At 56.1% G+C, this 278,970-nt stretch overlaps 1 protein-coding gene across 1 annotated transcript; it reads left to right on the top strand.

The window, feature by feature from the left end:
- Positions 1–90,970: 90,970 nt before the first annotated feature.
- LOC143159100 (trypsin I-P1-like) lies at positions 90,971–92,503 on the top strand. The gene is made up of 3 exons (XM_076335606.1): positions 90,971–90,980; positions 91,353–91,489; positions 92,273–92,503. The coding sequence occupies exons 1-3, from the start codon at positions 90,971–90,973 to the stop codon at positions 92,420–92,422; spliced, it is 297 nt and encodes a 98-aa protein (XP_076191721.1). The 3' UTR covers positions 92,423–92,503.
- Positions 92,504–278,970: the final 186,467 nt, after the last annotated feature.

Genomic DNA, 278,970 nt, shown 5'->3' with positions numbered 1-278,970 from the left:
GAGTCGGCGCTGGAAGGCGGCAAAGGCGAGAATATGGCGGCACGTACCTGAAAGGAGAGGAAGAGTCGGCGCTGGAAGGCGGCAAATGCGAGAATATAGCAGCCCGTGCGTGAAAGGAGAGGAAGACTCGGCGGTGGAAGGCGGCAAAGGCGAGAATATGGCGGCAGGTGCGTGAAAGGAGAGGAAGAGTCGGCGCTGGAAGGCGGCAAAGCCGAGAATATTGCGGCCCGTACCTGAAAGGAGAGGAAGAGTCGGCGCGGGAAGGCGGCAAAGGCGAGAATATGGCAGCCCGTGCGTGAAAGGAGAGGAAGACTCGGCGGTGGAAGGCGGCAAAGGCGAGAATATGGCGGCAGCTGCGTGAAAGGAGAGGAAGAGTCGGCGCTGGAAGGCGGCAAATGCAAGAATATGGTGGCAGCTGCTTGAAAGGAGAGGAACAGTCGGCGGTGGAAGGCGGCAAAGGCGAGAATATGGCGGCAGGTGCGTGAAAGGAGAGGAAGAGTCGGCGCTGGAAGGCGGCAAAGCCGAGAATATTGCGGCCCGTACCTGAAAGGAGAGGAAGAGCCGGCGGTGGAAGGCGGCAAAGGCGAGAATATGGCAGCCCGTGCGTGAAAGGAGAGGAAGACTCGGCGGTGGAAGGCGGCAAAGGCGAGAATATGGCAGCATTTGCGTGACAGGAGAGGAAGAGTCGGCGCTGTTAGGCGGCAAAGGCGAGAATATGGCGGCACGTACCTGAAAGGAGAGGAAGAGTCGGCGCTGGAAGGCGGCAAAGGCGAGAATATGTCGGCAGGTGCGTGAAATGACCGGAAGTGTCGGCGGTAGAAGGCGGCAAAGGCGAGAATATGGCGGCAGCTGCGTGAAAGGAGAGGAAAAGTCGGCGCTGAAAGGCAGCAAAGGCGAGAATATGGCGGCACGTACCTGAAAGGAGAGGAAGAGTCGACACTGCAAGGCAGCAAAGGCGAGAATATCGCGTCAAGTACCTGAAAGGAGAGGAAGAGCCGGCGCTGGAAGGCGGCAAAGGCGAGAATATGGCATCAGGTGCGTGAAAGGAGAGGAAGAGCCAGCGGTGGAAGGCGGCAAAGGCGAGAATATGGCGGCAGGTGCGTGAAAGGAGAGGAAGAGCCAGCGGTGGAAGGCGGCAAAGGCGAGAATATGGCGGCACGTACCTGAAAGGAGAGGAAGATTTGGCGCTGGAAGGCGGCAAAGGCGAGAATATGGTGGCAACTGCGTGAAAGGAGAGGAAGATTTGGCGCTGGAAGGCGGCAAAGGCGAGAATATGGCGGCACGTACCTGAAAGGGGAGGAAGAGTCGGCGCGGGAAGGCGGCAAAGGCGAGAATATGGCGGCACGTACCTGAAAGAACAGGAAGAGTCGGCGCTGGAAGGCGGCAAAGGCGAGAATATGGCGGCACGTACCTGAAAGGAGAGGAAGAGTCGGCGCTGGAAGGCGGCAAAGGCGAGAATATTGCGGCACGTACCTGAAAGGAGAGGAAGAGTCGGCGGTGGAAGGCGGCAAAGGCGAGAATATGGCGGCAGGTGCGGGAAAGGAGAGGAAGAGTCGGCGCTGGAAGGCGGCAAAGGCGAGAATATGGCGGCAACTGCGTGAAAGGAGAGGAAGAGTCGGCGGTGGAAGGCGGCAAAGGCGAGAATATGGCGGCAACTGCGTGAAAGGAGAGGAAGAGTCGGCGCTGGAAGGCGGCAAAGGCGAGAATATGGCGGCAGGTGCGTGAAAGGAGAGGAAGAGTCGGCGCTGGAAGGCGGCAAAGGCGAGAATATGGCGGCAGGTGCGTGAAAGGAGAGGAAGAGTCGGCAGTGGAAGGCGGCAAAGGTGAGAATATGGCGGCACGTACCTGAAAGGAGAGGAAGAGTCGGCGCTGGAAGGCAGCAAAGGCGAGAATATGGCAGCCCGTGCATGAAAGGAGAGGAAGAGTCGGCGCTGGAAGGCGGCAAAGGCGAGAATATGGCGGCACGTACCTGAAAGGAGAGGAAGAGTCGGCGGTGGAAGGCGGCAAAGGCGAGAATATGGCGGCAACTGCGTGAAAGGAGAGGAAGAGTCGGTGGTGGAAGGCGGCAAAGGCGAGAATATGGCGGCAGGTGCGTGAAAGGAGAGGAAGAGTCGGCGCTGGAAGGCGGCAAAGGCGAGAATATGGCGGCAGGTGCGTGAAAGGAGAGGAAGAGTCGGCGGTGGAAGGCGGCAAAGGCGAGAATATGGCGGCAGGTGCGTGAAAGGAGAGGAAGAGTCGGCGCTGGAAGGCGGCAAAGGCGAGAATATGGCGGCACGTACCTGAAAGGAGAGGAAGAGTCGGCGCTGGAAGGCGGCAAATGCGAGAATATAGCAGCCCGTGCGTGAAAGGAGAGGAAGACTCGGCGGTGGAAGGCGGCAAAGGCGAGAATATGGCGGCAGGTGCGTGAAAGGAGAGGAAGAGTCGGCGCTGGAAGGCGGCAAAGGCGAGAATATTGCGGCCCGTACCTGAAAGGAGAGGAAGAGTCGGCGCGGGAAGGCGGCAAAGGCGAGAATATGGCAGCCCGTGCGTGAAAGTAGAGGAAGACTCGGCGGTGGAAGGCGGCAAAGGCGAGAATATGGCGGCAGCTGCGTGAAAGGAGAGGAAGAGTCGGCGCTGGAAGGCGGCAAATGCAAGAATATGGTGGCAGCTGCGTGAAAGGAGAGGAAGAGTCGGCGGTGGAAGGCGGCAAAGGCGAGAATATGGCAGCATTTGCGTGACAGGAGAGGAAGAGTCGGCGCTGTTAGGCGGCAAAGGCGAGAATATGGCGGCACGTACCTGAAAGGAGAGGAAGAGTCGGCGCTGGAAGGCGGCAAAGGCGAGAATATGTCGGCAGGTGCGTGAAATGACCGGAAGAGTCGGCGGTAGAAGGCGGCAAAGGCGAGAATATGGCGGCAGCTGCGTGAAAGGAGAGGAAGAGTCGGCGCTGAAAGGCAGCAAAGGCGAGAATATGGCGGCACGTACCTGAAAGGAGAGGAAGAGTCGACACTGGAAGGCAGCAAAGGCGAGAATATCGCGTCAAGTACCTGAAAGGAGAGGAAGAGTCGGCGCTGGAAGGCGGCAAAGGCGAGAATATGGCATCAGGTGCGTGAAAGGAGAGGAAGAGCCAGCGGTGGAAGGCGGCAAAGGCGAGAATATGGCGGCAGGTGCGTGAAAGCAGAGGAAGAGCCAGCGGTGGAAGGCGGCAAAGGCGAGAATATGGTGGCACGTACCTGAAAGGAGAGGAAGAGTCGGCGCTGGAAGGCGGCAAAGGCGAGAATATGGCGGCAACTGCGTGAAAGGAGAGGAAGATTTGGCGCTGGAAGGCGGCAAAGGCGAGAATATGGCGGCACGTACCTGAAAGGAGAGGAAGACTCGGCGGTGGAAGGCGGCAAAGGCGAGAATATGGCGGCACGTACCTGAAAGAACAGGAAGAGTCGGCGCTGGAAGGCGGCAAAGGCGAGAATATGGCGGCACGTACCTGAAAGGAGAAGAAGAGTCGGCGCTGGAAGGCGGCAAAGGCGAGAATATGGCGGCAGGTGCGGGAAAGGAGAGGAAGAGTCGGCGCTGGAAGGCGGCAAAGGCGAGAATATGGCGGCAGCTGCGGGAAAGGAGAGGAAGGGCCGGCGGTGGAAGGCGGCAAAGGCGAGAATATGGCGGCAACTGCGGGAAAGGAGAGGAAGAGTCGGCGCTGGAAGGCGGCAAAGGCGAGAATATGGCGGCAACTGCATGAAAGGAGAGGAAGAGTCGGCACTGCAAGGCGGCAAAGGCGAGAATATGGCGGCAGGTGCGTGAAAGGAGAGGAAGAGTCGGCGCTGGAAGGCGGCAAAGGCGAGAATATGTCGGCAGGTGCGTGAAAGGAGAGGAAGAGTCGGCGGTGGAAGGCGGCAAAGGCGAGAATATGGCGGCAACTGCGTGAAAGGAGAGGAAGAGTCGGCGCTGGAAGGCGGCAAAGGCGAGAATATGGCGGCACGTACCTGAAAGGAGAGGAAGAGTCGACACTGGAAGGCAGCAAAGGCGAGAATATCGCGTCAAGTTCCTGAAAGGAGAGGAAGAGTCGGCGGTGGAAGGCGGCAAAGGCGAGAATATGGCGGCAGGTGCGTGAAAGGAGAGGAAGAGCCAGCGGTGGAAGGCGGCAAAGGCGAGAATATGGCGGCAACTGCGTGAAAGGAGAGGAAGAGTCGGCGCTGGAAGGCGGCAAAGGCGAGAATATGGTGGCACGTACCTGAAAGGAGAGGAAGAGTCGGCGCTGGAAGGCGGCAAAGGCGAGAATATGGCAGCCCGTGCATGAAAGGAGAGGAAGAATCGGCGCTGCAAGGCGGCAAAGGCGAGAATATGGCGACACGTACGTCAAAGGAGAGGAAGAGTCGGCGCTGGAAGGCGGCAAAGGCGAGAATATGGCGGCACGTACCTGAAAGGACAGGAAGAGTCAGCGCTGGAAGGCGGCAAACGCGAGAATATGGCGGCAGGTGCGTGAAAGGAGAGGAAGAGCCGGCGCTGGAAGGCGGCAAAGGCGAGAATATGGCGGCACGTACCTGAAAGGAGAGGAAGAGTCGGCGCTGGAAGGCAGCAAAGGCGAGAATATGGCGGCAGGTGCGTGAAAGTAGAGGAAGAGTCGGCGCTGGAAGACGGCAAAGGCGAGAATATGGCGGCAGCTGCGTGAAAGGAGAGGAAGAGTCGGCGCTGGAAGGCGGCAAAGGCGAGAATATGGCGGCAACTGCGTGAAAGGAGAGGAAGAGTCGGCGCTGGAAGGCGGCAAAGGCGAGAATATCGCGGCAAGTACGTGAAAGTAGAAGAAGATTTGGCGCTGGAAGACGACAAAGGCGAGAATATGGCGGCAGCTGCGTGAAAGGAGAGGAAGAGTCGGCGCTGAAAGGCAGCAAAGGCGAGAATATGGCGGCACGTACCTGAAAGGAGAGGAAGAGTCGGCGCTGGAAGGCGGCAAAGGCGAGAATATCGCGTCAAGTACCTGAAAGGAGAGGAAGAGTCGGCGCTGGAAGGCGGCAAAGGCGAGAATATGGCATCAGGTGCGTGAAAGGAGAGGAAGAGCCAGCGGTGGAAGGCAGCAAAGGCGAGAATATGGCGGCAGGTGCGTGAAAGGAGAGGAAGAGCCAGCGGTGGAAGGCGGCAAAGGCGAGAATATGGTGGCACGTACCTGAAAGGAGAGGAAGAGTCGGCGCTGGAAGGCGGCAAAGGCGAGAATATGGCGGCAACTGCGTGAAAGGAGAGGAAGATTTGGCGCTGGAAGGCGGCAAAGGCGAGAATATGGCGGCAACTGCGTGAAAGGAGAGGAAGAGTCGGCAGTGGAAGGCGGCAAAGGCGAGAATATGGCGGCACGTACCTGAAAGAACAGGAAGAGTCGGCGCTGGAAGGCGGCAAAGGCGAGAATATGGCGGCACGTACCTGAAAGGAGAAGAAGAGTCGGCGCTGGAAGGCGGCAAAGGCGAGAATATTGCGGCACGTACCTGAAAGGAGAGGAAGAGTCGGCGGTGGAAGGCGGCAAAGGCGAGAATATGGCGGCAGGTGCGGGAAAGGAGAGGAAGAGTCGGCGCTGGAAGGCGGCAAAGGCGAGAATATGGCGGCAGCTGCGGGAAAGGAGAGGAAGGGCCGGCGGTGGAAGGCGGCAAAGGCGAGAATATGGCGGCAACTGCGGGAAAGGAGAGGAAGAGTCGGCGCTGGAAGGCGGCAAAGGCGAGAATATGGCGGCAACTGCGTGAAAGGAGAGGAAGAGTCGGCGGTGGAAGGCGGCAAAGGCGAGAATATGGCGGCAGCTGCGTGAAAGGAGAGGAAGAGTCGGCGGTGGAAGGCGGCAAAGGCGAGAATATGGCGGCAACTGCGGGAAAGGAGAGGAAGAGTCGGCGCTGGAAGGCGGCAAAGGCGAGAATATGGCGGCACCTGCGTGAAAGGAGAGGAAGAGTCGGCGCTGGAAGGCGGCAAAGGCGAGAATATGGCGGCACGTACCTGAAAGGAGAGGAAGAGTCGACACTGGAAGGCAGCAAAGGCGAGAATATCGCGTAAAGTACCTGAAAGGAGAGGAAGAGTCGGCGCTGGAAGGCGGCAAAGGCGAGAATATGGTGGCACGTACCTGAAAGGAGAGGAAGAGTCGGCGCTGGAAGGCGGCAAAGCCGAGAATATGGCGGCACGTACCCGAAAGGAGAGGAAGAGTCGGCGCTGGAAGGCGGCAAAGGCGAGAATATGGCGGCAACTGCGTGAAAGGAGAGGAAGAGTCGGCGCTGGAAGGCGGCAAAGGCGAGAATATGGCGGCAACTGCGTGAAAGGAGAGGAAGAGTCGGCGCTGGAAGGCGGCAAAGGCGAGAATATGGCGGCAGGTGCGTGAAAGGAGAGGAAGAGTCGGCGCTGGAAGGCGGCAAAGGCGAGAATATGGCGGCAGGTGCGTGAAAGGAGAGGAAGAGTCGGCAGTGGAAGGCGGCAAAGGTGAGAATATGGCGGCACGTACCTGAAAGGAGAGGAAGAGTCGGCGCTGGAAGGCAGCAAAGGCGAGAATATGGCAGCCCGTGCATGAAAGGAGAGGAAGAGTCGGCGCTGGAAGGCGGCAAAGGCGAGAATATGGCGGCACGTACCTGAAAGGACAGGAAGAGTCGGCGCTGGAAGGCGGCAAAGGCGAGAATATGGCGGCAACTGCGTGAAAGGAGAGGAAGAGTCGGTGGTGGAAGGCGGCAAAGGCGAGAATATGGCGGCAGCTCCGTGAAAGGAGAGGAAGAGTCGGCGCTGGAAGGCGGCAAATGCGAGAATATAGCAGCCCGTGCGTGAAAGGAGAGGAAGACTCGGCGGTGGAAGGCGGCAAAGGCGAGAATATGGCGGCAGGTGCGTGAAAGGAGAGGAAGAGTCGGCGCTGGAAGGCGGCAAAGGCGAGAATATTGCGGCCCGTACCTGAAAGGAGAGGAAGAGTCGGCGCGGGAAGGCGGCAAAGGCGAGAATATGGCAGCCCGTGCGTGAAAGGAGAGGAAGACTCGGCGGTGGAAGGCGGCAAAGGCGAGAATATGGCGGCAGCTGCGTGAAAGGAGAGGAAGAGTCGGCGCTGGAAGGCGGCAAATGCAAGAATATGGTGGCAGCTGCGTGAAAGGAGAGGAAGAGTCGGCGGTGGAAGGCGGCAAAGGCGAGAATATGGCAGCATTTGCGTGACAGGAGAGGAAGAGTCGGCGCTGTTAGGCGGCAAAGGCGAGAATATGGCGGCACGTACCTGAAAGGAGAGGAAGAGTCGGCGCTGGAAGGCGGCAAAGGCGAGAATATGTCGGCAGGTGCGTGAAATGACCGGAAGAGTCGGCGGTAGAAGGCGGCAAAGGCGAGAACATGGCGGCAGCTGCGTGAAAGGAGAGGAAGAGTCGGCGCTGAAAGGCAGCAAAGGCGAGAATATGGCGGCACGTACCTGAAAGGAGAGGAAGAGTCGACACTGGAAGGCAGCAAAGGCGAGAATATCGCGTCAAGTACCTGAAAGGAGAGGAAGAGTCGGCGCTGGAAGGCGGCAAAGGCGAGAATATGGCATCAGGTGCGTGAAAGGAGAGGAAGAGCCAGCGGTGGAAGGCGGCAAAGGCGAGAATATGGCGGCAGGTGCGTGAAAGGAGAGGAAGAGCCAGCGCTGGAAGACGACAAAGGCGAGAATATGGTGGCTCGTACCTGAAAGGAGAGGAAGATTTGGCGCTGGAAGGCGGCAAAGGCGAGAATATGGTGGCAACTGCGTGAAAGGAGAGGAAGATTTGGCGCTGGAAGGCGGCAAAGGCGAGAATATGGCGGCACGTACCTGAAAGGGGAGGAAGAGTCGGCGCTGGAAGGCGGCAAAGGCGAGAATATGGCGGCACGTACCTGAAAGGAGAGGAAGAGTCGGCGCTGGAAGGCGGCAAAGCCGAGAATATGGCGGCACGTACCTGAAAGAACAGGAAGAGTCTTCGCTGGAAGGCGGCAAAGGCGAGAATATTGCGGCACGTACCTGAAAGGAGAGGAAGAGTCGGCGGTGGAAGGCGGCAAAGGCGAGAATATGGCGGCAGGTGCGGGAAAGGAGAGGAAGAGTCGGCGCTGGAAGGCGGCAAATGCGAGAATATGGTGGCAGGTGCGTGAAAGGAGAGGAAGAATCGGCAGTGGAAGGCGGCAAAGGCGAGAATATGGCGGCAGCTGCGGGAAAGGAGAGGAAGAGCCGGCGGTGGAAGGCGGCAAAGGCGAGAATATGGCGGCAACTGCGTGAAAGGAGAGGAAGAGTCGGCGCTGGAAGGCGGCAAATGCGAGAATAGGGCGGCAACTGCGTGAAAGGAGAGGAAGAGTCGGCGCTGGAAGGCGGCAAAGGCGAGAATATGGCGGCAACTGCGTGAAAGGAGAGGAAGAGTCGGCGCTGGAAGGCGGCAAAGGCGAGAATATGGCGGCAGGTGCGTGAAAGGAGAGGAAGAGTCGGCGGTGGAAGGCGGCAAAGGCGAGAATATGGCGGCAGCTGCGGGAAAGGAGAGGAAGAGCCGGCGGTGGAAGGCGGCAAAGGCGAGAATATGGCAGCCCGTGCATGAAAGGAGAGGAAGAGTCGGCGCTGGAAGGCGGCAAAGGCGAGAATATGGCGGCACGTACCTGAAAGGACAGGAAGAGTCGGCGCTGGAAGGCGGCAAAGGCGAGAATATGGCGGCAACTGCGTGAAAGGAGAGGAAGAGTCGGTGGTGGAAGGCGGCAAAGGCGAGAATATGGCGGCAGGTGCGTGAAAGGAGAGGAAGAGTCGGCGCTGGAAGGCAGCAAAGGCGAGAATATGGCAGCCCGTGCATGAAAGGAGAGGAAGAGTCGGCGCTGGAAGGCGGCAAAGGCGAGAATATGGCGGCACGTACCTGAAAGGACAGGAAGAGTCGGCGCTGTTAGGCGGCAAAGGCGAGAATATGGCGGCAACTGCGTGAAAGGAGAGGAAGAGTCGGTGGTGGAAGGCGGCAAAGACGAGAATATGGCGGCAGGTGCGTGAAAGGAGAGGAAGAGTCGGCGCTGGAAGGCGGCAAAGGCGAGAATATGGCGGCAGGTGCGTGAAAGGAGAGGAAGAGTCGGCGGTGGAAGGCGGCAAAGGCGAGAATATGGCGGCAGCTGCGGGAAAGGAGAGGAAGAGCCGGCGGTGGAAGGCGGCAAAGGCGAGAATATGGCGGCAACTGCGTGAAAGGAGAGGAAGAGTCGGCGCTGGAAGGCGGCAAATGCGAGAATAGGGCGGCAACTGCGTGAAAGGAGAGGAAGAGTCGGCGCTGGAAGGCGGCAAAGGCGAGAATATGGCGGCAACTGCGTGAAAGGAGAGGAAGAGTCGGCGCTGGAAGGCGGCAAAGGCGAGAATATGGCGGCAGGTGCGTGAAAGGAGAGGAAGAGTCGGCGGTGGAAGGCGGCAAAGGCGAGAATATGGCGGCAGGTGCGGGAAAGGAGAGGAAGAGTCGGCGCTGGAAGGCGGCAAAGGCGAGAATATGGCAGCCCGTGCATGAAAGGAGAGGAAGAGTCGGCGCTGGAAGGCGGCAAAGGCGAGAATATGGCGGCACGTACCTGAAAGGACAGGAAGAGTCGGCGCTGGAAGGCGGCAAAGGCGAGAATATGGCGGCAACTGCGTGAAAGGAGAGGAAGAGTCGGTGGTGGAAGGCGGCAAAGGCGAGAATATGGCGGCAGGTGCGTGAAAGGAGAGGAAGAGTCGGCGCTGGAAGGCAGCAAAGGCGAGAATATGGCAGCCCGTGCATGAAAGGAGAGGAAGAGTCGGCGCTGGAAGGCGGCAAAGGCGAGAATATGGCGGCACGTACCTGAAAGGACAGGAAGAGTCGGCGCTGGAAGGCGGCAAAGGCGAGAATATGGCGGCAACTGCGTGAAAGGAGAGGAAGAGTCGGTGGTGGAAGGCGGCAAAGGCGAGAATATGGCGGCAGGTGCGTGAAAGGAGAGGAAGAGTCGGCGCTGGAAGGCGGCAAAGGCGAGAATATGGCGGCAGGTGCGTGAAAGGAGAGGAAGAGTCGGCGGTGGAAGGCGGCAAAGGCGAGAATATGGCGGCAGGTGCGTGAAAGGAGAGGAAGAGTCGGCGCTGGAAGGCGGCAAAGGCGAGAATATGGCGGCACGTACCTGAAAGGAGAGGAAGAGTCGGCGCTGGAAGGCGGCAAATGCGAGAATATAGCAGCCCGTGCGTGAAAGGAGAGGAAGACTCGGCGGTGGAAGGCGGCAAAGGCGAGAATATGGCGGCAGGTGCGTGAAAGGAGAGGAAGAGTCGGCGCTGGAAGGCAGCAAAGGCGAGAATATTGCGGCCCGTACCTGAAAGGAGAGGAAGAGTCGGCGCGGGAAGGCGGCAAAGGCGAGAATATGGCAGCCCGTGCGTGAAAGGAGAGGAAGACTCGGCGGTGGAAGGCGGCAAAGGCGAGAATATGGCGGCAGCTGCGTGAAAGGAGAGGAAGAGTCGGCGCTGGAAGGCGGCAAATGCAAGAATATGGTGGCAGCTGCGTGAAAGGAGAGGAAGAGTCGGCGGTGGAAGGCGGCAAAGGCGAGAATATGGCGACACAACCTCTAAGGAGAGGAAGAGTCGGCGCTGTTAGGCGGCAAAGGCGAGAATATGGCGGCACGTACCTGAAAGGAGAGGAAGAGTCGGCGCTGGAAGGCGGCAAAGGCGAGAATATGTCGGCAGGTGCGTGAAATGACCGGAAGAGTCGGCGGTAGAAGGCGGCAAAGGCGAGAATATGGCGGCAGCTGCGTGAAAGGAGAGGAAGAGTCGGCGCTGAAAGGCAGCAAAGGCGAGAATATGGCGGCACGTACCTGAAAGGAGAGGAAGAGTCGACACTGGAAGGCAGCAAAGGCGAGAATATGGCATCAGGTGCGTGAAAGGAGAGGAAGAGCCAGCGGTGGAAGGCGGCAAAGGCGAGAATATGGCGGCAGGTGCGTGAAAGGAGAGGAAGAGCCAGCGGTGGAAGGCGGCAAAGGCGAGAATATGGTGGCACGTACCTGAAAGGAGAGGAAGAATCGGCGCTGGAAGGCGGCAAAGGCGAGAATATGGCGGCACGTACCTGAAAGGAGAGGAAGAGTCGGCAGTGGAAGGCGGCAAAGGCGAGAATATGGCGGCACGTACCTGAAAGAACAGGAAGAGTCGGCGCTGGAAGGCGGCAAAGGCGAGAATATGGCGGCAACTGCGGGAAAGGAGAGGAAGAGTCGGCGCTGGAAGGCGGCAAAGGCGAGAATATGGCGGCAGCTGCGGGAAAGGAGAGGAAGGGCCGGCGGTGGAAGGCGGCAAAGGCGAGAATATGGCGGCAACTGCGGGAAAGGAGAGGAAGAGTCGGCGCTGGAAGGCGGCAAAGGCGAGAATATGGCGGCAACTGCGTGAAAGGAGAGGAAGAGTCGGCGCTGGAAGGCGGCAAAGGCGAGAATATGGCGGCAGGTGCGTGAAAGTAGAGGAAGAGTCGGCGCTGGAAGGCGGCAAAGGCGAGAATATGGCGGCACGTACCTGAAAGGAGAGGAAGAGTCGGCGGTGGAAGGCGGCAAAGGCGAGAATATGGCGGCAGGTGCGTGAAAGGAGAGGAAGAGTCGGCGCTGGAAGGCGGCAAAGGCGAGAATATGGCGGCACGTACCTGAAAGGAGAGGAAGAGTCGACACTGGAAGGCAGCAAAGGCGAGAATATCGCGTCAAGTACCTGAAAGGAGAGGAAGAGTCGGCGCTGGAAGGCGGCAAAGGCGAGAATATGGCAGCAGGTGCGTGAAAGGAGAGGAAGAGCCAGCGGTGGAAGGCGGCAAAGGCGAGAATATGGCGGCAGGTGCGTGAAAGGAGAGGAAGAGCCAGCGGTGGAAGGCGGCAAAGGCGAGAATATGGTGGCACGTACCTGAAAGGAGAGGAAGAGTCGGCGCTGGAAGGCGGCAAAGGCGAGAATATGGTGGCAACTGCGTGAAAGGAGAGGAAGATTTGGCGCTGGAAGGCGGCAAAGGCGAGAATATGGCGGCAGGTGCGGGAAAGGAGAGGAAGAGTCGGCGCTGGAAGACGGCAAATGCGAGAATATGGCGGCAGGTGCGTGAAAGGAGAGGAAGAATCGGCAGTGGAAGGCGGCAAAGGCGAGAATATGGCGGCAGCTGCGGGAAAGGAGAGGAAGAGCCGGCGGTGGAAGGCGGCAAAGGCGAGAATATGGCGGCAACTGCGTGAAAGGAGAGGAAGAGTCGGCGCTGGAAGGCGGCAAAGGCGAGAATATGGCGGCAACTGCGTGAAAGGAGAGGAAGAGTCGGCGCTGGAAGGCGGCAAAGGCGAGAATATGGCGGCAACTGCGTGAAAGGAGAGGAAGAGTCGGCGCTGGAAGGCGGCAAAGGCGAGAATATGGCGGCAGGTGCGTGAAAGGAGAGGAAGAGTCGGCGGTGGAAGGCGGCAAAGGCGAGAATATGGCGGCAGGTGCGTGAAAGGAGAGGAAGAGTCGGCAGTGGAAGGCGGCAAAGGTGAGAATATGGCGGCAATTACCTGAAAGGAGAGGAAGAGTCAGCGCTGGAAGGCAGCAAAGGCGAGAATATGGCAGCCCGTGCATGAAAGGAGAGGAAGAGTCGGCGCTGGAAGGCGGCAAAGGCGAGAATATGGCGGCACGTACCTGAAAGGACAGGAAGAGTCGGCGCTGGAAGGCGGCAAAGGCGAGAATATGGCGGCAACTGCGTGAAAGGAGAGGAAGACTCGGTGGTGGAAGGCGGCAAAGGCGAGAATATGGCGGCAGGTGCGTGAAAGGAGAGGAAGAGTCGGCGCTGGAAGGCGGCAAAGGCGAGAATATGGCGGCACCTGCGTGAAAGGAGAGGAAGAGTCGGCGGTGGAAGGCGGCAAAGGCGAGAATATGGCGGCAGGTGCGTGAAAGGAGAGGAAGAGTCGGCGCTGGAAGGCGGCAAAGGCGAGAATATGGCGGCACGTACCTGAAAGGAGAGGAAGAGTCGGCGGTGGAAGGCGGCAAAGGCGAGAATATGGCAGCATTTGCGTGACAGGAGAGGAAGAGTCGGCGCTGTTAGGCGGCAAAGGCGAGAATATGGCGGCACGTACCTGAAAGGAGAGGAAGAGTCGGCGCTGGAAGGCGGCAAAGGCGAGAATATGTCGGCAGGTGCGTGAAATGACCGGAAGAGTCGGCGGTAGAAGGCGGCAAAGGCGAGAACATGGCGGCAGGTGCGTGAAAGGAGAGGAAGAGTCGGCGCTGAAAGGCAGCAAAGGCGAGAATATGGCGGCACGTACCTGAAAGGAGAGGAAGAGTCGACACTGGAAGGCAGCAAAGGCGAGAATATCGCGTCAAGTACCTGAAAGGAGAGGAAGAGTCGGCGCTGGAAGGCGGCAAAGGCGAGAATATGGCATCAGGTGCGTGAAAGGAGAGGAAGAGCCAGCGGTGGAAGGCGGCAAAGGCGAGAATATGGCGGCAGGTGCGTGAAAGGAGAGGAAGAGCCAGCGCTGGAAGACGACAAAGGCGAGAATATGGTGGCACGTACCTGAAAGGAGAGGAAGATTTGGCGCTGGAAGGCGGCAAAGGCGAGAATATGGTGGCAACTGCGTGAAAGGAGAGGAAGATTTGGCGCTGGAAGGCGGCAAAGGCGAGAATATGGCGGCACGTACCTGAAAGGGGAGGAAGAGTCGGCGCGGGAAGGCGGCAAAGGCGAGAATATGGCGGCACGTACCTGAAAGAACAGGAAGAGTCGGCGCTGGAAGGCGGCAAATGCGAGAATATGGCGGCACGTACCTGAAAGGAGAGGAAGAGTCGGCGCTGGAAGGCGGCAAAGGCGAGAATATTGCGGCACGTACCTGAAAGGAGAGGAAGAGTCGGCGGTGGAAGGCGGCAAAGGCGAGAATATGGCGGCAGCTGCGGGAAAGGAGAGGAAGAGCCGGCGGTGGAAGGCGGCAAAGGCGAGAATATGGCGGCAACTGCGTGAAAGGAGAGGAAGAGTCGGCGCTGGAAGGCGGCAAAGGCGAGAATATGGCGGCAGGTGCGTGAAAGGAGAGGAAGAGTCGGCGGTGGAAGGCGGCAAAGGCGAGAATATGGCGGCAGGTGCGTGAAAGGAGAGGAAGAGTCGGCGCTGGAAGGCGGCAAATGCGAGAATATGGCGGCACGTACCTGAAAGGAGAGGAAGAGTCGGCGCTGGAAGGCAGCAAAGGCGAGAATATGGCAGCCCGTGCATGAAAGGAGAGGAAGAGTCGGCGCTGGAAGGCGGCAAAGGCGAGAATATGGCGGCACGTACCTGAAAGGACAGGAAGAGTCGGCGCTGGAAGGCGGCAAAGGCGAGAATATGGCGGCAACTGCGTGAAAGGAGAGGAAGAGTCGGTGGTGGAAGGCGGCAAAGGCGAGAATATGGCGGCAGGTGCGTGAAAGGAGAGGAAGAGTCGGCGCTGGAAGGCGGCAAAGGCGAGAATATGGCGGCAGGTGCGTGAAAGGAGAGGAAGAGTCGGCGGTGGAAGGCGGCAAAGGCGAGAATATGGCGGCAGGTGCGTGAAAGGAGAGGAAGAGTCGGCGCTGGAAGGCGGCAAAGGCGAGAATATGGCGGCACGTACCTGAAAGGAGAGGAAGAGTCGGCGCTGGAAGGCGGCAAATGCGAGAATATAGCAGCCCGTGCGTGAAAGGAGAGGAAGACTCGGCGGTGGAAGGCGGCAAAGGCGAGAATATGGCGGCAGGTGCGTGAAAGGAGAGGAAGAGTCGGCGCTGGAAGGCAGCAAAGGCGAGAATATTGCGGCCCGTACCTGAAAGGAGAGGAAGAGTCGGCGCGGGAAGGCGGCAAAGGCGAGAATATGGCAGCCCGTGCGTGAAAGGAGAGGAAGAGTCGGCGCTGGAAGGCGGCAAAGGCGAGAATATGGCGGCAGCTGCGTGAAAGGAGAGGAAGAGTCGGCGCTGGAAGGCGGCAAATGCAAGAATATGGTGGCAGCTGCGTGAAAGGAGAGGAAGAGTCGGCGGTGGAAGGCGGCAAAGGCGAGAATATGGCGACACAACCTCTAAGGAGAGGAAGACTCGGCGCTGTTAGGCGGCAAAGGCGAGAATATGGCGGCACGTACCTGAAAGGACAGGAAGAGTCGGCGCTGGAAGGCGGCAAAGGCGAGAATATGTCGGCAGGTGCGTGAAATGACCGGAAGAGTCGGCGGTAGAAGGCGGCAAAGGCGAGAATATGGCGGCAGCTGCGTGAAAGGAGAGGAAGAGTCGGCGCTGAAAGGCAGCAAAGGCGAGAATATGGCGGCACGTACCTGAAAGGAGAGGAAGAGTCGACACTGGAAGGCAGCAAAGGCGAGAATATGGCATCAGGTGCGTGAAAGGAGAGGAAGAGCCAGCGGTGGAAGGCGGCAAAGGCGAGAATATGGCGGCAGGTGCGGGAAAGGAGAGGAAGAGCCAGCGGTGGAAGGCGGCAAAGGCGAGAATATGGTGGCACGTACCTGAAAGGAGAGGAAGAGTCGGCGCTGGAAGGCGGCAAAGGCGAGAATATGGCGGCACGTACCTGAAAGGAGAGGAAGAGTCGACAGTGGAAGGCGGCAAAGGCGAGAATATGGCGGCACGTACCTGAAAGAACAGGAAGAGTCGGCGCTGGAAGGCGGCAAAGGCGAGAATATGGCGGCAACTGCGGGAAAGGAGAGGAAGAATCGGCAGTGGAAGGCGGCAAAGGCGAGAATATGGCGGCAGGTGCGGGAAAGGAGAGGAAGAGTCGGCGCTGGAAGGCGGCAAAGGCGAGAATATGGCGGCAGCTGCGTGAAAGGAGAGGAAGAGTCGGCGGTGGAAGGCGGCAAAGGCGAGAATATGGCGGCAACTGCGTGAAAGGAGAGGAAGATTTGGCGCTGGAAGGCGGCAAAGGCGAGAATATGGCGGCAACTGCGTGAAAGGAGAGGAAGAGTCGGCGCTGGAAGGCGGCAAAGGCGAGAATATGGCGGCAGGTGCGTGAAAGGAGAGGAAGAGTCGGCGCTGGAAGGCGGCAAAGGCGAGAATATGGCGGCAGGTGCGTGAAAGGAGAGGAAGAGTCGGCGGTGCAAGGCGGCAAAGGCGAGAATATGGCGGCAGGTGCATGAAAGGAGAGGAAGAGTCGGCGCTGGAAGGCGGCAAAGGCGAGAATATCGCGTCAAGTACCTGAAAGGAGAGGAAGAGTCGGCGCTGGAAGGCGGCAAAGGCGAGAATATGGCAGCAGGTGCGTGAAAGGAGAGGAAGAGCCAGCGGTGGAAGGCGGCAAAGGCGAGAATATGGCGGCAGGTGCGTGAAAGGAGAGGAAGAGCCAGAGGTGGAAGGCGGCAAAGGCGAGAATATGGTGGCACGTACCTGAAAGGAGAGGAAGAGTCGGCGCTGGAAGGCGGCAAAGGCGAGAATATGGTGGCAACTGCGTGAAAGGAGAGGAAGATTTGGCGCTGGAAGGCGGCAAAGGCGAGAATATGGCGGCAGGTGCGGGAAAGGAGAGGAAGAGTCGGCGCTGGAAGACGGCAAATGCGAGAATATGGCGGCAGGTGCGTGAAAGGAGAGGAAGAATCGGCAGTGGAAGGCGGCAAAGGCGAGAATATGGCGGCAGCTGCGGGAAAGGAGAGGAAGAATCGGCGGTGGAAGGCGGCAAAGGCGAGAATATGGCGGCAACTGCGTGAAAGGAGAGGAAGAGTCGGCGCTGGAAGGCGGCAAAGGCGAGAATATGGCGGCAACTGCGTGAAAGGAGAGGAAGAGTCGGCGCTGGAAGGCGGCAAAGGCGAGAATATGGCGGCAACTGCGTGAAAGGAGAGGAAGAGTCGGCGCTGGAAGGCGGCAAAGGCGAGAATATGGCGGCAGGTGCGTGAAAGGAGAGGAAGAGTCGGCGGTGGAAGGCGGCAAAGGCGAGAATATGGCGGCACGTACCTGAAAGGAGAGGAAGAGTCGGCGGTGGAAGGCGGCAAAGGCGAGAATATGGCAGCATTTGCGTGACAGGAGAGGAAGAGTCGGCGCTGTTAGGCGGCAAAGGCGAGAATATGGCGGCACGTACCTGAAAGGAGAGGAAGAGTCGGCGCTGGAAGGCGGCAAAGGCGAGAATATGTCGGCAGGTGCGTGAAATGACCGGAAGAGTCGGCGGTAGAAGGCGGCAAAGGCGAGAACATGGCGGCAGGTGCGTGAAAGGAGAGGAAGAGTCGGCGCTGAAAGGCAGCAAAGGCGAGAATATGGCGGCACGTACCTGAAAGGAGAGGAAGAGTCGACACTGGAAGGCAGCAAAGGCGAGAATATCGCGTCAAGTACCTGAAAGGAGAGGAAGAGTCGGCGCTGGAAGGCGGCAAAGGCGAGAATATGGCATCAGGTGCGTGAAAGGAGAGGAAGAGCCAGCGGTGGAAGGCGGCAAAGGCGAGAATATGGCGGCAGGTGCGTGAAAGGAGAGGAAGAGCCAGCGCTGGAAGACGACAAAGGCGAGAATATGGTGGCACGTACCTGAAAGGAGAGGAAGATTTGGCGCTGGAAGGCGGCAAAGGCGAGAATATGGTGGCAACTGCGTGAAAGGAGAGGAAGATTTGGCGCTGGAAGGCGGCAAAGGCGAGAATATGGCGGCACGTACCTGAAAGGGGAGGAAGAGTCGGCGCGGGAAGGCGGCAAAGGCGAGAATATGGCGGCACGTACCTGAAAGAACAGGAAGAGTCGGCGCTGGAAGGCGGCAAATGCGAGAATATGGCGGCACGTACCTGAAAGGAGAGGAAGAGTCGGCGCTGGAAGGCGGCAAAGGCGAGAATATTGCGGCACGTACCTGAAAGGAGAGGAAGAGTCGGCGGTGGAAGGCGGCAAAGGCGAGAATATGGCGGCAGGTGCGGGAAAGGAGAGGAAGAGTCGGCGCTGGAAGACGGCAAATGCGAGAATATGGTGGCAGGTGCGTGAAAGGAGAGGAAGAATCGGCAGTGGAAGGCGGCAAAGGCGAGAATATGGCGGCAGCTGCGGGAAAGGAGAGGAAGAGCCGGCGGTGGAAGGCGGCAAAGGCGAGAATATGGCGGCAACTGCGTGAAAGGAGAGGAAGAGTCGGCGCTGGAAGGCGGCAAAGGCGAGAATATGGCGGCAGGTGCGTGAAAGGAGAGGAAGAGTCGGCGGTGGAAGGCGGCAAAGGCGAGAATATGGCGGCAGGTGCGTGAAAGGAGAGGAAGAGTCGGCGCTGGAAGGCGGCAAATGCGAGAATATGGCGGCACGTACCTGAAAGGAGAGGAAGAGTCGGCGCTGGAAGGCAGCAAAGGCGAGAATATGGCAGCCCGTGCATGAAAGGAGAGGAAGAGTCGGCGCTGGAAGGCGGCAAAGGCGAGAATATGGCGGCACGTACCTGAAAGGACAGGAAGAGTCGGCGCTGGAAGGCGGCAAAGGCGAGAATATGGCGGCAACTGCGTGAAAGGAGAGGAAGAGTCGGTGGTGGAAGGCGGCAAAGGCGAGAATATGGCGGCAGGTGCGTGAAAGGAGAGGAAGAGTCGGCGCTGGAAGGCGGCAAAGGCGAGAATATGGCGGCAGGTGCGTGAAAGGAGAGGAAGAGTCGGCGGTGGAAGGCGGCAAAGGCGAGAATATGGCGGCAGGTGCGTGAAAGGAGAGGAAGAGTCGGCGCTGGAAGGCGGCAAAGGCGAGAATATGGCGGCACGTACCTGAAAGGAGAGGAAGAGTCGGCGCTGGAAGGCGGCAAATGCGAGAATATAGCAGCCCGTGCGTGAAAGGAGAGGAAGACTCGGCGGTGGAAGGCGGCAAAGGCGAGAATATGGCGGCAGGTGCGTGAAAGGAGAGGAAGAGTCGGCGCTGGAAGGCAGCAAAGGCGAGAATATTGCGGCCCGTACCTGAAAGGAGAGGAAGAGTCGGCGCGGGAAGGCGGCAAAGGCGAGAATATGGCAGCCCGTGCGTGAAAGGAGAGGAAGAGTCGGCGCTGGAAGGCGGCAAAGGCGAGAATATGGCGGCAGCTGCGTGAAAGGAGAGGAAGAGTCGGCGGTGGAAGGCGGCAAAGGCGAGAATATGGCGGCAACTGCGGGAAAGGAGAGGAAGAGTCGGCGCTGGAAGGCGGCAAAGGCGAGAATATGGCGGCAACTGCGTGAAAGGAGAGGAAGAGTCGGCGCTGGAAGGCGGCAAAGGCGAGAATATGGCGGCAGGTGCGTGAAAGGAGAGGAAGAGTCGGCGCTGGAAGGCGGCAAAGGCGAGAATATGGCGGCAGGTGCGTGAAAGGAGAGGAAGAGTCGGCGGTGCAAGGCGGCAAAGGCGAGAATATGGCGGCAGGTGCATGAAAGGAGAGGAAGAGTCGGCGCTGGAAGGCGGCAAAGGCGAGAATATCGCGTCAAGTACCTGAAAGGAGAGGAAGAGTCGGCGCTGGAAGGCGGCAAAGGCGAGAATATGGCAGCAGGTGCGTGAAAGGAGAGGAAGAGCCAGCGGTGGAAGGCGGCAAAGGCGAGAATATGGCGGCAGGTGCGTGAAAGGAGAGGAAGAGCCAGAGGTGGAAGGCGGCAAAGGCGAGAATATGGTGGCACGTACCTGAAAGGAGAGGAAGAGTCGGCGCTGGAAGGCGGCAAAGGCGAGAATATGGTGGCAACTGCGTGAAAGGAGAGGAAGATTTGGCGCTGGAAGGCGGCAAAGGCGAGAATATGGCGGCAGGTGCGGGAAAGGAGAGGAAGAGTCGGCGCTGGAAGACGGCAAATGCGAGAATATGGCGGCAGGTGCGTGAAAGGAGAGGAAGAATCGGCAGTGGAAGGCGGCAAAGGCGAGAATATGGCGGCAGCTGCGGGAAAGGAGAGGAAGAATCGGCGGTGGAAGGCGGCAAAGGCGAGAATATGGCGGCAACTGCGTGAAAGGAGAGGAAGAGTCGGCGCTGGAAGGCGGCAAAGGCGAGAATATGGCGGCAACTGCGTGAAAGGAGAGGAAGAGTCGGCGCTGGAAGGCGGCAAAGGCGAGAATATGGCGGCAACTGCGTGAAAGGAGAGGAAGAGTCGGCGCTGGAAGGCGGCAAAGGCGAGAATATGGCGGCAGGTGCGTGAAAGGAGAGGAAGAGTCGGCGGTGGAAGGCGGCAAAGGCGAGAATATGGCGGCAGGTGCGTGAAAGGAGAGGAAGAGTCGGCAGTGGAAGGCGGCAAAGGTGAGAATATGGCGGCACGTACCTGAAAGGAGAGGAAGAGTCGGCGCTGGAAGGCAGCAAAGGCGAGAATATGGCGGCACGTACCTGAAAGGAGAGGAAGAGTCGACACTGGAAGGCAGCAAAGGCGAGAATATGGCGGCACGTACCTGAAAGGACAGGAAGAGTCGGCGCTGGAAGGCGGCAAAGGCGAGAATATGGCGGCAACTGCGTGAAAGGAGAGGAAGAGTCGGTGGTGGAAGGCGGCAAAGGCGAGAATATGGCGGCAGGTGCGTGAAAGGAGAGGAAGAGTCGGCGCTGGAAGGCGGCAAAGGCGAGAATATGGCGGCAGGTGCGGGAAAGGAGAGGAAGAGTCGGCGGTGGAAGGCGGCAAAGGCGAGAATATGGCGGCAGGTGCGGGAAAGGAGAGGAAGAGTCGGCGGTGGAAGGCGGCAAAGGCGAGAATATGGCGGCAGGTGCGTGAAAGGAGAGGAAGAGTCGGCGCTGGAAGGCGGCAAAGGCGAGAATATGGCGGCACGTACCTGAAAGGAGAGGAAGAGTCGGCGCTGGAAGGCGGCAAATGCGAGAATATAGCAGCCCGTGCGTGAAAGGAGAGGAAGAGTCGGCGCTGGAAGGCGGCAAAGGCGAGAATATGGCGGCAGGTGCTTGAAAGGAGAGGAAGAGTCGGCGCTGGAAGGCAGCAAAGGCGAGAATATTGCGGCCCGTACCTGAAAGGAGAGGAAGAGTCGGCGCGGGAAGGCGGCAAAGGCGAGAATATGGCAGCCCGTGCGTGAAAGGAGAGGAAGACTCGGCGGTGGAAGGCGGCAAAGGCGAGAATATGGCGGCAGCTGCGTGAAAGGAGAGGAAGAGTCGGCGCTGGAAGGCGGCAAATGCAAGAATATGGTGGCAGCTGCGTGAAAGGAGAGGAAGAGTCGGCGGTGGAAGGCGGCAAAGGCGAGAATATGGCGACACAACCTCTAAGGAGAGGAAGAGTCGGCGCTGTTAGGCGGCAAAGGCGAGAATATGGCGGCACGTACCTGAAAGGAGAGGAAGAGTCGGCGCTGGAAGGCGGCAAAGGCGAGAATATGTCGGCAGGTGCGTGAAATGACCGGAAGAGTCGGCGGTAGAAGGCGGCAAAGGCGAGAATATGGCGGCAGCTGCGTGAAAGGAGAGGAAGAGTCGGCGCTGAAAGGCAGCAAAGGCGAGAATATGGCGGCACGTACCTGAAAGGAGAGGAAGACTCGGCGGTGGAAGGCGGCAAAGCCGAGAATATGGCATCAGGTGCGTGAAAGGAGAGGAAGAGCCAGCGGTGGAAGGCGGCAAAGGCGAGAATATGGCGGCAGGTGCGTGAAAGGAGAGGAAGAGCCAGCGGTGGAAGGCGGCAAAGGCGAGAATATGGTGGCACGTACCTGAAAGGAGAGGAAGAGTCGGCGCTGGAAGGCGGCAAAGGCGAGAATATGGCGGCACGTACCTGAAAGGAGAGGAAGAGTCGGCAGTGGAAGGCGGCAAAGGCGAGAATATGGCGGCACGTACCTGAAAGAACAGGAAGAGTCGGCGCTGGAAGGCGGCAAAGGCGAGAATATGGCGGCAACTGCGGGAAAGGAGAGGAAGAGTCGGCGCTGGAAGGCGGCAAAGGCGAGAATATGGCGGCAACTGCGTGAAAGGAGAGGAAGAGTCGGCGCTGGAAGGCGGCAAAGGCGAGAATATGGCGGCAGGTGCGTGAAAGGAGAGGAAGAGTCGGCGCTGGAAGACGGCAAAGGCGAGAATATGGCGGCACGTACCTGAAAGGAGAGGAAGAGTCGGCACTGGAAGGCAGCAAAGGCGAGAATATGGCAGCCCGTGCATGAAAGGAGAGGAAGAATCGGCGCTGCAAGGCGGCAAAGGCGAGAATATGGCGGCACGTACCTGAAAGAACAGGAAGAGTCGGCGCTGGAAGGCGGCAAAGGCGAGAATATGGCGGCAACTGCGTGAAAGGAGAGGAAGAGTCGGCGCTGGAAGGCAGCAAAGGCGAGAATATGGCGACACGTACGTCAAAGGAGAGGAAGAGTCGGCGCTGGAAGGCGGCAAAGGCGAGAATATGGCGGCACGTACCTGAAAGGACAGGAAGAGTCGGCGCTGGAAGGCGGCAAAGGCGAGAATATGGCGGCAACTGCGTGAAAGGAGAGGAAGAGTCGGCGCTGGAAGGCAGCAAAGGCGAGAATATGGCGGCAACTGCGTGAAAGGAGAGGAAGAGTCGGCGGTGGAAGGCGGCAAAGGCGAGAATATGGCGGCACGTACCTGAAAGGAGAGGAAGAGTCGTCGCTGGAAGGCGGCAAAGGCGAGAATATGGCAGCCCGTGCGTGAAAGGAGAGGAAGAGTCGGCGCTGGAAGGCGGCAAAGGCGAGAATATGGCGGCAGCTGCGTGAAAGGAGAGGAAGAGTCGTCGCGGGAAGGCGGCAAAGGCGAGAATATGGTAGCCCGTGCGTGAAAGGAGAGGAAGAGTCGGCGCTGGAAGGCGGCAAAGGTGAGAATATGGCGGCACGTACCTCAAAGGAGAGGAAGAGTCGGCGCTTGAAGGCGGCAAAGGCGAAAATATGGCGGCAGGTGTGTGAAAGGAGGGGAAGAGTCGGCAGTGGAAGGTGGCAAAGGCGAGAATATGGCGGCAACTGCGTGAAAGGAGAGGAAGAGTCGGCGGTGGAAGGCGGCAAATGCGAGAATATGGCGGCACGTACCTGAAAGGAGAGGAAGAGTCGGAGGTGGAAGGCGGCAAAGGCGAGAATATGGCGGCACGTACCTGAAAGGAGAGGAAGAGTCGGCGGTGGAAGGCGGCAAAGGCGAGAATATGGCAGCATTTGCGTGACAGGAGAGGAAGAGTCGGCGCTGTTAGGCGGCAAAGGCGAGAATATGGCGGCACGTACCTGAAAGGAGAGGAAGAGTCGGCGCTGGAAGGCGGCAAAGGCGAGAATATGTCGGCAGGTGCGTGAAATGACCGGAAGAGTCGGCGGTAGAAGGCGGCAAAGGCGAGAACATGGCGGCAGCTGCGTGAAAGGAGAGGAAGAGTCGGCGCTGAAAGGCAGCAAAGGCGAGAATATGGCGGCACGTACCTGAAAGGAGAGGAAGAGTCGACACTGGAAGGCAGCAAAGGCGAGAATATCGCGTCAAGTACCTGAAAGGAGAGGAAGAGTCGGCGCTGGAAGGCGGCAAAGGCGAGAATATGGCATCAGGTGCGTGAAAGGAGAGGAAGAGCCAGCGGTGGAAGGCGGCAAAGGCGAGAATATGGCGGCAGGTGCGTGAAAGGAGAGGAAGAGCCAGCGCTGGAAGACGACAAAGGCGAGAATATGGTGGCACGTACCTGAAAGGAGAGGAAGATTTGGCGCTGGAAGGCGGCAAAGGCGAGAATATGGTGGCAACTGCGTGAAAGGAGAGGAAGATTTGGCGCTGGAAGGCGGCAAAGGCGAGAATATGGCGGCACGTACCTGAAAGGGGAGGAAGAGTCGGCGCGGGAAGTCGGCAAAGGCGAGAATATGGCGGCACGTACCTGAAAGAACAGGAAGAGTCGGCGCTGGAAGGCGGCAAAGGCGAGAATATGGCGGCACGTACCTGAAAGGAGAGGAAGAGTCGGCGCTGGAAGGCGGCAAAGGCGAGAATATTGCGGCACGTACCTGAAAGGAGAGGAAGAGTCGGCGGTGGAAGGCGGCAAAGGCGAGAATATGGCGGCAGGTGCGGGAAAGGAGAGGAAGAGTCGGCGCTGGAAGACGGCAAATGCGAGAATATGGTGGCAGGTGCGTGAAAGGAGAGGAAGAATCGGCAGTGGAAGGCGGCAAAGGCGAGAATATGGCGGCAGCTGCGGGAAAGGAGAGGAAGAGCCGGCGGTGGAAGGCGGCAAAGGCGAGAATATGGCGGCAACTGCGTGAAAGGAGAGGAAGAGTGGGCGCTGGAAGGCGGCAAAGGCGAGAATATGGCGGCAGGTGCGTGAAAGGAGAGGAAGAGTCGGCGGTGGAAGGCGGCAAAGGCGAGAATATGGCGGCAGGTGCGGGAAAGGAGAGGAAGAGTCGGCGCTGGAAGGCGGCAAATGCGAGAATATGGCGGCACGTACCTGAAAGGAGAGGAAGAGTCGGCGCTGGAAGGCAGCAAAGGCGAGAATATGGCAGCCCGTGCATGAAAGGAGAGGAAGAGTCGGCGCTGGAAGGCGGCAAAGGCGAGAATATGGCGGCACGTACCTGAAAGGACAGGAAGAGTCGGCGCTGGAAGGCGGCAAAGGCGAGAATATGGCGGCAACTGCGTGAAAGGAGAGGAAGAGTCGGTGGTGGAAGGCGGCAAAGGCGAGAATATGGCGGCAGGTGCGTGAAAGGAGAGGAAGAGTCGGCGCTGGAAGGCGGCAAAGCCGAGAATATGGCGGCAGGTGCGTGAAAGGAGAGGAAGAGTCGGCGGTGGAAGGCGGCAAAGGCGAGAATATGGCGGCAGGTGCGTGAAAGGAGAGGAAGAGTCGGCGCTGGAAGGCGGCAAATGCGAGAATATAGCAGCCCGTGCGTGAAAGGAGAGGAAGACTCGGCGGTGGAAGGCGGCAAAGGCGAGAATATGGCGGCAGGTGCGTGAAAGGAGAGGAAGAGTCGGCGCTGGAAGGCAGCAAAGGCGAGAATATTGCGGCCCGTACCTGAAAGGAGAGGAAGAGTCGGCGCGGGAAGGCGGCAAAGGCGAGAATATGGCAGCCCGTGCGTGAAAGGAGAGGAAGACTCGGCGGTGGAAGGCGGCAAAGGCGAGAATATGGCGGCAGCTGCGTGAAAGGAGAGGAAGAGTCGGCGCTGGAAGGCGGCAAATGCAAGAATATGGTGGCAGCTGCGTGAAAGGAGAGGAAGAGTCGGCGGTGGAAGGCGGCAAAGGCGAGAATATGGCGACACAACCTCTAAGGAGAGGAAGACTCGGCGCTGTTAGGCGGCAAAGGCGAGAATATGGCGGCACGTACCTGAAAGGAGAGGAAGAGTCGGCGCTGGAAGGCGGCAAAGGCGAGAATATGTCGGCAGGTGCGTGAAATGACCGGAAGAGTCGGCGGTAGAAGGCGGCAAAGGCGAGAATATGGCGGCAGGTGCGTGAAATGACCGGAAGAGTCAGCGCTGGAAGGCGGCAAAGGCGAGAATATGGCGGCAGGTGCGTGAAAGGAGAGGAAGAGTCGGCGCTGAAAGGCAGCAAAGGCGAGAATATGGCGGCACGTACCTGAAAGGAGAGGAAGAGTCGACACTGGAAGGCAGCAAAGGCGAGAATATGGCATCAGGTGCGTGAAAGGAGAGGAAGAGCCAGCGGTGGAAGGCGGCAAAGGCGAGAATATGGTGGCAACTGCGTGAAAGGAGAGGAAGATTTGGCGCTGGAAGGCGGCAAAGGCGAGAATATGGCGGCACGTACCTGAAAGGGGAGGAAGAGTCGGCGCGGGAAGTCGGCAAAGGCGAGAATATGGCGGCACGTACCTGAAAGAACAGGAAGAGTCGGCGCTGGAAGGCGGCAAAGGCGAGAATATGGCGGCACGTACCTGAAAGGAGAGGAAGAGTCGGCGCTGGAAGGCGGCAAAGGCGAGAATATTGCGGCACGTACCTGAAAGGAGAGGAAGAGTCGGCGGTGGAAGGCGGCAAAGGCGAGAATATGGCGGCAGGTGCGGGAAAGGAGAGGAAGAGTCGGCGCTGGAAGACGGCAAATGCGAGAATATGGTGGCAGGTGCGTGAAAGGAGAGGAAGAATCGGCAGTGGAAGGCGGCAAAGGCGAGAATATGGCGGCAGCTGCGGGAAAGGAGAGGAAGAGCCGGCGGTGGAAGGCGGCAAAGGCGAGAATATGGCGGCAACTGCGTGAAAGGAGAGGAAGAGTGGGCGCTGGAAGGCGGCAAAGGCGAGAATATGGCGGCAGGTGCGTGAAAGGAGAGGAAGAGTCGGCGGTGGAAGGCGGCAAAGGCGAGAATATGGCGGCAGGTGCGGGAAAGGAGAGGAAGAGTCGGCGCTGGAAGGCGGCAAAGGCGAGAATATGGCGGCACGTACCTGAAAGGAGAGGAAGAGTCGGCGCTGGAAGGCAGCAAAGGCGAGAATATGGCAGCCCGTGCATGAAAGGAGAGGAAGAGTCGGCGCTGGAAGGCGGCAAAGGCGAGAATATGGCGGCACGTACCTGAAAGGACAGGAAGAGTCGGCGCTGGAAGGCGGCAAAGGCGAGAATATGGCGGCAACTGCGTGAAAGGAGAGGAAGAGTCGGTGGTGGAAGGCGGCAAAGGCGAGAATATGGCGGCAGGTGCGTGAAAGGAGAGGAAGAGTCGGCGCTGGAAGGCGGCAAAGCCGAGAATATGGCGGCAGGTGCGTGAAAGGAGAGGAAGAGTCGGCGGTGGAAGGCGGCAAAGGCGAGAATATGGCGGCAGGTGCGTGAAAGGAGAGGAAGAGTCGGCGCTGGAAGGCGGCAAATGCGAGAATATAGCAGCCCGTGCGTGAAAGGAGAGGAAGACTCGGCGGTGGAAGGCGGCAAAGGCGAGAATATGGCGGCAGGTGCGTGAAAGGAGAGGAAGAGTCGGCGCTGGAAGGCAGCAAAGGCGAGAATATTGCGGCCCGTACCTGAAAGGAGAGGAAGAGTCGGCGCGGGAAGGCGGCAAAGGCGAGAATATGGCAGCCCGTGCGTGAAAGGAGAGGAAGACTCGGCGGTGGAAGGCGGCAAAGGCGAGAATATGGCGGCAGCTGCGTGAAAGGAGAGGAAGAGTCGGCGCTGGAAGGCGGCAAATGCAAGAATATGGTGGCAGCTGCGTGAAAGGAGAGGAAGAGTCGGCGGTGGAAGGCGGCAAAGGCGAGAATATGGCGACACAACCTCTAAGGAGAGGAAGACTCGGCGCTGTTAGGCGGCAAAGGCGAGAATATGGCGGCACGTACCTGAAAGGAGAGGAAGAGTCGGCGCTGGAAGGCGGCAAAGGCGAGAATATGTCGGCAGGTGCGTGAAATGACCGGAAGAGTCGGCGGTAGAAGGCGGCAAAGGCGAGAATATGGCGGCAGGTGCGTGAAATGACCGGAAGAGTCAGCGCTGGAAGGCGGCAAAGGCGAGAATATGGCGGCAGGTGCGTGAAAGGAGAGGAAGAGTCGGCGCTGAAAGGCAGCAAAGGCGAGAATATGGCGGCACGTACCTGAAAGGAGAGGAAGAGTCGACACTGGAAGGCAGCAAAGGCGAGAATATGGCATCAGGTGCGTGAAAGGAGAGGAAGAGCCAGCGGTGGAAGGCGGCAAAGGCGAGAATATGGCGGCAGGTGCGTGAAAGGAGAGGAAGAGCCAGCGGTGGAAGGCGGCAAAGGCGAGAATATGGTGGCACGTACCTGAAAGGAGAGGAAGAGTCGGCGGTGGAAGGCGGCAAAGGCGAGAATATGGCGGCAGGTGCGGGAAAGGAGAGGAAGAGTCGACAGTGGAAGGCGGCAAAGGCGAGAATATGGCGGCACGTACCTGAAAGAACAGGAAGAGTCGGCGCTGGAAGGCGGCAAAGGCGAGAATATGGCGGCAACTGCGGGAAAGGAGAGGAAGAATCGGCAGTGGAAGGCGGCAAAGGCGAGAATATGGCGGCAGGTGCGGGAAAGGAGAGGAAGAGTCGGCGCTGGAAGGCGGCAAAGGCGAGAATATGGCGGCAGCTGCGTGAAAGGAGAGGAAGAGTCGGCGGTGGAAGGCGGCAAAGGCGAGAATATGGCGGCAACTGCGGGAAAGGAGAGGAAGAGTCGGCGCTGGAAGGCGGCAAAGGCGAGAATATGGCGGCAACTGCGTGAAAGGAGAGGAAGAGTCGGCGCTGGAAGGCGGCAAAGGCGAGAATATGGCGGCAACTGCGTGAAAGGAGAGGAAGAGTCGGCGCTGGAAGGCGGCAAAGGCGAGAATATGGCGGCAGGTGCGTGAAAGGAGAGGAAGAGTCGGCGGTGGAAGGCGGCAAAGGCGAGAATATGGCGGCAGGTGCATGAAAGGAGAGGAAGAGTCGGCGCTGGAAGGCGGCAAAGGCGAGAATATGGCGGCACGTACCTGAAAGGAGAGGAAGAGTCGACACTGGAAGGCAGCAAAGGCGAGAATATCGCGTCAAGTACCTGAAAGGAGAGGAAGAGTCGGCGCTGGAAGGCGGCAAAGGCGAGAATATGGCAGCAGGTGCGTGAAAGGAGAGGAAGAGCCAGCGGTGGAAGGCGGCAAAGGCGAGAATATGGCGGCAGGTGCGTGAAAGGAGAGGAAGAGCCAGCGGTGGAAGGCGGCAAACGCGAGAATATGGTGGCACGTACCTGAAAGGAGAGGAAGAGTCGGCGCTGGAAGGCGGCAAAGGCGAGAATATGGTGGCAACTGCGTGAAAGGAGAGGAAGATTTGGCGCTGGAAGGCGGCAAAGGCGAGAATATGGCGGCAGGTGCGGGAAAGGAGAGGAAGAGTCGGCGCTGGAAGACGGCAAATGCGAGAATATGGCGGCAGGTGCGTGAAAGGAGAGGAAGAATCGGCAGTGGAAGGCGGCAAAGGCGAGAATATGGCGGCAGCTGCGGGAAAGGAGAGGAAGAATCGGCGGTGGAAGGCGGCAAAGGCGAGAATATGGCGGCAACTGCGTGAAAGGAGAGGAAGAGTCGGCGCTGGAAGGCGGCAAAGGCGAGAATATGGCGGCAACTGCGTGAAAGGAGAGGAAGAGTCGGCGCTGGAAGGCGGCAAAGGCGAGAATATGGCGGCAACTGCGTGAAAGGAGAGGAAGAGTCGGCGCTGGAAGGCGGCAAAGGCGAGAATATGGCGGCAGGTGCGTGAAAGGAGAGGAAGAGTCGGCGGTGGAAGGCGGCAAAGGCGAGAATATGGCGGCAGGTGCGTGAAAGGAGAGGAAGAGTCGGCAGTGGAAGGCGGCAAAGGTGAGAATATGGCGGCAGGTGCGTGAAAGGAGAGGAAGAGTCGGCGCTGGAAGGCGGCAAAGGCGAGAATATGGCGGCACGTACCTGAAAGGAGAGGAAGAGTCGGCGCTGGAAGGCGGCAAATGCGAGAATATAGCAGCCCGTGCGTGAAAGGAGAGGAAGACTCGGCGGTGGAAGGCGGCAAAGGCGAGAATATGGCGGCAGGTGCGTGAAAGGAGAGGAAGAGTCGGCGCTGGAAGGCAGCAAAGGCGAGAATATTGCGGCCCGTACCTGAAAGGAGAGGAAGATTCGGCGCGGGAAGGCGGCAAAGGCGAGAATATGGCAGCCCGTGCGTGAAAGGAGAGGAAGACTCGGCGGTGGAAGGCGGCAAAGGCGAGAATATGGCGGCAGCTGCGTGAAAGGAGAGGAAGAGTCGGCGCTGGAAGGCGGCAAATGCAAGAATATGGTGGCAGCTGCGTGAAAGGAGAGGAAGAGTCGGCGGTGGAAGGCGGCAAAGGCGAGAATATGGCGACACAACCTCTAAGGAGAGGAAGAGTCGGCGCTGTTAGGCGGCAAAGGCGAGAATATGGCGGCACGTACCTGAAAGGAGAGGAAGAGTCGGCGCTGGAAGGCGGCAAAGGCGAGAATATGTCGGCAGGTGCGTGAAATGACCGGAAGAGTCGGCGGTAGAAGGCGGCAAAGGCGAGAATATGGCGGCAGCTGCGTGAAAGGAGAGGAAGAGTCGGCGCTGAAAGGCAGCAAAGGCGAGAATATGGCGGCACGTACCTGAAAGGAGAGGAAGACTCGGCGGTGGAAGGCGGCAAAGCCGAGAATATGGCATCAGGTGCGTGAAAGGAGAGGAAGAGCCAGCGGTGGAAGGCGGCAAAGGCGAGAATATGGCGGCAGGTGCGTGAAAGGAGAGGAAGAGCCAGCGGTGGAAGGCGGCAAAGGCGAGAATATGGTGGCACGTACCTGAAAGGAGAGGAAGAGTCGGCGCTGGAAGGCGGCAAAGGCGAGAATATGGCGGCACGTACCTGAAAGGAGAGGAAGAGTCGGCAGTGGAAGGCGGCAAAGGCGAGAATATGGCGGCACGTACCTGAAAGAACAGGAAGAGTCGGCGCTGGAAGGCGGCAAAGGCGAGAATATGGCGGCAACTGCGGGAAAGGAGAGGAAGAGTCGGCGCTGGAAGGCGGCAAAGGCGAGAATATGGCGGCAACTGCGTGAAAGGAGAGGAAGAGTCGGCGCTGGAAGGCGGCAAAGGCGAGAATATGGCGGCAGGTGCGTGAAAGGAGAGGAAGAGTCGGCGCTGGAAGACGGCAAAGGCGAGAATATGGCGGCACGTACCTGAAAGGAGAGGAAGAGTCGGCACTGGAAGGCAGCAAAGGCGAGAATATGGCAGCCCGTGCATGAAAGGAGAGGAAGAATCGGCGCTGCAAGGCGGCAAAGGCGAGAATATGGCGGCACGTACCTGAAAGAACAGGAAGAGTCGGCGCTGGAAGGCGGCAAAGGCGAGAATATGGCGGCAACTGCGTGAAAGGAGAGGAAGAGTCGGCGCTGGAAGGCAGCAAAGGCGAGAATATGGCGACACGTACGTCAAAGGAGAGGAAGAGTCGGCGCTGGAAGGCGGCAAAGGCGAGAATATGGCGGCACGTACCTGAAAGGACAGGAAGAGTCGGCGCTGGAAGGCGGCAAAGGCGAGAATATGGCGGCAACTGCGTGAAAGGAGAGGAAGAGTCGGCGCTGGAAGGCGGCAAAGGCGAGAATATGGCGGCAACTGCGTGAAAGGAGAGGAAGAGTCGGCGGTGGAAGGCGGCAAAGGCGAGAATATGGCGGCACGTACCTGAAAGGAGAGGAAGAGTCGTCGCTGGAAGGCGGCAAAGGCGAGAATATGGCAGCCCGTGCGTGAAAGGAGAGGAAGAGTCGGCGCTGGAAGGCGGCAAAGGCGAGAATATGGCGGCAGCTGCGTGAAAGGAGAGGAAGAGTCGTCGCGGGAAGGCGGCAAAGGCGAGAATATGGCAGCCCGTGCGTGAAAGGAGAGGAAGAGTCGGCGCTGGAAGGCGGCAAAGGTGAGAATATGGCGGCACGTACCTCAAAGGAGAGGAAGAGTCGGCGCTTGAAGGCGGCAAAGGCGAAAATATGGCGGCAGGTGTGTGAAAGGAGGGGAAGAGTCGGCAGTGGAAGGTGGCAAAGGCGAGAATATGGCGGCAGGTGCGTGAAAGGAGAGGAAGAGTCGGCGGTGGAAGGCGGCAAATGCGAGAATATGGCGGCACGTACCTGAAAGGAGAGGAAGAGTCGGAGGTGGAAGGCGGCAAAGGCGAGAATATTGCGGCACGTACCTGAAAGGAGAGGAAGAGTCGGCAGTGGAAGGCGGCAAAGGCGAGAATATGGCGGCAACTGCGTGAAAGGAGAGGAAGAGTCGGCGCGGGAAGGCGGCAAAGGCGAGAATATGGCGGCAGCTCCGTGAAAGGAGAGGAAGAGTCGGCGGTGGAAGGCGGCAAAGGCGAGAATATGGCGGCAGGTGCGTGAAAGGAGAGGAAGAGTCGGCGGTAGAAGGCGGCAAAGGCGAGAATATGGCGGCAACTGCGTGAAAGGACAGGAAGAATCGGCGCTGGAAGGCGGCAAAGGCAAGAATATGGCGGCAACTGCGTGAAAGGAGAGGAAGAGTCGGCGCTGGAAGGCGGCAAAGGCGAGAATATGGCAGCACGTACCTGAAAGGAGAGGAAGAGTCGGCGCTGGAAGGCGGCAAAGGCGAGAATATGGCAGCAGGTTCGTGAAAGGACAGGAAGAATCGGCGCTGGAAGGCGGCAAAGCCGACAGTATGGCGGCAACTGCGTGAAAGGAGAGGAAGATTTGGCGCTGGAAGGCGGCAAAGGCGAGAATATGGCGGCACGTACCTGAAAGGAGAGGAAGAGTCAGCGCTGGAAGGCGGCAAAGGCGAGAATATGGCGGCAGGTGCGTGAAAGGAGAGGAAGAGTCGGCGCTGGAAGACGGCAAAGGCGAGAATATGGCGGCACGTACCTGAAAGGAGAGGAAGAGTCGGCACTGGAAGGCAGCAAAGGCGAGAATATGGCAGCCCGTGCATGAAAGGAGAGGAAGAATCGGCGCTGCAAGGCGGCAAAGGCGAGAATATGGCGGCACGTACCTGAAAGGACAGGAAGAGTCGGCGCTGGAAGGCGGCAAAGGCGAGAATATGGCGGCAACTGCGTGAAAGGAGAGGAAGAGTCGGCGCTGGAAGGCAGCAAAGGCGAGAATATGGCAACACGTACGTCAAAGGAGAGGAAGAGTCGGCGCTGGAAGGCGGCAAAGGCGAGAATATGGCGGCACGTACCTGAAAGGACAGGAAGAGTCGGCGCTGGAAGGCGGCAAAGGCGAGAATATGGCGGCAACTGCGTGAAAGGAGAGGAAGAGTCGGCGCTGGAAGACGGCAAAGGCGAGAATATGGCGGCACGTACCTGAAAGGAGAGGAAGAGTCGGCGCTGGAAGGCGGCAAAGGCGAGAATATGGCGGCAGGTGCGTGAAAGTAGAGGAAGAGTCGGCGCTGGAAGACGGCAAAGGCGAGAATATGGCGGCAGCTGCGTGAAAGGAGAGGAAGAGCCGGCGCTGGAAGGCGGCAAAGGCGAGAATATGGCGGCAACTGCGTGAAAGGAGAGGAAGAGTCGGCGCTGGAACGCGGCAAAGGCGAGAATATCGCGGCAAGTACCTGAAACTAGAAGAAGATTTGGCGCTGGAAGACGACAAAGGCGAGAATATGGCGGCAGCTGCGTGAAAGGAGAGGAAGATTTGGCGCTGGAAGGCGGCAAACGCGAGAATATGGCGGCAACTGCGGGAAAGGAGAGGAAGATTTGGCGCTGGAAGGCGGCAAAGGCGAGAATATGGCGGCACGTACCTGAAAGGAGAGGAAGAGTCGACACTGGAAGGCAGCAAAGGCGAGAATATCGCGTCAAGTACCTGAAAGGAGAGGAAGAGTCGGCGCTGGAAGGCGGCAAAGGCGAGAATATGGCATCAGGTGCGTGAAAGGAGAGGAAGAGCCAGCGGTGGAAGGCGGCAAAGGCGAGAATATGGCGGCAGGTGCGTGAAAGGAGAGGAAGAGTCGGCGCTGGAAGGCGGCAAAGGCGAGAATATGTCGGCAGGTGCGTGAAATGACCGGAAGAGTCGGCGGTAGAAGGCGGCAAAGGCGAGAATATGGCGGCAGCTGCGTGAAAGGAGAGGAAGAGTCGGCGCTGAAAGGCAGCAAAGGCGAGAATATGGCGGCACGTACCTGAAAGGAGAGGAAGACTCGGCGGTGGAAGGCGGCAAAGCCGAGAATATGGCATCAGGTGCGTGAAAGGAGAGGAAGAGCCAGCGGTGGAAGGCGGCAAAGGCGAGAATATGGCGGCAGGTGCGTGAAAGGAGAGGAAGAGCCAGCGGTGGAAGGCGGCAAAGGCGAGAATATGGTGGCACGTACCTGAAAGGAGAGGAAGAGTCGGCGCTGGAAGGCGGCAAAGGCGAGAATATGGCGGCACGTACCTGAAAGGAGAGGAAGAGTCGGCAGTGGAAGGCGGCAAAGGCGAGAATATGGCGGCACGTACCTGAAAGAACAGGAAGAGTCGGCGCTGGAAGGCGGCAAAGGCGAGAATATGGCGGCAACTGCGGGAAAGGAGAGGAAGAATCGGCAGTGGAAGGCGGCAAAGGCGAGAATATGGCGGCAGGTGCGGGAAAGGAGAGGAAGAGTCGGCGCTGGAAGGCGGCAAAGGCGAGAATATGGCGGCAGCTGCGGGAAAGGAGAGGAAGGGCCGGCGGTGGAAGGCGGCAAAGGCGAGAATATGGCGGCAGGTGCGTGAAAGGAGAGGAAGAGTCGGCGGTGGAAGGCGGCAAAGGCGAGAATATGGCGGCAACTGCGTGAAAGGAGAGGAAGAGTCGGCGCTGGAAGGCGGCAAAGGCGAGAATATGGCGGCAGGTGCGGGAAAGGAGAGGAAGAGTCGGCGGTGGAAGGCGGCAAAGGCGAGAATATGGCGGCACGTACCTGAAAGGAGAGGAAGAGTCGTCGCTGGAAGGCGGCAAAGGCGAGAATATGGCAGCCCGTGCGTGAAAGGAGAGGAAGAGTCGGCGCTGGAAGGCGGCAAAGGCGAGAATATGGCGGCAGCTGCGTGAAAGGAGAGGAAGAGTCGTCGCGGGAAGGCGGCAAAGGCGAGAATATGGCGGCAACTGCATGAAAGGAGAGGAAGAGTCGGCGCTGGAAGGCAGCAAAGGCGAGAATATGGCGACACGTACGTCAAAGGAGAGGAAGAGTCGGCAGTGGAAGGCGGCAAAGGCGAGAATATGGCGGCACGTACCTGAAAGGAGAGGAAGAGTCGGCGGTGGAAGGCGGCAAAGGCGAGAATATAGCGGCAGGTGCGTGAAAGGAGAGGAAGAGTCGGCGGTGGAAGGCGGCAAAGGCGAGAATATGGCGGCAGGTGCGTGAAAGGAGAGGAAGAGTCGGCGCTGGAAGGCAGCAAAGGCGAGAATATGGCGACACGTACGTCAAAGGAGAGGAAGAGTCGGCGCTGGAAGGCGGCAAAGGCGAGAATATGGCGGCACGTACCTGAAAGGAGAGGAAGAGTCGGCGCTGGAAGGCGGCAAAGGCGAGAATATGGCGGCAGCTGCGGGAAAGGAGAGGAAGAGTCGGCGCTGGAAGGCGGCAAAGGCGAGAATATGGCGGCAACTGCGTGAAAGGAGAGGAAGAGTCGGCGCTGGAAGGCGGCAAAGGCGAGAATATGGCGGCACGTACCTGAAAGGAGAGGAAGACTCGGCGGTGGAAGGCGGCAAAGGCAAGAATATGGTGGCAGCTCCGTGCATGAAAGGAGAGGAAGAGTCGGCGCTGGAAGGCGGCAAAGGCGAGAATATTGCGGCCCGTACCTGAAAGGAGAGGAAGAGTCGGCGCGGGAAGGCGGCAAAGGCGAGAATATGGCAGCCCGTGCGTGAAAGGAGAGGAAGACTCGGCGGTGGAAGGCGGCAAAGGCGAGAATATGGCGGCAGCTGCGTGAAAGGAGAGGAAGAGTCGGCGCTGGAAGGCGGCAAATGCAAGAATATGGTGGCAGCTGCGTGAAAGGAGAGGAAGAGTCGGCGCTGGAAGGCGGCAAAGGCGAGAATATGGCAGCATTTGCGTGACAGGAGAGGAAGAGTCGGCGCTGTTAGGCGGCAAAGGCGAGAATATGGCGGCACGTACCTGAAAGGAGAGGAAGAGTCGGCGCTGGAAGGCGGCAAAGGCGAGAATATGTCGGCAGGTGCGTGAAATGACCGGAAGAGTCGGCGGTAGAAGGCGGCAAAGGCGAGAACATGGCGGCAGCTGCGTGAAAGGAGAGGAAGAGTCGGCGCTGAAAGGCAGCAAAGGCGAGAATATGGCGGCACGTACCTGAAAGGAGAGGAAGAGTCGACACTGGAAGGCAGCAAAGGCGAGAATATCGCGTCAAGTACCTGAAAGGAGAGGAAGAGTCGGCGCTGGAAGGCGGCAAAGGCGAGAATATGGCATCAGGTGCGTGAAAGGAGAGGAAGAGCCAGCGGTGGAAGGCGGCAAAGGCGAGAATATGGCGGCAGGTGCGTGAAAGGAGAGGAAGAGCCAGCGCTGGAAGACGACAAAGGCGAGAATATGGTGGCACGTACCTGAAAGGAGAGGAAGATTTGGCGCTGGAAGGCGGCAAAGGCGAGAATATGGTGGCAACTGCGTGAAAGGAGAGGAAGATTTGGCGCTGGAAGGCGGCAAAGGCGAGAATATGGTGGCACGTACCTGAAAGGGGAGGAAGAGTCGGCGCGGGAAGGCGGCAAAGGCGAGAATATGGCGGCACGTACCTGAAAGAACAGGAAGAGTCGGCGCTGGAAGGCGGCAAATGCGAGAATATGGCGGCACGTACCTGAAAGGAGAGGAAGAGTCGGCGCTGGAAGGCGGCAAAGGCGAGAATATTGCGGCACGTACCTGAAAGGAGAGGAAGAGTCGGCGGTGGAAGGCGGCAAAGGCGAGAATATGGCGGCAGGTGCGGGAAAGGAGAGGAAGAGTCGGCGCTGGAAGACGGCAAATGCGAGAATATGGTGGCAGGTGCGTGAAAGGAGAGGAAGAATCGGCAGTGGAAGGCGGCAAAGGCGAGAATATGGCGGCAGCTGCGGGAAAGGAGAGGAAGAGCCGGCGGTGGAAGGCGGCAAAGGCGAGAATATGGTGGCAACTGCGTGAAAGGAGAGGAAGAGTCGGCGCTGGAAGGCGGCAAAGGCGAGAATATGGCGGCAACTGCGTGAAAGGAGAGGAAGAGTCGGCGCTGGAAGGCGGCAAAGGCGAGAATATGGCGGCAACTGCGTGAAAGGAGAGGAAGAGTCGGCGCTGGAAGGCGGCAAAGGCGAGAATATGGCGGCAGGTGCGTGAAAGGAGAGGAAGAGTCGGCGGTGGAAGGCGGCAAAGGCGAGAATATGGCGGCAGGTGCGGGAAAGGAGAGGAAGAGTCGGCGCTGGAAGGCGGCAAATGCGAGAATATGGCGGCACGTACCTGAAAGGAGAGGAAGAGTCGGCGCTGGAAGGCAGCAAAGGCGAGAATATGGCAGCCCGTGCATGAAAGGAGAGGAAGAGTCGGCGCTGGAAGGCGGCAAAGGCGAGAATATGGCGGCACGTACCTGAAAGGACAGGAAGAGTCGGCGCTGGAAGGCGGCAAAGGCGAGAATATGGCGGCAACTGCGTGAAAGGAGAGGAAGAGTCGGTGGTGGAAGGCGGCAAAGGCGAGAATATGGCGGCAGGTGCGTGAAAGGAGAGGAAGAGTCGGCGCTGGAAGGCGGCAAAGGCGAGAATATGGCGGCAGGTGCGTGAAAGGAGAGGAAGAGTCGGCGGTGGAAGGCGGCAAAGGCGAGAATATGGCGGCAGGTGCGTGAAAGGAGAGGAAGAGTCGGCGCTGGAAGGCGGCAAAGGCGAGAATATGGCGGCACGTACCTGAAAGGACAGGAAGAGTCGGCGCTGGAAGGCGGCAAAGGCGAGAATATAGCAGCCCGTGCGTGAAAGGAGAGGAAGACTCGGCGGTGGAAGGCGGCAAAGGCGAGAATATGGCGGCAGGTGCGTGAAAGGAGAGGAAGAGTCGGCGCTGGAAGGCAGCAAAGGCGAGAATATTGCGGCCCGTACCTGAAAGGAGAGGAAGAGTCGGCGCGGGAAGGCGGCAAAGGCGAGAATATGGCAGCCCGTGCGTGAAAGGAGAGGAAGACTCGGCGCTGGAAGGCGGCAAAGCCGACAGTATGGCGGCAGCTGCGTGAAAGGAGAGGAAGAGTCGGCGCTGGAAGGCGGCAAATGCAAGAATATGGTGGCAGCTGCGTGAAAGGAGAGGAAGAGTCGGCGGTGGAAGGCGGCAAAGGCGAGAATATGGCGACACAACCTCTAAGGAGAGGAAGACTCGGCGCTGTTAGGCGGCAAAGGCGAGAATATGGCGGCACGTACCTGAAAGGAGAGGAAGAGTCGGCGCTGGAAGGCGGCAAAGGCGAGAATATGTCGGCAGGTGCGTGAAATGACCGGAAGAGTCGGCGGTAGAAGGCGGCAAAGGCGAGAATATGGCGGCAGCTGCGTGAAAGGAGAGGAAGAGTCGGCGCTGAAAGGCAGCAAAGGCGAGAATATGGCGGCACGTACCTGAAAGGAGAGGAAGAGTCGACACTGGAAGGCAGCAAAGGCGAGAATATGGCATCAGGTGCGTGAAAGGAGAGGAAGAGCCAGCGGTGGAAGGCGGCAAAGGCGAGAATATGGCGGCAGGTGCGTGAAAGGAGAGGAAGAGCCAGCGGTGGAAGGCGGCAAAGGCGAGAATATGGTGGCACGTACCTGAAAGGAGAGGAAGAGTCGGCGCTGGAAGGCGGCAAAGGCGAGAATATGGCGGCACGTACCTGAAAGGAGAGGAAGAGTCGGCAGTGGAAGGCGGCAAAGGCGAGAATATGGCGGCACGTACCTGAAAGAACAGGAAGAGTCGGCGCTGGAAGGCGGCAAAGGCGAGAATATGGCGGCAACTGCGTGAAAGGAGAGGAAGAATCAGCAGTGGAAGGCGGCAAAGGCGAGAATATGGCGGCAGGTGCGGGAAAGGAGAGGAAGAGTCGGCGCTGGAAGGCGGCAAAGGCGAGAATATGGCGGCAGCTGCGTGAAAGGAGAGGAAGAGTCGGCGGTGGAAGGCGGCAAAGGCGAGAATATGGCGGCAACTGCGGGAAAGGAGAGGAAGAGTCGGCGCTGGAAGGCGGCAAAGGCGAGAATATGGCGGCAACTGCGTGAAAGGAGAGGAAGAGTCGGCGCTGGAAGGCGGCAAAGGCGAGAATATGGCGGCAGGTGCGTGAAAGGAGAGGAAGAGTCGGCGCTGGAAGGCGGCAAAGGCGAGAATATGGCGGCAGGTGCGTGAAAGGAGAGGAAGAGTCGGCGGTGGAAGGCGGCAAAGGCGAGAATATGGCGGCAGGTGCATGAAAGGAGAGGAAGAGTCGGCGCTGGAAGGCGGCAAAGGCGAGAATATGGCGGCACGTACCTGAAAGGAGAGGAAGAGTCGACACTGGAAGGCAGCAAAGGCGAGAATATCGCGTCAAGTACCTGAAAGGAGAGGAAGAGTCGGCGCTGGAAGGCGGCAAAGGCGAGAATATGGCAGCAGGTGCGGGAAAGGAGAGGAAGAGCCAGCGGTGGAAGGCGGCAAAGGCGAGAATATGGCGGCAGGTGCGTGAAAGGAGAGGAAGAGCCAGCGGTGGAAGGCGGCAAAGGCGAGAATATGGTGGCACGTACCTGAAAGGAGAGGAAGAGTCGGCGCTGGAAGGCGGCAAAGGCGAGAATATGGTGGCAACTGCGTGAAAGGAGAGGAAGATTTGGCGCTGGAAGGCGGCAAAGGCGAGAATATGGCGGCAGGTGCGGGAAAGGAGAGGAAGAGTCGGCGCTGGAAGACGGCAAATGCGAGAATATGGCGGCAGGTGCGTGAAAGGAGAGGAAGAATCGGCAGTGGAAGGCGGCAAAGGCGAGAATATGGCGGCAGCTGCGGGAAAGGAGAGGAAGAGCCGGCGGTGGAAGGCGGCAAAGGCGAGAATATGGCGGCAACTGCGTGAAAGGAGAGGAAGAGTCGGCGCTGGAAGGCGGCAAAGGCGAGAATATGGCGGCAACTGCGTGAAAGGAGAGGAAGAGTCGGCGCTGGAAGGCGGCAAAGGCGAGAATATGGCGGCAACTGCGTGAAAGGAGAGGAAGAGTCGGCGCTGGAAGGCGGCAAAGGCGAGAATATGGCGGCAGGTGCGTGAAAGGAGAGGAAGAGTCGGCGGTGGAAGGCGGCAAAGGCGAGAATATGGCGGCAGGTGCGTGAAAGGAGAGGAAGAGTCGGCAGTGGAAGGCGGCAAAGGTGAGAATATGGCGGGACGTACCTGAAAGGAGAGGAAGAGTCGGCGCTGGAAGGCAGCAAAGGCGAGAATATGGCAGCCCGTGCATGAAAGGAGAGGAAGAGTCGGCGCTGGAAGGCGGCAAAGGCGAGAATATGGCGGCACGTACCTGAAAGGACAGGAAGAGTCGGCGCTGGAAGGCGGCAAAGGCGAGAATATGGCGGCAACTGCGTGAAAGGAGAGGAAGAGTCGGTGGTGGAAGGCGGCAAAGGCGAGAATATGGCGGCAGGTGCGTGAAAGGAGAGGAAGAGTCGGCGCTGGAAGGCGGCAAAGGCGAGAATATGGCGGCAGGTGCGTGAAAGGAGAGGAAGAGTCGGCGGTGGAAGGCGGCAAAGGCGAGAATATGGCGGCAGGTGCGTGAAAGGAGAGGAAGAGTCGGCGCTGGAAGGCGGCAAAGGCGAGAATATGGCGGCACGTACCTGAAAGGAGAGGAAGAGTCGGCGCTGGAAGGCGTCAAATGCGAGAATATAGCAGCCCGTGCGTGAAAGGAGAGGAAGAGTCGGCGCGGGAAGGCGGCAAAGGCGAGAATATGGCAGCCCGTGCGTGAAAGGAGAGGAAGACTCGGCGGTGGAAGGCGGCAAAGGCGAGAATATGGCGGCAGCTGCGTGAAAGGAGAGGAAGAGTCGGCGCTGGAAGGCGGCAAATGCAAGAATATGGTGGCAGCTGCGTGAAAGGAGAGGAAGAGTCGGCGGTGGAAGGCGGCAAAGGCGAGAATATGGCAACACAACCTCTAAGGAGAGGAAGAGTCGGCGCTGTTAGGCGGCAAAGGCGAGAATATGGCGGCACGTACCTGAAAGGAGAGGAAGAGTCGGCGCTGGAAGGCGGCAAAGGCGAGAATATGTCGGCAGGTGCGTGAAATGACCGGAAGAGTCGGCGGTAGAAGGCGGCAAAGGCGAGAATATGGCGGCAGCTGCGTGAAAGGAGAGGAAGAGTCGGCGCTGAAAGGCAGCAAAGGCGAGAATATGGCGGCACGTACCTGAAAGGAGAGGAAGAGTCGACACTGGAAGGCAGCAAAGGCGAGAATATGGCATCAGGTGCGTGAAAGGAGAGGAAGAGCCAGCGGTGGAAGGCGGCAAAGGCGAGAATATGGCGGCAGGTGCGTGAAAGGAGAGGAAGAGCCAGCGGTGGAAGGCGGCAAAGGCGAGAATATGGTGGCACGTACCTGAAAGGAGAGGAAGAGTCGGCGCTGGAAGGCGGCAAAGGCGAGAATATGGCGGCACGTACCTGAAAGGAGAGGAAGAGTCGGCAGTGGAAGGCGGCAAAGGCGAGAATATGGCGGCACGTACCTGAAAGAACAGGAAGAGTCGGCGCTGGAAGGCGGCAAAGGCGAGAATATGGCGGCAACTGCGTGAAAGGAGAGGAAGAATCAGCAGTGGAAGGCGGCAAAGGCGAGAATATGGCGGCAGGTGCGGGAAAGGAGAGGAAGAGTCGGCGCTGGAAGGCGGCAAAGGCGAGAATATGGCGGCAGCTGCGTGAAAGGAGAGGAAGAGTCGGCGGTGGAAGGCGGCAAAGGCGAGAATATGGCGGCAACTGCGGGAAAGGAGAGGAAGAGTCGGCGCTGGAAGGCGGCAAAGGCGAGAATATGGCGGCAACTGCGTGAAAGGAGAGGAAGAGTCGGCGCTGGAAGGCGGCAAAGGCGAGAATATGGCGGCAGGTGCGTGAAAGGAGAGGAAGAGTCGGCGCTGGAAGGCGGCAAAGGCGAGAATATGGCGGCAGGTGCGTGAAAGGAGAGGAAGAGTCGGCGGTGGAAGGCGGCAAAGGCGAGAATATGGCGGCAGGTGCATGAAAGGAGAGGAAGAGTCGGCGCTGGAAGGCGGCAAAGGCGAGAATATGGCGGCACGTACCTGAAAGGAGAGGAAGAGTCGACACTGGAAGGCAGCAAAGGCGAGAATATCGCGTCAAGTACCTGAAAGGAGAGGAAGAGTCGGCGCTGGAAGGCGGCAAAGGCGAGAATATGGCAGCAGGTGCGGGAAAGGAGAGGAAGAGCCAGCGGTGGAAGGCGGCAAAGGCGAGAATATGGCGGCAGGTGCGTGAAAGGAGAGGAAGAGCCAGCGGTGGAAGGCGGCAAAGGCGAGAATATGGTGGCACGTACCTGAAAGGAGAGGAAGAGTCGGCGCTGGAAGGCGGCAAAGGCGAGAATATGGTGGCAACTGCGTGAAAGGAGAGGAAGATTTGGCGCTGGAAGGCGGCAAAGGCGAGAATATGGCGGCAGGTGCGGGAAAGGAGAGGAAGAGTCGGCGCTGGAAGACGGCAAATGCGAGAATATGGCGGCAGGTGCGTGAAAGGAGAGGAAGAATCGGCAGTGGAAGGCGGCAAAGGCGAGAATATGGCGGCAGCTGCGGGAAAGGAGAGGAAGAGCCGGCGGTGGAAGGCGGCAAAGGCGAGAATATGGCGGCAACTGCGTGAAAGGAGAGGAAGAGTCGGCGCTGGAAGGCGGCAAAGGCGAGAATATGGCGGCAACTGCGTGAAAGGAGAGGAAGAGTCGGCGCTGGAAGGCGGCAAAGGCGAGAATATGGCGGCAACTGCGTGAAAGGAGAGGAAGAGTCGGCGCTGGAAGGCGGCAAAGGCGAGAATATGGCGGCAGGTGCGTGAAAGGAGAGGAAGAGTCGGCGGTGGAAGGCGGCAAAGGCGAGAATATGGCGGCAGGTGCGTGAAAGGAGAGGAAGAGTCGGCAGTGGAAGGCGGCAAAGGTGAGAATATGGCGGGACGTACCTGAAAGGAGAGGAAGAGTCGGCGCTGGAAGGCAGCAAAGGCGAGAATATGGCAGCCCGTGCATGAAAGGAGAGGAAGAGTCGGCGCTGGAAGGCGGCAAAGGCGAGAATATGGCGGCACGTACCTGAAAGGACAGGAAGAGTCGGCGCTGGAAGGCGGCAAAGGCGAGAATATGGCGGCAACTGCGTGAAAGGAGAGGAAGAGTCGGTGGTGGAAGGCGGCAAAGGCGAGAATATGGCGGCAGGTGCGTGAAAGGAGAGGAAGAGTCGGCGCTGGAAGGCGGCAAAGGCGAGAATATGGCGGCAGGTGCGTGAAAGGAGAGGAAGAGTCGGCGGTGGAAGGCGGCAAAGGCGAGAATATGGCGGCAGGTGCGTGAAAGGAGAGGAAGAGTCGGCGCTGGAAGGCGGCAAAGGCGAGAATATGGCGGCACGTACCTGAAAGGAGAGGAAGAGTCGGCGCTGGAAGGCGTCAAATGCGAGAATATAGCAGCCCGTGCGTGAAAGGAGAGGAAGAGTCGGCGCGGGAAGGCGGCAAAGGCGAGAATATGGCAGCCCGTGCGTGAAAGGAGAGGAAGACTCGGCGGTGGAAGGCGGCAAAGGCGAGAATATGGCGGCAGCTGCGTGAAAGGAGAGGAAGAGTCGGCGCTGGAAGGCGGCAAATGCAAGAATATGGTGGCAGCTGCGTGAAAGGAGAGGAAGAGTCGGCGGTGGAAGGCGGCAAAGGCGAGAATATGGCAACACAACCTCTAAGGAGAGGAAGAGTCGGCGCTGTTAGGCGGCAAAGGCGAGAATATGGCGGCACGTACCTGAAAGGAGAGGAAGAGTCGGCGCTGGAAGGCGGCAAAGGCGAGAATATGTCGGCAGGTGCGTGAAATGACCGGAAGAGTCGGCGGTAGAAGGAGGCAAAGGCGAGAATATGGCGGCAGCTGCGTGAAAGGAGAGGAAGAGTCGGCGCTGAAAGGCAGCAAAGGCGAGAATATGGCGGCACGTACCTGAAAGGAGAGGAAGACTCGGCGGTGGAAGGTGGCAAAGGCGAGAATATGGCGGCAGCTGCGTGAAAGGAGAGGAAGAGCCAGCGGTGGAAGGCGGCAAAGGCGAGAATATGGCGGCAGGTGCGTGAAAGGAGAGGAAGAGCCAGCGGTGGAAGGCGGCAAAGGCGAGAATATGGCGGCACGTACCTGAAAGGAGAGGAAGAGTCGGCGCTGGAAGGCGGCAAAGGCGAGAATATGGCGGCACGTACCTGAAAGGAGAGGAAGAGTCGGCAGTGGAAGGCGGCAAAGGCGAGAATATGGCGGCACGTACCTGAAAGAACAGGAAGAGTCGGCGCTGGAAGGCGGCAAAGGCGAGAATATGGCGGCAACTGCGGGAAAGGAGAGGAAGAATCGGCAGTGGAAGGCGGCAAAGGCGAGAATATGGCGGCAGGTGCGGGAAAGGAGAGGAAGAGTCGGCGCTGGAAGGCGGCAAAGGCGAGAATATGGCGGCAGCTGCGGGAAAGGAGAGGAAGGGCCGGCGGTGGAAGGCGGCAAAGGCGAGAATATGGCGGCAACTGCGGGAAAGGAGAGGAAGAGTCGGCGCTGGAAGGCGGCAAAGGCGAGAATATGGCGGCAACTGCGTGAAAGGAGAGGAAGAGTCGGCGCTGGAAGGCGGCAAAGGCGAGAATATGGCGGCAGGTGCGTGAAAGGAGAGGAAGAGTCGGCGCTGGAAGACGGCAAAGGCGAGAATATGGCGGCACGTACCTGAAAGGAGAGGAAGAGTCGGCACTGGAAGGCAGCAAAGGCGAGAATATGGCAGCCCGTGCATGAAAGGAGAGGAAGAATCGGCGCTGCAAGGCGGCAAAGGCGAGAATATGGCGGCACGTACCTGAAAGGACAGGAAGAGTCGGCGCTGGAAGGCGGCAAAGGCGAGAATATGGCGGCAACTGCGGGAAAGGAGAGGAAGAATCGGCAGTGGAAGGCGGCAAATGCGAGAATATGGCGGCAGGTGCGGGAAAGGAGAGGAAGAGTCGGCGCTGGAAGGCGGCAAAGGCGAGAATATGGCGGCACGTACCTGAAAGGACAGGAAGAGTCGGCGCTGGAAGGCGGCAAAGGCGAGAATATGGCGGCAGGTGCGTGAAAGGAGAGGAAGAGTCGGCGCTGGAAGGCGGCAAAGGCGAGAATATGGCGGCAACTGCGTGAAAGGAGAGGAAGAGTCGGCGGTGGAAGGCGGCAAAGGCGAGAATATGGCGGCACGTACCTGAAAGGAGAGGAAGAGTCGGCGCTGGAAGGCGGCAAAGGCGAGAATATTGCGGCACGTACCTGAAAGGAGAGGAAGACTCGGCGGTGGAAGGTGGCAAAGCCGAGAATATGGCATCAGGTGCGTGAAAGGAGAGGAAGAGCCAGCGGTGGAAGGCGGCAAAGGCGAGAATATGGCGGCAGGTGCGTGAAAGGAGAGGAAGAGCCAGCGGTGGAAGGCGGCAAAGGCGAGAATATGGTGGCACGTACCTGAAAGGAGAGGAAGAGTCGGCGCTGGAAGGCGGCAAAGGCGAGAATATGGCGGCACGTACCTGAAAGGAGAGGAAGAGTCGGCAGTGGAAGGCGGCAAAGGCGAGAATATGGCGGCACGTACCTGAAAGAACAGGAAGAGTCGGCGCTGGAAGGCGGCAAAGGCGAGAATATGGCGGCAACTGCGGGAAAGGAGAGGAAGAATCGGCAGTGGAAGGCGGCAAAGGCGAGAATATGGCGGCAGGTGCGGGAAAGGAGAGGAAGAGTCGGCGCTGGAAGGCGGCAAAGGCGAGAATATGGCGGCAGCTGCGGGAAAGGAGAGGAAGGGCCGGCGGTGGAAGGCGGCAAAGGCGAGAATATGGCGGCAACTGCGGGAAAGGAGAGGAAGAGTCGGCGCTGGAAGGCGGCAAAGGCGAGAATATGGCGGCAACTGCGTGAAAGGAGAGGAAGAGTCGGCGCTGGAAGGCGGCAAAGGCGAGAATATGGCGGCAGGTGCGTGAAAGGAGAGGAAGAGTCGGCGCTGGAAGACGGCAAAGGCGAGAATATGGCGGCACGTACCTGAAAGGAGAGGAAGAGTCGGCACTGGAAGGCAGCAAAGGCGAGAATATGGCAGCCCGTGCATGAAAGGAGAGGAAGAATCGGCGCTGCAAGGCGGCAAAGGCGAGAATATGGCGGCACGTACCTGAAAGGACAGGAAGAGTCGGCGCTGGAAGGCGGCAAAGGCGAGAATATGGCGGCAACTGCGTGAAAGGAGAGGAAGAGTCGGCGCTGGAAGGCAGCAAAGGCGAGAATATGGCGACACGTACGTCAAAGGAGAGGAAGAGTCGGCGCTGGAAGGCGGCAAAGGCGAGAATATGGCGGCACGTACCTGAAAAGACAGGAAGAGTCGGCGCTGGAAGGCGGCAAAGGCGAGAATATGGCGGCAACTGCGTGAAAGGAGAGGAAGAGTCGGCGCTGGAACGCGGCAAAGGCGAGAATATGGCGGCAACTGCGTGAAAGGAGAGGAAGAGTCGGCGGTGGAAGGCGGCAAAGGCGAGAATATGACGGCAGGTGCGTGAAAGGAGAGGAAGAGTCGGCGCTGGAAGGCGGCAAAGGCGAGAATATTGCGGCACGTACCTGAAAGGAGAGGAAGAGTCGGCGGTGGAAGGCGGCAAAGGCGAGAATATGGCGGCAGGTGCGGGAAGGGAGAGGAAGAGTCGGCGCTGGAAGACGGCAAATGCGAGAATATGGCGGCACTTACCTGAAAGGAGAGGAAGAGTCGGCAGTGGAAGGCGGCAAAGGCGAGAATATGGCGGCAGCTGCGGGAAAGGAGTGGAAGAGCCGGCGGTGGAAGGCGGCAAAGGCGAGAATATGGTGGCAGGTGCGTGAAAGGAGAGGAAGAGTCGGCGCTGGAAGGCGGCAAAGGCGAGAATATGGCGGCAGGTGCGTGAAAGGAGAGGAAGAGTCGGCGCTGGAAGGCGGCAAAGGCGAGAATATGGCGGCAACTGCGTGAAAGGAGAGGAAGAGTCGGCAGTGGAAGGCGGCAAAGGCGAGAATATGGCGGCAACTGCGTGAAAGGAGAGGAAGAGTCGGCGCGGGAAGGCGGCAAAGGCGAGAATATGGCGGCAGCTCCGTGAAAGGAGAGGAAGAGTCGGCGGTGGAAGGCGGCAAAGGCGAGAATATGGCGGCAGGTGCGTGAAAGGAGAGGAAGAGTCGGCGGTAGAAGGCGGCAAAGGCGAGAATATGGCGGCAACTGCGTGAAAGGACAGGAAGAATCGGCGCTGGAAGGCGGCAAAGGCAAGAATATGGCGGCAACTGCGTGAAAGGAGAGGAAGAGTCGGCGCTGGAAGGCGGCAAAGGCGAGAATATGGCAGCACGTACCTGAAAGGAGAGGAAGAGTCGGCGCGGGAAGGCGGCAAAGGCGAGAATATGGCAGCAGGTTCGTGAAAGGACAGGAAGAATCGGCGCTGGAAGGCGGCAAAGCCGACAGTATGGCGGCAACTGCGTGAAAGGAGAGGAAGATTTGGCGCTGGAAGGCGGCAAAGGCGAGAATATGGCGGCACGTACCTGAAAGGAGAGGAAGAGTCAGCGCTGGAAGGCGGCAAAGGCGAGAATATGGCGGCAGGTGCGTGAAAGGAGAGGAAGAGTCGGCGCTGGAAGACGGCAAAGGCGAGAATATGGCGGCACGTACCTGAAAGGAGAGGAAGAGTCGGCACTGGAAGGCAGCAAAGGCGAGAATATGGCAGCCCGTGCATGAAAGGAGAGGAAGAATCGGCGCTGCAAGGCGGCAAAGGCGAGAATATGGCGGCACGTACCTGAAAGGACAGGAAGAGTCGGCGCTGGAAGGCGGCAAAGGCGAGAATATGGCGGCAACTGCGTGAAAGGAGAGGAAGAGTCGGCGCTGGAAGGCAGCAAAGGCGAGAATATGGCAACACGTACGTCAAAGGAGAGGAAGAGTCGGCGCTGGAAGGCGGCAAAGGCGAGAATATGGCGGCACGTACCTGAAAGGACAGGAAGAGTCGGCGCTGGAAGGCGGCAAAGGCGAGAATATGGCGGCAACTGCGTGAAAGGAGAGGAAGAGTCGGCGCTGGAAGACGGCAAAGGCGAGAATATGGCGGCACGTACCTGAAAGGAGAGGAAGAGTCGGCGCTGGAAGGCGGCAAAGGCGAGAATATGGCGGCAGGTGCGTGAAAGTAGAGGAAGAGTCGGCGCTGGAAGACGGCAAAGGCGAGAATATGGCGGCAGCTGCGTGAAAGGAGAGGAAGAGCCGGCGCTGGAAGGCGGCAAAGGCGAGAATATGGCGGCAACTGCGTGAAAGGAGAGGAAGAGTCGGCGCTGGAACGCGGCAAAGGCGAGAATATCGCGGCAAGTACCTGAAACTAGAAGAAGATTTGGCGCTGGAAGACGACAAAGGCGAGAATATGGCGGCAGCTGCGTGAAAGGAGAGGAATATTTGGCGCTGGAAGGCGGCAAACGCGAGAATATGGCGGCAACTGCGGGAAAGGAGAGGAAGAGTCGGCGCTGGAAGGCGGCAAAGGCGAGAATATGGCGGCACGTACCTGAAAGGAGAGGAAGAGTCGACACTGGAAGGCAGCAAAGGCGAGAATATCGCGTCAAGTACCTGAAAGGAGAGGAAGAGTCGGCGCTGGAAGGCGGCAAAGGCGAGAATATGGCATCAGGTGCGTGAAAGGAGAGGAAGAGCCAGCGGTGGAAGGCGGCAAAGGCGAGAATATGGCGGCAGGTGCGTGAAAGGAGAGGAAGAGTCGGCGCTGGAAGGCGGCAAAGGCGAGAATATGTCGGCAGGTGCGTGAAATGACCGGAAGAGTCGGCGGTAGAAGGCGGCAAAGGCGAGAATATGGCGGCAGCTGCGTGAAAGGAGAGGAAGAGTCGGCGCTGAAAGGCAGCAAAGGCGAGAATATGGCGGCACGTACCTGAAAGGAGAGGAAGACTCGGCGGTGGAAGGCGGCAAAGCCGAGAATATGGCATCAGGTGCGTGAAAGGAGAGGAAGAGCCAGCGGTGGAAGGCGGCAAAGGCGAGAATATGGCGGCAGGTGCGTGAAAGGAGAGGAAGAGCCAGCGGTGGAAGGCGGCAAAGGCGAGAATATGGTGGCACGTACCTGAAAGGAGAGGAAGAGTCGGCGCTGGAAGGCGGCAAAGGCGAGAATATGGCGGCACGTACCTGAAAGGAGAGGAAGAGTCGGCAGTGGAAGGCGGCAAAGGCGAGAATATGGCGGCACGTACCTGAAAGAACAGGAAGAGTCGGCGCTGGAAGGCGGCAAAGGCGAGAATATGGCGGCAACTGCGGGAAAGGAGAGGAAGAATCGGCAGTGGAAGGCGGCAAAGGCGAGAATATGGCGGCAGGTGCGGGAAAGGAGAGGAAGAGTCGGCGCTGGAAGGCGGCAAAGGCGAGAATATGGCGGCAGCTGCGGGAAAGGAGAGGAAGGGCCGGCGGTGGAAGGCGGCAAAGGCGAGAATATGGCGGCAGGTGCGTGAAAGGAGAGGAAGAGTCGGCGGTGGAAGGCGGCAAAGGCGAGAATATGGCGGCAACTGCGTGAAAGGAGAGGAAGAGTCGGCGCTGGAAGGCGGCAAAGGCGAGAATATGGCGGCAGGTGCGGGAAAGGAGAGGAAGAGTCGGCGGTGGAAGGCGGCAAAGGCGAGAATATGGCGGCACGTACCTGAAAGGAGAGGAAGAGTCGTCGCTGGAAGGCGGCAAAGGCGAGAATATGGCAGCCCGTGCGTGAAAGGAGAGGAAGAGTCGGCGCTGGAAGGCGGCAAAGGCGAGAATATGGCGGCAGCTGCGTGAAAGGAGAGGAAGAGTCGTCGCGGGAAGGCGGCAAAGGCGAGAATATGGCGGCAACTGCATGAAAGGAGAGGAAGAGTCGGCGCTGGAAGGCAGCAAAGGCGAGAATATGGCGACACGTACGTCAAAGGAGAGGAAGAGTCGGCAGTGGAAGGCGGCAAAGGCGAGAATATGGCGGCACGTACCTGAAAGGAGAGGAAGAGTCGGCGGTGGAAGGCGGCAAAGGCGAGAATATGGCGGCAGGTGCGTGAAAGGAGAGGAAGAGTCGGCGCTGGAAGGCGGCAAAGGCGAGAATATGGCGGCAGGTGCGTGAAAGGAGAGGAAGAGTCGGCGCTGGAAGGCAGCAAAGGCGAGAATATGGCGACACGTACGTCAAAGGAGAGGAAGAGTCGGCGCTGGAAGGCGGCAAAGGCGAGAATATGGCGGCACGTACCTGAAAGGAGAGGAAGAGTCGGCGCTGGAAGGCGGCAAAGGCGAGAATATGGCGGCACGTACCTGAAAGGACAGGAAGAGTCGGCGCTGGAAGGCGGCAAAGGCGAGAATATGGCGGCAACTGCGTGAAAGGAGAGGAAGAGTCGGCGCTGGAAGGCGGCAAAGGCGAGAATATGGCGGCACGTACCTGAAAGGAGAGGAAGACTCGGCGGTGGAAGGCGGCAAAGGCAAGAATATGGTGGCAGCTCCGTGCATGAAAGGAGAGGAAGAGTCGGCGCTGGAAGGCGGCAAAGGCGAGAATATTGCGGCCCGTACCTGAAAGGAGAGGAAGAGTCGGCGCGGGAAGGCGGCAAAGGCGAGAATATGGCAGCCCGTGCGTGAAAGGAGAGGAAGACTCGGCGGTGGAAGGCGGCAAAGGCGAGAATATGGCGGCAGCTGCGTGAAAGGAGAGGAAGAGTCGGCGCTGGAAGGCGGCAAATGCAAGAATATGGTGGCAGCTGCGTGAAAGGAGAGGAAGAGTCGGCGGTGGAAGGCGGCAAAGGCGAGAATATGGCAGCATTTGCGTGACAGGAGAGGAAGAGTCGGCGCTGTTAGGCGGCAAAGGCGAGAATATGGCGGCACGTACCTGAAAGGAGAGGAAGAGTCGGCGCTGGAAGGCGGCAAAGGCGAGAATATGTCGGCAGGTGCGTGAAATGACCGGAAGAGTCGGCGGTAGAAGGCGGCAAAGGCGAGAACATGGCGGCAGCTGCGTGAAAGGAGAGGAAGAGTCGGCGCTGAAAGGCAGCAAAGGCGAGAATATGGCGGCACGTACCTGAAAGGAGAGGAAGAGTCGACACTGGAAGGCAGCAAAGGCGAGAATATCGCGTCAAGTACCTGAAAGGAGAGGAAGAGTCGGCGCTGGAAGGCGGCAAAGGCGAGAATATGGCATCAGGTGCGTGAAAGGAGAGGAAGAGCCAGCGGTGGAAGGCGGCAAAGGCGAGAATATGGCGGCAGGTGCGTGAAAGGAGAGGAAGAGCCAGCGCTGGAAGACGACAAAGGCGAGAATATGGTGGCACGTACCTGAAAGGAGAGGAAGATTTGGCGCTGGAAGGCGGCAAAGGCGAGAATATGGTGGCAACTGCGTGAAAGGAGAGGAAGATTTGGCGCTGGAAGGCGGCAAAGGCGAGAATATGGTGGCACGTACCTGAAAGGGGAGGAAGAGTCGGCGCGGGAAGGCGGCAAAGGCGAGAATATGGCGGCACGTACCTGAAAGAACAGGAAGAGTCGGCGCTGGAAGGCGGCAAATGCGAGAATATGGCGGCACGTACCTGAAAGGAGAGGAAGAGTCGGCGCTGGAAGGCGGCAAAGGCGAGAATATTGCGGCACGTACCTGAAAGGAGAGGAAGAGTCGGCGGTGGAAGGCGGCAAAGGCGAGAATATGGCGGCAGGTGCGGGAAAGGAGAGGAAGAGTCGGCGCTGGAAGACGGCAAATGCGAGAATATGGTGGCAGGTGCGTGAAAGGAGAGGAAGAATCGGCAGTGGAAGGCGGCAAAGGCGAGAATATGGCGGCAGCTGCGGGAAAGGAGAGGAAGAGCCGGCGGTGGAAGGCGGCAAAGGCGAGAATATGGTGGCAACTGCGTGAAAGGAGAGGAAGAGTCGGCGCTGGAAGGCGGCAAAGGCGAGAATATGGCGGCAACTGCGTGAAAGGAGAGGAAGAGTCGGCGCTGGAAGGCGGCAAAGGCGAGAATATGGCGGCAACTGCGTGAAAGGAGAGGAAGAGTCGGCGCTGGAAGGCGGCAAAGGCGAGAATATGGCGGCAGGTGCGTGAAAGGAGAGGAAGAGTCGGCGGTGGAAGGCGGCAAAGGCGAGAATATGGCGGCAGGTGCGGGAAAGGAGAGGAAGAGTCGGCGCTGGAAGGCGGCAAATGCGAGAATATGGCGGCACGTACCTGAAAGGAGAGGAAGAGTCGGCGCTGGAAGGCAGCAAAGGCGAGAATATGGCAGCCCGTGCATGAAAGGAGAGGAAGAGTCGGCGCTGGAAGGCGGCAAAGGCGAGAATATGGCGGCACGTACCTGAAAGGACAGGAAGAGTCGGCGCTGGAAGGCGGCAAAGGCGAGAATATGGCGGCAACTGCGTGAAAGGAGAGGAAGAGTCGGTGGTGGAAGGCGGCAAAGGCGAGAATATGGCGGCAGGTGCGTGAAAGGAGAGGAAGAGTCGGCGCTGGAAGGCGGCAAAGGCGAGAATATGGCGGCAGGTGCGTGAAAGGAGAGGAAGAGTCGGCGGTGGAAGGCGGCAAAGGCGAGAATATGGCGGCAGGTGCGTGAAAGGAGAGGAAGAGTCGGCGCTGGAAGGCGGCAAAGGCGAGAATATGGCGGCACGTACCTGAAAGGACAGGAAGAGTCGGCGCTGGAAGGCGGCAAAGGCGAGAATATAGCAGCCCGTGCGTGAAAGGAGAGGAAGACTCGGCGGTGGAAGGCGGCAAAGGCGAGAATATGGCGGCAGGTGCGTGAAAGGAGAGGAAGAGTCGGCGCTGGAAGGCAGCAAAGGCGAGAATATTGCGGCCCGTACCTGAAAGGAGAGGAAGAGTCGGCGCGGGAAGGCGGCAAAGGCGAGAATATGGCAGCCCGTGCGTGAAAGGAGAGGAAGACTCGGCGCTGGAAGGCGGCAAAGCCGACAGTATGGCGGCAGCTGCGTGAAAGGAGAGGAAGAGTCGGCGCTGGAAGGCGGCAAATGCAAGAATATGGTGGCAGCTGCGTGAAAGGAGAGGAAGAGTCGGCGGTGGAAGGCGGCAAAGGCGAGAATATGGCGACACAACCTCTAAGGAGAGGAAGACTCGGCGCTGTTAGGCGGCAAAGGCGAGAATATGGCGGCACGTACCTGAAAGGAGAGGAAGAGTCGGCGCTGGAAGGCGGCAAAGGCGAGAATATGTCGGCAGGTGCGTGAAATGACCGGAAGAGTCGGCGGTAGAAGGCGGCAAAGGCGAGAATATGGCGGCAGCTGTGTGAAAGGAGAGGAAGAGTCGGCGCTGAAAGGCAGCAAAGGCGAGAATATGGCGGCACGTACCTGAAAGGAGAGGAAGAGTCGACACTGGAAGGCAGCAAAGGCGAGAATATGGCATCAGGTGCGTGAAAGGAGAGGAAGAGCCAGCGGTGGAAGGCGGCAAAGGCGAGAATATGGCGGCAGGTGCGTGAAAGGAGAGGAAGAGCCAGCGGTGGAAGGCGGCAAAGGCGAGAATATGGTGGCACGTACCTGAAAGGAGAGGAAGAGTCGGCGCTGGAAGGCGGCAAAGGCGAGAATATGGCGGCACGTACCTGAAAGGAGAGGAAGAGTCGGCAGTGGAAGGCGGCAAAGGCGAGAATATGGCGGCACGTACCTGAAAGAACAGGAAGAGTCGGCGCTGGAAGGCGGCAAAGGCGAGAATATGGCGGCAACTGCGTGAAAGGAGAGGAAGAATCAGCAGTGGAAGGCGGCAAAGGCGAGAATATGGCGGCAGGTGCGGGAAAGGAGAGGAAGAGTCGGCGCTGGAAGGCGGCAAAGGCGAGAATATGGCGGCAGCTGCGTGAAAGGAGAGGAAGAGTCGGCGGTGGAAGGCGGCAAAGGCGAGAATATGGCGGCAACTGCGGGAAAGGAGAGGAAGAGTCGGCGCTGGAAGGCGGCAAAGGCGAGAATATGGCGGCAACTGCGTGAAAGGAGAGGAAGAGTCGGCGCTGGAAGGCGGCAAAGGCGAGAATATGGCGGCAGGTGCGTGAAAGGAGAGGAAGAGTCGGCGCTGGAAGGCGGCAAAGGCGAGAATATGGCGGCAGGTGCGTGAAAGGAGAGGAAGAGTCGGCGGTGGAAGGCGGCAAAGGCGAGAATATGGCGGCAGGTGCATGAAAGGAGAGGAAGAGTCGGCGCTGGAAGGCGGCAAAGGCGAGAATATGGCGGCACGTACCTGAAAGGAGAGGAAGAGTCGACACTGGAAGGCAGCAAAGGCGAGAATATCGCGTCAAGTACCTGAAAGGAGAGGAAGAGTCGGCGCTGGAAGGCGGCAAAGGCGAGAATATGGCAGCAGGTGCGGGAAAGGAGAGGAAGAGCCAGCGGTGGAAGGCGGCAAAGGCGAGAATATGGCGGCAGGTGCGTGAAAGGAGAGGAAGAGCCAGCGGTGGAAGGCGGCAAAGGCGAGAATATGGTGGCACGTACCTGAAAGGAGAGGAAGAGTCGGCGCTGGAAGGCGGCAAAGGCGAGAATATGGTGGCAACTGCGTGAAAGGAGAGGAAGATTTGGCGCTGGAAGGCGGCAAAGGCGAGAATATGGCGGCAGGTGCGTAAAAGTAGAGGAAGAGTCGGCGCTGGAAGACGGCAAAGGCGAGAATATGGCGGCAGGTGCGTGAAAGGAGAGGAAGAATCGGCAGTGGAAGGCGGCAAAGGCGAGAATATGGCGGCAGCTGCGGGAAAGGAGAGGAAGAGCCGGCGGTGGAAGGTGGCAAAGGCGAGAATATGGCGGCAACTGCGTGAAAGGAGAGGAAGAGTCGGCGCTGGAAGGCGGCAAAGGCGAGAATATGGCGGCAACTGCGTGAAAGGAGAGGAAGAGTCGGCGCTGGAAGGCGGCAAAGGCGAGAATATGGCGGCAACTGCGTGAAAGGAGAGGAAGAGTCGGCGCTGGAAGGCGGCAAAGGCGAGAATATGGCGGCAGGTGCGTGAAAGGAGAGGAAGAGTCGGCGGTGGAAGGCGGCAAAGGCGAGAATATGGCGGCAGGTGCGTGAAAGGAGAGGAAGAGTCGGCAGTGGAAGGCGGCAAAGGTGAGAATATGGCGGCACGTACCTGAAAGGAGAGGAAGAGTCGGCGCTGGAAGGCAGCAAAGGCGAGAATATGGCAGCCCGTGCATGAAAGGAGAGGAAGAGTCGGCGCTGGAAGGCGGCAAAGGCGAGAATATGGCGGCACGTACCTGAAAGGACAGGAAGAGTCGGCGCTGGAAGGCGGCAAAGGCGAGAATATGGCGGCAACTGCGTGAAAGGAGAGGAAGAGTCGGTGGTGGAAGGCGGCAAAGGCGAGAATATGGCGGCAGGTGCGTGAAAGGAGAGGAAGAGTCGGCGCTGGAAGGCGGCAAAGGCGAGAATATGGCGGCAGGTGCGTGAAAGGAGAGGAAGAGTCGGCGGTGGAAGGCGGCAAAGGCGAGAATATGGCGGCAGGTGCGTGAAAGGAGAGGAAGAGTCGGCGCTGGAAGGCGGCAAAGGCGAGAATATGGCGGCACGTACCTGAAAGGAGAGGAAGAGTCGGCGCTGGAAGGCGTCAAATGCGAGAATATAGCAGCCCGTGCGTGAAAGGAGAGGAAGAGTCGGCGCGGGAAGGCGGCAAAGGCGAGAATATGGCAGCCCGTGCGTGAAAGGAGAGGAAGACTCGGCGGTGGAAGGCGGCAAAGGCGAGAATATGGCGGCAGCTGCGTGAAAGGAGAGGAAGAGTCGGCGCTGGAAGGCGGCAAATGCAAGAATATGGTGGCAGCTGCGTGAAAGGAGAGGAAGAGTCGGCGGTGGAAGGCGGCAAAGGCGAGAATATGGCAACACAACCTCTAAGGAGAGGAAGAGTCGGCGCTGTTAGGCGGCAAAGGCGAGAATATGGCGGCACGTACCTGAAAGGAGAGGAAGAGTCGGCGCTGGAAGGCGGCAAAGGCGAGAATATGTCGGCAGGTGCGTGAAATGACCGGAAGAGTCGGCGGTAGAAGGAGGCAAAGGCGAGAATATGGCGGCAGCTGCGTGAAAGGAGAGGAAGAGTCGGCGCTGAAAGGCAGCAAAGGCGAGAATATGGCGGCACGTACCTGAAAGGAGAGGAAGACTCGGCGGTGGAAGGTGGCAAAGGCGAGAATATGGCGGCAGCTGCGTGAAAGGAGAGGAAGAGCCAGCGGTGGAAGGCGGCAAAGGCGAGAATATGGCGGCAGGTGCGTGAAAGGAGAGGAAGAGCCAGCGGTGGAAGGCGGCAAAGGCGAGAATATGGCGGCACGTACCTGAAAGGAGAGGAAGAGTCGGCGCTGGAAGGCGGCAAAGGCGAGAATATGGCGGCACGTACCTGAAAGGAGAGGAAGAGTCGGCAGTGGAAGGCGGCAAAGGCGAGAATATGGCGGCACGTACCTGAAAGAACAGGAAGAGTCGGCGCTGGAAGGCGGCAAAGGCGAGAATATGGCGGCAACTGCGGGAAAGGAGAGGAAGAATCGGCAGTGGAAGGCGGCAAAGGCGAGAATATGGCGGCAGGTGCGGGAAAGGAGAGGAAGAGTCGGCGCTGGAAGGCGGCAAAGGCGAGAATATGGCGGCAGCTGCGGGAAAGGAGAGGAAGGGCCGGCGGTGGAAGGCGGCAAAGGCGAGAATATGGCGGCAACTGCGGGAAAGGAGAGGAAGAGTCGGCGCTGGAAGGCGGCAAAGGCGAGAATATGGCGGCAACTGCGTGAAAGGAGAGGAAGAGTCGGCGCTGGAAGGCGGCAAAGGCGAGAATATGGCGGCAGGTGCGTGAAAGGAGAGGAAGAGTCGGCGCTGGAAGACGGCAAAGGCGAGAATATGGCGGCACGTACCTGAAAGGAGAGGAAGAGTCGGCACTGGAAGGCAGCAAAGGCGAGAATATGGCAGCCCGTGCATGAAAGGAGAGGAAGAATCGGCGCTGCAAGGCGGCAAAGGCGAGAATATGGCGGCACGTACCTGAAAGGACAGGAAGAGTCGGCGCTGGAAGGCGGCAAAGGCGAGAATATGGCGGCAACTGCGGGAAAGGAGAGGAAGAATCGGCAGTGGAAGGCGGCAAATGCGAGAATATGGCGGCAGGTGCGGGAAAGGAGAGGAAGAGTCGGCGCTGGAAGGCGGCAAAGGCGAGAATATGGCGGCACGTACCTGAAAGGACAGGAAGAGTCGGCGCTGGAAGGCGGCAAAGGCGAGAATATGGCGGCAGGTGCGTGAAAGGAGAGGAAGAGTCGGCGCTGGAAGGCGGCAAAGGCGAGAATATGGCGGCAACTGCGTGAAAGGAGAGGAAGAGTCGGCGGTGGAAGGCGGCAAAGGCGAGAATATGGCGGCACGTACCTGAAAGGAGAGGAAGAGTCGGCGCTGGAAGGCGGCAAAGGCGAGAATATTGCGGCACGTACCTGAAAGGAGAGGAAGACTCGGCGGTGGAAGGTGGCAAAGCCGAGAATATGGCATCAGGTGCGTGAAAGGAGAGGAAGAGCCAGCGGTGGAAGGCGGCAAAGGCGAGAATATGGCGGCAGGTGCGTGAAAGGAGAGGAAGAGCCAGCGGTGGAAGGCGGCAAAGGCGAGAATATGGTGGCACGTACCTGAAAGGAGAGGAAGAGTCGGCGCTGGAAGGCGGCAAAGGCGAGAATATGGCGGCACGTACCTGAAAGGAGAGGAAGAGTCGGCAGTGGAAGGCGGCAAAGGCGAGAATATGGCGGCACGTACCTGAAAGAACAGGAAGAGTCGGCGCTGGAAGGCGGCAAAGGCGAGAATATGGCGGCAACTGCGGGAAAGGAGAGGAAGAATCGGCAGTGGAAGGCGGCAAAGGCGAGAATATGGCGGCAGGTGCGGGAAAGGAGAGGAAGAGTCGGCGCTGGAAGGCGGCAAAGGCGAGAATATGGCGGCAGCTGCGGGAAAGGAGAGGAAGGGCCGGCGGTGGAAGGCGGCAAAGGCGAGAATATGGCTGCAACTGCTGGAAAGGAGAGGAAGAGTCGGCGCTGGAAGGCGGCAAAGGCGAGAATATGGCGGCAACTGCGTGAAAGGAGAGGAAGAGTCGGCGCTGGAAGGCGGCAAAGGCGAGAATATGGCGGCAGGTGCGTGAAAGGAGAGGAAGAGTCGGCGCTGGAAGACGGCAAAGGCGAGAATATGGCGGCACGTACCTGAAAGGAGAGGAAGAGTCGGCACTGGAAGGCAGCAAAGGCGAGAATATGGCAGCCCGTGCATGAAAGGAGAGGAAGAATCGGCGCTGCAAGGCGGCAAAGGCGAGAATATGGCGGCACGTACCTGAAAGGACAGGAAGAGTCGGCGCTGGAAGGCGGCAAAGGCGAGAATATGGCGGCAACTGCGTGAAAGGAGAGGAAGAGTCGGCGCTGGAAGGCAGCAAAGGCGAGAATATGGCGACACGTACGTCAAAGGAGAGGAAGAGTCGGCGCTGGAAGGCGGCAAAGGCGAGAATATGGCGGCACGTACCTGAAAAGACAGGAAGAGTCGGCGCTGGAAGGCGGCAAAGGCGAGAATATGGCGGCAACTGCGTGAAAGGAGAGGAAGAGTCGGCGCTGGAACGCGGCAAAGGCGAGAATATGGCGGCAACTGCGTGAAAGGAGAGGAAGAGTCGGCGGTGGAAGGCGGCAAAGGCGAGAATATGACGGCAGGTGCGTGAAAGGAGAGGAAGAGTCGGCGCTGGAAGGCGGCAAAGGCGAGAATATTGCGGCACGTACCTGAAAGGAGAGGAAGAGTCGGCGGTGGAAGGCGGCAAAGGCGAGAATATGGCGGCAGGTGCGGGAAGGGAGAGGAAGAGTCGGCGCTGGAAGACGGCAAATGCGAGAATATGGCGGCACTTACCTGAAAGGAGAGGAAGAGTCGGCAGTGGAAGGCGGCAAAGGCGAGAATATGGCGGCAGCTGCGGGAAAGGAGTGGAAGAGCCGGCGGTGGAAGGCGGCAAAGGCGAGAATATGGTGGCAACTGCGTGAAAGGAGAGGAAGAGTCGGCGCTGGAAGGCGGCAAAGGCGAGAATATGGTGGCAACTCCGTGAAAGGAGAGGAAGAGTCGGCGCTGGAAGGCGGCAAAGGCGAGAATATGGCGGCAACTGCGTGAAAGGAGAGGAAGAGTCGGCGCTGGAAGGCGGCAAAGGCGAGAATATGGCGGCAACTGCGTGAAAGGAGAGGAAGAGTCGGTGGTGGAAGGCGGCAAAGGCGAGAATATGGCATCAGGTGCGTGAAAGGAGAGGAAGAGTCGGCGCTGGAAGGCGGCAAAGGCGAGAATATGGCGGCACGTACCTGAAAGGAGAGGAAGAGTCGGCGCTGGAAGGCAGCAAAGGCGAGAATATGGCAGCCCGTGCATGAAAGGAGAGGAAGAGTCGGCGCTGGAAGGCGGCAAAGGCGAGAATATGGCGGCACGTACCTGAAAGGACAGGAAGAGTCGGCGCTGGAAGGCGGCAAAGGCGAGAATATGGCGGCAACTGCGTGAAAGGAGAGGAAGAGTCGGTGGTGGAAGGCGGCAAAGGCGAGAATATGGCGGCAGGTGCGTGAAAGGAGAGGAAGAGTCGGCGCTGGAAGGCGGCAAAGGCGAGAATATGGCGGCAGGTGCGTGAAAGGAGAGGAAGAGTCGGCGGTGGAAGGCGGCAAAGGCGAGAATATGGCGGCAGGTGCGTGAAAGGAGAGGAAGAGTCGGCGCTGGAAGGCGGCAAAGGCGAGAATATGGCGGCACGTACCTGAAAGGAGAGGAAGAGTCGGCGCTGGAAGGCGGCAAATGCGAGAATATAGCAGCCCGTGCGTGAAAGGAGAGGAAGACTCGGCGGTGGAAGGCGGCAAAGGCGAGAATATGGCGGCAGGTGCGTGAAAGGAGAGGAAGAGTCGGCGCTGGAAGGCAGCAAAGGCGAGAATATTGCGGCCCGTACCTGAAAGGAGAGGAAGAGTCGGCGCGGGAAGGCGGCAAAGGCGAGAATATGGCAGCCCGTGCGTGAAAGGAGAGGAAGACTCGGCGCTGGAAGGCGGCAAAGCCGACAGTATGGCGGCAGCTGCGTGAAAGGAGAGGAAGAGTCAGCGCTGGAAGGCGGCAAATGCAAGAATATGGTGGCAGCTGCGTGAAAGGAGAGGAAGAGTCGGCGGTGGAAGGCGGCAAAGGCGAGAATATGGCGACACAACCTCTAAGGAGAGGAAGACTCGGCGCTGTTAGGCGGCAAAGGCGAGAATATGGCGGCAACTGCGTGAAAGGAGAGGAAGAGTCGGCGCTGGAAGGCGGCAAAGGCGAGAATATGTCGGCAGGTGCGTGAAATGACCGGAAGAGTCGGCGGTAGAAGGCGGCAAAGGCGAGAATATGGCGGCAGCTGCGTGAAAGGAGAGGAAGAGTCGGCGCTGAAAGGCAGCAAAGGCGAGAATATGGCGGCACGTACCTGAAAGGAGAGGAAGACTCGGCGGTGGAAGGTGGCAAAGCCGAGAATATGGCAGCAGGTGCGTGAAAGGAGAGGAAGAGCCAGCGTTGGAAGGCGGCAAAGGCGAGAATATGGCGGCAGGTGCGTGAAAGGAGAGGAAGAGCCAGCGGTGGAAGGCGGCAAAGGCGAGAATATGGTGGCACGTACCTGAAAGGAGAGGAAGAGTCGGCGCTGGAAGGCGGCAAAGGCGAGAATATGGCGGCACGTACCTGAAAGGAGAGGAAGAGTCGGCAGTGGAAGGCGGCAAAGGCGAGAATATGGCGGCACGTACCTGAAAGAACAGGAAGAGTCGGCGCTGGAAGGCGGCAAAGGCGAGAATATGGCGGCAACTGCGGGAAAGGAGAGGAAGAATCGGCAGTGGAAGGCGGCAAAGGCGAGAATATGGCGGCAGGTGCGGGAAAGGAGAGGAAGAGTCGGCGCTGGAAGGCGGCAAAGGCGAGAATATGGCGGCAGCTGCGGGAAAGGAGAGGAAGGGCCGGCGGTGGAAGGCGGCAAAGGCGAGAATATGGCGGCAACTGCGGGAAAGGAGAGGAAGAGTCGGCGCTGGAAGGCGGCAAAGGCGAGAATATGGCGGCAACTGCGTGAAAGGAGAGGAAGAGTCGGCGCTGGAAGGCGGCAAAGGCGAGAATATGGCGGCAGGTGCGTGAAAGGAGAGGAAGAGTCGGCGCTGGAAGACGGCAAAGGCGAGAATATGGCGGCACGTACCTGAAAGGAGAGGAAGAGTCGGCACTGGAAGGCAGCAAAGGCGAGAATATGGCAGCCCGTGCATGAAAGGAGAGGAAGAATCGGCGCTGCAAGGCGGCAAAGGCGAGAATATGGCGGCACGTACCTGAAAGGACAGGAAGAGTCGGCGCTGGAAGGCGGCAAAGGCGAGAATATGGCGGCAACTGCGTGAAAGGAGAGGAAGAGTCGGCGCTGGAAGGCAGCAAAGGCGAGAATATGGCGACACGTACGTCAAAGGAGAGGAAGAGTCGGCGCTGGAAGGCGGCAAAGGCGAGAATATGGCGGCACGTACCTGAAAGGACAGGAAGAGTCGGCGCTGGAAGGCGGCAAAGGCGAGAATATGGCGGCAACTGCGTGAAAGGAGAGGAAGAGTCGGCGCTGGAAGGCGGCAAAGGCGAGAATATGGCGGCAACTGCGTGAAAGGAGAGGAAGAGTCGGCGGTGGAAGGCGGCAAAGGCGAGAATATGGCGGCACGTACCTGAAAGGAGAGGAAGAGTCGTCGCTGGAAGGCGGCAAAGGCGAGAATATGGCAGCCCGTGCGTGAAAGGAGAGGAAGAGTCGGCGCTGGAAGGCGGCAAAGGCGAGAATATGGCGGCAGCTGCGTGAAAGGAGAGGAAGAGTCGTCGCGGGAAGGCGGCAAAGGCGAGAATATGGCAGCCCGTGCGTGAAAGGAGAGGAAGAGTCGGCGCTGGAAGGCGGCAAAGGTGAGAATATGGCGGCACGTACCTCAAAGGAGAGGAAGAGTCGGCGCTGGAAGGCGGCAAAGGCGAAAATATGGCGGCAGGTGTGTGAAAGGAGGGGAAGAGTCGGCAGTGGAAGGTGGCAAAGGCGAGAATATGGCGGCAACTGCGTGAAAGGAGAGGAAGAGTCGGCGGTGGAAGGCGGCAAATGCGAGAATATGGCGGCACGTACCTGAAAGGAGAGGAAGAGTCGGCAGTGGAAGGCGGCAAAGGCGAGAATATGGCGGCAGGTGCGTGAAAGGAGAGGAAGAGTCGGCGCGGGAAGGCGGCAAAGGCGAGAATATGGTGGCAGCTCCGTGAAAGGAGAGGAAGAGTCGGCGCTGGAAGGCGGCAAAGGCGAGAATATGGCGGCAGGTGCGTGAAAGGAGAGGAAGAGTCGGCGGTAGAAGGCGGCAAAGGCGAGAATATGGCGGCAACTGCGTGAAAGGACAGGAAGAATCGGCGCTGGAAGGCGGCAAAGGCAAGAATATGGCGGCAACTGCGTGAAAGGAGAGGAAGAGTCGGCGCTGGAAGGCGGCAAAGGCGAGAATATGGCAGCACGTACCTGAAAGGAGAGGAAGAGTCGGCGCGGGAAGGCGGCAAAGGCGAGAATATGGCAGCAGGTTCGTGAAAGGACAGGAAGAATCGGCGCTGGAAGGCGGCAAAGCCGACAGTATGGCGGCAACTGCGTGAAAGGAGAGGAAGATTTGGCGCTGGAAGGCGGCAAAGGCGAGAATATGGCGGCACGTACCTGAAAGGAGAGGAAGAGTCAGCGCTGGAAGGCGGCAAAGGCGAGAATATGGCGGCAGCTGCGTGAAAGGAGAGGAAGAGTCGGCGCTGGAAGACGGCAAAGGCGAGAATATGGCGGCACGTACCTGAAAGGAGAGGAAGAGTCGGCACTGGAACGCAGCAAAGGCGAGAATATGGCAGCCCGTGCATGAAAGGAGAGGAAGAATCGGCGCTGCAAGGCGGCAAAGGCGAGAATATGGCGGCACGTACCTGAAAGGACAGGAAGAGTCGGCGCTGGAAGGCGGCAAAGGCGAGAATATGGCGGCAACTGCGTGAAAGGAGAGGAAGAGTCGGCGCTGGAAGGCAGCAAAGGCGAGAATATGGCGACACGTACGTCAAAGGAGAGGAAGAGTCGGCGCTGGAAGGCGGCAAAGGCGAGAATATGGCGGCACGTACCTGAAAGGACAGGAAGAGTCGGCGCTGGAAGGCGGCAAAGGCGAGAATATGGCGGCAACTGCGTGAAAGGAGAGGAAGAGTCGGCGCTGGAAGGCGGCAAAGGCGAGAATATGGCGGCACGTACCTGAAAGGAGAGGAAGAGTCGGCGCTGGAAGGCGGCAAAGGCGAGAATATGGCGGCAGGTGCGTGAAAGTAGAGGAAGAGTCGGCGCTGGAAGACGGCAAAGGCGAGAATATGGCGGCAGCTGCGTGAAAGGAGAGGAAGAGCCGGCGCTGGAAGGCGGCAAAGACGAGAATATGGCGGCAACTGCGTGAAAGGAGAGGAAGAGTCGGCGCTGGAACGCGGCAAAGGCGAGAATATCGCGGCAAGTACCTGAAACTAGAAGAAGATTTGGCGCTGGAAGACGACAAAGGCGAGAATATGGCGGCAGCTGCGTGAAAGGAGAGGAAGATTTGGCGCTGGAAGGCGGCAAACGCGAGAATATGGCGGCAACTGCGTGAAAGGAGAGGAAGAGTCGGCGCTGGAAGGCGGCAAAGGCGAGAATATGGCGGCACGTACCTGAAAGGAGAGGAAGAGTCGACACTGGAAGGCAGCAAAGGCGAGAATATCGCGTCAAGTACCTGAAAGGAGAGGAAGAGTCGGCGCTGGAAGGCGGCAAAGGCGAGAATATGGCATCAGGTGCGTGAAAGGAGAGGAAGAGCCAGCGGTGGAAGGCGGCAAAGGCGAGAATATGGCGGCAGGTGCGTGAAAGGAGAGGAAGAGTCGGCGCTGGAAGGCGGCAAAGGCGAGAATATGTCGGCAGGTGCGTGAAATGACCGGAAGAGTCGGCGGTAGAAGGCGGCAAAGGCGAGAATATGGCGGCAGCTGCGTGAAAGGAGAGGAAGAGTCGGCGCTGAAAGGCAGCAAAGGCGAGAATATGGCGGCACGTACCTGAAAGGAGAGGAAGACTCGGCGGTGGAAGGCGGCAAAGCCGAGAATATGGCATCAGGTGCGTGAAAGGAGAGGAAGAGCCAGCGGTGGAAGGCGGCAAAGGCGAGAATATGGCGGCAGGTGCGTGAAAGGAGAGGAAGAGCCAGCGGTGGAAGGCGGCAAAGGCGAGAATATGGTGGCACGTACCTGAAAGGAGAGGAAGAGTCGGCGCTGGAAGTCGGCAAAGGCGAGAATATGGCGGCACGTACCTGAAAGGAGAGGAAGAGTCGGCAGTGGAAGGCGGCAAAGGCGAGAATATGGCGGCACGTACCTGAAAGAACAGGAAGAGTCGGCGCTGGAAGGCGGCAAAGGCGAGAATATGGCGGCAACTGCGGGAAAGGAGAGGAAGAGTCGGCGCTGGAAGGCGGCAAAGGCGAGAATATGGCGGCAGCTGCGGGAAAGGAGAGGAAGGGCCGGCGGTGGAAGGCGGCAAAGGCGAGAATATGGCGGCAACTGCGGGAAAGGAGAGGAAGAGTCGGCGCTGGAAGGCGGCAAAGGCGAGAATATGGCGGCAACTGCGTGAAAGGAGAGGAAGAGTCGGCGCTGGAAGGCGGCAAAGGCGAGAATATGGCGGCAGGTGCGTGAAAGGAGAGGAAGAGTCGGCGCTGGAAGACGGCAAAGGCGAGAATATGGCGGCACGTACCTGAAAGGAGAGGAAGAGTCGGCACTGGAAGGCAGCAAAGGCGAGAATATGGCAGCCCGTGCATGAAAGGAGAGGAAGAATCGGCGCTGCAAGGCGGCAAAGGCGAGAATATGGCGGCACGTACCTGAAAGGACAGGAAGAGTCGGCGCTGGAAGGCGGCAAAGGCGAGAATATGGCGGCAACTGCGTGAAAGGAGAGGAAGAGTCGGCGCTGGAAGGCAGCAAAGGCGAGAATATGGCGACACGTACGTCAAAGGAGAGGAAGAGTCGGCGCTGGAAGGCGGCAAAGGCGAGAATATGGCGGCACGTACCTGAAAGGACAGGAAGAGTCGGCGCTGGAAGGCGGCAAAGGCGAGAATATGGCGGCAACTGCGTGAAAGGAGAGGAAGAGTCGGCGCTGGAAGGCGGCAAAGGCGAGAATATGGCGGCAACTGCGTGAAAGGAGAGGAAGATTTGGCGGTGGAAGGCGGCAAAGGCGAGAATATGGCGGCACGTACCTGAAAGGAGAGGAAGAGTCAGCGCTGGAAGGCGGCAAAGGCGAGAATATGGCGGCAGGTGCGTGAAAGGAGAGGAAGAGTCGGCGCTGGAAGACGGCAAAGGCGAGAATATGGCGGCACGTACCTGAAAGGAGAGGAAGAGTCGGCACTGGAAGGCAGCAAAGGCGAGAATATGGCAGCCCGTGCATGAAAGGAGAGGAAGAATCGGCGCTGCAAGGCGGCAAAGGCGAGAATATGGCGGCACGTACCTGAAAGGACAGGAAGAGTCGGCGCTGGAAGGCGGCAAAGGCGAGAATATGGCGGCAACTGCGTGAAAGGAGAGGAAGAGTCGGCGCTGGAAGGCGGCAAAGGTGAGAATATGGCGACACGTACGTCAAAGGAGAGGAAGAGTCGGCGCTGGAAGGCGGGAAATGCGAGAATATGGCGGCAACTGCGTGAAAGGAGAGGAAGAGTCGGCGCTGGAAGGCAGCAAAGGCGAGAATATGGCGACACGTATGTCAAAGGAGAGGAAGAGTCGGCGCTGGAAGGCGGCAAAGGCGAGAATATGGCGGCACGTACCTGAAAGGACAGGAAGAGTCGGCGCTGGAAGGCGGCAAAGGCGAGAATATGGCGGCAACTGCGTGAAAGGAGAGGAAGAGTCGGCGCTGGAAGGCGGCAAAGGCGAGAATATGGCGGCACGTACCTGAAAGGAGAGGAAGAGTCGACACTGGAAGGCAGCAAAGGCGAGAATATCGCGTCAAGTACCTGAAAGGAGAGGAAGAGTCGGCGCTGGAAGGCGGCAAAGGCGAGAATATGGCGGCAACTGCGTGAAAGGAGAGGAAGAGTCGGCGCTGGAAGGCGGCAAAGGCGAGAATATGGCGGCAGGTGCGTGAAAGGAGAGGAAGAGCCAGCGGTGGAAGGCGGCAAAGGCGAGAATATGGTGGCACGTACCTGAAAGGAGAGGAAGAGTCGGCGCTGGAAGGCGGCAAAGGCGAGAATATGGCGGCAACTGCGTGAAAGGAGAGGAAGATTTGGCGCTGGAAGGCGGCAAAGGCGAGAATATGGTGGCACGTACCTGAAAGAACAGGAAGAGTCGGCGCTGGAAGGCGGCAAAGGCGAGAATATGGCGGCACGTACCTGAAAGGAGAGGAAGAGTCGGCGGTGGAAGGCGGCAAAGGCGAGAATATGGCGGCAGGTGCGGGAAAGGAGAGGAAGAGTCGGCGCTGGAAGGCGGCAAAGGCGAGAATATGGCGGCAGCTGCGTGAAAGGAGAGGAAGGGCCGGCGGTGGAAGGCGGCAAAGGCGAGAATATGGCGGCAACTGCGGGAAAGGAGAGGAAGAGTCGGCGCTGGAAGGCGGCAAAGGCGAGAATATGGCGGCAACTGCGTGAAAGGAGAGGAAGAGTCGGCGCGGGAAGGCGGCAAAGGCGAGAATATGGCGGCAACTGCGGGAAAGTAGAGGAAGAGTCGGCGCTGGAAGGCGGCAAAGGCGAGAATATGGCGGCAACTGCGTGAAAGGAGAGGAAGAGTCGGCGGTGGAAGGCGGCAAAGGCGAGAATATGGCGGCAGGTGCGTGAAAGGAGAGGAAGAGTCGGCGGTGGAAGGCGGCAAAGGCGAGAATATGGCGGCACGTACCTGAAAGGAGAGGAAGACTCGACACTGGAAGGCAGCAAAGGCGAGAATATCGCGTCAAGTACCTGAAAGGAGAGGAAGAGTCGGCGCTGGAAGGCGGCAAAGGCGAGAATATGGCAGCAGGTGCGTGAAAGGAGAGGAAGAGCCAGCGGTGGAAGGCGGCAAAGGCGAGAATATGGCGTCAGGTGCGTGAAAGGAGAGGAAGAGTCGGCACTGGAAGGCGGCAAAGGCGAGAATATGGTGGCACGTACCTGAAAGGAGAGGAAGATTTGGCGCTGGAAGGCGGCAAAGGCGAGAATATGGCGGCAGCTGCGTGAAAGGAGAGGAAGATTTGGCGCTGGAAGGCGGCAAAGGCGAGAATATGGCGGCAGCTGCGGGAAAGGAGAGGAAGAGCCGGCGGTGGAAGGCGGCAAAGGCGAGAATATGGCGGCAACTGCGTGAAAGGAGAGGAAGAGTCGGCGCTGGAAGGCGGCAAAGGCGAGAATATGGCGGCAACTGCGTGAAAGGAGAGGAAGAGTCGGCGCTGGAAGGCGGCAAAGGCGAGAATATGGCGGCAACTGCGTGAAAGGAGAGGAAGAGTCGGCGCTGGAAGGCGGCAAAGGCGAGAATATGGCGGCAGGTGCGTGAAAGGAGAGGAAGAGTCGGCGGTGGAAGGCGGCAAAGGCGAGAATATGGCGGCAGGTGCGTGAAAGGAGAGGAAGAGTCGGCAGTGGAAGGCGGCAAAGGTGAGAATATGGCGGCACGTACCTGAAAGGAGAGGAAGAGTCGGCGCTGGAAGGCAGCAAAGGCGAGAATATGGCAGCCCGTGCATGAAAGGAGAGGAAGAGTCGGCGCTGGAAGGCGGCAAAGGCGAGAATATGGCGGCACGTACCTGAAAGGACAGGAAGAGTCGGCGCTGGAAGGCGGCAAAGGCGAGAATATGGCGGCAACTGCGTGAAAGGAGAGGAAGAGTCGGTGGTGGAAGGCGGCAAATGCGAGAATATGGCGGCAGCTCCGTGAAAGGAGAGGAAGAGTCGGCGCTGGAAGGCGGCAAAGGCGAGAATATGGCGGCAGGTGCGTGAAAGGAGAGGAAGAGTCGGCGGTGGAAGGCGGCAAAGGCGAGAATATGGCGGCAGGTGCGTGAAAGGAGAGGAAGAGTCGGCGCTGTAAGGCGGGAAAGGCGAGAATATGGCGGCACGTACCTGAAAGGAGAGGAAGAGTCGGCGCTGGAAGGCGGCAAATGCGAGAATATAGCAGCCCGTGCGTGAAAGGAGAGGAAGACTCGGCGGTGGAAGGCGGCAAAGGCGAGAATATGGCGGCAGGTGCGTGAAAGGAGAGGAAGAGTCGGCGCTGGAAGGCGGCAAAGGCGAGAATATTGCGGCCCGTACCTGAAAGGAGAGGAAGAGTCGGCGCGGGAAGGCGGCAAAGGCGAGAATATGGCAGCCCGTGCGTGAAAGGAGAGGAAGAGTCGGCGGTGGAAGGTGGCAAAGGCGAGAATATGGCGGCAGCTGCGTGAAAGGAGAGGAAGAGTCGGCGCTGGAAGGCGGCAAATGCAAGAATATGGTGGCAGCTGCGTGAAAGGAGAGGAAGAGTCGGCGGTGGAAGGCGGCAAAGGCGAGAATATGGCAGCATTTGCGTGACAGGAGAGGAAGAGTCGGCGCTGTTAGGCGGCAAAGGCGAGAATATGGCGGCACGTACCTGAAAGGAGAGGAAGAGTCGGCGCTGGAAGGCGGCAAAGGCGAGAATATGTCGGCAGGTGCGTGAAATGACCGGAAGAGTCGGCGGTAGAAGGCGGCAAAGGCGAGAATATTGCGGCAGCTGCGTGAAAGGAGAGGAAGAGTCGGCGCTGAAAGGCAGCAAAGGCGAGAATATGGCGGCACGTACCTGAAAGGAGAGGAAGAGTCGACACTGGAAGGCAGCAAAGGCGAGAATATCGCGTCAAGTACCTGAAAGGAGAGGAAGAGTCGGCGCTGGAAGGCGGCAAAGGCGAGAATATGGCATCAGGTGCGTGAAAGTAGAGGAAGAGCCAGCGGTGGAAGGCAGCAAAGGCGAGAATATGGCGGCAGGTGCGTGAAAGGAGAGGAAGAGCCAGCGGTGGAAGGCGGCAAAGGCGAGAATATGGTGGCACGTACCTGAAAGGAGAGGAAGAGTCGGCGCTGGAAGGCGGCAAAGGCGAGAATATGGCGGCAACTGCGTGAAAGGAGAGGAAGATTTGGCGCTGGAAGACGGTAAAGGCGAGAATATGGCGGCAACTGCGTGAAAGGAGAGGAAGAGTCGGCGCTGGAAGGCAGCAAAGGTGAGAATATGGCGGCACGTACCTCAAAGGAGAGGAAGAGTCGGCGCTGGAAGGCGGCAAAGGCGAGAATATGGCGGCAGGTGCGTGAAAGGAGAGGAAGAGTCGGCGGTGGAAGGCGGCAAAGGCGAGAATATGGCGGCAGGTGCGTGAAAGGAGAGGAAGAGTCGGCAGTGGAAGGCGGCAAAGCTGAGAATATGGCGGCACGTACCTGAAAGGAGAGGAAGAGTCGGCGCTGGAAGGCAGCAAAGGCGAGAATATGGCGGCAGGTGCGTGAAAGGAGAGGAAGAGCCAGCGGTGGAAGGCAGCAAAGGCGAGAATATGGCGGCAGGTGCGTGAAAGGAGAGGAAGAGTCGGCAGTGGAAGGCGGCAAAGGTGAGAATATGGCGGTACGTACCTGAAAGGGGAGGAAGAGTCGGCGCGGGAAGGCGGCAAAGGCCAGAATATGGCGGCACGTACCTGAAAGAACAGGAAGAGTCGGCGCTGGAAGGCGGCAAATGCGAGAATATGGCGGCACGTACCTGAAAGGAGAGGAAGAGTCGGCGCTGGAAGACGGCAAATGCGAGAATATGGCGGCAGGTGCGTGAAAGGAGAGGAAGAATCGGCAGTGGAAGGCGTCAAAGGCGAGAATATGGCGGCAGCTGCGGGAAAGGAGAGGAAGAGCCGGCGGTGGAAGGCGGCAAAGGCGAGAATATGGCGGCAACTGCGTGAAATGAGAGGAAGAGTCGGCGCTGGAAGGCGGCAAAGGCGAGAATATGGCGGCAACTGCGTGAAAGGAGAGGAAGAGTCGGCGCTGGAAGGCGGCAAAGGTGAGAATATGGCGGCACGTACCTGAAAGGAGAGGAAGAGTCGGCGCTGGAAGGCGGCAAAGGCGAGAATATGGCGGCAGGTGCGTGAAAGGAGAGGAAGAGTCGGCGGTGGAAGGCGGCAAAGGCGAGAATATGGCGGCAGGTGCGTGAAAGGAGAGGAAGAGTCGGCAGTGGAAGGCGGCAAAGGTGAGAATATGGCGGCACGTACCTGAAAGGAGAGGAAGAGTCGGCGCTGGAAGGCAGCAAAGGCGAGAATATGGCAGCCCGTGCATGAAAGGAGAGGAAGAGTCGGCGCTGGAAGGCGGCAAAGGCGAGAATATGGCGGCACGTACCTGAAAGGAGAGGAAGAGTCGTCGCTGGAAGGCGGCAAAGGCGAGAATATGGCGGCAACTGCGTGAAAGGAGAGGAAGAGTCGACGCTGGAAGGCGGCAAAGGCGAGAATATGGCGGCACGTACCTGAAAGGAGAGGAAGAGTCGGCGGTGGAAGGCGGCAAAGGCGAGAATATGGCGGCAGGTGCGTGAAAGGAGAGGAAGAGTCGGCGGTGGAAGGCGGCAAAGGCGAGAATATGGCGGCAACTGCGTGAAAGGAGAGGAAGAGTCGGCGCTGGAAGGCGGCAAAGGCAAGAATATGGCGGCACGTACCTGAAAGGAGAGGAAGAGTCGGCGCTGGAAGGCGGCAAATGCGAGAATATAGCAGCCCGTGCGTGAAAGGAGAGGAAGACTCGGCGGTGGAAGGCGGCAAAGGCGAGAATATGGCGGCAGCTGCGTGAAAGGAGAGGAAGAGTCGGCGCTGGAAGGCGGCAAATGCAAGAATATGGTGGCAGCTGCGTGAAAGGAGAGGAAGAGTCGGCGGTGGAAGGCGGCAAAGGCGAGAATATGGCAGCATTTGCGTGACAGGAGAGGAAGAGTCGGCGCTGTTAGGCGGCAAAGGCGAGAATATGGCGGCACGTACCTGAAAGGAGAGGAAGAGTCGGCGCTGGAAGGCGGCAAAGGCGAGAATATGGCGGCAGGTGCGTGAAATGACCGGAAGAGTCGGCGGTAGAAGGCGGCAAAGGCGAGAATATGGCGGCACGTACCTGAAAGGAGAGGAAGAGTCGACACTGGAAGGCAGCAAAGGCGAGAATATCGCGTCAAGTACCTGAAAGGAGAGGAAGAGTCGGCGCTGGAAGGCGGCAAAGGCGAGAATATGGCATCAGGTGCGTGAAAGGAGAGGAAGAGCCAGCGGTGGAAGGCGGCAAAGGCGAGAATATGGCGGCAGGTGCGTGAAAGGAGAGGAAGAGCCAGCGGTGGAAGGCGGCAAAGGCGAGAATATGGTGGCACGTACCTGAAAGGAGAGGAAGAGTCGGCGCTGGAAGGCGGCAAAGGCGAGAATATGGCGGCACGTACCTGAAAGGAGAGGAAGAGTCGGCAGTGGAAGGCGGCAAAGGCGAGAATATGGTGGCACGTACCTGAAAGAACAGGAAGAGTCGGCGCTGGAAGGCGGCAAAGGCGAGAATATGGCGGCAACTGCGTGAAAGGAGAGGAAGAGTCGGCGCTGGAAGGCGGCAAAGGCGAGAATATGGCGGCAGGTGCGGGAAAGGAGAGGAAGAGTCGGCGCTGGAAGGCGGCAAAGGCGAGAATATGGCGGCAGCTGCGGGAAAGGAGAGGAAGGGCCGGCGGTGGAAGGCGGCAAAGGCGAGAATATGGCGGCAACTGCGGGAAAGGAGAGGAAGAGTCGGCGCTGGAAGGCGGCAAAGGCGAGAATATGGCGGCAACTGCGTGAAAGGAGAGGAAGAGTCGGCGCTGGAAGGCGGCAAAGGCGAGAATATGGCGGCAGGTGCGTGAAAGGAGAGGAAGAGTCGGCGCTGGAAGGCGGCAAAGGCGAGAATATGGCGGCAGGTGCGTGAAAGGAGAGGAAGAGTCGGCGGTGGAAGGCGGCAAAGGCGAGAATATGGTGGCAGGTGCGTGAAAGGAGAGGAAGAGTCGGCGCTGGAAGGCGGCAAAGGCGAGAATATGGCGGCACGTACCTGAAAGGAGAGGAAGAGTCGACACTGGAAGGAGCAAAGGCGAGAATATCGCGTCAAGTACCTGAAAGGAGAGGAAGAGTCGGCGCTGGAAGGCGGCAAAGGCGAGAATATGGCATCAGGTGCGTGAAAGGAGAGGAAGAGCCAGCGGTGGAAGGCGGCAAAGGCGAGAATATGGCGGCAGGTGCGTGAAAGGAGAGGAAGAGCCAGCGGTGGAAGGCGGCAAAGGCGAGAATATGGTGGCACGTACCTGAAAGGAGAGGAAGAGTCGGCGCTGGAAGGCGGCAAAGGCGAGAATATGGTGGCAACTGCGTGAAAGGAGAGGAAGATTTGGCGCTGGAAGGCGGCAAAGGCGAGAATATGGCGGCACGTACCTGAAAGGAGAGGAAGAGTCGGCGCGGGAAGGCGGCAAAGGCGAGAATATGGCGGCACGTACCTGAAAGAACAGGAAGAGTCGGCGGTGGAAGGCGGCAAATGCGAGAATATGGCGGCACGTACCTGAAAGGAGAGGAAGAGTCGGCGCTGGAAGGCGGCAAAGGCGAGAATATTGCGGCACGTACCTGAAAGGAGAGGAAGAGTCGGCGCTGGAAGGCGCAAAGGCGAGAATATGGCGGCAGGTGCGGGAAAGGAGAGGAAGAGTCGGCGCTGGAAGGCGGCAAACGCGAGAATATTGCGGCACGTACCTGAAAGGAGAGGAAGAGTCGGCGGTGGAAGGCGGCAAAGGCGAGAATATGGCGGCAGGTGCGTGAAAGGAGAGGAAGAGTCGGCGGTGGAAGGCGGCAAAGGCGAGAATATGGCGGCAACTGCGTGAAAGGAGAGGAAGAGTCGGCGCTGGAAGGCGGCAAAGGCGAGAATATGGCGGCAACTGCGTGAAAGGAGAGGAAGAGTCGGCGCTGGAAGGCGGCAAAGGCGAGAATATGGCGGCAACTGCGGGAAAGGAGAGGAAGAGTCGGCGCTGGAAGGCGGCAAAGGCGAGAATATGGCGGCAGGTGCGTGAAAGGAGAGGAAGACTCGGCGGTGGAAGGCGGCAAAGGCGGGAGTATGGCGGCAGGTGCGTGAAATGAGAGGAAGAGTCGGCAGTGGAAGGCGGCAAAGGTGAGAATATGGCGGCACGTACCTGAAAGGAGAGGAAGAGTCGGCAGTGGAAGGCGGCAAATGCGAGAATATAGCAGCCCGTGCGTGAAAGGAGAGGAAGACTCGGCGGTGGAAGGCGGCAAAGGCGAGAATATGGCGGCAGGTGCGTGAAAGGAGAGGAAGACTCGGCGGTGGAAGGCGGCAAAGGCGAGAATATTGCGGCCCGTACCTGAAAGGAGAGGAAGAGTCGGCGCGGGAAGGCGGCAAAGGCGAGAATATGGCAGCCCGTGCGTGAAAGGAGAGGAAGACTCGGCGGTGGAAGGCGGCAAAGGCGAGAATATGGCGGCAGGTGCGTGAAAGGAGAGGAAGAGTCGGCGCTGGAAGGCGGCAAAGGCGAGAATATGGTGGCAGCTGCGTGAAAGGAGAGGAAGAGTCGGCGGTGGAAGGCGGCAAAGGCGAGAATATGGCAGCATTTGCGTCACAGGAGAGGAAGAGTCGGCGCTGTTAGGCGGCAAAGGCGAGAATATGGCGGCACGTACATGAAACGAGAGGAAGAGTCGGCGCTGGAAGGCGGCAAAGGCGAGAATATGTCGGCAGGTGCGTGAAATGACCGGAAGAGTCGGCGGTAGAAGGCGGCAAAGGCGAGAATATGGCGGCAGCTGCGTGAAAGGAGAGGAAGAGTCGGCGCTGGAAGGCGGCAAAGGCGAGAATATGGCGTCAAGTACCTGAAAGGAGAGGAAGATTTTGTGCTGGAAGGCGGCAAAGGCGAGAATATGGCGGCAACTGCGTGAAAGGAGAGGAAGAGTCGGCGCTGGAAGGCAGCAAACGCGAGAATATGGCAGCACGTACCTGAAAGGAGAGGAAGAGTCGGCGCTGAAAGGCAGCAAAGGCGAGAATATGGCGACACGTACCTCAAAAGAGAGGAAGAGTCGGCGCGGGAAGGCGGCAAAGGCGAGAATATGGCGGCACGTACCTGAAAGGAGAGGAAGAGTCGGCACTGGAAGGCGGCAAAGGCGAGAATATGGCCGCAACTGCGTGAAAGAAGAGGAAGAGTCAGCGCTGGAAGGCGGCAAAGGCGAGAATATGGCGGCATGTACCTGAAAGGAGAGGAAGAGTCGGCGGTGGAAGGCGGCAAAGGCGAGATTATGGCGGCAACTGTGTGAAAGGAGAGGAAGAGTCGGCGCTGGAAGACGGCAAAGGCGAGAATATGGCGGCAGGTGCGTGAAGGGACAGGAAGAATCGGCGCTGGAAGGCGGCAAAGCCGACAGTATGGCGGCAACTGCGTGAAAGGAGAGGAAGAGTCGGCGCTGGAAGGCGGCAAAGGCGAGAATATGGCGGCACGTACCTGAAAGGAGAGGAAGACTCGGCGGTGGAAGGCGGCAAAGGCGAGAATATGGCGGCAGGTGCGTTAAAGGAGAGGAAGAGTCGGCGCTGGAAGGCGGCAAAGGCGAGAATATGGCGGCAGCTGCGTGAAAGGAGAGGAAAAGTCGGCGCTGGAAGGCGGCAAAGGCAAGAATATGGCGGCAGCTCCGTGAAAGGAGAGGAAAAGTCGGCGCTGGAAGGCAGCAAAGGCGCGAATATGGAGGCAGGTGCGTGAAAGCAGAGGAAGACTCGGCGCTGGAAGGCGGCAAAGGCGAGAATATGGCGGCAGGTGCGTGAAAGGAGAGGAAGAGTCGGCGCTGGAAGGCGGCAAAGGCGAGAATATGGCGGCAACTGCGTGAAAGGAGAGGAAGAGTCGGCGCTGGAAGGCAGCAAAGGCGAGAATATGGCGGCAGGTGTGTGAAAGGAGGGGAAGAGTCGGCAGTGGAAGGCGGCAAAGGCGAGAATATGGCGGCACGTACCTGAAAGAAGAGGAAGAGTCGGCGGTGGAAGGCGGCAAAGGCGAGAATATGGCGGCACGCACCTGAAAGGAGAGGAAGAGTCGGCGCTGGAAGGCGGCAAAGGCGAGAATATGGCGGCACGTGCGTGAAAGGAGAGGAAGAGTCGGCGCTGGAAGGCGGCAAAGGCGAGAATATGGCGGCACGTGCGTGAAAGGAGAGGAAGAGTCGGTGGTGGAAGGCAGCAAAGGCGAGAATATGGCGGCAGGTGCGTGAAAGGAGAGGAAGAGTCGGCGGTAGAAGGCGGCAAAGGCGAGAATATGGCGGCAACTGCGTGAAAGGAGAGGAAGAGTCGTCGCTGGAAGGCGGCAAAGGCGAGAATATGGCGGCAACTGCGTGAAAGGAGAGCAAGAGTCGGCGGTGGAAGGCGGCAAAGGCGAGAATATGGCGGCACGTACCTGAAAGGAGAGGAAGAGTCGTCGCTGGAAGGCGGCAAAGGCGAGAATATGGCAGCCCGTGCGTGAAAGGAGAGGAAGAGTCGGCGCTGGAAGGCGGCAAAGGCGAGAATATGGCGGCAGCTGCGTGAAAGGAGAGGAAGAGTCGTCGCGGGAAGGCGGCAAAGGCGAGAATATGGCAGCCCGTGCGTGAAAGGAGAGGAAGAGTCGGCGCTGGAAGGCGGCAAAGGTGAGAATATGGCGGCACGTACCTCAAAGGAGAGGAAGAGTCGGCGCTTGAAGGCAGCAAAGGCGAAAATATGGCGGCAGGTGTGTGAAAGGAGCGGAAGAGTCGGCAGTGGAAGGTGGCAAAGGCGAGAATATGGCGGCACGTACCTGAAAGGAGAGGAAGAGTCGGCGGTGGAAGGCGGCAAAGGCGAGAATATGGCGGCACGTACCTGAAAGGAGAGGAAGAGTCGGAGGTGGAAGGCGGCAAAGGCGAGAATATTGCGGCACGTACCTGAAAGGAGAGGAAGAGTCGGCGCTGGAAGGCGGCAAAGGCGAGAATATGGCGGCAACTGCGTGAAAGGAGAGGAAGAGTCGGCGCGGGAAGGCGGCAAAGGCGAGAATATGGCGGCAGCTCCGTGAAAGGAGAGGAAGAGTCGGCGGTGGAAGGCGGCAAAGGCGAGAATATGGCGGCAGGTGCGTGAAAGGAGAGGAAGAGTCGGCGGTAGAAGGCGGCAAAGGCGAGAATATGGCGGCAACTGCGTGAAAGGACAGGAAGAATCGGCGCTGGAAGGCGGCAAAGGCAAGAATATGGCGGCAACTGCGTGAAAGGAGAGGAAGAGTCGGCGCTGGAAGGCGGCAAAGGCGAGAATATGGCAGCACGTACCTGAAAGGAGAGGAAGAGTCGGCGCTGGAAGGCGGCAAAGGCGAGAATATGGCAGCAGGTTCTTGAAAGGACAGGAAGAATCGGCGCTGGAAGGCGGCAAAGCCGACAGTATGGCGGCAACTGCGTGAAAGGAGAGGAAGAGTCGGCGCTGGAAGACGGCAAAGGCGAGAATATGGCGGCACGTACCTGAAAGGAGAGGAAGAGTCAGCGCTGGAAGGCGGCAAAGGCGAGAATATGGCGGCAGCTGCGTGAAAGGAGAGGAAGAGTCGGCGCTGGAAGGCGGCAAAGGCGAGAATATGGCGGCAACTGTGTGAAAGGAGAGGAAGACTCGGCGGTGGAAGGCGGCAAAGGCGAGAATATGGCGGCAGCTGCGGGAAAGGAGAGGAAGAGTCGGCGCTGGAAGGCGGCAAAGGCGAGAATATGGCGGCAACTGCGTGAAAGGAGAGGAAGAATCGGCGCTGGAAGGCGGCAAAGGCAAGAATATGGCGACAACTGCGTGAAAAGAGAGGAAGAGTCGGCGCTGGAAGGCGGCAAAGGCGAGAATATGGCGGCACGTACCTGAAAGGAGAGGAAGAGTCGGCGCGGGAAGGCGGCAAAGGCGAGAATATGGCATCAGGTGCGTGAAAGGACAGGAAGAATCGGCGCTGGAAGGCGGCAAAGCCGACAGTATGGCGGCAACTGCGTGAAAGGAGAGGAAGAGTCGGCGCTGGAAGGCGGCAAAGGCGAGAATATGGCAGCACGTACCTGAAAGGAGAGGAAGAGTCGGCGCTGGAAGGCGGCAAAGGCAAGAATATTGCGGCACGTACGTGAAAGGAGAGGAAGAGTCGGCGCTGGAAGGCGGCAAAGGCGAGAATATGGCGGCAACTGCGTGAAAGGAGAGATAGAGTCGGTGGTGGAAGGCAGCAAAGGCGAGAATATGGCAGCAGGTGCGTTAAAGGAGAGGAAGAGTCGGCGCTGGAAGGCGGCAAAGGCGAGAATATGGCGGCAGGTGCGTGAAAGGAGAGGAAGATTTGGCGCTGGAAGGCGGCAAAGCCGAAAATATGGCGGCAACTGCGTGAAAGGAGAGGAAGAGTCGGCGCTGGAAGGCGGCAAAGGCGAGAATATGGCGGCACGTACCTGAAAGGAGAGGAAGAGTCGGCGCTGGAAGGCGGCAAATGCGAGAATATAGCAGCCCGTGCGTGAAAGGAGAGGAAGACTCGGCGGTGGAAGGCGGCAAAGGCGAGAATATGGCGGCAGGTGCGTGAAAGGAGAGGAAGAGTCGGCGCTGGAAGGCGGCAAAGGCGAGAATATTGCAGCCCGTACCTGAAAGGAGAGGAAGAGTCGGCGCTGGAAGGCGGCAAAGGCGAGAATATGGCAGCCCGTGCGTGAAAGGAGAGGAAGACTCGGCGGTGGAAGGCGGCAAAGGCGAGAATATGGCGGCAGGTGCGTGAAAGGAGAGGAAGAGTCGGCGCTGGAAGGCGGCAAATGCAAGAATATGGCGGCAGCTGCGTGAAAGGAGAGGAAGAGTCGGCGGTGGAAGGCGGCAAAGGCGAGAATATGGCAGCATTTGCGTGACAGGAGAGAAAGAGTCGGCGCTGTTAGGCGGCAAAGGCGAGAATATGGCGGCACGTACCTGAAAGGAGAGGAAGAGTCGGCGCTGGAAGGCGGCAAAGGCGAGAATATGTCGGCAGGTGCGTGAAATGACCGGAAGAGTCGGCGGTAGAAGGCGGCAAAGGCGAGAATATGGCGGCAGCTGCGGGAAAGGAGAGGAAGAGTCGGCGCTGGAAGGCGGCAAAGGCGAGAATATGGCGGCAACTGTGGAAAAGGAGAGGAAGAGTCGGCGGTGGAAGGCGGCAAAGGTGAGAATATGGCGGCAACTGCGTGAAAGGAGAGGAAGAGTCGGCGCTGGAAGGCGGCAAAGGCGAGAATATGTCGGCAGGTGCGTGAAATGACCGGAAGTGTCGGCGGTAGAAGGCGGCAAAGGCGAGAATATGGCGGCAGCTGCGTGAAAGGAGAGGAAGAGTCGGTGCTGGAAGGCGGCAAAGGCGAGAATATGGCGGCAACTGTGGGAAAGGAGAGGAAGAGCCGGCGGTGGAAGGCGGCAAAGGCGAGAATATGGCGGCAACTGCGTGAAAGGAGAGGAAGAGTCGGCGCTGGAAGGCGGCAAAGGCGAGAATATGGCGGCAACTGCGTGAAAGGAGAGGAAGAGTCGGCGCTGGAAGGCGGCAAAGGCGAGAATATGGCGGCAACTGCGTGAAAGGAGAGGAAGAGTCGGCGCTGGAAGGCGGCAAAGGCGAGAATATGGCGGCAGGTGCGTGAAAGGAGAGGAAGAGTCGGCGGTGGAAGGCGGCAAAGGCGAGAGTATGGCGGCAGGTGCGTGAAAGGAGAGGAAGAGTCGGCAGTGGAAGGCGGCAAAGGTGAGAATATGGCGGCACGTACCTGAAAGGAGAGGAAGAGTCGGCGCTGGAAGGCGGCAAAGGCGAGAATATAGCAACCCGTGCGTGAAAGGAGAGGAAGACTCGGCGGTGGAAGGCGGCAAAGGCGAGAATATGGCAGCATTTGCGTGACAGGAGAGGAAGAGTCGGCGCTGGAAGGCGGCAAAGGCGAGAATATTTCGGCAGGTGCGTGAAATGACCGGAAGAGTCGGCGGTAGAAGGCGGCAAAGGCGAGAATATGGCGGCAGCTGCGTGAAAGGAGAGGAAGAGTCGGCGCTGGAAGGCGGCAAAGGCGAGAATATGGCGTCAAGTACCTGAAAGGAGAGGAAGACTTTGTGCTGGAAGGCAGCAAAGGCGAGAATATGGCGGCAACTGCGTGAAAGGAGAGGAAGAGTCGGCGCTGGAAGGCAGCAAACGCGAGAATATGGCAGCACGTACCTGAAAGGAGAGGAAGAGTCGGCGCTGAAAGGCAGCAAAGGCGAGAATATGGCGACACGTACCTCAAAAGAGAGGAAGACTCGGCGGTGGAAGGCGGCAAAGGCGAGAATATGGCGGCAGGTGCGGGAAAGGAGAGGAAGAGTCGGCGCTGGAAGGCGGCAAAGGCGAGAATATGGCGGCAACTGTGTGAAAGGAGAGGAAGAATCGGCAGTGGAAGGCGGCAAAGGCAAGAATATGGCGACAACTGCGTGAAAAGAGAGGAAGAGTCGGCGCTGGAAGGCGGCAAAGGCGAGAATATGGCGGCACGTACCTGAAAGGAGAGGAAGAGTCGGCGCGGGAAGGCGGCAAAGGCGAGAATATGGCAGCAGGTTCGTGAAAGGAGAGGAAGAATCGGCGCTGGAAGGCAGCAAAGCCGACAGTATGGCGGCAACTGCGTGAAAGGAGAGGAAGAGTCGGCGCTGGAAGGCGGCAAAGGGGAGAATATGGCGGCACTTACCTGAAAGGAGAGGAAGAGTCGGCGCGGGAAGGCGGCAAAGGCGAGAATATGGCGGCAGCTGCGGGAAAGGAGAGGAAGAGTCGGCGCTGGAAGGCGGCAAAGGCGAGAATATGGCGGCACGTACCTGAAAGGAGAGGAAGAATCGGCAGTGGAAGGCGGCAAATGCGAGAATATGGCGGCAGGTGCGGGAAAGGAGAGGAAGAGTCGGCGCTGGAAGGCGGCAAAGGCGAGAATATGGCGGCAACTGTGTGAAAGGAGAGGAAGAATCGGCAGTGGAAGGCGGCAAAGGCAAGAATATGGCGACAACTGCGTGAAAAGAGAGGAAGAGTCGGCGCTGGAAGGCGGCAAAGGCGAGAATATGGCGGCACGTACCTGAAAGGAGAGGAAGAGTCGGCGCGGGAAGGCGGCAAAGGCGAGAATATGGCAGCAGGTTCGTGAAAGGAGAGGAAGAATCGGCGCTGGAAGGCAGCAAAGCCGACAGTATGGCGGCAACTGCGTGAAAGGAGAGGAAGAGTCGGCGCTGGAAGGCGGCAAAGGGGAGAATATGGCGGCACTTACCTGAAAGGAGAGGAAGAGTCGGCGCTGGAAGGCGGCAAAGGCGAGAATATGGCGGCAACTGCGGGAAAGGAGAGGAAGAGTCGGCGCTGGAAGGCGGCAAATGCAAGAATATGGCGGCAGCTGCGTGAAAGGAGAGGAAGAGTCGGCGGTGGAAGGCGGCAAAGGCGAGAATATGGCAGCATTTGCGTGACAGGAGAGGAAGAGTCGGCGCTGGAAGGCGGCAAAGGCGAGAATATGGCGGCACGTACCTGAAAGGAGAGGAAGAGTCGGCGCTGGAAGGCGGCAAAGGCGAGAATATGTCGGCAGGTGCTTGAAATGACCGGAAGAGTCGGCGGTAGAAGGCGGCAAAGGCGAGAATATGGCGGCAGGTGCGGGAAAGGAGAGGAAGAGTCGGCGCTGGAAGGCGGCAAAGGCGAGAATACGGCGGCAACTGTGGGAAAGGAGAGGAAGAGTCGGCGGTGGAAGGCGGCAAAGGTGAGAATATGGCGGCAACTGCGTGAAAGGAGAGGAAGAGTCGGCGCTGGAAGGCGGCAAAGGCGAGAATATGGCGGCAGGTGCGTGAAAGTAGAGGAAGAGTCGGCGCTGGAAGACGGCAAAGGCGAGAATATGGCGGCAGCTGCGTGAAAGCAGAGGAAGAGTCGGCGGTGGAAGGCGGCAAAGGCGAGAATATGGCGGCAACTGCGTGAAAGGAGAGGAAGATTTGGCGCTGGAAGGCGGCAAAGGCGAGAATATGGCGGCAACTGCGGGAAAGGAGAGGAAGATTTGGCGCTCGAAGGCGGCAAAGGCGAGAATATGGCGGCAGCTGCGTGAAAGGAGAGGAAGAGTCGGCAGTGGAAGGCGGCAAAGGCGAGAATATGGCAGCATTTGCGTGACAGGAGAGGAAGAGCCGGCGCTGGAAGGCGGCAAAGGCGAGAATATGGCGGCAGCTGCGTGAAAGGAGAGGAAGAGTCGGCGGTGGAAGGCGGCAAAGGCGAGAACATGGCGGCAACTCCGTGAAAGGAGAGGAAGAGTCGGCGCTGGAAGACGGCAAAGGCGAGAATATGGCGGCACGTACCTGAAAGGAGGGGAAGAGTCGGCGGTGGAAGGCGGGAAATGCGAGAATATGGCGGCACGTGCGTGAAAGGAGAGGAGGAGTCGGCGCTGGAAGGCGGCAAAGGCGAGAATATGGCAGCACGTGCGTGAAAGGAGAGGAAGAGTCGGCGCTGGAAGGCGACAAAGGCGAGAATATGGCGGTAGGTGCGTGACAAGAGAGGAAGAGTCGGCGGTGGAAGGCGGGAAATGCGAGAACATGGCGGCAACTCCGTGAAAGGAGACGAAGAGTCGGCGCTGGAAGACGGCAAAGGCGAGAATATGGCGGCACGTACCTGAAAGGAGGGGAAGATTTGGCGCTGGAAGGCGGCAAAGGCGAGAATATGGCGGCAGGTGCGTGAAAGGAGAGGAAGAGTCGGCGGTGGAAGGCGGCAAAGGCGATAATATGGCAGCATTTGCGTGACAGGAGAGGAAGAGTCGGCGCTGGAAGGCGGCAAAGGCGAGAATATGGCGGCACCTGCGTGAAAGGAGAGGAAGAGTCGGCGCTGGAAGGCGGCAAAGGCGAGAATATGGCGGCAGGTGCGTGAAAGGAGAGGAAGAGTCGGCACTGGAAGGCGGCAAAGGCGAGAATATCGCGGCAAGTACCTCAAAGTAGAGGAAGAGTCGGCGCTGGAAGGCGGCAATGGCGAGAATATGGCAGCACGTACCTGAAAGGAGAGGAAGAGTCGGCGCTGGAAGGCGGCAAAGGCGAGAATATGGCGGCAACTGCGTGAAAGGAGAGGAAGAGTCGGCGCTGGAAGGCGGCAAAGGCGAGAATATGGCGGCAACTGCGTGAAAGGAGAGGAAGAGTCGGCGCGGGAAGGCGGCAAAGGCGAGAATATGGCAGCAGCTGCGTGAAAGGAGAGGAAGAGTCGGCGGTGGAAGGCGGCAAAGGCGAGAATATGGCGGCAACTGCGGGAAAGGAGAGGAAGATTTGGCGCTGGAAGGCGGCAAAGGCGAGAATATGGCGGCAGGTGCGTGAAAGGAGAGGAAGAGTCGGCGCTGGAAGGCGACAAAGGCGAGAATATGGCGGTAGGTGCGTGACAAGAGAGGAAGAGTCGGCGGTGGAAGGCGGGAAATGCGAGAACATGGCGGCAACTCCGTGAAAGGAGAGGAAGAGTCGGCGCTGGAAGACGGCAAAGGCGAGAATATGGCGGCAGGTGCGTGAAAGGAGAGGAAGAGTCGGCGCTGGAAGGCGGCAAAGGCGAGAATATGGCGGCAGGTGCGTGAAAGGAGAGGAAGAGTCGGCGCTGGAAGGCGGCAAAGGCGAGAACATGACGGCAGGTGCGTGAAAGTAGAGGCGGAGTCGGGCGTGGCAAGTGGCAAAGGCGAGTATATGAGGGCAGGTGCGTCAAAGGAGAGGAGGAATCGGGGGGTGGAAGGCAGCAAACGAGAGAACGTGGCAGGGGCATCCTGCAGCACGAAAGAAGAGGATGTGTGGTCGGTGGAAGGTTACGGCAGGCAAGAAGTTGGGGGCGCCGGATGATGGAGGCGGAATAAAACGGCAGCAGAGAGCAGAAGGAGTCGGAGACAGCGTCAGAGGAGAGAATATGGCGGCAGGTGTGTGATAGGAGAGGAGGAGTCGGGGGTGGAAGGCGGCAAAAGAGAAAATTTGGCTGCAGGTGCGTGAAAGGAGAGGAAGAGTCGGCGGTGGAAGGCGGCAAAGGCAAGAATATGGCGGCAGGTGCGTGAAAGGAGAGGAACAGTCTGCATTTGAAGGCGGCAATGGCGAGAATTTGACGACAGGTGCGTGGAAGGGGAGGAAGAGTCGGTGGTGGAGGCGGTAAAATAGCGATTATGGCGGTAGCTGCGTGAAAGGTGAGGCGGAGTCGGGGGTCGAAATCGGCAAAGGCGAGAATATTGCGGCAGGTGCATATAAGGAGAGGAGGAGTCGGGGGGGGCGGAAGGCGGCAAACGCGAGAAGGTGGTGGCGGCAGTAGGCAGCGCGAAAGAAGAGGAGGAGGTGTGTCCTGGTTTCGGCAGGGATAGAGTTAATTTATTTTTGTAGTTGTTATAGTTTTTTGGATTTAATATGAGAACAAAGTTGATAACCGCTGATGTTTTAGTTGTTGCTAGGTAATGTTTACACTAGCCAAGGACTTTTCAGCTTCCCATGCTCTGCTGACTGGGAAGGCTGGAGATGCACAAGAAGCTGGGAGGGGGCACAGCCAAGCTGGCAAAAGGGAGATGCCATACCATGTGACGTCATGCTCATAGATAGACTGGGGAATGCTGGCCGGGGGGGCCGCTGCTCCGGGAGTGTCTGGGCATCGATCGTTTGGCGGGTGGTGAGCAATTCTACTATGCGTCACTTGTTTTGTGTATTATTATCATATTATTATCATCATTTTATTTCAATTATTAAACTGTTTTTATCTCAACCCACGAGCTTTTCTGACTTCTACTCTTCCAATGCTCCCCATCCCACCGGGGGGGCGAGCGGCTGTTTGGTGCTTAGTTGCCAACTGGGGTTAAACACGACAGTGTGCGAGAGTGCAGGAAAGGATAGAAGGCAATATGGCAGTGTGCTGGAAGGGGTGTTCGCTAGCTCCTTCTTGACATGTCATCACCAAACTGCTCCGGAGACTGAGCACATTGTTCTTCCCACATATTCATCCCACCACTGCTTAACACTGAAAAATTCATCCAAGGGAATACGTGGCACTCAGAATAAATAATCTACACAGCAACATCTTTGGGAACTAAACTGAAATTCAAAAAGAGTTGACATGCCACTAAAAAAGCAAATTTTTCCTCATTTTTTATCTAGAGTGTTTTAAGTCCCATCGAATGTAACAGAAAAGGCAAATGGGCTGTATCACAGAATAGAAACATTGTTTTCAATTGACCTGTGTAGGTTTGTAGAGTCTATACGTGTCAAACTCCAAAGGAGTTTTCTAAGTGGGAATAAAGCAGAAAACCAATACCACAGCGCTTAGCAGGAAATGTCAGAACTGTGCACGCACAGGTCTTCGTGTCTGTGTGTTCTGAAATGTGTTTTTAGGTTTTAGAAGGGCTTTAAGTTTCAATTCAAAGCTGTGGGGCTTTTGGATTTTTGGTTTGTTTGTGGTTTTTTTTTCCTTCCCAAAACAGAAGGCAAAACCACTGTCGTCAAAATATCCTGCCGCAAACACATGGGCCATGAAAAAAGGAGTTAAAGGCAACTCAGGCTTTCTGCCTGTGGAGTTGCTGGGTCAAGCAGGGGATAGCTCAAGCAATTTAGGAACGGCAGCTCTGGTCCTCGTAACTGCTGTTAGAGTAAAGTATTGAAACTTTCTTTTAAAAGGCATTGATCATATTACTTTTAATTTAATTTTGAGTTAAATTTAATGCATTATTAATATAAATTCAGTTGTTAAACCTTTATAGTACTTGGTGGGTGAAGCAGGTTAGAATTTGAGTCACATTTTTATAGCTCTGACTGTGGTTGCAGTTACATTAGCCCCAAAACATCTTACACAGATACATATCTTGTTTATCTTCGTTTTAGGTGAATAGGCTATGTAAGATCATGCACACGAGCATAATACATCCACAACACAGATTGTACTGCTTTAGCTATTCTCGTGAGAACCGGCAAAGCTTTTGTGCCTGTGTAAGTCTATTTTTGGGTGTTCCTTAGAAAGTTTGCTCTGCTTTGACCAAAAATAATTTTTTTTAATACATTCTAATAAAAATAATGGTTTTTAATCTTCATTTTCTCCTGTATTCTGAAGGGCAAGAGATCACACAAGAAGAGACAGAATGGTGGCTGAAAATAGGCTTTGAAGCTGTATTGAAAGAAGTAACTTCCTTTTAGCTGTTTCTCAGCCTTCCTCAGAGCCATAGCATGGCGTATGTATACTTCTGGAGGCAGGCAAAACTAATACAGGATGCAACCCACTGTATGAAACCACCTCTTTCCATAACTCAGAGGGACTTGCTCATCAATGTCGGATGATATCACCTGTGCGGATGTGGCACTGCTACCCAGGGAAAGACCACCCGTTCCTTCTCGGACATCAGTTCCAGGTAAAACAGCTAGTCAGCTCTTGGATGTACACTGTTTTCTCTCGTGTGCGCGCTCTTTCTCTCTCTTTCATTTTGAAAATTGTCACTGCATAATACTAGAAGAATGCTATAAAATGCTGCATGCAGAAGTCACAGAAAGGGTGAAAAGTTGCAAATGGTGGAAGAGATCCTCATGAGGTACAAATCAGGAAAGCTACTCTTAAGTCAGTATTGCTATGGAGTAGTGCCTCAGTTCTGGCCCCTTTGTTACCTTGTTTTAGATAACAATGAGAAACAAAAATTGGTCTTTTTTTTTTAATAATGAGCATAATCTCTTTTTTAAAATATATGAACAATACAATGAAAAACCTGTTAGAATATGCTCCATCAGATTACTACCTTGTCCAAAAATCAGATCAATACATTTTTATGATGTCGTCATGGAAAAGGAGTAGTAAATTAACTAGTAAATCAGAAAACTAGCGGCAGTCGAAAGTGCAGTCACTATCACTCGAGGAAGACCTGAATGACTCCTAAAACCCTCCTGTTCTTCCTCTTCCGTTATCCAGTAGTGATTTTCCCAGAACCACATTATCAATCTGGGATCACTTCACATGTTTGTAACAAAAGAGAAAGGTTTAAGTCAATATTCATGGTAAGGAGATTATTTAAACCATATTTTCTTAAGAAATAAAATTTCCGGTACTTGGAAAAAGTGTAACTCATTCATGAAAATGTTTTGTCAAAATTCTGGATCACAGCTAATATGAATGAGCAAATAGGAAATGCTTGTGGTCAGAGTAAGATGATATTTTCATGCTTTCAAGGTTCATTAGTAAATAATGTGTTTAATTACTTAAGGAAACTACCTTGTGTAATGAGCATTTTTAGAAGAGGTTATTCTACTTACAATGTAGATTAATAGTGATGATGGTGCTCTGAATGCATGTACTTAAATGACAGAAAAAAAACTATTTTTAGAAAATATTTTTACAAAGCCTTTATCTATAAAGTAAAAATGAGTTCCCTTTATTATATATCTAACAGAAAATACTACCTTACACTATATGGTCATGCATCCATGGATGTTGTTTGTACTACTGCAACCTGTACAACACAAAACAGAGGGTTCGCCTAGAATTTTACCCCGTTTCTAAGGTGATATAATTTATTTGCAAAGAGAGACAGGCATCAAATCTCGATTTGAAGACATCCAAAAATGTCCCTTGATCACGCTAGCTAAAGGAAAAGTTTGAATTTGAATAGGCCAGGCTTTAATTTCCAATGAAAGTTCTCATAAACATCTAGACGGGTCTTGTTAAACCTTTGTCGAATAAATTTTAGGACTCAATATTTTCTCACATGAAGTTACTGGCCACAGTAATCAAGTAGTTTCTCAGCGTATTTTTGCCTTTAAATCTTTCACTCTAACTTTCTGAAGAACTCTAATTACTTTCGTGGATGTTTTTCTGTTCATTCTCCAGTGTTTCCGTCTCCTTTAAAAAATATGGGCACCAGAGATGCACCCAGTATTACTACAAGTCACAGTTATACAAAGACAAAAATCTCTTAAATAATCTTTCCTTTGCTGTTTGTAACTCCCAGTATCACCTTCCCCCACCCTTTTATCTGGTTATACTCAAACACATTTCATTTGACTGGGCTTGAACTTACAGGGCTGTCATTATGGCTGTCTTTATTTATTTTTATTAACCTTTCTATTATTTTCAGATTTTATTAGCAATTATTTTTCTACTTACTTTGACACAAACAGAAAAAGCACCAAACAGTATTAAGCAATATTGGACCTCATATCAGTTGATGTCATCTCCCTGACGACAATTATTTCTCTGCCTTCATCATTAACATATACTAACAGAGGTTTTATTGCTACTAAAATAGACAAGAACTTGAGCCATGTTATCATGCTTTAAAAATTCAAATGAACAATTTCAGTTGCTTGTTCCTTCCTTGAAGTTTTAACGCTTTGACTGAAATTCACACATACTCATGGCTGGTGTAATGTTCTTTTACTCCAAGAGGTTCTTCAAAAAAAACAAAAGACTCACTTTTACCATAGGAAGAATGGGAGAAAACACATTTTTTTTCTACAGAATTATTTCTGTAATTTTTAAAAACTCCGTAGGAAATTTGGGAATAATCCTGACAGGTGACAGGCACGTTGAGCAATTGTCACAAAACAGACTTAAGTTCAGTGTAAGTATAGCTATGATTAGTGTTAAGGTTTCCCCACTCTAGAGTGGAGCCTCGCTGAGGTGCCCTGCATGTCTTTACAGCTAATGGAGGAGAGTCTGGGATCCTAGCATGGTGAGCTAGGAACTGCCAAAAGTAGCTAACAGGATAGAGCAACGATGCAAGGTGCTGCTCAGTCATCCGTTTCTGGGAGTTAGAGCCTTCCCTGCAAGCTAGAAGGAGCTGTCTCCTACACGGGCTGGGATCAAGGCTGCTTCGGACAGGACAGCTTCCGCATAACAAACATGCTTACAGCATGTCCCGCTCGTTATCACACTCTGCATGAAGAGGTTTCAATGCTTCCTCCAATTTGGAGCAGGAATTCGAAGCTGACTCTCAAAGTGAGGGTCTCGGCTCCAAGGTGATGGGACTCTGTGGCAAGCGTCACAAGCTCTCCCTTTGGCACTATCCCGACTCTGTGACACATTGAAATGTCCACTGGAGGATGGCTGGTACCCACATCCCTCCCTTTGCCAGATTTCTTGCCGATCTTGGTCTTGGCCAGGGATGTCTGACTGTCTTGCAGAAAAAGAAGCAGCTTTGAGATGGGCATAAGGGAAAGCACTGCATGGTTAAAACTCTCACCGTGGAGGAGGGAGAGCTGGGTTTAATCACCACTGCAAACTCGGCAGATGAATGCACCGAGTGGCAGATTCCCAGACTTTAGGCAAGACTTCAAATCACTGGGCTATGGGAAAGTGGAACATGCTTACCTCCTCCTGGCTGCATTTAGTGCAAGTTTCAGACCATTAGATGCAATTTACTGGAGTAGATACTAAAAAACGCATGGGTGGGGAGCCCTGCTAAAGTATAGCTGCTGGCAAGATTTGGCGTACTTGAAACGTAAACATGCGCGGAGCTGAACTCCTGCCAAGGTTCTGTAGTAGTTGAGTAGGTGTTTTAGACATGTAAAATTTGGATTTGAGAGTGAAAGTCCCTTTACAGATCCAGTGCCCACCTCTTTTTTTTTAGCTTTTCTTTATGCGCGAGAACGGGATTTGGTTTCGTCAAATGATGCAGAGTTTCTTGGTGTTCTCCCAAATACTGTTCTTATCTCAAAGTCTATTCAATGTATTTTATGAGGATACGCAAAAAGGTATAAAAATCACTGGTGGCACAGTTGGAATGAATGTAAAAGTTTGCAGCCTAATGATAAGGAAATCTCAGTCATTGAAAACTACTGGGATAAACTTGATAGACTGGACAAACCGTATTAAATAATGTTTAACACAATGTAGCAATAAAAAAATGTCTGCAGCTGTAAGTTTGGGAGGCTGCACCCAGAAAAGTGATTGAAAGGGATTTGTTGTTGTGATCCTGTTCCAATGGGAAAGTCGACGCCAGGTTACACAACCAGTTGGACTTCAGCTGTCAGTGAGGTGCTCTGAATTACAAGGATGAGGTGATTCTTGGATGCTCTAGCAGGGCGTGTTGAGGAGGGGTTAGTAGGTGGTACTGTCTGTGCACGTGCTTTGGTGGACTAGCAGGTGCTATTGCAGTGCATGTGCTTCAAAACAGATGTTCAAAAGTGGAAAAGTGTTCCAAAAATACAAGCAAGGATAAATACAGCCTGGAAATCCATTTTCTAATGAAAGACTGAGATGGTTTTCGCTTCCTAGTTTACACAAGAATCACCTGATTATGGCTCATAAATGATTACATACAAGACCTTTCCTCCACCAGAAAAAAAAAACCCAAGAGCTCAACGCCATCATCAAACTAGCCTACAAGTAGTTGTAGGCTGCTACTAGTTCGCCCCTTAGCTTCTTGTTCCCCTCCTTAGCCTCCTCGGCCCCTCCAGGTCCTGACCATCTTTTTTATCCACCCTCTGCTGGACCCTCCCCAGCTTCCCCCAATCCCCCCCCCCCCGAACGGGGTGGCCCAAATCTGGACGCAGCGTTCCAGGTGTGGCCGCAGCAGCAAGTGGAGCAGCACAGAAACTTCCCCTGCTCTGCAGGTCAGGGGTCTCCTAACGCAGCCCCGCTGGCGAGTTGTACGAGCTGCGATGTGAGGGTGCACCGTGGCCTCACATTCAGCACGGTGTCCAGCTGATCGCAAGAGCCCGATGGCTGTAAAGCCTGACTCTTTGGAGTGAATGACCTACCAGAAGCACTCCCTATCCGCACATTCAGAAAGTAGAAGCTTCCAGTAAAGAGAGATGTCTTTCTGCACTTGACAATTTGCATACAGAAATGAAGTGAAATTTCAGTTTTAGTAAGTGACAGAGATCTCCACCTAGTACTAAGGCTCCTTGTTGCTAAACTAGGTAAGGGTGTGTAAGCATCCTGCAAAATTAAGTTTACATGGTATTTTAAAACCACTTGCTGACTTCTGAGGACTTCGCATTCAAATGATCATGTGCCAACACACGCTGTAATAGAAGCAATCCTTTTTTTTTTTAAATAATTCAGTTTGTGTGGGTAATAATTCTTTCATACAGTGTGAGAGATATTCTTTAAAGGAATGGATCTTTATTTGAGAGCGAAAATATTTAGTAACAGTAGCAGATTTTTCTAAGGTATGTGTCTTAGAAGAAGTGTCTCCATTTATAAGGCCAGTGCATTTAAAAGTTTGAAAGTCCTGACTCTTCTTCTTTGAAAAATATTTACGTTCTAAGAAGAAAAACTTTTATAAGCATTTCTTTTTGAGAACAGTTACTTATCTATACAGTTAAATATAATTTACAAATTTTCTGTAGTTCATTGAACTAATAAATTGTAATAAATCAAACAGCAAAGTGTATTAGGTCGGATTCTTTAAAGCATAGAACATCTTACCTGTATGAATAAACCTTATTTGCCAGTCCGGTCCTCAGTAGTTTTCTTACTGTAAAACCTCTCCACACTTCAAGCAATTCTCATACCAAATTCTACCTGATTTTTAGCCTAATAAGACTCTCTTCTTCTGCCAAGTTTTTCCCTGATCAGTGAGATTTTATACAACACAAATGGCTTACTTCTTTTTAAAAGCCCCAGTGATCACAAACTAAGGCTGTAGCACAGAAGCTTATTCTTGATTCAGATTGATAAAATCTCACCATTTGTGGAAAGAAGATCAGTCTATCAAAGGTCCAAATATTTTCCCTAAAACTAGCCAGTAGCTCTACAAGATACCCAGCTCAAACAAAACTGAAAAATGCGTTCAGAAAGAATCCATGTGCATCTAACTCACACCATGCTATTTTAATGGGTTTTTGTTTTGTTCTGGCAACGTGCATCTGGAAAGAGATGTCTTCAACCATCAGGTCCATTCCTCTGCTCTTACAGGCATCACGTGATATCCTGGCATAAACACGCACAAGTCAGGAATGTCCCCAAGAATCACTTTGCTGCAGAAGCATTTCTCTGAGTGGCAGTTTTCCCTTTGGGGGGGGGGGTCTCCCTGCTCCACGAAGCTGTCATGGCTCTGATGCCCCTTAAGCCCCTATGATATCTCCCGAGATGGCTTAGCAACAAATGGGACGTCTGCTATGGATAGTACCCACGTCTTACCCATCCTTCAGTCTCTCTGCCTCCTGGTCCAGCCACACAGGACCCAAGTAGTTCAAGCAAAGGTTATGGAGGAGGCTTTTAGTTACTTCCTGACAGCAGCAGGAAATGATAAGTCATCATCCTGCCTGTTGTTTCTTAAAAAAAAAAAAGCTGAACTAGCAGCTGTGGAAACACATGCCCCTTTTTATACAGACTCAGTCTTCTATGTAATTCTTTATTGTTTCTCCACTTAATGGCTTACACAACCACAAATGTCAGCATTTCCCTACTCCTTACAGGAAACACGATCACATACGCTGAGCTGCGCGTGAATCCGAAAGTCAAAGGGAGCAGGAGATCAGAGACTTCCGCTTCTGGTAGTGTGCTATTTTGTTTGGTTGTTGGTTACTAATTATAGATTTAGTCTTTCCTATTACCCAACAGTAAAACCTGTTGTCAAGACTCTTTACGTACACTGTCTCAATAAAGAACTGATTTATCATTTCGCATGTTTTTTTCACTGGGTTCTCAGATTACACACGTTCCTTGTAAAAATAATATTGAAAGACATTTTTAAAATAGTTTTTAAAAATGCCTTTGTGCGCCACATCGAAAATTTAGCAAAGGAAAGTAAAATTCCACACTTTTTTTTTTTTTTTTTTTAGGAACCCTCCTGTAAGTGCCTCTGCAGGAACAGTCACAGGGACACATTTGGCTTTGGAAGTAGCGTTAATACCCAGCTCTCCATGTGCAGCTAGTGCGTGGATGATCGCCACCCTCTCTGTACTGAAGGACATGTGCCAGACAAGGTCAGGCCCACAGAACTCTGTGAGCTGAAAGGGAACGTTACAAAATACATCTCAGGCAGCCGGAGAATGGGACGGTTGCTCATCTCACGCAGGCAAGGTCAGGAAAGCAGCAGTTACGAAAGCGCAACTGTGTGACTTGTGGAAATGGCACCTTGACCCCAAATTTCCTCGGGTCCTGCCTCTTCCTGAGTGTTTCACTCTCATGAGCTGATGAATGCCAAACAGCTGGAGAGATGCTTGGACAGATATATGTCACTGTGCTGTGGTGTCGGTATGTGGGGGTTTTGTTTTTTTTTCCTATGCATTCAGGTAAGTTAGCTTTCAGCCATGACAGGCTCGTTAACATAGGAGAGTGTGACCAGAGAGGCGGAACATACCACAGACCATCTCTTGATACTTTCCCTGAATTGCTCTGCAGGGTCTTGCAGGATGTGGGTGGGTAGCTGGGAGGAGGCAATGCTTGAAAAAATTAACTCAAAGGAGAAAGAGAGTTCTTAAAGGAATGATCGACTGAAAATGACTTGCTCTATGTGACCAAATGATCTTTCGATTTCACTTTCATGTATCGCGCATAACCTTGTAGTATGGTAACTTTGATTTGTGCCTTCGTAGTTTTGAATCATTGGTCAAATGATTGTGCCATACCGTAGTAGAGTGAACCTTACCATTGAACTTTGTTAAGTAGCAATTTTATACCGTCATATTAAAACCACTTTTGCTAACAGACATCTCTGAGATGATGATCTCTCTCTCTCTCTGTGAGAGAGCGCCATTCTCTTACAGCAATGGTGAGAGGTGCGGATGGTGATGGGTGTCTAATCCACCGACGACAACTAAACCTGCACCAGAGGAGAGGATGGTTTCCTGAGGCCCAGGTTTCCTCCAGCATGTGTGCTACAGGAGTAGCTCTTAGCTCCACACTTGCCAATTGGTGATTTTCTAGGTATCAGAACAATTAACGTGGCTACAGTGTAGAACGGTGGACCCATGGGTAGAATCTGTTCCATCTGAACAAAAGGAATCCATGCTGCGATTACTGTTCAGAGGAAAAATGACGACTGCTAAACCAGGATGTTCAGTGATTACTTTTCTGCTAAGAAAGATCTTCTCAGGGCTCTGAAATGAACTCAGAGGTGTCGTCAACCACCTCTCCCTATTTTCTTGTAGATTCATATCCAGATACTTTGCAGTGCCTGAAGGCTCCTGTGCTCTCCTCAAGAAAATGCACCGAAGCCTACCCTGGGAAAATTACCAAGAACATGATATGTGTAGGATTCATGGAGGGAGGGAAAGATTCCTGCCAGGTAAAACATCTGCCTCTCCTTTCCCATATGTTTCTCTCCTGCCTTTCGCCAGTAGAAGAGGCCGTCATATTAGAGAATCTGCTATACTCACTGCGCTGGCACGTCTGAATGTTGTTCTTTTGAACGACAGCGGAGGCTTAGGGTGAAAGTTGCTTATTGAGCGAGGCTGGGTTTTTTCCCACTCAGTTAGTCATTGTCCCTTTTTTGAGACAGCGAATACCTCTGCCCTAATTCTCCACAAGCAGACTACGCCACCCTCTGCACCTTAGGCTATTGAAAATGGAGGAGTGCTGCACCAGAGAGTCAACAGTAATCACGGTGACTTTAGAGCTTAGGACACAAATGTTGGTTTTGGAGTCACCGAAAATGAAATAGCCAGTATACCAAGAACCAGGCAGTCTGGAAAATGAACACACCTGACAATTGCTCTGCATTTTACATGTGCCTAGCTCCACCTGACAATTGCTCTGCATTGTACGTGTGCCTAGCTCCATGGAAATATTTGGCGGAATAATGTTTAAGACACACATATCCTAAGCGTCTGCCAAGGACCGCATCTGTCAAAAATAGGTGGCTTACTCATCCTTAGCTGTGGTGCCCTTGGAGCTAAAGTAAGGCACAGTAGCATCAGGTGTAGAGTGGTAATCAGAAATTACCTCTGTAGAACTTCTGCGTAGAACAAGCCCAATGGAGCTCCCTCGAATGTCAATGATTTCTGGGATCTCTGGCTCATCGCTTACGCTGGTACCATTTGCTGACTATCCGTATCCTTTACGTGCACAGGGGGATTCCGGCGGTCCAGTAGTCTGCAACGGGCAGCTCCAGGGCATTGTTTCCTGGGGTACTGGATGCGCGCAGAAAGGCTACCCCGGAGTTTACACCAAGGTTTGCAATTATGTCTCCTGGATCAAAGCCACTATGTCTGCCAACTGAGACACTCTCATTCTATGTCACCTGCTTTTTCTCCTCGTCATTTTCTTCTGTTTTGGGACCGGACATACAAAAATTATCAAAAAATAAAGACTTTCAGGCACCCCTTCTTTGCGCAATGTTTCTCTGGGTACTTCCATAGGCTATGATATGGGGGACAGAGGCAGGGAATGTCACTCTGGGGAAAATACTTAATATTTGTAGTGCTTCTCAACTAGCAGGATCTTGGAACATTTTGCAGACTCACCTTCGGGAGTCTTTCAGTCAGTTACAGGCAGCCGTTTCTGGAGCAGAACATCTTTTCTGTTTATCGGCATGTACTCAGGTGCTACAAAACTGCCCAAAACAGCTGAGAGAGTGCGCTGAATCACACAGGCGGCATACTCCTACTGTAGAAAACAGCAGGCAGCAACACAAACGCTCCCCATCGCCCCCGCTCCCACCCCCCACAATATGACTGAACATTGCCCTCCCTGAAAGCTCTACTTGGGGAACGGAACAACCTCTTGCTAGGGCTCGTTCTCTTCATGTACCAGTGCCACTGGGGCTGCTGCCTATACCTTTTTGCTCAGTTAACTGGTCGTGCTGGGCTTGCTTCGTTTTCCTGGAAGAGTCAAAAGGACAGAGATGCTCCTCCTAACCCCAACTGGCACTGGAATTGAAAGTCCATGAAAAAGCTGCCAAAGTTGCCAACGGGCTGTGTAGCTGTCGCCTAAAAAAGAAAAGGGAAATAGAGAGTTTGAGTAAAATAAAAGGATAGAAAAAACAGAGAATAGGTGAAATGGGGAGAACTGCAAAAGAAATCCGACACGGGAGGAAAGGGAGGGAGAGCAGAAGAGCAGGGCATGAAGGAACAAGTGCTGTTTGCCTACAGAGAGGTTTGTGCCCAGCTCTCTCAGATGCTTTGTCACTGAGCTATTTCTTAGGAGAGTAAAAGGTGCCTGAGTCATTGAGATAGGCACAATATACGAACAAGATCAGACCGTAGCTTTGTGTCCCATTGCTCTGGACGCACTTGCTGAATTCCTTCTCAGCATCTGCCCTTTTCCAGAAAAAAAAAAAAAATCCCTGGGCTGTAGCCTGGCATCCTTCCCTTCAGCCTGTTTTCACCAGGAGACAGAGTTCTTATCTGGGAGCAGTTGAAAGCCACGGGTCCCTGACCTGTGACTCCCCAACCCTGTCTCCCTCCCTGACCACCGTGAGTGGAGGGTGGTTGATATCTTTGCCTGGTATGTTAGGGGAAAGGAGAAAAAAAAGTTGGAGGACAGAGGAGAGGATGTCATGAAAAGATGACGAGATGAAAATGGGGGGGAAAGAAATACTTATATATCATCAGGCAGAGTGCATTCTCAAACATGACAGACAGGGATGTTGAGAAGAGTAGTCTGGCAACAGTCCCAGTCCTCCGTCACCGTCCCCCCGATGTGTCAAGGTCTCCAGTGGGTAAAGAAGAAATTCCCCTTTCCAGATTATAGGCCATACTTGATTTTCAAACTGTTGGAATATCCTCACAGGATCTCCCCTCTTACATGGCTGGAACATCGCTAATGCTTGCGGTGGACAGTGCCACGAAGAGGTCGCTGACAAAGTAGTTCCCTCCTTTGTGCTGTCTAATAAGAAAAACAGACATCTGCAGAGCACTGAGATGCGAGGACACTATTTTTCTTTCTCTCGCTCTCTGCTGACATTTCCACATACTGCTTTTATCACACAGCTCTGCACGAGAGGAGTGAGAGGATTACAGAGCTGTGAGCCCTGATCGGAGCCTGAGGGTCAACAGGGCAAAGTGCCCTGTGCTTTCTCTATTTTTCTCAGGAAAAAGTCCGGTGGGATCAAATGCAATGTATTTGAGTGCACATATGAAGGCATGCAAACCTTGCACAAACCTGGCACGGCAGGAAGGGAAGTAACCAAGTGGCAGCAGCACTTAACTAGAAGGCTCTAAAGGCGAGACAGAGCTAAAACTCTCAGTCAGTCCAGCTTCTCCAAAGAGGCACAACACTTGGAAGAAGCATTAAGAGTAGAACTGGGCAACAGATTATGCTAGTTTGTGTAAAAGTCAACGTGTCTCTTGGGGAAAGGTGGAGGGGAGGATCTGTGACTCAGAAATGACACTGTTCTAGAATGAGGAGGAATAGCCTCTGACAAAACAACAAGGGGGAGAGGAAGAAAGTGAGAAAAATTGACAGTTTTCAAGAAGCAGGGGCTGCAACACCTTTGTTAGCCTGTGGGTCACAGCTGAGATGTCTGCTGTTTGATGTATTTGGAAAAGGAGGTAACAAGATTTCCGAGGAGATCTCAAATTATCCTAGATAAATCTAAATACCACAGCAAAAAAGGGGGAGAATTCCTGAGAGAAAATAAATAGCAGAAGAAGGGAGCAAAACACCTTAAGATCAAAAAAAAAAAAAAGGAAAAAGAAACCAGAGAAGGAAAAAAAAAGTGATACCGAGAGAAAGATAAAATCTGCTAAAGGAGCAGTAAGGTCATTAGTGAGCAAGCCTGTCCCCAGACACCTGGTGTGAACTGATCAGTGGAGCCTGAGAGCACATGTGGATCTATTTATTCTGTGGGCACGTGTCTGTAACTGGGAGACTTTACTCTGATAAAATAGCTTTGAAATAATAGACTCCTGATACACCTCATTCTTGAGGCCACCTGGGTTTGTGCTTGGATGACTGCAGTCTGTGTCACTGGGAAGGGCTTCACGCGCAGGTTATTAGCTGCATGCTACAGCTATGCAGGTATTGCATTGCTGCACGATATGGAGAAAGACATCCCTAGCTGAATAAAATGTTCTGGTCTCTCTTGAGTCTCTTATATGCTTAATGTTGAAGTTTTCCTCCTCTCTGTCTCCAGAAAAGTGGGAATAGTTATCTTCCTCTCAAAGATTGCTAACAGTTTCCTCAATCGTGTGGTGCTTAACAAAAAAGGGAAATATGGAAAGCATTATGAAGTACGCGTGATGTACTGGCAATATCAGCACAAACATAGGCAGCACAGGAATTCTGTGTGTCTCTGCTGAGATACAAAGAGACACAAACTGTGTGAACCTGGTTACTTTCCTCCAGTGAGGAGGTGAGGTGCTGGAAGAAGCTGGTTTCCTTCACCCTCACACAATTAACAGGCATGGGTCTCTTTCTGCACCCTTCCCTCCCTTGCGCTGAGGGAAGGACCTGATCCCCTGCAGCCTGCAAGGTGTCAGTGCTGCCAATGAACTGAGGTTTGCGACATGGTCAGCACGCTGAACTCTGTCACGCCCTTTGTGCCAAGTACGAGGGGTGGTTTGGGCCTGCATGACCATCTTTCCCTCCAGCATCAGCTCTCCAGCAGTTTCTCCGCCTCACGCACATCTGTAGGTTCTTTCCCTCCACAAAATGTTTTCCAATGGTTCCAGTAAGTGCAGCTGGCCTTGGGCACTCTGCAGGACCTAGCTTCTTGTCGCGATTAGGATTCTGTCAACTGTGCCAATTCATCGCGAATGGGTGATTTAGAGCGCTTAAAGAATCACCATCGAAGGTGTTAGCAAAAGTGGTTTTAATATGATGGTATAAAATTGCTACTTAACAAAGTTCGATGGTAAGGTTCACTCTACTACTGTATGGCACAATCATTTGAACAATGATTCAAAACTACCAAGGCACAAATCAAAGTTACCAAGGCAAAATCAAAGTTACCATACTACAAGGTTATGTGCGATATCAGTCACTTACCAAAGATCTGCCATTGGTAAAAAGTCTCTCTCTGCCTCGAGGAGCAACCTTGAGATGTGCCCCATCTCAAGGGGAGATCACCGCCATGCAGCCAACTGCTTCGCACGGAGAGCTCAGAGAAGGCTTACTTAGGCTGTCATGTTTATGGAATAAAGTGGTTGGCTCGTAGTCAAATTCCATGCGATGGAAAACGTATGCACGAGACTCCTTGTACCCACAACTTTGTTCCTTTGTTCCTTTGTTCCTTTGTTCCAATGAGTCTTGGAAAAGCCACCCGCTATTCATGTGTTAATCGCATGATCGGTGTTCCAAGCTCATATGCATCGATGCTCACTGTGTCGCTCTGCTCCTTTGTGGGTTTTCAGAGAACGGATTGGAACCAGAGGAGCTCTTGGCCCAGTCACGGCTTAGGCATTTAGCGCTTTTGGAGCCTGTACCAAACTACCACTAGTTTGGTTAAGGGTTCGAGTGCATCCGTCACACTTCTTCACAGAGACAATACCTGGTGCAGATCCCTGACAATCAGGCTCTCATTCGCCTTTGGAAATAACCCTGTCTCATCACTCCCCACTGTGCTCTCAACAGAAAAAGAGAGAAGACTGCATCTTGTGATGGTGTGAGGAAAATTACAGTCGAACCCATACTCTTCCAAAGTGATTCTCCAGGGACCCCTGGCCTCAACTCTGTGGGCAAAGGCCAGCTGACCACACCAAGAGAGAGCAGAGGCAGAATCTCCCCAGCCATCAGATCACTTTCTGTACAGAGAGGTTTGCGCTCAGCTTCCTCAGCACCTCAATCAACGTGTATCTTAGCACAGTAATACATGCCAGTCATTCACTGAGGCAAAATCTATTGAAAAGGACAAGCGATAGCCCATGCTCCCGCAGCCCTTGGAGCGATTCTGAAATTCGTCCGCAAACTCTGCCTTTTCCCATTCCACTGAAAACACTACCAGCTGCAGCATGGTATCCTTTCTTTGAGCCTGCTTATACCGCGGCATGTAGGGGCATGTGGTTCCCACCTGGAAACAGCTGAGAGTCAGAGCTCCTCCCTCGCTGACGACTGCATCTGGAGACTGTTGAAGGGCCTACCCTGTCAGGAGGAGAAAAAAAAAAAGAAGCAGGAGGCCAGGCAGACGGCGAAATGATTTGAGGAGGAAAGGGATGAAAAAACCCCACAAAATCTAGAAGGGATAAGGAATAAGATGGGATGGGTTTAAAAGCTATGGGCAAGTTTCTCATCTGTCTATGAATGACCAGTACAAATAGCTGACAGAAAATGTGAATGTATTAGAAATGTTTCAGATGGGGAGGAAATCAGAAAGAAATATGAGTCAGCGATGGAAATGTGCCCGTGGTGGCAGCACAGGCACAGAGACGTGTGAGGAGGAAACGCTGAGGAAGGAAGAGATGCATGACATTGGGGGTGGGCATGGCAGTGTGAGAGCGCCTGAAATGTGAGAAAGTAGTTGGATGGCTGGGATCAGTGGGAAATAACACTCACACACAGCAGTGGGTGGGATGAACCCTGCACAGCTGTCTTTATATGTTCGTATGCGTGTGCGTGCAATCACAGGAACATGATGGGGTTGGATGGGAGCCTGAGACTGAGGCAGGGCAGGGGGGGATGCTGTGGGATTTTTCTTTCTTCCTTCCACATCAGCTGAGATCTCCAGAAAAGAGGTATTATGCAGAGGAGACAGGAGATACGGGGCATGGTTTTTGCTTCTCTTTCCCATATTTGACTCTGCATTCCAGACTCCCTGAAACTTCACAGGCCCTGACCCCCACAAGCTGCAGTGTGGGATCATTTCTGCTCAGCCCAATGCTGTTCATGCCATTGCCCCAGGCACAGAGCAGGCTGCTGACATAATAAACCTGGAGTGCGTTGTAGCATGACAGAGAAGAGTTGCACAAATGCGCCTTTCTCCTCCAAAGACAGATCTGAAGGGAGAAAAAAAACTGCCCTTGGCCTTAGACTGGGAGTGGAGATCCCGTGACCGTGCCAAGAGAAATTCCCTGTGAGAACGATTATTTGGGGGTGAGGGTAGTGGGAAGAAGCTGGGCGGGAATTCCCCCTCAAGGACACAGAACAAGATTACATCTAATGCCTGCCTCCTTGTGGGTTATTTGTGGTAGAACAGGAGACTTTCTTTCCCTCACATGGATCACATCCACGTCAAAACGTCCATTGCTCTTGATGGTGCGTAACGTTAAAAGCAGGGTGCTCTTGGAAAGACCTGCATAGCTTGACATGGTCAACGTGTCCATGAAGCCTTGTTTCATCGAGACACAGCTACATCCGTGCACCTGCATCCTTCCCAGACGAGTCTGTCCTTGGGCTGATGTTTCCCTTCTCCCTAGAAGCTTTCTCATTCTTCGTCAGACTCACATTTAACAGTCTGGCTCAGGGCTCTGGACGCACTGTGGTATGCAGCTTTACGAGCATAGTGCTCCATCCGTTCGTGGGTGAAAGGATGAGGAGGAACTTGAAAGCAGCTGTTCAAAGGCTCTGTCGCTTCTGAGTTCTCATAGGTGAAAGATATGCCGGAGAGAGATATGTGCGCTGCCAGACTTCCCAGCTTGCACGGAAATGTCTCCTGCGTGCAAAGCGCCATCTGGGCCAGTGCATAGGATCTGTTACTGTGGGTTTTGATGCTCATACTTGCCTGTAACGCCCTGGATGGCTGAAAGCAAATATGTGAGCTGGAGGAAAGAACTTGTGTCACTGCTCACCATTTTGTCACTGCTGGGAGGACAGACGATCCATGGCATTGTACAAATGAGGGAAGGGGGGAGCAGGGAGGAATGGAAGAGGGGAGAGGGTAGTGTTTTGCGAGGAGGTCAGAAGGAGGCAGGGCGTTGAAGCAGAGACTTGGGATCTGCCACGTGGAAGAGTCGGTCCTTGCCTGGAGACTAAGTGGGATGTCCTGTGCTGTGCTTGCAGAACCGCGGAAGGAGGCCTCGCCGTCCCAAAGCCCACTTCCCTGGGCGTGGAGAACCTGCCTGGTCTGTTTCTTTTGCTGATGCGCCTATTCTTGGTCACAGGGAGAGCTGGCAGCCCCTGCACTCCTCTTCAGGGTATGTCACTGAGCCCAAAGTGATTTAGGAGCCTCCTCAGTGGCTTAGGAGCCTAAGGCTCAAGTCAAACATCTTGTGCTCCCAGGAAGTCACTTGGCAGAGCAAAGCCAACGGCCTCCCCCGTAACAGGAGCTTCTGTGCTAGCCAGGGGTTTACCCACTGAGTGTCTGAGAATTGCACCACAGAGGGTGTCTGGCATTACTGCTTACCCCTGGAGTCCCTGAAGAGGGGATCCAAGGAGCCATCACGCTCAATACAGGGACACCAAGTCCTAGGGACAGTTAAGGCCTAGCTCCATGTATCCCTGGGGACTGGCTCTGTGTAATCTGGTTCATATCATTCAGAGGGTGGGTCTGGGGAAAGGGCAAGGTCCTCCATACCCTGGGGTAGCATGGAGCAAACCCCCCCCCCCCATACCCCTCCACCCCCCCATCAATCATCCTTTCTGTTGCATGGCAAGACCTTCCATGGGGGGGGAGTCCAAAAGCTTTCGGAACAATGGCAGAACCAGAAAGGTGACCGTGGGCAGCCAGCTTGCAGCTGTGGAGCCTCTCCTCTCCTTGGGTTTTGGGTGGGAGGTGGTGGTGGGAGACCTGCTTTGTTCCCTTCGCTCCTCTTCAGCGGTTTTGTGCGCTGTGAACCCAGATTTCACATTCTCTTTGTGCTGAGGAGCAAACAAACTTGCCCCTTCCTCCCACCAGGCTGAGAGCTCGGGATAGGGTCATGAAGTGGGGCTAGGGCCTCTCCACCAAGCCCAGGTGAAAACACACACAGCCCAGGGCAGTGGTGGAGTGGGCTGGGGTGAGTGTCTGTCTCGGGGGAATGTGCAAAGAATAATGAACCTGTGGGGGGGGGGGGGGGGGTACAGACCATACACATAGAAGGACACATGTGCTCCCACACCTAACTGGTGTATCCAGACTCCAGAAAGCCCACACGTTCTCCCACACAAAAAGGGCCAGGACTGAAAGCTGTTGCTGGCCCTCACCTGCCCTTGGAAGCCCTTTCTCAGCACAACAAACTGTGGGCCTAGCCAAATGTCGAGTTTGCCTAGCCAAAACTCTTGCCGACGTTCTCTCTCTCGCTCAACGTCGCCAGAGCCCAGAGGCCAAAAAGAAAAAGGCCCAGCAATGTTTCCCACATGAAAGTGTCCAGGACTGAACAGTGTTCCTTGTACTATGCTGCCCCGAGCAGGCCTTCCGCAGCCCAAAAACACTGGCGCGATGAGCTTTCCTAGCGCACACCTTCTGACTTTCCCTCTTAGCATTAAAAGAAACAAAGCTCTGAAATTGGAACTGTCCAGCGTTATGTCTGACACGGAAGGGGCCAGGATGGAGAGCTGCTCCTGGTCCTATACTGCCTTTGGCACTTCTTTCACTCACAAAAAGAACCAGGCCGCTGTTAATTACTATGTCTCAAGCATAAAGAATTTGAGAGTGTAAACTGCGGTTACACAAAATTGACAAATGTCTTCTGCCCAAGGACAGGGCTTTGAGGAAAGACTAGGAAAAAATCTTCCAGACAAGGAAAGCTAATTTCATTGCAATTACTATTGAAGACAGCTCTTTAGACTACAGTCCAAGACTCCCCAGACTCTCTTCTGTGAGCATATAATCTTGTCTAAACGCTGATATAAATGGACACAAAACAGTTTTTCATCCATCAGGAAACTAGCTATGATTTTTCAACAGGAGTCAAAAAACCGTCAGTTTAGCAGTCCTACAGGTGAATTTCATGCTCTATTAGTTTTGTAAGAAAGACAAAGACACATGCAAGAAATGGCATGAGCCAAACCAAGAGCTCCCCACCACCAAGAGGGAGTTGTAGGAAGACCATACAGCTCACTAGCTCAGCAGAAAATCAACCTAAGAAAACAATGCATCATTTCTTTCTAGGCTAACAGAGTAAATCCCATCTCAGAGGGATCCAAAGAGCAAGAAAGCTGGTGTGCATAGGGGAGGGCAAGCCATCTCATCACTTCAGCTGTTTATGACACCAAGATATAAAAGGATTTAAAAACCCTTCTATTTTTCCACCCAGGAAGAACCTTTTGTGATCTAGTACCTCTTGAAAGTCACATTAGCACTCCCTTACGGCTTCCACTGAAGTTCACGCAATACCTTACATTCATCGGTTTTGCAGATTACTTGAAGTCACTTCCATGGTGTTTCTCATGTGTTTTCTTCATTTGTCCACCAAAGAAAATTGCATTAGTAAGAAGATGTAGGAAGTCGCGAAACCCTGTTCTTACAAGCTCCTACCTGGTAAATCTTGTCTCTATAGAAGATCACACTGCTGCTGTCTACCCCAGTGAAGAATCTGTGACATCTGTAATTCTCCAAAGTTTGAAGAATTACCTTTCTTCTGCAGTGCATGATCAGAGCTGTTTAACACAAGAAACATGTTTAACATGAAGAAACAACAGGGTTCAGTCGAAGATCCCAAAGGAGAGGAAAACAGGTGATGATTTGTGGGGGGAGGGGGTCTTCGGCAAAAGCTAAGGTGTGGTACTGTGCGTGTAAATACAACTCTAAATCCAAGCTAATTTCCCAAAGCACAGATCTAGTCCTACAGCTCAGGGGTCTATTCAGGGTCTATTTCATGGCCAATTCCAGGTTAACTGGTTCCTGCTGGACACCTTTGGAAACATTTGTTTTCTGCTTTCAAGACCAACCATAGTCACAGTCCATGTATGTATTAATGCAGAAGGACATTAAAACACACTTGTCCCACTGAAATCACTGTCAACAAACTGTGTGCGTACAGACCATCTCCGTTGAATGTGACGCCTGTCACATAGCGTGGGTGCTGGGATCCGTGCAGCTGAGGGGTTCTTCCCCTCCCTTTCACCATTACAGTTCAGCATCGTGGCTGCACGTGCAGGTTTTCTCATGCTTCTTACACTGACGTTCATGAGCATCAATCCTTCAGCAGCCAGCAGTCTCTGCTGTGGGTGCCCATCCTACCTATGCGTAGCAGCTGAGAAGCTGTGCTTCAGTTGGTTACCAAATAGGCATCACCCAAACCCCTCACTCAAGATATTATCAATATTTTTATCCGGTACTGAATTTAAAGCTGAAAACTCATTGCATTCCTTTTTTCTCTCACCAGGATAGCTATAAATAGGATAGGTACTGGCAAGAACTGTGCTGTTTACAGAAGAAAAAAACATGATCCAAGCAGATAACAGCCTGTATTCGTCTCACTCCCATTCTAGCCACCCGCATGTAGTTCTCTCTCCGCATTGCTCCTTCTCTGTCACTCATCTGATTGCACTATAAACTCATGCTGTTTGCTAACACAGGAAAAGAAACACCTGGCTTTTTTTCTGAGTAAATTTCCGGTGTGGTCAGCTGAATTGACTCCGCATGTAGTCACATAGGGACAAGAACTGTCTTGAGGTAACTGGCAAGAAGATGGGAGGACATAGGATGAGTGCATAAGATCTCCTCTTCTTGGCAGCAGTGACCTGTTAAATTATTATATGTCCTACTGTGAAACGTTATTCTAAGCCACTTCGTGCAGTTTCATGCTTTAACCTCTGTTTAAGTAAGGAAATTGGGAAGTGAAAAAAGCCTGTGTTAAAGCATCAGTAGAATCCTCCTGCCCATTCGTTAAATGTAGTCTGGGAGTTGCTTCTTACAGCTCCTTTTATACTGGTTATTCCAAAGGCGGGTGTTGCTCTGAGTTTTGATGTGTAAAAGAGGTAAATAAACATGATGCTGATGTGTCATTGCCTGGCATCGAGCTATAGCTTGAGCTATATCTTAAAAGGTTGTGTCTAGATCACCAGGGGACATCCAGGTCCAAGGGAGGAGTTGTCTGGGTCCAGGTGTCACAAAGCTAAGGTGAATCTTTTCATACTGTTCAGTATTTGAGGGACGGAGGGAGTATGTGTCCAAAGTGTGATTCACTTTTCATGGAGGCTTTCATGAAAGACACGGTCTTCCCTGTTCAGTGCAATTCCACAGCATTTTTAGTTTCCATACTCCTCCATGTCTTGCCTGGCTTTTTTTCAGTCTGCCTTTTTCTTAACCTAGATGTGCTCATAGTTTATGTGCACATATTTATGTGCCTGTCCCACTTCCTTCCAGTAGCTGACCGTGGAGTTCAGTATTACCGACTCCTGTACCTGAAAGGTCCAGGATGTGTGTGAAGTGCAGGCAGAAGGTCACCTCTAGGAACATTGCACTGAAGAAGAAAGTGATAGTTCCACCTGCTTCACCCCCTTCCTTAGATGTGGGAGTACCATCAGGTGAGATTAGCAGAGAAGTGGTATTTATTAGCTGTCATTGCTATGGATGGAAATTGCAGTACTACATTTGGCAGAACATTTAAATATTTAAGCCTCTTGCAGCCTTGGTATGTATTCTCTGTTTGTAGGTGAGACATATGTGCAAAACTCCGTACAGAAAAACATAGGTGAAAGATACAGCTATAGTGGTCAGCGCCTCATCCCTCCTTTGCAGTGCTGGTGTGGAGAACGGCAAGTCTGGGATCAGGCGATGACTGTTAGAGTGGAAGACGGTGGAACAAACTACTTAGGTGAAACAGCGGTAAGACTTGTTTTCATGCAGTTAGTGAACTCGGTTCACCTTTTTCCTAATAGGTGGTATGTCTTGATACAATATGTATTTAGCTGAGGAACAGTTTTAAACATAGGAGAGCCAACTCTTTCAGCCCATACTTATATCCTAGCCATACGAACTTGCAGATTTACAAACATCTGATTTAGCTGAAATCCTGGGGGAGGCTGAAGTGAAGAAACTGGTTTCAGTAGGTTTACTGTAGAGCTGATGGAGAGGAGGAAAGGACAGCAAACAACTGGAATTAGGTACCCAAGTTTGCTGTCTAAACCTGGGCAATATGAATATCACCCACCATGTCACTATTTTTCTGTGAACTAGTGCACGTGCAGCACTGAAGCGCTTCTGTGCTGTTACCCAGCAAAAGGTTTTGCTCCTTAACGTGGCAGACACCGGATGGTTTTTGTTGCGCTTTCTATTTGAGTTGCAGGTATCTGAAAGCAAGAACACTAGCTCAGAAAACGGTTATCACACTTGGTAAAATGGGAAAAAAACAACAGAAGCAAAAGAATAAACTAAGTGCAACGATCTAGGTAAAGAGATTATGATTAACTGATTATCTGTGCTTCTTTTACTTGAGTAACAAATCTGGATCACTTTTACAGATCTTCAGGGTGAGGCTTTGCACCCTTACACCTTCATACAGAGTAGCTCTGTAACTGATCCATAGGCTTGGAATCTGTATCATCATACTCTGTTCCTGTCTGCATTGCTTGTTCTGTGAGCTTGGGTAAAAAAGATTTAGACTTGCTTTGTACTTCCGATCCACTCCTGTGCTTGCTCCGAGTGCCATAGAGGGGCGATGCTAAGGACTGGTGTGTTTGCGTGTGTGCATTGTATATCTGAAATGACTCCTGACTTGTGCATACACAGGTCCACAAGCATTAAGACAGATGTTGGTGATATCAGAAGAAGAAATAGGGCCACCATTCTTAAATTAAAACTCAGATGTTGTATTAACCCCCCCTTGTCTAAGATACTACAGAAATCCTAAAGTTTGTCCTTCAAGTAACGCAGAAGAAAATGGGAAGAAGTAGGTGGTGTATCATAAGCCTGTTCCCATCTTGCTTTGCTCTCCAGAAATGTTTTGTGTTGCTGTATGAAAACGTTGGGAAGGCAGGCTTTCCTATCCAAGCCTGACAAATGTTCAAAAGTGTCTCCTTCCCTGGGACAAGAGGAAGTATTTTGAAACAGAAGGACAAAGCAAGCAGTGGATGAATGAGGATTAAGGAAGGATCCCATTTGATAGACAAAAAAAATAAAATTCTCTCTGAGAAGGAGGCAGAGTAGTGAGGGCAGAAATACATAGACACTGCAAGTGGAAGAGAGAGAGAACTGCATATAACCAAAAAAAACCCAAACACCTAGACCAAGGCTCTTCTCTTAGAAGCTCTCAGAGAAGCCACAGGAAGTGGAGCACTAAGTGTGACCATTGAGAAAGGCAGGTACCATGGTGTCTAAAGGTCAGCCAAGAATTTGACTTCACATTGGAGAAATGACAGCAAAACCTGGTCTTGTGGTTACAGTCTAAGCAGATCAAATAGGTGGGTGCAAGCAAAATTAACAGTCGCTCGGTGGCAACTTTGGCGGAACTTTGCAATTTTGGGGAAGGGTGAACTAAGTGTAGTAAAAGTGCAGAAGGCTCTGAGTTGCTGCGAGTCCTTTCCTTGGCTTGTTGAATAGCTGTTTGCAGAGCCTGCAGACTGCCCGGCTGCTCTCTGCAGTTCTTCCTCTGAGCAAAAGAGGGAAGAAGAAAATATCCTGTTGCCTCAAATTGGAGCAATTTCTTCTGTGCAGCACAGGATCTCAAGGAACTGAAGGGTGAAATAGGAGGGGAACCCCTCTGTCCTCCACTTTTTTATCTCTTACTTGCCGAAGTGATAATTGTGTTTATTCCAGCCTGTTGGGGTTCTACATCCTGTCACAACTCAAACTCTCTTTGTCTTTTTTTTTTCTTTCTCCAGTTCCAGGTTCACCAGAAGTAGATGGTGAATCCCTCAAATTTCATTCCTTTGCATAGTACTGAGGATAGTTCCTCATTATCCACTTGCCTCCCTAGAAAAGAGAATGTCCCACAGGAGAGTCGAAATAAAAAGTCACACAAAGTAGTAGTTTTTGGTAATACCACATGTAAAGAAGGTCTTTGACTCATCCACTAGCTCCCAAGAGCCTTTACACTCAGTAAAAATCAACAGAAGAGATTATTCACCTGCAGACAAGAAGTCATTGTCTTCTGGTAATCAGGGTCTGTCAGAACTACAGGGTGGAGAAAGCGCAAAGAAAAAGCAGCAAGAAGGAAACAGCCAGATGAAGAAGGTCTTGGAAAAATTGGGCAGTGTAGTGGAGCAGCAAAGAGAAATGCAGGAGAGCCTGACTAAGATTTACGGCTGTTCAGAGGAGAATAAGGTAGCAAAATCCCTCCTCGGTCTGCCAAGGAGGGGGTCTTCATGTCCATTGGGACATGAACCAAGTCCTGTCACGACATGATTCTATACCTAGCACAAAAGATATACCTAGCGTTTGCGCCTGTGTCACCAAAACGTTAATCTGAAGTGAGGCAGAAGAGCAAGTACCTGGAGAAGAGAGAGGCCATCCACTGTTTTCATTTTGTCTGGTTGTAGCAAAAGATTTGTGCCAGGTTCTGAAATCCTTTTTCTTAACTGCCCATCAAAGGACAGACCACTGTTTGTTAGAGTGTTTTAAAACTAGGACTAGTTGCGTGTTTTCTTGAATTATGAAAAAAATATATGGAGAGCTTCTTTGGTGTTCTTATTTTTTTGCCTAGGTTTTTATTTTGATTGGAGAAACTAAAACAAAAAGCCTCTGCATGTAGTAGGCTTATATTTTGATGTGGCCACACCAAGAAAATGCAGACTAAATGAAAGTTTTGGACATGCTGAACTAATTATTCTTTCTTAAAGTATGTCTCAGCTGCAGTGGTTTAAGATGGCTTAGAAATGGGTAGTGATTTGGGGCAATGTGGAGCCATCTCCACAGCTCCTGCCCATCAGCGAGAGCCGTGCACCCGTAAGTAGTTTAGTACAGTCCCAGTGGCTTGTCACTACTGGGTGTCTGCTCTTGGAGAAGTGTCTGTCTTAGCTTCAGAGTGGCTGTAACATGTACTGCTCTGTTTCTTCAGCATAAAAGGACTCAACCTTGTAGGCTTTCAGGGTTCTCCATAGTCAGCTCACTGCCAGGGCTGGCGGGTGCAGCGTGCATTGCCCTAGAGAGCCAGCTCTATGGGTGCAGTACAGATTTCCTGAGCGCAAGGGGATACCACTCGTAAAACATGCTGACCAGTGTATAGGAGCATGTTGACTCCAGAATGTTAACAGCTGTCAGCATAGCCTGCCGCAGTTACCGACCAATTTAGTTTTTCTCTTGCAGCTCCAGACAAGCCTCCCACCTTTTTTTTTTCTTTTTTTCCCCAGTGAACCCTTTCAAGGCAGTGGCACATAGCCATACACTCATCATTGCTGTTCTGGTGTGACTTTCGTATGTCGCTTCAGCTGTAGCTTTGCAAAACATGGCATCAGCAAGTGCGTTACTACTGTTTTGAACGGCCTGAGTGCTAGTTTGCTGGCTGGGTGGTTTCAGCGGGGCTGGTCCAGCGAGCAAGATGCTTGAGAGTTCATGGTTTGGAGGAACTTGGAACGCTTTTATCCTTGTAATTTTTTTCAGTACTAGCAAATCAGTGTCAGATTTAGGCAAGAGGACTGCTTCGTCGTTTGATGGCATCTTTTATTAAAGGGGTAGTTATGCCTTTATTCAGTTTTCATTCCTCTAGGATTGGGAAACACTCTGGTCCTTTTTGCATTGGCAATATTTTGTTTCTTTCAAACATTTAAAAATGTGTTTCGTGACTTACAGGTTGTTGCCATAGATCACTTATGCACTGTGTAATAAACCAGTTGTTCAAAACACGATTGAGTTTCTTTCTCAAGAAAGCTCAATTCTCAATTCTGCCAGGGAATGAGTGAGGCTGTGTGTTATTTCAGGTCCCTGCACTGGGAGCTTTAGGGAAAGGTAGAGGATGTGGTGTGTCCTTCTGTCTTTTGTGATATAACTTAGAAAAATACAGAGGCTGTATCATCGTGTGTGAGAATGTGGAACTGTGCTCTCTGCATGGAATAATCTATTTAATAAAGCGTACCGTAATTGTGCTAGGCAATGAATAGAGCTCTTAATGGTGAAGAATTAATTTGTGTGTGACGGTGTGTTTGTGTGCATCTGTTTTGCTCAAGATGTAGCCTACTATGTTCTGGGAAAAAAATAGAAGCATGCATAACCTCAAAATGCATTAATATAAAGCCAGGAAATGCTAACAATTTCTGAAATGCTTCTGAAAGTTTTGATCCATTTACTGCACATCGAAGACTCAGCGGTCTTGTCACTGAAAACTTTTTAACAAGATCTTGCCTCTTTTGTGTGCAGAAATTGTTAAGTTCTTGTTATTTTACAAGGGCCCTATCTCGTCTAGATTTTAGCATTCTGCCTATGTAATCTACTTCCACATCAGTATGAACTCAGACTAATTTCTTGACTAGACAGTTTCTTCACTCATTGTGGTCATTGCAAATAAGACCTGGCTGAAACCAAAGCACAGAGCCATATGATTTTTACTCTATTTGCTGTAAATTCTTTCCTGAAATTCAGTGGCAATAGTAGGGCACAGGTCTAGACAGGGACATGTATGGTATTTGCCAAACCTCAGATTGGTCTGCAGGCACTGAATTGGTCAAAATACAAAAAAACCTTCTCTCTTTATTGTAAAGTACTGATATGTTCGGTTGTACAAAAAGTCATCTTTTTATATCTCTGACCCACCATGGTTGGGAGGGACAGGGAAGTCCAGCTGAGGAGCTGTAACTCAGCACGAGCAGCTTCTGTTAAACAGCTCTGATCATGCACTGCAGAAGAAAGGTAATTCTTCAAACTTTGGAGAATTACAGATTCTTTACTGGGGTAGACAGCAGCAGTGTGATCTTCTATAGAGACAAGATTTACCAGGTAGGAGCTTGTAAGAACAGGGTTTCGCGACTTCCTACATCTTCTTACTAATGCAATTTTCTTTGGTGGACAAATGAAGAAAACACATGAGAAACACCATGGAAGTGACTTCAAGTAATCTGCAAAACCGATGAATGTAAGGTATTGCGTGAACTTCAGTGGAAGCCGTAAGGGAGTGCTAATGTGACTTTCAAGAGGTACTAGATCACAAAAGGTTCTTCCTGGGTGGAAAAATAGAAGGGTTTTTAAATCCTTTTATATCTTGGTGTCATAAACAGCTGAAGTGATGAGATGGCTTGCCCTCCCCTATGCACACCAGCTTTCTTGCTCTTTGGATCCCTCTGAGATGGGATTTACTCTGTTAGCCTAGAAAGAAATGATGCATTGTTTTCTTAGGTTGATTTTCTGCTGAGCTAGTGAGCTGTATGGTCTTCCTACAACTCCCTCTTGGTGGTGGGGAGCTCTTGGTTTGGCTCATGCCATTTCTTGCATGTGTCTTTGTCTTTCTTACAAAACTAATAGAGCATGAAATTCACCTGTAGGAGTGCTAAACTGACGGTTTTTTGACTCCTGTTGAAAAATCATAGCTAGTTTCCTGATGGATGAAAAACTGTTTTGTGTCCATTTATATCAGCGTTTAGACAAGATTATATGCTCACAGAAGAGAGTCTGGGGAGTCTTGGACTGTAGTCTAAAGAGCTGTCTTCAATAGTAATTGCAATGAAATTAGCTTTCCTTGTCTGGAAGATTTTTTCCTAGTCTTTCCTCAAAGCCCTGTCCTTGGGCAGAAGACATTTGTCAATTTTGTGTAACCGCAGTTTACACTCTCAAATTCTTTAATGCTTGAGACATAGTAATTAACAGCGGCCTGGTTCTTTTTGTGAGTGAAAGAAGTGCCAAAGGCAGTATAGGACCAGGAGCAGCTCTCCATCCTGGCCCCTTCCGTGTCAGACATAACGCTGGACAGTTCCAATTTCAGAGCTTTGTTTCTTTTAATGCTAAGAGGGAAAGTCAGAAGGTGTGCGCTAGGAAAGCTCATCGCGCCAGTGTTTTTGGGCTGCGGAAGGCCTGCTCGGGGCAGCATAGTACAAGGAACACTGTTCAGTCCTGGACACTTTCATGTGGGAAACATTGCTGGGCCTTTTTCTTTTTGGCCTCTGGGCTCTGGCGACGTTGAGCGAGAGAGAGAGAACGTCGGCAAGAGTTTTGGCTAGGCAAACTCGACATTTGGCTAGGCCCACAGTTTGTTGTGCTGAGAAAGGGCTTCCAAGGGCAGGTGAGGGCCAGCAACAGTTTTCAGTCCTGGCCCTTTTTGTGTGGGAGAACGTGTGGGCTTTCTGGAGTCTGGATACACCAGTTAGGTGTGGGAGCACATGTGTCCTTCTATGTGTATGGTCTGTACCCCCCCCCCCCCCCACAGGTTCATTACTCTTTGCACATTCCCCCGAGACAGACACTCACCCCAGCCCACTCCACCACTGCCCTGGGCTGTGTGTGTTTTCACCTGGGCTTGGTGGAGAGGCCCTAGCCCCACTTCATGACCCTATCCCGAGCTCTCAGCCTGGTGGGAGGAAGGGGCAAGTTTGTTTGCTCCTCAGCACAAAGAGAATGTGAAATCTGGGTTCACAGCGCACAAAAACGCTGAAGAGGAGCGAAGGGAACAAAGCAGGTCTCCCACCACCACCTCCCACCCAAAACCCAAGGAGAGGAGAGGCTCCACAGCTGCAAGCTGGCTGCCCACGGTCACCTTTCTGGTTCTGCCATTGTTCCGAAAGCTTTTGGACTCCCCCCCCCATGGAAGGTCTTGCCATGCAACAGAAAGGATGATTGATGGGGGGTGGAGGGGTATGGGGGGGGGGGGGGGGGGGGGGTTTGCTCCATGCTACCCCAGGGTATGGAGGACCTTGCCCTTTCCCCAGACCCACCCTCTGAATGATATGAACCAGATTACACAGAGCCAGTCCCCAGGGATACATGGAGCTAGGCCTTAACTGTCCCTAGGACTTGGTGTCCCTGTATTGAGCGTGATGGCTCCTTGGATCCCCTCTTCAGGGACTCCAGGGGTAAGCAGTAATGCCAGACACCCTCTGTGGTGCAATTCTCAGACACTCAGTGGGTAAACCCCTGGCTAGCACAGAAGCTCCTGTTACGGGGGAGGCCGTTGGCTTTGCTCTGCCAAGTGACTTCCTGGGAGCACAAGATGTTTGACTTGAGCCTTAGGCTCCTAAGCCACTGAGGAGGCTCCTAAATCACTTTGGGCTCAGTGACATACCCTGAAGAGGAGTGCAGGGGCTGCCAGCTCTCCCTGTGACCAAGAATAGGCGCATCAGCAAAAGAAACAGACCAGGCAGGTTCTCCACGCCCAGGGAAGTGGGCTTTGGGACGGCGAGGCCTCCTTCCGCGGTTCTGCAAGCACAGCACAGGACATCCCACTTAGTCTCCAGGCAAGGACCGACTCTTCCACGTGGCAGATCCCAAGTCTCTGCTTCAACGCCCTGCCTCCTTCTGACCTCCTCGCAAAACACTACCCTCTCCCCTCTTCCATTCCTCCCTGCTCCCCCCTTCCCTCATTTGTACAATGCCATGGATCGTCTGTCCTCCCAGCAGTGACAAAATGGTGAGCAGTGACACAAGTTCTTTCCTCCAGCTCACATATTTGCTTTCAGCCATCCAGGGCGTTACAGGCAAGTATGAGCATCAAAACCCACAGTAACAGATCCTATGCACTGGCCCAGATGGCGCTTTGCACGCAGGAGACATTTCCGTGCAAGCTGGGAAGTCTGGCAGCGCACATATCTCTCTCCGGCATATCTTTCACCTATGAGAACTCAGAAGCGACAGAGCCTTTGAACAGCTGCTTTCAAGTTCCTCCTCATCCTTTCACCCACGAACGGATGGAGCACTATGCTCGTAAAGCTGCATACCACAGTGCGTCCAGAGCCCTGAGCCAGACTGTTAAATGTGAGTCTGACGAAGAATGAGAAAGCTTCTAGGGAGAAGGGAAACATCAGCCCAAGGACAGACTCGTCTGGGAAGGATGCAGGTGCACGGATGTAGCTGTGTCTCGATGAAACAAGGCTTCATGGACACGTTGACCATGTCAAGCTATGCAGGTCTTTCCAAGAGCACCCTGCTTTTAACGTTACGCACCATCAAGAGCAATGGACGTTTTGACGTGGATGTGATCCATGTGAGGGAAAGAAAGTCTCCTGTTCTACCACAAATAACCCACAAGGAGGAGGCAGGCATTAGATGTAATCTTGTTCTGTGTCCTTGAGGGGGAATTCCCGCCCAGCTTCTTCCCACTACCCTCACCCCCAAATAATCGTTCTCACAGGGAATTTCTCTTGGCACGGTCACGGGATCTCCACTCCCAGTCTAAGGCCAAGGGCAGTTTTTTTTCTCCCTTCAGATCTGTCTTTGGAGGAGAAAGGCGCATTTGTGCAACTCTTCTCTGTCATGCTACAACGCACTCCAGGTTTATTATGTCAGCAGCCTGCTCTGTGCCTGGGGCAATGGCATGAACAGCATTGGGCTGAGCAGAAATGATCCCACACTGCAGCTTGTGGGGGTCAGGGCCTGTGAAGTTTCAGGGAGTCTGGAATGCAGAGTCAAATATGGGAAAGAGAAGCAAAAACCATGCCCCGTATCTCCTGTCTCCTCTGCATAATACCTCTTTTCTGGAGATCTCAGCTCATGTGGAAGGAAGAAAGAAAAATCCCACAGCATCCCCCCCTGCCCTGCCTCAGTCTCAGGCTCCCATCCAACCCCATCATGTTCCTGTGATTGCACGCACACGCATACGAACATATAAAGACAGCTGTGCAGGGTTCATCCCACCCACTGCTGTGTGTGAGTGTTATTTCCCACTGATCCCAGCCATCCAACTACTTTCTCACATTTCAGGCGCTCTCACACTGCCATGCCCACCCCCAATGTCATGCATCTCTTCCTTCCTCAGCGTTTCCTCCTCACACGTCTCTGTGCCTGTGCTGCCACCACGGGCACATTTCCATCGCTGACTCATATTTCTTTCTGATTTCCTCCCCATCTGAAACATTTCTAATACATTCACATTTTCTGTCAGCTATTTGTACTGGTCATTCATAGACAGATGAGAAACTTGCCCATAGCTTTTAAACCCATCCCATCTTATTCCTTATCCCTTCTAGATTTTGTGGGGTTTTTTCATCCCTTTCCTCCTCAAATCATTTCGCCGTCTGCCTGGCCTCCTGCTTCTTTTTTTTTTTCTTTTTTTTTTTTCCTCCTGACAGGGTAGGCCCTTCAACAGTCTCCAGATGCAGTCGTCAGCGAGGGAGGAGCTCTGACTCTCAGCTGTTTCCAGGTGGGAACCACATGCCCCTACATGCCGCGGTATAAGCAGGCTCAAAGAAAGGATACCATGCTGCAGCTGGTAGTGTTTTCAGTGGAATGGGAAAAGGCAGAGTTTGCGGACGAATTTCAGAATCGCTCCAAGGGCTGCGGGAGCATGGGCTATCGCTTGTCCTTTTCAATAGATTTTGCCTCAGTGAATGACTGGCATGTATTACTGTGCTAAGATACACGTTGATTGAGGTGCTGAGGAAGCTGAGCGCAAACCTCTCTGTACAGAAAGTGATCTGATGGCTGGGGAGATTCTGCCTCTGCTCTCTCTTGGTGTGGTCAGCTGGCCTTTGCCCACAGAGTTGAGGCCAGGGGTCCCTGGAGAATCACTTTGGAAGAGTATGGGTTCGACTGTAATTTTCCTCACACCATCACAAGATGCAGTCTTCTCTCTTTTTCTGTTGAGAGCACAGTGGGGAGTGATGAGACAGGGTTATTTCCAAAGGCGAATGAGAGCCTGATTGTCAGGGATCTGCACCAGGTATTGTCTCTGTGAAGAAGTGTGACGGATGCACTCGAACCCTTAACCAAACTAGTGGTAGTTTGGTACAGGCTCCAAAAGCGCTAAATGCCTAAGCCGTGACTGGGCCAAGAGCTCCTCTGGTTCCAATCCGTTCTCTGAAAACCCACAAAGGAGCAGAGCGACACAGTGAGCATCGATGCATATGAGCTTGGAACACCGATCATGCGATTAACACATGAATAGCGGGTGGCTTTTCCAAGACTCATTGGAACAAAGGAACAAAGGAACAAAGGAACAAAGTTGTGGGTACAAGGAGTCTCGTGCATACGTTTTCCATCGCATGGAATTTGACTACGAGCCAACCACTTTATTCCATAAACATGACAGCCTAAGTAAGCCTTCTCTGAGCTCTCCGTGCGAAGCAGTTGGCTGCATGGCGGTGATCTCCCCTTGAGATGGGGCACATCTCAAGGTTGCTCCTCGAGGCAGAGAGAGACTTTTTACCAATGGCAGATCTTTGGTAAGTGACTGATATCGCACATAACCTTGTAGTATGGTAACTTTGATTTTGCCTTGGTAACTTTGATTTGTGCCTTGGTAGTTTTGAATCATTGTTCAAATGATTGTGCCATACAGTAGTAGAGTGAACCTTACCATCGAACTTTGTTAAGTAGCAATTTTATACCATCATATTAAAACCACTTTTGCTAACACCTTCGATGGTGATTCTTTAAGCGCTCTAAATCACCCATTCGCGATGAATTGGCACAGTTGACAGAATCCTAATCGCGACAAGAAGCTAGGTCCTGCAGAGTGCCCAAGGCCAGCTGCACTTACTGGAACCATTGGAAAACATTTTGTGGAGGGAAAGAACCTACAGATGTGCGTGAGGCGGAGAAACTGCTGGAGAGCTGATGCTGGAGGGAAAGATGGTCATGCAGGCCCAAACCACCCCTCGTACTTGGCACAAAGGGCGTGACAGAGTTCAGCGTGCTGACCATGTCGCAAACCTCAGTTCATTGGCAGCACTGACACCTTGCAGGCTGCAGGGGATCAGGTCCTTCCCTCAGCGCAAGGGAGGGAAGGGTGCAGAAAGAGACCCATGCCTGTTAATTGTGTGAGGGTGAAGGAAACCAGCTTCTTCCAGCACCTCACCTCCTCACTGGAGGAAAGTAACCAGGTTCACACAGTTTGTGTCTCTTTGTATCTCAGCAGAGACACACAGAATTCCTGTGCTGCCTATGTTTGTGCTGATATTGCCAGTACATCACGCGTACTTCATAATGCTTTCCATATTTCCCTTTTTTGTTAAGCACCACACGATTGAGGAAACTGTTAGCAATCTTTGAGAGGAAGATAACTATTCCCACTTTTCTGGAGACAGAGAGGAGGAAAACTTCAACATTAAGCATATAAGAGACTCAAGAGAGACCAGAACATTTTATTCAGCTAGGGATGTCTTTCTCCATATCGTGCAGCAATGCAATACCTGCATAGCTGTAGCATGCAGCTAATAACCTGCGCGTGAAGCCCTTCCCAGTGACACAGACTGCAGTCATCCAAGCACAAACCCAGGTGGCCTCAAGAATGAGGTGTATCAGGAGTCTATTATTTCAAAGCTATTTTATCAGAGTAAAGTCTCCCAGTTACAGACACGTGCCCACAGAATAAATAGATCCACATGTGCTCTCAGGCTCCACTGATCAGTTCACACCAGGTGTCTGGGGACAGGCTTGCTCACTAATGACCTTACTGCTCCTTTAGCAGATTTTATCTTTCTCTCGGTATTACTTTTTTTTTCCTTCTCTGGTTTCTTTTTCCTTTTTTTTTTTTTTGATCTTAAGGTGTTTTGCTCCCTTCTTCTGCTATTTATTTTCTCTCAGGAATTCTCCCCCTTTTTTGCTGTGGTATTTAGATTTATCTAGGATAATTTGAGATCTCCTCGGAAATCTTGTTACCTCCTTTTCCAAATACATCAAACAGCAGACATCTCAGCTGTGACCCACAGGCTAACAAAGGTGTTGCAGCCCCTGCTTCTTGAAAACTGTCAATTTTTCTCACTTTCTTCCTCTCCCCCTTGTTGTTTTGTCAGAGGCTATTCCTCCTCATTCTAGAACAGTGTCATTTCTGAGTCACAGATCCTCCCCTCCACCTTTCCCCAAGAGACACGTTGACTTTTACACAAACTAGCATAATCTGTTGCCCAGTTCTACTCTTAATGCTTCTTCCAAGTGTTGTGCCTCTTTGGAGAAGCTGGACTGACTGAGAGTTTTAGCTCTGTCTCGCCTTTAGAGCCTTCTAGTTAAGTGCTGCTGCCACTTGGTTACTTCCCTTCCTGCCGTGCCAGGTTTGTGCAAGGTTTGCATGCCTTCATATGTGCACTCAAATACATTGCATTTGATCCCACCGGACTTTTTCCTGAGAAAAATAGAGAAAGCACAGGGCACTTTGCCCTGTTGACCCTCAGGCTCCGATCAGGGCTCACAGCTCTGTAATCCTCTCACTCCTCTCGTGCAGAGCTGTGTGATAAAAGCAGTATGTGGAAATGTCAGCAGAGAGCGAGAGAAAGAAAAATAGTGTCCTCGCATCTCAGTGCTCTGCAGATGTCTGTTTTTCTTATTAGACAGCACAAAGGAGGGAACTACTTTGTCAGCGACCTCTTCGTGGCACTGTCCACCGCAAGCATTAGCGATGTTCCAGCCATGTAAGAGGGGAGATCCTGTGAGGATATTCCAACAGTTTGAAAATCAAGTATGGCCTATAATCTGGAAAGGGGAATTTCTTCTTTACCCACTGGAGACCTTGACACATCGGGGGGACGGTGACGGAGGACTGGGACTGTTGCCAGACTACTCTTCTCAACATCCCTGTCTGTCATGTTTGAGAATGCACTCTGCCTGATGATATATAAGTATTTCTTTCCCCCCCATTTTCATCTCGTCATCTTTTCATGACATCCTCTCCTCTGTCCTCCAACTTTTTTTTCTCCTTTCCCCTAACATACCAGGCAAAGATATCAACCACCCTCCACTCACGGTGGTCAGGGAGGGAGACAGGGTTGGGGAGTCACAGGTCAGGGACCCGTGGCTTTCAACTGCTCCCAGATAAGAACTCTGTCTCCTGGTGAAAACAGGCTGAAGGGAAGGATGCCAGGCTACAGCCCAGGGATTTTTTTTTTTTTTCTGGAAAAGGGCAGATGCTGAGAAGGAATTCAGCAAGTGCGTCCAGAGCAATGGGACACAAAGCTACGGTCTGATCTTGTTCGTATATTGTGCCTATCTCAATGACTCAGGCACCTTTTACTCTCCTAAGAAATAGCTCAGTGACAAAGCATCTGAGAGAGCTGGGCACAAACCTCTCTGTAGGCAAACAGCACTTGTTCCTTCATGCCCTGCTCTTCTGCTCTCCCTCCCTTTCCTCCCGTGTCGGATTTCTTTTGCAGTTCTCCCCATTTCACCTATTCTCTGTTTTTTCTATCCTTTTATTTTACTCAAACTCTCTATTTCCCTTTTCTTTTTTAGGCGACAGCTACACAGCCCGTTGGCAACTTTGGCAGCTTTTTCATGGACTTTCAATTCCAGTGCCAGTTGGGGTTAGGAGGAGCATCTCTGTCCTTTTGACTCTTCCAGGAAAACGAAGCAAGCCCAGCACGACCAGTTAACTGAGCAAAAAGGTATAGGCAGCAGCCCCAGTGGCACTGGTACATGAAGAGAACGAGCCCTAGCAAGAGGTTGTTCCGTTCCCCAAGTAGAGCTTTCAGGGAGGGCAATGTTCAGTCATATTGTGGGGGGTGGGAGCGGGGGCGATGGGGAGCGTTTGTGTTGCTGCCTGCTGTTTTCTACAGTAGGAGTATGCCGCCTGTGTGATTCAGCGCACTCTCTCAGCTGTTTTGGGCAGTTTTGTAGCACCTGAGTACATGCCGATAAACAGAAAAGATGTTCTGCTCCAGAAACGGCTGCCTGTAACTGACTGAAAGACTCCCGAAGGTGAGTCTGCAAAATGTTCCAAGATCCTGCTAGTTGAGAAGCACTACAAATATTAAGTATTTTCCCCAGAGTGACATTCCCTGCCTCTGTCCCCCATATCATAGCCTATGGAAGTACCCAGAGAAACATTGCGCAAAGAAGGGGTGCCTGAAAGTCTTTATTTTTTGATAATTTTTGTATGTCCGGTCCCAAAACAGAAGAAAATGACGAGGAGAAAAAGCAGGTGACATAGAATGAGAGTGTCTCAGTTGGCAGACATAGTGGCTTTGAGCCAGGAGACATAATTGCAAACCTTGGTGTAAACTCCGGGGTAGCCTTTCTGCGCGCATCCAGTACCCCAGGAAACAATGCCCTGGAGCTGCCCGTTGCAGACTACTGGACCGCCGGAATCCCCCTGTGCACGTAAAGGATACGGATAGTCAGCAAATGGTACCAGCGTAAGCGATGAGCCAGAGATCCCAGAAATCATTGACATTCGAGGGAGCTCCATTGGGCTTGTTCTACGCAGAAGTTCTACAGAGGTAATTTCTGATTACCACTCTACACCTGATGCTACTGTGCCTTACTTTAGCTCCAAGGGCACCACAGCTAAGGATGAGTAAGCCACCTATTTTTGACAGATGCGGTCCTTGGCAGACGCTTAGGATATGTGTGTCTTAAACATTATTCCGCCAAATATTTCCATGGAGCTAGGCACACGTACAATGCAGAGCAATTGTCAGGTGGAGCTAGGCACATGTAAAATGCAGAGCAATTGTCAGGTGTGTTCATTTTCCAGACTGCCTGGTTCTTGGTATACTGGCTATTTCATTTTCGGTGACTCCAAAACCAACATTTGTGTCCTAAGCTCTAAAGTCACCGTGATTACTGTTGACTCTCTGGTGCAGCACTCCTCCATTTTCAATAGCCTAAGGTGCAGAGGGTGGCGTAGTCTGCTTGTGGAGAATTAGGGCAGAGGTATTCGCTGTCTCAAAAAAGGGACAATGACTAACTGAGTGGGAAAAAACCCAGCCTCGCTCAATAAGCAACTTTCACCCTAAGCCTCCGCTGTCGTTCAAAAGAACAACATTCAGACGTGCCAGCGCAGTGAGTATAGCAGATTCTCTAATATGACGGCCTCTTCTACTGGCGAAAGGCAGGAGAGAAACATATGGGAAAGGAGAGGCAGATGTTTTACCTGGCAGGAATCTTTCCCTCCCTCCATGAATCCTACACATATCATGTTCTTGGTAATTTTCCCAGGGTAGGCTTCGGTGCATTTTCTTGAGGAGAGCACAGGAGCCTTCAGGCACTGCAAAGTATCTGGATATGAATCTACAAGAAAATAGGGAGAGGTGGTTGACGACACCTCTGAGTTCATTTCAGAGCCCTGAGAAGATCTTTCTTAGCAGAAAAGTAATCACTGAACATCCTGGTTTAGCAGTCGTCATTTTTCCTCTGAACAGTAATCGCAGCATGGATTCCTTTTGTTCAGATGGAACAGATTCTACCCATGGGTCCACCGTTCTACACTGTAGCCACGTTAATTGTTCTGATACCTAGAAAATCACCAATTGGCAAGTGTGGAGCTAAGAGCTACTCCTGTAGCACACATGCTGGAGGAAACCTGGGCCTCAGGAAACCATCCTCTCCTCTGGTGCAGGTTTAGTTGTCGTCGGTGGATTAGACACCCATCACCATCCGCACCTCTCACCATTGCTGTAAGAGAATGGCGCTCTCTCACAGAGAGAGAGAGAGATCATCATCTCAGAGATGTCTGTTAGCAAAAGTGGTTTTAATATGACGGTATAAAATTGCTACTTAACAAAGTTCAATGGTAAGGTTCACTCTACTACGGTATGGCACAATCATTTGACCAATGATTCAAAACTACGAAGGCACAAATCAAAGTTACCATACTACAAGGTTATGCGCGATACATGAAAGTGAAATCGAAAGATCATTTGGTCACATAGAGCAAGTCATTTTCAGTCGATCATTCCTTTAAGAACTCTCTTTCTCCTTTGAGTTAATTTTTTCAAGCATTGCCTCCTCCCAGCTACCCACCCACATCCTGCAAGACCCTGCAGAGCAATTCAGGGAAAGTATCAAGAGATGGTCTGTGGTATGTTCCGCCTCTCTGGTCACACTCTCCTATGTTAACGAGCCTGTCATGGCTGAAAGCTAACTTACCTGAATGCATAGGAAAAAAAAACAAAACCCCCACATACCGACACCACAGCACAGTGACATATATCTGTCCAAGCATCTCTCCAGCTGTTTGGCATTCATCAGCTCATGAGAGTGAAACACTCAGGAAGAGGCAGGACCCGAGGAAATTTGGGGTCAAGGTGCCATTTCCACAAGTCACACAGTTGCGCTTTCGTAACTGCTGCTTTCCTGACCTTGCCTGCGTGAGATGAGCAACCGTCCCATTCTCCGGCTGCCTGAGATGTATTTTGTAACGTTCCCTTTCAGCTCACAGAGTTCTGTGGGCCTGACCTTGTCTGGCACATGTCCTTCAGTACAGAGAGGGTGGCGATCATCCACGCACTAGCTGCACATGGAGAGCTGGGTATTAACGCTACTTCCAAAGCCAAAAGTGTCCCTGTGACTGTTCCTGCAGAGGCACTTACAGGAGGGTTCCTAAAAAAAAAAAAAAAAAAAGTGTGGAATTTTACTTTCCTTTGCTAAATTTTCGATGTGGCGCACAAAGGCATTTTTAAAAACTATTTTAAAAATGTCTTTCAATATTATTTTTACAAGGAACGTGTGTAATCTGAGAACCCAGTGAAAAAAACATGCGAAATGATAAATCAGTTCTTTATTGAGACAGTGTACGTAAAGAGTCTTGACAACAGGTTTTACTGTTGGGTAATAGGAAAGACTAAATCTATAATTAGTAACCAACAACCAAACAAAATAGCACACTACCAGAAGCGGAAGTCTCTGATCTCCTGCTCCCTTTGACTTTCGGATTCACGCGCAGCTCAGCGTATGTGATCGTGTTTCCTGTAAGGAGTAGGGAAATGCTGACATTTGTGGTTGTGTAAGCCATTAAGTGGAGAAACAATAAAGAATTACATAGAAGACTGAGTCTGTATAAAAAGGGGCATGTGTTTCCACAGCTGCTAGTTCAGCTTTTTTTTTTTTAAGAAACAACAGGCAGGATGATGACTTATCATTTCCTGCTGCTGTCAGGAAGTAACTAAAAGCCTCCTCCATAACCTTTGCTTGAACTACTTGGGTCCTGTGTGGCTGGACCAGGAGGCAGAGAGACTGAAGGATGGGTAAGACGTGGGTACTATCCATAGCAGACGTCCCATTTGTTGCTAAGCCATCTCGGGAGATATCATAGGGGCTTAAGGGGCATCAGAGCCATGACAGCTTCGTGGAGCAGGGAGACCCCCCCCAAAGGGAAAACTGCCACTCAGAGAAATGCTTCTGCAGCAAAGTGATTCTTGGGGACATTCCTGACTTGTGCGTGTTTATGCCAGGATATCACGTGATGCCTGTAAGAGCAGAGGAATGGACCTGATGGTTGAAGACATCTCTTTCCAGATGCACGTTGCCAGAACAAAACAAAAACCCATTAAAATAGCATGGTGTGAGTTAGATGCACATGGATTCTTTCTGAACGCATTTTTCAGTTTTGTTTGAGCTGGGTATCTTGTAGAGCTACTGGCTAGTTTTAGGGAAAATATTTGGACCTTTGATAGACTGATCTTCTTTCCACAAATGGTGAGATTTTATCAATCTGAATCAAGAATAAGCTTCTGTGCTACAGCCTTAGTTTGTGATCACTGGGGCTTTTAAAAAGAAGTAAGCCATTTGTGTTGTATAAAATCTCACTGATCAGGGAAAAACTTGGCAGAAGAAGAGAGTCTTATTAGGCTAAAAATCAGGTAGAATTTGGTATGAGAATTGCTTGAAGTGTGGAGAGGTTTTACAGTAAGAAAACTACTGAGGACCGGACTGGCAAATAAGGTTTATTCATACAGGTAAGATGTTCTATGCTTTAAAGAATCCGACCTAATACACTTTGCTGTTTGATTTATTACAATTTATTAGTTCAATGAACTACAGAAAATTTGTAAATTATATTTAACTGTATAGATAAGTAACTGTTCTCAAAAAGAAATGCTTATAAAAGTTTTTCTTCTTAGAACGTAAATATTTTTCAAAGAAGAAGAGTCAGGACTTTCAAACTTTTAAATGCACTGGCCTTATAAATGGAGACACTTCTTCTAAGACACATACCTTAGAAAAATCTGCTACTGTTACTAAATATTTTCGCTCTCAAATAAAGATCCATTCCTTTAAAGAATATCTCTCACACTGTATGAAAGAATTATTACCCACACAAACTGAATTATTTAAAAAAAAAAAGGATTGCTTCTATTACAGCGTGTGTTGGCACATGATCATTTGAATGCGAAGTCCTCAGAAGTCAGCAAGTGGTTTTAAAATACCATGTAAACTTAATTTTGCAGGATGCTTACACACCCTTACCTAGTTTAGCAACAAGGAGCCTTAGTACTAGGTGGAGATCTCTGTCACTTACTAAAACTGAAATTTCACTTCATTTCTGTATGCAAATTGTCAAGTGCAGAAAGACATCTCTCTTTACTGGAAGCTTCTACTTTCTGAATGTGCGGATAGGGAGTGCTTCTGGTAGGTCATTCACTCCAAAGAGTCAGGCTTTACAGCCATCGGGCTCTTGCGATCAGCTGGACACCGTGCTGAATGTGAGGCCACGGTGCACCCTCACATCGCAGCTCGTACAACTCGCCAGCGGGGCTGCGTTAGGAGACCCCTGACCTGCAGAGCAGGGGAAGTTTCTGTGCTGCTCCACTTGCTGCTGCGGCCACACCTGGAACGCTGCGTCCGGATTTGGGCCACCCCGTTCGGGGGGGGGGGATTGGGGGAAGCTGGGGAGGGTCCAGCAGAGGGTGGATAAAAAAGATGGTCAGGACCTGGAGGGGCCGAGGAGGCTAAGGAGGGGAACAAGAAGCTAAGGGGCGAACTAGTAGCAGCCTACAACTACTTGTAGGCTAGTTTGATGATGGCGTTGAGCTCTTGGGTTTTTTTTTTCTGGTGGAGGAAAGGTCTTGTATGTAATCATTTATGAGCCATAATCAGGTGATTCTTGTGTAAACTAGGAAGCGAAAACCATCTCAGTCTTTCATTAGAAAATGGATTTCCAGGCTGTATTTATCCTTGCTTGTATTTTTGGAACACTTTTCCACTTTTGAACATCTGTTTTGAAGCACATGCACTGCAATAGCACCTGCTAGTCCACCAAAGCACGTGCACAGACAGTACCACCTACTAACCCCTCCTCAACACGCCCTGCTAGAGCATCCAAGAATCACCTCATCCTTGTAATTCAGAGCACCTCACTGACAGCTGAAGTCCAACTGGTTGTGTAACCTGGCGTCGACTTTCCCATTGGAACAGGATCACAACAACAAATCCCTTTCAATCACTTTTCTGGGTGCAGCCTCCCAAACTTACAGCTGCAGACATTTTTTTATTGCTACATTGTGTTAAACATTATTTAATACGGTTTGTCCAGTCTATCAAGTTTATCCCAGTAGTTTTCAATGACTGAGATTTCCTTATCATTAGGCTGCAAACTTTTACATTCATTCCAACTGTGCCACCAGTGATTTTTATATCTTTTTGCGTATCCTCATAAAATACATTGAATAGACTTTGAGATAAGAACAGTATTTGGGAGAACACCAAGAAACTCTGCATCATTTGACGAAACCAAATCCCGTTCTCGCGCATAAAGAAAAGCTAAAAAAAAAGAGGTGGGCACTGGATCTGTAAAAGGACTTTCACTCTCAAATCCAAATTTTACATGTCTAAAACACCTACTCAACTACTACAGAACCTTGGCAGGAGTTCAGCTCCGCGCATGTTTACGTTTCAAGTACGCCAAATCTTGCCAGCAGCTATACTTTAGCAGGGCTCCCCACCCATGCGTTTTTTAGTATCTACTCCAGTAAATTGCATCTAATGGTCTGAAACTTGCACTAAATGCAGCCAGGAGGAGGTAAGCATGTTCCACTTTCCCATAGCCCAGTGATTTGAAGTCTTGCCTAAAGTCTGGGAATCTGCCACTCGGTGCATTCATCTGCCGAGTTTGCAGTGGTGATTAAACCCAGCTCTCCCTCCTCCACGGTGAGAGTTTTAACCATGCAGTGCTTTCCCTTATGCCCATCTCAAAGCTGCTTCTTTTTCTGCAAGACAGTCAGACATCCCTGGCCAAGACCAAGATCGGCAAGAAATCTGGCAAAGGGAGGGATGTGGGTACCAGCCATCCTCCAGTGGACATTTCAATGTGTCACAGAGTCGGGATAGTGCCAAAGGGAGAGCTTGTGACGCTTGCCACAGAGTCCCATCACCTTGGAGCCGAGACCCTCACTTTGAGAGTCAGCTTCGAATTCCTGCTCCAAATTGGAGGAAGCATTGAAACCTCTTCATGCAGAGTGTGATAACGAGCGGGACATGCTGTAAGCATGTTTGTTATGCGGAAGCTGTCCTGTCCGAAGCAGCCTTGATCCCAGCCCGTGTAGGAGACAGCTCCTTCTAGCTTGCAGGGAAGGCTCTAACTCCCAGAAACGGATGACTGAGCAGCACCTTGCATCGTTGCTCTATCCTGTTAGCTACTTTTGGCAGTTCCTAGCTCACCATGCTAGGATCCCAGACTCTCCTCCATTAGCTGTAAAGACATGCAGGGCACCTCAGCGAGGCTCCACTCTAGAGTGGGGAAACCTTAACACTAATCATAGCTATACTTACACTGAACTTAAGTCTGTTTTGTGACAATTGCTCAACGTGCCTGTCACCTGTCAGGATTATTCCCAAATTTCCTACGGAGTTTTTAAAAATTACAGAAATAATTCTGTAGAAAAAAAATGTGTTTTCTCCCATTCTTCCTATGGTAAAAGTGAGTCTTTTGTTTTTTTTGAAGAGCCTCTTGGAGTAAAAGAACATTACACCAGCCATGAGTATGTGTGAATTTCAGTCAAAGCGTTAAAACTTCAAGGAAGGAACAAGCAACTGAAATTGTTCATTTGAATTTTTAAAGCATGATAACATGGCTCAAGTTCTTGTCTATTTTAGTAGCAATAAAACCTCTGTTAGTATATGTTAATGATGAAGGCAGAGAAATAATTGTCGTCAGGGAGATGACATCAACTGATATGAGGTCCAATATTGCTTAATACTGTTTGGTGCTTTTTCTGTTTGTGTCAAAGTAAGTAGAAAAATAATTGCTAATAAAATCTGAAAATAATAGAAAGGTTAATAAAAATAAATAAAGACAGCCATAATGACAGCCCTGTAAGTTCAAGCCCAGTCAAATGAAATGTGTTTGAGTATAACCAGATAAAAGGGTGGGGGAAGGTGATACTGGGAGTTACAAACAGCAAAGGAAAGATTATTTAAGAGATTTTTGTCTTTGTATAACTGTGACTTGTAGTAATACTGGGTGCATCTCTGGTGCCCATATTTTTTAAAGGAGACGGAAACACTGGAGAATGAACAGAAAAACATCCACGAAAGTAATTAGAGTTCTTCAGAAAGTTAGAGTGAAAGATTTAAAGGCAAAAATACGCTGAGAAACTACTTGATTACTGTGGCCAGTAACTTCATGTGAGAAAATATTGAGTCCTAAAATTTATTCGACAAAGGTTTAACAAGACCCGTCTAGATGTTTATGAGAACTTTCATTGGAAATTAAAGCCTGGCCTATTCAAATTCAAACTTTTCCTTTAGCTAGCGTGATCAAGGGACATTTTTGGATGTCTTCAAATCGAGATTTGATGCCTGTCTCTCTTTGCAAATAAATTATATCACCTTAGAAACGGGGTAAAATTCTAGGCGAACCCTCTGTTTTGTGTTGTACAGGTTGCAGTAGTACAAACAACATCCATGGATGCATGACCATACAGTGTAAGGTAGTATTTTCTGTTAGATATATATAAAGGGAACTCATTTTTACTTTATAGATAAAGGCTTTGTAAAAATATTTTCTAAAAATAGTTTTTTTTCTGTCATTTAAGTACATGCATTCAGAGCACCATCATCACTATTAATCTACATTGTAAGTAGAATAACCTCTTCTAAAAATGCTCATTACACAAGGTAGTTTCCTTAAGTAATTAAACACATTATTTACTAATGAACCTTGAAAGCATGAAAATATCATCTTACTCTGACCACAAGCATTTCCTATTTGCTCATTCATATTAGCTGTGATCCAGAATTTTGACAAAACATTTTCATGAATGAGTTACACTTTTTCCAAGTACCGGAAATTTTATTTCTTAAGAAAATATGGTTTAAATAATCTCCTTACCATGAATATTGACTTAAACCTTTGTCTTTTGTTACAAACATGTGAAGTGATCCCAGATTGATAATGTGGTTCTGGGAAAATCACTACTGGATAACGGAAGAGGAAGAACAGGAGGGTTTTAGGAGTCATTCAGGTCTTCCTCGAGTGATAGTGACTGCACTTTCGACTGCCGCTAGTTTTCTGATTTACTAGTTAATTTACTACTCCTTTTCCATGACGACATCATAAAAATGTATTGATCTGATTTTTGGACAAGGTAGTAATCTGATGGAGCATATTCTAACAGGTTTTTCATTGTATTGTTCATATATTTTAAAAAAGAGATTATGCTCATTATTAAAAAAAAAAAGACCAATTTTTGTTTCTCATTGTTATCTAAAACAAGGTAACAAAGGGGCCAGAACTGAGGCACTACTCCATAGCAATACTGACTTAAGAGTAGCTTTCCTGATTTGTACCTCATGAGGATCTCTTCCACCATTTGCAACTTTTCACCCTTTCTGTGACTTCTGCATGCAGCATTTTATAGCATTCTTCTAGTATTATGCAGTGACAATTTTCAAAATGAAAGAGAGAGAAAGAGCGCGCACACGAGAGAAAACAGTGTACATCCAAGAGCTGACTAGCTGTTTTACCTGGAACTGATGTCCGAGAAGGAACGGGTGGTCTTTCCCTGGGTAGCAGTGCCACATCCGCACAGGTGATATCATCCGCCATTGATGAGCAAGTCCCTCTGAGTTATGGAAAGAGGTGGTTTCATACAGTGGGTTGCATTCTGTATTAGTTTTGCCTGCCTCCAGAAGTATACATACGCCATGCTATGGCTCTGAGGAAGGCTGAGAAACAGCTAAAAGGAAGTTACTTCTTTCAATACAGCTTCAAAGCCTATTTTCAGCCACCATTCTGTCTCTTCTTGTGTGATCTCTTGCCCTTCAGAATACAGGAGAAAATGAAGATTAAAAACCATTATTTTTATTAGAATGTATTAAAAAAAATTATTTTTGGTCAAAGCAGAGCAAACTTTCTAAGGAACACCCAAAAATAGACTTACACAGGCACAAAAGCTTTGCCGGTTCTCACGAGAATAGCTAAAGCAGTACAATCTGTGTTGTGGATGTATTATGCTCGTGTGCATGATCTTACATAGCCTATTCACCTAAAACGAAGATAAACAAGATATGTATCTGTGTAAGATGTTTTGGGGCTAATGTAACTGCAACCACAGTCAGAGCTATAAAAATGTGACTCAAATTCTAACCTGCTTCACCCACCAAGTACTATAAAGGTTTAACAACTGAATTTATATTAATAATGCATTAAATTTAACTCAAAATTAAATTAAAAGTAATATGATCAATGCCTTTTAAAAGAAAGTTTCAATACTTTACTCTAACAGCAGTTACGAGGACCAGAGCTGCCGTTCCTAAATTGCTTGAGCTATCCCCTGCTTGACCCAGCAACTCCACAGGCAGAAAGCCTGAGTTGCCTTTAACTCCTTTTTTCATGGCCCATGTGTTTGCGGCAGGATATTTTGACGACAGTGGTTTTGCCTTCTGTTTTGGGAAGGAAAAAAAAAACCACAAACAAACCAAAAATCCAAAAGCCCCACAGCTTTGAATTGAAACTTAAAGCCCTTCTAAAACCTAAAAACACATTTCAGAACACACAGACACGAAGACCTGTGCGTGCACAGTTCTGACATTTCCTGCTAAGCGCTGTGGTATTGGTTTTCTGCTTTATTCCCACTTAGAAAACTCCTTTGGAGTTTGACACGTATAGACTCTACAAACCTACACAGGTCAATTGAAAACAATGTTTCTATTCTGTGATACAGCCCATTTGCCTTTTCTGTTACATTCGATGGGACTTAAAACACTCTAGATAAAAAATGAGGAAAAATTTGCTTTTTTAGTGGCATGTCAACTCTTTTTGAATTTCAGTTTAGTTCCCAAAGATGTTGCTGTGTAGATTATTTATTCTGAGTGCCACGTATTCCCTTGGATGAATTTTTCAGTGTTAAGCAGTGGTGGGATGAATATGTGGGAAGAACAATGTGCTCAGTCTCCGGAGCAGTTTGGTGATGACATGTCAAGAAGGAGCTAGCGAACACCCCTTCCAGCACACTGCCATATTGCCTTCTATCCTTTCCTGCACTCTCGCACACTGTCGTGTTTAACCCCAGTTGGCAACTAAGCACCAAACAGCCGCTCGCCCCCCCGGTGGGATGGGGAGCATTGGAAGAGTAGAAGTCAGAAAAGCTCGTGGGTTGAGATAAAAACAGTTTAATAATTGAAATAAAATGATGATAATAATATGATAATAATACACAAAACAAGTGACGCATAGTAGAATTGCTCACCACCCGCCAAACGATCGATGCCCAGACACTCCCGGAGCAGCGGCCCCCCCGGCCAGCATTCCCCAGTCTATCTATGAGCATGACGTCACATGGTATGGCATCTCCCTTTTGCCAGCTTGGCTGTGCCCCCTCCCAGCTTCTTGTGCATCTCCAGCCTTCCCAGTCAGCAGAGCATGGGAAGCTGAAAAGTCCTTGGCTAGTGTAAACATTACCTAGCAACAACTAAAACATCAGCGGTTATCAACTTTGTTCTCATATTAAATCCAAAAAACTATAACAACTACAAAAATAAATTAACTCTATCCCTGCCGAAACCAGGACACACCTCCTCCTCTTCTTTCGCGCTGCCTACTGCCGCCACCACCTTCTCGCGTTTGCCGCCTTCCGCCCCCCCCGACTCCTCCTCTCCTTATATGCACCTGCCGCAATATTCTCGCCTTTGCCGATTTCGACCCCCGACTCCGCCTCACCTTTCACGCAGCTACCGCCATAATCGCTATTTTACCGCCTCCACCACCGACTCTTCCTCCCCTTCCACGCACCTGTCGTCAAATTCTCGCCATTGCCGCCTTCAAATGCAGACTGTTCCTCTCCTTTCACGCACCTGCCGCCATATTCTTGCCTTTGCCGCCTTCCACCGCCGACTCTTCCTCTCCTTTCACGCACCTGCAGCCAAATTTTCTCTTTTGCCGCCTTCCACCCCCGACTCCTCCTCTCCTATCACACACCTGCCGCCATATTCTCTCCTCTGACGCTGTCTCCGACTCCTTCTGCTCTCTGCTGCCGTTTTATTCCGCCTCCATCATCCGGCGCCCCCAACTTCTTGCCTGCCGTAACCTTCCACCGACCACACATCCTCTTCTTTCGTGCTGCAGGATGCCCCTGCCACGTTCTCTCGTTTGCTGCCTTCCACCCCCCGATTCCTCCTCTCCTTTCACGCACCTGCCCTCATATACTCGCCTTTGCCACTTGCCACGCCCGACTCCGCCTCTACTTTCACGCACCTGCCGTCATGTTCTCGCCTTTGCCGCCTTCCAGCGCCGACTCTTCCTCTCCTTTCACGCACCTGCCGCCATATTCTCGCCTTTGCCGCCTTCCAGCGCCGACTCTTCCTCTCCTTTCACGCACCTGCCGCCATATTCTCGCCTTTGCCGTCTTCCAGCGCCGACTCTTCCTCTCCTTTCACGGAGTTGCCGCCATGTTCTCGCATTTCCCGCCTTCCACCGCCGACTCTTCCTCTCTTGTCACGCACCTACCGCCATATTCTCGCCTTTGTCGCCTTCCAGCGCCGACTCTTCCTCTCCTTTCACGCACCTGCCGCCATATTCTCGCCTTTGCCGCCTTCCAGCGCCAAATCTTCCTCTCCTTTCCCGCAGTTGCCGCCATATTCTCGCCTTTGCCGCCTTCCACCGCCGACTCTTCCTCTCCTTTCACGCAGCTGCCGCCATATTCTCGCCTTTGCCGCCTTCCAGCGCCGACTCTTCCTCTCCTTTCACGCAGTTGCCGCCATATTCTCGCCTTTGCCGCCTTCCAGCGCCGACTCTTCCTCTCCTTTCACGCAGTTGCCGCCATATTCTCGCCTTTGCCGCCTTCCAGCGCCGACTCTTCCTCTCCTTTCAGGTACGTGCGGCCATATTCTCGCCATTGCCGCCTTCCAGCGCCGACTCTTCCTCTACTTTGAGGTACTTGCCGCGATATTCTCGCCTTTGCCGCCTTCCAGCGCCGACTCTTCCTCTCCTTTCACGCACGTGCTGCCATATTCTCGCCTTTGCCGCCTTCCAGCGCCGACTCTTCCTCTCCTTTCACGCAGTTGCCGCCATATTATCGCCTTTGCCGCCTTCCAGCGCCGACTCTTCCTCTCCTTTCACGCAGGTGCCGCCATATTCTCGCCTTTGCCGCCTTCCAGCGCCGACTCTTCCTCTCCTTTCAAGCACCTGCCGCCATATTCTCGCCTTTGCCGCCTTCCACCGCCGACTCTTCCTCTACTTTCACGCAGCTGCCGCCATATTCTCGCCTTTGCCGCCTTCCAGCGCCAAATCTTCATCTCCTTTCCCGCAGTTGCCGCCATATTCTCGCCTTTGCCGCCTTCCAGCGCCAAATCTTCCTCTCCTTTCACGCAGTTGCCGCCATATTCTCGCCTTTGCCGCCTTCCACCGCCGACTCTTCCTCTCCTTTCACGCAGCTGCCGCCATATTCTCGCCTTTGCCGTCTTCCAGCGCCGACTCTTCCTCTACTTTCACGCACCTGCCGCCATATTCTCGCCTTTGCCGCCTTCCAGCGCCGACTCTTCCTCTCCTTTCAGGTACGTGCCGCCATATTCTCGCCTTTGCCGCCTTCCAGCGCCGGCTCTTCCTCTCCTTTCACGCACCTGCCGCCATATTCTCGCCTTTGCCGCCTTCCAGCGCCGACTCTTCCTCTCCTTTCAGGTACGTGCCGCCATATTCTCGCCTTTGCCGCCTTCCAGCGCCAAATCTTCCCCTCCTTTCAGGTACGTGCCGCCATATTCTCGCATTTCCCGCCTTCCACCGCCGACTCTTCCTCTCTTGTCACGCACCTACCGCCATATTCTCGCCTTTGTCGCCTTCCAGCGCCGACTCTTCCTCTCCTTTCACGCACGTGCTGCCATATTCTCGCCTTTGCCGCCTTCCAGCGCCGACTCCTCCTCTCCTTTCACGCACGTGCCGCCATATTCTCGCCTTTGCCGCCTTCCAGTGCCGACTCTTCCTATCCTTTCACGCAGCTGCCGCCATATTCTCGCCTTTGCCGCCTTCCAGCGCCGACTCTTCCTCTCCTTTCACGCAGGTGCCGCCATATTCTCGCCTTTGCCGCCTTCCAGCGCCGACTCTTCCTCTCCTGTCACGCAAATGCTGCCATATTATCGCCTTTGCCGCCTTCCACCGCCGACTCTTCCTCTCCTTTCACGCACCTGCCGCCATATTCTCGCCTTTGCCGCCTTCCAGCGCCAAATCTTCCCCTCCTTTCAGGTACGTGCCGCCATATTCTCGCCTTTGCCGTCTTCCAGCGCCGACTCTTCGTCTCCTTTCACGGAGTTGCCGCCATGTTCTCGCATTTCCCGCCTTCCACCGCCGACTCTTCCTCTCTTGTCACGCACCTACCGCCATATTCTCGCCTTTGTCGCCTTCCAGCGCCGACTCTTCCTCTCCTTGCTCGCACGTGCTGCCATATCCTCGCCTTTGCCGCCTTCCAGCGCCGACTCCTCCTCTCCTTTCACGCACGTGCCGCCATATTCTCGCATTTCCCGCCTTCCACCGCCGACTCTTCCCCTCCTTTCAGGTACGTGCCGCCATATTCTCGCCTTTGCCGTCTTCCAGCGCCGACTCTTCCTCTCCTTTCACGGAGTTGCCGCCATGTTCTCGCCTTTGCCGCCTTCCACCGCCGACTCTTCCTCTCCTTTCACGCAGCTGCCGCCATATTCTCGCCTTTGCCGCCTTCCAGCGCCGACTCTTCCTGGTCTTTCAGGTGCGTGCTGCCATATTCTCGCCTTTGCCGCCTTCCACTGCCGATTCTTCCTCTCCTTTCACGCACCTGCCGCCATACTCTCTCGTTTGCCGCCTTCCAGCGCCAAATCTTCCTCTCCTTTCAGGTACGTGCCGCCATATTCTCGCCTTTGCCGCCTTCCAGCGCCGATTCTTCCTCTCCTTTCACGCACCTACCGCCATATTCTCGCCTTTGCCACCTTCCCGCGCCAAATCTTCCTCTACTTTCAGGTACGTGCCGCCATATTCTCGCCTTTGCCGCCTTCCAGTGCCGACTCTTCCTCTCCTTTCACGGAGTTGCCGCCATGCTCTCGCCTTTGCCGCCTTCCAGCGCCGACTCTTCCTCTCCTTTCACGCACCTGCCGCCGTATTCTCACCTTTGCCGCCTTCCAGCGCCGACTCTTCCTCTCCTTTCAGGTACGTGCCGCCATATTCTCGCCTTTGCCGCCTTCCAGCGCCGACTCTTCCTGGTCTTTCAGGTGCGTGCTGCCATATTCTCGCCTTTGCCGCCTTCCACTGCCGATTCTTCCTCTCCTTTCACGCACCTGCCGCCATATTCTCTCGTTTGCCGCCTTCCAGCGCCAAATCTTCCTCTCCTTTCAGGTACGTGCTGTCATATTCTCGCCTTTGCCGCCTTCCAGCGCCGACTCTTCCTCTCCTGTCACGCACCTACCGCCATATTCTCGCCTTTGCCACCTTCCCGCGCCAAATCTTCCTCTACTTTCAGGTACGTGCCGCCATATTCTCGCCTTTGCCGCCTTCCAGTGCCGACTCTTCCTATCCTTTCACGCAGCTGCCGCCATATTCTCGCCTTTGCCGCCTTCCAGCGCCGACTCTTCCTCTCCTTTCACGCAGGTGCCGCCATATTCTCGCCTTTGCCGCCTTCCAGCGCCGACTCTTCCTCTCCTGTCACGCAAATGCTGCCATATTATCGCCTTTGCCGCCTTCCACCGCCGACTCTTCCTCTCCTTTCACGCACCTGCCGCCATATTCTCGCCTTTGCCGCCTTCCAGCGCCGACTCTTCCTCTCCTTTCAGGTACGTGCCGCCATATTCTCGCCTTTGCCGCCTTCCAGCGCCAAATCTTCCCCTCCTTTCAGGTACGTGCCGCCATATTCTCGCATTTCCCGCCTTCCACCGCCGACTCTTCCTCTCTTGTCACGCACCTACCGCCATATTCTCGCCTTTGTCGCCTTCCAGCGCCGACTCTTCCTCTCCTTTCACGCACCTGCCGCCATATTCTCGCCTTTGCCGCCTTCCTGCGCCGACTCTTCCTCTCCTTTCAGGTACGTGCTGCCATATTCTCGCCATTGCCGCCTTCCAGCGCCGACTCTTCCTCTACTTTGAGGTACTTGCCGCGATATTCTCGCCTTTGCCGCCTTCCAGCGCCGACTCTTCCTCTCCTTTCACGCACGTGCTGCCATATTCTCGCCTTTGCCGCCTTCCAGCGCCGACTCTTCCTCTCCTTTCACGCAGCTGCCGCCATATTCTCGCCTTTGCCGCCTTCCAGCGCCGACTCTTCCTCTCCTTTCAGGTACGTGCCGCCATATTCTCGCCTTTGCCGCCTTCCAGCGCCAAATCTTCCCCTCCTTTCAGGTACGTGCCGCCATATTCTCGCCTTTGCCGTCTTCCAGCGCCGACTCTTCGTCTCCTTTCACGGAGTTGCCGCCATGTTCTCGCATTTCCCGCCTTCCACCGCCGACTCTTCCTCTCTTCTCACGCACCTACCGCCATATTCTCGCCTTTGTCGCCTTCCAGCGCCGACTCTTCCTCTCCTTTCACGCACGTGCTGCCATATTCTCTCGTTTGCCGCCTTCCAGCGCCAAATCTTCCTCTCCTTTCAGGTACGTGCTGTCATATTCTCGCCTTTGCCGCCTTCCAGCGCCGACTCTTCCTCTCCTGTCACGCACCTACCGCCATATTCTCGCCTTTGCCACCTTCCCGCGCCAAATCTTCCTCTACTTTCAGGTACGTGCCGCCATATTCTCGCCTTTGCCGCCTTCCAGTGCCGACTCTTCCTATCCTTTCACGCAGCTGCCGCCATATTCTCGCCTTTGCCGCCTTCCAGCGCCGACTCTTCCTCTCCTTTCACGCAGGTGCCGCCATATTCTCGCCTTTGCCGCCTTCCAGCGCCGACTCTTCCTCTCCTGTCACGCAAATGCTGCCATATTATCGCCTTTGCCGCCTTCCACCGCCGACTCTTCCTCTCCTTTCACGCACCTGCCGCCATATTCTCGCCTTTGCCGCCTTCCAGCGCCAAATCTTCCTCTCCTTTCCCGCAGTTGCCGCCATATTCTCGCCTTTGCCGCCTTCCAGCGCCGACTCTTCCTCTCCTTTCAGGTACGTGCCGCCATATTCTCGCCTTTGCCGCCTTCCAGCGCCGACTCTTCCTCTCCTTTCACGCAGTTGCCGCCATATTCTCGCCTTTGCCGCCTTCCAGCGCCGACTCTTCCTCTCCTTTCACGCAGTTGCCGCCATATTCTCGCCTTTGCCGCCTTCCAGCGCCGACTCTTCCTCTCCTTTCAGGTACGTGCTGCCATATTCTCGCCATTGCCGCCTTCCAGCGCCGACTCTTCCTCTACTTTGAGGTACTTGCCGCGATATTCTCGCCTTTGCCGCCTTCCAGCGCCGACTCTTCCTCTCCTTTCACGCACGTGCTGCCATATTCTCGCCTTTGCCGCCTTCCAGCGCCGACTCTTCCTCTCCTTTCACGCAGCTGCCGCCATATTCTCGCCTTTGCCGCCTTCCAGCGCCGACTCTTCCTCTCCTTTCACGCAGGTGCCGCCATATTCTCTCGTTTGCCGCCTTCCAGCGCCGACTCTTCCTCTCCTGTCACGCAAATGCTGCCATATTATCGCCTTTGCCGCCTTCCAGCGCCAAATCTTCCTCTCCTTTCACGCAGTTGCCGCCATATTCTCGCCTTTGCCGCCTTCCACCGCCGACTCTTCCTCTCCTTTCACGCAGCTGCCGCCATATTCTCGCCTTTGCCGCCTTCCAGCGCCGACTCTTCCTCTCCTTTCAGGTACGTGCCGCCATATTCTCGCCTTTGCCGCCTTCCACCGCCGACTCTTCCTCTCCTTTCACGCAGCTGCCGCCATATTCTCGCCTTTGCCGCCTTCCAGCGCCGACTCTTCCTCTCCTTTCAGGTACGTGCCGCCATATTCTCGCCTTTACCGCCTTCCACTGCCGACTCTTCCTCTCCTTTCAGGTACGTGCCGCCATATTCTCGCCTTTGCCACCTTCTAGCGCCAAATCTTCCTCTCCTTTCACGCAGCTGCCGCCATATTCTCGCCTTTGCCGCCTTCCAGCGCCGACTCTTCTTCTCCTTTCACGCACCTGCCGCCATATTCTCGCCTTTGCCGCCTTCAACCGCCGACTCTTCCTCTCCTTTCACGCACGTGCCGCCATATTCTTGCCTTTGCCGCCTTCCACCGCCGACTCTTCCTCTCCTTTCACGCACCTGCCGCCATATTCTCGCCTTTGCCGCCTTCCAGCGCCGACTCTTCCTCTCCTTTCAGGTACGTGCCGCCATATTCTCGCCTTTGCCGCCTTCCAGCGCCAAATCTTCCCCTCCTTTCAGGTACGTGCCGCCATATTCTCGCCTTTGCCGTCTTCCAGCGCCGACTCTTCCTCTCCTTTCACGGAGTTGCCGCCATGTTCTCGCATTTCCCGCCTTCCACCGCCGACTCTTCCTCTCTTGTCACGCACCTACCGCCATATTCTCGCCTTTGTCGCCTTCCAGCGCCGACTCTTCCTCTCCTTTCACGCACCTACCGCCATATTCTCGCCTTTGTCGCCTTCCAGCGCCGACTCTTCCTCTCCTTTCACGCACGTGCCGCCATATTCTCTCGTTTGCCGCCTTCCAGCGCCAAATCTTCCTCTCCTTTCACGCAGCTGCTGCCATATTCTCGCCTTTGCCGCCTTCCAGCGCGAAATCTTCCTCTCCTTTCACGCACCTGCCGCCATATTCTCGCCTTTGCCGCCTTCCCGCGCCAAATCTTCCCCTCCTTTCAGGTACGTGCCGCCATATTCTCGCCTTTGCCGTCTTCCAGCGCCGACTCTTCCTCTCCTTTCACGGAGTTGCCGCCATGTTCTCGCATTTGCCGCCTTCCACCGCCGACTCTTCCTCTCCTTTCACGGAGTTGCCGCCATATTCTCGCCTTTGCCGCCTTCCAGCGCCGACTCTTCCTCTCGTTTCACGCACCTGCCGCCATATTCTCACCTTTGCCGCCTTCCAGCGCCGACTCTTCCTCTCCTTTCAGGTACGTGCCGCCATATTCTCGCCTTTGCCGCCTTCCAGCGCCTACTCTTACTGGTCTTTCAGGTGCGTGCTGCCATATTCTCGCCTTTGCCGCCTTCCACTGCCGATTCTTCCTCTCCTTTCACGCACCTGCCGCCATATTCTCTCGTTTGCCGCCTTCCAGCGCCAGATCTTCCTCTCCTTTCAGGTACGTGCTGTCATATTCTCGCCTTTGCCGCCTTCCAGCGCCGACTCTTCCTCTTCTTTCACGCAGCTGCCGCCATATTCTCGCCTTTGCCACCTTCCCGCGCCAAATCTTCCTCTACTTTCAGGTACGTGCCGCCATATTCTCGCCTTTGCCGCCTTCCAGTGCCGACTCTTCCTATCCTTTCACGCAGCTGCCGCCATATTCTCGCCTTTGCCGCCTTCCAGCGCCGACTCATCCTCTCCTTTCACGCAGTTGCCGCCATATTCTCGCCTTTGCCGCCTTCCAGCGCCGACTCTTCCTCTCCTTTCACGCAGGTGCCGCCATATTCTCGCCTTTGCCGCCTTCCACCGCCGACTCTTCCTCTCCTTTCACGCAGTTGCCGCCATATTCTCGCCTTTGCCGCCTTCCAGCGCCGACTCTTCCTCTCCTGTCACGCAAATGCTGCCATATTCTCGCGTTTGCCGCCTTCCACCGCCGACTCTTCCTCTCCTTTCACGCAGGTGCCGCCATATTCTCGCCTTTGCCGCCTTCCAGCGCCGACTCTTCCTCTCCTTTCAGGTGCGTGCTGCCATATTCTCGCCTTTGCCGCCTTCCACCGCCGACTCTTCCTCTCCTTTCACGCACCTGCCGCCATATTCTCGCCTTTGCTGCCTTCCAGCGCCGACTCTTCCTCTCCTTTCACGCACGGGCTGCCATATTCTCGCATTTGCCGCCTTCCAGCGCCGACTCTTCCTCTCCTTTCAGGTGCGTGCTGCCATATTCTCGCCTTTGCCGCCTTCCACCGCCGACTCTTCCTCTCCTTTCACGCACCTGCCGCCATATTCTCGCCTTTGCTGCCTTCCAGCGCCGACTCTTCCTCTCCTTTCACGCACGGGCTGCCATATTCTCGCCTTTGCCGCCTTCCAACGCCGACTCTTCCTGTTCTTTCAGGTGCGTGCTGCCATATTCTCGCCTTTGCCGCCTTCCACTGCCGATTCTTCCTCTCCTTTCACGCACCTGCCGCCATATTCTCTCGTTTGCCGCCTTCCAGCGCCAAATCTTCCTCTCCTTTCTGGTCCGTGCTGCCATATTCTCGCCTTTGCCGCCTTCCAGCGCCAAATCTTCCTCTCCTTTCCCGCAGTTGCCGCCATATTCTCGCCTTTGCTGCCTTCCACCGCCGACTCTTCCTCTCCTTTCACGCAGCTGCCGCCATATTCTCGCCTTTGCCGCCTTCCAGCGCCGACTCTTCCTCTCCTTTCACGCAGCTGCCGCCATATTCTCGCCTTTGCCGCCTTCCAGCGCCGACTCTTCCTCTCCTTTCACGCAGCTCCCGCCATATTCTCGCCTTTGCCGCCTTCCAGCGCCGACTCTTCCTCTCCTTTCATGCAGCTGCCGCCATATTCTCGCCTTTGCCGCCTTCCACTGCCGATTCTTCCTCTCCTTTCACGCACCTGCCGCCATATTCTCTCGCGTTTGCCGCCTTCCAGCGCCGACTCTTCCTCTCCTTTCAGGTACGTGCTGCCATATTCTCGCCTTTGCCGCCTTCCAGCGCCGACTCTTCCTCTCCTTTCACGCAGCTGCCGCCATATTCTCGCCTTTGCCGCCTTCCCGCGCCAAATCTTTCTCTACTTTCAGGCACTTGCCGCGATATTCTCGCCTTTGCCGCCTTCCACCGCCGACTCTTCCTCTCCTTTCACGCAGTTGCCGCCATATTCTCGCCTTTGCCGCCTTCCAGCGCCGACTCTTCCTCTCCTTTCTGGTCCGTGCCGCCATATTCTAGCCTTTGCCGCCTTCCAGCGCCGACTCTTCCTCTCCTTTCAGGTACGTGCCGCCATATTCTCGCGTTTGCCGCCTTCCACCGCCGGCTCTTCCTCTCCTTTCAGGTACGTGCCGCCATATTCTCGCATTTGCCGCCTTCCAGCGCCGACTCTTCCTCTCCTTTCACGCAGCTGCCACCATATTCTCGCCTTTGCCGTCTTCCAGCGCCGATTCTTCCTCTCCTTTCACGCAGCTGCTGCCATATTCTCGCCTTTCCCGCCTTCCAGCGCCAAATCTTCCTCTCCTTTCACGCACCTGCCGCCATATTCTCTCGTTTGCCGCCTTCCAGCGCCGACTCTTCCTATCCTTTGACGCAGCTGCCGCGATATTCTCGCCTTTGCCGCCTTCCAGCGCCGACTCTTCCTCTCCTTTCATGCAGTTGCTGCCATATTCTCGCCTTTGCCGCCTTCCAGCGCCGACTCTTCCTCTCCTTTCAGGTACGTGCCGCCATATTCTCGCGTTTGCCGCCTTCCACCGCCGGCTCTTCTTGTCCTTTCAGGTACGTGCCGCCATATTCTCGCCTTTGCTGCCTTCCAGCGCCGACTCTTCCTCTCCTTTCACGCAGCTGCCGCCATATTCTCGCCTTTGCCGCCTTCCAGCGCCGACTCTTCCTCTACTTTGAGGTACTTGCCGCGATATTCTCGCCTTTGCCGCCTTCCAGCGCCGACTCTTCCTCTCCTTTCAGGTACGTGCTGCCATATTCTCGCCTTTGCCGCCTTCCAGCGCCGACTCTTCCTCTCCTTTCAGGTACGTGCCGCCATATTCTCGCCTTTGCCGCCATCCACTGCCGACTCTTCCTCTCCTTTCACGCACCTGCCGCCATATTCTCGCCTTTGCCGCCTTCCAGCGCCGACTCTTCCTCTCCTTTCACGCACCTGCCGCCATATTCTCGCCTTTGCCGTCTTCCAGCGCCGACTCTTCGTCTCCTTTCACGGAGTTGCCGCCATGTTCTCGCATTTCCCGCCTTCCACCGCCGACTCTTCCTCTCTTGTCACGCACCTACCGCCATATTCTCGCCTTTGTCGCCTTCCAGCGCCGACTCTTCCTCTCCTTGCTCGCACGTGCTGCCATATCCTCGCCTTTGCCGCCTTCCAGCGCCGACTCTTCCTCTCCTTTCACGCACGTGCCGCCATATTCTCCCCTTTGCCGCCTTCCAGCGCCGACTCTTCCTCTCCTTTCACGCAGCTGCCGCCATATTCTTGCCTTTGCCGCCTTCCAGCGCCGACTCTTCCTCTCCTTTCCCGCAGTTGCCGCCATATTCTCGCGTTTGCCGCCTTCCAGCGCCGACTCTTCCCCTCCTTTCAGGTACGTGCCGCCATATTCTCGCCTTTGCCGCCTTCCAGCGCCGACTCTTCCTCTCCTTTCAGGTACGTGCCGCCATATTCTCGCCTTTGCCGCCTTCCACCGCCGACTCTTCCTGTTCTTTCAGGTGCGTGCTGCCATATTCTCGCCTTTGCCGCCTTCCACTGCCGATTCTTCCTCTCCTTTCACGCACCTGCCGCCATATTCTCTCGTTTGCCGCCTTCCAGCGCCAAATCTTCCTCTCCTTTCAGGTACGTGCTGTCATATTCTCGCCTTTGCCGCCTTCCAGCGCCGACTCTTCCTCTCCTTTCACGCACCTGCCGCCATATTCTCGCCTTTGCCACCTTCCAGTGCCGACTCTTCCTCTCCTTTCACGCACCTGCTGCCATATTCTCGCCTTTGCCGCCTTCCAGTGCCGACTCTTCCTATCCTTTCACGCAGCTGCCGCCATATTCTCGCCTTTGCCGCCTTCCAGCGCCGACTCTTCCTCTCCTTTCACGCAGTTGCCGCCATATTCTCGCCTTTGCCGCCTTCCAGCGCCGACTCTTCCTCTCCTTTCACGCAGGTGCCGCCATATTCTCGCATTTCCCGCCTTCCACCGCCGACTCTTCCTCTCCTGTCACGCAAATGCTGCCATATTATCGCCTTTGCCGCCTTGCACCGCCGACTCTTCCTCTCCTTTCACGCACCTGCCGCCATATTCTCGCCTTTGCCGCCTTCCAGCGCCAAATCTTCCTCTCCTTTCACGCACCTGCCGCCATATTCTCGCCTTTGCCGCCTTCCAGCGCCAAATCTTCCTCTCCTTTCACGCAGTTGCCGCCATATTCTCGCCTTTGCCGCCTTCCAGCGCCGACTCTTCCTCTCCTTTCACGCAGCTGCCGCCATATTCTCGCCTTTGCCGCCTTCCAGCGCCGACTCTTCCTCTCCTTTCAGGTACGTGCCGCCATATTCTCGCCTTTGCCGCCTTCCACCGCCGACTCTTCCTCTCCTTTCACGCAGGTGCCGCCATATTCTCGCCTTTGCCGCCTTCCAGCGCCGACTCTTCCTCTCCTTTCACGCAGTTGCCGCCATATTCTCGCCTTTGCCGTCTTCCACTGCCGACTCTTCCTCTCCTTTCAGGTACGTGCCGCCATATTCTCGCCTTTGTCGCCTTCCACCGCCGACTCTTCCTCTCCTTTCACGCAGCTGCCGCCATATTCTCGCATTTCCCGCCTTCCAGCGCCGACTCTTCTTCTCCTTTCACGCACCTGCCGCCATATTCTCGCCTTTGCCGCCTTCCCGCGCCAAATCTTCCTCTACTTTCAGGTACGTGCCGCCATATTCTCGCCTTTGCCGCCTTCCAGCGCCGACTCTTCCTCTCCTTTCAGGTACGTGCCGCCATATTCTCGCATTTCCCGCCTTCAACCGCCGACTCTTCCTCTCCTTTCACGCAGCTGCCGCCATATTCTTGCCTTTGCCGCCTTCCAGCGCCGACTCTTCCTCTCCTTTCAGGTACGTGCCGCCATATTCTCGCATTTCCCGCCTTCAACCGCCGACTCTTCCTCTCCTTTCACGCAGCTGCCGCCATATTCTTGCCTTTGCCGCCTTCCAGCGCCGACTCTTCCTCTCCTTTCACGCACGGGCTGCCATATTCTCGCCTTTGCCGCATTCCAGCGCCAAATCTTCCTCTACTTTCAATCAGTTGCCGCCATATTCTCGCATTTCCCGCCTTCCACCGCCGACTCTTCCTCTCCTTTCACGCAGCTGCCGCCATATTCTCGCCTTTGCCGCCTTCCAGCGCCGACTCTTCCTCTCCTTTCACGCAGTTGCCGCCATATTCTCGCCTTTGCCGCCTTCCACCGCCGACTCTTCCTCTCCTTTCACGCAGCTGCCGCCATATTATCGCCTTTGCCGCCTTCCACCGCCGACTCTTCCTCTCCTTTCCCGCACCTGCCGCCATATTCTCGCCTTTGCCGCCTTCCAGCGCCAAATCTTCCTCTCCTTTCTGGTCCGTGCCGCCATATTCTCGCCTTTGCCGCCTTCCAGCGCCAAATCTTCCTGTCCTTTCAGGTACGTGCTGTCATATTCCCGCCTTTGCCGCCTTCTAGCGCCAAATCTTCCTTTACTTTCACGCAGTTGCCGCCATATTCTCGCCTTTGCTGCCTTCCACCGCCGAGTCTTCCTCTCCTTTCACGCAGCTACCGCCATATTCTCGCCTTTGCCGCCTTCCCGCGCCAAATCTTCCTGTTCTTTCAGGTACGTGCCGCCATATTCTCGCCTTTGCCGCCTTCCAGCGCCGACTCTTCCTGTTCTTTCAGGTGCGTGCTGCCATATTCTCGCCTTTGCCGCCTTCCACTGCCGACTCTTCCTCTCCTTTCACGCAGTTGCCGCCATATTCTCTCGTTTGCCGCCTTCCAGCGCCAAATCTTCCTCTCCTTTCAGGTACGTGCCGCCATATTCTCGCCTTTGCCGCCTTCCAGCGCCAAATCTTCCCCTCCTTTCAGGTACGTGTCGCCATATTCTCGCCTTTGCCATCTTCCAGCGCCGACTCTTCCTCTCCTTTCACGGAGTTGCCGCCATGTTCTCGTATTTCCCGCCTTCCACCGCCGACTCTTACTCTCTTGTCACGCACCTACCGCCATATTCTCGCCTTTGTCGCCTTCCACCGCCGACTCTTCCTCTCCTTTCACGCAGTTGCCGCCATATTCTCGCCTTTGCCGCCTTCCAGCGCCGACTCTTCCTCTCCTTTCACGCACCTGCCGCCATATTCTCGCCTTTGCTGCCTTCCAGCGCCGACTCTTCCTCTCCTTTCACGCAGCTGCCGCCATATTCTCTCGTTTGCCGCCTTCCAGCGCCAAATCTTCCTCTCCTTTCAGGTACGTGCTGCCATATTCTCGCGTTTGCCGCCTTCCAGCGCCGACTCTTCCTCTCCTGTCACGCAAATGCTGCCATATTCTCGCCTTTGCCGCCTTCCACCGCCGACTCTTCCTCTCCTTTCACGTACCTGCCGCCATATTCTCGCCTTTGCCGCCTTCCAGCGCCGACTCTTCCTCTCCTTTCACGCACGGGCTGCCATATTCTCGCCTTTGCCGCCTTCCAGCGCCGACTCTTCCTCTCCTTTCACGCACCTGCCGCCATATTCTCGCCTTTGCCGCCTTCCAGCGCCAAATCTTCCTCTCCTTTCAGGTACGTGCTGCCATATTCTCGCCTTTGCCGCCTTCCAGCGCCGACTCTTCCTATCCTTTCACGCAGCTGCCGCCATATTCTCGCCTTTGCCGCCTTCCAGCGCCAAATCTTCCTCTCCTTTCAGGTACGTGCCGCCATATTCTCGCCTTTGCCGCCTTCCAGCGCCGACTCTTCCTCTCCTTTCAGGTACGTGCCGCCATATTCTCGCCTTTGCCGCCTTCCAGCGCCGACTCTTCCTCTCCTGTCACGCAAATGCTGCCATATTATCGCCTTTGCCGCCTTCCACCGCCGACTCTTCCTCTCCTTTCACGCACCTGCCGCCATATTCTCGCCTTTGCTGCCTTCCAGCGCCGACTCTTCCTCTCCTTTCACGCACGGGCTGCCATATTCTCGCCTTTGCCGCGTTCCAGCGCCGACTCTTCCTCTCCTTTCAGGTACGTGCCGCCATATTCTCGCCTTTGCCGCCTTCCAGCGCCGACTCTTCCTCTCCTTTCACGCAGTTGCCGCCATATTCTCGCCTTTGCCGCCTTCCAGCGCCGACTCTTCCTCTCCTTTCAGGTACGTGCCGCCATATTCTCGCCTTTGCCGCCTTCCAGCGCCAAATCTTCCCCTCCTTTCAGGTACGTGCCGCCATATTCTCGCCTTTGCCGTCTTCCAGCGCCGACTCTTCCTCTCCTTTCACGGAGTTGCCGCCATGTTCTCGCATTTCCCGCCTTCCACCGCCGACTCTTCCTCTCTTGTCACGCACCTACCGCCATATTCTCGCCTTTGCCGCCTTCCAGCGCCGACTCTTCCTCTCCTTTCACGCACGTGCCGCCATATTCTCGCCTTTGCCGCCTTCCAGCGCCGACTCTTCCTCTGCTTTCACGCAGCTGCCGCCATATTCTTGCCTTTGCCGCCTTCCAGCGCCAAATCTTCCTCTCCTTTCACGCACCTGCCGCCATATTCTCGCCTTTGCCGCCTTCCAGCGCCAAATCTTCCTCTCCTTTCACGCAGTTGCCGCCATATTCTCGCCTTTGCCGCCTTCCAGCGCCGACTCTTCCTCTCCTTTCACGCAGCTGCCGCCATATTCTCGCCTTTGCCGCCTTCCAGCGCCGACTCTTCCTCTCCTTTCAGGTACGTGCCGCCATATTCTCGCCTTTGCCGCCTTCCACCGCCGACTCTTCCTCTCCTTTCACGCAGGTGCCGCCATATTCTCGCCTTTGCCGCCTTCCAGCGCCGACTCTTCCTCTCCTTTCACGCAGTTGCCGCCATATTCTCGCCTTTGCCGTCTTCCACTGCCGACTCTTCCTCTCCTTTCAGGTACGTGCCGCCATATTCTCGCCTTTGTCGCCTTCCACCGCCGACTCTTCCTCTCCTTTCACGCAGCTGCCGCCATATTCTCGCATTTCCCGCCTTCCAGCGCCGACTCTTCTTCTCCTTTCACGCACCTGCCGCCATATTCTCGCCTTTGCCGCCTTCCCGCGCCAAATCTTCCTCTACTTTCAGGTACGTGCCGCCATATTCTCGCCTTTGCCGCCTTCCAGCGCCGACTCTTCCTCTCCTTTCAGGTACGTGCCGCCATATTCTCGCATTTCCCGCCTTCAACCGCCGACTCTTCCTCTCCTTTCACGCAGCTGCCGCCATATTCTTGCCTTTGCCGCCTTCCAGCGCCGACTCTTCCTCTCCTTTCAGGTACGTGCCGCCATATTCTCGCATTTCCCGCCTTCAACCGCCGACTCTTCCTCTCCTTTCACGCAGCTGCCGCCATATTCTTGCCTTTGCCGCCTTCCAGCGCCGACTCTTCCTCTCCTTTCACGCACGGGCTGCCATATTCTCGCCTTTGCCGCATTCCAGCGCCAAATCTTCCTCTACTTTCAATCAGTTGCCGCCATATTCTCGCATTTCCCGCCTTCCACCGCCGACTCTTCCTCTCCTTTCACGCAGCTGCCGCCATATTCTCGCCTTTGCCGCCTTCCAGCGCCGACTCTTCCTCTCCTTTCACGCAGTTACCGCCATATTCTCGCCTTTGCCGCCTTCCACCGCCGACTCTTCCTCTCCTTTCACGCAGCTGCCGCCATATTATCGCCTTTGCCGCCTTCCACCGCCGACTCTTCCTCTCCTTTCCCGCACCTGCCGCCATATTCTCGCCTTTGCCGCCTTCCAGCGCCAAATCTTCCTCTCCTTTCTGGTCCGTGCCGCCATATTCTCGCCTTTGCCGCCTTCCAGCGCCAAATCTTCCTGTCCTTTCAGGTACGTGCTGTCATATTCCCGCCTTTGCCGCCTTCTAGCGCCAAATCTTCCTTTACTTTCAAGCAGTTGCCGCCATATTCTCGCCTTTGCTGCCTTCCACCGCCGAGTCTTCCTCTCCTTTCACGCAGCTACCGCCATATTCTCGCCTTTGCCGCCTTCCCGCGCCAAATCTTCCTGTTCTTTCAGGTACGTGCCGCCATATTCTCGCCTTTGCCGCCTTCCAGCGCCGACTCTTCCTGTTCTTTCAGGTGCGTGCTGCCATATTCTCGCCTTTGCCGCCTTCCACTGCCGACTCTTCCTCTCCTTTCACGCAGTTGCCGCCATATTCTCTCGTTTGCCGCCTTCCAGCGCCAAATCTTCCTCTCCTTTCAGGTACGTGCCGCCATATTCTCGCCTTTGCCGCCTTCCAGCGCCAAATCTTCCCCTCCTTTCAGGTACGTGTCGCCATATTCTCGCCTTTGCCATCTTCCAGCGCCGACTCTTCCTCTCCTTTCACGGAGTTGCCGCCATGTTCTCGTATTTCCCGCCTTCCACCGCCGACTCTTACTCTCTTGTCACGCACCTACCGCCATATTCTCGCCTTTGTCGCCTTCCACCGCCGACTCTTCCTCTCCTTTCACGCAGTTGCCGCCATATTCTCGCCTTTGCCGCCTTCCAGCGCCGACTCTTCCTCTCCTTTCACGCACCTGCCGCCATATTCTCGCCTTTGCTGCCTTCCAGCGCCGACTCTTCCTCTCCTTTCACGCAGCTGCCGCCATATTCTCTCGTTTGCCGCCTTCCAGCGCCAAATCTTCCTCTCCTTTCAGGTACGTGCTGCCATATTCTCGCGTTTGCCGCCTTCCAGCGCCGACTCTTCCTCTCCTGTCACGCAAATGCTGCCATATTCTCGCCTTTGCCGCCTTCCACCGCCGACTCTTCCTCTCCTTTCACGTACCTGCCGCCATATTCTCGCCTTTGCCGCCTTCCAGCGCCGACTCTTCCTCTCCTTTCACGCACGGGCTGCCATATTCTCGCCTTTGCCGCCTTCCAGCGCCGACTCTTCCTCTCCTTTCACGCACCTGCCGCCATATTCTCGCCTTTGCCGCCTTCCAGCGCCAAATCTTCCTCTCCTTTCAGGTACGTGCTGCCATATTCTCGCCTTTGCCGCCTTCCAGCGCCGACTCTTCCTATCCTTTCACGCAGCTGCCGCCATATTCTCGCCTTTGCCGCCTTCCAGCGCCAAATCTTCCTCTCCTTTCAGGTACGTGCCGCCATATTCTCGCCTTTGCCGCCTTCCAGCGCCGACTCTTCCTCTCCTTTCAGGTACGTGCCGCCATATTCTCGCCTTTGCCGCCTTCCAGCGCCGACTCTTCCTCTCCTGTCACGCAAATGCTGCCATATTATCGCCTTTGCCGCCTTCCACCGCCGACTCTTCCTCTCCTTTCACGCACCTGCCGCCATATTCTCGCCTTTGCTGCCTTCCAGCGCCGACTCTTCCTCTCCTTTCACGCACGGGCTGCCATATTCTCGCCTTTGCCGCGTTCCAGCGCCGACTCTTCCTCTCCTTTCAGGTACGTGCCGCCATATTCTCGCCTTTGCCGCCTTCCAGCGCCGACTCTTCCTCTCCTTTCACGCAGTTGCCGCCATATTCTCGCCTTTGCCGCCTTCCAGCGCCGACTCTTCCTCTCCTTTCAGGTACGTGCCGCCATATTCTCGCCTTTGCCGCCTTCCAGCGCCAAATCTTCCCCTCCTTTCAGGTACGTGCCGCCATATTCTCGCCTTTGCCGTCTTCCAGCGCCGACTCTTCCTCTCCTTTCACGGAGTTGCCGCCATGTTCTCGCATTTCCCGCCTTCCACCGCCGACTCTTCCTCTCTTGTCACGCACCTACCGCCATATTCTCGCCTTTGCCGCCTTCCAGCGCCGACTCTTCCTCTCCTTTCACGCACGTGCCGCCATATTCTCGCCTTTGCCGCGTTCCAGCGCCGACTCTTCCTGTCCTTTCACGCACCTGCCGCCATATTCTCTCGTTTGCCGCCTTCCAGCGCCGACTCTTCCTCTCCTTTCCCGCAGTTGCCGCCATATTCTCGCCTTTGCCGCCTTCCAGCGCCAAATCTTCCCCTCCTTTCAGGTACGTGCCGCCATATTCTCGCCTTTGCCGTCTTCCAGCGCCGACTCTTCGTCTCCTTTCATGGAGTTGCCGCCATGTTCTCGCATTTCCCGCCTTCCACCGCCGACTCTTCCTCTCTTGTCACGCACCTACCGCTATATTCTCGCCTTTGTCGCCTTCCAGCGCCGACTCTTCCTCTCCTTTCACGCACGTGCTGCCATATTCTCGCCTTTGCCGCCTTCCAGCGCCGACTCTTCCTCTCCTTTCACGCACGTGCCGCCATATTCTCGCCTTTGCCGCCTTCCAGCGCCGACTCTTCCTCTCCTTTCACGCAGCTGCCGCCATATTCTTGCCTTTGCCGCCTTCCAGCGCCGACTCTTCCTCTCCTTTCACGCACCTGCCGCCATATTCTCGCCTTTGCCGCCTTCCAGCGCCAAATCTTCCCCTCCTTTCAGGTACGTGCCGCTATATTCTCGCCTTTGCCGCCTTCCAGCGCCGACTCTTCCTCTCCTTTCACGCAGCTGCCGCCATATTCTCGCCTTTGCCGCCTTCCAGCGCCGACTCTTCCTCTCCTTTCACGCACGGGCTGCCATATTCTCGCCTTTGCCGCCTTCCAGCGCCGACTCTTCCTCTCCTTTCAGGTACGTGCCGCCATATTCTCGCCTTTGCCGCCTTCCAGCGCCGACTCTTCCTGTTCTTTCAGGTACGTGCCGCCATATTCTCGCCTTTGCCGCCTTCCACTGCCGATTCTTCCTCTCCTTTCACGCACCTGCCGCCATATTCTCTCGTTTGCCGCCTTCCAGCGCCAAATCTTCCTCTCCTTTCAGGTACGTGCTGTCATATTCTCGCCTTTGCCGCCTTCCAGCGCCGACTCTTCCTCTCCTTTCACGCAGCTGCCGCCATATTCTCGCCTTTGCCACCTTCCAGTGCCGACTCTTCCTCTCCTTTCACGCACCTGCCGCCATATTCTTGCCTTTGCCGCCTTCCAGTGCCGACTCTTCCTATCCTTTCACGCAGCTGCCGCCATATTCTCGCCTTTGCCGCCTTCCAGCGCCGACTCTTCCTCTCCTTTCACGCAGTTGCCGCCATATTCTCGCCTTTGCCGCCTTCCAGCGCCGACTCTTCCTCTCCTTTCACGCAGGTGCCGCCATATTCTCGCCTTTGCCGCCTTCCAGCGCCGACTCTTCCTCTCCTGTCACGCAAATGCTACCATATTCTCGCCTTTGCCGCCTTCCACCGCCGACTCTTCCTATCCTTTCACGCAGCTGCCGCCATATTCTCGCCTTTGCCGCCTTCCAGCGCCAAATCTTCCTCTCCTTTCCCGCAGTTGCCGCCATATTCTTGCCTTTGCCGCCTTCCAGCGCCAAATCTTCCTCTCCTTTCACGCAGTTGCCGCCATATTCTCGCCTTTGCCGCCTTCCAGCGCCGACTCTTCCTCTCCTTTCACGCAGCTGCCGCCATATTCTCGCCTTTGCCGCCTTCCAGCGCCGACTCTTCCTCTCCTTTCAGGTACGTGCCGCCATATTCTCGCCTTTGCCGCCTTCCACCGCCGACTCTTCCTCTCCTTTCACGCAGCTGCCGCCATATTCTCGCCTTTGCCGCCTTCCAGCGCCGACTGTTCCTCTCCTTTCAGGTACGTGCCGCCATATTCTCGCCTTTGCCGCCTTCCACTGCCGACTCTTCCTCTCCTTTCAGGTACGTGCCGCCATATTCTCGCCTTTGCCGCCTTCCACCGCCGACTCTTCCTCTCCTTTCACGCAGCTGCCGCCATATTCTCGCCTTTGCCGCCTTCCAGCGCCGACTCTTCTTCTCCTTTCACGCACCTGCCGCCATATTCTCGCCTTTGCCGCCTTCCAGCGCCAAATCTTCCTCTACTTTCAGGTACGTGCGGCCATATTCTCGCCTTTGCCGCCTTCCAGCGCCGACTCTTCCTCTCCTTTCAGGTACGTGCCGCCATATTCTCGCATTTCCTGCCTTCAACCGCCGACTCTTCCTCTCCTTTCACGGAGCTGCCGCCATATTCTTGCCTTTGCCGCCTTCCAGCGCCGACTCTTCCTCTCCTTTCACGCACCTGCCGCCATATTCTTGCCTTTGCCGCCTTCCAGCGCCAAATCTTCCCCTCCTTTCAGGTACGTGCCGCCATATTCTCGCCTTTGCCGTCTTCCAGCGCCGACTCTTCCTCTCCTTTCACGGAGTTGCCGCCATGTTCTCGCATTTCCCGCCTTCCACCGCCGACTCTTCCTCTCTTGTCACGCACCTACCGCCATATTCTCGCCTTTGTCGCCTTCCAGCGCCGACTCTTCCTCTCCTTTCACGCACGTGCTGCCATATTCTCGCCTTTGCCGCCTTCCAGCGCCGACTCTTCCTCTCCTTTCACGCACGTGCCGCCATATTCTCGCCTTTGCCGCCTTCCAGCGCCGACTCTTCCTCTCCTTTCACGCAGCTGCCGCCATATTCTCGCATTTCCCGCCTTCCACCGCCGACTCTTCCTCTCCTTTCACGCACCTGCCGCCATATTCTCGCCTTTGCCGCCTTCCCGCGCCAAATCTTCCCCTCCTTTCAGGTACGTGCCGCCATATTCTCGCCTTTGCCGTCTTCCAGCGCCGACTCTTCCTCTCCTTTCACGCAGCTGCCGCCATGTTCTCGCATTTGCCGCCTTCCACCGCCGACTCTTCCTCTCCTTTCACGGAGTTGCCGCCATATTCTCGCCTTTGCCGCCTTCCAGCGCCAAATCTTCCTCTACTTTCAGGTACGTGCGGCCATATTCTCGCCTTTGCCGCCTTCCAGCGCCGACTCTTCCTCTCCTTTCAGGTACGTGCCGCCATATTCTCGCATTTCCTGCCTTCAACCGCCGACTCTTCCTCTCCTTTCACGCACCTGCCGCCATATTCTCTCGTTTGCCGCCTTCCAGCGCCAAATCTTCCTCTCCTTTCCCGCAGTTGCCGCCATATTCTCGCCTTTGCCGCCTTCCACCGCCGACTCTTCCTCTCCTTTCACGCACGTGCCGCCATATTCTCGCATTTCCTGCCTTCAACCGCCGACTCTTCCTCTCCTTTCACGCAGTTGCCGCCATATTCTCGCCTTTGCCGCCTTCCACCGCCGACTCTTCCTCTCCTTTCACGCACCTGCCGCCATATTCTCGCCTTTGCCGCCTTCCAGCGCCGACTCTTCCTCTCCTTTCACGCAGCTGCCGCCATATTCTCGCCTTTGCCGTCTTCCACTGCCGACTCTTCCTCTCCTTTCACGCAGCTGCCGCCATATTCTCGCCTTTGCCGCCTTCCAGCGCCGACTCTTCCTCTCCTGTCACGCAAATGCTGCCATATTATCGCCTTTGCCGCCTTCCACCGCCGACTCTTCCTCTCCTTTCACGCACCTGCCGCCATATTCTCGCCTTTGCTGCCTTCCAGCGCCGACTCTTCCTCTCCTTTCACGCACGGGCTGCCATATTCTCGCCTTTGCCGCCTTCCAGCGCCAAATCTTCCTCTCCTTTCAGGTACGTGCCGCCATATTCTCGCCTTTGCCGCCTTCCAACGCCGACTCTTCCTGTTCTTTCAGGTGCGTGCTGCCATATTCTCGCCTTTGCCGCCTTCCACTGCCGATTCTTCCTCTCCTTTCACGCACCTGCCGCCATATTCTCTCGTTTGCCGCCTTCCAGCGCCAAATCTTCCTCTCCTTTCCCGCAGTTGCCGCCATATTCTCGCCTTTGCCGCCTTCCACCGCCGACTCTTCCTCTCCTTTCACGCACGTGCTGCCATATTCTCGCCTTTGCCGCCTTCCAGCGCCGACTCTTCCTCTCCTTTCACGCAGCTGCCGCCATATTCTCGCCTTTGCCGCCTTCCAGCGCCGACTCTTCCTCTCCTTTCAGGTACGTGCCGCCATATTCTCGCATTTCCTGCCTTCAACCGCCGACTCTTCCTCTCCTTTCACGGAGCTGCCGCCATATTCTTGCCTTTGCCGCCTTCCAGCGCCGACTCTTCCTCTCCTTTCACGCACCTGCCGCCATATTCTCGCCTTTGCCGCCTTCCAGCGCCAAATCTTCCCCTCCTTTCAGGTACGTGCCGCCATATTCTCGCCTTTGCCGTCTTCCAGCGCCGACTCTTCCTCTCCTTTCACGGAGTTGCCGCCATGTTCTCGCATTTCCCGCCTTCCACCGCCGACTCTTCCTCTCTTGTCACGCACCTACCGCCATATTCTCGCCTTTGTCGCCTTCCAGCGCCGACTCTTCCTCTCCTTTCACGCACGTGCTGCCATATTCTCGCCTTTGCCGCCTTCCAGCGCCGACTCTTCCTCTCCTTTCACGCACGTGCCGCCATATTCTCGCCTTTGCCGCCTTCCAGCGCCGACTCTTCCTCTCCTTTCACGCAGCTGCCGCCATATTCTCGCATTTCCCGCCTTCCACCGCCGACTCTTCCTCTCCTTTCACGCACCTGCCGCCATATTCTCGCCTTTGCCGCCTTCCCGCGCCAAATCTTCCCCTCCTTTCAGGTACGTGCCGCCATATTCTCGCCTTTGCCGTCTTCCAGCGCCGACTCTTCCTCTCCTTTCACGGAGTTGCCGCCATGTTCTCGCATTTGCCGCCTTCCACCGCCGACTCTTCCTCTCCTTTCACGGAGTTGCTGCCATATTCTCGCCTTTGCCGCCTTCCAGCGCCGACTCTTCCTCTCCTTTCACGCACCTGCCACCATATTCTCACCTTTGCCGCCTTCCAGCGCCGACTCTTCCTCTCCTTTGAGGTACGTGCCGCCATATTCTCGCCTTTGCCGCCTTCCACCGCCGACTCTTCCTGGTCTTTCAGGTGCGTGCTGCCATATTCTCGCCTTTGACGCCTTCCACTGCCGATTCTTCCTCTCCTTTCACGCACCTGCCGCCATATTCTCTCGTTTGCCGCCTTCCAGCGCCAAATCTTCCTCTCCTTTCAGGTACGTGCTGTCATATTCTCGCCTTTGCCGCCTTCCAGCGCCGACTCTTCCTCTCCTTTCACGCAGCTGCCGCCATATTCTCGCCTTTGCCACCTTCCCGCGCCAAATCTTCCTCTCCTTTCACGCACCTGCCGCCATATTCTCGCCTTTGCCGCCTTCCAGTGCCGACTCTTCCTATCCTTTCACGCAGCTGCCGCCATATTCTCGCCTTTGCCGCCTTCCAGCGCCGACTCTTCCTCTCCTTTCACGCACCTGCCGCCATATTCTCGCCTTTGCCGCCTTCCAGCGCCGACTCTTCCTCTCCTGTCACGCAAATGCTGCCATATTCTCGCCTTTGCCGCCTTCCACCGCCGACTCTTCCTATCCTTTCACGCAGCTGCCGCCATATTCTCGCCTTTGCCGCCTTCCAGCGCCAAATCTTCCTCTCCTTTCCCGCAGTTGCCGCCATATTCTCGCCTTTGCCGCCTTCCAGCGCCAAATCTTCCTCTCCTTTCACGCAGTTGCCGCCATATTCTCGCCTTTGCCGCCTTCCACCGCCGACTCTTCCTCTCCTTTCACGCAGCTGCCGCCATATTCTCGCCTTTGCCGCCTTCCAGCGCCGACTCTTCCTCTCCTTTCAGGTACGTGCCGCCATATTCTCGCCTTTGCGGCCTTCCAGCGCCGACTCTTCCTCTCCTTTCACGCAGCTGCCGCCATATTCTCGCCTTTGCCGCCTTCCAGCGCCGACTGTTCCTCTCCTTTCAGGTACGTGCCGCCATATTCTCGCCTTTGCCGCCTTCCAGCGCCGACTCTTCCTCTCCTTTCAGGTACGTGCCGCCATATTCTCGCCTTTGCCGCCTTCCACCGCCGACTCTTCCTCTCCTTTCACGCAGCTGCCGCCATATTCTCGCCTTTGCCGCCTTCCAGCGCCGACTCTTCTTCTCCTTTCACCCACCTGCCGCCATATTCTCGCCTTTGCCGCCTTCCCGCGCCAAATCTTCCTCTACTTTCAGGTACGTGCCGCCATATTCTCGCCTTTGCCGCCTTCCAGCGCCGACTCTTCCTCTCCTTTCAGGTACGTGCCGCCATATTCTCGCATTTCCCGCCTTCCACCGCCGACTCTTCCTCTCCTTTCACGCAGCTGCCGCCATATTCTTGCCTTTGCCGCCTTCCAGCGCCGACTCTTCCTCTCCTTTCACGCAGCTGCCGCCATATTCTCGCCTTTGCCGCCTTCCAGCGCCGACTCTTCCTCTCCTTTCAGGTACGTGCCGCCATATTCTCGCCTTTGCCGCCTTCCAGCGCCAAATCTTCCCCTCCTTTCAGGTACGTGCCGCCATATTCTCGCCTTTGCCGTCTTCCAGCGCCGACTCTTCCTCTCCTTTCACGGAGTTGCCGCCATGTTCTCGCATTTCCCGCCTTCCACCGCCGACTCTTCCTCTCTTGTCACGCACCTACCGCCATATTCTCGCCTTTGTCGCCTTCCAGCGCCGACTCTTCCTCTCCTTTCACGCACGTGCTGCCATATTCTCGCCTTTGCCGCCTTCCAGCGCCGACTCTTCCTCTCCTTTCACGCAGTTGCCGCCATATTCTTGCCTTTGCCGCCTTCCAGCGCCGACTCTTCCTCTCCTTTCACGCAGCTGCCGCCATATTCTCGCATTTCCCGCCTTCCACCGCCGACTCTTCCTCTCCTTTCACGCACCTGCCGCCATATTCTCGCCTTTGCCGCCTTCCCGCGCCAAATCTTCCCCTCCTTTCAGGTACGTGCCGCCATATTCTCGCCTTTGCCGTCTTCCAGCGCCGACTCTTCCTCTCCTTTCACGGAGTTGCCGCCATGTTCTCGCATTTGCCGCCTTCCACCGCCGACTCTTCCTCTCCTTTCACGGAGTTGCCGCCATATTCTCGCCTTTGCCGCCTTCCAGCGCCGACTCTTCCTCTCCTTTCACGCACCTGCCGCCATATTCTCACCTTTGCCGCCTTCCACCGCCGACTCTTCCTCTCCTTTCACGCAGCTGCCGCCATATTCTCGCCTTTGCCGCCTTCCAGCGCCGACTCTTCCTCTCCTTTCACGCACCTGCCGCCATATTCTCGCCTTTGCCGCCTTCCAGCGCCGACTCTTCCTCTCCTTTCAGGTACGTGCCGCCATATTCTCGCCTTTGCCGCCTTCCAGCGCCAAATCTTCCCCTCCTTTCAGGTACGTGCCGCCATATTCTCGCCTTTGCCGTCTTCCAGCGCCGACTCTTCCTCTCCTTTCACGGAGTTGCCGCCATGTTCTCGCATTTCCCGCCTTCCACCGCCGACTCTTCCTCTCTTGTCACGCACCTACCGCCATATTCTCGCCTTTGTCGCCTTCCAGCGCTGACTCTTCCTCTCCTTTCACGCAGTTGCCGCCATATTCTCGCCTTTGCCGCCTTCCAGCGCCGACTCTTCCTCTCCTTTCACGCACGTGCCGCCATATTCTTGCCTGTGCCGCCTTCCAGCGCCGACTCTTCCTCTCCTTTCACGCAGCTGCCGCCATATTCTCGCATTTCCCGCCTTCCACCGCCGACTCTTCCTCTCCTTTCACGCACCTGCCGCCATATTCTCGCCTTTGCCGCCTTCCCGCGCCAAATCTTCCCCTCCTTTCAGGTACGTGCCGCCATATTCTCGCCTTTGCCGTCTTCCAGCGCCGACTCTTCCTCTCCTTTCACGGAGTTGCCGCCATGTTCTCGCCTTTGCCGCCTTCCACCGCCGACTCTTCCTCTCCTTTCACGCACCTGCCGCCATATTCTCACCTTTGCCGCCTTCCAGCGCCGACTCTTCCTCTCCTTTCAGGTACGTGCCGCCATATTCTCGCCTTTGCCGCCTTCCAGCGCCGACTCTTCCAGGTCTTTCAGGTGCGTGCTGCCATATTCTCGCCTTTGCCGCCTTCCACTGCCGATTCTTCCTCTCCTTTCACGCACCTGCCGCCATATTCTCTCTTTTGCCGCCTTCCAGCGCCAAATCTTCCTCTCCTTTCAGGTACGTGCTGTCATATTCTCGCCTTTGCCGCCTTCCAGCGCCGACTCTTCCTCTCCTTTCACGCAGCTGCCGCCATATTCTCGCCTTTGCCGCCTTCCACTGCCGACTCTTCCTCTCCTTTCAGGTACGTGCCGCCATATTCTCGCCTTTGCCGCCTTCCAGCGCCGACTCTTCCTCTCCTTTCACGCACGGGCTGCCATATTCTCGCCTTTGCCGCCTTCCAGCGCCGACTCTTCCTCTCCTTTCAGGTACGTGCCGCCATATTCTCACCTTTGCCGCCTTCCAGCGCCGACTCTTCCTGTTCTTTCAGGTGCGTGCTGCCATATTCTCGCCTTTGCCGCCTTCCACTGCCGATTCTTCCTCTCCTTTCACGCACCTGCCGCCATATTCTCTCGTTTGCCGCCTTCCAGCGCCAAATCTTCCTCTCCTTTCTGGTCCGTGCTGCCATATTCTCGCCTTTGCCGCCTTCCAGCGCCGACTCTTCCTCTCCTTTCACGCAGCTGCCGCCATATTCTCGCCTTTGCCGCCTTCCAGCGCCGACTCTTCCTCTCCTTTCAGGTACGTGCCGCCATATTCTCGCCTTTGCCGCCTTCCAGCGCCGACTCTTCCTCTCCTTTCAGGTGTGTGCCGCCATATTCTCGCCTTTGCCGCCTTCCAGCGCCGACTGTTCCTCTCCTTTCAGGTACGTGCCGCTATATACTCGCCTTTGCCGCCTTCCAGCGCCGACTCTTCCTCTCCTTTCACGCAGCTGCCGCCATATTCTCGCATTTCCCGCCTTCCAGCGCCGACTCTTCTTCTCCTTTCACGCACCTGCCGCCATATTCTCGCCTTTGCCGCCTTCCAGCGCCAAATCTTCCTCTCCTTTCAGGTACGTGCCGCCATATTCTCGCCATTGCCGCCTTCCACCGCCGACTCTTCCTCTCCTTTCACGCAGTTGCCGCCATATTCTCGCATTTCCCGCCTTCAACCGCCGACTCTTCCTCTCCTTTCACGCAGCTGCCGCCATATTCTCGCCTTTGCCGCCTTCCAGCGCCGACTCTTCCTCTCCTTTCACGCACGGGCTGCCATATTCTCGCCTTTGCCGCCTTCCAGCACCGACTCTTCCTCTCCTTTCAGGTACGTGCCGCCATATTCTCGCCTTTGCCGCCTTCCAGCGCCGACTCTTCCTGTTCTTTCAGGTGCGTGCTGCCATATTCTCGCCTTTGCCGCCTTCCACTGCCGATTCTTCCTCTCCTTTCACGCACCTGCCGCCATATTCTCTCGTTTGCCGCCTTCCAGTGCCAAATCTTCCTCTCCTTTCTGGTCCGTGCCGCCATATTCTCGCCTTTGCCGCCTTCCAGCTCCAAATCTTCCCCTCCTTTTAGGTGCGTGCCGCCATATTCTCGCATTTGCCGCCTTCCAGCGCTGACTCTTCCTCTCCTTTCAGGTACGTGCCGCCATATTCGCGCCTTTGCCGCCTTCCAGCGCCAAATCTTCCTCTCCTTTCACGCACCTGCCGCCATATTCTCGCCTTTGCCGCCTTCTAGCGCCAAATCTTCCTCTACTTTCACGCAGTTGCCGCCATATTCTCGCCTTTGCCGCCTTCCACCGCCGAGTCTTCCTCTCCTTTCACGCACCTACCGCCATATTCTCGCCTTTGCCGCCTTCCAGCGCCGACTGTTCCTCTCCTTTCAGGTACGTGCCGCCATATTCTCGCCTTTGCCGTCTTCCAGCGCCGACTCTTCCTCTCCTTTCACGGAGTTGCCGCCATGTTCTCGCATTTCCCGCCTTCCAGCGCCAAATCTTCCTCTCCTTTCAGGTACGTGCGGCCATATTCTCGCCTTTGCCGCCTTCCAACGCCGACTCTTCCTCTCCTTTCACGCAGCTGCCGCCATATTCTCGCATTTCCCGCCTTCAACCGCCGACTCTTCCTCTCCTTTCATGCAGCTGCCGCCATATTCTTGCCTTTGCCGCCTTCCAGCGCCAAATCTTCCTCTCCTTTCACGCACGGGCTGCCATATTCTCGCCTTTGCCGCCTTCCAGCGCCAAATCTTCCTCTACTTTCACGCAGTTGCCGCCATATTCTCGCCTTTGCCGACTTCCAGCGCCGACTCTTCCTCTCCTTTCAGGCAGCTGCCGCCATATTCTCGCCTTTGCCGCCTTCCAGCGCCGACTCTTCCTCTCCTTTCACGCACGGGCTGCCATATTCTCGCCTTTGCCGCCTTCCAGCGCCGACTCTTCCTCTCCTTTCAGGTACGTGCCGCCATATTCTCGCCTTTGCCGCCTTGCAGCGCCGACTCTTCCTGTTCTTTCAGGTGCGTGCTGCCATATTCTCGCCTTTGCCGCCTTCCACTGCCGATTCTTCCTCTCCTTTCTGGTCCGTGCCGCCATATTCTCGCCTTTGCCGCCTTCCAGCGCCAAATCTTCCTCTCCTTTTAGGTGCGTGCCGCCATATTCTCGCCTTTGCCGCCTTCCAGCGCTGACTCTTCCTCTCCTTTCAGGTACGTGCCGCCATATTCTCGCCTTTGCCGCCTTCCAGCGCCGACTCTTCCTCTCCTTTCACGCAGCTGCCGCCATATTCTCGCCTTTGCCGCCTTCTAGCGCCAAATCTTCCTCTACTTTCACGCAGTTGCCGCCATATTCTCGCCTTTGCCGCCTTCCACCGCCGAGTCTTCCTCTCCTTTCACGCACCTACCGCTATATTCTCGCCTTTGCCGCCTTCCACCGCCGACTCTTCCTCTCCTGTCACGCACGTGCTGCCATATTCTCGCCTTTGCCGCCTTCCTGCGCCAAATCTTCCTCTCCTTTCAGGTACGTGCCGCCATATTCTCGCCTTTGCCGCCTTCCAGCGCCGACTCTTCCTGTTCTTTCAGGTGCGTGCTGCCATATTCTCGCCTTTGCCGCCTTCCACTGCCGACTCTTCCTCTCCTTTCACGCAGTTGCCGCCATATTCTCTCGTTTGCCGCCTTCCAGCGCCAAATCTTCCCCTACTTTCAGGTACGTGCCGCCATATTCTCGCCTTTGCCGTCTTCCAGCGCCGACTCTTCCTCTCCTTTCACGGAGTTGCCGCCATGTTCTCGCATTTCCCGCCTTCCACCGCCGACTCTTCCTCTCTTGTCACGCACCTACCGCCATGTTCTCGCCTTTGTCGCCTTCCAGCGCCGACTCTTCCTCTCCTTTCACGCAGTTGCCGCCATATTCTCGCCTTTGCCGCCTTCCAGCGCCGACTCTTCCTCTCCTTTCACGCACCTGCCGCCATATTCTCGCCTTTGCCGCCTTCCAGCGCCGACTCTTCCTCTCCTTTCACGCAGCTGCCGCCATATTCTCTCGTTTGCCGCCTTCCAGCGCCGACTCTTCCTCTCCTTTCAGGTACGTGCTGCCATATTCTTGCCTTTGCCGCCTTCCAGCGCCGACTCTTCCTATCCTTTCACGCAGCTGCCGCCATATTCTCGCCTTTGCCGCCTTCCAGCGCCAAATCTTCCTCTACTTTCAGGTACGTGCCGCCATATTCTCGCCTTTGCCGCCTTCCAGCGCAAAATCTTCCTCTCCTTTCACGCAGGTGCCGCCATATTCTCGCCTTTGCCGCCTTCCAGCGCCGACTCTTCCTCTCCTGTCACGCAAATGCTGCCATATTCTCGCCTTTGCCGCCTTCCACCGCCGACTCTTCCTCTCCTTTCACGCACCTGCCGCCATATTCTCGCCTTTGCCGCCTTCCACCGCCGACTCTTCCTCTCCTTTCACGCAGTTGCCACAATATTCTCGCCTTTGCCGCCTTCCAGCGCCAAATCTTCCTCTCCTTTCTGGTCCGTGCCGCCATATTCTCGCCTTTGCCGCCTTCCAGCGCCGACTCTTCCTCTCCTTTCAGGTACGTGCCGCCATATTCTCGCCTTTGCCGCCTTCAACCGCCGACTCTTCCTCTCCTTTCACGCAGCTGCCGCCATATTCTTGCCTTTGCCGCTTTCCAGCGCCGACTCTTCCTCTCCTTTCACGCACGGGCTGCCATATTCTCGCCTTTGCCGCCTTCCAGCGCCAAATCTTCCTCTACTTTCACGCAGTTGCTGCCATATTCTCGCATTTCCCGCCTTCCACCGCCGACTCTTCCTCTCCTTTCACGCAGCTGCCGCCATATTCTCGCCTTTGCCGCGTTCCAGCGCCGACTCTTCCTCTCCTTTCACGCAGCTGCCGCCATATTCTCGCCTTTGCCGCCTTCCCGCGCCAAATCTTCCTCTACTTTCAGGTACTTACCGCGATATTCTTGACTTTGCCGCCTTCCAGCGCCGACTCTTCCTCTCCTTTCACGCAGCTGCCGCCATATTCTCGCCTTTGCCGCCTTCCAGCGCCAAATCTTCCTCTCCTTTCAGGTATGTGCCGCCATATTCTCGCCTTTGCCGCCTTCCAGCGCCGACTCTTCCTCTCCTTTCACGCAGTTGCCACAATATTCTCGCCTTTGCCGCCTTCCATTGCCGACTCTTCCTCTCCTTTCATGCAGCTGCCGCCATATTCTCGCCTTTGCCGCTTTCCAGCGCCGACTCTTCCTCTCCTTTCAGGTACGTGCCGCCATATTCTCGCCTTTGCCGCCTTCCACCGCCGGCTCTTCCTGTCCTTTCAGGTACGTGCCGCCATATTCTTGCGTTTGCCGCCTTCCAGCGCCGACTCTTCCTCTCCTTTCACGCAGCTGCCGCCATATTCTCGCCTTTGCCGCCTTCCAGCGCCGACTCTTCCTCTCCTTTCAGGTACGTGCCGCCATATTCTCGCATTTCCCGCCTTCAACCGCCGACTCTTCCTCTCCTTTTATGCAGCTGCCGCCATATTCTTGCCTTTGCCGCCTTCCAGCGCCGACTCTTCCTCTGCTTTCACGCACGGGCTGCCATATTCTCGCCTTTGCCGCCTTCCAGCGCCAAATCTTCGTCTACTTTCACGCAGTTGCCGCCATATTCTCGCATTTCCCGCCTTCCACCGCCGACTCTTCCTCTCCTTTCAGGTACGTGCCGCCATATTCTCGCCTTTGCCGCCTTCCAGCGCCGACTCTTCCTCTCCTTTCACGCAGTTGCCGCCATATTCTCGCCTTTGCCGCCTTCCAGCGCCGACTCTTCCTCTCCTTTCACGCACGGACTGCCATATTCTCGCCTTTGCCGCCTTCCAGCGCCGACTCTTCCTCTCCTTTCAGGTACGTGCCGCCATATTCTCGCCTTTGCCGCCTTCCAGCGCCAAATCTTCCTCTCCTTTCAGGTACGTGCCGCCATATTCTCGCCTTTGCCGCCTTCCAGCGCCTACTCTTCCTCTCCTTTTTGGTGCGTGCCGCCATATTCTCGCCTTTGCCGCCTTCCAGCGCCGACTCTTCCTCTCCTTTCAGGTACGTGCCGCCATATTCTCGCCTTTGCCGCCTTCCAGCGCCGACTCTTCCTCTCCTTTCACGCACCTGCCGCCATATTCTCACCTTTGCCGTCTTCCAGCGCCGACTCTTCCTCTCCTTTCACGCAGTTGCCGCCATATTCTCGCCTTTGCCGCCGTCCACCGCCAAGTCTTCCTCTCCTTTCACGCACCTACCGCCATATTCTCGCCTTTGCCGCCTTCCAGAGCCGACTCTTCCTCTCCTGTCACGCACGTGCTGCCATATTCTCGCCTTTGCCGCCTTCTCGCACCAAATCTTCCTCTCCTTTCAGGTACGTGCCGCCATATTCTCGCCTTTGCCGCCTTCCAGCGCCGACTCTTCCTGTTCTTTCAGGTGCGTGCTGCCATATTCTCGCCTTTGCCGCCTTCCACTGCCGACTCTTCCTCTCCTTTCACGCAGTTGCCGCCATATTCTCTCGTTTGCCGCCTTCCAGCGCCAAATCTTCCTCTCCTTTCAGGTACGTGCTGCCATATTCTCGCCTTTGCCGCCTTCCACTGCCGATTCTTCCTCTCCTTTCACGCAGCTGCAGCCATATTCTCACCTTTGCCGTCTTCCAGCGCCGACTCTTCCTCTCCTTTCAGGTACGTGCCGCCATATTCTCGGCTTCGCCGCCTTCCAGCGCCGACTCTTCCTCTCCTTTCACGCAGGTGCCGCCATATTCTCGCCTTTGCCGCCTTCCAGCGCCGACTCTTCCTCTCCTTTCACGCACGTGCCGCCATATTCTCGCCTTTGCCGCCTTCCACCGCCGACTCTTCCTCTCCTTTCACGCACCTGCCGCCATATTCTCGCCTTTGCCGCCTTCTAGCGCCGACTCTTGCTCTCCTTTCAGGTACGTGCCGCAATATTCTCGCCTTTGCCGCCTTCCAGCGCCAAATCTTCCCCTCCTTTCAGGTACGTGCCGCCATATTCTCGCCTTTGCCATCTTCCAGCGCCGACTCTTCCTCTCCTTACACGGAGTTGCCGCCATGTTCTCGCATTTCCCGCCTTCCACCGCCGACTCTTCCTCTCTTGTCACGCACCTACCGCCATATTCTCGCCTTTGTCGCCTTCCAGCGCGGACTCTTCCTCTCCTTTCCCGCAGTTGCCGCCATATTCTCGCCTTTGCCGCCTTCCAGCGCCGACTCTTCCTCTCCATTCACGCACGTGCCGCCATATTCTCGCCTTTGCCGCCTTCCAGCGCCGACTCTTCCTCTCCTTTCACGCAGCTGCCGCCATATTCTCGCCTTTGCCGCCTTCCAGCGCCGACTCTTCCTCTCCTTTCAGGTACGTGCCGCCATATTCTCGCCTTTGCCGCCTTCCAGCGCCAAATCTTCCCCTCCTTTCAGGTACGTGCCGCTATATTCTCGCCTTTGCCGTCTTCCAGCGCCGACTCTTCCTCTCCTTTCACGGAGTTGCCGTCATGTTCTCGCATTTCCCGCCTTCCACCGCCGACTCTTCCTCTCCTTTCACGCAGCTGCCGCCATATTCTTGCCTTTGCCGCCTTCCAGCGCTGACTCTTCCTCTCCTTTCACGCACGTGCTGCCATATTCTCGCCTTTGCCGCCTTCCAGCGCCGACTCTTCCTCTCCTTTCACGCACGGGCTGCCATATTCTCGCCTTTGCCGCCTTCCAGCGCCGACTCTTCCTCTCCTTTCAGGTACGTGCCGCCATATTCTCGCCTTTGCCGCCTTCCAACGCCGACTCTTCCTGTTCTTTCAGGTGCGTGCTGCCATATTCTCGCCTTTGCCGCCTGCCACTGCCGATTCTTCCTCTCCTTTCACGCACCTGCCGCCATATTCTCTCGTTTGCCGCCTTCCAGCGCCAAATCTTCCTCTCCTTTCAGGTACGTGCTGCCATATTCTCGCCTTTGCCGCCTTCCAGCGCCGACTCTTCCTCTCCTTTCACGCAGCTGCCGCCATATTCTCGCCTTTGCCGCCTTCCACTGCCGACTCTTCCTCTCCTTTCAGGTACGTACCGTCATATTCTCGCCTTTGCCGCCTTCCACTGCCGACTCTTCCTCTCCTTTCACGCACCTGCCGCCATATTCTTGCCTTTGCCGCCTTCCACTGCCGACTCTTCCTCTCCTTTCAGGTACGTGCCGCCATATTCTCGCCTTTGCCGCCTTCCAGCGCCAAATCTTCCTCTCCTTTCAGGTACGTGCCGCCATATTCTCGCCTTTGCCGTCTTCCAGCGCCGACTCTTCCTCTCCTTTCAGGCACCTGCCGCCATATTCTCGCATTTCCCGCCTTCCACCGCCGACTCTTCCTCTCCTTTCACGCAGCTGCCGCCATATTCTCGCCTTTGCCGCCTTCCAGCGCCGACTCTTCCTCTCCTTTCACGCACCTACCGCCATATTCTCGCCTTTGCCACCTTCCACCGCCGACTCTTCCTCTCCTTTCAGGTACGTGCCGCCATATTCTCGCCTTTGCCGCCTTCCAGCGCCGACTCTTCCTCTCCTTTCACGCACGTGCCGCCATATTCTCGCCTTTGCCGCCTTCCAGCGCCGACTCTTCCTCTCCTTTCACGCACCTACCGCCATATTCTCGCCTTTGCCGCCTTCCAGCGCCAAATCTTCCTCTCCTTTCAGGTACGTGCCGCCATATTCTCGCCTTTGCCGCCTTCCAGCGCCAAATCTTCCCCTCCTTTCAGGTACGTGCCGCCATATTCTCGCCTTTGCCGTCTTCCAGCGCCGAGTCTTCCTCTCCTTTCACGGAGTTGCCGCCATGTTCTCGCATTTCCCGCCTTCCACCGCCGACTCTTCCTCTCCTTTCACGCAGCTGCCGCCATATTCTTGCCTTTGCCGCCTTCCAGCGCCGACTCTTCCTCTCCTGTCACGCACCTACTGCCATATTCTCGCCTTTGCCGCCTTCCAGCGCCGACTCTTCCTCTCCTTTCAGGTACGTGCCGCCATATTCTCGCCTTTGCCGCCTTCCAGCGCCGACTCTTCCTCTCCTTTCAGGTACGTGCCGCCATATTCTCGCCTTTGCCGCCTTCCACTGCCGATTCTTCCTCTCCTTTCACGCACCTGCCGCCATATTCTCTCGTTTGCCGCGTTCCAGCGCCAAATCTTCCTCTCCTTTCAGGTACGTGCTGCCATATTCTCGCCTTTGCCGCCTTCCAGCACCGACTCTTCCTCTCCTTTCACGCAGCTGCCGCCATATTCTCTCGTTTGCCGCCTTCCAGCGCCAAATCTTCCTCTCCTTTCAGGTACGTGCCGCCATATTCTCGCCTTTGCCGCCTTCCAGCGCCGACTCTTCCTATCCTTTCATGCAGTTGCCGCCATATTCTCGCCTTTGTCGCCTTCCAGCGCCAAATCTTCCTCTCCTTTCAGGTACGTGCCGCCATATTCTCGCCTTTGCCGCCTTCCAGCGCCGACTCTTCCTCTCCTTTCACGCAGCTGCCGCCATATTCTCGCCTTTGCCGCCTTCCAGCGCCAAATCTTCCTCTCCTGTCACGCAGATGCTGCCATATTCTCGCCTTTGCCGCCTTCTACCGCCGACTCTTCCTCTCCTTTCACGCAGCTGCCGCCATATTCTCGCCTTTGCCGCCTTCCAGCGCCGACTCTTCCTCTCCTTTCAGGTACGTGCCGCCATATTCTCATCTTTGCCGCCTTCCAGCGCCGACTCTTCCTCTCCTTTCACGCACGGGCTGCCATATTCTCGCCTTTGCCGCCTTCCAGCGCCGATTCTTCCTCTCCTGTCACGCAGCTGCCGCCATATTCTCGCCTTTGCCGCCTTCCAGCGCTAAATCTTCCTCTCCTTTCAGGTACGTGCCGCCATATTCTCGCCTTTGCCGCCTTCCAGCGCCGACTCTTCCTCTCCTTTCACGCAGCTGCCGCCATATTCTCGCCTTTGCCGTCTTCCAGCGCCGACTCTTCCTCTACTTTCAGGTACTTGCCGCGATATTCTCGCCTTTGCCGCCTTCCAGCGCCGACTCTTCCTCTCCTTTCAGGTACGTGCTGCCATATTCTCGCCTTTGCCGCTTTCCACTGCCGACTCTTCCTATCCTTTCACGCAGCTGCCGCCATATTCTCGCCTTTGCCGCCTTACAGCGCCAAATCTTCCTCTCCTTTCAGGTACGTGCCGCCATATTCTCGCCTTTGCCGCCTTCCAGCGCCGACTCTTCCTCCGCTTTCACGCAGCTGCCGCCATATTCTCGCCTTTGCCGCCTTCCCGCGCCAAATCTTCCTCTACTTTCAGGTACTTGCCGCGATATTCTCGCCTTTGCCGCCTTCCAGCGCCGACTCTTCCTCTCCTTTCACGCACCTGCCGCCATATTCTCGCCTTTGCCGCCTTCCACTGCCGATTCTTCCTCTCCTTTCAGGTATGTGCCGCCATATTCTCGCCTTTGCCGCCTTCCAGCGCCGACTCTTCCTCTACTTTCACGCAGTTGCCACAATATTCTCGCATTTGCCGCCTTCCATCGCCGACTCTTCCTCTCCTTTGATGCAGCTGCCGCCATATTCTCGCCTTTGCCGCCTTCCAGCGCCGAGTCTTCCTCTCCTTTCAGGTACGTGCCGCTATATTCTCGCGTTTGCCACCTTCCACCGCCGGCTCTTCCTGTCCTTTCAGGTACGTGCCGCCATATTCTCGCCTTTGCCGCCTTCCAGCGCCGACTCTTCCTCTCCTTTCACGCACGGACTGCCATATTCTCGCCTTTGCCGCCTTCCAGCGCCGACTCTTCCTCTCCTTTCAGGTACGTGCCGCCATATTCTCGCCTTTGCCGCCTTCCAGCGCCAAATCTTCCTCTCCTTTCAGGTACGTGCCGCCATATTCTCGCCTTTGCCGCCTTCCAGCGCCTACTCTTCCTCTCCTTTTTGGTGCGTGCCGCCATATTCTCGCCTTTGCCGCCTTCCAGCGCCGACTCTTCCTCTCCTTTCAGGTACGTGCCGCCATATTCTCGCCTTTGCCGCCTTCCAGCGCCGACTCTTCCTCTCCTTTCACGAAACTGCCGCCATATTCTCACCTTTGCCGTCTTCCAGCGCCGACTCTTCCTCTCCTTTCACGCAGTTGCCGCCATATTCTCGCCTTTGCCGCCTTCCACCGCCAAGTCTTCCTCTCCTTTCACGCACCTGCCGCCATATTCTTGCCTTTGCCGCCTTCCACTGCCGACTCTTCCTCTCCTTTCAGGTACGTGCTGCCATATTCTCGCCTTTGCCGCCTTCTCGCACCAAATCTTCCTCTCCTTTCAGGTACGTGCCGCCATATTCTCGCCTTTGCCGCCTTCCAGCGCCGACTCTTCCTGTTCTTTCAGGTGCGTGCTGCCATATTCTCGCCTTTGCCGCCTTCCACTGCCGACTCTTCCTCTCCTTTCACGCAGTTGCCGCCATATTCTCGCCTTTGCCGCCTTCCAGCGCCGACTCTTCCTCTACTTTCACGCAGTTGCCACAATATTCTCGCATTTGCCGCCTTCCATCGCCGACTCTTCCTCTCCTTTGATGCAGCTGCCGCCATATTCTCGCCTTTGCCGCCTTCCAGCGCCGAGTCTTCCTCTCCTTTCAGGTACGTGCCGCTATATTCTCGCGTTTGCCACCTTCCACCGCCGGCTCTTCCTGTCCTTTCAGGTACGTGCCGCCATATTCTCGCCTTTGCCGCCTTCCAGCGCCGACTCTTCCTCTCCTTTCACGCACGGACTGCCATATTCTCGCCTTTGCCGCCTTCCAGCGCCGACTCTTCCTCTCCTTTCAGGTACGTGCCGCCATATTCTCGCCTTTGCCGCCTTCCAGCGCCAAATCTTCCTCTCCTTTCAGGTACGTGCCGCCATATTCTCGCCTTTGCCGCCTTCCAGCGCCTACTCTTCCTCTCCTTTTTGGTGCGTGCCGCCATATTCTCGCCTTTGCCGCCTTCCAGCGCCGACTCTTCCTCTCCTTTCAGGTACGTGCCGCCATATTCTCGCCTTTGCCGCCTTCCAGCGCCGACTCTTCCTCTCCTTTCACGAAACTGCCGCCATATTCTCACCTTTGCCGTCTTCCAGCGCCGACTCTTCCTCTCCTTTCACGCAGTTGCCGCCATATTCTCGCCTTTGCCGCCTTCCACCGCCAAGTCTTCCTCTCCTTTCACGCACCTACCGCCATATTGTCGCCTTTGCCGCCTTCCAGAGCCGACTCTTCCTCTCCTGTCACGCACGTGCTGCCATATTCTCGCCTTTGCCGCCTTCTCGCACCAAATCTTCCTCTCCTTTCAGGTACGTGCCGCCATATTCTCGCCTTTGCCGCCTTCCAGCGCCGACTCTTCCTGTTCTTTCAGGTGCGTGCTGCCATATTCTCGCCTTTGCCGCCTTCCACTGCCGACTCTTCCTCTCCTTTCACGCAGTTGCCGCCATATTCTCTCGTTTGCCGCCTTCCAGCGCCAAATCTTCCTCTCCTTTCAGGTACGTGCTGCCATATTCTCGCCTTTGCTGCCTTCCACTGCCGATTCTTCCTCTCCTTTCACGCAGCTGCAGCCATATTCTCACCTTTGCCGTCTTCCAGCGCCGACTCTTCCTCTCCTTTCAGGTACGTGCCGCCATATTCTCGGCTTTGCCGCCTTCCAGCGCCGACTCTTCCTCTCCTTTCACGCAGGTGCCGCCATATTCTCGCCTTTGCCGCCTTCCAGCGCCGACTCTTCCTCTCCTTTCACGCACGTGCCGCCATATTCTCGCCTTTGCCGCCTTCCAGCGCCGACTCTTCCTCTCCTTTCACGCAGCTGCCGCCATATTCTCGCCTTTGCCGCCTTCCAGCGCCGACTCTTCCTCTCCTTTCAGGTACGTGCCGCCATATTCTCGCCTTTGCCGCCTTCCAGCGCCAAATCTTCCCCTCCTTTCAGGTACGTGCCGCTATATTCTCGCCTTTGCCGTCTTCCAGCGCCGACTCTTCCTCTCCTTTCACGGAGTTGCCGTCATGTTCTCGCATTTCCCGCCTTCCACCGCCGACTCTTCCTCTCCTTTCACGCAGCTGCCGCCATATTCTTGCCTTTGCCGCCTTCCAGCGCCGACTCTTCCTCTCCTTTCACGCACGTGCTGCCATATTCTCGCCTTTGCCGCCTTCCAGCGCCGACTCTTCCTCTCCTTTCACGCACGGGCTGCCATATTCTCGCCTTTGCCGCCTTCCAGCGCCGACTCTTCCTCTCCTTTCAGGTACGTGCCGCCATATTCTCGCCTTTGCCGCCTTCCAACGCCGACTCTTCCTGTTCTTTCAGGTGCGTGCTGCCATATTCTCGCCTTTGCCGCCTGCCACTGCCGATTCTTCCTCTCCTTTCACGCACCTGCCGCCATATTCTCTCGTTTGCCGCCTTCCAGCGCCAAATCTTCCTCTCCTTTCAGGTACGTGCTGCCATATTCTCGCCTTTGCCGCCTTCCAGCGCCGACTCTTCCTCTCCTTTCACGCAGCTGCCGCCATATTCTCGCCTTTGCCGCCTTCCACTGCCGACTCTTCCTCTCCTTTCAGGTACGTACCGCCATATTCTCGCCTTTGCCGCCTTCCACTGCCGACTCTTCCTCTCCTTTCACGCACCTGCCGCCATATTCTTGCCTTTGCCGCCTTCCACTGCCGACTCTTCCTCTCCTTTCAGGTACGTGCCGCCATATTCTCGCCTTTGCCGCCTTCCAGCGCCAAATCTTCCTCTCCTTTCAGGTACGTGCCGCCATATTCTCGCCTTTGCCGTCTTCCAGCGCCGACTCTTCCTCTCCTTTCAGGCACCTGCCGCCATATTCTCGCATTTCCCGCCTTCCACCGCCGACTCTTCCTCTCCTTTCACGCAGCTGCCGCCATATTCTCGCCTTTGCCGCCTTCCAGCGCCGACTCTTCCTCTCCTTTCACGCACCTACCGCCATATTCTCGCCTTTGCCACCTTCCACCGCCGACTCTTCCTCTCCTTTCAGGTACGTGCCGCCATATTCTCGCCTTTGCCGCCTTCCAGCGCCGACTCTTCCTCTCCTTTCACGCACGTGCCGCCATATTCTCGCCTTTGCCGCCTTCCAGCGCCGACTCTTCCTCTCCTTTCACGCAACTACCGCCATATTCTCGCCTTTGCCGCCTTCCAGCGCCAAATCTTCCTCTCCTTTCAGGTACGTGCCGCCATATTCTCGCCTTTGCCGCCTTCCAGCGCCAAATCTTCCCCTCCTTTCAGGTACGTGCCGCCATATTCTCGCCTTTGCCGTCTTCCAGCGCCGAGTCTTCCTCTCCTTTCACGGAGTTGCCGCCATGTTCTCGCATTTCCCGCCTTCCACCGCCGACTCTTCCTCTCCTTTCACGCAGCTGCCGCCATATTCTTGCCTTTGCCGCCTTCCAGCGCCGACTCTTCCTCTCCTTTCACGCACGTGCTGCCATATTCTCGCCTTTGCCGCCTTCCAGCGCCGACTCTTCCTCTCCTTTCACGCACGGGCTGCCATATTCTCGCCTTTGCCGCCTTCCAGCGCCGACTCTTCCTCTCCTTTCAGGTACGTGCCGCCATATTCTCGCCTTTGCCGCCTTCCACTGCCGATTCTTCCTCTCCTTTCACGCACCTGCCGCCATATTCTCTCGTTTGCCGCGTTCCAGCGCCAAATCTTCCTCTCCTTTCAGGTACGTGCTGCCATATTCTCGCCTTTGCCGCCTTCCAGCACCGACTCTTCCTCTCCTTTCACGCAGCTGCCGCCATATTCTCTCGTTTGCCGCCTTCCAGCGCCAAATCTTCCTCTCCTTTCAGGTACGTGCCGCCATATTCTCGCCTTTGCCGCCTTCCAGCGCCGACTCTTCCTATCCTTTCATGCAGTTGCCGCCATATTCTCGCCTTTGTCGCCTTCCAGCGCCAAATCTTCCTCTCCTTTCAGGTACGTGCCGCCATATTCTCGCCTTTGCCGCCTTCCAGCGCCGACTCTTCCTCTCCTTTCACGCAGCTGCCGCCATATTCTCGCCTTTGCCGCCTTCCAGCGCCAAATCTTCCTCTCCTGTCACGCAGATGCTGCCATATTCTCGCCTTTGCCGCCTTCTACCGCCGACTCTTCCTCTCCTTTCACGCAGCTGCCGCCATATTCTCGCCTTTGCCGCCTTCCAGCGCCGACTCTTCCTCTCCTTTCAGGTACGTGCCGCCATATTCTCATCTTTGCCGCCTTCCAGCGCCGACTCTTCCTCTCCTTTCACGCACGGGCTGCCATATTCTCGCCTTTGCCGCCTTCCAGCGCCGATTCTTCCTCTCCTGTCACGCAGCTGCCGCCATATTCTCGCCTTTGCCGCCTTCCAGCGCCAAATCTTCCTCTCCTTTCAGGTACGTGCCGCCATATTCTCGCCTTTGCCGCCTTCCAGCGCCGACTCTTCCTCTCCTTTCACGCAGCTGCCGCCATATTCTCGCCTTTGCCGTCTTCCAGCGCCGACTCTTCCTCTACTTTCAGGTACTTGCCGCGATATTCTCGCCTTTGCCGCCTTCCAGCGCCGACTCTTCCTCTCCTTTCAGGTACGTGCTGCCATATTCTCGCCTTTGCCGCTTTCCACTGCCGACTCTTCCTCTCCTTTCACGCACCTGCCGCCATATTCTCGCCTTTGCCGCCTTCCAGCGCCAAATCTTCCTCTCCTTTCAGGTACGTGCCGCCATATTCTCGCCTTTGCCGCCTTCCAGCGCCGACTCTTCCTCCGCTTTCACGCAGCTGCCGCCATATTCTCGCCTTTGCCGCCTTCCCGCGCCAAATCTTCCTCTACTTTCAGGTACTTGCCGCGATATTCTCGCCTTTGCCGCCTTCCAGCGCCGACTCTTCCTCTCCTTTCACGCACCTGCCGCCATATTCTCGCCTTTGCCGCCTTCCACTGCCGATTCTTCCTCTCCTTTCAGGTATGTGCCGCCATATTCTCGCCTTTGCCGCCTTCCAGCGCCGACTCTTCCTCTACTTTCACGCAGTTGCCACAATATTCTCGCATTTGCCGCCTTCCATCGCCGACTCTTCCTCTCCTTTGATGCAGCTGCCGCCATATTCTCGCCTTTGCCGCCTTCCAGCGCCGAGTCTTCCTCTCCTTTCAGGTACGTGCCGCTATATTCTCGCGTTTGCCACCTTCCACCGCCGGCTCTTCCTGTCCTTTCAGGTACGTGCCGCCATATTCTCGCCTTTGCCGCCTTCCAGCGCCGACTCTTCCTCTCCTTTCACGCAGCTGCCGCCATATTCTCGCCTTTGCCACCTTCCAGCGCCGACTCTTCCTCTACTTTCAGGTACGTGCCGCCATATTCTCGCCTTTGCCGCCTTCCAGCGCCAACTCTTCCTCTCCTTTCAGGTACGTGCTGCCATATTCTCGCCTTTGCCGCCTTCCACTGCCGACTCTTCCTCTCCTTTCACGCAGCTGCCGCCATATTCTCGCCTTTGCCGCCTTCCAGCGCCAAATCTTCCTCTCCTTTCAGGTACGTGCCGCCATATTCTCGCCTTTGCCGCCTTCCAGCGCCAACTCTTCCTCTCCTTTCAGGTACGTGCGGCCATATTCTCGCCTTTGCCGACTTCCACCGCCGCCTGTTCCTCTCCTTTCAGGTACGTGCCGCCATATTCTCGCCTTTGCGGCCATGCACTGCCGACTCTTCCTCTCCTTTCACGCACGTGCCGCCATATTCTCGCCTTTGCCGCATTCCAGCGCCGACTCTTCCTCTCCTTTCAGGTACGTGCTGCCATATTCTCGCCTTTGCCGCCTTCCAGCGCCAAATCTTCCTCTCCTTTCAGGTACGTGCCGCCATATTCTCGCCTTTGCCGTCTTCGAGCACCGACTCTTCCTCTCCTTTCACGCAGTTGCCGCCATGTTCTCGCATTTCCCGCCTTCCAGCGCCGACTCTTCCTCTCCTTTTACGCAGCTGCCGCCATATTCTCACCTTTGCCGCCTTCCAGCGGCGACTCTTCCTCTCCTTTCACGCACCTACCGCCATATTCTCGCCTTTGCCGCCTTCCAGCACCGACTCTTCCTCTCCTTTCAGGTACGTGCCGCCATATTCTCGCCTTTGCCGCCTTCCAGCGCCAAATCTTCCTCTCCTTTCAGGTACGTGCCGCCATATTCTCGCCTTTGCCGCCTTCCAGCGCCGACTCTTCCTGTTCTTTCAGGTGCGTGCTGCCATATTCTCGCCTTTGCCGCCTTCCACTGCCGACTCTTCCTCTCCTTTCATGCAGTTGCCGCCATATTCTCTCGTTTGCCGCCTTCCAGCGCCAAATCTTCCCCTCCTTTCAGGTACGTGCCGCCATATTCTCGCCTTTGCCATCTTCCAGCGCCGACTCTTCCTCTCCTTTCACGGAGTTGCCGCCATGTTCTCGCATTTCCCGCCTTCCACCGCCGACTCTTCCTCTCTTGTCACGCACCTACCGCCATATTCTCGCCTTTGTCGCCTTCCAGCGCCGACTCTTCCTCTCCTTTCCCGCAGTTGCCGCCATATTCTCGCCTTTGCCGCCTTCCAGCGCCGACTCTTCCTCTCCATTCACGCACGTGCCGCCATATTCTCGCCTTTGCCGCCTTCCAGCGCCGACTCTTCCTCTCCTTTCACGCACCTGCCGCCATATTCTCGCCTTTGCCGCCTTCCAGCACCGACTCTTCCTCTCCTTTCAGGTACGTGCCGCCATATTCTCGCCTTTGCCGCCTTCCAGCGCCGACTCTTCCTCTCCTTTCACGGAGTTGCCGTCCTGTTCTCGCATTTCCCGCCTTCCAGCGCCGACTCTTCCTCTCCTTTCACGCACGGGCTGCCATATTCTCGCCTTTGCCGCCTTCCAGCGCCGACTCTTCCTCTCCTTTCAGGTACGTGCCGCCATATTCTCGCCTTTGCCGCCTTCCAACGCCGACTCTTCCTCTTCTTTCAGGTGCGTGCTGCCATATTCTCGCCTTTGCCGCCTGCCACTGCCGACTCTTCCTCTCCTTTCACGCACCTGCCGCCATATTCTGTCGTTTGCCGCCTTCCAGCGCCAAATCTTCCTCTCCTTTCAGGTACGTGCTGGCATATTCTCGCCTTTGCCGCCTTCCAGCGCCGACTCTTCCTCTCCTTTCACGCAGCTGCCGCCATATTCTCGCCTTTGCCGCCTTCCACTGCCGACTCTTCCTCTCCTTTCAGGTACGTACCGCCATATTCTCGCCTTTGCCGCCTTCCAGCGCCGACTCTTCCTCTCCTTTCACGCACCTGCCGCCATATTCTTGCCTTTGCCGCCTTCCACTGCCGACTCTTCCTCTCCTTTCAGGTACGTGCCGCCATATTCTCGCCTTTGCCGCCTTCCAGCGCCAAATCTTCCTCTCCTTTCAGGTACGTGCCGCCATATTCTCGCCTTTGCCGCCTTCCAGTGCCGACTCTTCCTCTCCTTTCAGGCACCTGCCGCCATATTCTCGCATTTCCCGCCTTCCACCGCCGACTCTTCCTCTCCTTTCACGCAGCTGCCGCCATATTCTCGCCTTTGCCGCCTTCCACCGCCGAGTCTTCCTCTCCTTTCACGCACCTACCGCCATATTCTCGCCTTTGCCACCTTCCAGCGCCGACTCTTCCTGTCCTTTCAGGTACGTGCCGCCATATTCTCGCCTTTGCCGCCTTCCAGCGCCGACTCTTCCTCTCCTTTCACGCACCTACCGCCATATTCTCGCTTTTGCCGCCTTCCAGCGCCAAATCTTCCTCTCCTTTCAGGTACGTGCCGCCATATTCTCGCCTTTGCCGCCTTCCAGCGCCAAATCTTCCCCTCCTTTCAGGTACGTGCCGCCATATTCTCGCCTTTGCCGTCTTCCAGCGCCGAGTCTTCCTCTCCTTTCACGGAGTTGCCGCCATGTTCTCGCATTTCCCGCCTTCCACCGCCGACTCTTCCTCTCCTTTCACGCAGCTGCCGCCATATTCTTGCCTTTGCCGCCTTCCAGCGCCGACTCTTCCTCTCCTGTCACGCACCTACTGCCATATTCTCGCCTTTGCCGCCTTCCAGCGCCGACTCTTCCTCTCCTTTCACGCACGGGCTGCCATATTCTCGCCTTTGCCGCCTTCCAGCGCCGACTCTTCCTCTCCTTTCAGGTACGTGCCGCCATATTCTCGGCTTTGCCGCCTTCCACTGCCGATTCTTCCTCTCCTTTCACGCACCTGCCGCCATATTCTCTCGTTTGCCGCGTTCCAGCGCCAAATCTTCCTCTCCTTTCAGGTACGTGCTGCCATATTCTCGCCTTTGCCGCCTTCCAGCACCGACTCTTCCTCTCCTTTCACGCAGCTGCCGCCATATTCTCTCGTTTGCCGCCTTCCAGCGCCAAATCTTCCTCTCCTTTCAGGTACGTGCTGCCATATTCTCGCCTTTGCCGCCTTCCAGCGCCGACTCTTCCTATCCTTTCATGCAGTTGCCGCCATATTCTCGCCTTTGCCGCCTTCCAGCGCCAAATCTTCCTCTCCTTTCAGGTACGTGCCGCCATATTCTCGCCTTTGCCGCCTTCCAGCGCCGACTCTTCCTCTCCTTTCACGCAGCTGCCGCCATATTCTCGCCTTTGCCGCCTTCTACCGCCGACTCTTCCTCTCCTTTCACGCAGCTGCCGCCATATTCTCGCCTTTGCCGCCTTCCACCGCCGACTCTTCCTCTCCTTTCACGCAGCTGCCGCAATATTCTCGCCTTTGCCGCCTTCCAGCGCCGACTCTTCCTCTCCTTTCACGCAGTTGCCGCCATATTCTCGCCTTTGCCGCCTTCCAGCGCCAAATCTTCCTCTCCTTTCAGGTACGTGCCGCCATATTCTCGCCTTTGCCGTCTTCCAGCGCCGATTCTTCCTCTCCTTTCAGGTACGTGCCGCCATATTCTCGCCTTTGCCGCCTTCCATCGCCAAATCTTCCTCTACTTTCACGCAGTTGCCGCCATATTCTCGCATTTCCCGCCTTCCACCGCCGACTCTTCCTCTCCTTTCACGCACCTGCCGCCATATTCTCGCCTTTGCCGCCTTCCAGCGCCGACTCTTCCTCTCCTTTCACGCAGTTGCCGCCATATTCTCGCCTTTGCCGTCTTCCAGCGCCGACTCTTCCTCTCCTTTCACGGAGTTGCCGCCATATTGTTGCCTTTGCCGCCTTCCAGCGCCGACTCTTCCTCTCCTTTCACGCAGCTGCCGCCATATTCTCGCCTTTGCCGTCTTCCAGCGCCGACTCTTCCTCTACTTTCAGGTAGTTGCTGCGACATTCTCGCCTTTGCCGCCTTCCAGCGCCAAATCTTCCTCTCCTTTCAGGTACGTGCTGCCATATTCTCGCCTTTGCCGCTTTCCACTGCCGACTCTTCCTATCCTTTCACGCAGCTGCCGCCATATTCTCGCCTTTGCCGCCTTCCAGCGCCAAATCTTCCTCTCCTTTCAGGTACGTGCCGCCATATTCTCGCCTTTGCCGCCTTCCAGCGCCGACTCTTCCTCCGCTTTCACGCAGCTGCCGCCATATTCTCGCCTTTGCCGCCTTCCCGCGCCAAATCTTCCTCTACTTTCAGGTACTTGCCGCGATATTCTCGCCTTTGCCGCCTTCCACCGCCGACTCTTCCTATCCTTTCACGCAGCTGCCGCCATATTCTCGCCTTTGCCGCCTTCCACTGCCGATTCTTCCTCTCCTTTCAGGTATGTGCCGCCATATTCTCGCCTTTGCCGCCTTCCAGCGCCGACTCTTCCTCTACTTTTACGCAGTTGCCACAATATTCTCGCATTTGCCGCCTTCCATCGCCGACTCTTCCTCTCCTTTCATGCAGCTGCCGCCATATTCTCGCCTTTGCCGCCTTCCAGCGCCGAGTCTTCCTCTCCTTTCAGGTACGTGCCGCTATATTCTCGCGTTTGCCACCTTCCACCGCCGGCTCTTCCTGTCCTTTCAGGTACGTGCCGCCATATTCTCGCCTTTGCCGCCTTCCAGCGCCGACTCTTCCTCTCCTTTCACGCAGCTGCCGCCATATTCTCGCCTTTGCCACCTTCCAGCGCCGACTCTTCCTCTACTTTCAGGTACGTGCCGCCATATTCTCGCCTTTGCCGCCTTCCAGCGCCAACTCTTCCTCTCCTTTCAGGTACGTGCTGCCATATTCTCGCCTTTGCCGCCTTCCATCGCCAAATCTTCCTCTACTTTCACGCAGTTGCCGCCATATTCTCGCATTTCCCGCCTTCCACCGCCGACTCTTCCTCTCCTTTCACGCACCTGCCGCCATATTCTCGCCTTTGCCGCCTTCCAGCGCCGACTCTTCCTCTCCTGTCACGCAGTTGCCGCCATATTCTCGCCTTTGCCGTCTTCCAGCGCCGACTCTTCCTCTCCTTTCACGCAGCTGCCGCCATATTCTCGCCTTTGCCACCTTCCAGCGCCGACTCTTCCTCTACTTTCAGGTACGTGCCGCCATATTCTCGCCTTTGCCGCCTTCCAGCGCCAACTCTTCCTCTCCTTTCAGGTACGTGCTGCCATATTCTCGCCTTTGCCGCCTTCCACTGCCGACTCTTCCTCTCCTTTCACGCAGCTGCCGCCATATTCTCGCCTTTGCCGCCTTCCAGCGCCAAATCTTCCTCTCCTTTCAGGTACGTGCCGCCATATTCTCGCCTTTGCCGCCTTCCAGCGCCAACTCTTCCTCTCCTTTCAGGTACGTGCGGCCATATTCTCGCCTTTGCCGACTTCCACCGCCGCCTGTTCCTCTCCTTTCAGGTACGTGCCGCCATATTCTCGCCTTTGCGGCCATGCACTGCCGACTCTTCCTCTCCTTTCACGCACGTGCCGCCATATTCTCGCCTTTGCCGCATTCCAGCGCCGACTCTTCCTCTCCTTTCAGGTACGTGCTGCCATATTCTCGCCTTTGCCGCCTTCCAGCGCCAAATCTTCCTCTCCTTTCAGGTACGTGCCGCCATATTCTCGCCTTTGCCGTCTTCGAGCACCGACTCTTCCTCTCCTTTCACGCAGTTGCCGCCATGTTCTCGCATTTCCCGCCTTCCACCGCCGACTCTTCCTCTCCTTTTACGCAGCTGCCGCCATATTCTCACCTTTGCCGCCTTCCAGCGGCGACTCTTCCTCTCCTTTCACGCACCTACCGCCATATTCTCGCCTTTGCCGCCTTCCAGCACCGACTCTTCCTCTCCTTTCAGGTACGTGCCGCCATATTCTCGCCTTTGCCGCCTTCCAGCGCCAAATCTTCCTCTCCTTTCAGGTACGTGCCGCCATATTCTCGCCTTTGCCGCCTTCCAGCGCCGACTCTTCCTGTTCTTTCAGGTGCGTGCTGCCATATTCTCGCCTTTGCCGCATTCCACTGCCGACTCTTCCTCTCCTTTCATGCAGTTGCCGCCATATTCTCTCGTTTGCCGCCTTCCAGCGCCAAATCTTCCCCTCCTTTCAGGTACGTGCCGCCATATTCTCGCCTTTGCCATCTTCCAGCGCCGACTCTTCCTCTCCTTTCACGGAGTTGCCGCCATGTTCTCGCATTTCCCGCCTTCCACCGCCGACTCTTCCTCTCTTGTCACGCACCTACCGCCATATTCTCGCCTTTGTCGCCTTCCAGCGCCGACTCTTCCTCTCCTTTCCCGCAGTTGCCGCCATATTCTCGCCTTTGCCGCCTTCCAGCGCCGACTCTTCCTCTCCTGTCACGCAGCTGCCGCCATATTCTCGCCTTTGCCGCCTTCCAGCGCCGAGTCTTCCTCTCCTTTCAGGTACGTGCCGCTATATTCTCGCCTTTGCCGCCTTCCAGCGCCGACTCTTCCTCTCCTTTCAGGTACGTGCTGCCATATTCTCGCCTTTGCCGCTTTCCACTGCCGACTCTTCCTCTCCTTTCACGCACCTGCCGCCATATTCTCGCCTTTGCCGCCTTCCAGCGCCAAATCTTCCTCTCCTTTCAGGTACGTGCCGCCATATTCTCGCCTTTGCCGCCTTCCAGCGCCGACTCTTCCTCCGCTTTCACGCAGCTGCCGCCATATTCTCGCCTTTGCCGCCTTCCCGCGCCAAATCTTCCTCTACTTTCAGGTACTTGCCGCGATATTCTCGCCTTTGCCGCCTTCCAGCGCCGACTCTTCCTCTCCTTTCACGCACCTGCCGCCATATTCTCGCCTTTGCCGCCTTCCACTGCCGATTCTTCCTCTCCTTTCAGGTATGTGCCGCCATATTCTCGCCTTTGCCGCCTTCCAGCGCCGACTCTTCCTCTACTTTCACGCAGTTGCCACAATATTCTCGCATTTGCCGCCTTCCATCGCCGACTCTTCCTCTCCTTTGATGCAGCTGCCGCCATATTCTCGCCTTTGCCGCCTTCCAGCGCCGAGTCTTCCTCTCCTTTCAGGTACGTGCCGCTATATTCTCGCGTTTGCCACCTTCCACCGCCGGCTCTTCCTGTCCTTTCAGGTACGTGCCGCCATATTCTCGCCTTTGCCGCCTTCCAGCGCCGACTCTTCCTCTCCTTTCACGCAGCTGCCGCCATATTCTCGCCTTTGCCACCTTCCAGCGCCGACTCTTCCTCTACTTTCAGGTACGTGCCGCCATATTCTCGCCTTTGCCGCCTTCCAGCGCCAACTCTTCCTCTCCTTTCAGGTACGTGCTGCCATATTCTCGCCTTTGCCGCCTTCCACTGCCGACTCTTCCTCTCCTTTCACGCAGCTGCCGCCATATTCTCGCCTTTGCCGCCTTCCAGCGCCAAATCTTCCTCTCCTTTCAGGTACGTGCCGCCATATTCTCGCCTTTGCCGCCTTCCAGCGCCAACTCTTCCTCTCCTTTCAGGTACGTGCGGCCATATTCTCGCCTTTGCCGACTTCCACCGCCGCCTGTTCCTCTCCTTTCAGGTACGTGCCGCCATATTCTCGCCTTTGCGGCCATGCACTGCCGACTCTTCCTCTCCTTTCACGCACGTGCCGCCATATTCTCGCCTTTGCTGCCTTCCAGCGCCAACTCTTCCTCTCCTTTCAGGTACGTGCTGCCATATTCTCGCCTTTGCCGCCTTCCAGCGCCAAATCTTCCTCTCCTTTCAGGTACGTGCCGCCATATTCTCGCCTTTGCCGTCTTCGAGCACCGACTCTTCCTCTCCTTTCACGCAGTTGCCGCCATGTTCTCGCATTTCCCGCCTTCCACCGCCGACTCTTCCTCTCCTTTTACGCAGCTGCCGCCATATTCTCACCTTTGCCGCCTTCCAGCGGCGACTCTTCCTCTCCTTTCACGCACCTACCGCCATATTCTCGCCTTTGCCGCCTTCCAGCACCGACTCTTCCTCTCCTTTCAGGTACGTGCCGCCATATTCTCGCCTTTGCCGCCTTCCAGCGCCAAATCTTCCTCTCCTTTCAGGTACGTGCCGCCATATTCTCGCCTTTGCCGCCTTCCAGCGCCGACTCTTCCTGTTCTTTCAGGTGCGTGCTGCCATATTCTCGCCTTTGCCGCCTTCCACTGCCGACTCTTCCTCTCCTTTCATGCAGTTGCCGCCATATTCTCTCGTTTGCCGCCTTCCAGCGCCAAATCTTCCCCTCCTTTCAGGTACGTGCCGCCATATTCTCGCCTTTGCCATCTTCCAGCGCCGACTCTTCCTCTCCTTTCACGGAGTTGCCGCCATGTTCTCGCATTTCCCGCCTTCCACCGCCGACTCTTCCTCTCTTGTCACGCACCTACCGCCATATTCTCGCCTTTGTCGCCTTCCAGCGCCGACTCTTCCTCTCCTTTCCCGCAGTTGCCGCCATATTCTCGCCTTTGCCGCCTTCCAGCGCCGACTCTTCCTCTCCTGTCACGCAGCTGCCGCCATATTCTCGCCTTTGCCGCCTTCCAGCGCCGAGTCTTCCTCTCCTTTCAGGTACGTGCCGCTATATTCTCGCCTTTGCCGCCTTCCAGCGCCGACTCTTCCTCTCCTTTCAGGTACGTGCTGCCATATTCTCGCCTTTGCCGCTTTCCACTGCCGACTCTTCCTCTCCTTTCACGCACCTGCCGCCATATTCTCGCCTTTGCCGCCTTCCAGCGCCAAATCTTCCTCTCCTTTCAGGTACGTGCCGCCATATTCTCGCCTTTGCCGCCTTCCAGCGCCGACTCTTCCTCCGCTTTCACGCAGCTGCCGCCATATTCTCGCCTTTGCCGCCTTCCCGCGCCAAATCTTCCTCTACTTTCAGGTACTTGCCGCGATATTCTCGCCTTTGCCGCCTTCCAGCGCCGACTCTTCCTCTCCTTTCACGCACCTGCCGCCATATTCTCGCCTTTGCCGCCTTCCACTGCCGATTCTTCCTCTCCTTTCAGGTATGTGCCGCCATATTCTCGCCTTTGCCGCCTTCCAGCGCCGACTCTTCCTCTACTTTCACGCAGTTGCCACAATATTCTCGCATTTGCCGCCTTCCATCGCCGACTCTTCCTCTCCTTTGATGCAGCTGCCGCCATATTCTCGCCTTTGCCGCCTTCCAGCGCCGAGTCTTCCTCTCCTTTCAGGTACGTGCCGCTATATTCTCGCGTTTGCCACCTTCCACCGCCGGCTCTTCCTGTCCTTTCAGGTACGTGCCGCCATATTCTCGCCTTTGCCGCCTTCCAGCGCCGACTCTTCCTCTCCTTTCACGCAGCTGCCGCCATATTCTCGCCTTTGCCACCTTCCAGCGCCGACTCTTCCTCTACTTTCAGGTACGTGCCGCCATATTCTCGCCTTTGCCGCCTTCCAGCGCCAACTCTTCCTCTCCTTTCAGGTACGTGCTGCCATATTCTCGCCTTTGCCGCCTTCCACTGCCGACTCTTCCTCTCCTTTCACGCAGCTGCCGCCATATTCTCGCCTTTGCCGCCTTCCAGCGCCAAATCTTCCTCTCCTTTCAGGTACGTGCCGCCATATTCTCGCCTTTGCCGCCTTCCAGCGCCAACTCTTCCTCTCCTTTCAGGTACGTGCGGCCATATTCTCGCCTTTGCCGACTTCCACCGCCGCCTGTTCCTCTCCTTTCAGGTACGTGCCGCCATATTCTCGCCTTTGCGGCCATGCACTGCCGACTCTTCCTCTCCTTTCACGCACGTGCCGCCATATTCTCGCCTTTGCTGCCTTCCAGCGCCAACTCTTCCTCTCCTTTCAGGTACGTGCTGCCATATTCTCGCCTTTGCCGCCTTCCAGCGCCAAATCTTCCTCTCCTTTCAGGTACGTGCCGCCATATTCTCGCCTTTGCCGTCTTCGAGCACCGACTCTTCCTCTCCTTTCACGCAGTTGCCGCCATGTTCTCGCATTTCCCGCCTTCCACCGCCGACTCTTCCTCTCCTTTTACGCAGCTGCCGCCATATTCTCACCTTTGCCGCCTTCCAGCGGCGACTCTTCCTCTCCTTTCACGCACCTACCGCCATATTCTCGCCTTTGCCGCCTTCCAGCACCGACTCTTCCTCTCCTTTCAGGTACGTGCCGCCATATTCTCGCCTTTGCCGCCTTCCAGCGCCAAATCTTCCTCTCCTTTCAGGTACGTGCCGCCATATTCTCGCCTTTGCCGCCTTCCAGCGCCGACTCTTCCTGTTCTTTCAGGTGCGTGCTGCCATATTCTCGCCTTTGCCGCCTTCCACTGCCGACTCTTCCTCTCCTTTCATGCAGTTGCCGCCATATTCTCTCGTTTGCCGCCTTCCAGCGCCAAATCTTCCCCTCCTTTCAGGTACGTGCCGCCATATTCTCGCCTTTGCCATCTTCCAGCGCCGACTCTTCCTCTCCTTTCACGGAGTTGCCGCCATGTTCTCGCATTTCCCGCCTTCCACCGCCGACTCTTCCTCTCTTGTCACGCACCTACCGCCATATTCTCGCCTTTGTCGCCTTCCAGCGCCGACTCTTCCTCTCCTTTCCCGCAGTTGCCGCCATATTCTCGCCTTTGCCGCCTTCCAGCGCCGACTCTTCCTCTCCATTCACGCACGTGCCGCCATATTCTCGCCTTTGCCGCCTTCCAGCGCCGACTCTTCCTCTCCTTTCACGCACCTGCCGCCATATTCTCGCCTTTGCCGCCTTCCAGCACCGACTCTTCCTCTCCTTTCAGGTACGTGCCGCCATATTCTCGCCTTTGCCGCCTTCCAGCGCCGACTCTTCCTCTCCTTTCACGGAGTTGCCGTCCTGTTCTCGCATTTCCCGCCTTCCAGCGCCGACTCTTCCTCTCCTTTCACGCAGCTGCCGCCATATTCTTGCCTTTGCCGTCTTCCAGCGCCGACTCTTCCTCTCCTGTCACGCACCTACCGCCATATTCTCGCCTGTGCCGCCTTCCAGCGCCGACTCTTCCTCTCCTTTCACGCACGGGCTGCCATATTCTCGCCTTTGCCGCCTTCCAGCGCCGACTCTTCCTCTCCTTTCAGGTACGTGCCGCCATATTCTCGCCTTTGCCGCCTTCCAACGCCGACTCTTCCTCTTCTTTCAGGTGCGTGCTGCCATATTCTCGCCTTTGCCGCCTGCCACTGCCGACTCTTCCTCTCCTTTCACGCACCTGCCGCCATATTCTGTCGTTTGCCGCCTTCCAGCGCCAAATCTTCCTCTCCTTTCAGGTACGTGCTGGCATATTCTCGCCTTTGCCGCCTTCCAGCGCCGACTCTTCCTCTCCTTTCACGCAGCTGCCGCCATATTCTCGCCTTTGCCGCCTTCCACTGCCGACTCTTCCTCTCCTTTCAGGTACGTGCCGCCATATTCTCGCCTTTGCCGCCTTCCAGCGCCAAATCTTCCTCTCCTTTCAGGTACGTGCCGCCATATTCTCGCCTTTGCCGCCTTCCAGTGCCGACTCTTCCTCTCCTTTCAGGCACCTGCCGCCATATTCTCGCATTTCCCGCCTTCCACCGCCGACTCTTCCTCTCCTTTCACGCAGCTGCCGCCATATTCTCGCCTTTGCCGCCTTCCACCGCCGAGTCTTCCTCTCCTTTCACGCACCTACCGCCATATTCTCGCCTTTGCCACCTTCCAGCGCCGACTCTTCCTGTCCTTTCAGGTACGTGCCGCCATATTCTCGCCTTTGCCGCCTTCCAGCGCCGACTCTTCCTCTCCTTTCACGCACCTACCGCCATATTCTCGCTTTTGCCGCCTTCCAGCGCCAAATCTTCCTCTCCTTTCAGGTACGTGCCGCCATATTCTCGCCTTTGCCGCCTTCCAGCGCCAAATCTTCCCCTCCTTTCAGGTACGTGCCGCCATATTCTCGCCTTTGCCGTCTTCCAGCGCCGAGTCTTCCTCTCCTTTCACGGAGTTGCCGCCATGTTCTCGCATTTCCCGCCTTCCACCGCCGACTCTTCCTCTCCTTTCACGCAGCTGCCGCCATATTCTTGCCTTTGCCGCCTTCCAGCGCCGACTCTTCCTCTCCTGTCACGCACCTACTGCCATATTCTCGCCTTTGCCGCCTTCCAGCGCCGACTCTTCCTCTCCTTTCACGCACGGGCTGCCATATTCTCGCCTTTGCCGCCTTCCAGCGCCGACTCTTCCTCTCCTTTCAGGTACGTGCCGCCATATTCTCGGCTTTGCCGCCTTCCACTGCCGATTCTTCCTCTCCTTTCACGCACCTGCCGCCATATTCTCTCGTTTGCCGCGTTCCAGCGCCAAATCTTCCTCTCCTTTCAGGTACGTGCTGCCATATTCTCGCCTTTGCCGCCTTCCAGCACCGACTCTTCCTCTCCTTTCACGCAGCTGCCGCCATATTCTCTCGTTTGCCGCCTTCCAGCGCCAAATCTTCCTCTCCTTTCAGGTACGTGCTGCCATATTCTCGCCTTTGCCGCCTTCCAGCGCCGACTCTTCCTATCCTTTCATGCAGTTGCCGCCATATTCTCGCCTTTGCCGCCTTCCAGCGCCAAATCTTCCTCTCCTTTCAGGTACGTGCCGCCATATTCTCGCCTTTGCCGCCTTCCAGCGCTGACTCTTCCTCTCCTTTCACGCAGCTGCCGCCATATTCTCGCCTTTGCCGCCTTCTACCGCCGACTCTTCCTCTCCTTTCACGCAGCTGCCGCCATATTCTCGCCTTTGCCGCCTTCCACCGCCGACTCTTCCTCTCCTTTCACGCAGCTGCCGCAATATTCTCGCCTTTGCCGCCTTCCAGCGCCGACTCTTCCTCTCCTTTCACGCAGTTGCCGCCATATTCTCGCCTTTGCCGCCTTCCAGCGCCAAATCTTCCTGTCCTTTCAGGTACGTGCCGCCATATTCTCGCCTTTGCCGTCTTCCAGCGCCGATTCTTCCTCTCCTTTCAGGTACGTGCCGCCATATTCTCGCCTTTGCCGCCTTCCATCGCCAAATCTTCCTCTACTTTCACGCAGTTGCCGCCATATTCTCGCATTTCCCGCCTTCCACCGCCGACTCTTCCTCTCCTTTCACGCACCTGCCGCCATATTCTCGCCTTTGCCGCCTTCCAGCGCCGACTCTTCCTCTCCTGTCACGCAGTTGCCGCCATATTCTCGCCTTTGCCGTCTTCCAGCGCCGACTCTTCCTCTCCTTTCACGGAGTTGCCGCCATATTGTTGCCTTTGCCGCCTTCCAGCGCCGACTCTTCCTCTCCTTTCACGCAGCTGCCGCCATATTCTCGCCTTTGCCGTCTTCCAGCGCCGACTCTTCCTCTACTTTCAGGTAGTTGCTGCGACATTCTCGCCTTTGCCGCCTTCCAGCGCCAAATCTTCCTCTCCTTTCAGGTACGTGCTGCCATATTCTCGCCTTTGCCGCTTTCCACTGCCGACTCTTCCTATCCTTTCACGCAGCTGCCGCCATATTCTCGCCTTTGCCGCCTTCCAGCGCCAAATCTTCCTCTCCTTTCAGGTACGTGCCGCCATATTCTCGCCTTTGCCGCCTTCCAGCGCCGACTCTTCCTCCGCTTTCACGCAGCTGCCGCCATATTCTCGCCTTTGCCGCCTTCCCGCGCCAAATCTTCCTCTACTTTCAGGTACTTGCCGCGATATTCTCGCCTTTGCCGCCTTCCACCGCCGACTCTTCCTATCCTTTCACGCAGCTGCCGCCATATTCTCGCCTTTGCCGCCTTCCACTGCCGATTCTTCCTCTCCTTTCAGGTATGTGCCGCCATATTCTCGCCTTTGCCGCCTTCCAGCGCCGACTCTTCCTCTACTTTTACGCAGTTGCCACAATATTCTCGCATTTGCCGCCTTCCATCGCCGACTCTTCCTCTCCTTTGATGCAGCTGCCGCCATATTCTCGCCTTTGCCGCCTTCCAGCGCCGAGTCTTCCTCTCCTTTCAGGTACGTGCCGCTATATTCTCGCGTTTGCCACCTTCCACCGCCGGCTCTTCCTGTCCTTTCAGGTACGTGCCGCCATATTCTCGCCTTTGCCGCCTTCCAGCGCCGACTCTTCCTCTCCTTTCACGCAGCTGCCGCCATATTCTCGCCTTTGCCACCTTCCAGCGCCGACTCTTCCTCTACTTTCAGGTACGTGCCGCCATATTCTCGCCTTTGCCGCCTTCCAGCGCCAACTCTTCCTCTCCTTTCAGGTACGTGCTGCCATATTCTCGCCTTTGCCGCCTTCCATCGCCAAATCTTCCTCTACTTTCACGCAGTTGCCGCCATATTCTCGCATTTCCCGCCTTCCACCGCCGACTCTTCCTCTCCTTTCACGCACCTGCCGCCATATTCTCGCCTTTGCCGCCTTCCAGCGCCGACTCTTCCTCTCCTGTCACGCAGTTGCCGCCATATTCTCGCCTTTGCCGTCTTCCAGCGCCGACTCTTCCTCTCCTTTCACGGAGTTGCCGCCATATTGTTGCCTTTGCCGCCTTCCAGCGCCGACTCTTCCTCTCCTTTCACGCAGCTGCCGCCATATTCTCGCCTTTGCCGTCTTCCAGCGCCGACTCTTCCTCTACTTTCAGGTAGTTGCTGCGACATTCTCGCCTTTGCCGCCTTCCAGCGCCGACTCTTCCTCTCCTTTCAGGTACGTGCTGCCATATTCTCGCCTTTGCCGCTTTCCACTGCCGACTCTTCCTATCCTTTCACGCAGCTGCCGCCATATTCTCGCCTTTGCCGCCTTCCAGCGCCAAATCTTCCTCTCCTTTCAGGTACGTGCCGCCATATTCTCGCCTTTGCCGCCTTCCAGCGCCGACTCTTCCTCCGCTTTCACGCAGCTGCCGCCATATTCTCGCCTTTGCCGCCTTCCCGCGCCAAATCTTCCTCTACTTTCAGGTACTTGCCGCGATATTCTCGCCTTTGCCGCCTTCCACCGCCGACTCTTCCTCTCCTTTCACGCAGCTGCCGCCATATTCTCGCCTTTGCCGCCTTCCAGCGCCGACTCTTCCTCTCCTTTCAGGTATGTGCCGCCATATTCTCGCCTTTGCCGCCTTCCAGCGCCGACTCTTCCTCTACTTTTACGCAGTTGCCACAATATTCTCGCATTTGCCGCCTTCCATCGCCGACTCTTCCTCTCCTTTCATGCAGCTGCCGCCATATTCTCGCCTTTGCCGCCTTCCAGCGCCGAGTCTTCCTCTCCTTTCAGGTACGTGCCGCTATATTCTCGCGTTTGCCACCTTCCACCGCCGGCTCTTCCTGTCCTTTCAGGTACGTGCCGCCATATTCTCGCCTTTGCCGCCTTCCAGCGCCGACTCTTCCTCTCCTTTCACGCAGCTGCCGCCATATTCTCGCCTTTGCCACCTTCCAGCGCCGACTCTTCCTCTACTTTCAGGTACGTGCCGCCATATTCTCGCCTTTGCCGCCTTCCAGCGCCAACTCTTCCTCTCCTTTCAGGTACGTGCTGCCATATTCTCGCCTTTGCCGCCTTCCACTGCCGACTCTTCCTCTCCTTTCACGCAGCTGCCGCCATATTCTCGCCTTTGCCGCCTTCCAGCGCCAAATCTTCCTCTCCTTTCAGGTACGTGCCGCCATATTCTCGCCTTGCCGCCTTCCAGCGCCAACTCTTCCTCTCCTTTCAGGTACGTGCCGCCATATTCTCGCCTTTGCCGCCTTCCACCGCCGCCTGTTCCTCTCCTTTCAGGTACGTGCCGCCATATTCTCGCCTTTGCGGCCATGCACTGCCGACTCTTCCTCTCCTTTCACGCACCTGCCGCCATATTCTCGCCTTTGCCGCATTCCAGCGCCGACTCTTCCTCTCCTTTCAGGTACGTGCTGCCATATTCTCGCCTTTGCCGCCTTCCAGCGCCAAATCTTCCTCTCCTTTCAGGTACGTGCCGCCATATTCTCGCCTCTGCCGTCTTCCAGCACCGACTCTTCCTCTCCTTTCACGCAGTTGCCGCCATGTTCTCGCATTTCCCGCCTTCCACCGCCGACTCTTCCTCTCCTTTTACGCAGCTGCCGCCATATTCTCGCCTTTGCCGCCTTCCAGCGGCGACTCTTCCTCTCCTTTCACGCACCTACCGCCATATTCTCGCCTTTGCCGCCTTCTAGCGGCGACTCTTCCTCTCCTGTCACGCACGTGCTGCCATATTCTCGCCTTTGCCGCCTTCCAGCGCCAAATCTTCCTCTCCTTTCAGGTACGTGCCGCCATATTCTCGTCTTTGCCGCCTTCCAGCGCCGACTCTTCCTGTTCTTTCAGGTGCGTGCTGCCATATTCTCGCCTTTGCCGCCTTCCACTGCCGACTCTTCCTCTCCTTTCATGCAGTTGCCGCCATATTCTCTCGTTTGCCGCCTTCCAGCGCCAAATCTTCCTCTCCTTTCAGGTACTGGCCGCCATATTCTCGCCTTTACCGCCTTCCACCGCCGACTCTTCCTCTCCTTTCACGCAGCTGCCGCCATATTCTCGCCTTTGCCGCCTTCCAGCGCCGACTCTTCCTCTCCTTTCACGCAGTTGCCGCCATATTCTCGCCTTTGCCGCCTTCCAGCGCCAAATCTTCCTCTCCTTTCAGGTACGTGCCGCCATATTCTCGCCTTTGCCGCCTTGCAGTGCCGACTCTTCCTCTCCTTTCAGGTACGTGCCGCCATATTCTCACCTTTGCCGCCTTCCATCGCCAAATCTTCCTCTAGTTTCACGCAGTTGCCGCCATATTCTCGCCTTTGCCGCCTTCCACTGCCGACTCTTCCTCTCCTTTCAGGTACGTACCGCCATATTCTCGCCTTTGCCGCCTTCCACTGCCGACTCTTCCTCTCCTTTCACGCACCTGCCGCCATATTCTTGCCTTTGCCGCCTTCCACTGCCGACTCTTCCTCTCCTTTCAGGTACGTGCCGCCATATTCTCGCCTTTGCCGCCTTCCAGCGCCGACTCTTCCTCTCCTTTCACGCAGCTGCCGCCATATTCTCGCCTTTGCCGCCTTCCAGCGCCAAATCTTCCTCTCCTGTCACGCAGATGCTGCCATATTCTCGCCTTTGCCGCCTTCTACCGCCGACTCTTCCTCTCCTTTCACGCAGCTGCCGCCATATTCTCGCCTTTGCCGCCTTCCAGCGCCGACTCTTCCTCTCCTTTCAGGTACGTGCCGCCATATTCTCATCTTTGCCGCCTTCCAGCGCCGACTCTTCCTCTCCTTTCACGCACGGGCTGCCATATTCTCGCCTTTGCCGCCTTCCAGCGCCGATTCTTCCTCTCCTGTCACGCAGTTGCCGCCATATTCTCGCCTTTGCCGCCTTCCAGCGCCAAATCTTCCTCTCCTTTCAGGTACGTGCCGCCATATTCTCGCCTTTGCCGCCTTCCAGCGCCGACTCTTCCTCTCCTTTCACGCAGCTGCCGCCATATTCTCGCCTTTTCCGTCTTCCAGCGCCGACTCTTCCTCTACTTTCAGGTACTTGCCGCGATATTCTCGCCTTTGCCGCCTTCCAGCGCCGACTCTTCCTCTCCTTTCAGGTACGTGCTGCCATATTCTCGCCTTTGCCGGTTTCCACTGCCGACTCTTCCTATCCTTTCACGCAGCTGCCGCCATATTCTCGCCTTTGCCGCCTTCCAGCGCCAAATCTTCCTCTCCTTTCAGGTACGTGCCGCCATATTCTCGCCTTTGCCGCCTTCCAGCGCCAACTCTTCCTCTCCTTTCAGGTACGTGCTGCCATATTCTCGCCTTTGCCGCCTTCCACTGCCGACTCTTCCTCTCCTTTCACGCAGCTGCCGCCATATTCTCGCCTTTGCCGCCTTCCAGCGCCGACTCTTCCTCTCCTTTCAGGTACGTGCTGCCATATTCTCGCCTTTGCCGCCTTCCACTGCCGACTCTTCCTCTCCTTTCACGCAGCTGCCGCCATATTCTCGCCTTTGCCGCCTTCCAGCGCCAAATCTTCCTCTCCTTTCAGGTACGTGCCGCCATATTCTCGCCTTTGCCGCCTTGCAGTGCCGACTGTTCCTCTCCTTTCAGGTACGTGCCGCCATATTCTCACCTTTGCCGCCTTCCATCGCCAAATCTTCCTCTAGTTTCACGCAGTTGCCGCCATATTCTCGCCTTTGCCGCCTTCCACTGCCGACTCTTCCTCTCCTTTCAGGTACGTACCGCCATATTCTCGCCTTTGCCGCCTTCCACTGCCGACTCTTCCTCTCCTTTCACGCACCTGCCGCCATATTCTTGCCTTTGCCGCCTTCCACTGCCGACTCTTCCTCTCCTTTCAGGTACGTGCCGCCATATTCTCGCCTTTGCCGCCTTCCAGCGCCAAATCTTCCTCTCCTTTCAGGTACGTGCCGCCATATTCTCGCCTTTGCCGTCTTCCAGCGCCGACTCTTCCTCTCCTTTCAGGCACCTGCCGCCATATTCTCGCATTTCCCGCCTTCCACCGCCGACTCTTCCTCTCCTTTCACGCAGCTGCCGCCATATTCTCGCCTTTGCCGCCTTCCACCGCCGAGTCTTCCTCTCCTTTCACGCACCTACCGCCATATTCTCGCCTTTGCCACCTTCCAGCGCCGACTCTTCCTCTCCTTTCAGGTACGTGCCGCCATATTCTCGCCTTTGCCGCCTTCCAGCGCCGACTCTTCCTCTCCTTTCACGCAAGTGCCGCCATATTCTCGCCTTTGCCGCCTTCCAGCGCCTACTCTTCCTCTCCTTTCACGCACCTACCGCCATATTCTCGCCTTTGCCGCCTTCCAGCGCCAAATCTTCCTCTCCTTTCAGGTACGTGCCGCCATATTCTCGCCTTTGCCGCCTTCCAGCGCCAAATCTTCCCCTCCTTTCAGGTACGTGCCGCCATATTCTCGCCTTTGCCGTCTTCCAGCGCCGAGTCTTCCTCTCCTTTCACGGAGTTGCCGCCATGTTCTCGCATTTCCCGCCTTCCACCGCCGACTCTTCCTCTCCTTTCACGCAGCTGCCGCCATATTCTTGCCTTTGCCGCCTTCCAGCGCCGACTCTTCCTCTCCTGTCACGCACCTACTGCCATATTCTCGCCTTTGCCGCCTTCCAGCGCCGACTCTTCCTCTCCTTTCACGCACGGGCTGCCATATTCTCGCCTTTGCCGCCTTCCAGCGCCGACTCTTCCTCTCCTTTCAGGTACGTGCCGCCATATTCTCGCCTTTGCCGCCTTCCACTGCCGATTCTTCCTCTCCTTTCACGCACCTGCCGCCATATTCTCTCGTTTGCCGCGTTCCAGCGCCAAATCTTCCTCTCCTTTCAGGTACGTGCTGCCATATTCTCGCCTTTGCCGCCTTCCAGCACCGACTCTTCCTCTCCTTTCACGCAGCTGCCGCCATATTCTCTCGTTTGCCGCCTTCCAGCGCCAAATCTTCCTCTCCTTTCAGGTACGTGCCGCCATATTCTCGCCTTTGCCGCCTTCCAGCGCCGACTCTTCCTCTCCTTTCATGCAGTTGCCGCCATATTCTCGCCTTTGTCGCCTTCCAGCGCCAAATCTTCCTCTCCTTTCAGGTACGTGCCGCCATATTCTCGCCTTTGCCGCCTTCCAGCGCCGACTCTTCCTCTCCTTTCACGCAGCTGCCGCCATATTCTCGCCTTTGCCGCCTTCCAGCGCCAAATCTTCCTCTCCTGTCACGCAGATGCTGCCATATTCTCGCCTTTGCCGCCTTCTACCGCCGACTCTTCCTCTCCTTTCACGCAGCTGCCGCCATATTCTCGCCTTTGCCGCCTTCCAGCGCCGACTCTTCCTCTCCTTTCAGGTACGTGCCGCCATATTCTCATCTTTGCCGCCTTCCAGCGCCGACTCTTCCTCTCCTTTCACGCACGGGCTGCCATATTCTCGCCTTTGCCGCCTTCCAGCGCCGATTCTTCCTCTCCTGTCACGCAGTTGCCGCCATATTCTCGCCTTTGCCGCCTTCCAGCGCCAAATCTTCCTCTCCTTTCAGGTACGTGCCGCCATATTCTCGCCTTTGCCGCCTTCCAGCGCCGACTCTTCCTCTCCTTTCACGCAGCTGCCGCCATATTCTCGCCTTTGCCGTCTTCCAGCGCCGACTCTTCCTCTACTTTCAGGTACTTGCCGCGATATTCTCGCCTTTGCCGCCTTCCAGCGCCGACTCTTCCTCTCCTTTCAGGTACGTGCTGCCATATTCTCGCCTTTGCCGCTTTCCACTGCCGACTCTTCCTATCCTTTCACGCAGCTGCCGCCATATTCTCGCCTTTGCCGCCTTCCAGCGCCAAATCTTCCTCTCCTTTCAGGTACGTGCCGCCATATTCTCGCCTTTGCCGCCTTCCAGCGCGAACTCTTCCTCTCCTTTCAGGTACGTGCTGCCATATTCTCGCCTTTGCCGCCTTCCACTGCCGACTCTTCCTCTCCTTTCACGCAGCTGCCGCCATATTCTCGCCTTTGCCGCCTTCCAGCGCCAACTCTTCCTCTCCTTTCAGGTACGTGCTGCCATATTCTCGCCTTTGCCGCCTTCCACTGCCGACTCTTCCTCTCCTTTCACGCAGCTGCCGCCATATTCTCGCCTTTGCCGCCTTCCAGCGCCAAATCTTCCTCTCCTTTCAGGTACGTGCCGCCATATTCTCGCCTTTGCCGCCTTCCAGCGCCAACTCTTCCTCTCCTTTCAGGTACGTGCCGCCATATTCTCGGCTTTGCCGACTTCCACCGCCGCCTGTTCCTCTCCTTTCAGGTACGTGCCGCCATATTCTCGCCTTTGCGGCCATGCACTGCCGACTCTTCCTCTCCTTTCACGCACCTGCCGCCATATTCTCGCCTTTGCCGCATTCCAGCGCCGACTCTTCCTCTCCTTTCAGGTACGTGCTGCCATATTCTCGCCTTTGCCGCCTTCCAGCGCCAAATCTTCCTCTCCTTTCAGGTACGTGCCGCCATATTCTCGCCTTTGCCGTCTTCGAGCACCGACTCTTCCTCTCCTTTCACGCAGTTGCCGCCATGTTCTCGCATTTCCCGCCTTCCACCGCCGACTCTTCCTCTCCTTTTACGCAGCTGCCGCCATATTCTCGCCTTTGCCGCCTTCCAGCGGCGACTCTTCCTCTCCTTTCACGCACCTACCGCCATATTCTCGCCTTTGCCGCCTTCCAGCACCGACTCTTCCTCTCCTTTCAGGTACGTGCCGCCATATTCTCGCCTTTGCCGCCTTCCAGCGCCAAATCTTCCTCTCCTTTCAGGTACGTGCCGCCATATTCTCGCCTTTGCCGCCTTCCAGCGCCGACTCTTCCTGTTCTTTCAGGTGCGTGCTGCCATATTCTCGCCTTTGCCGCCTTCCACTGCCGACTCTTCCTCTCCTTTCATGCAGTTGCCGCCATATTCTCGCCTTTGCCGCCTTCCAGCGCCAAATCTTCCCCTCCTTTCAGGTACGTGCCGCCATATTCTCGCCTTTGCCATCTTCCAGCGCCGACTCTTCCTCTCCTTTCACGGAGTTGCCGCCATGTTCTCGCATTTCCCGCCTTCCACCGCCGACTCTTCCTCTCTTGTCACGCACCTACCGCCATATTCTCGCCTTTGTCGCCTTCCAGCGCCGACTCTTCCTCTCCTTTCCCGCAGTTGCCGCCATATTCTCGCCTTTGCCGCCTTCCAGCGCCGACTCTTCCTCTCCATTCACGCACGTGCCGCCATATTCTCGCCTTTGCCGCCTTCCAGCGCCGACTCTTCCTCTCCTTTCACGCAGCTGCCGCCATATTCTCGCCTTTGCCGCCTTCCAGCGCCGACTCTTCCTCTCCTTTCAGGTACGTGCCGCCATATTCTCGCCTTTGCCGCCTTCCAGCGCCGACTCTTCCTCTCCTTTCACGGAGTTGCCGTCATGTTCTCGCATTTCCCGCCTTCTAGCGCCGACTCTTCCTCTCCTTTCACGCAGCTGCCGCCATATTCTTGCCTTTGCCGCCTTCCAGCGCCGACTCTTCCTCTCCTGTCACGCACCTACCGCCATATTCTCGCCTGTGCCGCCTTCCAGCGCCGACTCTTCCTCTCCTTTCACGCACGGGCTGCCATATTCTCGCCTTTGCCGCCTTCCAGCGCCGATTCTTCCTCTCCTTTCAGGTACGTGCCGCCATATTCTCGCCTTTGCCGCCTTCCAACGCCGACTCTTCCTCTTCTTTCAGGTGCGTGCTGCCATATTCTCGCCTTTGCCGCCTGCCACTGCCGACTCTTCCTCTCCTTTCACGCACCTGCCGCCATATTCTCTCGTTTGCCGCCTTCCAGCGCCAAATCTTCCTCTCCTTTCAGGTACGTGCTGGCATATTCTCGCCTTTGCCGCCTTCCAGCGCCGACTCTTCCTCTCCTTTCACGCAGCTGCCGCCATATTCTCGCCTTTGCCGCCTTCCACTGCCGACTCTTCCTCTCCTTTCAGGTACGTACCGCCATATTCTCGCCTTTGCCGCCTTCCAGCGCCGACTCTTCCTCTCCTTTCACGCACCTGCCGCCATATTCTTGCCTTTGCCGCCTTCCACTGCCGACTCTTCCTCTCCTTTCAGGTACGTGCCGCCATATTCTCGCCTTTGCCGCCTTCCAGCGCCAAATCTTCCTCTCCTTTCAGGTACGTGCCGCCATATTCTCGCCTTTGCTGCCTTCCAGCGCCGACTCTTCCTCTCCTTTCAGGCACCTGCCGCCATATTCTCGCATTTCCCGCCTTCCACCGCCGAGTCTTCCTCTCCTTTCACGCACCTACCGCCATATTCTCGCCTTTGCCACCTTCCAGCGCCGACTCTTCCTCTCCTTTCAGGTACGTGCCGCCATATTCTCGCCTTTGCCGCCTTCCAGCGCCGACTCTTCCTCTCCTTTCACGCAGCTGCCGCCATATTCTCGCCTTTGCCGCCTTCCAGCGCCGACTCTTCCTCTCCTTTCACGCACCTACCGCCATATTCTCGCTTTTGCCGCCTTCCAGCGCCAAATCTTCCTCTCCTTTCAGGTACGTGCCGCCATATTCTCGCCTTTGCCGCCTTCCAGCGCCAAATCTTCCCCTCCTTTCAGGTACGTGCCGCCATATTCTCGCCTTTGCCGTCTTCCAGCGCCGAGTCTTCCTCTCCTTTCACGGAGTTGCCGCCATGTTCTCGCATTTCCCGCCTTCCACCGCCGACTCTTCCTCTCCTTTCACGCAGCTGCCGCCATATTCTTGCCTTTGCCGCCTTCCAGCGCCGACTCTTCCTCTCCTGTCACGCACCTACTGCCATATTCTCGCCTTTGCCGCCTTCCAGCGCCGACTCTTCTTCTCCTTTCACGCACGGGCTGCCATATTCTCGCCTTTGCCGCCTTCCAGCGCCGACTCTTCCTCTCCTTTCAGGTACGTGCCGCCATATTCTCGGCTTTGCCGCCTTCCACTGCCGATTCTTCCTCTCCTTTCACGCACCTGCCGCCATATTCTCTCGTTTGCCGCGTTCCAGCGCCAAATCTTCCTCTCCTTTCAGGTACGTGCTGCCATATTCTCGCCTTTGCCGCCTTCCAGCACCGACTCTTCCTCTCCTTTCACGCAGCTACCGCCATATTCTCTCGTTTGCCGCCTTCCAGCGCCAAATCTTCCTCTCCTTTCAGGTACGTGCTGCCATATTCTCGCCTTTGCCGCCTTCCAGCGCCGACTCTTCCTATCCTTTCATGCAGTTGCCGCCATATTCTCGCCTTTGCCGCCTTCCAGCGCCAAATCTTCCTCTCCTTTCAGGTACGTGCCGCCATATTCTCGCCTTTGCCGCCTTCCAGCGCTGACTCTTCCTCTCCGTTCACGCAGCTGCCGCCATATTCTCGCCTTTGCCGCCTTCCAGCGCCAAATCTTCCTCTCCTGTCACGCAAATGCTGCCATATTCTCGCCTTTGCCGCCTTCCACCGCCGACTCTTCCTCTCCTTTCACGCAGCTGCCGCCATATTCTCGCCTTTGCCGCCTTCCAGCGCCGACTCTTCCTCTCCTTTCACGCAGTTGCCGCCATATTCTCGCCTTTGCCGCCTTCCAGCGCCAAATCTTCCTCTCCTTTCAGGTACGTGCCGCCATATTCTCGCCTTTGCCGTCTTCCAGCGCCGATTCTTCCTCTCCTTTCAGGTACGTGCCGCCATATTCTCGCCTTTGCCGCCTTCCATCGCCAAATCTTCCTCTACTTTCACGCAGTTGCCGCCATATTCTCGCATTTCCCGCCTTCCACCGCCGACTCTTCCTCTCCTTTCACGCACCTGCCGCCATATTCTCGCCTTTGCCGCGTTCCAGCGCCGACTCTTCCTCTCCTGTCACGCAGTTGCCGCCATATTCTCGCCTTTGCCGTCTTCCAGCGCCGACTCTTCCTCTCCTTTCACGGAGTTGCCGCCATATTGTTGCCTTTGCCGCCTTCCAGCGCCGACTCTTCCTCTCCTTTCACGCAGCTGCCGCCATATTCTCGCCTTTGCCGTCTTCCAGCGCCGACTCTTCCTCTACTTTCAGGTACGTGCTGCGATATTCTCGCCTTTGCCGCCTTCCAGCGCCGACTCTTCCTCTCCTTTCAGGTACGTGCTGCCATATTCTCGCCTTTGCCGCTTTCCACTGCCGACTCTTCCTATCCTTTCACGCAGCTGCCGCCATATTCTCGCCTTTGCCGCCTTCCAGCGCCAAATCTTCCTCTCCTTTCAGGTACGTGCCGCCATATTCTCGCCTTTGCCGCCTTCCAGCGCCGACTCTTCCTCCGCTTTCACGCAGCTGCCGCCATATTCTCGCCTTTGCCGCCTTCCCGCGCCAAATCTTCCTCTACTTTCAGGTACTTGCCGCGATATTCTCGCCTTTGCCGCCTTCCACCGCCGACTCTTCCTCTCCTTTCACGCAGCTGCCGCCATATTCTCTCGTTTGCCGCCTTCCACTGCCGATTCTTCCTCTCCTTTCAGGTATGTGCCGCCATATTCTCGCCTTTGCCGCCTTCCAGCGCCGACTCTTCCTCTACTTTCACGCAGTTGCCACAATATTCTCGCATTTGCCGCCTTCCATCGCCGACTCTTCCTCTCCTTTCATGCAGCTGCCGCCATATTCTCGCCTTTGCCGCCTTCCAGCGCCGAGTCTTCCTCTCCTTTCAGGTACGTGCCGCTATATTCTCGCGTTTGCCACCTTCCACCGCCGGCTCTTCCTGTCCTTTCAGGTACGTGCCGCCATATTCTCGCCTTTGCCGCCTTCCAGCGCCGACTCTTCCTCTCCTTTCACGCAGCTGCCGCCATATTCTCGCCTTTGCCACCTTCCAGCGCCGACTCTTCCTCTACTTTCAGGTACGTGCCGCCATATTCTCGCCTTTGCCGCCTTCCAGCGCCAACTCTTCCTCTCCTTTCAGGTACGTGCTGCCATATTCTCGCCTTTGCCGCCTTCCAGCGCCGACTCTTCCTCTCCTTTCACGCAGCTGCCGCCATATTCTCGCCTTTGCCGCCTTCCAGCGCCAAATCTTCCTCTCCTTTCAGGTACGTGCCGCCATATTCTCGCCTTTGCCGCCTTCCAGCGCCAACTCTTCCTCTCCTTTCAGGTACGTGCCGCCATATTCTCGCCTTTGCCGCCTTCCAGCGCCGCCTGTTCCTCTCCTTTCAGGTACGTGCCGCCATATTCTTGCGTTTGCGGCCATGCACTGCCGACTCTTCCTCTCCTTTCACGCACCTGCCGCCATATTCTCGCCTTTGCCGTCTTCCAGCACCGACTCTTCCTCTCCTTTCACGCAGTTGCCGCCATGTTCTCGCATTTCCCGCCTTCCACCGCCGACTCTTCCTCTCCTTTTACGCAGCTGCCGCCATATTCTCGCCTTTGCCGCCTTCCAGCGGCGACTCTTCCTCTCCTTTCACGCACCTACCGCCATATTCTCGCCTTTGCCGCCTTCTAGCGGCGACTCTTCCTCTCCTGTCACGCACGTGCTGCCATATTCTCGCCTTTGCCGCCTTCCAGCGCCAAATCTTCCTCTCCTTTCAGGTACGTGCTGTCATATTCTCGTCTTTGCCGCCTTCCAGCGCCGACTCTTCCTGTTCTTTCAGGTGCGTGCTGCCATATTCTCGCCTTTGCCGCCTTCCACTGCCGACTCTTCCTCTCCTTTCATGCAGTTGCCGCCATATTCTCTCGTTTGCCGCCTTCCAGCGCCAAATCTTCCTCTCCTTTCAGGTACTGGCCGCCATATTCTCGCCTTTGCCGCCTTCCAGCACCGACTCTTCCTCTCCTTTCACGCAGCTGCCGCCATATTCTCTCGTTTGCCGCCTTCCAGCGCCAAATCTTCCTCTCCTTTCAGGTACGTGCCGCCATATTCTCGCCTTTGCCGCCTTCCAGCGCCGACTCTTCCTATCCTTTCATGCAGTTGCCGCCATATTCTCGCCTTTGTCGCCTTCCAGCGCCAAATCTTCCTCTCCTTTCAGGTACGTGCCGCCATATTCTCGCCTTTGCCGCCTTCCAGCGCCGACTCTTCCTCTCCTTTCACGCAGCTGCCGCCATATTCTCGCCTTTGCCGTCTTCCAGCGCCGACTCTTCCTCTCCTTTCACGCAGCTGCCGCCATATTCTCGCCTTTGCCGCCTTCCAGCGCCGACTCTTCCTCTCCTTTCACGCAGTTGCCGCCATATTCTCGCCTTTGCCGCCTTCCACCGCCGACTCTTCCTCTCCTTTCAGGTACGTGCCGCCATATTCTCGCCTTTGCCGCCTTCCAGCGCCGACTCTTCCTGTTCTTTCAGGTGCGTGCTGCCATATTCTCGCCTTTGCCGCCTTCCAGCGCCGACTCTTCCTCTCCTTTCACGCAGCTGCAGCCATATTCTCGCCTTTGCCGCCTTCCAGCGCCGACTCTTCCTCTCCTTTCATGCAGCTGCCGCCATATTCTCGCCTTTGCCGCCTTCCAGCGCCGACTCTTCCTCTCCTTTCAGGTACGTGCCGCCATATTCTCGCCTTTGCCGCCTTCCAGCGCCGATTCTTCCTCTCCTTTCAGGTACGTGCCGCCATATTCTCGCCTTTGCCGCCTTCCACCGCCGATTCTTCATATCCTTTCACGCAGCTGCCGCCATATTCTCGCATTTGCCGCCTTCCAGCGCCAAATCTTCCTCTACTTTCAGGTACTTGCCGCCATATTCTCGCCTTTGCCGCCTTCCAGCGCCGACTCTTCCTCTCCTTTCAGGTACGTGCCGCCATATTCTCGCGTTTGCCGCCTTCCACCGCCGACTCTTCCTCTCCTTTCAGGTGCGTGCCGCCATATTCTCGCCTTTGCCGCGTTCCAGCGCCGACTCTTCCTCTCCTTTTACGCAGCTGCCGCCATATTCTCGCCTTTGCCGCCTTCCAGCGCCGACTCTTCCTCTCCTTTCACGCACCTACCGCCATATTCTCGCCTTTGCCGCCTTCTAGCGGCGACTCTTCCTCTCCTGTCACGCACGTGCTGCCATATTCTCGCCTTTGCCGCCTTCCAGCGCCAAATCTTCCTCTCCTTTCAGGTACGTGCCGCCATATTCTCGCCTTTGCCGCCTTCCAGCGCCGACTCTTCCTGTACTTTCAGGTGCGTGCTGCCATATTCTCGCCTTTGCCGCCTTCCACTGCCGACTCTTCCTCTCCTTTCAGGTACGTGCCGCCATATTCTCTCGTTTGCCGCCTTCCAGCGCCAAATCTTCCTCTCCTTTCAGGTACTGGCCGCCATATTCTCGCCTTTACCGCCTTCCACCGCCGACTCTTCCTCTCCTTTCACGCAGTTGCCGCCATATTCTCGCCTTTGCCGCCTTCCAGCGCCGACTCTTCCTCTCCTTTCACGCAGTTGCCGCCATATTCTCGCCTTTGCCGCCTTCCAGCGCCAAATCTTCCTCTCCTTTCAGGTACATGCCGCCATATTCTCGCCTTTGCCACCTTGCAGTGCCGACTCTTCCTCTCCTTTCAGGTACGTGCCGCCATATTCTCACCTTTGCCGCCTTCCATCGCCAAATCTTCCTCTAGTTTCACGCAGTTGCCGCCATATTCTCGCATTTGCCGTCTTCCACTGCCGACTCTTCCTCTCCTTTCACGCAGCTGCCGCCATATTCTCGCCTTTGCCGCCTTCCAGCGCCGACTCTTCCTCTCCTTTCACGCAGTTGCCGCCATATTCTCGCATTTCCCGCCTTCCAGCGCCGACTCTTCCTCTCCTTTCAGGTACGTGCCGCCATATTCTCGCCTTTGCCGCCTTCCAGCGCCGACTCTTCCTGTTCTTTCAGGTGCGTGCTGCCATATTCTCGCCTTTGCCGCCTTCCAGCGCCGACTCTTCCTCTCCTTTCACGCAGCTGCCGCCATATTCTCGCCTTTGCCGCCTTCCAGCGCCGACTCTTCCTCTCCTTTCAGGTACGTGCCGCCATATTCTCGCCTTTGCCGCCTTCCACTGCCGACTCTTCCTCTCCTTTCAGGTACGTGCCGCCATATTCTCGCCTTTGCCGCCTTCCAGCGCCGATTCTTCCTCTCCTTTCAGGTACGTGCCGCCATATTCTCGCCTTTGCCGCCTTCCACCGCCGATTCTTCATATCCTTTCACGCAGCTGCCGCCATATTCTCGCATTTGCCGCCTTCCAGCGCCAAATCTTCCTCTACTTTCAGGTACTTGCCGCCATATTCTCGCCTTTGCCGCCTTCCAGCGCCGACTCTTCCTCTCCTTTCAGGTACGTGCCGTCATATTCTCGCGTTTGCCGCCTTCCACCGCCGACTCTTCCTCTCCTTTCAGGTGCGTGCCGCCATATTCTCGCCTTTGCCGCCTTCCAGCGCCGACTCTTCCTCTCCTTTCACGCACCTGCCGCCATATTCTCGCCTTTGCCGCATTCCAGCGCCGACTCTTCCTCTCCTTTCAGGTACGTGCCGCCATATTCTCGCCTTTGCCGTCTTCCAGCGCCAACTCTTCCTCTGCTTTCACGGAGTTGCCGCCATGTTCTCGCATTTCCCGCCTTCCACCGCCGACTCTTCCTCTCCTTTCACGCAGCTGCCGCCATATTCTTGCCTTTGCAGCCTTCCAGCGCCGACTCTTCCTCTCCTGTCACGCACCTACCGCCATATTCTCGCCTTTGCCGCCTTCCAGCGCCGACTCTTCCTCTCCTTTCACGCACCTGCCGCCATATTCTCGCCTTTGCCGCCTTCCAGCGCCGACTCTTCCTCTCCTTTCAGGTACGTGCCGCCATATTCTCGCCTTTGCCGCCTTCCAACGCCGAGTCTTCCTGTTCTTTCAGGTGCGTGCTGCCATATTCTCGCCTTTGCCGCCTTCCAGCGCCGATTCTTCCTCTCCTTTCACGCACCTGCCGCCATATTCTCTCGTTTGCCGCCTTCCAGCGCCAAATCTTCCTCTCCTTTCAGGTACGTGCTGCCATATTCTCGCCTTTGCCGCCTTCCAGCGCCGACTCTTCCTCTCCTGTCACGCACGTGCTGCCATATTCTCGCCTTTGCCGCCTTCCAGCGCCAAATCTTCCTCTCCTTTCAGGTACGTGCCGCCATATTCTCGCCTTTGCCGCCTTCCAGCGCCGACTCTTCCTGTACTTTCAGGTGCGTGCTGCCATATTCTCGCCTTTGCCGCCTTCCACTGCCGACTCTTCCTCTCCTTTCAGGTACGTGCCGCCATATTCTCTCGTTTGCCGCCTTCCAGCGCCAAATCTTCCTCTCCTTTCAGGTACTGGCCGCCATATTCTCGCCTTTACCGCCTTCCACCGCCGACTCTTCCTCTCCTTTCACGCAGTTGCCGCCATATTCTCGCCTTTGCCGCCTTCCAGCGCCGACTCTTCCTCTCCTTTCACGCAGTTGCCGCCATATTCTCGCCTTTGCCGCCTTCCAGCGCCAAATCTTCCTCTCCTTTCAGGTACATGCCGCCATATTCTCGCCTTTGCCACCTTGCAGTGCCGACTCTTCCTCTCCTTTCAGGTACGTGCCGCCATATTCTCACCTTTGCCGCCTTCCATCGCCAAATCTTCCTCTAGTTTCACGCAGTTGCCGCCATATTCTCGCATTTGCCGTCTTCCACTGCCGACTCTTCCTCTCCTTTCACGCAGCTGCCGCCATATTCTCGCCTTTGCCGCCTTCCAGCGCCGACTCTTCCTCTCCTTTCACGCAGTTGCCGCCATATTCTCGCATTTCCCGCCTTCCACCGCCGACTCTTCCTCTCCTTTCACGCAGCTGCCGCCATATTCTCGCCTTTGCCGCCTTCCAGCGCCGACTCTTCCTCTCCTTTCAGGTACGTGCCGCCATATTCTCGCCTTTGCCGCCTTCCAGCGCCGACTCTTCCTGTTCTTTCAGGTGCGTGCTGCCATATTCTCGCCTTTGCCGCCTTCCAGCGCCGACTCTTCCTCTCCTTTCACGCAGCTGCCGCCATATTCTCGCCTTTGCCGCCTTCCAGCGCCGACTCTTCCTCTCCTTTCAGGTACGTGCCGCCATATTCTCGCCTTTGCCGCCTTCCACTGCCGACTCTTCCTCTCCTTTCAGGTACGTGCCGCCATATTCTCGCCTTTGCCGCCTTCCAGCGCCGATTCTTCCTCTCCTTTCAGGTACGTGCCGCCATATTCTCGCCTTTGCCGCCTTCCACCGCCGATTCTTCATATCCTTTCACGCAGCTGCCGCCATATTCTCGCATTTGCCGCCTTCCAGCGCCAAATCTTCCTCTACTTTCAGGTACTTGCCGCCATATTCTCGCCTTTGCCGCCTTCCAGCGCCGACTCTTCCTCTCCTTTCAGGTACGTGCCGTCATATTCTCGCGTTTGCCGCCTTCCACCGCCGACTCTTCCTCTCCTTTCAGGTGCGTGCCGCCATATTCTCGCCTTTGCCGCCTTCCAGCGCCGACTCTTCCTCTCCTTTCACGCACCTGCCGCCATATTCTCGCCTTTGCCGCATTCCAGCGCCGACTCTTCCTCTCCTTTCAGGTACGTGCCGCCATATTCTCGCCTTTGCCGTCTTCCAGCGCCAACTCTTCCTCTGCTTTCACGGAGTTGCCGCCATGTTCTCGCATTTCCCGCCTTCCACCGCCGACTCTTCCTCTCCTTTCACGCAGCTGCCGCCATATTCTTGCCTTTGCAGCCTTCCAGCGCCGACTCTTCCTCTCCTGTCACGCACCTACCGCCATATTCTCGCCTTTGCCGCCTTCCAGCGCCGACTCTTCCTCTCCTTTCACGCACCTGCCGCCATATTCTCGCCTTTGCCGCCTTCCAGCGCCGACTCTTCCTCTCCTTTCAGGTACGTGCCGCCATATTCTCGCCTTTGCCGCCTTCCAACGCCGAGTCTTCCTGTTCTTTCAGGTGCGTGCTGCCATATTCTCGCCTTTGCCGCCTTCCAGCGCCGATTCTTCCTCTCCTTTCACGCACCTGCCGCCATATTCTCTCGTTTGCCGCCTTCCAGCGCCAAATCTTCCTCTCCTTTCAGGTACGTGCTGCCATATTCTCGCCTTTGCCGCCTTCCAGCGCCGACTCTTCCTCTCCTTTCACGCAGCTGCCGCCATATTCTCTCGTTTGCCGCCTTCCAGCGCCAAATCTTCCTCTCCTTTCAGGTACGTGCTGCCATATTCTCGCCTTTGCCGCCTTCCAGCGCCGACTCTTCCTATCCTTTCACGCAGCTGCCGCCATATTCTCGCCTTTGCTGCCTTCCAGCGCCAAATCTTCCTCTCCTTTCAGGTACGTGCCGCCATATTCTCGCCTTTGCCGCCTTCCAGCGCCGACTCTTCCTCTCCTGTCACGCAAATGCTGCCATATTATCGCCTTTGCCACCTTCCAGCGCCGACTCTTCCTCTCCTGTCACGCAAATGCTGCCATATTATCGCCTTTGACGCCTTCCACCGCCGACTCTTCCTCTCCTTTCACGCAGCTGCCGCCATATTCTCGCCTTTGCCGCCTTCCAGCGCCGACTCTTCCTCTCCTTTCACGCACCAGCCGCCATATTCTCGCCTTTGCCGCCTTCCAGCGCCGACTCTTCCTCTCCTTTCACGCACGGGCTGCCATATTCTCGCATTTGCCGCCTTCCAGCGCCGACTCTTCCTCTCCTTTAACGCACGTGCCGCCATATTCTCACCTTTGCCGCCTTCCAGCGCCGACTCTTCCTCTCCTTTCACGCAGTTGCCGCCATATTCTCGCCTTTGCCGCCTTCCAGCGCCGACTCTTCCTCTCCTTTCAGGTACGTGCCGCCATATTCTCGCCTTTGCCGCCTTCCACCGCCGACTCTTCCTATCCTTTCACGCAGCTGCCGCCATATTCTCGCATTTGCCGCCTTCCAGCGCCAAATCTTCCTCTACTTTCAGGTACGTGCCGCCATATTCTCGCCTTTGCCGCCTTCCAGCGCCGACTCTTCCTCTCCTTTCATGCAGCTGCCGCCATATTCTCGCCTTTGCCGCCTTCCAGCGCCGACTCTTCCTCTCCTTTCAGGTGCGTGCCGCCATATTCTCGCCTTTGCCGCGTTCCAGCGCCGACTCTTCCTGTCCTTTCACGCACCTGCCGCCATATTCTCTCGTTTGCCGCCTTCCAGCGCCGACTCTTCCTCTCCTTTCAGGTACGTGCCGCCATATTCTCGCCTTTGCCGGCTTCTACCGCCGACTCTTCCTCTCTTTTCACACAGTTGCCGCCATATTCTCGCCTTTGCCGCCTTCCACCGCTGACTCTTCCTCTCCTTTCACGCAGCTGCCGCCATATTCTCGCCTTTGCCGCCTTCCAGTGCCGACTCTTCCTCTCCTTTCACGCACCTGCCGCCATATTCTCGCCTTTGCCGCCTTCCAGCGCCGACTCTTCCTCTCCTTTCAGGTACGTGCCGCCATATTCTCGCCTTTGCCGCCTTCCACCGCCGACTCTTCCTCTCCTTTCAGGTACTGGCCGCCATATTCTCGCCTTTACCGCCTTCCACCGCCGACTCTTCCTCTCCTTTCACGCAGCTGCCGCCATATTCTCGCCTTTGCCGCCTTCCAGCGCCGACTCTTCCTCTCCTTTCACGCAGTTGCCGCCATATTCTCGCCTTTGCCGCCTTCCAGCGCCAAATCTTCCTCTCCTTTCAGGTACGTGCCGCCATATTCTCGCCTTTGCCGCCTTGCAGTGCCGACTCTTCCTCTCCTTTCAGGTACGTGCCGCCATATTCTCGCCTTTGCCGCCTTCCAGCGCCGACTCTTCCTCTCCTTTCACGCAGTTGCCGCCATATTCTCGCCTTTGCCGCCTTCCAGCGCCGACTCTTCCTCTCCTTTCACGCAGTTGCCGCCATATTCTCGCCTTTGCCGCCTTCCAGCGCCGACTCTTCCTCTCCTTTCAGGTACGTGCCGCCATATTCTCGCCTTTGCCGCCTTCCAGCGCCGACTCTTCCTGTTCTTTCAGGTGCGTGCTGCCATATTCTCGCCTTTGCCGCCTTCCAGCGCCGACTCTTCCTCTCCTTTCACGCAGCTGCCGCCATATTCTCGCCTTTGCCGCCTTCCAGCGCCGACTCTTCCTCTCCTTTCACGCAGCTGCCGCCATATTCTCGCCTTTGCCGCCTTCCAGCGCCGACTCTTCCTCTCCTTTCAGGTACGTGCCGCCATATTCTTGCCTTTGCCGCCTTCCACTGCCGATTCTTCCTCTCCTTTCAGGTACGTGCCGCCATATTCTCGCCTTTGCCGCCTTCCACCGCCGACTCTTCCTATCCTTTCACGCAGCTGCCGCCATATTCTCGCATTTGCCGCCTTCCAGCGCCAAATCTTCCTCTACTTTCAGGTACGTGCCGCCATATTCTCGCCTTTGCCGCCTTCCAGCGCCGACTCTTCCTCTCCTTTCAGGTACGTGTCGCCATATTCTCGCGTTTGCCGCCTTCCACCGCCGACTCTTCCTCTCCTTTCAGGTGCGTGCCGCCATATTCTCGCCTTTGCCGCCTTCCACCGCCGACTCTTCCTCTCCTTTCACGCAGCTGCCGCCATATTCTCGCCTTTGCCGCATTCCAGCGCCGACTCTTCCTCTCCTTTCAGGTACGTGCTGCCATATTCTCGACTTTGCCGCCTTCCAGCGCCAAATCTTCCTCTCCTTTCAGGTACGTGCCGCCATATTCTCGCCTTTGCCGTCTTCCAGCGCCGACTCTTCCTCTCCTTTTACGCAGCTGCCGCCATATTCTCGCCTTTGCCGCGTTCCAGCGCCGAGTCTTCCTCTCCTGTCACGCACGTGCTGCCATATTCTCGCCTTTGCCGCCTTCCAGCGCCAAATCTTCCTCTCCTTTCAGGTACGTGCCGCCATATTCTCGCCTTTGCCGCCTTCCAGCGCCGACTCTTCCTGTTCTTTCAGGTGCGTGCTGCCATATTCTCGCCTTTGCCGCCTTCCAGCGCCGACTCTTCCTCTCCTTTCATGCAGTTGCCGCCATATTCTCTCGTTTGCCGCCTTCCAGCGCCAAATCTTCCTCTCCTTTCAGGTACGTGCTGCCATATTCTCGCCTTTGCCGCCTTCCACTGCCGACTCTTCCTCTCCTTTCACGCAGCTGCCGCCATATTCTCGCCTTTGCCGCCTTCCAGCGCCGACTCTTCCTCTCCTTTCAGGTACGTGCCGCCATATTCTCGCCTTTGCCGCCTTCCACTGCCGACTCTTCCTCTCCTTTCAGGTACGTGCCGCCATATTCTCGCCTTTGCCGCCTTCCAGCGCCGACTCTTCCTCTCCTTTCACGCACGTGCCGCCATATTCTCGCCTTTGCCGCCTTCCAGCGCCGACTCTTCCTCTCCTTTCACGCACCTGCCGCCATATTCTCGCCTTTGCCGCCTTCCAGCGCCAAATCTTCCTCTCCTTTCACGCAGCTGCCGCCATATTCTCGCCTTTGCCGCCTTCCAGCGCCAAATCTTCCCCTCCTTTCAGGTACGTGCCGCCATATTCTCGCCTTTGCCGTCTTCCAGCGCCAACTCTTCCTCTCCTTTCACGGAGTTGCCGCCATGTTCTCGCATTTCCCGCCTTCCACCGCCGACTCTTCCTCTCCTTTCATGCAGCTGCCGCCATATTCTTGCCTTTGCAGCCTTCCAGCGCCGACTCTTCCTCTCCTGTCACGCACCTACCGCCATATTCTCGCCTTTGCCGCCTTCCAGCGCCGACTCTTCCTCTCCTTTCACGCACGGGCTGCCATATTCTCGCCTTTGCCGCCTTCCAGCGCCGACTCTTCCTCTCCTTTCAGGTACGTGCCGCCATATTTTTGCCTTTGCCGCCTTCCAACGCCGAGTCTTCCTGGTCTTTCAGGTGCGTGGTGCCATATTCTCGCCTTTGCCGCCTTCCAGCGCCGATTCTTCCTCTCCTTTCACGCAGTTGCCGCCATATTCTCTCGTTTGCCGCCTTCCAGCGCCAAATCTTCCTCTCCTTTCAGGTACGTGCTGCCATATTCTCGCCTTTGCCGCCTTCCAGCGCCGACTCTTCCTCTCCTTTCACGCAGCTGCCGCCATATGTCTCGTTTGCCGCCTTCCAGCGCCAAATCTTCCTCTCCTTTCAGGTACGTGCTGCCATATTCTCGCCTTTGCCGCCTTCCAGCGCCGACTCTTCCTATCCTTTCACGCAGCTGCCGCCATATTCTCGCCTTTGCCGCCTTCTAGCGGCGACTCTTCCTCTCCTGTCACGCACGTGCTGCCATATTCTCGCCTTTGCCGCCTTCCAGCGCCAAATCTTCCTCTCCTTTCAGGTACGTGCCGCCATATTCTCGCCTTTGCCGCCTTCCAGCGCCGACTCTTCCTGTTCTTTCAGGTGCGTGCTGCCATATTCTCGCCTTTGCTGCCTTCCACTGCCGACTCTTCCTCTCCTTTCATGCAGTTGCCGCCATGTTCTCGCATTTCCCGCCTTCCACCGCCGACTCTTCCTCTCCTTTTACGCAGCTGCCGCCATATTCTCGCCTTTGCCGCCTTCCAGCGCCGACTCTTCCTCTCCTTTCACGCAGCTGCCGCCATATTCTCGCCTTTGCCGCCTTCTAGTGGCGACTCTTCCTCTCCTGTCACGCACGTGCTGCCATATTCTCGCCTTTGCCGCCTTCCAGCGCCAAATCTTCCTCTCCTTTCAGGTACGTGCTGCCATATTCTCGCCTTTGCCGCCTTCCAGCGCCGACTCTTCCTCTCCTTTCACGCAGCTGCCGCCAAATTCTCTCGTTTGCCGCCTTCCAGCGCCAAATCTTCCTCTCCTTTCAGGTACGTGCTGCCATATTCTCGCCTTTGCCGCCTTCCAGCGCCGACTCTTCCTCTCCTTTCACGCACCTGCCGCCATATTCTCGCCTTTGCTGCCTTCCAGCGCCAAATCTTCCTCTCCTTTCAGGTACGTGCCGCCATATTCTCGCCTTTGCCGCCTTCCAGCGCCGACTCTTCCTCTCCTGTCACGCATATGCTGCCATATTATCGCCTTTGCCGCCTTCCAGCGCCGACTCTTCCTCTCCTGTCACGCAAATGCTGCCATATTATCGACTTTGACGCCTTCCACAGCCGACTCTTCCTCTCCTTTCACGCAGCTGCCGCCATATTCTCGCCTTTGCCGCCTTCCAGCGCCGACTCTTCCTCTCCTTTCACGCACCTGCTGCCATATTCTCGCCTTTGCCGCCTTCCAGCGCCGACTCTTCCTCTCCTTTCACGCACGGGCTGCCATATTCTCGCATTTGCCGCCTTCCAGCGCCGACTCTTCCTCTCCTTTCAGGTACGTGCCGCCATATTCTCATTTTTGCCGCCTTCCAGCGCCGACTCTTCCTCTCCTTTCACGCACGGGCTGCCATATTCTCGCCTTTGCTGCCTTCCAGCGCCAACTCTTCCTCTCCTTTCAGGTACGTGCCGCCATATTGTCGCCTTTGCCGCCTTCCACCGCCGACTCTTCCTATCCTTTCACGCAGCTGCCGCCATATTCTCGCATTTGCCGCCTTCCAGCGCCAAATCTTCCTCTACTTTCAGGTGCGTGCTGCCATATTCTCGCCTTTGCCGCCTTCCAGCGGCGATTCTTCCTCTCCTTTCACGCACCTGCCGCCATATTCTCTCGTTTGCCGCCTTCCAGCGCCAAATCTTCCTCTCCTTTCAGGTACGTGCCGCCATATTCTCGCCTTTGCCGCCTTCCAGCGCCGACTCTTCCTCTCCGTTCACGCAGCTGCCGCCAAATTCTCTCGTTTGCCGCCTTCCAGCGCCAAATCTTCCTCTCCTTTCAGGTACGTGCTGCCATATTCTCGCCTTTGCCGCCTTCCAGCGCCGACTCTTCCTCTCCTTTCACGCACCTGCCGCCATATTCTCGCCTTTGCTGCCTTCCAGCGCCAAATCTTCCTCTCCTTTCAGGTACGTGCCGCCATATTCTCGCCTTTGCCGCCTTCCAGCGCCGACTCTTCCTCTCCTGTCACGCAAATGCTGCCATATTATCGCCTTTGCCGCCTTCCAGCGCCGACTCTTCCTCTCCTGTCACGCAAATGCTGCCATATTATCGACTTTGACGCCTTCCACAGCCGACTCTTCCTCTCCTTTCACGCAGCTGCCGCCATATTCTCGCCTTTGCCGCCTTCCAGCGCCGACTCTTCCTCTCCTTTCACGCACCTGCTGCCATATTCTCGCCTTTGCCGCCTTCCAGCGCCGACTCTTCCTCTCCTTTCACGCACGGGCTGCCATATTCTCGCATTTGCCGCCTTCCAGCGCCGACTCTTCCTCTCCTTTCAGGTACGTGCCGCCATATTCTCATCTTTGCCGCCTTCCAGCGCCGACTCTTCCTCTCCTTTCACGCACGGGCTGCCATATTCTCGCCTTTGCCGCCTTCCAGCGCCAACTCTTCCTCTCCTTTCAGGTACGTGCCGCCATATTGTCGCCTTTGCCGCCTTCCACCGCCGACTCTTCCTATCCTTTCACGCAGCTGCCGCCATATTCTCGCATTTGCCGCCTTCCAGCGCCAAATCTTCCTCTACTTTCAGGTACGTGCCGCCATATTCTCGCCTTTGCCGCCTTCCACCGCCGACTCTTCCTCTCCTTTCAGGTGCGTGCCGCCATATTCTGACCTTTGCCGCCTTCCAGCGCCGACACTTCCTGTCCTTTCACGCAGTTGCCGCCATATTCTCGCCTTTGCCGCCTTCCAGCGCCGACTCTTCCTCTCCTTTCTGGTCCGTGCCGCCATATTCTCGCCTTTGCCGCCTTCCAGCGCCAAATCTTCCTCTCCTTTCACGCACCTGCCGCCATATTCTCGCCTTTGCCGCCTTCCAGCGCCGACTCTTCCTCTCCTTTCACGCAGCTGCCGCCATATTCTCGCCTTTGCCGCCTTCCACCGCCAAATCTTCCTCTCCTTTTACGCAGTTGCCGCCATATTCTCGCCTTTGCCGCCTTCCAGCGCCGACTCTTCCTCTCCTTTCAGGTACGTGCCGCCATATTCTCGCCTTTGCCGCCTTCCACTGCCGACTCTTCCTCTCCTTTCAGGTACGTGCCGCCATATTCTCGCCTTTGCCGCCTTCCAGCGCCGACTCTTCCTCTCCTTTCACGCAGCTGCCGCCATATTCTCGCCTTTGCCGCCTTCCAGCGCCGACTCTTCCTCTCCTTTCAGGTACGTGCCGCCATATTCTCGCCTTTGCCGCCTTCCAGCGCCAAATCTTCCTCTCCTTTCAGGTACGTGCTGCCATATTCTCGCCTTTGCCGCCTTCCAGCGCCGACTCTTCCTCTCCTTTCACGCAGCTGCCGCCAAATTCTCTCGTTTGCCGCCTTCCAGCGCCAAATCTTCCTCTCCTTTCAGGTACGTGCTGCCATATTCTCGCCTTTGCCGCCTTCCAGCGCCGACTCTTCCTCTCCTTTCACGCACCTGCCGCCATATTCTCGCCTTTGCTGCCTTCCAGCGCCAAATCTTCCTCTCCTTTCAGGTACGTGCCGCCATATTCTCGCCTTTGCCGCCTTCCAGCGCCGACTCTTCCTCTCCTGTCACGCAGTTGCCGCCATATTATCGCCTTTGCCGCCTTCCAGCGCCGACTCTTCCTCTCCTGTCACGCAAATGCTGCCATATTATCGACTTTGACGCCTTCCACAGCCGACTCTTCCTCTCCTTTCACGCAGCTGCCGCCATATTCTCGCCTTTGCCGCCTTCCAGCGCCGACTCTTCCTCTCCTTTCACGCACCTGCTGCCATATTCTCGCCTTTGCCGCCTTCCAGCGCCGACTCTTCCTCTCCTTTCACGCACGGGCTGCCATATTCTCGCATTTGCCGCCTTCCAGCGCCGACTCTTCCTCTCCTTTCAGGTACGTGCCGCCATATTCTCATTTTTGCCGCCTTCCAGCGCCGACTCTTCCTCTCCTTTCACGCACGGGCTGCCATATTCTCGCCTTTGCCGCCTTCCAGCGCCAACTCTTCCTCTCCTTTCAGGTACGTGCCGCCATATTGTCGCCTTTGCCGCCTTCCACCGCCGACTCTTCCTATCCTTTCACGCAGCTGCCGCCATATTCTCGCCTTTGCCGCCTTCCAGCGCCAAATCTTCCTCTACTTTCAGGTGCGTGCTGCCATATTCTCGCCTTTGCCGCCTTCCAGCGCCGATTCTTCCTCTCCTTTCACGCACCTGCCGCCATATTCTCTCGTTTGCCGCCTTCCAGCGCCAAATCTTCCTCTCCTTTCAGGTACGTGCCGCCATATTCTCGCCTTTGCCGCCTTCCAGCGCCGACTCTTCCTCTCCGTTCACGCAGCTGCCGCCAAATTCTCTCGTTTGCCGCCTTCCAGCGCCAAATCTTCCTCTCCTTTCAGGTACGTGCTGCCATATTCTCGCCTTTGCCGCCTTCCAGCGCCGACTCTTCCTCTCCTTTCACGCACCTGCCGCCATATTCTCGCCTTTGCTGCCTTCCAGCGCCAAATCTTCCTCTCCTTTCAGGTACGTGCCGCCATATTCTCGCCTTTGCCGCCTTCCAGCGCCGACTCTTCCTCTCCTGTCACGCAAATGCTGCCATATTATCGCCTTTGCCGCCTTCCAGCGCCGACTCTTCCTCTCCTGTCACGCAAATGCTGCCATATTATCGACTTTGACGCCTTCCACAGCCGACTCTTCCTCTCCTTTCACGCAGCTGCCGCCATATTCTCGCCTTTGCCGCCTTCCAGCGCCGACTCTTCCTCTCCTTTCACGCACCTGCTGCCATATTCTCGCCTTTGCCGCCTTCCAGCGCCGACTCTTCCTCTCCTTTCACGCACGGGCTGCCATATTCTCGCATTTGCCGCCTTCCAGCGCCGACTCTTCCTCTCCTTTCAGGTACGTGTCGCCATATTCTCATCTTTGCCGCCTTCCAGCGCCGACTCTTCCTCTCCTTTCACGCACGGGCTGCCATATTCTCGCCTTTGCCGCCTTCCAGCGCCAACTCTTCCTCTCCTTTCAGGTACGTGCCGCCATATTGTCGCCTTTGCCGCCTTCCACCGCCGACTCTTCCTATCCTTTCACGCAGCTGCCGCCATATTCTCGCATTTGCCGCCTTCCAGCGCCAAATCTTCCTCTACTTTCAGGTACGTGCCGCCATATTCTCGCCTTTGCCGCCTTCCACCGCCGACTCTTCCTCTCCTTTCAGGTGCGTGCCGCCATATTCTGACCTTTGCCGCCTTCCAGCGCCGACACTTCCTGTCCTTTCACGCAGTTGCCGCCATATTCTCGCCTTTGCCGCCTTCCAGCGCCGACTCTTCCTCTCCTTTCTGGTCCGTGCCGCCATATTCTCGCCTTTGCCGCCTTCCAGCGCCAAATCTTCCTCTCCTTTCACGCACCTGCCGCCATATTCTCGCCTTTGCCGCCTTCCAGCGCCGACTCTTCCTCTCCTTTCACGCAGCTGCCGCCATATTCTCGCCTTTGCCGCCTTCCACCGCCAAATCTTCCTCTCCTTTCACGCAGTTGCCGCCATATTCTCGCCTTTGCCGCCTTCCAGCGCCGACTCTTCCTCTCCTTTCAGGTACGTGCCGCCATATTCTCGCCTTTGCCGCCTTCCACTGCCGACTCTTCCTCTCCTTTCAGGTACGTGCCGCCATATTCTCGCCTTTGCCGCCTTCCAGCGCCGACTCTTCCTCTCCTTTCACGCAGCTGCCGCCATATTCTCGCCTTTGCCGCCTTCCAGCGCCGACTCTTCCTCTCCTTTCACGCAGTTGCCGCCATATTCTCGCCTTTGCCGCCTTCCAGCGCCAAATCTTCCTCTCCTTTCAGGTACGTGCCGCCATATTCTCGCCTTTGCCGCCTTGCAGTGCCGACTCTTCCTCTCCTTTCAGGTACGTGCCGCCATATTCTCGCCTTTGCCGCCTTCGATCGCCAAATCTTCCTCTAGTTTCACGCAGTTGCCGCCATATTCTCGCCTTTGCCGTCTTCCACTGCCGACTCTTCCTCTCCTTTCACGCAGCTGCCGCCATATTCTCGCCTTTGCCGCCTTCCAGCGCCGACTCTTCCTATCCTTTCACGCAGTTGCCGCCATATTCTCGCATTTCCCGCCTTCCACCGCTGACTCTTCCTCTCCTTTCACGCAGCTGCCGCCATATTCTCGCCTTTGCCGCCTTCCAGCGCCGACTCTTCCTCTCCTTTCAGGTACGTGCCGCCATATTCTCGCCTTTGCCGCCTTCCAGCGCCGACTCTTCCTGTTCTTTCAGGTGCGTGCTGCCATATTCTCGCCTTTGCCGCCTTCCAGCGCCGACTCTTCCTCTCCTTTCACGCAGCTGCAGCCATATTCTCGCCTTTGCCGCCTTCCAGCGCCGACTCTTCCTCTCCTTTCAGGTACGTGCCGCCATATTCTCGCCTTTGCCGCCTTCCACTGCCGACTCTTCCTCTCCTTTCAGGTACGTGCCGCCATATTCTCGCCTTTGCCGCCTTGCAGCGCCGACTCTTCCTCTCCTTTCAGGTACGTGCCGCCATATTCTAGCCTTTGCCGCCTTCCACCGCCGACTCTTCCTCTCCTTTCACGCAGCTGCCGCCATATTCTCGCATTTGCCGCCTTCCAGCGCCAAATCTTCCTCTCCTTTCAGGTACGTGCCGCCATATTCTCATCTTTGCCGCCTTCCAGCGCCGACTCTTCCTCTCCTTTCACGCACGGGCTGCCATATTCTCGCCTTTGCCGCCTTCCAGCGCCAACTCTTCCTCTCCTTTCAGGTACGTGCCGCCATATTCTCGCCTTTGCCGCCTTCCACCGCCGACTCTTCCTATCCTTTCACGCAGCTGCCGCCATATTCTCGCATTTGCCGCCTTCCAGCGCCAAATCTTCCTCTACTTTCAGGTACGTGCCGCCATATTCTCGCCTTTGCCGCCTTCCAGCGCCGACTCTTCCTCTCCTTTCAGGTACGTGCCGCCATATTCTCGCGTTTGCCGCCTTCCACCGCCGACTCTTCCTCTCCTTTCAGGTGCGTGCCGCCATATTCTCACCTTTGCCGCCTTCCAGCGCCAACTCTTCCTGTCCTTTCACGCAGTTGCCGCCATATTCTCGCCTTTGCCGCCTTCCAGCGCCGACTCTTCCTCTCCTTTCTGGTCCGTGCCGCCATATTCTCGCCTTTGCCGGCTTCTACCGCTGACTCTTCCTCTCCTTTCACACAGTTGCCGCCATATTCTCGCCTTTGCCGCCTTCCAGCGCCGACTCTTCCTCTCCTTTCACGCAGCTGCCGCCATATTCTCGCCTTTGCCGCCTTCCACCGCCAAATCTTCCTCTCCTTTCACGCAGTTGCCGCCATATTCTCGCCTTTGCCGCCTTCCAGCGCCGACTCTTCCTCTCCTTTCAGGTACGTGCCGCCATATTCTCGCATTTGCCGCCTTCCAGCGCCAAATCTTCCCCTCCTTTCAGGTACGTGCCGCCATATTCTCGCCTTTGCCGCCTTCCAGCGCCGACTCTTCCTCTCCTTTCACGCAGCTGCCGCCATATTCTCGCCTTTGCCGCCTTCCAGCGCCGACTCTTCCTCTCCTTTCACGCAGTTGCCGCCATATTCTCGCCTTTGCCGCCTTCCAGCGCCAAATCTTCCTCTCCTTTCAGGTACGTGCCGCCATATTCTCGCCTTTGCCGCCTTGCAGTGCCGACTCTTCCTCTCCTTTCAGGTACGTGCCGCCATATTCTCGCCTTTGCTGCCTTCCACTGCCGACTCTTCCTCTCCTTTCATGCAGTTGCCGCCATATTCTCTCGTTTGCCGCCTTCCAGCGCCAAATCTTCCTCTCCTTTCAGGTACTGGCCGCCATATTCTCGCCTTTACCGCCTTCCACCGCCGACTCTTCCTCTCCTTTCACGCAGCTGCCGCCATATTCTCGCCTTTGCCGCCTTCCAGCGCCGACTCTTCCTCTCCTTTCACGCAGTTGCCGCCATATTCTCGCCTTTGCCGCCTTCCAGCGCCAAATCTTCCTCTCCTTTCAGGTACGTGCTGCCATATTCTCGCCTTTGCCGCCTTGCAGTGCCGACTCTTCCTCTCCTTTCAGGTACGTGCCGCCATATTCTCGCCTTTGCCGCCTTCCGTCGCCAAATCTTCCTCTAGTTTCACGCAGTTGCCGCCATATTCTCGCCTTTGCCGTCTTCCACTGCCGACTCTTCCTCTCCTTTCACGCAGCTGCCGCCATATTCTCGCCTTTGCCGCCTTCCAGCGCCGACTCTTCCTCTCCTTTCACGCAGTTGCCGCCATATTCTCGCATTTCCCGCCTTCCAGCGCCGACTCTTCCTCTCCTTTCAGGTACGTGCCGCCATATTCTCGCCTTTGCCGCCTTCCAGCGCCGACTCTTCCTGTTCTTTCAGGTGCGTGCTGCCATATTCTCGCCTTTGCCGCCTTCCAGCGCCGACTCTTCCTCTCCTTTCACGCAGCTGCCGCCATATTCTCGCCTTTGCCGCCTTCCAGCGCCGACTCTTCCTCTCCTTTCAGGTACGTGCCGCCATATTCTCGCCTTTGCCGCCTTCCACTGCCGACTCTTCCTCTCCTTTCAGGTACGTGCCGCCATATTCTCGCCTTTGCCGCCTTCCAGCGCCGATTCTTCCTCTCCTTTCAGGTACTTGCCGCGATATTCTCGCCTTTGCCGCCTTCCACCGCCGACTCTTCCTATCCTTTCACGCAGCTGCCGCCATATTCTCGCATTTGCCGCCTTCCAGCGCCAAATCTTCCTCTACTTTCAGGTACGTGCCGCCATATTCTCGCCTTTGCCGCCTTCCAGCGCCGACTCTTCCTCTCCTTTCAGGTACGTGCCGCCATATTCTCGCGTTTGCCGCCTTCCAGCGCCGACTCTTCCTCTCCTTTCACGCACCTGCCGCCATATTCTCGCCTTTGCCGCCTTCCAGCGCCGACTCTTCCTCTCCTTTCACGCAGCTGCCGCCATATTCTCGCCTTTGCCGCCTTCCAGCGCCAAATCTTCCTCTCCTTTCAGGTACGTGCCGCCATATTCTCGCCTTTGCCGCCTTGCAGTGCCGACTCTTCCTCTCCTTTCAGGTACGTGCCGCCATATTCTCGCCTTTGCCGCCTTCCATCGCCAAATCTTCCTCTAGTTTCACGCAGTTGCCGCCATATTCTCGCCTTTGCCGTATTCCACTGCCGACTCTTCCTCTCCTTTCACGCAGCTGCCGCCATATTCTCGCATTTGCCGCCTTCCAGCGCCGACTCTTCCTCTCCTTTCACGCACCTGCCGCCATATTCTCGCCTTTCCCGCCTTCCACCGCCGACTCTTCCTCTCCTTTCACGCAGCTGCCGCCATATTCTCGCCTTTGCCGCCTTCCAGCGCCGACTCTTCCTCTCCTTTCAGGTACGTGCTGCCATATTCTCGCCTTTGCCGCATTCCAGCGCCGACTCTTCCTGTTCTTTCAGGTGCGTGCTGCCATATTCTCGCCTTTGCCGCCTTCCAGCGCTGACTCTTCCTCTCCTTTCACGCAGCTGCCGCCATATTCTCGCCTTTGCCGCCTTCCAGCGCCGACTCTTCCTCTCCTTTCAGGTACGTGCCGCCATATTCTTGCCTTTGCCGCCTTCCACTGCCGACTCTTCCTCTCCTTTCAGGTACGTGCCGCCATATTCTCGCATTTGCCGCCTTCCAGCGCCGATTCTTCCTCTCCTTTCAGGTACGTGCCGCCATATTCTCGCCTTTGCCGCCTTCCACCGCCGACTCTTCCTATCCTTTCACGCAGCTGCCGCCATATTCTCGCATTTGCCGCCTTCCAGCGCCAAATCTTCCTCTACTTTCAGGTACGTGCCGCCATATTCTCGCCTTTGCCGCCTTCCACCGCCGACTCTTCCTCTCCTTTCACGCAGCTGCCGCCATATTCTCGCCTTTGCCGCCTTCCAGCGCCGACTCTTCCTCTCCTTTCAGGTACGTGCCGCCATATTCTCGCCTTTGCCGCCTTCCAGCGCCGACTCTTCCTGTTCTTTCAGGTGCGTGCTGCCATATTCTCGCCTTTGCCGCCTTCCAGCGCCGACTCTTCCTCTCCTTTCACGCAGCTGCAGCCATATTCTCGCCTTTGCCGCCTTCCAGCGCCGACTCTTCCTCTCCTTTCACGCAGTTGCCGCCATATTCTCGCCTTTGCCGCCTTCCACTGCCGACTCTTCCTCTCCTTTCAGGTACGTGCCGCCATATTCTCGCCTTTGCCGCCTTCCAGCGCCGATTCTTCCTCTCCTTTCAGGTACGTGCCGCCATATTCTAGCCTTTGCCGCCTTCCACCGCCGACTCTTCCTATCCTTTCACGCAGCTGCCGCCATATTCTCGCATTTGCCGCCTTCCAGCGCCAAATCTTCCTCTCCTTGCAGGTACGTGCCGCCATATTCTCATCTTTGCCGCCTTCCAGCGCCGACTCTTCCTCTCCTTTCACGCACGGGCTGCCATATTCTCGCCTTTGCCGCCTTCCAGCGCCAACTCTTCCTCTCCTTTCAGGTACGTGCCGCCATATTCTCGCCTTTGCCGCCTTCCACCGCCGACTCTTCCTATCCTTTCACGCAGCTGCCGCCATATTCTCGCATTTGCCGCCTTCCAGCGCCAAATCTTCCTCTACTTTCAGGTACGTGCCGCCATATTCTCGCCTTTGCCGCCTTCCAGCGCCGACTCTTCCTCTCCTTTCAGGTACGTGCCGCCATATTCTCGCGTTTGCCGCCTTCCACCGCCGACTCTTCCTCTCCTTTCAGGTGCGTGCCGCCATATTCTCACCTTTGCCGCCTTCCAGCGCCGACTCTTCCTGTCCTTTCACGCAGTTGCCGCCATATTCTCGCCTTTGCCGCCTTCCAGCGCCGACTCTTCCTCTACTTTCTGGTCCATGCCGCCATATTCTCGCCTTTGCCGGCTTCTACCGCCGACTCTTCCTCTCCTTTCACACAGTTGCCGCCATATTCTCGCGTTTGCCGCCTTCCAGCGCCGACTCTTCCTCTCCTTTCACGCAGCTGCCGCCATATTCTCGCCTTTGCCGCCTTCCACCGCCAAATCTTCCTCTCCTTTCACGCAGTTGCCGCCATATTCTCGCCTTTGCCGCCTTCCAGCGCCAAATCTTCCTCTCCTTTCAGGTACGTGCCGCCATATTCTCGCATTTGCCGCCTTCCAGCGCCAAATCTTCCCCTCCTTTCAGGTACGTGCCGCCATATTCTCGCCTTTACCGCCTTCCACCGCCGACTCTTCCTCTCCTTTCACGCAGCTGCCGCCATATTCTCGCCTTTGCCGCCTTCCAGCGCCGACTCTTCCTCTCCTTTCACGCAGTTGCCGCCATATTCTCGCCTTTGCCGCCTTCCAGCGCCAAATCTTCCTCTCCTTTCAGGTACGTGCCGCCATATTCTCGCCTTTGCCGCCTTGCAGTGCCGACTCTTCCTCTCCTTTCAGGTACGTGCCGCCATATTCTCGCCTTTGCTGCCTTCCACTGCCAACTCTTCCTCTCCTTTCATGCAGTTGCCGCCATATTCTCTCGTTTGCCGCCTTCCAGCGCCAAATCTTCCTCTCCTTTCAGGTACTGGCCGCCATATTCTCGCCTTTACCGCCTTCCACCGCCGACTCTTCCTCTCCTTTCACGCAGCTGCCGCCATATTCTCGCCTTTGCCGCCTTCCAGCGCTGACTCTTCCTCTCCTTTCACGCAGTTGCCGCCATATTCTCGCCTTTGCCGCCTTCCAGCGCCAAATCTTCCTCTCCTTTCAGGTACGTGCTGCCATATTCTCGCCTTTGCCGCCTTGCAGTGCCGACTCTTCCTCTCCTTTCAGGTACGTGCCGCCATATTCTCGCCTTTGCCGCCTTCCATCGCCAAATCTTCCTCTAGTTTCACGCAGTTGCCGCCATATTCTCGCCTTTGCCGTCTTCCACTGCCGACTCTTCCTCTCCTTTCACGCAGCTGCCGCCATATTCTCGCCTTTGCCGCCTTCCAGCGCCGACTCTTCCTCTCCTTTCAGGTACGTGCCGCCATATTCTCGCATTTCCCGCCTTCCAGCGCCGACTCTTCCTCTCCTTTCAGGTACGTGCCGCCATATTCTCGCCTTTGCCGCCTTCCAGCGCCGACTCTTCCTGTTCTTTCAGGTGCGTGCTGCCATATTCTCGCCTTTGCCGCCTTCCAGCGCCGACTCTTCCTCTCCTTTCACGCAGCTGCCGCCATATTCTCGCCTTTGCCGCCTTCCAGCGCCAAATCTTCCTCTCCTTTCACGCAGCTGCAGCCATATTCTCGCCTTTGCCGCCTTCCACTGCCGACTCTTCCTCTCCTTTCAGGTACGTGCCGCCATATTCTCGCCTTTGCCGCCTTCCAGCGCCGACTCTTCCTCTCCTTTCAGGTACTTGCCGCGATATTCTCGCCTTTGCCGCCTTCCACCGCCGACTCTTCCTATCCTTTCACGCAGCTGCCGCCATATTCTCGCATTTGCCGCCTTCCAGCGCCAAATCTTCCTCTACTTTCAGGTACGTGCCGCCATATTCTCGCCTTTGCCGCCTTCCAGCGCCGACTCTTCCTCTCCTTTCAGGTACGTGCCGCCATATTCTCGCGTTTGCCGCCTTCCAGCGCCGACTCTTCCTCTCCTTTCACGCACCTGCCGCCATATTCTCGCCTTTGCCGCCTTCCAGCGCCGACTCTTCCTCTCCTTTCACGCACCTGCCGCCATATTCTCGCCTTTGCCGCCTTCCAGCGCCAAATCTTCCTCTCCTTTCAGGTACGTGCCGCCATATTCTCGCCTTTGCCGCCTTGCAGTGCCGACTCTTCCTCTCCTTTCAGGTACGTGCCGCCATATTCTCGCCTTTGCCGCCTTCCATCGCCAAATCTTCCTCTAGTTTCACGCAGTTGCCGCCATATTCTCGCCTTTGCCGTATTCCACTGCCGACTCTTCCTCTCCTTTCACGCAGCTGCCGCCATATTCTCGCATTTGCCGCCTTCCAGCGCCGACTCTTCCTCTCCTTTCACGCAGTTGCCGCCATATTCTCGCCTTTCCCGCCTTCCACCGCCGACTCTTCCTCTCCTTTCACGCAGCTGCCGCCATATTCTCGCCTTTGCCGCCTTCCAGCGCCGACTCTTCCTCTCCTTTCACGCAGTTGCCGCCATATTCTCGCCTTTGCCGCCTTCCAGCGCCAAATCTTCCTCTCCTTTCAGGTACGTGCCGCCATATTCTCGCCTTTGCCGCCTTGCAGTGCCGACTCTTCCTCTCCTTTCAGGTACGTGCCGCCATATTCTCGCCTTTGCCGCCTTCGATCGCCAAATCTTCCTCTAGTTTCACGCAGTTGCCGCCATATTCTCGCCTTTGCCGTCTTCCACTGCCGACTCTTCCTCTCCTTTCACGCAGCTGCCGCCATATTCTCGCCTTTGCCGCCTTCCAGCGCCGACTCTTCCTATCCTTTCACGCAGTTGCCGCCATATTCTCGCATTTCCCGCCTTCCACCGCTGACTCTTCCTCTCCTTTCACGCAGCTGCCGCCATATTCTCGCCTTTGCCGCCTTCCAGCGCCGACTCTTCCTCTCCTTTCAGGTACGTGCCGCCATATTCTCGCCTTTGCCGCCTTCCAGCGCCGACTCTTCCTGTTCTTTCAGGTGCGTGCTGCCATATTCTCGCCTTTGCCGCCTTCCAGCGCCGACTCTTCCTCTCCTTTCACGCACGTGCCGCCATATTCTCGCCTTTGCCGCCTTCCAGCGCCGACTCTTCCTCTCCTTTCAGGTACGTGCCACCATATTCTCGCCTTTGCCGCCTTCCACTGCCGACTCTTCCTCTCCTTTCAGGTACGTGCCGCCATATTCTCGCCTTTGCCGCCTTGCAGCGCCGACTCTTCCTCTCCTTTCAGGTACGTGCCGCCATATTCTAGCCTTTGCCGCCTTCCACCGCCGACTCTTCCTATCCTTTCACGCAGCTGCCGCCATATTCTCGCATTTGCCGCCTTCCAGCGCCGACTCTTCCTCTCCTTTCAGGTACGTGCCGCCATATTCTCATCTTTGCCGCCTTCCAGCGCCGACTCTTCCTCTCCTTTCACGCACGGGCTGCCATATTCTCGCCTTTGCCGCCTTCCAGCGCCAACTCTTCCTCTCCTTTCAGGTACGTGCCGCCATATTCTCGCCTTTGCCGCCTTCCACCGCCGACTCTTCCTATCCTTTCACGCAGCTGCCGCCATATTCTCGCATTTGCCGCCTTCCAGCGCCAAATCTTCCTCTACTTTCAGGTACGTGCCGCCATATTCTCGCCTTTGCCGCCTTCCAGCGCCGACTCTTCCTCTCCTTTCAGGTACGTGCCGCCATATTCTCGCGTTTGCCGCCTTCCACCGCCGACTCTTCCTCTCCTTTCAGGTGCGTGCCGCCATATTCTCACCTTTGCCGCCTTCCAGCGCCAACTCTTCCTGTCCTTTCACGCAGTTGCCGCCATATTCTCGCCTTTGCCGCCTTCCAGCGCCGACTCTTCCTCTCCTTTCTGGTCCGTGCCGCCATATTCTCGCCTTTGCCGGCTTCTACCGCCGACTCTTCCTCTCCTTTCACACAGTTGCCGCCATATTCTCGCCTTTGCCGCCTTCCAGCGCCGACTCTTCCTCTCCTTTCACGCAGCTGCCGCCATATTCTCGCCTTTGCCGCCTTCCAGCGCCAAATCTTCCTCTCCTTTCACGCAGTTGCCGCCATATTCTCGCCTTTGCCGCCTTCCAGCGCCGACTCTTCCTCTCCTTTCAGGTACGTGCCGCCATATTCTCGCATTTGCCGCCTTCCAGCGCCAAATCTTCCCCTCCTTTCAGGTACGTGCCGCCATATTCTCGCCTTTACCGCCTTCCACCGCCGACTCTTCCTCTCCTTTCACGCAGCTGCCGCCATATTCTCGCCTTTGCCGCCTTCCAGCGCCAAATCTTCCTCTCCTTTCAGGTACGTGCCGCCATATTCTCGCCTTTGCCGCCTTGCAGTGCCGACTCTTCCTCTCCTTTCAGGTACGTGCCGCCATATTCTCGCCTTTGCTGCCTTCCACTGCCGACTCTTCCTCTCCTTTCATGCAGTTGCCGCCATATTCTCTCGTTTGCCGCCTTCCAGCGCCAAATCTTCCTCTCCTTTCAGGTACTGGCCGCCATATTCTCGCCTTTACCGCCTTCCACCGCCGACTCTTCCTCTCCTTTCACGCAGCTGCCGCCATATTCTCGCCTTTGCCGCCTTCCAGCGCCGACTCTTCCTCTCCTTTCACGCAGTTGCCGCCATATTCTCGCCTTTGCCGCCTTCCAGCGCCAAATCTTCCTCTCCTTTCAGGTACGTGCTGCCATATTCTCGCCTTTGCCGCCTTGCAGTGCCGACTCTTCCTCTCCTTTCAGGTACGTGCCGCCATATTCTCGCCTTTGCCGCCTTCCGTCGCCAAATCTTCCTCTAGTTTCACGCAGTTGCCGCCATATTCTCGCCTTTGCCGTCTTCCACTGCCGACTCTTCCTCTCCTTTCACGCAGCTGCCGCCATATTCTCGCCTTTGCCGCCTTCCAGCGCCGACTCTTCCTCTCCTTTCACGCAGTTGCCGCCATATTCTCGCATTTCCCGCCTTCCAGCGCCGACTCTTCCTCTCCTTTCAGGTACGTGCCGCCATATTCTCGCCTTTGCCGCCTTCCAGCGCCGACTCTTCCTGTTCTTTCAGGTGCGTGCTGCCATATTCTCGCCTTTGCCGCCTTCCAGCGCCGACTCTTCCTCTCCTTTCACGCAGCTGCCGCCATATTCTCGCCTTTGCCGCCTTCCAGCGCCGACTCTTCCTCTCCTTTCAGGTACGTGCCGCCATATTCTCGCCTTTGCCGCCTTCCACTGCCGACTCTTCCTCTCCTTTCAGGTACGTGCCGCCATATTCTCGCCTTTGCCGCCTTCCAGCGCCGATTCTTCCTCTCCTTTCAGGTACTTGCCGCGATATTCTCGCCTTTGCCGCCTTCCACCGCCGACTCTTCCTATCCTTTCACGCAGCTGCCGCCATATTCTCGCATTTGCCGCCTTCCAGCGCCAAATCTTCCTCTACTTTCAGGTACGTGCCGCCATATTCTCGCCTTTGCCGCCTTCCAGCGCCGACTCTTCCTCTCCTTTCAGGTACGTGCCGCCATATTCTCGCGTTTGCCGCCTTCCAGCGCCGACTCTTCCTCTCCTTTCACGCACCTGCCGCCATATTCTCGCCTTTGCCGCCTTCCAGCGCCGACTCTTCCTCTCCTTTCACGCAGCTGCCGCCATATTCTCGCCTTTGCCGCCTTCCAGCGCCAAATCTTCCTCTCCTTTCAGGTACGTGCCGCCATATTCTCGCCTTTGCCGCCTTCCAGTGCCGACTCTTCCTCTCCTTTCAGGTACGTGCCGCCATATTCTCGCCTTTGCCGCCTTCCATCGCCAAATCTTCCTCTAGTTTCACGCAGTTGCCGCCATATTCTCGCCTTTGCCGTATTCCACTGCCGACTCTTCCTCTCCTTTCACGCAGCTGCCGCCATATTCTCGCATTTGCCGCCTTCCAGCGCCGACTCTTCCTCTCCTTTCACGCAGTTGCCGCCATATTCTCGCCTTTCCCGCCTTCCACCGCCGACTCTTCCTCTCCTTTCACGCAGCTGCCGCCATATTCTCGCCTTTGCCGCCTTCCAGCGCCGACTCTTCCTCTCCTTTCAGGTACGTGCTGCCATATTCTCGCCTTTGCCGCATTCCAGCGCCGACTCTTCCTGTTCTTTCAGGTGCGTGCTGCCATATTCTCGCCTTTGCCGCCTTCCAGCGCCGACTCTTCCTCTCCTTTCACGCAGCTGCCGCCATATTCTCGCCTTTGCCGCCTTCCAGCGCCGACTCTTCCTCTCCTTTCAGGTACGTGCCGCCATATTCTTGCCTTTGCCGCCTTCCACTGCCGACTCTTCCTCTCCTTTCAGGTACGTGCCGCCATATTCTCGCCTTTGCCGCCTTCCAGCGCCGATTCTTCCTCTCCTTTCAGGTACGTGCCGCCATATTCTCGCCTTTGCCGCCTTCCACCGCCGACTCTTCCTATCCTTTCACGCAGCTGCCGCCATATTCTCGCATTTGCCGCCTTCCAGCGCCAAATCTTCCTCTACTTTCAGGTACGTGCCGCCATATTCTCGCCTTTGCCGCCTTCCACCGCCGACTCTTCCTCTCCTTTCACGCAGCTGCCGCCATATTCTCGCCTTTGCCGCCTTCCAGCGCCGACTCTTCCTCTCCTTTCAGGTACGTGCCGCCATATTCTCGCCTTTGCCGCCTTCCAGCGCCGACTCTTCCTGTTCTTTCAGGTGCGTGCTGCCATATTCTCGCCTTTGCCGCCTTCCAGCGCCGACTCTTCCTCTCCTTTCACGCAGCTGCAGCCATATTCTCGCCTTTGCCGCCTTCCAGCGCCGACTCTTCCTCTCCTTTCACGCAGTTGCCGCCATATTCTCGCCTTTGCCGCCTTCCACTGCCGACTCTTCCTCTCCTTTCAGGTACGTGCCGCCATATTCTCGCCTTTGCCGCCTTCCAGCGCCGATTCTTCCTCTCCTTTCAGGTACGTGCCGCCATATTCTAGCCTTTGCCGCCTTCCACCGCCGACTCTTCCTATCCTTTCACGCAGCTGCCGCCATATTCTCGCATTTGCCGCCTTCCAGCGCCAAATCTTCCTCTCCTTGCAGGTACGTGCCGCCATATTCTCATCTTTGCCGCCTTCCAGCGCCGACTCTTCCTCTCCTTTCACGCACGGGCTGCCATATTCTCGCCTTTGCCGCCTTCCAGCGCCAACTCTTCCTCTCCTTTCAGGTACGTGCCGCCATATTCTCGCCTTTGCCGCCTTCCACCGCCGACTCTTCCTATCCTTTCACGCAGCTGCCGCCATATTCTCGCATTTGCCGCCTTCCAGCGCCAAATCTTCCTCTACTTTCAGGTACGTGCCGCCATATTCTCGCCTTTGCCGCCTTCCAGCGCCGACTCTTCCTCTCCTTTCAGGTACGTGCCGCCATATTCTCGCGTTTGCCGCCTTCCACCGCCGACTCTTCCTCTCCTTTCAGGTGCGTGCCGCCATATTCTCACCTTTGCCGCCTTCCAGCGCCGACTCTTCCTGTCCTTTCACGCAGTTGCCGCCATATTCTCGCCTTTGCCGCCTTCCAGCGCCGACTCTTCCTCTCCTTTCTGGTCCATGCCGCCATATTCTCGCCTTTGCCGGCTTCTACCGCCAAATCTTCCTCTCCTTTCACGCAGTTGCCGCCATATTCTCGCCTTTGCCGCCTTCCACCGCCAAATCTTCCTCTCCTTTCACGCAGTTGCCGCCATATTCTCGCCTTTGCCGCCTTCCAGCGCCAAATCTTCCTCTCCTTTCAGGTACGTGCCGCCATATTCTCGCATTTGCCGCCTTCCAGCGCCAAATCTTCCCCTCCTTTCAGGTACGTGCCGCCATATTCTCGCCTTTACCGCCTTCCACCGCCGACTCTTCCTCTCCTTTCACGCAGCTGCCGCCATATTCTCGCCTTTGCCGCCTTCCAGCGCCGACTCTTCCTCTCCTTTCACGCAGTTGCCGCCATATTCTCGCCTTTGCCGCCTTCCAGCGCCAAATCTTCCTCTCCTTTCAGGTACGTGCCGCCATATTCTCGCCTTTGCCGCCTTGCAGTGCCGACTCTTCCTCTCCTTTCAGGTACGTGCCGCCATATTCTCGCCTTTGCTGCCTTCCACTGCCAACTCTTCCTCTCCTTTCATGCAGTTGCCGCCATATTCTCTCGTTTGCCGCCTTCCAGCGCCAAATCTTCCTCTCCTTTCAGGTACTGGCCGCCATATTCTCGCCTTTACCGCCTTCCACCGCCGACTCTTCCTCTCCTTTCACGCAGCTGCCGCCATATTCTCGCCTTTGCCGCCTTCCAGCGCCGACTCTTCCTCTCCTTTCACGCAGTTGCCGCCATATTCTCGCCTTTGCCGCCTTCCAGCGCCAAATCTTCCTCTCCTTTCAGGTACGTGCCGCCATATTCTCGCCTTTGCCGCCTTGCAGTGCCGACTCTTCCTCTCCTTTCAGGTACGTGCTGCCATATTCTCGCCTTTGCCGCCTTGCAGTGCCGACTCTTCCTCTCCTTTCAGGTACGTGCCGCCATATTCTCGCCTTTGCCGCCTTCCATCGCCAAATCTTCCTCTAGTTTCACGCAGTTGCCGCCATATTCTCGCCTTTGCCGTCTTCCACTGCCGACTCTTCCTCTCCTTTCACGCAGCTGCCGCCATATTCTCGCCTTTGCCGCCTTCCAGCGCCGACTCTTCCTCTCCTTTCAGGTACGTGCCGCCATATTCTCGCATTTCCCGCCTTCCAGCGCCGACTCTTCCTGTCCTTTCAGGTACGTGCCGCCATATTCTCGCCTTTGCCGCCTTCCAGCGCCGACTCTTCCTGTTCTTTCAGGTGCGTGCTGCCATATTCTCGCCTTTGCCGCCTTCCAGCGCCGACTCTTCCTCTCCTTTCACGCAGCTGCCGCCATATTCTCGCCTTTGCCGCCTTCCAGCGCCAAATCTTCCTCTCCTTTCACGCAGCTGCCGCCATATTCTCGCCTTTGCCGCCTTCCACTGCCGACTCTTCCTCTCCTTTCAGGTACGTGCCGCCATATTCTCGCCTTTGCCGCCTTCCAGCGCCGACTCTTCCTCTCCTTTCAGGTACTTGCCGCGATATTCTCGCCTTTGCCGCCTTCCACCGCCGACTCTTCCTATCCTTTCACGCAGCTGCCGCCATATTCTCGCATTTGCCGCCTTCCAGCGCCAAATCTTCCTCTACTTTCAGGTACGTGCCGCCATATTCTCGCCTTTGCCGCCTTCCAGCGCCGACTCTTCCTCTCCTTTCAGGTACGTGCCGCCATATTCTCGCGTTTGCCGCCTTCCAGCGCCGACTCTTCCTCTCCTTTCACGCACCTGCCGCCATATTCTCGCCTTTGCCGCCTTCCAGCGCCGACTCTTCCTCTCCTTTCACGCACCTGCCGCCATATTCTCGCCTTTGCCGCCTTCCAGCGCCAAATCTTCCTCTCCTTTCAGGTACGTGCCGCCATATTCTCGCCTTTGCCGCCTTGCAGTGCCGACTCTTCCTCTCCTTTCAGGTACGTGCCGCCATATTCTCGCCTTTGCCGCCTTCCATCGCCAAATCTTCCTCTAGTTTCACGCAGTTGCCGCCATATTCTCGCCTTTGCCGTATTCCACTGCCGACTCTTCCTCTCCTTTCACGCAGCTGCCGCCATATTCTCGCATTTGCCGCCTTCCAGCGCCGACTCTTCCTCTCCTTTCACGCAGTTGCCGCCATATTCTCGCCTTTCCCGCCTTCCACCGCCGACTCTTCCTCTCCTTTCACGCAGCTGCCGCCATATTCTCGCCTTTGCCGCCTTCCAGCGCCGACTCTTCCTCTCCTTTCAGGTACGTGCCGCCATATTCTTGCCTTTGCCGCCTTCCACTGCCAACTCTTCCTCTCCTTTCAGGTACGTGCCGCCATATTCTCGCCTTTGCCGCCTTCCAGCGCCGATTCTTCCTCTCCTTTCAGGTACGTGCCGCCATATTCTCGCCTTTGCCGCCTTCCACCGCCGACTCTTCCTATCCTTTCACGCAGCTGCCGCCATATTCTCGCATTTGCCGCCTTCCAGCGCCAAATCTTCCTCTACTTTCAGGTACGTGCCGCCATATTCTCGCCTTTGCCGCCTTCCAGCGCCGACTCTTCCTCTCCTTTCAGGTACGTGTCGCCATATTCTCGCGTTTGCCGCCTTCCACCGCCGACTCTTCCTCTCCTTTCAGGTGCGTGCCGCCATATTCTCGCCTTTGCCGCGTTCCAGCGCCGACTCTTCCTCTCCTTTCACGCAGCTGCCGCCATATTCTCGCCTTTGCCGCCTTCCAGCGCCAAATCTTCCTCTCCTTTCAGGTACGTGCCGCCATATTCTCGCCTTTGCCGTCTTCCAGCGCCGACTCTTCCTCTCCTTTCACGCAGTTGCCGCCATATTCTGCATTTCCCGCCTTCCACCGCCGACTCTTCCTCTCCTTTTACGCAGCTGCCGCCATATTCTCGCCTTTGCCGCGTTCCAGCGCCGACTCTTCCTCTCCTTTCACGCACCTACCGCCATATTCTCGCCTTTGCCGCCTTCCAGCACCGACTCTTCCTCTCCTGTCACGCACGTGCTGCCATATTCTCGCCTTTGCCGCCTTCCAGCGCCAAATCTTCCTCTCCTTTCAGGTACATGCCGCCATATTCTCGCCTTTGCCGCCTTCCAGCGCCGACTCTTCCTGTTCTTTCAGGTGCGTGCTGCCATATTCTCGCCTTTGCCGCCTTCCACTGCCGACTGTTCCTCTCCTTTCATGCAGTTGCCGCCATATTCTCTCGTTTGCCGCCTTCCAGCGCCAAATCTTCCTCTCCTTTCAGGTACGTGCTGCCATATTCTCGCCTTTGCCGCCTTCCACTGCCGACTCTTCCTCTCCTTTCACGCAGCTGCCGCCATATTCTCGCCTTTGCCGCCTTCCAGCGCCGACTCTTCCTCTCCTTTCAGGTACGTGCCGCCATATTCTCGCCTTTGCCGCCTTCCACTGCCGACTCTTCCTCTCCTTTCAGGTACGTGCCGCCATATTCTCGCCTTTGCCGCCTTCCAGCGCCGACTCTTCCTCTCCTTTCACGCACGTGCCGCCATATTCTCGCCTTTGCCGCCTTCCAGCGCCGACTCTTCCTCTCCTTTCACGCACCTGCCGCCATATTCTCGCCTTTGCCGCCTTCCAGCGCCGACTCTTCCTCTCCTTTCAGGTACGTGCCGCCATATTCTCGCCTCTGCCGCCTTCCAGCGCCAAATCTTCCCCTCCTTTCAGGTACGTGCCGCCATATTCTCGCCTTTGCCGTCTTCCAGCGCCAACTCTTCCTCTCCTTTCACGGAGTTGCCGCCATGTTCTCGCATTTCCCGCCTTCCACCGCCGACTCTTCCTCTCCTTTCACGCAGCTGCCGCCATATTCTTGCCTTTGCAGCCTTCCAGCGCCGACTCTTCCTCTCCTCTCACGCACCTACCGCCATATTCTCGCCTTTGCCGCCTTCCAGCGCCGACTCTTCCTCTCCTTTCAGGTACGTGCTGCCATATTCTCGCCTTTGCCGCCTTCCAGCGCCAAATCTTCCTCTCCTTTCAGGTACGTGCCGCCATATTCTCGCCTTTGCCGTCTTCCAGCGCCGACTCTTCCTCTCCTTTTACGCAGCTGCCACCATATTCTCGCCTTTGCCGCGTTCCAGCGCCGACTCTTCCTCTCCTGTCACGCACGTGCTGCCATATTCTCGCCTTTGCCGCCTTCCAGCGCCAAATCTTCCTCTCCTTTCAGGTACGTGCCGCCATATTCTCGCCTTTGCCGCCTTCCAGCGCCGACTCTTCCTGTTCTTTCAGGTGCGTGCTGCCATATTCTCGCCTTTGCCGCCTTCCAGCGCCGACTCTTCCTCTCCTTTCATGCAGTTGACGCCATATTCTCTCGTTTGCCGCCTTCCAGCGCCAAATCTTCCTCTCCTTTCAGGTACGTGCTGCCATATTCTCGCCTTTGCCGCCTTCCACTGCCGACTCTTCCTCTCCTTTCACGCAGCTGCCGCCATATTCTCGCCTTTGCCGCCTTCCAGCGCCGACTCTTCCTCTCCTTTCAGGTACGTGCCGCCATATTCTCGCCTTTGCCGCCTTCCACTGCCGACTCTTCCTCTCCTTTCAGGTACGTGCCGCCATATTCTCGCCTTTGCCGCCTTCCAGCGCCGACTCTTCCTCTCCTTTCACGCACGTGCCGCCATATTCTCGCCTTTGCCGCCTTCCAGCGCCGACTCTTCCTCTCCTTTCACGCAGCTGCCGCCATATTCTCGCCTTTGCCGCCTTCCAGCGCCAAATCTTCCCCTCCTTTCAGGTACGTGCCGCCATATTCTCGCCTTTGCCGTCTTCCAGCGCCAACTCTTCCTCTCCTTTCACGGAGTTGCCGCCATGTTCTCGCATTTCCCGCCTTCCACCGCCGACTCTTCCTCTCCTTTCATGCAGCTGCCGCCATATTCTTGCCTTTGCAGCCTTCCAGCGCCGACTCTTCCTCTCCTGTCACGCACCTACCGCCATATTCTCGCCTTTGCCGCCTTCCAGCGCCGACTCTTCCTCTCCTTTCACGCACGGGCTGCCATATTCTCGCCTTTGCCGCCTTCCAGCGCCGACTCTTCCTCTCCTTTCAGGTACGTGCCGCCATATTTTTGACTTTGCCGCCTTCCACTGCCGACTCTTCCTCTCCTTTCACGCAGCTGCCGCCATATTCTTGCCTTTGCAGCCTTCCAGCGCCGACTCTTCCTCTCCTGTCACGCACCTACCGCCATATTGTCGCCTTTGCCGCCTTCCAGCGCCGACTCTTCCTCTCCTTTCACGCACCTGCCGCCATATTCTCGCCTTTGCCGCCTTCCAGCGCCGACTCTTCCTCTCCTTTCAGGTACGTGCCGCCATATTCTCGCCTTTGCCGCCTTCCAACGCCGAGTCTTCCTGTTCTTTCAGGTGCGTGCTGCCATATTCTCGCCTTTGCCGCCTTCCAGCGCCGATTCTTCCTCTCCTTTCACGCACCTGCCGCCATATTCTCTCGTTTGCCGCCTTCCAGCGCCAAATCTTCCTCTCCTTTCAGGTACGTGCTGCCATATTCTCGCCTTTGCCGCCTTCCAGCGCCGACTCTTCCTCTCCTTTCACGCAGCTGCCGCCATATTCTCTCGTTTGCCGCCTTCCAGCGCCAAATCTTCCTCTCCTTTCAGGTACGTGCTGCCATATTCTCGCCTTTGCCGCCTTCCAGCGCCGACTCTTCCTCTCCTTTCACGCACCTGCCGCCATATTCTCGCCTTTGCTGCCTTCCAGCGCCAAATCTTCCTCTCCTTTCAGGTACGTGCCGCCATATTCTCGCCTTTGCCGCCTTCCAGCGCCGACTCTTCCTCTCCTGTCACGCAAATGCTGCCATATTATCGCCTTTGCCGCCTTCCAGCGCCGACTCTTCCTCTCCTGTCACGCAAATGCTGCCATATTATCGACTTTGACGCCTTCCACAGCCGACTCTTCCTCTCCTTTCACGCAGCTGCCGCCATATTCTCGCCTTTGCCGCCTTCCAGCGCCGACTCTTCCTCTCCTTTCACGCACCTGCCGCCATATTCTCGCCTTTGCCGCCTTCCAGCGCCAAATCTTCCTCTCCTTTCAGGTACGTGCCGCCATATTCTCGCCTTTGCCGCCTTGCAGTGCCGACTCTTCCTCTCCTTTCAGGTACGTGCCGCCATATTCTCGCCTTTGCCGCCTTCCATCGCCAAATCTTCCTCTAGTTTCACGCAGTTGCCGCCATATTCTCGCCTTTGCCGTATTCCACTGCCGACTCTTCCTCTCCTTTCACGCAGCTGCCGCCATATTCTCGCATTTGCCGCCTTCCAGCGCCGACTCTTCCTCTCCTTTCACGCAGTTGCCGCCATATTCTCGCCTTTCCCGCCTTCCACCGCCGACTCTTCCTCTCCTTTCACGCAGCTGCCGCCATATTCTCGCCTTTGCCGCCTTCCAGCGCCGACTCTTCCTCTCCTTTCAGGTACGTGCCGCCATATTCTTGCCTTTGCCGCCTTCCACTGCCAACTCTTCCTCTCCTTTCAGGTACGTGCCGCCATATTCTCGCCTTTGCCGCCTTCCAGCGCCGATTCTTCCTCTCCTTTCAGGTACGTGCCGCCATATTCTCGCCTTTGCCGCCTTCCACCGCCGACTCTTCCTATCCTTTCACGCAGCTGCCGCCATATTCTCGCATTTGCCGCCTTCCAGCGCCAAATCTTCCTCTACTTTCAGGTACGTGCCGCCATATTCTCGCCTTTGCCGCCTTCCAGCGCCGACTCTTCCTCTCCTTTCAGGTACGTGTCGCCATATTCTCGCGTTTGCCGCCTTCCACCGCCGACTCTTCCTCTCCTTTCAGGTGCGTGCCGCCATATTCTCGCCTTTGCCGCGTTCCAGCGCCGACTCTTCCTCTCCTTTCACGCAGCTGCCGCCATATTCTCGCCTTTGCCGCCTTCCAGCGCCAAATCTTCCTCTCCTTTCAGGTACGTGCCGCCATATTCTCGCCTTTGCCGTCTTCCAGCGCCGACTCTTCCTCTCCTTTCACGCAGTTGCCGCCATATTCTGCATTTCCCGCCTTCCACCGCCGACTCTTCCTCTCCTTTTACGCAGCTGCCGCCATATTCTCGCCTTTGCCGCGTTCCAGCGCCGACTCTTCCTCTCCTTTCACGCACCTACCGCCATATTCTCGCCTTTGCCGCCTTCCAGCACCGACTCTTCCTCTCCTGTCACGCACGTGCTGCCATATTCTCGCCTTTGCCGCCTTCCAGCGCCAAATCTTCCTCTCCTTTCAGGTACATGCCGCCATATTCTCGCCTTTGCCGCCTTCCAGCGCCGACTCTTCCTGTTCTTTCAGGTGCGTGCTGCCATATTCTCGCCTTTGCCGCCTTCCACTGCCGACTGTTCCTCTCCTTTCATGCAGTTGCCGCCATATTCTCTCGTTTGCCGCCTTCCAGCGCCAAATCTTCCTCTCCTTTCAGGTACGTGCTGCCATATTCTCGCCTTTGCCGCCTTCCACTGCCGACTCTTCCTCTCCTTTCACGCAGCTGCCGCCATATTCTCGCCTTTGCCGCCTTCCAGCGCCGACTCTTCCTCTCCTTTCAGGTACGTGCCGCCATATTCTCGCCTTTGCCGCCTTCCACTGCCGACTCTTCCTCTCCTTTCAGGTACGTGCCGCCATATTCTCGCCTTTGCCGCCTTCCAGCGCCGACTCTTCCTCTCCTTTCACGCACGTGCCGCCATATTCTCGCCTTTGCCGCCTTCCAGCGCCGACTCTTCCTCTCCTTTCACGCACCTGCCGCCATATTCTCGCCTTTGCCGCCTTCCAGCGCCGACTCTTCCTCTCCTTTCAGGTACGTGCCGCCATATTCTCGCCTCTGCCGCCTTCCAGCGCCAAATCTTCCCCTCCTTTCAGGTACGTGCCGCCATATTCTCGCCTTTGCCGTCTTCCAGCGCCAACTCTTCCTCTCCTTTCACGGAGTTGCCGCCATGTTCTCGCATTTCCCGCCTTCCACCGCCGACTCTTCCTCTCCTTTCACGCAGCTGCCGCCATATTCTTGCCTTTGCAGCCTTCCAGCGCCGACTCTTCCTCTCCTCTCACGCACCTACCGCCATATTCTCGCCTTTGCCGCCTTCCAGCGCCGACTCTTCCTCTCCTTTCAGGTACGTGCTGCCATATTCTCGCCTTTGCCGCCTTCCAGCGCCAAATCTTCCTCTCCTTTCAGGTACGTGCCGCCATATTCTCGCCTTTGCCGTCTTCCAGCGCCGACTCTTCCTCTCCTTTTACGCAGCTGCCACCATATTCTCGCCTTTGCCGCGTTCCAGCGCCGACTCTTCCTCTCCTGTCACGCACGTGCTGCCATATTCTCGCCTTTGCCGCCTTCCAGCGCCAAATCTTCCTCTCCTTTCAGGTACGTGCCGCCATATTCTCGCCTTTGCCGCCTTCCAGCGCCGACTCTTCCTGTTCTTTCAGGTGCGTGCTGCCATATTCTCGCCTTTGCCGCCTTCCAGCGCCGACTCTTCCTCTCCTTTCATGCAGTTGCCGCCATATTCTCTCGTTTGCCGCCTTCCAGCGCCAAATCTTCCTCTCCTTTCAGGTACGTGCTGCCATATTCTCGCCTTTGCCGCCTTCCACTGCCGACTCTTCCTCTCCTTTCATGCAGCTGCCGCCATATTCTCGCCTTTGCCGCCTTCCAGCGCCGACTCTTCCTATCCTTTCAGGTACGTGCCGCCATATTCTCGCCTTTGCCGCCTTCCACTGCCGACTCTTCCTCTCCTTTCAGGTACGTGCCGCCATATTCTCGCCTTTGCCGCCTTCCAGCGCCGACTCTTCCTCTCCTTTCACGCACGTGCCGCCATATTCTCGCCTTTGCCGCCTTCCAGCGCCGACTCTTCCTCTCCTTTCACGCACCTGCCGCCATATTCTCGCCTTTGCCGCCTTCCAGCGCCGACTCTTCCTCTCCTTTCACGCAGCTGCCGCCATATTCTCGCCTTTGCCGCCTTCCAGCGCCAAATCTTCCCCTCCTTTCAGGTACGTGCCGCCATATTCTCGCCTTTGCCGTCTTCCAGCGCCAACTCTTCCTCTCCTTTCACGGAGTTGCCGCCATGTTCTCGCATTTCCCGCCTTCCACCGCCGACTCTTCCTCTCCTTTCATGCAGCTGCCGCCATATTCTTGCCTTTGCAGCCTTCCAGCGCCGACTCTTCCTCTCCTGTCACGCACCTACCGCCATATTCTCGCCTTTGCCGCCTTCCAGCGCCGACTCTTCCTCTCCTTTCACGCACGGGCTGCCATATTCTCGCCTTTGCCGCCTTCCAGCGCCGACTCTTCCTCTCCTTTCAGGTACGTGCCGCCATATTTTTGACTTTGCCGCCTTCCACTGCCGACTCTTCCTCTCCTTTCACGCAGCTGCCGCCATATTCTTGCCTTTGCAGCCTTCCAGCGCCGACTCTTCCTCTCCTGTCACGCACCTACCGCCATATTGTCGCCTTTGCCGCCTTCCAGCGCCGACTCTTCCTCTCCTTTCACGCACCTGCCGCCATATTCTCGCCTTTGCCGCCTTCCAGCGCCGACTCTTCCTCTCCTTTCAGGTACGTGCCGCCATATTCTCGCCTTTGCCGCCTTCCAACGCCGAGTCCTCCTGTTCTTTCAGGTGCGTGCTGCCATATTCTCGCCTTTGCCGCCTTCCAGCGCCGATTCTTCCTCTCCTTTCACGCACCTGCCGCCATATTCTCTCGTTTGCCGCCTTCCAGCGCCAAATCTTCCTCTCCTTTCAGGTACGTGCTGCCATATTCTCGCCTTTGCCGCCTTCCAGCGCCGACTCTTCCTCTCCTTTCACGCAGCTGCCGCCATATTCTCTCGTTTGCCGCCTTCCAGCGCCAAATCTTCCTCTCCTTTCAGGTACGTGCTGCCATATTCTCGCCTTTGCCGCCTTCCAGCGCCGACTCTTCCTCTCCTTTCACGCACCTGCCGCCATATTCTCGCCTTTGCTGCCTTCCAGCGCCAAATCTTCCTCTCCTTTCAGGTACGTGCCGCCATATTCTCGCCTTTGCCGCCTTCCAGCGCCGACTCTTCCTCTCCTGTCACGCAAATGCTGCCATATTATCGCCTTTGCCGCCTTCCAGCGCCGACTCTTCCTCTCCTGTCACGCAAATGCTGCCATATTATCGACTTTGACGCCTTCCACAGCCGACTCTTCCTCTCCTTTCACGCAGCTGCCGCCATATTCTCGCCTTTGCCGCCTTCCAGCGCCGACTCTTCCTCTCCTTTCACGCACCTGCTGCCATATTCTCGCCTTTGCCGCCTTCCAGCGCCGACTCTTCCTCTCCTTTCACGCACGGGCTGCCATATTCTCGCATTTGCCGCCTTCCAGCGCCGACTCTTCCTCTCCTTTCAGGTACGTGCCGCCATATTCTCATCTTTGCCGCCTTCCAGCGCCGACTCTTCCTCTCCTTTCACGCACGGGCTGCCATATTCTCGCCTTTGCCGCCTTCCAGCGCCAACTCTTCCTCTCCTTTCAGGTACGTGCCGCCATATTGTCGCCTTTGCCGCCTTCCACCGCCGACTCTTCCTATCCTTTCACGCAGCTGCCGCCATATTCTCGCATTTGCCGCCTTCCAGCGCCAAATCTTCCTCTACTTTCAGGTACGTGCCGCCATATTCTCGCCTTTGCCGCCTTCCACCGCCGACTCTTCCTCTCCTTTCAGGTGCGTGCCGCCATATTCTGACCTTTGCCGCCTTCCAGCGCCGACTCTTCCTGTCCTTTCATGCAGTTGCCGCCATATTCTCGCCTTTGCCGCCTTCCAGCGCCGACTCTTCCTCTCCTTTCACGCACCTGCCGCCATATTCTCGCCTTTGCCGCCTTCCAGCGCCGACTCTTCCTCTCCTTTCACGCAGCTGCCGCCATATTCTCGCCTTTGCCGCCTTCCACCGCCAAATCTTCCTCTCCTTTCACGCAGTTGCCGCCATATTCTCGCCTTTGCCGCCTTCCAGCGCCGACTCTTCCTCTCCTTTCAGGTACGTGCCGCCATATTCTCGCCTTTGCCGCCTTCCACTGCCGACTCTTCCTCTCCTTTCAGGTACGTGCCGCCATATTCTCGCCTTTGCCGCCTTCCACCGCCGACTCTTCCTCTCCTTTCACGCAGCTGCCGCCATATTCTCGCCTTTGCCGCCTTCCAGCGCCGACTCTTCCTCTCCTTTCACGCAGTTGCCGCCATATTCTCGCCTTTGCCGCCTTCCAGCGCCAAATCTTCCTCTCCTTTCAGGTACGTGCCGCCATATTCTCGCCTTTGCCGCCTTGCAGTGCCGACTCTTCCTCTCCTTTCAGGTACGTGCCGCCATATTCTCGCCTTTGCCGCCTTCGATTGCCAAATCTTCCTCTAGTTTCACGCAGTTGCCGCCATATTCTCGCCTTTGCCGTCTTCCACTGCCGACTCTTCCTCTCCTTTCACGCAGCTGCCGCCATATTCTCGCCTTTGCCGCCTTCCAGCGCCGACTCTTCCTCTCCTTTCACGCAGTTGCCGCCATATTCTCGCCTTTGCCGCCTTCCACCGCTGACTCTTCCTCTCCTTTCACGCAGCTGCCGCCATATTCTCGCCTTTGCCGCCTTCCAGCGCCGACTCTTCCTCTCCTTTCAGGTACGTGCCGCCATATTCTCGCCTTTGCCGCCTTCCAGCGCCGACTCTTCCTGTTCTTTCAGGTGCGTGCTGCCATATTCTCGCCTTTGCCGCCTTCCAGCGCCGACTCTTCCTCTCCTTTCACGCAGCTGCAGCCATATTCTCGCCTTTGCCGCCTTCCAGCGCCGACTCTTCCTCTCCTTTCAGGTACGTGCCGCCATATTCTCGCCTTTGCCGCCTTCCACTGCCGACTCTTCCTCTCCTTTCAGGTACGTGCCGCCATATTCTCGCCTTTGCCGCCTTGCAGCGCCGACTCTTCCTCTCCTTTCAGGTACGTGCCGCCATATTCTAGCCTTTGCCGCCTTCCACCGCCGACTCTTCCTATCCTTTCACGCAGCTGCCGCCATATTCTCGCATTTGCCGCCTTCCAGCGCCGACTCTTCCTCTCCTTTCAGGTACGTGCCGCCATATTCTCATCTTTGCCGCCTTCCAGCGCCGACTCTTCCTCTCCTTTCACGCACGGGCTGCCATATTCTCGCCTTTGCCGCCTTCCAGCGCCAACTCTTCCTCTCCTTTCAGGTACGTGCCGCCATATTCTCGCCTTTGCCGCCTTCCACCGCCGACTCTTCCTATCCTTTCACGCAGCTGCCGCCATATTCTCGCATTTGCCGCCTTCCAGCGCCAAATCTTCCTCTACTTTCAGGTACGTGCCGCCATATTCTCGCCTTTGCCGCCTTCCAGCGCCGACTCTTCCTCTCCTTTCAGGTACGTGCCGCCATATTCTCGCGTTTGCCGCCTTCCACCGCCGACTCTTCCTCTCCTTTCAGGTGCGTGCCGCCATATTCTCACCTTTGCCGCCTTCCAGCGCCGACTCTTCCTGTCCTTTCACGCAGTTGCCGCCATATTCTCGCCTTTGCCGCATTCCAGCGCCGACTCTTCCTCTCCTTTCTGGTCCGTGCCGCCATATTCTCGCCTTTGCCGGCTTCTACCGCCGACTCTTCCTCTCCTTTCACACAGTTGCCGCCATATTCTCGCCTTTGCCGCCTTCCAGCGCCGACTCTTCCTCTCCTTTCACGCAGCTGCCGCCATATTCTCGCCTTTGCCGCCTTCCACCGCCAAATCTTCCTCTCCTTTCACGCAGTTGCCGCCATATTCTCGCCTTTGCCGCCTTCCAGCGCCGACTCTTCCTCTCCTTTCAGGTACGTGCCGCCATATTCTCGCATTTGCCGCCTTCCAGCGCCAAATCTTCCCCTCCTTTCAGGTACGTGCCGCCATATTCTCGCCTTTACCGCCTTCCACCGCCGACTCTTCCTCTCCTTTCACGCAGCTGCCGCCATATTCTCGCCTTTGTCGCCTTCCAGCGCCGACTCTTCCTCTCCTTTCACGCAGTTGCCGCCATATTCTCGCCTTTGCCGCCTTCCAGCGCCAAATCTTCCTCTCCTTTCAGGTACGTGCCGCCATATTCTCGCCTTTGCCGCCTTGCAGTGCCGACTCTTCCTCTCCTTTCAGGTACGTGCCGCCATATTCTCGCCTTTGCTGCCTTCCACTGCCGACTCTTCCTCTCCTTTCATGCAGTTGCCGCCATATTCTCTCGTTTGCCGCCTTCCAGCGCCAAATCTTCCTCTCCTTTCAGGTACTGGCCGCCATATTCTCGCCTTTACCGCCTTCCACCGCCGACTCTTCCTCTCCTTTCACGCAGCTGCCGCCATATTCTCGCCTTTGCCGCCTTCCAGCGCCGACTCTTCCTCTCCTTTCAGGTACGTGCCGCCATATTCTCGCCTTTGCCGCCTTCCAGCGCCAAATCTTCCTCTCCTTTCAGGTACGTGCTGCCATATTCTCGCCTTTGCCGCCTTGCAGTGCCGACTCTTCCTCTCCTTTCAGGTACGTGCCGCCATATTCTCGCCTTTGCCGCCTTCCATCGCCAAATCTTCCTCTCCTTTCACGCAGTTGCCGCCATATTCTCGCCTTTGCCGTCTTCCACTGCCGACTCTTCCTCTCCTTTCACGCAGCTGCCGCCATATTCTCGCCTTTGCCGCCTTCCAGCGCCGACTCTTCCTCTCCTTTCACGCAGTTGCCGCCATATTCTCGCCTTTGCCGCCTTCCAGCGCCGACTCTTCCTCTCCTTTCAGGTACGTGCCGCCATATTCTCGCCTTTGCCGCCTTCCAGCGCCGACTCTTCCTGTTCTTTCAGGTGCGTGCTGCCATATTCTCGCCTTTGCCGCCTTCCAGCGCCGACTCTTCCTCTCCTTTCACGCAGCTGCCGCCATATTCTCGCATTTGCCGCCTTCCAGCGCCGACTCTTCCTCTCCTTTCAGGTACGTGCCGCCATATTCTCGCCTTTGCCGCCTTCCACTGCCGACTCTTCCTCTCCTTTCAGGTACGTGCTGCCATATTCTCGCCTTTGCCGCCTTCCAGCGCCGATTCTTCCTCTCCTTTCAGGTACTTGCCGCGATATTCTCGCCTTTGCCGCCTTCCACCGCCGACTCTTCCTATCCTTTCACGCAGCTGCCGCCATATTCTCGCATTTGCCGCCTTCCAGCGCCAAATCTTCCTCTACTTTCAGGTACGTGCCGCCATATTCTCGCCTTTGCCGCCTTCCAGCGCCGACTCTTCCTCTCCTTTCAGGTACGTGCCGCCATATTCTCGCGTTTGCCGCCTTCCAGCGCCGACTCTTCCTCTCCTTTCACGCACCTGCCGCCATATTCTCGCCTTTGCCGCCTTCCAGCGCCGACTCTTCCTCTCCTTTCACGCAGCTGCCGCCATATTCTCGCCTTTGCCGCCTTCCAGCGCCAAATCTTCCTCTCCTTTCAGGTACGTGCCGCCATATTCTCGCCTTTGCCGCCTTGCAGTGCCGACTCTTCCTCTCCTTTCAGGTACGTGCCGCCATATTCTCGCCTTTGCCGCCTTCCATCTCCAAATCTTCCTCTAGTTTCACGCAGTTGCCGCCATATTCTCGCCTTTGCCGTATTCCACTGCCGACTCTTCCTCTCCTTTCACGCAGCTGCCGCCATATTCTCGCATTTGCCGCCTTCCAGCGCCGACTCTTCCTCTCCTTTCACGCAGCTGCCGCCATATTCTCGCCTTTGCCGCCTTCCAGCGCCGACTCTTCCTCTCCTTTCACGCAGTTGCCGCCATATTCTCGCCTTTGCCGCCTTCCAGCGCCAAATCTTCCTCTCCTTTCAGGTACGTGCCGCCATATTCTCGCCTTTGCCGCCTTGCAGTGCCGACTCTTCCTCTCCTTTCAGGTACGTGCCGCCATATTCTCGCCTTTGCCGCCTTCGATCGCCAAATCTTCCTCTAGTTTCACGCAGTTGCCGCCATATTCTCGCCTTTGCCGTCTTCCACTGCCGACTCTTCCTCTCCTTTCACGCAGCTGCCGCCATATTCTCGCCTTTGCCGCCTTCCAGCGCCGACTCTTCCTCTCCTTTCACGCAGTTGCCGCCATATTCTCGCATTTCCCGCCTTCCACCGCTGACTCTTCCTCTCCTTTCACGCAGCTGCCGCCATATTCTCGCCTTTGCCGCCTTCCAGCGCCGACTCTTCCTCTCCTTTCAGGTACGTGCCGCCATATTCTCGCCTTTGCCGCCTTCCAGCGCCGACTCTTCCTGTTCTTTCAGGTGCGTGCTGCCATATTCTCGCCTTTGCCGCCTTCCAGCGCCGACTCTTCCTCTCCTTTCACGCAGCTGCAGCCATATTCTCGCCTTTGCCGCCTTCCAGCGCCGACTCTTCCTCTCCTTTCAGGTACGTGCCGCCATATTCTCGCCTTTGCCGCCTTCCACTGCCGACTCTTCCTCTCCTTTCAGGTTCGTGCCGCCATATTCTCGCCTTTGCCGCCTTGCAGCGCCGACTCTTCCTCTCCTTTCAGGTACGTGCCGCCATATTCTAGCCTTTGCCGCCTTCCACCGCCGACTCTTCCTATCCTTTCACGCAGCTGCCGCCATATTCTCGCATTTGCCGCCTTCCAGCGCCGACTCTTCCTCTCCTTTCAGGTACGTGCCGCCATATTCTCACCTTTGCCGCCTTCCAGCGCCGACTCTTCCTCTCCTTTCACGCACGGGCTGCCATATTCTCGCCTTTGCCGCCTTCCAGCGCCAACTCTTCCTCTCCTTTCAGGTACGTGCCGCCATATTCTCGCCTTTGCCGCCTTCCACCGCCGACTCTTCCTATCCTTTCACGCAGCTGCCGCCATATTCTCGCATTTGCCGCCTTCCAGCGCCAAATCTTCCTCTACTTTCAGGTACGTGCCGCCATATTCTCGCCTTTGCCGCCTTCCAGCGCCGACTCTTCCTCTCCTTTCAGGTACGTGCCGCCATATTCTCGCGTTTGCCGCCTTCCACCGCCGACTCTTCCTCTCCTTTCAGGTGCGTGCCGCCATATTCTCACCTTTGCCGCCTTCCAGCGCCGACTCTTCCTGTCCTTTCACGCAGTTGCCGCCATATTCTCGCCTTTGCCGCCTTCCAGCGCCGACTCTTCCTCTCCTTTCTGGTCCGTGCCGCCATATTCTCGCCTTTGCCGGCTTCTACCGCCGACTCTTCCTCTCCTTTCACACAGTTGCCGCCATATTCTCGCCTTTGCCGCCTTCCAGCGCCGACTCTTCCTCTCCTTTCACGCAGCTGCCGCCATATTCTCGCCTTTGCCGCCTTCCACCGCCAAATCTTCCTCTCCTTTCACGCAGTTGCCGCCATATTCTCGCCTTTGCCGCCTTCCAGCGCCGACTCTTCCTCTCCTTTCAGGTACGTGCCGCCATATTCTCGCATTTGCCGCCTTCCAGCGCCAAATCTTCCCCTCCTTTCAGGTACGTGCCGCCATACTCTCGCCTTTACCGCCTTCCACCGCCGACTCTTCCTCTCCTTTCACGCAGCTGCCGCCATATTCTCGCCTTTGCCGCCTTCCAGCGCCGACTCTTCCTCTCCTTTCACGCAGTTGCCGCCATATTCTCGCCTTTGCCGCCTTCCAGCGCCAAATCTTCCTCTCCTTTCAGGTACGTGCCGCCATATTCTCGCCTTTGCCGCCTTGCAGTGCCGACTCTTCCTCTCCTTTCAGGTACGTGCCGCCATATTCTCGCCTTTGCTGCCTTCCACTGCCGACTCTTCCTCTCCTTTCATGCAGTTGCCGCCATATTCTCTCGTTTGCCGCCTTCCAGCGCCAAATCTTCCTCTCCTTTCAGGTACTGGCCGCCATATTCTCGCCTTTACCGCCTTCCACCGCCGACTCTTCCTCTCCTTTCACGCAGCTGCCGCCATATTCTCGCCTTTGCCGCCTTCCAGCGCCGACTCTTCCTCTCCTTTCACGCAGTTGCCGCCATATTCTCGCCTTTGCCGCCTTCCAGCGCCAAATCTTCCTCTCCTTTCAGGTACGTGCTGCCATATTCTCGCCTTTGCCGCCTTGCAGTGCCGACTCTTCCTCTCCTTTCAGGTACGTGCCGCCATATTCTCGCCTTTGCCGCCTTCCATCGCCAAATCTTCCTCTAGTTTCACGCAGTTGCCGCCATATTCTCGCCTTTGCCGTCTTCCACTGCCGACTCTTCCTCTCCTTTCACGCAGCTGCCGCCATATTCTCGCCTTTGCCGCCTTCCAGCGCCGACTCTTCCTCTCCTTTCACGCAGTTGCCGCCATATTCTCGCCTTTGCCGCCTTCCAGCGCCGACTCTTCCTCTCCTTTCAGGTACGTGCCGCCATATTCTCGCCTTTGCCGCCTTCCAGCGCCGACTCTTCCTGTTCTTTCAGGTGCGTGCTGCCATATTCTCGCCTTTGCCGCCTTCCAGCGCCGACTCTTCCTCTCCTTTCACGCAGCTGCCGCCATATTCTCGCCTTTGCCGCCTTCCAGCGCCGACTCTTCCTCTCCTTTCAGGTACGTGCCGCCATATTCTCGCCTTTGCCGCCTTCCACTGCCGACTCTTCCTCTCCTTTCAGGTACGTGCCGCCATATTCTCGCCTTTGCCGCCTTCCAGCGCCGATTCTTCCTCTCCTTTCAGGTACTTGCCGCGATATTCTCGCCTTTGCCGCCTTCCACCGCCGACTCTTCCTATGCTTTCACGCAGCTGCCGCCATATTCTCGCATTTGCCGCCTTCCAGCGCCAAATCTTCCTCTACTTTCAGGTACGTGCCGCCATATTCTCGCCTTTGCCGCCTTCCAGCGCCGACTCTTCCTCTCCTTTCAGGTACGTGCCGCCATATTCTCGCCTTTGCCGCCTTCCAGCGCCGACTCTTCCTCTCCTTTCACGCACCTGCCGCCATATTCTCGCCTTTGCCGCCTTCCAGCGCCGACTCTTCCTCTCCTTTCACGCAGCTGCCGCCATATTCTCGCCTTTGCCGCCTTCCAGCGCCAAATCTTCCTCTCCTTTCAGGTACGTGCCGCCATATTCTCGCCTTTGCCGCCTTGCAGTGCCGACTCTTCCTCTCCTTTCAGGTACGTGCCGCCATATTCTCGCCTTTGCCGCCTTCCATCGCCAAATCTTCCTCTAGTTTCACGCAGTTGCCGCCATATTCTCGCCTTTGCCGTATTCCACTGCCGACTCTTCCTCTCCTTTCACGCAGCTGCCGCCATATTCTCGCATTTGCCGCCTTCCAGCGCCGACTCTTCCTCTCCTTTCACGCAGTTGCCGCCATATTCTCGCCTTTGCCGCCTTCCACCGCCGACTCTTCCTCTCCTTTCACGCAGCTGCCGCCATATTCTCGCCTTTGCCGCCTTCCAGCGCCGACTCTTCCTCTCCTTTCAGGTACGTGCTGCCATATTCTCGCCTTTGCCGCATTCCAGCGCCGACTCTTCCTGTTCTTTCAGGTGCGTGCTGCCATATTCTCGCCTTTGCCGCCTTCCAGCGCCGACTCTTCCTCTCCTTTCACGCAGCTGCCGCCATATTCTCGCCTTTGCCGCCTTCCAGCGCCGACTCTTCCTCTCCTTTCAGGTACGTGCCGCCATATTCTTGCCTTTGCCGCCTTCCACTGCCGACTCTTCCTCTCCTTTCAGGTACGTGCCGCCATATTCTCGCCTTTGCCGCCTTCCAGCGCCGATTCTTCCTCTCCTTTCAGGTACGTGCCGCCATATTCTCGCCTTTGCCGCCTTCCACCGCCGACTCTTCCTATCCTTTCACGCAGCTGCCGCCATATTCTCGCATTTGCCGCCTTCCAGCGCCAAATCTTCCTCTACTTTCAGGTACGTGCCGCCATATTCTCGCCTTTGCCGCCTTCCACCGCCGACTCTTCCTCTCCTTTCACGCAGCTGCCGCCATATTCTCGCCTTTGCCGCCTTCCAGCGCCGACTCTTCCTCTCCTTTCAGGTACGTGCCGCCATATTCTCGCCTTTGCCGCCTTCCAGCGCCGACTCTTCCTGTTCGTTCAGGTGCGTGCTGCCATATTCTCGCCTTTGCCGCCTTCCAGCGCCGACTCTTCCTCTCCTTTCACGCAGCTGCAGCCATATTCTCGCCTTTGCCGCCTTCCAGCGCCGACTCTTCCTCTCCTTTCAGGTACGTGCCGCCATATTCTCGCCTTTGCCGCCTTCCACTGCCGACTCTTCCTCTCCTTTCAGGTACGTGCCGCCATATTCTCGCCTTTGCCGCCTTCCAGCGCCGATTCTTCCTCTCCTTTCAGGTACGTGCCGCCATATTCTAGCCTTTGCCGCCTTCCACCGCCGACTCTTCCTATCCTTTCACGCAGCTGCCGCCATATTCTCGCCTTTGCCGCCTTCCAGCGCCAAATCTTCCTCTCCTTTCAGGTACGTGCCGCCATATTCTCATCTTTGCCGCCTTCCAGCGCCGACTCTTCCTCTCCTTTCACGCACGGGCTGCCATATTCTCGCCTTTGCCGCCTTCCAGCGCCAACTCTTCCTCTCCTTTCAGGTACGTGCCGCCATATTCTCGCCTTTGCCGCCTTCCACCGCCGACTCTTCCTATCCTTTCACGCAGCTGCCGCCATATTCTCGCATTTGCCGCCTTCCAGCGCCAAATCTTCCTCTACTTTCAGGTACGTGCCGCCATATTCTCGCCTTTGCCGCCTTCCAGCGCCGACTCTTCCTCTCCTTTCAGGTACGTGCCGCCATATTCTCGCGTTTGCCGCCTTCCACCGCCGACTCTTCCTCTCCTTTCAGGTGCGTGCCGCCATATTCTCACCTTTGCCGCCTTCCAGCGCCGACTCTTCCTGTCCTTTCACGCAGTTGCCGCCATATTCTCGCCTTTGCCGCCTTCCAGCGCCGACTCTTCCTCTCCTTTCTGGTCCATGCCGCCATATTCTCGCCTTTGCCGGCTTCTACCGCCGACTCTTCCTCTCCTTTCACACAGTTGCCGCCATATTCTCGCCTTTGCCGCCTTCCAGCGCCGACTCTTCCTCTCCTTTCACGCAGCTGCCGCCATATTCTCGCCTTTGCCGCCTTCCACCGCCAAATCTTCCTCTCCTTTCACGCAGTTGCCGCCATATTCTCGCCTTTGCCGCCTTCCAGCGCCAAATCTTCCTCTCCTTTCAGGTACGTGCCGCCATATTCTCGCATTTGCCGCCTTCCAGCGCCAAATCTTCCCCTCCTTTCAGGTACGTGCCGCCATATTCTCGCCTTTACCGCCTTCCACCGCCGACTCTTCCTCTCCTTTCACGCAGCTGCCGCCATATTCTCGCCTTTGCCGCCTTCCAGCGCCGACTCTTCCTCTCCTTTCACGCAGTTGCCGCCATATTCTCGCCTTTGCCGCCTTCCACTGCCGACTCTTCCTCTCCTTTCAGGTACGTGCCGCCATATTCTCGCCTTTGCCGCCTTGCAGTGCCGACTCTTCCTCTCCTTTCCGGTACGTGCCGCCATATTCTCGCCTTTGCTGCCTTCCACTGCCGACTCTTCCTCTCCTTTCATGCAGTTGCCGCCATATTCTCTCGTTTGCCGCCTTCCAGCGCCAAATCTTCCTCTCCTTTCAGGTACTGGCCGCCATATTCTCGCCTTTACCGCCTTCCACCGCCGACTCTTCCTCTCCTTTCACGCAGCTGCCGCCATATTCTCGCCTTTGCCGCCTTCCAGCGCCGACTCTTCCTCTCCTTTCACGCAGTTGCCGCCATATTCTCACCTTTGCCGCCTTCCAGCGCCAAATCTTCCTCTCCTTTCAGGTACGTGCTGCCATATTCTCGCCTTTGCCGCCTTGCAGTGCCGACTCTTCCTCTCCTTTCAGGTACGTGCCGCCATATTCTCGCCTTTGCCGCCTTCCATCGCCAAATCTTCCTCTAGTTTCACGCAGTTGCCGCCATATTCTCGCCTTTGCTGTCTTCCACTGCCGACTCTTCCTCTCCTTTCACGCAGCTGCCGCCATATTCTCGCCTTTGCCGCCTTCCAGCGCCGACTCTTCCTCTCCTTTCACGCAGTTGCCGCCATATTCTCGCATTTCCCGCCTTCCAGCGCCGACTCTTCCTCTCCTTTCAGGTACGTGCCGCCATATTCTCGCCTTTGCCGCCTTCCAGCGCCGACTCTTCCTCTCCTTTCAGGTGCGTGCTGCCATATTCTCGCCTTTGCCGCCTTCCAGCGCCGACTCTTCCTCTCCTTTCACGCAGCTGCCGCCATATTCTCGCCTTTGCCGCCTTCCAGCGCCGACTCTTCCTCTCCTTTCACGCAGCTGCCGCCATATTCTCGCCTTTGCCGCCTTCCACTGCCGACTCTTCCTCTCCTTTCAGGTACGTGCCGCCATATTCTCGCCTTTGCCGCCTTCCACCGCCGATTCTTCCTCTCCTTTCAGGTACTTGCCGCGATATTCTCGCCTTTGCCGCCTTCCACCGCCGACTCTTCCTATCCTTTCACGCAGCTGCCGCCATATTCTCGCATTTGCCGCCTTCCAGCGCCAAATCTTCCTCTACTTTCAGGTACGTGCCGCCATATTCTCGCCTTTGCCGCCTTCCAGCGCCAAATCTTCCTCTCCTTTCAGGTACGTGCCGCCATATTCTCGCGTTTGCCGCCTTCCAGCGCCGACTCTTCCTCTCCTTTCACGCACCTGCCGCCATATTCTCGCCTTTGCCGCCTTCCAGCGCCGACTCTTCCTCTCCTTTCACGCAGTTGCCGCCATATTCTCGCCTTTGCCGCCTTCCACCGCCGACTCTTCCTCTCCTTTCAGGTACGTGCCGCCATATTCTCGCCTTTGCCGCCTTGCAGTGCCGACTCTTCCTCTCCTTTCAGGTACGTGCCGCCATATTCTCGCCTTTGCCGCCTTCCATCGCCAAATCTTCCTCTAGATTCACGCAGTTGCCGCCATATTCTCGCCTTTGCCGTATTCCACTGCCGACCCTTCCTCTCCTTTCACGCAGCTGCCGCCATATTCTCGCATTTGCCGCCTTCCAGCGCCGACTCTTCCTCTCCTTTCACGCAGTTGCCGCCATATTCTCGCCTTTCCCGCCTTCCACCGCCGACTCTTCCTCTCCTTTCACGCAGCTGCCGCCATATTCTCGCCTTTGCCGCCTTCCAGCGCCGACTCTTCCTCTCCTTTCAGGTACGTGCTGCCATATTCTCGCCTTTGCCGCATTCCAGCGCCGACTCTTCCTGTTCTTTCAGGTGCGTGCTGCCATATTCTCGCCTTTGCCGCCTTCCAGCGCCGACTCTTCCTCTCCTTTCACGCAGCTGCCGCCATATTCTCGCCTTTGCCGCCTTCCAGCGCCGACTCTTCCTCTCCTTTCAGGTACGTGCCGCCATATTCTTGCCTTTGCCGCCTTCCACTGCCGACTCTTCCTCTCCTTTCAGGTACGTGCCGCCATATTCTCGCCTTTGCCGCCTTCCAGCGCCGATTCTTCCTCTCCTTTCAGGTACGTGCCGCCATATTCTCGCCTTTGCCGCCTTCCACCGCCGACTCTTCCTATCCTTTCACGCAGCTGCCGCCATATTCTCGCATTTGCCGCCTTACAGCGCGAAATATTCCTCTACTTTCAGGTACGTGCCGCCATATTCTCGCCTTTGCCGCCTTCCAGCGCCGACTCTTCCTCTCCTTTCAGGTACGTGTCGCCATATTCTCGCGTTTGCCGCCATCCACCGCCGACTCTTCCTCTCCTTTCAGGTGCGTGCCGCCATATTCTCGCCTTTGCCGCGTTCCAGCGCCGACTCTTCCTCTCCTTTCACGCACCTGCCGCCATATTCTCGCCTTTGCCGCCTTCCAGCGCCAAATCTTCCTCTCCTTTCAGGTACGTGCCGCCATATTCTCGCCTTTGCCGTCTTCCAGCGCCGACTCTTCCTCTCCTTTCACGCAGTTGCCGCCATATTCTGCATTTCCCGCCTTCCACCGCCGACTCTTCCTCTCCTTTTACGCAGCTGCCGCCATATTCTCGCCTTTGCCGCGTTCCAGCGCCGACTCTTCCTCTCCTTTCACGCACCTACCGCCATATTCTCGCCTTTGCCGCCTTCCAGCACCGACTCTTCCTCTCCTGTCACGCACGTGCTGCCATATTCTCGCCTTTGCCGCCTTCCAGCGCCAAATCTTCCTCTCCTTTCAGGTACATGCCGCCATATTCTCGCCTTTGCCGCCTTCCAGCGCCGACTCTTCCTGTTCTTTCAGGTGCGTGCTGCCATATTCTCGCCTTTGCCGCCTTCCACTGCCGACTGTTCCTGTCCTTTCATGCAGTTGCCGCCATATTCTCTCGTTTGCCGCCTTCCAGCGCCAAATCTTCCTCTCCTTTCAGGTACGTGCTGCCATATTCTCGCCTTTGCTGCCTTCCACTGCCGACTCTTCCTCTCCTTTCACGCAGCTGCCGCCATATTCTCGCCTTTGCCGCCTTCCAGCGCCGACTCTTCCTCTCCTTTCAGGTACGTGCCGCCATATTCTCGCCTTTGCCGCCTTCCACTGCCGACTCTTCCTCTCCTTTCAGGTACGTGCCGCCATATTCTCGCCTTTGCCGCCTTCCAGCGCCGACTCTTCCTCTCCTTTCACGCACGTGCCGCCATATTCTCGCCTTTGCCGCCTTCCAGCGCCGACTCTTCCTCTCCTTTCACGCACCTGCCGCCATATTCTCGCCTTTGCCGCCTTCCAGCGCCGACTCTTCCTCTCCTTTCAGGTACGTGCCGCCATATTCTCGCCTCTGCCGCCTTCCAGCGCCAAATCTTCCCCTCCTTTCAGGTACGTGCCGCCATATTCTCGCCTTTGCCGTCTTCCAGCGCCAACTCTTCCTCTCCTTTCACGGAGTTGCCGCCATGTTCTCGCATTTCCCGCCTTCCACCGCCGACTCTTCCTCTCCTTTCACGCAGCTGCCGCCATATTCTTGCCTTTGCAGCCTTCCAGCGCCGACTCTTCCTCTCCTGTCACGCACCTACCGCCATATTCTCGCCTTTGCCGCCTTCCAGCGCCGACTCTTCCTCTACTTTCACGCACGGGCTGCCATATTCTCGCCTTTGCCGCCTTCCAGCGCCGACTCTTCCTCTCCTTTCAGGTACGTGCCGCCATATTTTTGCCTTTGCTGCCTTCCAACGCCGAGTCTTCCTGGTCTTTCAGGTGCGTGCTGCCATATTCTCGCCTTTACCGCCTTCCAGCGCCGATTCTTCCTCTCCTTTCACGCAGTTGCCGCCATATTCTCTCGTTTGCTGCCTTCCAGCGCCAAATCTTCCTCTCCTTTCAGGTACATGCTGCCATATTCTCGCCTTTGCCGCCTTCCAGCGCCGACTCTTCCTCTCCTTTCACGAAGCTGCCGCCATATTCTCTCGTTTGCCGCCTTCCAGCGCCAAATCTTCCTCTCTTTTCAGGTACGTGCTGCCATATTCTCGCCTTTGCCGCCTTCCAGCGCCGACTCTTCCTATCCTTTCACGCAGCTGCCGCCATATTCTCGCCTTTGCCGCCTTCCAGCGCCAAATCTTCCTCTCCTTTCAGGTACGTGCCGCCATATTCTCGCCTTTGCCGCCTTCCAGCGCCGACTCTTCCTGTTCTTTCAGGTGCGTGCTGCCATATTCTCGCCTTTGCCGCCTTCCACTGCCGACTCTTCCTCTCCTTTCACGCAGCTGCCGCCATATTCTCGCCTTTGCCGCATTCCAGCGCCGACTCTTCCTCTCCTTTCAGGTACGTGCCGCCATATTCTCGCCTTTGCCGCCTTCCACTGCCGACTCTTCCTCTCCTTTCAGGTACGTGCCGCCATATTCTCGCCTTTGCCGCCTTCCAGCGCCGACTCTTCCTCTCCTTTCACGCACCTGCCGCCATATTCTCGCCTTTGCCGTATTCCAGCGCCAAATCTTCCTCTACTTTCAGGTACGTGCCGCCATATTCTCGCCTTTGCCGCCTTCCAGCGCCGACTCTTCCTCTGCTTTCAGGTACGTGCCGCCATATTCTCGCGTTTGCCGCCTTCCACCGCCGACTCTTCCTCTCCTTTCAGGTGCGTGCCGCCATATTCTCACCTTTGCCGCCTTCCAGCGCCGACTCTTCCTCTCCTTTCATGCAGTTGCCGCCATATTCTCGCCTTTGCCGCCTTCCAGCGCCGACTCTTCCTCTCCTTTCTGGTCCGTGCCGCCATATTCTCGCCTTTGCCGGCTTCTACCGCCGACTCTTCCTCTCCTTTCACGCACCTGCCGCCATATTCTCGCCTTTGCCGCCTTCCAGCGCCGACTCTTCCTCTCCTTTCACGCAGCTGCCGCCATATTCTCGCCTTTGCCGCCTTCCACCGCCAAATCTTCCTCTCCTTTCACGCAGTTGCCGCCATATTCTCGCCTTTGCCGCCTTACAGCGCCGACTCTTCCTCTCCTTTCAGGTACGTGCCGCCATATTCTCGCCTTTGCCGCCTTCCACTGCCGACTCTTCCTCTCCTTTCAGGTACGTGCCGCCATATTCTCGCCTTTGCCGCCTTCCAGCGCCGACTCTTCCTCTCCTTTCACGCAGCTGCCGCCATATTCTCGCCTTTGCCGCCTTCCAGCGCCGACTCTTCCTCTCCTTTCACGCACCTGCCGCCATATTCTCGCCTTTGCCGCCTTCCAGCGCCAAATCTTCCTCTCCTTTCAGGTACGTGCCGCCATATTCTCGCCTTTGCCGCCTTGCAGTGCCGACTCTTCCTCTCCTTTCAGGTACGTGCTGCCATATTCTCGCCTTTGCTGCCTTCCACTGCCGACCCTTCCTCTCCTTTCATGCAGTTGCCGCCATATTCTCTCGTTTGCCGCCTTCCAGCGCCAAATCTTCCTCTCCTTTCAGGTACTGGCCGCCATATTCTCGCCTTTACCGCCTTCCGCCGCCGACTCTTCCTCTCCTTTCACGCAGCTGCCGTCATATTCTCGCCTTTGCCGCCTTCCAGCGCCGACTCTTCCTCTCCTTTCACGCAGTTGCCGCCATATTCTCGCCTTTGCCGCCTTCCACCGCCGACTCTTCCTCTCCTTTCAGGTACGTGCCGCCATATTCTCGCGTTTGCCGCCTTCCACCGCCGACTCTTCCTCTCCTTTCAGGTGCGTGCCGCCATATTCTCGCCTTTGCCGCCTTCCATCGCCAAATCTTCCTCTAGTTTCACGCAGCTGCCGCCATATTCTCGCCTTTGCCGCCTTCCAGCGCCGACTCTTCCTCTCCTTTCACGCAGTTGCCGCCATATTCTCGCATTTCCCGCCTTCCACCGCCGACTCTTCCTCTCCTTTCACGCAGCTGCCGCCATATTCTCGCCTTTGCCGCCTTCCAGCGCCGACTCTTCCTCTCCTTTCAGGTACGTGCCGCCATATTCTCGCCTTTGCCGCCTTCCAGCGCCGACTCTTCCTGTTCTTTCAGGTGCGTGCTGCCATATTCTCGCCTTTGCCGCCTTCCAGCGCCGACTCTTCCTCTCCTTTCACGCAGCTGCCGCCATATTCTCGCCTTTGCCGCCTTCCAGCGCCGACTCTTCCTCTCCTTTCAGGTACGTGCCGCCATATTCTCGCCTTTGCCGCCTTCCACTGCCGACTCTTCCTCTCCTTTCAGGTACGTGCCGCCATATTCTCGCCTTTGCCGCCTTCCAGCGCCGATTCTTCCTCTCCTTTCAGGTACGTGCCGCCATATTCTCGCCTTTGCCGCCTTCCAGCGCCGACTCTTCCTCTCCTTTCACGCAGCTGCCGCCATATTCTCGCATTTGCCGCCTTCCAGCGCCGACTCTTCCTCTCCTTTCAGGTACGTGCCGCCATATTCTCATCTTTGCCGCCTTCCAGCGCCAACTCTTCCTCTCCTTTCACGCACGGGCTGCCATATTCTCGCCTTTGCCGCCTTCCAGCGCCAAATCTTCCTCTCCTTTCAGGTACGTGCCGCCATATTCTCGCCTTTGCCGCCTTCCACCGCCGACTCTTCCTATCCTTTCACGCAGCTGCCGCCATATTCTCGCATTTGCCGCCTTCCAGCGCCAAATCTTCCTCTACTTTCAGGTACGTGCCGCCATATTCTCGCCTTTGCCGCCTTCCAGCGCCGACTCTTCCTCTCCTTTCAGGTACGTGCCGCCATATTCTCGCGTTTGCCGCCTTCCACCGCCGACTCTTCCTCTCCTTTCAGGTGCGTGCCGCCGTATTCTCACCTTTGCCGCCTTCCAGCGCCGACTCTTCCTCTCCTTTCACGCAGCTGCCGCCATATTCTCGCCTTTGCCGCCTTCCAGCACCGACTCTTCCTCTCCTTTCTGGTCCGTGCCGCCATATTCTCGCCTTTGCCGGCTTCTACCGCCGACTCTTCCTCTCCTTTCACACAGTTGCCGCCATATTCTCGCCTTTGCCGCCTTCCAGCGCCGACTCTTCCTCTCCTTTCAGGTACGTGCCGCCATATTCTCGCCTTTGCCACCTTCCACCGCCAAATCTTCCTCTCCTTTCACGCAGTTGCCGCCATATTCTCGCCTTTGCCGCCTTCCAGCGCCGACTCTTCCTCTCCTTTCAGGTACGTGCCGCCATATTCTCGCATTTGCCGCCTTCCAGCGCCAAATCTTCCCCTCCTTTCAGGTACGTGCCGCCATATTCTCGCCTTTACCGCCTTCCACCGCCGACTCTTCCTCTCCTTTCACGCAGCTGCCGCCATATTCTCGCCTTTGCCGCCTTCCAGCGCCGACTCTTCCTCTCCTTTCACGCAGTTGCCGCCATATTCTCGCCTTTGCCGCCTTCCAGCGCCAAATCTTCCTCTCCTTTCAGGTACGTGCCGCCATATTCTCGCCTTTGCCGCCTTGCAGTGTCGACTCTTCCTCTCCTTTCAGGTACGTGCCGCCATATTCTCGCCTTTGCTGCCTTCCACTGCCGACTCTTCCTCTCCTTTCATGCAGTTGCCGCCATATTCTCTCGTTTGCCGCCTTCCAGCGCCAAATCTTCCTCTCCTTTCAGGTACGTGCCGCCATATTCTCGCCTTTACCGCCTTCCACCGCCGACTCTTCCTCTCCTTTCACGCAGCTGCCGCCATATTCTCGCCTTTGCCGCCTTCCAGCGCCGACTCTTCCTCTCCTTTCACGCAGTTGCCGCCATATTCTCGCCTTTGCCGCCTTCCAGCGCCAAATCTTCCTCTCCTTTCAGGTACGTGCTGCCATATTCTCGCCTTTGCCGCCTTGCAGTGCCGACTCTTCCTCTCCTTTCAGGTACGTGCCGCCATATTCTCGCCTTTGCCGCCTTCCATCGCCAAATCTTCCTCTAGTTTCACGCAGTTGCCGCCATATTCTCGCCTTTGCCGTCTTCCACTGCCGACTCTTCCTCTCCTTTCACGCAGCTGCCGCCATATACTCGCCTTTGCCGCCTTCCAGCGCCGACTCTTCCTCTCCTTTCACGCAGTTGCCGCCATATTCTCGCATTTCCCGCCTTCCACCGCCGACTCTTCCTCTCCTTTCACGCAGCTGCCGCCATATTCTCGCCTTTGCCGCCTTCCAGCGCCGACTCTTCCTCTCCTTTCAGGTACGTGCCGCCATATTCTCGCCTTTGCCGCCTTCCAGCGCCGACTCTTCCTGTTCTTTCAGGTGCGTGCTGCCATATTCTCGCCTTTGCCGCCTTCCAGCGCCGACTCTTCCTCTCCTTTCACGCAGCTGCCGCCATATTCTCGCCTTTGCCGCCTTGCAGTGTCGACTCTTCCTCTCCTTTCAGGTACGTGCCGCCATATTCTCGCCTTTGCCGCCTTCCAGCGCCGATTCTTCCTCTCCTTTCAGGTACGTGCCGCCATATTCTCGCCTTTGCCGCCTTCCACTGCCGACTCTTCCTCTCCTTTCAGGTACGTGCCGCCATATTCTCGCCTTTGCCGCCTTCCAGCGCCGACTCTTCGTCTCCTTTCACGCACGTGCCGCCATATTCTCGCCTTTGCCGCCTTCCAGCGCCGACTCTTCCTCTCCTTTCACGCACCTGCCGCCATATTCTCGCCTTTGCCGCCTTCCAGCGCCGACTCTTCCTCTCCTTTCAGGTACGTGCCGCCATATTCTCGCCTTTGCCGCCTTCCAGCGCCGACTCTTCCTCTGCTTTCAGGTACGTGCCGCCATATTCTCGCGTTTGCCGCCTTCCACCGCCGACTCTTCCTCTCCTTTCAGGTGCGTGCCGCCATATTCTCACCTTTGCCGCCTTCCAGCGCCGACTCTTCCTCTCCTTTCATGCAGTTGCCGCCATATTCTCGCCTTTGCCGCCTTCCAGCGCCGACTCTTCCTCTCCTTTCTGGTCCGTGCCGCCATATTCTCGCCTTTGCCGGCTTCTACCGCCGACTCTTCCTCTCCTTTCACGCACCTGCCGCCATATTCTCGCCTTTGCCGCCTTCCAGCGCCGACTCTTCCTCTCCTTTCACGCAGCTGCCGCCATATTCTCGCCTTTGCCGCCTTCCACCGCCAAATCTTCCTCTCCTTTCACGCAGTTGCCGCCATATTCTCGCCTTTGCCGCCTTACAGCGCCGACTCTTCCTCTCCTTTCAGGTACGTGCCGCCATATTCTCGCCTTTGCCGCCTTCCACTGCCGACTCTTCCTCTCCTTTCAGGTACGTGCCGCCATATTCTCGCCTTTGCCGCCTTCCAGCGCCGACTCTTCCTCTCCTTTCACGCAGCTGCCGCCATATTCTCGCCTTTGCCGCCTTCCAGCGCCGACTCTTCCTCTCCTTTCACGCACCTGCCGCCATATTCTCGCCTTTGCCGCCTTCCAGCGCCAAATCTTCCTCTCCTTTCAGGTACGTGCCGCCATATTCTCGCCTTTGCCGCCTTGCAGTGCCGACTCTTCCTCTCCTTTCAGGTACGTGCTGCCATATTCTCGCCTTTGCTGCCTTCCACTGCCGACCCTTCCTCTCCTTTCATGCAGTTGCCGCCATATTCTCTCGTTTGCCGCCTTCCAGCGCCAAATCTTCCTCTCCTTTCAGGTACTGGCCGCCATATTCTCGCCTTTACCGTCTTCCACCGCCGACTCTTCCTCTCCTTTCACGCAGCTGCCGTCATATTCTCGCCTTTGCCGCCTTCCAGCGCCGACTCTTCCTCTCCTTTCACGCAGTTGCCGCCATATTCTCGCCTTTGCCGCCTTCCAGCGCCAAATCTTCCTCTCCTTTCAGGTACGTGCCGCCATATTCTCGCCTTTGCCGCCTTGCAGTGCCGACTCTTCCTCTCCTTTCAGGTACGTGCCGCCATATTCTCGCCTTTGCCGCCTTCCATCGCCAAATCTTCCTCTAGTTTCACGCAGCTGCCGCCATATTCTCGCCTTTGCCGCCTTCCAGCGCCGACTCTTCCTCTCCTTTCACGCAGTTGCCGCCATATTCTCGCATTTCCCGCCTTCCACCGCCGACTCTTCCTCTCCTTTCACGCAGCTGCCGCCATATTCTCGCCTTTGCCGCCTTCCAGCGCCGACTCTTCCTCTCCTTTCAGGTACGTGCCGCCATATTCTCGCCTTTGCCGCCTTCCAGCGCCGACTCTTCCTGTTCTTTCAGGTGCGTGCTGCCATATTCTCGCCTTTGCCGCCTTCCAGCGCCGACTCTTCCTCTCCTTTCACGCAGCTGCCGCCATATTCTCGCCTTTGCCGCCTTCCAGCGCCGACTCTTCCTCTCCTTTCAGGTACGTGCCGCCATATTCTCGCCTTTGCCGCCTTCCACTGCCGACTCTTCCTCTCCTTTCAGGTACGTGCCGCCATATTCTCGCCTTTGCCGCCTTCCAGCGCCGATTCTTCCTCTCCTTTCAGGTACGTGCCGCCATATTCTCGCCTTTGCCGCCTTCCAGCGCCGACTCTTCCTCTCCTTTCACGCAGCTGCCGCCATATTCTCGCATTTGCCGCCTTCCAGCGCCGACTCTTCCTCTCCTTTCAGGTACGTGCCGCCATATTCTCATCTTTGCCGCCTTCCAGCGCCAACTCTTCCTCTCCTTTCACGCACGGGCTGCCATATTCTCGCCTTTGCCGCCTTCCAGCGCCAAATCTTCCTCTCCTTTCAGGTACGTGCCGCCATATTCTCGCCTTTGCCGCCTTCCACCGCCGACTCTTCCTATCCTTTCACGCAGCTGCCGCCATATTCTCGCATTTGCCGCCTTCCAGCGCCAAATCTTCCTCTACTTTCAGGTACGTGCCGCCATATTCTCGCCTTTGCCGCCTTCCAGCGCCGACTCTTCCTCTCCTTTCAGGTACGTGCCGCCATATTCTCGCGTTTGCCGCCTTCCACCGCCGACTCTTCCTCTCCTTTCAGGTGCGTGCCGCCGTATTCTCACCTTTGCCGCCTTCCAGCGCCGACTCTTCCTCTCCTTTCACGCAGCTGCCGCCATATTCTCGCCTTTGCCGCCTTCCAGCACCGACTCTTCCTCTCCTTTCTGGTCCGTGCCGCCATATTCTCGCCTTTGCCGGCTTCTACCGCCGACTCTTCCTCTCCTTTCACACAGTTGCCGCCATATTCTCGCCTTTGCCGCCTTCCAGCGCCGACTCTTCCTCTCCTTTCAGGTACGTGCCGCCATATTCTCGCCTTTGCCACCTTCCACCGCCAAATCTTCCTCTCCTTTCACGCAGTTGCCGCCATATTCTCGCCTTTGCCGCCTTCCAGCGCCGACTCTTCCTCTCCTTTCAGGTACGTGCCGCCATATTCTCGCATTTGCCGCCTTCCAGCGCCAAATCTTCCCCTCCTTTCAGGTACGTGCCGCCATATTCTCGCCTTTACCGCCTTCCACCGCCGACTCTTCCTCTCCTTTCACGCAGCTGCCGCCATATTCTCGCCTTTGCCGCCTTCCAGCGCCGACTCTTCCTCTCCTTTCACGCAGTTGCCGCCATATTCTCGCCTTTGCCGCCTTCCAGCGCCAAATCTTCCTCTCCTTTCAGGTACGTGCCGCCATATTCTCGCCTTTGCCGCCTTGCAGTGTCGACTCTTCCTCTCCTTTCAGGTACGTGCCGCCATATTCTCGCCTTTGCTGCCTTCCACTGCCGACTCTTCCTCTCCTTTCATGCAGTTGCCGCCATATTCTCTCGTTTGCCGCCTTCCAGCGCCAAATCTTCCTCTCCTTTCAGGTACGTGCCGCCATATTCTCGCCTTTACCGCCTTCCACCGCCGACTCTTCCTCTCCTTTCACGCAGCTGCCGCCATATTCTCGCCTTTGCCGCCTTCCAGCGCCGACTCTTCCTCTCCTTTCACGCAGTTGCCGCCATATTCTCGCCTTTGCCGCCTTCCAGCGCCAAATCTTCCTCTCCTTTCAGGTACGTGCTGCCATATTCTCGCCTTTGCCGCCTTGCAGTGCCGACTCTTCCTCTCCTTTCAGGTACGTGCCGCCATATTCTCGCCTTTGCCGCCTTCCATCGCCAAATCTTCCTCTAGTTTTACGCAGTTGCCGCCATATTCTCGCCTTTGCCATCTTCCAGTGCCGACTCTTCCTCTCCTTTCACGCAGCTGCCGCCATATTCTCGCCTTTGCCGCCTTCCAGCGCCGACTCTTCCTCTCCTTTCACGCAGTTGCCGCCATATTCTCGCATTTCCCGCCTTCCACCGCCGACTCTTCCTCTCCTTTCAGGTACGTGCCGCCATATTCTCGCCTTTGCCGCCTTCCAGCGCCGACTCTTCCTGTTCTTTCAGGTGCGTGCTGCCATATTCTCGCCTTTGCCGCCTTCCAGCGCCGACTCTTCCTCTCCTTTCACGCAGCTGCCGCCATATTCTCGCCTTTGCCGCCTTCCAGCGCCGACTCTTCCTCTCCTTTCAGGTACGTGCCGCCATATTCTCGCCTTTGCCGCCTTCCACTGCCGACTCTTCCTCTCCTTTCAGGTACGTGCCGCCATATTCTCGCCTTTGCCGCCTTCCAGCGCCGATTCTTCCTCTCCTTTCAGGTACTTGCCGCGATATTCTCGCCTTTGCCGCCTTCCACCGCCGACTCTTCCTATCCTTTCACGCAGCTGCCGCCATATTCTCGCATTTGCCGCCTTCCAGCGCCAAATCTTCCTCTACTTTCAGGTACGTGCCGCCATATTCTCGCCTTTGCCGCCTTCCAGCGCCGACTCTTCCTCTCCTTTCAGGTACGTGCCGCCATATTCTCGCGTTTGCCGCCTTCCAGCGCCGACTCTTCCTCTCCTTTCACGCAGCTGCCGCCATATTCTCGCCTTTGCCGCCTTCCAGCGCCGACTCTTCCTCTCCTTTCAGGTACGTGCCGCCATATTCTCGCCTTTGCCGCCTTCCACTGCCGACTCTTCCTCTCCTTTCAGGTACGTGCCGCCATATTCTCGCCTTTGCCGCCTTCCAGCGCCGACTCTTCCTCTCCTTTCAGGTACGTGCCGCCATATTCTCGCCTTTGCCGCCTTCCACCGCCGACTCTTCCTATCCTTTCACGCAGCTGCCGCCATATTCTCGCCTTTGCCGCCTTCCAGCGCCGACTCTTCCTCTCCTTTCAGGTACGTGCCGCCATATTCTCATCTTTGCCGCCTTCCAGCGCCGACTCTTCCTCTCCTTTCACGCACGGGCTGCCATATTCTCGCCTTTGCCGCCTTCCAGCGCCAAATCTTCCTCTCCTTTCAGGTACGTGCCGCCATATTCTCGCCTTTGCCGCCTTCCACCGCCGACTCTTCCTATCCTTTCACGCAGCTGCCGCCATATTCTCGCATTTGCCGCCTTCCAGCGCCAAATCTTCCTCTACTTTCAGGTACGTGCCGCCATATTCTCGCATTTGCCGCCTTCCAGCGCCGACTCTTCCTCTCCTTTCAGGTACGTGCCGCCATATTCTCGCGTTTGCCGCCTTCCACCGCCGACTCTTCCTCTCCTTTCAGGTGCGTGCCGCCATATTCTCACCTTTGCCGCCTTCCAGCGCCGACTCTTCCTGTCCTTTCACGCAGTTGCCGCCATATTCTCGCCTTTGCCGCCTTCCAGCGCCGACTCTTCCTCTCCTTTCTGGTCCGTGCCGCCATATTCTCGCCTTTGCCGGCTTCTACCGCCGACTCTTCCTCTCCTTTCACACAGTTGCCGCCATATTCTCGCCTTTGCCGCCTTCCAGCGCCGACTCTTCCTCTCCTTTCACGCAGCTGCCGCCATATTCTCGCCTTTGCCGCCTTCCACCGCCAAATCTTCCTCTCCTTTCACGCAGTTGCCGCCATATTCTCGCCTTTGCCGCCTTCCAGCGCCGACTCTTCCTCTCCTTTCAGGTACGTGCCGCCATATTCTCGCATTTGCCGCCTTCCAGCGCCAAATCTTCCCCTCCTTTCAGGTACGTGCCGCCATATTCTCGCCTTTACCGCCTTCCACCGCCGACTCTTCCTCTCCTTTCACGCAGCTGCCGCCATATTCTCGCCTTTGCCGCCTTCCAGCGCCGACTCTTCCTCTCCTTTCACGCAGTTGCCGCCATATTCTCGCCTTTGCCGCCTTCCAGCGCCAAATCTTCCTCTCCTTTCAGGTACGTGCCGCCATATTCTCGCCTTTGCCGCCTTGCAGTGTCGACTCTTCCTCTCCTTTCAGGTACGTGCCGCCATATTCTCGCCTTTGCTGCCTTCCACTGCCGACTCTTCCTCTCCTTTCATGCAGTTGCCGCCATATTCTCTCGTTTGCCGCCTTCCAGCGCCAAATCTTCCTCTCCTTTCAGGTACTGGCCGCCATATTCTCGCCTTTGACACCTTCCACCGCCGACTCTTCCTCTCCTTTCACGCAGCTGCCGCCATATTCTCGCCTTTGCCGCCTTCCAGCGCCGACTCTTCCTCTCCTTTCACGCAGTTGCCGCCATATTCTCGCCTTTGCCGCCTTCCAGCGCCAAATCTTCCTCTCCTTTCAGGTACGTGCTGCCATATTCTCGCCTTTGCCGCCTTGCAGTGCCGACTCTTCCTCTCCTTTCAGGTACGTGCCGCCATATTCTCGCCTTTGCCGCCTTCCATCGCCAAATCTTCCTCTAGTTTCACGCAGTTGCCGCCATATTCTCGCCTTTGCCGTCTTCCACTGCCGACTCTTCCTCTCCTTTCACGCAGCTGCTGCCATATACTCGCCTTTGCCGCCTTCCAGCGCCGACTCTTCCTCTCCTTTCACGCAGTTGCCGCCATATTCTCGCATTTCCCGCCTTCCAGCGCCGACTCTTCCTCTCCTTTCAGGTACGTGCCGCCATATTCTCGCCTTTGCCGCCTTCCAGCGCCGACTCTTCCTGTTCTTTCAGGTGCGTGCTGCCATATTCTCGCCTTTGCCGCCTTCCAGCGCCGACTCTTCCTCTCCTTTCACGCAGCTGCCGCCATATTCTCGCCTTTGCCGCCTTCCAGCGCCGACTCTTCCTCTCCTTTCAGGTACGTGCCGCCATATTCTCGCCTTTGCCGCCTTCCACTGCCGACTCTTCCTCTCCTTTCAGGTACGTGCGGCCATATTCTCGCCTTTGCCGCCTTGCAGCGCCGACTCTTCCTCTCCTTTCAGGTACGTGCCGCGATATTCTCGCCTTTGCCGCCTTCCACCGCCGACTGTTCCTATCCTTTCACGCAGCTGCCGCCATATTCTCGCATTTGCCGCCTTCCAGCGCCAAATCTTCCTCTACTTTCAGGTACGTGCCGCCATATTCTCGCCTTTGCCGCCTTCCAGCGCCGACTCTTCCTCTCCTTTCAGGTACGTGCCGCCATATTCTCGCGTTTGCCGCCTTCCACCGCCGACTCTTCCTCTCCTTTCACGCACCTGCCGCCATATTCTCGCCTTTGCCGCCTTCCAGCGCCGACTCTTCCTCTCCTTTCCCGCAGCTGCCGCCATATTCTCGCCTTTGCCGCCTTCCAGCGCCAAAACTTCCTCTCCTTTCAGGTACGTGCCGCCATATTCTCGCCTTTGCCGCCTTGAAGTGCCGACTCTTCCTCTCCTTTCAGGTACGTGCCGCCATATTCTCGCCTTTGCCGCCTTCCATCGCCAAATCTTCCTCTAGTTTCACGCAGTTGCCGCCATATTCTCGCCTTTGCCGTATTCCACTGCCGACTCTTCCTCTCCTTTCACGCAGCTGCCGCCATATTCTCGCATTTGCCGCCTTCCAGCGCCGACTCTTCCTCTCCTTTCACGCAGTTGCCGCCATATTCTCGCGTTTGCCGCCTTCCAGCGCCGACTCTTCCTCTCCTTTCACGCAGCTGCCGCCATATTCTCGCCTTTGCCGCCTTCCAGCGCCGACTCTTCCTCTCCTTTCAGGTACGTGCTGCCATATTCTCGCCTTTGCCGCCTTCCAGCGCCGACTCTTCCTGTTCTTTCAGGTGCGTGCTGCCATATTCTCGCCTTTGCCGCCTTCCAGCGCCGACTCTTCCTCTCCTTTCACGCAGCTGCCGCCATATTCTCGCCTTTGCCGCCTTCCAGCGCCGACTCTTCCTCTCCTTTCAGGTACGTGCCGCCATATTCTTGCCTTTGCCGCCTTCCACTGCCGACTCTTCCTCTCCTTTCAGGTACGTGCCGCCATATTCTCGCCTTTGCTGCCTTCCAGCGCCGATTCTTCCTCTACTTTCACGCAGTTGCCGCCATATTCTCGCCTTTGCCGCCTTCCACCGCCGACTCTTCCTATCCTTTCACGCAGCTGCCGCCATATTCTCGCATTTGCCGCCTTCCAGCGCCAAATCTTCCTCTACTTTCAGGTACGTGCCGCCATATTCTCGCCTTTGCCGCCTTCCAGCGCCGACTCTTCCTCTCCTTTCAGGTACGTGCCGCCATATTCTCGCGTTTGCCGCCTTCCACCGCCGACTCTTCCTCTCCTTTCAGGTGCGTGCCGCCATATTCTCGCCTTTGCCGCGTTCCAGCGCCGACTCTTCCTCTCCTTTCACGCACCTGCCGCCATATTCTCGCCTTTGCCGCATTCCAGCGCCGACTCTTCCTCTCCTTTGAGGTACGTGCTGCCATATTCTCGCCTTTGCCGCCTTCCAGCGCCAAATCTTCCTCTCCTTTCAGGTACGTGCCGCCATATTCTCGCCTTTGCCGTCTTCCAGCGCCGACTCTTCCTCTCCTTTCACGCAGTTGCCGCCATATTCTGCATTTCCCGCCTTCCACCGCCGAGTCTTCCTCTCCTTTTACGCAGCTGCCGCCATATTCTCGCCTTTGCCGCGTTCCAGCGCCGACTCTTCCTCTCCTTTCACGCACCTACCGCCATATTCTCGCCTTTGCCGCCTTCCAGCACCGACTCTTCCTCTCCTGTCACGCACGTGCTGCCATATTCTCGCCTTTGCCGCCTTCCAGCGCCAAATCTTCCTCTCCTTTCAGGTACATGCCGCCATATTCTCGCCTTTGCCGCCTTCCAGCGCCGACTCTTCCTGTTCTTTCAGGTGCGTGCTGCCATATTCTCGCCTTTGCCGCCTTCCACTGCCGACTGTTCCTCTCCTTTCATGCATTTGCCGCCATATTCTCTCGTTTGCCGCCTTCCAGCGCCAAATCTTCCTCTCCTTTCAGGTACGTGCTGCCATATTCTCGCCTTTGCCGCCTTCCACTGCCGACTCTTCCTCTCCTTTCACGCAGCTGCTGCCATATTCTCGCCTTTGCAGCCTTCCAGCGCCGACTCTTCCTCTCCTTTCAGGTACGTGCCGCCATATTCTCGCCTTTGCCGCCTTCCACTGCCGACTCTTCCTCTCCTTTCAGGTACGTGCCGCCATATTCTCGCCTTTGCCGCCTTCCAGCGCCGACTCTTCCTCTCCTTTCACGCACGTGCCGCCATATTCTCGCCTTTGCCGCCTTCCAGCGCCGACTCTTCCTCTCCTTTCACGCACCTGCCGCCATATTCTCGCCTTTGCCGCCTTCCAGCGCCGACTCTTCCTCTCCTTTCAGGTACGTGCCGCCATATTCTCGCCTTTGCCGCGTTCCAGCGCCAAATCTTCCCCTCCTTTCAGGTACGTGCCGCCATATTCTCGCCTTTGCCGTCTTCCAGCGCCAACTCTTCCTCTCCTGTCACGCACCTACCGCCATATTCTCGCCTTTGCCGCCTTCCAGCGCCGACTCTTCCTCTCCTTTCACGCAGCTGCCGCCATATTCTCGCCTTTGCCGCCTTCCAGCGCCAAATCTTCCTCTCCTTTCACGCAGTTGCCGCCATATTCTCGCCTTTGCCGCCTTCCAGCGCCGACTCTTCCTCTCCTTTCAGGTACGTGCCGCCATATTCTCGCATTTGCCGCCTTCCAGCGCGAAATCTTCCCCTCCTTTCAGGTACGTGCCGCCATATTCTCGCCTTTACCGACTTCCACCGCCGACTCTTCCTCTCCTTTCACGCAGCTGCCGCCATATTCTCGCCTTTGCCGCCTTCCAGCGCCGACTCTTCCTCTCCTTTCACACAGTTGCCGCCATATTCTCGCCTTTGCCGCATTCCAGCGCCAAATCTTCCTCTCCTTTCAGGTACGTGCCGCCATATTCTCGCCTTTGCCGCCTTGCAGTGCCGACTCTTCCTCTCCTTTCAGGTACGTGCCGCCATATTCTCGCCTTTGCCGCCTTCCACTGCCGACTCTTCCTCTCCTTTCATGCAGTTGCCGCCATATTCTCTCGTTTGCCGCCTTCCAGCGCCGACTCTTCCTGTTCTTTCAGGTGCGTGCTGCCATATTCTCGCCTTTGCCGCCTTCCACTGCCGACTCTTCCTCTCCTTTCACGCAGCTGCCGCCATATTCTCGCCTTTGCCGCCTTCCAGCGCCGACTCTTCCTCTCCTTTCACGCAGTTGCCGCCATATTCTCGCCTTTGCCGCCTTCCAGCGCCAAATCTTCCTCTCCTTTCAGGTACGTGCCGCCATATTCTCGCCTTTGCCGCCTTCCAGCGCCGACTCTTCCTCTCCTTTCAGGTACGTGCCGCCATATTCTCGCGTTTGCCGCCTTCCACCGCCGACTCTTCCTCTCCTTTCAGGTGCGTGCCGCCATATTCTCGCCTTTGCCGCGTTCCAGCGCCGACTCTTCCTCTCCTTTCACGCACCTGCCGCCATATTCTCGCCTTTGCCGCATTCCAGCGCCGACTCTTCCTCTCCTTTGAGGTACGTGCTGCCATATTCTCGCCTTTGCCGCCTTCCAGCGCCAAATCTTCCTCTCCTTTCAGGTACATGCCGCCATATTCTCGCCTTTGCCGTCTTCCAGCGCCGACTCTTCCTCTCCTTTCACGCCGTTGCCGCCATATTCTGCATTTCCCGCCTTCCACCGCCGAGTCTTCCTCTCCTTTTACGCAGCTGCCGCCATATTCTTGCCTTTGCCGCCTTCCAGCGCCGACTCTTCCTCTCCTTTCACGCACCTACCGCCATATTCTCGCCTTTGCCGCCTTCCAGCACCGACTCTTCCTCTCCTGTCACGCACGTGCTGCCATATTCTCGCCTTTGCCGCCTTCCAGCGCCAAATCTTCCTCTCCTTTCAGGTACATGCCGCCATATTCTCGCCTTTGCCGCCTTCCAGCGCCGACTCTTCCTGTTCTTTCAGGTGCGTGCTGCCATATTCTCGCCTTTGCCGCCTTCCACTGCCGACTGTTCCTCTCCTTTCATGCAGTTGCCGCCATATTCTCTCGTTTGCCGCCTTCCAGCGCCAAATCTTCCTCTCCTTTCAGGTACGTGCTGCCATATTCTCGCCTTTGCCGCCTTCCACTGCCGACTCTTCCTCTCCTTTCACGCAGCTGCTGCCATATTCTCGCCTTTGCAGCCTTCCAGCGCCGACTCTTCCTCTCCTTTCAGGTACGTGCCGCCATATTCTCGCCTTTGCCGCCTTCCACTGCCGACTCTTCCTCTCCTTTCAGGTACGTGCCGCCATATTCTCGCCTTTGCCGCCTTCCAGCGCCGACTCTTCCTCTCCTTTCACGCACGTGCCGCCATATTCTCGCCTTTGCCGCCTTCCAGCGCCGACTCTTCCTCTCCTTTCACGCACCTGCCGCCATATTCTCGCCTTTGCCGCCTTCCAGCGCCGACTCTTCCTCTCCTTTCACGCAGCTGCCGCCATATTCTCGCCTTTGCCGCGTTCCAGCGCCAAATCTTCCCCTCCTTTCAGGTACGTGCCGCCATATTCTCGCCTTTGCCGTCTTCCAGCGCCAACTCTTCCTCTCCTTTCACGGAGTTGCCGCCATGTTCTCGCATTTCCCGCCTTCCACTGCCGACTCTTCCTCTTCTTTCACGCAGCTGCCGCCATATTCTTGCCTTTGCAGCCTTCCAGCGCCGACTCTTCCTCTCCTGTCACGCACCTACCGCCATATTCTCGCCTTTGCCGCCTTCCAGCGCCGACTCTTCCTCTCCTTTCACGCAGCTGCCGCCATATTCTCGCCTTTGCCGCCTTCCACCGCCAAATCTTCCTCTCCTTTCACGCAGTTGCCGCCATATTCTCGCCTTTGCCGCCTTCCAGCGCCGACTCTTCCTCTCCTTTCAGGTACGTGCCGCCATATTCTCGCATTTGCCGCCTTCCAGCGCGAAATCTTCCCCTCCTTTCAGGTACGTGCCGCCATATTCTCGCCTTTACCGCCTTCCACCGCCGACTCTTCCTCTCCTTTCACGCAGCTGCCGCCATATTCTCGCCTTTGCCGCCTTCCAGCGCCGACTCTTCCTCTCCTTTCACACAGTTGCCGCCATATTCTCGCCTTTGCCGCATTCCAGCGCCAAATCTTCCTCTCCTTTCAGGTACGTGCCGCCATATTCTCGCCTTTGCCGCCTTGCAGTGCCGACTCTTCCTCTCCTTTCAGGTACGTGCCGCCATATTCTCGCATTTGCTGCCTTCCACTGCCGACTCTTCCTCTCCTTTCATGCAGTTGCCGCCATATTCTCTCGTTTGCCGCCTTCCAGCGCCGACTCTTCCTGTTCTTTCAGGTGCGTGCTGCCATATTCTCGCCTTTGCCGCCTTCCACTGCCGACTCTTCCTCTCCTTTCACGCAGCTGCCGCCATATTCTCGCCTTTGCCGCCTTCCAGCGCCGACTCTTCCTCTCCTTTCACGCAGTTGCCGCCATATTCTCGCCTTTGCCGCCTTCCAGCGCCAAATCTTCCTCTCCTTTCAGGTACGTGCTGCCATATTCTCGCCTTTGCCGCCTTGCAGTGCCGACTCTTCCTCTCCTTTCAGGTACGTGCCGCCATATTCTCGCCTTTGCCGCCTTCCAGCGCCAAATCTTCCTCTAGTTTCACGCAGTTGCCGCCATATTCTCGCCTTTGCCGTCTTCCACTGCCGACTCTTCCTCTCCTTTCACGCAGCTGCCGCCATATTCTCGCCTTTGCCGCCTTCCAGCGCCGACTCTTCCTCTCCTTTCACGCAGTTGCCGCCATATTCTCGCATTTCCCGCCTTCCAGCGCCGACTCTTCCTCTCCTTTCAGGTACGTGCCGCCATATTCTCGCCTTTGCCGCCTTCCAGCGCCGACTCTTCCTGTTCTTTCAGGTGCGTGCTGCCATATTCTCGCCTTTGCCGCCTTCCAGCGCCGACTCTTCCTCTCCTTTCACGCAGCTGCCGCCATATTCTCGCCTTTGCCGCCTTCCAGCGCCGACTCTTCCTCTCCTTTCAGGTACGTGCCGCCATATTCTCGCCTTTGCCGCCTTCCACTGCCGATTCTTCCTCTCCTTTCAGGTACTTGCCGCGATATTCTCGCCTTTGCCGCCTTCCACCGCCGACTCTTCCTATCCTTTCACGCAGCTGCCGCCATATTCTCGCATTTGCCGCCTTCCAGCGCCAAATCTTCCTCTACTTTCAGGTACGTGCCGCCATATTCTCGCCTTTGCCGCCTTCCACTGCCGACTCTTCCTCTCCTTTCACGTACGTGCCGCCATATTCTCGCCTTTGCCGCCTTCCAGCGCCGACTCTTCCTCTCCTTTCACGCACCTGCCGCCATATTCTCGCCTTTGCCGCCTTCCAGCGCCGACTCTTCCTCTCCTTTCACGCAGCTGCCGCCATATTCTCGCCTTTGCCGCCTTCCAGCGCCAAATCTTCCTCTCCTTTCAGGTACGTGCCGCCATATTCTCGCCTTTGCCGCCTTGCAGTGCCGACTCTTCCTCTCCTTTCAGGTACGTGCCGCCATATTCTCGCCTTTGCCGCCTTCCATCGCCAAATCTTCCTCTAGTTTCACGCAGTTGCCGCCATATTCTCGCCTTTGCCGTCTTCCACTGCCGACTCTTCCTCTCCTTTCACGCAGCTGCCGCCATATTCTTGCCTTTGCCGCCTTCCAGCGCCGATCCTTCCTCTCCTTTCAGGTACGTGCCGCCATATTCTCGCATTTCCCGCCTTCCACCGCCGACTCTTCCTCTCCTTTCACGCAGCTGCCGCCATATTCTCGCCTTTGCCGCCTTCCAGCGCCGACTCTTCCTCTCCTTTCAGGTACGTGCTGCCATATTCTCGCCTTTGCCGCATTCCAGCGCCGACTCTTCCTCTCCTTTCAGGTACGTGCCGCCATATTCTCGCCTTTGCCGCCTTCCACTGCCGACTCTTCCTCTCCTTTCACGCAGCTGCCGCCATATTCTCGCCTTTGCCGCCTTCCAGCGCCGACTCTTCCTCTCCTTTCAGGTACGTGCCGCCATATTCTTGCCTTTGCCGCCTTCCACTGCCGACTCTTCCTCTCCTTTCAGGTACGTGCCGCCATATTCTCGCCTTTGCCGCCTTCCAGCGCCGATTCTTCCTCTCCTTTCAGGTACGTGCCGCCATATTCTCGCCTTTGCCGCCTTCCACCGCCGACTCTTCCTATCCTTTCACGCAGCTGCCGCCATATTCTCGCATTTGCCGCCTTCCAGCGCCAAATCTTCCTCTACTTTCAGGTACGTGCCGCCATATTCTCGCCTTTGCCGCCTTCCAGCGCCGACTCTTCCTCTCCTTTCAGGTACGTGTCGCCATATTCTCGCGTTTGCCGCCTTCCACCGCCGACTCTTCCTCTCCTTTCAGGTGCGTGCCGCGATATTGTCGCCTTTGCCGCCTTCCAGCGCCGACTCTTCCTCTCCTTTCACGCACCTGCCGCCATATTCTCGCCTTTGCCGCCTTCCAGCGCCAAATCTTCCTCTCCTTTCAGGTACGTGCCGCCATATTCTCGCCTTTGCCGTCTTCCAGCGCCGACTCTTCCTCTCCTTTCACGCAGTTGCCGCCATATTCTGCATTTCCCGCCTTCCACCGCCGACTCTTCCTCTCCTTTTACGCAGCTGCCGCCATATTCTCGCCTTTGCCGCGTTCCAGCGCCGACTCTTCCTCTCCTTTCACGCACCTACCGCCATATTCTCGCCTTTGCCGCCTTCCAGCACCGACTCTTCCTCTCCTGTCACGCACGTGCTGCCATATTCTCGCCTTTGCCGCCTTCCAGCGCCAAATCTTCCTCTCCTTTCAGGTACATGCCGCCATATTCTCGCCTTTGCCGCCTTCCAGCGCCGACTCTTCCTGTTCTTTCAGGTGCGTGCTGCCATATTCTCGCCTTTGCCGCCTTCCACTGCCGACTGTTCCTCTCCTTTCATGCAGTTGCCGCCATATTCTCTCGTTTGCCGCCTTCCAGCGCCAAATCTTCCTCTCCTTTCAGGTACGTGCTGCCATATTCTCGCCTTTGCCGCCTTCCACTGCCGACTCTTCCTCTCCTTTCACGCAGCTGCCGCCATATTCTCGCCTTTGCCGCCTTCCAGCGCCGATTCTTCCTCTCCTTTCAGGTACGTGCCGCCATATTCTCGCCTTTGCCGCCTTCCACTGCCGACTCTTCCTCTCCTTTCAGGTACGTGCCGCCATATTCTCGCCTTTGCCGCCTTCCAGCGCCGACTCTTCCTCTCCTTTCACGCACGTGCCGCCATATTCTCGCCTTTGCCGCCTTCCAGCGCCGACTCTTCCTCTCCTTTCACGCACCTGCCGCCATATTCTCGCCTTTGCCGCCTTCCAGCGCCGACTCTTCCTCTCCTTTCAGGTACGTGCCGCCATATTCTCGCCTCTGCCGCCTTCCAGCGCCAAATCTTCCCCTCCTTTCAGGTACGTGCCGCCATATTCTCGCCTTTGCCGTCTTCCAGCGCCAACTCTTCCTCTCCTTTCACGGAGTTGCCGCCATGTTCTCGCATTTCCCGCCTTCCACCGCCGACTCTTCCTCTCCTTTCACGCAGCTGCCGCCATATTCTTGCCTTTGCAGCCTTCCAGCGCCGACTCTTCCTCTCCTGTCACGCACCTACCGCCATATTCTCGCCTTTGCCGCCTTCCAGCGCCGACTCTTCCTCTACTTTCACGCATGGGCTGCCATATTCTCGCCTTTGCCGCCTTCCAGCGCCGACTCTTCCTCTCCTTTCAGGTACGTGCCGCCATATTTTTGCCTTTGCTGCCTTCCAACGCCGAGTCTTCCTGGTCTTTCAGGTGCGTGCTGCCATATTCTCGCCTTTACCGCCTTCCAGCGCCGATTCTTCCTCTCCTTTCACGCAGTTGCCGCCATATTCTCTCGTTTGCCGCCTTCCAGCGCCAAATCTTCCTCTCCTTTCAGGTACATGCTGCCATATTCTCGCCTTTGCCGCCTTCCAGCGCCGACTCTTCCTCTCCTTTCACGAAGCTGCCGCCATATTCTCTCGTTTGCCGCCTTCCAGCGCCAAATCTTCCTCTCCTTTCAGGTACATGCTGCCATATTCTCGCCTTTGCCGCCTTCCAGCGCCGACTCTTCCTATCCTTTCACGCAGCTGCCGCCATATTCTCACCTTTGCCGCCTTCCAGCGCCAAATCTTCCTCTCCTTTCAGGTACGTGCCGCCATATTCTCGCCTTTGCCGCCTTCCAGCGCCGACTCTTCCTGTTCTTTCAGGTGCGTGCTGCCATATTCTCGCCTTTGCCGCCTTCCACTGCCGACTGTTCCTCTCCTTTCATGCAGTTGCCGCCATATTCTCTCGTTTGCCGCCTTCCAGCGCCAAATCTTCCTCTCCTTTCAGGTACGTGCTGCCATATTCTCGCCTTTGCCGCCTTCCACTGCCGACTCTTCCTCTCCTTTCACGCAGCTGCCGCCATATTCTCGCCTTTGCCGCCTTCCACCGCCGACTCTTCCTCTCCTTTCAGGTACGTGCCGCCATAATCTCGCCTTTGCCGCCTTCCAGCGCCGACTCTTCGTCTCCTTTCACGCACGTGCCGCCATATTCTCGCCTTTGCCGCGTTCCAGCGCCGACTCTTCCTCTCCTTTCACGCACCTGCCGCCATATTCTCGCCTTTGCAGCCTTCCAGCGCCGACTCTTCCTCTCCTTTCAGGTACGTGCCGCCATATTCTCGCCTTTGCCGCCTTCCACTGCCGACTCTTCCTCTCCTTTCAGGTACGTGCCGCCATATTCTCGCCTTTGCCGCCTTCCAGCGCCGACTCTTCGTCTCCTTTCACGCACGTGCCGCCATATTCTCGCCTTTGACGCGTTCCAGCGCCGACTCTTCCTCTCCTTTCACGCACCTGCCGCCATATTCTCGCCTTTGCCGCCTTCCAGCGCCGACTCTTCCTCTCCTTTCAGGTACGTGCCGCCATATTCTCGCCTTTGCCGTATTCCAGCGCCAAATCTTCCCCTCCTTTCAGGTACGTGCCGCCATATTGTCGCCTTTGCCGCCTTCCACCGCCGACTCTTCCTATCCTTTCACGCAGCTGCCGCCATATTCTCGCATTTGCCGCCTTCCAGCGCCAAATCTTCCTCTACTTTCAGGTACGTGCCGCCATATTCTCGCCTTTGCCGCCTTCCACCGCCGACTCTTCCTCTCCTTTCAGGTACGTGCCGCCATATTCTCGCGTTTGCCGCCTTCCACCGCCGACTCTTCCTCTCCTTTCAGGTGCGTGCCGCCATATTCTCACCTTTGCCGCCTTCCAGCGCCGACTCTTCCTGTCCTTTCATGCAGTTGCCGCCATATTCTCGCCTTTGCCGGCTTCTACCGCCGACTCTTCCTCTCCTTTCACGCACCTGCCGCCATATTCTCGCCTTTGCCGCCTTCCAGCGCCGACTCTTCCTCTCCTTTCACGCAGCTGCCGCCATATTCTCGCCTTTGCCGCCTTCCACCGCCAAATCTTCCTCTCCTTTCACGCAGTTGCCGCCATATTCTCGCCTTTGCCGCCTTCCAGCGCCGACTCTTCCTCTCCTTTCAGGTACGTGCCGCCATATTCTCGCCTTTGCCGCCTTCCACTGCCGACTCTTCCTCTCCTTTCAGGTACGTGCCGCCATATTCTCGCCTTTACCGCCTTCCACCGCCGACTCTTCCTCTCCTTTCACGCAGCTGCCGCCATATTCTCGCCTTTGCCGCCTTCCAGCGCCGACTCTTCCTCTCCTTTCACGCAGTTGCCGCCATATTCTCGCCTTTGCCGCCTTCCAGCGCCAAATCTTCCTCTCCTTTCAGGTACGTGCCGCCATATTCTCGCCTTTACCGCCTTGCAGTGCCGACTCTTCCTCTCCTTTCAGGTACGTGCCGCCATATTCTCGCCTTTGCTGCCTTCCACTGCCGACTCTTCCTCTCCTTTCATGCAGTTGCCACCATATTCTCTCGTTTGCCGCCTTCCAGCGCCAAATCTTCCTCTCCTTTCAGGTACGTGCCGCCATATTCTCGCCTTTACCGCCTTCCACCGCCGACTCTTCCTCTCCTTTCACGCACCTGCTGCCATATTCTCGCCTTTGCCGCCTTCCAGCGCCGACTCTTCCTCTCCTTTCACGCAGTTGCCGCCATATTCTCGCCTTTGCCGCCTTCCAGCGCCAAATCTTCCTCTCCTTTCAGGTACGTGCCGCCATATTCTCGCCTTTGCCGCCTTGCAGTGCCGACTCTTCCTCTCCTTTCAGGTACGTGCCGCCATATTCTCGCCTTTGCCGCCTTCCATCGCCAAATCTTCCTCTAGTTTCACGCAGTTGCCGCCATATTCTTGCCTTTGCCGTCTTCCACTGCCGACTCTTCCTCTCCTTTCACGCAGCTGCCGCCATATTCTCGCCTTTGCCGCCTTCCAGCGCCGACTCTTCCTCTCCTTTCACGCAGTTGCCGCCATATTCTCGCATTTCCCGCCTTCCACCGCCGACTCTTCCTCTCCTTTCACGCAGCTGCCGCCATATTCTCGCCTTTGCCGCCTTCCACCGCCAAATCTTCCTCTCCTTTCACGCAGTTGCCGCCATATTCTCGCCTTTGCCGCCTTCCACCGCCGACTCTTCCTGTTCTTTCAGGTGCGTGCTGCCATATTCTCGCCTTTGCCGCCTTCCAGCGCCGACTCTTCCTCTCCTTTCACGCAGCTGCCGCCATATTCTCGCCTTTGCCGCCTTCCAGCGCCGACTCTTCCTCTCCTTTCAGGTACGTGCCGCCATATTCTCGCCTTTGCCGCCTTCCACTGCCGACTCTTCCTCTCCTTTCAGGTACGTGCCGCCATATTCTCGCCTTTGCCGCCTTCCAGCGCCGATTCTTCCTCTCCTTTCAGGTAAGTGCCGCCATATTCTCGCCTTTGCCGCCTTCCACTGCCGACTCTTCCTCTCCTTTCAGGTACGTGCCGCCATATTCTCGCCTTTGCCACCTTCCAGCGCCGACTCTTCCTCTCCTTTCACGCACGTGCCGCCATATTCTCGCCTTTGCCGCCTTCCAGCGCCGACTCTTCCTCTCCTTTCACGCACCTGCTGCCATATTCTCGCCTTTGCCGCCTTCCAGCGCCGACTCTTCCTCTCCTTTCAGGTACGTGCCGCCATATTCTCGCCTTTGCCGTATTCCAGCGCCAAATCTTCCTCTCCTTTCAGGTACGTGCCGCCATATTGTCGCCTTTGCCGCCTTCCACCGCCGACTCTTCCTATCCTTTCACGCAGCTGCCGCCATATTCTCGCATTTGCCGCCTTCCAGCGCCAAATCTTCCTCTACTTTCAGGTACGTGCCGCCATATTCTCGCCTTTGCCGCCTTCTACTGCCGACTCTTCCTCTGCTTTAAGGTACGTGCCGCCATATTCTCGCGTTTGCCGCCTTCCACCGCCGACTCTTCCTCTCCTTTCAGGTGCGTGCCGCCATATTCTCACCTTTGCCGCCTTCCAGCGCCGACTCTTCCTGTCGTTTAATGCAGTTGCCGCCATATTCTCGCCTTTGCCGCCTTCCAGCGCCGACTCTTCCTCTCCTTTCTGGTCCGTGCCGCCATATTCTCGCCTTTGCCGCCTTCCACTGCCGACTCTTCCTCTCCTTTCAGGTACGTGCCGCCATATTCTCGCCTTTACCGCCTTCCACCGCCGACTCTTCCTCTCCTTTCACGCAGCTGCCGCCATATTCTCGCCTTTGCCGCCTTCCAGCGCCGACTCTTCCTCTCCTTTCACGCAGTTGCCGCCATATTCTCGCCTTTGCCGCCTTCCAGCGCCAAATCTTCCTCTCCTTTCAGGTACGTGCCGCCATATTCTCGCCTTTACCGCCTTGCAGTGCCGACTCTTCCTCTCCTTTCAGGTACGTGCCGCCATATTCTCGCCTTTGCTGCCTTCCACTGCCGACTCTTCCTCTCCTTTCATGCAGTTGCCACCATATTCTCTCGTTTGCCGCCTTCCAGCGCCAAATCTTCCTCTCCTTTCAGGTACGTGCCGCCATATTCTCGCCTTTACCGCCTTCCACCGCCGACTCTTCCTCTCCTTTCACGCACCTGCTGCCATATTCTCGCCTTTGCCGCCTTCCAGCGCCGACTCTTCCTCTCCTTTCACGCAGTTGCCGCCATATTCTCGCCTTTGCCGCCTTCCAGCGCCAAATCTTCCTCTCCTTTCAGGTACGTGCCGCCATATTCTCGCCTTTGCCGCCTTGCAGTGCCGACTCTTCCTCTCCTTTCAGGTACGTGCCGCCATATTCTCGCCTTTGCCGCCTTCCATCGCCAAATCTTCCTCTAGTTTCACGCAGTTGCCGCCATATTCTTGCCTTTGCCGTCTTCCACTGCCGACTCTTCCTCTCCTTTCACGCAGCTGCCGCCATATTCTCGCCTTTGCCGCCTTCCAGCGCCGACTCTTCCTCTCCTTTCACGCAGTTGCCGCCATATTCTCGCATTTCCCGCCTTCCACCGCCGACTCTTCCTCTCCTTTCACGCAGCTGCCGCCATATTCTCGCCTTTGCCGCCTTCCACCGCCAAATCTTCCTCTCCTTTCACGCAGTTGCCGCCATATTCTCGCCTTTGCCGCCTTCCACCGCCGACTCTTCCTGTTCTTTCAGGTGCGTGCTGCCATATTCTCGCCTTTGCCGCCTTCCAGCGCCGACTCTTCCTCTCCTTTCACGCAGCTGCCGCCATATTCTCGCCTTTGCCGCCTTCCAGCGCCGACTCTTCCTCTCCTTTCAGGTACGTGCCGCCATATTCTCGCCTTTGCCGCCTTCCACTGCCGACTCTTCCTCTCCTTTCAGGTACGTGCCGCCATATTCTCGCCTTTGCCGCCTTCCAGCGCCGATTCTTCCTCTCCTTTCAGGTAAGTGCCGCCATATTCTCGCCTTTGCCGCCTTCCACTGCCGACTCTTCCTCTCCTTTCAGGTACGTGCCGCCATATTCTCGCCTTTGCCACCTTCCAGCGCCGACTCTTCCTCTCCTTTCACGCACGTGCCGCCATATTCTCGCCTTTGCCGCCTTCCAGCGCCGACTCTTCCTCTCCTTTCACGCACCTGCTGCCATATTCTCGCCTTTGCCGCCTTCCAGCGCCGACTCTTCCTCTCCTTTCAGGTACGTGCCGCCATATTCTCGCCTTTGCCGTATTCCAGCGCCAAATCTTCCTCTCCTTTCAGGTACGTGCCGCCATATTGTCGCCTTTGCCGCCTTCCACCGCCGACTCTTCCTATCCTTTCACGCAGCTGCCGCCATATTCTCGCATTTGCCGCCTTCCAGCGCCAAATCTTCCTCTACTTTCAGGTACGTGCCGCCATATTCTCGCCTTTGCCGCCTTCTACTGCCGACTCTTCCTCTGCTTTAAGGTACGTGCCGCCATATTCTCGCGTTTGCCGCCTTCCACCGCCGACTCTTCCTCTCCTTTCAGGTGCGTGCCGCCATATTCTCACCTTTGCCGCCTTCCAGCGCCGACTCTTCCTGTCGTTTAATGCAGTTGCCGCCATATTCTCGCCTTTGCCGCCTTCCAGCGCCGACTCTTCCTCTCCTTTCTGGTCCGTGCCGCCATATTCTCGCCTTTGCCGGCTTCTACCGCCGACTCTTCCTCTCCTTTCACGCACCTGCCGCCATATTCTCGCCTTTGCCGCCTTCCAGCGCCGACTCTTCCTCTCCTTTCACGCAGCTGCCGCCATATTCTCGCCTTTGCCGCCTTCCAGCGCCAAATCTTCCTCTCCTTTCCCGCAGTTGCCGCCATATTCTCGCCTTTGCCGCCTTCCAGCGCCAAATCTTCCTCTCCTTTCACGCAGTTGCCGCCATATTCTCGCCTTTGCCGCCTTCCACTGCCGACTCTTCCCCTCCTTTCAGGTACGTGCCGCCATATTCTCGCCTTTGCCGCCTTCCAGCGCCGACTCTTCCTCTCCTTTCACGCAGCTGCCGCCATATTCTCGCCTTTGCCGCCTTCCAGCGCCGACTCTTCCTCTCCTTTCACGCAGTTGCCGCCATATTCTCGCCTTTGCCACCTTCCAGCGCCAAATCTTCCTCTCCTTTCAGGTACGTGCCGCCATATTCTCGCCTTTGCCGCCTTGCAGTGCCGACTCTTCCTCTCCTTTCAGGTACGTGCCGCCATATTCTCGCCTTTGCTGCCTTCCACTGCCGACTCTTCCTCTCCTTTCATGCAGTTGCCGCCATATTCTCTCGTTTGCCGCCTTCCAGCGCCAAATCTTCCTCTCCTTTCAGGTACTGGCCGCCATATTCTCGCCTTTACCGCCTTCCACCACCGACTCTTCCTCTCCTTTCACGCAGCTGCCGCCATATTCTCGCCTTTGCCGCCTTCCAGCGCCGACTCTTCCTCTCCTTTCACGCAGTTGCCGCCATATTCTCGCCTTTGCCGCCTTCCAGCGCCAAATCTTCCTCTCCTTTCAGGTACGTGCCGCCATATTCTCGCCTTTGCCGCCCTGCAGTGCCGACTCTTCCTCTCCTTTCAGGTACGTGCCGCCATATTCTCGCCTTTGCCGCCTTCCATCGCCAAATCTTCCTCTAGTTTCACGCAGTTGCCGCCATATTCTCGCCTTTGCCGTCTTCCACTGCCGACTCTTCCTCTCCTTTCACGCAGCTGCCGCCATATTCTCGCCTTTGCCGCCTTCCAGCGCCGACTCTTCCTCTCCTTTCACGCAGTTGCCGCCATATTCTCGCCTTTGCCGCCTTCCAGCGCCGACTCTTCCTCTCCTTTCACGCAGCTGCCGCCATATTCTCGCCTTTGCCGCCTTCCAGCGCCGACTCTTCCTCTCCTTTCTGGTCCGTGCCGCCATATTCTCGCCTTTGCCGGCTTCTACCGCCGACTCTTCCTCTCCTTTCACACAGTTGCCGCCATATTCTCGCCTTTGCCGCCTTCCAGCGCCGACTCTTCCTCTCCTTTCACGCAGCTGCCGCCATATTCTCGCCTTTGCCGCCTTCCAGCGCCGACTCTTCCTCTCCTTTCAGGTACGTGCCGCCATATTCTCGCGTTTGCCGCCTTCCACCGCCGACTCTTCCTCTCCTTTCAGGTGCGTGCCGCCATATTCTCACCTTTGCCGCCTTCCAGCGCCGACTCTTCCTGTCCTTTCACGCAGTTGCCGCCATATTCTCGCCTTTGCCGCCTTCCAGCGCCGACTCTTCCTCTCCTTTCAGGTACGTGCCGCCATATTCTCGCCTTTGCCACCTTCCAGCGCCGACTCTTCCTCTCCTTTCACGCACGTGCCGCCATATTCTCGCCTTTGCCGCCTTCCAGCGCCGACTCTTCCTCTCCTTTCACGCACCTGCCGCCATATTCTCGCCTTTGCCGCCTTCCAGCGCCGACTCTTCCTCTCCTTTCAGGTACGTGCCGCCATATTCTCGCCTTTGCCGTATTCCAGCGCCAAATCTTCCTCTCCTTTCAGGTACGTGCCGCCATATTGTCGCCTTTGCCGCCTTCCACCGCCGACTCTTCCTATCCTTTCACGCAGCTGCCGCCATATTCTCGCATTTGCCGCCTTCCAGCGCCAAATCTTCCTCTACTTTCAGGTACGTGCCGCCATATTCTCGCCTTTGCCGCCTTCTACTGCCGACTCTTCCTCTGCTTTAAGGTACGTGCCGCCATATTCTCGCGTTTGCCGCCTTCCACCGCCGACTCTTCCTCTCCTTTCAGGTGCGTGCCGCCATATTCTCACCTTTGCCGCCTTCCAGCGCCGACTCTTCCTGTCGTTTAATGCAGTTGCCGCCATATTCTCGCCTTTGCCGCCTTCCAGCGCCGACTCTTCCTCTCCTTTCTGGTCCGTGCCGCCATATTCTCGCCTTTGCCGGCTTCTACCGCCGACTCTTCCTCTCCTTTCACGCACCTGCCGCCATATTCTCGCCTTTGCCGCCTTCCAGCGCCGACTCTTCCTCTCCTTTCACGCAGCTGCCGCCATATTCTCGCCTTTGCCGCCTTCCAGCGCCAAATCTTCCTCTCCTTTCCCGCAGTTGCCGCCATATTCTCGCCTTTGCCGCCTTCCAGCGCCAAATCTTCCTCTCCTTTCACGCAGTTGCCGCCATATTCTCGCCTTTGCCGCCTTCCACTGCCGACTCTTCCCCTCCTTTCAGGTACGTGCCGCCATATTCTCGCCTTTGCCGCCTTCCAGCGCCGACTCTTCCTCTCCTTTCACGCAGCTGCCGCCATATTCTCGCCTTTGCCGCCTTCCAGCGCCGACTCTTCCTCTCCTTTCACGCAGTTGCCGCCATATTCTCGCCTTTGCCACCTTCCAGCGCCAAATCTTCCTCTCCTTTCAGGTACGTGCCGCCATATTCTCGCCTTTGCCGCCTTGCAGTGCCGACTCTTCCTCTCCTTTCAGGTACGTGCCGCCATATTCTCGCCTTTGCTGCCTTCCACTGCCGACTCTTCCTCTCCTTTCATGCAGTTGCCGCCATATTCTCTCGTTTGCCGCCTTCCAGCGCCAAATCTTCCTCTCCTTTCAGGTACTGGCCGCCATATTCTCGCCTTTACCGCCTTCCACCGCCGACTCTTCCTCTCCTTTCACGCAGCTGCCGCCATATTCTCGCCTTTGCCGCCTTCCAGCGCCGACTCTTCCTCTCCTTTCACGCAGTTGCCGCCATATTCTCGCCTTTGCCGCCTTCCAGCGCCAAATCTTCCTCTCCTTTCAGGTACGTGCCGCCATATTCTCGCCTTTGCCGCCTTGCAGTGCCGACTCTTCCTCTCCTTTCAGGTACGTGCCGCCATATTCTCGCCTTTGCCGCCTTCCATCGCCAAATCTTCCTCTAGTTTCACGCAGTTGCCGCCATATTCTCGCCTTTGCCGTCTTCCACTGCCGACTCTTCCTCTCCTTTCACGCAGCTGCCGCCATATTCTCGCCTTTGCCGCCTTCCAGCGCCGACTCTTCCTCTCCTTTCACGCAGTTGCCGCCATATTCTCGCCTTTGCCGCCTTCCAGCGCCGACTCTTCCTCTCCTTTCACGCAGCTGCCGCCATATTCTCGCCTTTGCCGCCTTCCAGCGCCGACTCTTCCTCTCCTTTCAGGTACGTGCCGCCATATTCTCGCCTTTGCCGCCTTCCAGCGCCGACTCTTCCTGTTCTTTCAGGTGCGTGCTGCCATATTCTCGCCTTTGCCGCCTTCCAGCGCCGACTCTTCCTCTCCTTTCACGCAGCTGCCGCCATATTCTCGCCTTTGCCGCCTTCCAGCGCCGACTCTTCCTCTCCTTTCACGTACGTGCCGCCATATTCTCGCCTTTGCCGCCTTCCACTGCCGACTCTTCCTATCCTTTCAGGTACGTGCCGCCATATTCTCGCCTTTGCCGCCTTCCAGCGCCGATTCTTCCTCTCCTTTCAGGTACGTGCCGCCATATTCTCGCCTTTGCCGCCTTCCACCGCCGACTCTTCCTATCCTTTCACGCAGCTGCCGCCATATTCTCGCATTTGCCGCCTTCCAGCGCCGACTCTTCCTCTCCTTTCAGGTACGTGCCGCCATATTCTCACCTTTGCCGCCTTCCAGCGCCGACTCTTCCTCTCCTTTCACGCACGGGCTGCCATATTCTCGCCTTTGCTGCCTTCCAGCGCCAACTCTTCCTCTCCTTTCAGGTACGTGCCGCCATATTCTCGCCTTTGCCGCCTTCCACCGCCGACTCTTCCTATCCTTTCACGCAGCTGCCGCCATATTCTCGCATTTGCCGCCTTCCAGCGCCAAATCTTCCTCTACTTTCAGGTACGTGCCGCCATATTCTCGCCTTTGCCGCCTTCCAGCGCCGACTCTTCCTCTCCTTTCAGGTACGTGCCGCCATATTCTCGCGTTTGCCGCCTTCCACCGCCGACTCTTCCTCTCCTTTCAGGTGCGTGCCGCCATATTCTCACCTTTGCCGCCTTCCAGCGCCGACTCTTCCTGTCCTTTCACGCAGTTGCCGCCATATTCTCGCCTTTGCCGCCTTCCAGCGCCGACTCTTCCTCTCCTTTCTGGTCCGTGCCGCCATATTCTCGCCTTTGCCGGCTTCTACCGCCGACTCTTCCTCTCCTTTCACACAGTTGCCGCCATATTCTCGCCTTTGCCGCCTTCCAGCGCCGACTCTTCCTCTCCTTTCACGCAGCTGCCGCCATATTCTCGCCTTTGCCGCCTTCCACCGCCAAATCTTCCTCTCCTTTCACGCAGTTGCCGCCATATTCTCGCCTTTGCCGCCTTCCAGCGCCGACTCTTCCTCTCCTTTCAGGTACGTGCCGCCATATTCTCGCATTTGCCGCCTTCCAGCGCCAAATCTTCCCCTCCTTTCAGGTACGTGCCGCCATATTCTCGCCTTTACCGCCTTCCACCGCCGACTCTTCCTCTCCTTTCACGCAGCTGCCGCCATATTCTCGCCTTTGCCGCCTTCCAGCGCCGACTCTTCCTCTCCTTTCACGCAGTTGCCGCCATATTCTCGCCTTTGCCGCCTTCCAGCGCCAAATCTTCCTCTCCTTTCAGGTACGTGCCGCCATATTCTCGCCTTTGCCGCCTTGCAGTGTCGACTCTTCCTCTCCTTTCAGGTACGTGCCGCCATATTCTCGCCTTTGCCGCCTTCCAGCGCCGACTCTTCCTCTCCTTTCATGCAGTTGCCGCCATATTCTCTCGTTTGCCGCCTTCCAGCGCCAAATCTTCCTCTCCTTTCAGGTACTGGCCGCCATATTCTCGCCTTTACCGCCTTCCACCGCCGACTCTTCCTCTCCTTTCACGCAGCTGCCGCCATATTCTCGCCTTTGCCGCCTTCCAGCGCCGACTCTTCCTCTCCTTTCACGCAGTTGCCGCCATATTCTCGCCTTTGCCGCCTTCCAGCGCCAAATCTTCCTCTCCTTTCAGGTACGTGCTGCCATATTCTCGCCTTTGCCGCCTTGCAGTGCCGACTCTTCCTCTCCTTTCAGGTACGTGCCGCCATATTCTCGCCTTTGCCGCCTTCCATCGCCAAATCTTCCCTAGTTTCACGCAGTTGCCGCCATATTCTCGCCTTTGCCGTCTTCCACTGCCGACTCTTCCTCTCCTTTCACGCAGCTGCCGCCATATTCTCGCCTTTGCCGCCTTCCAGCGCCGACTCTTCCTCTCCTTTCACGCAGTTGCCGCCATATTCTCGCATTTCCCGCCTTCCACCGCCGACTCTTCCTCTCCTTTCAGGTACGTGCCGCCATATTCTCGCCTTTGCCGCCTTCCAGCGCCGACTCTTCCTGTTCTTTCAGGTGCGTGCTGCCATATTCTCGCCTTTGCCGCCTTCCAGCGCGACTCTTCCTCTCCTTTCACGCAGCTGCCGCCATATTCTCGCCTTTGCCGCCTTCCAGCGCCGACTCTTCCTCTCCTTTCAGGTACGTGCCGCCATATTCTCGCCTTTGCCGCCTTCCACTGCCGACTCTTCGTCTCCTTTCAGGTACGTGCCGCCATATTCTCGCCTTTGCCGCCTTCCAGCGCCGACTCTTCCTCTCCTTTCACGCACCTGCCGCCATATTCTCGCCTTTGCCGCCTTCCAGCGCCGACTCTTCCTCTCCTTTCACGCAGTTGCCGCCATATTCTC

Source organism: Aptenodytes patagonicus, chromosome 1 (genome assembly GCF_965638725.1).
Source record: "Aptenodytes patagonicus chromosome 1, bAptPat1.pri.cur, whole genome shotgun sequence".
Classification (NCBI taxonomy): domain Eukaryota; kingdom Metazoa; phylum Chordata; class Aves; order Sphenisciformes; family Spheniscidae; genus Aptenodytes; species Aptenodytes patagonicus.
The sequence above is the reverse complement of the archived record's forward strand: the minus strand, read 5'-3'. Positions and strand labels throughout refer to the sequence as shown.

Excerpts from the sequence above, each read along its gene's own strand:
- LOC143159100 (XM_076335606.1), top strand. Across the intron at positions 91,490-92,272 it reads GAGGGAAAGATTCCTGCCAG|GGGGATTCCGGCGGTCCAGT; the intron begins GTAAAACATCTG and ends TTACGTGCACAG.